At 42.8% G+C, this 281,900-nt stretch overlaps 2 protein-coding genes across 9 annotated transcripts in view; both read left to right on the top strand.

The window, feature by feature from the left end:
• Positions 1-27,234, top strand: part of POLR3A (RNA polymerase III subunit A) — an 89,437-nt gene extending 62,203 nt beyond the window's left edge. For both annotated transcript variants that reach the window (XM_075841802.1, XM_075841804.1), the window contains 9 exons: positions 12,684-12,766; positions 14,324-14,494; positions 15,039-15,132; positions 15,611-15,703; positions 15,796-15,960; positions 21,400-21,564; positions 24,631-24,762; positions 24,846-24,978; positions 25,661-27,234. In XM_075841802.1, the coding sequence (XP_075697917.1) occupies positions 12,684-12,766; positions 14,324-14,494; positions 15,039-15,132; positions 15,611-15,703; positions 15,796-15,960; positions 21,400-21,564; positions 24,631-24,762; positions 24,846-24,978; positions 25,661-25,812 (1,188 nt within the window). In that variant the 3' untranslated portion in view covers positions 25,813-27,234. The remainder of the gene's footprint in view (positions 1-12,683; positions 12,767-14,323; positions 14,495-15,038; positions 15,133-15,610; positions 15,704-15,795; positions 15,961-21,399; positions 21,565-24,630; positions 24,763-24,845; positions 24,979-25,660) is intronic.
• Positions 27,235-61,263: 34,029 nt separating this feature from the next.
• On the top strand, positions 61,264-218,209 carry DLG5 (discs large MAGUK scaffold protein 5). Of its 7 annotated transcripts, none has more exons than XM_075841799.1 (34): positions 61,264-61,660; positions 88,306-88,374; positions 100,175-100,343; positions 104,955-105,098; positions 114,118-114,301; positions 118,951-119,210; positions 120,856-121,168; positions 130,287-130,517; positions 136,186-136,370; positions 136,762-136,887; positions 138,760-138,892; positions 139,080-139,207; positions 140,579-140,754; positions 147,628-147,731; positions 151,794-151,886; positions 154,511-155,434; positions 155,627-155,756; positions 155,997-156,027; positions 156,718-156,839; positions 157,980-158,054; positions 161,481-161,649; positions 165,342-165,452; positions 184,936-185,098; positions 186,320-186,450; positions 186,557-186,676; positions 186,751-186,934; positions 188,299-188,447; positions 189,171-189,341; positions 197,429-197,625; positions 197,752-197,898; positions 203,377-203,504; positions 203,897-204,006; positions 204,853-204,962; positions 216,146-218,209. In XM_075841799.1, exons 1-34 carry the CDS (start codon positions 61,363-61,365, stop codon positions 216,247-216,249), a joined length of 5,889 nt encoding a protein of 1,962 aa, XP_075697914.1. In that variant the 5' UTR covers positions 61,264-61,362; the 3' UTR covers positions 216,250-218,209. The 7 variants fall into 7 exon arrangements, with proteins under 7 accessions (XP_075697914.1, XP_075697911.1, XP_075697910.1 ...); XM_075841796.1 differs by having other exon boundaries at positions 155,883-156,027; positions 197,755-197,898; XM_075841795.1 differs by having other exon boundaries at positions 155,883-156,027.
• The last annotated feature ends 63,691 nt before the right edge of the window (positions 218,210-281,900 follow it).

Genomic DNA, 281,900 nt, shown 5'->3' with positions numbered 1-281,900 from the left:
ACTCCTAAGACCCAAAACCCCCCTGCTATTGTGACGCACTTTGTGTGTACACGGTGAAGTACAAAGTTTCCATGCGGTCAGGCTGATCTAGACCCGTCTAAACCACCACAGGATTCCCCTCAGATATTCTTCCCTGGATTGCACTCGTTCTAGTTCTCCCCGTGCATCCCACAAGCAGGCCAGGAAATCAGGGAGACATCATTCTTCCTCTGATTCCTCTTTGGACATAAATAATGCAGTCGTACTTCATTCTTTTCATTCAAAAGATTTGTCTGAACCAGCTTCTTCAGGGGGACTTCTCTCTTTTTTCTGCTCTGAGTTTGAGTGTAAGCGAATCTACTCTTCCTGCTGTAAAGGCTCTCATTCAGGCATTGAGAGATATACTTAAAGTGTAGCTAAATGATTGACAAACTTCTGACGTGTCGTAGTGACATGTCAGAAGTTTGGATTGGTGGGGGTCCGAGCACTGAGACCCCCACCAATCGCGAGAACAAAGCAGCTGAAGCGCTCATGTGAGCGCTCAGCCGCTTCGTGTCTGTTCGGCTTCTTCCAGAAAGCCGATGTATCAGAGTACGGGCTCATAGACTTTCTATTGAGTCCGTACACCGATACATTTATTTCCAGAAAAAGCCGAAGGCTCTTCACCAAGCTTATGGCGGCGCCCATGGCTCTCCTCAGATCCAGGGGGATAGCGGCTATCCCATACTTGGACGATCTACTTGTGAACGCACCTTCCAAACAGGACAACTTGCACAGTCTCAACATTACACTGGATTGTCTTCACAGGTTCGGTTGGCTGATCATTGGCAAGTCATCTCTCACTCCTCGGAGAATGGAGTTTCTAGGGATGGTTCTGGATACATAGGCAGCCAGGGTATACTTACCCAAGGCCAAGATCACCACTCAAACAGGGAGTGACAGTACTCCGCAGGAGTACTTGCTCGGTGGGGCTCCCCGGACATGGATCTCTTCGCATGTCGCCTCAATCACAAGTGCCTGGAATACGTCACCAGAACTGGGGACCCCCAGGCAATAGGAGCCGACGCTCTGGTTCTCCCCTGGATGTCCTTAAGCCTTTATCTTTTTCTGCTTCTTCCGCTCCTGCCTGGAGTGCTGAAGAAAGTCAATGACGCAATAATTCCAGCCATTCTCGTGGCCCATGACTTGCCTAGCAGAGCTTGGTACGCGGATCTCATGCTTCTGTTAGCAGATGCCCCGTGGCCGCTTCCTCCATGGCACAACCTCCTTTCCCAAGGTCCAATGTTTCACCCAGCTTTACCTTGGCTGTGTTTCAATGGCTTGGCTGTTGAGACCGCTGTTCTGAAGTGCAGAGGTTTCTCTGATCCGGTCATTCAGACCATGGTTAAGTCCTGGAAGACCCAATCCCAAAGGATTTACCATTGTACTTGGTTGGCTTATTTTAGGTGGTGTGAATCACATCTGATTCACCCCCTCTGGTTTTTTTTCTATTCTGCGAATTCTGCTTTTCCTGCAGGTGGGTTTGGATCAGGGACTCCGATTGGTTACTCTAAAGGTGCAGGTTTCAGCCCTATCTATTGATTTCCAACGCATTTTGGCTTCCGCGCTCCAATTAAGACTTTTTTTTTTTTTTTTTTTACAAGGAGTCGCACATTGTACTCCTCCTTATCGGTCTCCTCTGGAACCTTGGATTCTCAATCTGGTCCTTGGTGCTTTCTAGGCTGAACCCTTTAAACATTTTTGGGCTGTTACTCTCAGGATCCTATCCTGGAAGGTAGTTTTTACTTGTGGCGAACATTTCTATCCGTGGAGTTGCTGAGCAGGCAGCCTTGTCCTGTTTTTCATAGGGAAAAGGTGGTGCTTCGTCCGCTGCCATACTTCCTTCCGACGGTGGTTTCCCCCATCCATCTTAATGAGGACATTGTCCTTTCTTCATTTTCTACTAAACCTTATCCACGAGAACGTGCCTTACATTACTTGGGTGTCGTTAGAGCCCTTCGAGTCTACCTTGCAGCTACAAAGTCCTTCCAGAAGTTGTTCCTGAGGGCCCTCAAAAGGGTGGCCCGACTTTAAAGTCCACCTTTGCTACCTGGATATGATTGGCCGTTAAAAAGGCCTACTCTGCTAAGGGTAGGGAACCTCCCTTCTGGGTCACTGCTTATTTTACTAGGGCAGTTGGGGCTTCCGGCGGTGCGTCATCAGGCTTCTGTCCTTAAGTTCTGTAAAGCCGCCACCTGTTCCTCGTTACATACTTTTTTCGAGGTATTACCAGATCCGTTCTTTGGCTTCTGCTGATGCCAGTTTGGGTCGGATGGTGTTTCAAGCAGCCATGGTTTAAGCTGCTCGCATAGGTATGATTCTTTTTTTCTCATCCTAAGGGACTGCGTTAGGACATCCCATGGTACTGTGTACCCCAGTGAATACTTTAACGAGAAAACATTCATTGGGGGGACAGCACCATGGGTATATGCCCCTGCCACTTGGAGGCGGTAAGTAGGGAAATAGTGTTGCCTTAGCCTAGTGTTCGTAGGAGGCAGGCATGACCTGCATACAGGTCTTCTGCTTTTTATTATTTTAGTTTTTTGCTATTTATTTTTATTTTCAGGTTGCAGGGGGTGTCGTCAGTGTGTACGACATTAGTCTCTAGGTGGAATTTGTTCTTCACTGCCTCTTAGGTCAGCCAGTGGCCGCAGCGGTGCCAGGAATGCCGTTCAACCTACTATTCAGCACGAGACCACAGAAGGGGTGACCAGGCATGCACCCGAAGACACCAGACGGGTAAGTGTACTATTCTCCCTTTTCCTGTATCTCCCCCCCCCCCCCCTTTTCGGTTCCCCCCTGGGATGCTGTACCTTCTACTGATGCCGGGGGTGCACGGTCTGCAGCAGGATTCATAAATTTAGACCCATGGTTCGGCCAGGCATAGGCCACAATTAGCCACGCCCCTTTCCCTCCCTATTCCTCGCCTTTTCATCGGTCACAGGGCGGGCACTAGTTTCATGATCCTGGTCCTACAATTCCCTTAGTGTGGGCTCGGTTTCCTGTGGGAGGAGTTGGTTTGTCTTCCCGTACTTCCAGACGCTGGCAACTCTCACAGCAGCAGCGTTTTTTTTCCAGTGGCCGTTTACCCAAGCAGCAATGGCAGCATCTTATCTGCATGGTTGGCTTGTTGGTCGGACAAAGCATCCAGGGTCGGGTAGGCTAGCCTGTGGGCTATAACTTTTTACTTCAGGGCTCTTTCCATTTCACCTCATGTCCACAAGGGGACAAGCCCAAAAAAACCCTGCCACTCCCCCCAGGATTGTCACGTACTTAGCTTGCACCCAGTGCAATTCCAAGTTCCCATGCGGGTAGTCTGACCCTAGCTACACCTTAACCGGTTAAGGACTAGGCTGTTTTACAGCTAAATGACCAGAGCAAATTTCACAATTTTGCTATGCGCTTCTTTACATGACTATAACTCAGCAGGTGAATAAAGTTCATCTTTGAATTTTACACTCTTTTTAAAGGACAGATAGGGCTTTGTTTTAGTGGCATTTGTCAGTATATATCATTTTTGTTTTTTTCACTAAAGTGGGCAAAATTGGAAAAAAATGCAAGAATTTAACAATTGCGTCGGTTTATGCTAGCTTTTTTCACACACGGTATGAACCACGGCCAAAATTCATCTCCTTTCACATTCTTCCACTTCTCCCGTGCATGGGGATACTAAATATGTGAGCCTTATTCACTGTGCGGGCATGTGCCAGGGCTTGGCATAAAAGGAGGCTTTTTGGCCTTTTCGGTCCAGGAATTTTGCATTTGATTTTAGAGCCGTATACTGTTTTCTGGGGGGCCTAATGCTGCTGAAACATTAGAAACACCCCATAAATGACTTCATTCACTCAAGTAGACCCCACAAGGTTTCCTTCAAGGGGTTTATCATATTTTTAGCAAGTCCAGTTTTCTTCTGAAAGTTTCTTGAATAAGATGGAACAAAATAAAATCAGCACTTTTTTAGCAAATGCGTCAGTTTAGGCTAGTATTTTTCACACACGGTATAGACCACGGCCAAAATTCATCTCCTTTCACGTTCTTCCACTTCTCCCGTGCATGGGGATACCAAATATGTGTGCCTTATTCACTGTGCGGGCATGTGCCAGGGCTTGGCATAAAAGGAGGCTTTTTGGCCTTTTCGGTCCAGGAATTTTGCATTTGATTTTAGAGCCGCATGCTGTTTTCTGGGGGGCCTAATGCTGCTGAAAGATTAGAATCACCCCATAAATGACTTCATTCACACAAGTAGACCCCACAAGGTTTCCTTCAAGGGGTTTATCATATTTTTAGACAGTCCAGTTTTCTTCTGAAAGTTTCTTGAATAAGATGGAACAAAATAAAATTACCTTTTTTTTTTAACAATTGCGCCAGTTTATGCTAGCTTTTTCACACACAAAATGGACCACGGACAAAATTCATCGCATTTCACATTCTTCCACTTCTCCCGTGCATGGGGATACCAAATATGTGTGCTTTATTCACGGGCATGTGCCAGGGCTTGGCATAAAAGGAGGCTTTTTGGCCTTTTCGGTCCAGGAATTCTGCACTTGATTTTATAGCCGCATACTGTTTTCTGGGGGGCCTAATGCTGCTGAAACATTAGAAACACCCCATAAACGACTTCATTCACACAAGTAGACCCCACAAGGTTTCCTTCAAGGGGTTTATCATATTTTTAGACAGTCCAGTTTTCTTCTGAAAGTTTCTTGAATAAGATGGATCAAAATAAAATTAGCAATTTTTTAGCAAATGCGTCAGTTTATACCAGCATTTTTCACACACGGCTTAGACCACGGTCAAAATTAATCTCCGTTCACATTCTGCCACTTCTCCCGTGCATGGGGATACCAAATATGTGGCCTTATTTATCACATAGAGAAGTAGGAGGGCGGAGGATAGAAGAAGATTATTTCACAAATCGCTTTTTTTCAAAGCTGGTTTTACAAAACTCAACAGAGTTTCTATAACACTTCCAAAATATCTGCTCTTGAAGCAGAAATCCCAAAATATTCATCTAGGGGTATAATGGGAATTTATTTTTTGGGGTTTTCTAAAATAAGAAATTTCAGGTTAATGCAAATGGAGCTCTCCAGCAGATGAACTTTAGAAAACATCAAACATGACATCCACCCCCCACCCATTCCCTCCCTCACCCTTGGAGTAAAATCAGGGGAAAAATAAAAACGTAATGTAGGGCAAATATATTTTCAACAAATTAACTAAAATCTAATAATTCAGAACAGTGTGGTATTTTTTAAAACATGGCTCAATGCACAGGCCTGGTTGTGAGGGACATGAGGGACAGAAATATCGGGAATCTTTGCGGTGCCCGTCTTTTCTACAGACGCGGCACTTTTTCTGGGGGTTGCTTCTGGTTGCTGTTGGGGGAATCCGACTGATGAAGTGTCTTTCAGTCAGTCGCGTGACATCCTCAGACTGGGGGCATTCTCGGGTGTCCTGAACATCAAAAATGAGGCCTTCAATAATTTTCTCCTGGAAATCCAGGTATGTGTCTCTGCCTCTGTTTTTTTTATAGAGCACAAATGAATTGTGGATGGCCACCTGTAACAAATAAATGGCCACTTTTTTGTACCAGGTTTTAGTTTTGCGTTTTACTAAATAGGGCTGTAAAACCTGGTCGCTTAAATCCACCCCCCCCCCCCATGTACTTGTTATATTCGGACACGCTCACTGGTTTGTGCTTGTCCGATGTTGCCCCTCTTTCCCTCACTGCCACTGTTCCTGCGGTATGAATCGTGCTTAGCACATACACATCTTTGCGATCCCTGAACTTGACCGCCAGCAATTCTTCAGATGCATAAGCACAGGAGTCCCCCTTTACCATGCGCTTCCCCACTAATTGCTGTGGAAAACCAATTCTGTTTTTGCGCATGGTACCACATGCCCCAGTCCTTGCAGCATGCAAATGCCTAAACAGGGGCACACTGGAATAAAAATTATCACAGTACAGGTGGTACCCTTTGTGAAGCAGAGGCTGCATTATCTCCCACACAATCTTACTGCTGGTGGAAAGATCAGGGGGGCATCCAGGAACATTTATTGTGCGGTCCCGCCCTTCATAAATCCTGAAGGCGGTGGTATATCCTGACCCGCTTTCACACAATTTGTAGAGCTTAACGCCATATCTTGCCCTTTTGGAAGGTAGATATTAGCGAAAGCTGAGTCTGCCATGAAAGTTGAGGAGGGATTCGTCCACACTTACATTCTGCTCAGGGGTGTAGAGTTGCAGAAATAAATTATTCAGGGAATTTATTAGCGGTCTTATTTTGAATAACCGATCCCGGTTTGCATCGGTACTTGGGGGGGCCTGTGCGTTGTCATTGAAGTGGAGGAACCTCATTATTGTCTCATAACGAGACCTGGGCATTACTGCAGAATATACTGGGGTGGCTTGGGCGGGTCTTGTTGACCAGTAAGACCTAATGGAGGGCTTTTTGACAATACCCATATTTAGGGTGAGCCCCAAAAAAATTTTTAATTCCTGCAAATTGGTGGGCGTCCAATCTCTGGCATGGGTGGATGAAGGTTTCTGCCTTATATATTGCGTGGCATATAAATTTGTTTCGTGGACAATCTGATTTAGGATGTCGTCCGTTATAAATAAATGGAAGTAATCCATTTGGACAAAATTTGTATTGTCCACGGTTATGCCAGGAGTGGCCGTAAATCCGTGGATTCTAGGCCCAAAAGATGGGGCAGGTGCCCATACAAGAGCCTGGACTGGAGGGACCAGGCTGTCCCGTGCTACAGCGCTACTTGGCCCTGCGCTTTCATGTTCTGCAGTTTCGACTGCATCAGGGACAACGTCCCCTGAAGATGAACCTGAAGTGACGCTGTCATCGTCACTACCTAAAACAGGTTCCATCTCGGACGCCATCTCTGATGCGGTCTCCGACTCAGACCACAGCATGGCGTATGCCTCCTCGGCGCTAAACAACTTCCTCGCCATAACGTAACTAACACTAACACTAACTAAACAAATTTTTTTTTATTTTTTTTTTTTTTATAAAACACACAAACTAACTGCTATATATATCTACACTACCGCTAACAAAAAAATAAACCGCTATTGCTATATATATTATATATATGTGGATATATATATAATTATATACTCCCTACCTGCCTATTCTAATAGAATAAAAGAAAGAAAGGTAGATAGATAGAAAAAAAGATAGATCGATAGATAGATTGTATAGATAGATAGAAATCTATCTATACAGAGAATGTTTTAGTGTAACTGTATTTTTTTTCACTGTAATCTTCTGGCAGCAATTCTCCCGAGTCTCTTCTTCTCCTCAAACTGAAACAATGTTTGAGGAGAAGAAAAGAGGCAGGAGATTTACTGCCAGAAAAGTCAAAATAAAACAAATGTGGTCGCTGTGATAGGTTTTCACAGCGACCACATGATCAGGGACCATCAGATTGGTCCCTGATACTCTGCCCAGTGCCCAGAGCTGTTGGTAACAGCGAGGGCACAGGGCTGTGTGCACGCGATCGCGTGCACACTGTTTTCTATGCAGAAATGCATGTGATCGCTGTGATTGGTTGTCACAGCGATCACATGTTCAGGGGCCAAAAGATTGACCCCTGACATTCTGCCCAGTGCCCATGGCTGTTAGCAACAGCCAGGGCATAGAGCTGTGTGCACGCGATCGCGCGTGCACAGTCTCTGAAGTGCGGCCGTATATATACTATACGCCGGACTTTAGAGACCCTGACCGCTGGCCGTATATTTACGGCCAGCGGTCGGGAACCTGTTAATGCCTGCACCCCAGAATCTCCCACGACAATCCGGCCACCACTGCTAGGGAGTCTGTCCCCCCATATTGGGTGTCTTCTCTCACCCACGCAATAGATAATCTCAGCCGCCTCTCACAGGGAATGGTGGTTGCTTGAGCAGATGGCTTCCCAGTTATCCCTCCTACCTTGAGCAATCCCGCTCTAGCTCTGTAGGCATACTCTGCAAACAGGCCAGGAAGTTTCATAGGAGATACTCCTCTTCCTCAGGTTCCTCGATGGATAGGGCCACAGCAGGTGGGTCTGCTTCTACCCCTGCTTGTGATATGGCCGACACTGTCTCTACTGGGGACTTCTCTGACTCCGATTCGGAGTATGAGCACGCCACTTCTACATCTCCCGTCATACAGGATTTTATCCGGGTGGTCAGAGATATCCTTCAAATCTCTGAGGACGCTCCTGCCTTATCTCAAGAGTTCATCAAATTTCGGCAACCGAGGCGTCCCCCTCTTGTTTTTCTTGACCATAATGGGTTTGATAAACTCCTTAGATGGGCGTGGAAACTTCCAGACCGGCCTTTGCCCACATCTAAAAAGATGGATGTCATGTTCCCCTTTTCGGACGAATGCGTATCCTTAGTGGTCGGCCTGTCCACTTGTGGATCAACTGTCTGAGGCAACTAGTCTGCTTCTCTTAACGACCCCATCAAAAACAAGGTGGATTTTATGGCCAAGGCCGCCGGCGCTACCCTCCGGCCCTCTTTTGCAGCCTCTTGGGTCAGCAAAAGCCTGCATAGTCATGGTAAAGCGGCTCAAGAAGTCTCTCGCCTCGGTGGGGGTCACATCAGAAGGATTTTCTTCTTGCTTCTCAGTTGATCCAGGTGTCTAACTATCTTTGTGATGTCTCCATTGAGGCGTTCTGCCGCTCCAGTAAGGCTATAGCTAGTGCGGTGGCTATACGCGGTGCTATCTGGATTCGCTCCTGGAATTCTTAGCTGGCCTCCAAGAAGGCTATTCTCGCTCTTCCATTTGCCCAGAACCTTCTCTTTGGGCCCGGGTATGTGGGACTTTTCTGGGACGTCCCATGGTGCTGTTCCCCCAATGAATGATTTCATGAGAAAATTGGGATTTTATGCTCCCCGTAAAATCCCTTTCTCATTGAATTTGTTGGGGGACACAGATCCCACCCTCTAATTTTTTTTAATTTTTTTTTTTATGGGTGGTTCTGGGGGTTTTTCCTGGGTCTAAGATGTGTTTTTGGTTATTCTGTTTTATACACTCCTACTGCTCTTGGTACAAACTGATTAGCCCGGTGTAATAGGAGAGGATATAGATCACTGGGCGAAGCCAACAGTTTTTTTTAGGTTTTTTTTCCTAGTGGCAGGGGCCCATTGTGCTGTGTCCCCCAATGAATTTAACGAGAAAGGGATTTTATGGTGAGTATAAAAATCTAATTTTTGTACTTCCCTGTAAAATCTTTTTCCCCTTGAATTCACTGGGAGCCACAGGTCCCGTCCTATTTCCTTATTGTTATATTTCTCGGGTTCTTGAGGTTGCTTTTCTCATTGGAAACATATTGTGTTAACTTCACTGCTCTCCTACTGCTCTTGGTACAAACTGAGGAGCGGGGTGCTCAGCCCCCTGCCACCCCACTGTGTTGAGCCACACAGTTTTTTGTTTTTTTTATATGTACCTAGTGTCCGCCTCATAGTGATAGCGGCCTATACCCAAGGTACTGTGTCCCCCACTGAACTCAATGAGAGGGATTTTACTAATGAGTACGAAAATCCTGTTTTTCTCAAACGGATTATCACACAAAAAATATTTGTTTATTTATTAAAAAATAAATAAAAAGATCCAGTAAAGTGTTATGACATTTACTTGCATATTATTGAGCCACCTGGTGTTTATAGCAATGTGCATGTCCACAGACTGCTAGTGGACCCACATGCTCAGACTCTCCCACTGCCAGTTCCCTGCGTAGTGATCCTCTGTTCACTGCAGAGCAGCCCAAAAAAATAGCTTTCTGCTTGTCTTGAAAGACCGGAGAAGCTCTGCTCAACATGGCAGTATAGCTGAGGAGACCCCTTCTCACATTTTTAGGATTGTAAAATTGAATTGTAAAGTAAAAAGGGACTATATTGTCAGCTGCCTTTACAACAACAGCACAGATTAGCAGCAGCACCAATGGGGACACATGGAAGCAATAGATGATGAAAGGAATTTTTTTTTATTTTTTTTTTATGCTAGAAACACTAATTACTTTAAAACCGCTATTAACAACATTTCAAGGCCTTTGGTATGAAAATGATTCATACAATAAACCCCTTTTATTTTTTTTAAGTTCTTGCTTGTGTTTGCAGGCTTTACCCCTCCCACAGGCACTAGGCCTAGTTTTCGTAGGAGGCCGAGACAGCCTGCTTAGGCCTGCTGCTTTTTGTGGTGGTTGTTTTTCTCATATTCGATTTCTGTTAGTCCCTCTCACCTTCCTACTTCAGGGTTGTCATCATTGTTGAGTTGCCACGCTAGTCTTCCCTGAGTGTGCTAGGAAACCAAGCAGACGACTGCATGTTTGTTCCTCTACCGCCGCTGACCCAGTCTCCTTTTCTGTTAATTCCGGTATACCCACTTCCAGTGAGATTTCTGAAAAGGGTGACCCCCTTGCACCTGAAGACGACATAGGGTTTTCACGATCATCTTTCCCTCTTTCATACAATTGTTCTTCTGTAGTACTGGCATCCCTCCATAGTTATTGCTCTTAATTCTTCTCCCTTTCTCTCTCCCTGCATTCTTTCCCACTGTTCCGTGCTGTGCCCTATTACTATTTTACGTCTCTGTGGGCCATACCTATTCCTCTAATACTGGCAATGCTTCCCATATTCCCTGGCCTTTTTTCCTCCCACGGCCTCTGGCAGGGGGCGAAGTTCTCTAATGGCATTCTATACAATTTATACCATGGCCGCAGCACTATTCAGTCTGCCCCCCCCTTTTTTTCTTTTTTTTTGAGCAGGCAGAAGAGTAATGGCTCTCAAATTTTCTTGCTTCTGCTAAAGGAAGGCGCCTAGGCTCCTCCCACATTGCTGTTGCTCCCTGGCTCTTCACGCTCCTTGTGAAGGTTGGAGCAGACATTCCTCGGTGTTGGGCCCCCTCAGGACTGCAACTTGAGCTACACATCACCACTGTGGAAGGATAGCTTTCTGCTTTTTTTTCTCCCATATAGGGGTAGCCGCTATACAGGGATTCTTTTCTTGCCCTCCTAGTTAGTACTTCCCTCAGGGGTCAGCACACCTTTCTTCTTTTTTTTTTCCTTCTTTCTCATAATGTCCTTGTCCCAGGAGGAACCCTACGGACAGGAATTTCCATGTGTCCAGCCTGGTAAACCATAGTTCATTGTGTCTTGCTCCAAGACCATCTCAAGATAACCTTGACACTGTCAGTCAGGATGTAGCACCACCCGAATGTGCAAGACCCCTATCCCAAGCCATACGAGACCTATCTAAACTCTCCCATTTCATGGTTGCTACCTTTTGAGCGTTTACTGCCTCAGCAGGTTGCCCAGCCTGGGTACTCCACTGAGTCACTTGAAGAAACGATAGATGCCGTCTCAAGGAAAAGGCAACAAACTACTCTACTCGCTGGACAGGTGTCCTACCACCTCAGGGCCTTCTCAGATGTCTCCAGTAAGTAAAGCCAGGGTTCCTCCTTCCTGAGGAAGGCTCGTACTCCGTTTCTGAGACAGAGGACGATTCCAAACTGGTCACCGCCATGCAGGATCTAAATCGATCCATGCGAGAAATGTAAAAGATGATGATGATTCTGCTCCTGTTCAGTCGGAAGTTGCTTGATGCCATCATAGGCGTTAGCCTGTGGGTTTTCCTAATAGCAGGGAATTTGATGATGTCCTTTTGAAGGAATATAAGCACTTTGCAATTATCTAATTAAAAACAAGCAGACTTGCTTTCTCAAACGAAAACCCTCTTGGCAGCCTTTCTCCGAACCACAAATGTCAACTAATGCATGAAGGTGTTCCCCTCGAGTGGGACGTGGCTTCTCTCCTCTCCTTTTAGGATGTTTGGTGTGCCCATGTGAACAACACCTGGTTTTATGAGGTGGTATAGTCCGGGTACAAAATAGTATTCTTGTCCATCCTAACAGGACGTTTTTTTGCTTGGACACCACGTCGCTCCCCCCATGTGAGAGACCACTTTTTTCCAAGCTATTAGCTCTCTCCGCCTTCAAAGTCTTGTCATTCCACAATGCAAACCCTTCCAAGGGTTCTATTCAATCCTCTTAGGAGTCAATAAAAAAGACTGTTCCGTAAAGCCTGAGCCAAAAGAAACTTGACTGTTCTATGCGCAATAGCATACTTTGGATGAACTATTGCACTCTTTGGTCGTGCTGATGTGACAGGACGACTTCCTGTCCTCTATCGACTTACGCAAGACCTACCATTACATTCCCATTGCAAGGTCCCACCAGCGTTTTGCTATAGGTTCTGAGCATTTTCAGTTTGTCCACTGCCACACAAGTCTTCCAAGGTCATGGCTGCTCTCGTGGCACTTCTCTGCCTCTCATGGCACGTCTATAGGAGGAACCTCTTTTTAAATCTTAGTGTCAGCCTCCTAGTGGCAAGGCCATATATACGTGGTGCTGTGTCCCCTAATAAATCCAGCAAGAAAAATATTTTTACGGTAAGTACAAAAATATATATTTTTTTCTTCCTTAGAGGGGAAATCCGTTGTATACTACACAATTGTTTTTTATACAGGTAGTAGGAATCGAATTCTTGATCGCAAAAAAAATACTGAAAAACCTAAGTTGGTCTCCTTCTGTTTGGATGGTAATATGCATTATACTGTTATGTAGTACACACACTTAATTATATATATTTCTTTATTCCGTGCACAGCCACGTGTTTTGTACCAACTGGACAGGATAACACCAACTCAACTGGAAAAGTTTTTGGAGACCTGTCGTGATAAATACATGCGGTATGAAATGGTTTTTAAACTCTTTGACTATTTAAGCAAACTTTTTGAGAATTGTACTTAGTCACAAGCATTTGTCAGTACAAAATTTAAAATTGGCCAGATGTCGGTCAATTAGAAATTAGAGCAGCAGCCAACTTTTAACTTTTTGTTTTATTAAGTTACACAGATGTTTACATTTTTGTTTTTCATTACATCGACATTTATTGCAAAAGTGTAGCCATATCGGTTGCCGCCTTTTGAATTTGTTTTACCTTTTGGTTTCTGAAAAGCTTTTATTCATTGATTTAAACCTACAGAAAAATCCCTAGTTTTCTTTTGGTTTCTCGGCTCATTCAAGTGCGATAATCAATATGACTTCACTTATAAAATCATTTAGGATCGGCTGCCACAATAAAACCGTGCCAATATCTCTTAGTATAAGAAGTCTAATTGCCAAACTATGGGTGGAAATCCTCTTTAATATAAAATTAAGTTCCAAATTCTGGAAAAATACTAAGACACTTTTTCTTCTTCTGCTGAGCAGAACATCACTAACTTTGTAAAATATATCATTATTTTGTTTACTGCATTTGAGTGATATACTGGTACTTTTGAGTTCTTTTCTTGCTTTTTTTGTGGCGGATTATGCCCACGGTTTTTGCATTAGTCAACGGCTGTAGGCAAAATGCTGCAAAAACGCTGGCAAATTGTTTTTTTTTCTGCATGTCAAACTTTTTCATATATTCTTTTTATTTACAAAATGTGTGACTTAAAGGCGTTTCCCATGAAGGTCATTTATGACATATCCACATGATATGTCAGATAGATGCGGGACCCGCACCGATGTCTAGAAAGGGCCTCCCTAAATCCTGTTCTAGCTTTTTGTGCTCGCGCTGCCTCCCGACCACTTACTGATTACATGGTCAGGAGTTATGGAAACAGCTTAACTTGTTGAGATAAGTTGTTTCCGTAACTCCCATAGAAATGAGTAGTAGTTACGGAAACCGCGTAGCTCACATGCTATGCTGCTACGGAAACAGCGTCTCTGTAACTCCAGACAGTGTAATCCGGAAGTGGCCGGGAGTCAGCGTGAGCACAAAAAGCTAGAACGGGCCTCATTCTAGAGAGAGGTGTGGGTCCCAGAGGTGGGTCACGCATCTATCTGACGTTTGACATATCCTGTGGATATGTCCTAAATGTCCTTCGTGGGAAAACCCCTTAAACATATTTTATAGCGGATTTTCTCCAGGCCTATTTCACTGCCTGTTCAATTTGAAATGAATGTATACACTCTTAATGTGTGGTAGTCTTTCCCTCACTGTAGTGTGCTTTCCTTGTGTACACGTAGAGGCAGAGTTGCATGTAGCATACAAGATGGAGAGGCTTGAAGGAAATAGCATATTTATATGCAGACTGGGTTATTAAAGACTGCTAGCAATATCCTATGTAATAACTGGCTATGGATGCGCCTTTCTATTCCCAGTTACAGCACGGAGAGTGACTCTAATGGGCAGGATATGAAGGTGGGGTGCAGAACAGAGGGGTGCTTTCATTTCCTGTGGTTTTATTTTTCCCCAGAGCTCAAATGGAACCAGGTTCTGCTGTGGGAGCCCTGTGTGCTCAAAGCATTGGGGAACCAGGAACACAGATGACGCTAAAGACTTTCCATTTTGCTGGAGTTGCCTCCATGAACATCACTTTGGGGGTGCCTCGAATCAAGGAAATAATCAATGCTTCAAAGAACATCAGGTATGTGACGGGTTGATTAGGTTTGTAAGCTGGGCCATATAAATTACAAATCTTTTTGGTAAGTTGTTCTACTGTGTAGTCGTTATTACAGTAATATTAGTGCTTCATTTATTTTATTCAAGCTTGTGATAACTTCATGTTTGTGTTAATTTTGCCATGTGTTCAAAGGGTGGTCTTCTCAGACCCCTTTCCATATGCCCTATTAACGCATATGGATTTCATGGGAAGGGAGCATTTCCTTCAGAACCACCCTCTGAGCTAAAGGGGGGGGGGGGGCGCTAATTATCAACGGATCCTGCACTGGCGGACCCAGCCCATTTGTTTATTAAATGAATGGCCATTCATCCCAAGCAGGAGAAATGTATGGCTGGCTGCAACTTCCCACCCAGCGATCAGGATTTTTTTGAAGCTGGACCCGCAACAAACTTATTACCGATTTGGTTTCATTTGAAAAACTTTATTGTTGTAAGAAAACCTCTTAAATTAATATGATGGATTATAATATGGAAATGGTGTATATTAAAATTCTTATTTATCACGTCAGTACTCCAATCATTACTGCCAACATGGACAGAGATTATGACTCGGACTTTGCCCGTCTGGTAAAAGGAAGAATTGAGAAGACCCTGTTAGGTGAGGTAAGCTCTTCACATTTTTGTAAGTCACAATTACAATTCCTTATTTCAGAAAGCTGTAGTCTGTTTGCAGGGGCCGCTGCAGTTACGGAAGCCGCGTAGCATGCGAGCTACGCTGTTTCCATAACTACCATTGAGTTCTATGGGACTTAGGGAAACCGCGTAGCCCCAATGAGCGACCATGTTTTCGTACTTCTGACCATGTAGTTCGGAAGTGGCCGGGAGGCAGCTGCAGCAAAGGTAGAATGGGGTTTAGGGGCCTCGTTCTAGAGATGTTGAGGGTCCCAGAGGTGGGACCCGCATCTATCTGACAATTAGGACATATCCTGTGGATATGTCATAAATGTCCCTGATGGGAAATGATTGACACAATGTGATATTTATGATGATGACGTCCGTATGCAGAACATGGCACAGGTACTGGCAGAGATTGTCACATCATAAATTGCTAGTAATGTTCTATATCTGTATCTATACACAGATATCGGAGTACATAGAAGAGGTATTTCTTCCTGATGACTGTTTCCTCTTGGTGAAGCTCTCACTAGAACGTATAAGGTTGCTGAGGCTTGAGGTGAGCTGATCTTCATATGCTGTATGTAGTCCAGGGTTTTTTTTTAATGAACGGTTACATTCTTAACATGACAGCTGCCTGCTGTTTTTCAGGTGAATGCAGAGACTGTGAGATATTCAATCTGCATGTCCAAACTACGTGTGAAGCCCAAAGATATTGCGGTTCATGGCGAGGCTGTGCTTTGTGTGACGCCAAGAGAGAACAACAAAAGCTCAATGTACTACGTCTTACAAACTCTGAAGGAGGAGCTCCCGAAGGTAGCGCTTCAGCTTTATTACATTACTGTATGTATGTTTAATAGTCGACTATAAGTGAACAGAAAAAGCTGTATGTGTCTGAGACTGTGACTTCTAAATGCCCATATACACCGAAAGGCCACTGTATTAGAGACATCTGTCCATTCACTATTGGATCTTCCCTTTAGGTAATGTAGACACGTAACCCCGAAGTGCAGCATAAAACTCAGTGCCCTCTGTGGATGCTGCCGCAGTGCCCTCTGTGGATGCTGCCGCAGCGTCCCGGAGCAGAGCCGATACTAGCGCTCTGCCTGGGACTCTGCTCTGGGGAAGACCCTGACACACTGTCCATATATGGGCAGCGATGTCAGAGAATTCCACAGAGTCCCGGAGCAAAGCCTGTACTAGCGCTCTGCCTGGGACTCCGGCTCTGGGCAAGCCCCAGACATCGCTGTTCATATGTGGACAGCGATGTCGGGGAATTCCAGAGTCTCGGAGCAGAGCCGATACTAGCGGCTCTGTGTCCCGCGGGCCGCAGATGACAGCCCCAGGGGCCGCATGCGGACCGCGTGCTTGAGACCCCTGATCTAGACCGAATGACTACTAAATTTTCTTGTCTTTTATAAATCTATATACACCTCGTCAGTAACTTATTCGCAATTCGATTTTACAGAGTTCTTTTAAATGCTATTTCTTATCCCATGTTACCATCTGCTCAAAAAGAGATGCTTGATGCTCCAATATCTATGACTGAAATTAAGAGAGGCGCTACTGTAGGAATTCCGTCTGTGTTTCACTTCGTCTAGTCAAACAGTCCTCCCAGTTTCGTTGGAAACTCTGAACTATGTATTTGAGTGGACTGTACCACCCAGCTCTTGGAATGAAGCAGTGATCACATTGATTCTCAAGCCTGGGAAAGATCCTCTACTACTGGGATCATACCGACCAATCGCATTTATTACTTGCAATGCAAAATTTCTGCCCAAGATCCTGGCTAATCGTCTATATAAAGTTATTTAATATAATCCATACTGGTAAAACAGGCTTCATGCCCAACAAATCCTCTTCAATAATATTTATAGACTTGACTCAAATCTACAACACTCTAAAGATCATGATTCAGACTGTTCCAATCTTTCATTCGATGCAATCAAGGCATTTGCTAGCATGGAATGGACCTTTGGGAATCCTTGAAACGCTTTGGTTTCGGAACAAATTTTGTTAGATGGGTACAAATCTTATATCTGTCTCCACAAGCCAGAATTGAAATTAATAGTAAATTATCTGACGGGTAGTAATCCATATTGATGCCATTTAAGCATAAGAAATATCTGTTCCAGAGTAACTTTGGCAGTCTTGGGTCCGAGCGACAGCTTTAAATATTTGTGGCTGATAATCTCAAGACGTACTCATGATTTTTATCATTTAAATGTGACGCCACTGATTTAATTCCTCAAGGATAACATGAATTTGTGTAAAAAGGTTTTCCTTTGAGTATGGCCGATAGAAGGGCCATGATTAAAATGGTACTATTACCAAAAATGCTATACGTGTTTTGTTTTCTCTCCAATCTTGTTCAAATCTATAAATGTAGCCTTTCTGATTTTTATCTGGAAGGGAAAGCCTCCACGCATTGAACTCTAAAAAAAAAAAACGATATTACATATAGATCATGGTGGTCTCTCGGTCCCAAAATAAAATTCTACTTTCTAGCCACCGGTTTTACCTTGGACTGGGAGGAATACCCAATAATCAGAGATTTGCTTTACTCTCTAAAATAACACGGGTTTACATTTCATATTTTAATATCTGGTATCCTAAACTGCAAGAAATTTAATCGGAGTACTTGATTTGTTCTAACTCTGAGGACTTGGCTAGAAATCAAAAAAAATACTTAACGTTCCTGCTTTTCTGGATATAATGCCGCTATGGCATAATTCTTATTTTAATTATTTTAAACTGATACAAGATACTCAATTTTGAGCTTTGAAAGGGATGGCTCTGCTTTCTGAAATAATTTATAAAAGCAATTTGAAAGAATTTTTTAGGTTCAAAAATTTAGTTTAGACTTACCGATAAGGATCAATTTCAATATCTCCAGTTAAAACACGCTTATTTCATGCAGAGAAAAACAAGGATGCCGTTTGACTCAACTGTTCCTATCTTGTATTATAAAATGTCCTATTTCCAGAGATCTGATTTCTAAAATATACAGATGTTTTTTGAAATTCGAGAAGGGGATACCACAGTATAAATCTAGAAAAAGATGCGAGAAAGATCCTGATCCCTCTGTAGAGATCCATTGGGCCGAAATTTAGAAACAAATTCCCTCAGTTTCATCTAATAACCATAGGGTTACGCAACTTGTTTGTCCACAGACTCTACGACTCAACCTTTTTATACAAAATAGGAAAAGGAGACTCAAACTTCTGTCCTAAATGCTTAGGTCCTGTTGCTGATTGGTACCATCTTACATGGTGTTCCCCCAAACCTGTCAGGTTTTGGAATGCAGTCCTAGATTGCCTATCTTATATTTATGGTTTTGAGGCTCTCCTAGATCCTAGACTTTGTCTGTTAGAGTCCATAACATAAGAGCTCTTATCAGCTCCTCTATGGCCATCCGTAGTTCCTTATGTGTTGATAGATTTTTTTAATAGCTAAATATTGTCACATTTTTACCAAAGAACACATTTTAAGGCCTGGGAATAGATACATAGGTTGTGTATTACCCTAAATATAAAGAATGGGAATCATTTTGAGCTTTTTTCTCCCTATTTTTCTAATAGTTTTTTGCTCAATTGTGGAAATGCGAGGTTTAATTATTGCTTGTTTAGATGATATTTACTGGTTTCCCCATTTTTGTATGTGTTCGCACAATTAAAGGAAGATAAAAAGGATTTAAAAAAAAAAAAAAAGGAAAAATGGACTAAGCGACTTGAAAGTATTAAGGTCAACCGTGCTAGACTACCTGGGTCCACTTTTTCAAAAACTGCCAACCTTGGGTTTTTTTTTCATTCAACTTTGTCAAGAGTATATGGAGAATGGTGTGAAAGAGGAAAAACATCCAGCGAAAGAAAAACCTCCAGATGTGAACAACTCGTCGACTAAAGGGATCAGAGGACGATGTCAAGAATCATTCTGACGAACAGGCGACGCACAGTCAAGGAAATTGCATCCGAATAAAATGCTGGATCTCCAACTAACATGTCAGAACTCACAACTTGTCATTCATTAGCGCGATGGGCTACAACAGCAGACAACCAATTTGAGTACCGTTGTTGTCTAAGGGAAACAGAATAGTAAAACTATAGTGGACAAAAGAGCGCAAAAATTGGGTTCCTGAACAGTGGAAAAACTTTGCCTAGTAAGATGAATCCAGTTTTCTGTGGCACCATGCTGATGGGAGGGTCAGAATTTGGCACAGGCAGCATGAATCGATGAACCCTTCCTATCAGGCTGTTGGAGGTGGAGTAATGCTGTGCGGAATGTTTTTTTTTTGGCACACACTGGGTCTTCTGATGCCATCGAATGAACATTTGAACAAGTAGGGCTTATCTAGCATTGTGGCTGACCAAGTACAACCCTTGATGGCAGTTGTTTACCCGAAGGCAAAAGGACAACTTCGAGAAGCTATCCTGTCCGCATGGGCCAATAATCTGAAGAATGATTTCAACACCTAGTGGAATCTATGACACGAAGAATTGCTACTGCTCTGTAGTCCAAAGTTTGTCGAATGCGTTGCTAGATGGGTGTCTTAATAAAGTGACCATTCCGTGTACGTTGGCCAATTATCGTCACAATCTGCTCGATTGGACTCCATCGTAAATGTAGTTGACCAGTTTAATTTGAGGAGATTGTAGATTTTGTTTGACATGGCTGCCATAAAACTTGCTGCGGTTTGCATGATAAGTGTAAATGACTCTTGTAGCTACGTGTACACAAGGCTTTGCTGCCTACCGCACAACTCTCGCAAATGAGGCTCATCTGTTAAATGGCTAAAAAATTGTCTTTGTGTACAGGGGTTAATAAAAGTATGGCTGCTAATACAAAATGAAAGGTATAATGAGGAGTAGGGCCTACCTCTGCTATCATAATTGCGTTAGTCCTTTACAATTGGCATCAACTTAAATTTACTTCGATTTTGTTGCCATTGTTTTTGATTTCTTCAACGTTAAAGTGATTTGTCTAATTGGCAAAACTCTATTTTTTTCATTGAGTGAGATTCTAGTAAACTTTTTAAACTTTAGAAGAATGGAATTTTTTTTCCCTTTAGCATTGAAGCAACAAAAATTAAAATCGGTGAACGTTCAAGTGCTACAAGGATGTTTCTTATTGCGGAGCCTCTTTGCACTGGCCAATAGAGGGGCTCCTGATCACTCACTTTTCACCTTTAAAGACTTAAAAAAATTCCTGTGAAGGGTAAGCTGCAGATTTTTAAATCTGTGGCATTCTCTTTATTTCATGGCTTTTTACTGAATATTTGCTGTGGGTTTCACCCATTGCAATGACGTTGCCTCTATTGGACCTAGAGTTTTTGTGACCTTTCACAGGGTGGCTGGGTGCCCTTGGCACGGCAGAGTTGCTGGAGCATAGCAGGGGGCTGTTTTTCCCCGTAACTGGAATTCCTATGGATGGTCAAAAATATTATTGTAAAATATATTAAGTCTGAATGTCCACCCCGAGATCTTTATAACCTCTTAGGAGACAGATCTAAATAAATATACAAGAATTTGTAAAAAATAACAAACACAAATATACCGAACCCAAAACTGTACAAATTATATTTTAAAAGACTAGAACAAATGTGAAAGCGAATACTGGATTTCTTTTCAAGAGATCACATCACAGAAAAATGAAGTATCTGCTTTATAGTAAATGGCTTTGATCAAGTATTAAAGGGGTTTTCCCAAAATCCTAAATTATCACCTTTCCAGAAAATAGGTGTTAATTTTCTGATCGCTGGGGGCCCCTCTGCTGGCATTCCCACTAGTCATAACAGGGGTCCCTAACCCTCACATCTTTCTCACTTCTCCCCCGCAGTGAGCGAAAGCTTGACTGGAGCAGTGGTCGAGCATGCGCCTGCTGTCTGAGAATGAAGGAAACAGCCGAGTGCTTTACTAGGCTGTTTCTTTCATTCGCATAGACTTTGAATGGAGCAGCAGCACGCATGCTTGACCACCGCTCCCTACGATGTCCTCACTGCAGTCGAGCAGTGAGGAGGAACGGGGTGGGGGGTTTGGGACCCCGTTCTTACTATTGGTGGGGGTCCCAGCGATGAATAAATCGGATATCCCGTGATTGTGATAATTTATGATTTTGGGAAAACCGCTTTAAGTCATCCACAATTATTTAGTAAATTGGTCTGCTTGCAGTTTTTGCAGAGTCTGAGTTAGGATCTAAGTGTTTGATAGACTACTATACAAATTTGTTTTGTGGTCTCCCCTTATTTTACCTATTTAGGTGGTGGTACAGGGCATTCCTGAAGTATCGCGTGCTGTAATACACATTGATGAACAGAGTGGCAAGGAAAAGTATAAACTTTTGGTGGAAGGGGATAATCTGCGTTCGGTTATGGCTACCCATGGAGTGAAGGGCTCTCGTACCACTTCTAACAACACCTATGAGGTAAGTTGCTGTGATTTTATTCTCTAATTGCTATGAAGCTAATGGATGGTATCCAAATTGTCTCATTCTATGCTAAACTTCATTTTAACCCCTTCAGGACACAGCCTGTTTTGGTCTTGTGGACACAGTCGATTTTTTTCAAATCTGACATGTATCCCTTTATGTGGTAATAACTCCGGAATGCTTTAACCTATCCAAGCGATTCTGAGATTGTTTTCTCGTGACATACTGTACTTTACGTCTGTGAAAAAATTTGGTCGATAAATTCAATATTTATTTGTGAAAAACACCAAAATTTATAGAAAATTTGCAAAAAAATTGCAGTTTTCTAAATTTGAATGTATCTGCTTGCAAAACATATATTAATACCACACACAATAGTTACTAGTTAACATTTCCTATATGTCTACTTTATGTTTGCGTAGTTTTTTGAACGTCCTTTTATTTTTCTAGGACGTTACGAGGCTTAGAACTTTAGCAGCAATTTCTCATATTTTCAAGAAATTTCCAAAACCTATTTTTTCATGGACCAGTTCAGTTGTGAAGTGGCTTTGAGGGCCTTATATATTAGAAACTCCCCATAATTCACCCCATTTTAAAAACTTCGCCTCTCAAAGTATTCAAAACAGCATTCAGAAAGTTTCTTAACCCTTTAGGCATTTCACAGGAATTAAAGGAAAGTAGAGGTGAAATTTACAAATGAAATTTTTTTTGCAGAAATTCATTTGTAATAGAAAAATTTCTGTAACACAGAAGGTTTTACCAGAGAAACGCAACTCAATACTTATTGCCCAGATTCTGCAGTTTTTAGAAATATCCCACATGTGGCCCTAGTGTGATAATGGACTGAAATACCGGCCTCAGAAGCAAAGGAGCACCTAGTGGATTTTGAAGCCTCCTTTTTATTACAATATATTTTAGGCTCCATGTCTGGTTTGAAGAGGTCTTGTGGTACCCAAACAGGGGAAACCCCCAAAAAGTGACCCCATTTCGGAAACTACACCCCTCAAGGAATTTATCTAGTTGTATAGTAAGCATTTTAACCCCACAGGTTTTTTGTTGAATTTATTGGCGTTAGTCTGTGAAAATGAAAATCTACATTTCTTCTGAAGAAACAGACATTTTTTAATTTTTGCAAGGAATAAAGGAGAAAAAGCGCCCCAACATTTGTAAAGAAATTTATCCTGATTACGGCAATACCCCATGTGTGGTCATATATTTGAACACATTACAGCGCTCAGAAGGGAAGAAGCGCCATTTGGGTTTTGGAGCTCAAATTTTGCTATAATGGTTTTTGGTGCCATGTCCCATTTGCAACGCCCTGGAGGGACCAAAACAGCGAAAACCCCCCAAAAGTGACCCCATTCACTATCAGAATCCAAGAGAGCAAATGCCTCTTCAGTGGTATATAACTTGCGTGCCATTTTTTACGTATTTTTTTTTTTTTACTTATGTTTTGTAACAGTTCTAATAAAAGTAACAAAGAAAAAGTCCACTAATCCATTGATCAATAAATTGATGAACAACCCTAAGGCCCTGTTCACACAGAGTTTTTTTTTACCCGTTTTTCGGCGCGGAAACCGCTCCGCAAAACTCGGCAAAAACCGCCCGAAATTGTCTCCCATTGATTTCAATGGGAGTTGGACGAGCTTTTTCACCGCGAGTAAAAAAAAACACGTCGCGGTAAAAAGAAGTGACATGACCTATCTTGAGGCGGTTTCCGCCTTCAAAACCCCATTTCAATCAGTCAGAAGGGTAAAAAAAAAACATCGACGAGTGTTTGGCAAACCACTGTGCAAAAAACTTTTGGAGCCGTTTTTGCAGGAGGAATTTTCCTCCTGCAAAAAACCATGTGTGAACACAGCCTAACAAATAATCAATGTATTTAGAATTGACAGACGTGTAAAATATATGAAGAGATATGTATGTATGTGTGTGTGTGTATATATATATATATATATAATATAGACGTGTATGTGTATACATATATATATATATATATATATATATATATATACACACACAGTATATAAATATATATCTATATGATTTTATAGATGGAGATATATATCTATCTGTCTCTCTCTCTCTCTCTCTCTCTCTCTCTCTCTCTCTCTCTCTCTCTCTCTCTCTCTCTCTCTCTCTCTATATATATATACATACATACATACATACATACATACATACATACACACACACATAAGCCCTAATTGATTATTAATTAATAGTACTCAGACTAGTACAATCTACCTAAACTATATCTAGCTGCCTACACTAAGCTATCTATGTGGAGGTGTTTTTGTGTGTTTTTCACATACATTGTGTCTTTATATGAGACACACAGCAGCTTCTTCTCCCCCACTGTCTCAGAACGATCTGACAGGGAGGGAGGAGAAACATTGTAACAAACAGCACGAAAGTTTTTGCTGCAACAAACTTTGCTGTGATCACCATGATAGCTTTATCATGGTGATCACGTCATCAGGACCGACACCAATCCGGTCCTGATGTCTTCTCTCAGCACTTAGGCTGCTAGTAGCAGCGTGTGCTGAGAGATTCAGAGCACAGGGAGAGCGCTGTGCACTCTGTTCTGGCACCACGTGAATTAACGGGCTGCAGGAGAAAAGCCCAGCACGGCAGCCCGTTAATCTACGTGGGCTGGTCGTGAAGGGGTTAATGTTAATTTATTTGTATCCCACTGTGCAGCCATAGGTTGGTTTCAGATTCCGCAGTTTGTTAAAAACCAATACAAAACCGCATTTTTGTACAATCACAATATGTAGTAATCGTTCCCGGAACGGCTTCTGTGGTAACAAATACAATCTTATTACCGCGTGTAAAAAAACATGATTGTGTTTTCTCCGTCAAATGAAACAAAAATTTGCTAAAAGAAATGAAAGTAAATATGGCATGTACAAATTAGCATTTTTTTTTTGTGGGTTTTTTTTTTTTTTTTTTTAGCATTTTTTCTTTGTCGTCTGACACCTGTTATGTTTAAACTTGAATTTTAAACTCTTCAATAATAAATTGCCTTCATTACAGATGTTATATCAATTTGTCACTTAGGTGGAGAAAACGATTGGTATTGAAGCAGCCCGCTCTACCATTATAAATGAGATCCAGTACACAATGGTGAACCACGGGATGAGTATTGATCGGCGACATGTAATGCTGCTAGGAGACCTCATGACTTACAAGGTGTGGACCCTAAAAAAGTCCCCACACCTCTTACCACTCAAATTTATAATCTTTTCTTAGATATACTACCTTTTTGCCCACAGGGCGAAGTGCTTGGTATTACACGGTTTGGTCTGGCAAAGATGAAAGAAAGTGTCCTAATGTTGGCTTCCTTTGAGAAGACTGCTGATCACCTCTTTGATGCTGCATATTTTGGGCAAAAAGATTCAGTCTGCGGTGAGTAAATTAGTGTCAAGATGCTCAAACTGGTCATCAACTAATAGTTAGAGCGTCACTGTTATTTCAACAAACGGTTGACACGTCAGAAGTCCTGATCCGTGGGCGTCGGTCCGGAAGCGGAGACCCCCTCGATCGCTGCAATCAAGCGGGTTTGTTGAGCTGATCTAGGGAGAGAGACAGGGAAATTGGTGTATGAGCCCCCACTGCTCAAAGCACTTCAATCTGGAGATTGTGGAGATCCCCACACTCTGACCACCACCAATCAAAACTCCTGACATTTCACTATAGGCCAGGTTTATTAGCTTAGTCTGACAACTGGGGTAACGTTCATGCTGTGTATGGTGGGGGGGGGGGGGTTGTGCCTGATGTAACCGTTTCAGCTGTAAAAATATACTGTGACCTTGTGCTATGCATAGACTTAAGGGGGTTTTACCCTGGGCAATTATCGGGCAGACAAGCGTTCATAGAGCTCTCGTTCCCAATAACAACCCTGTGTAAACAGGGGAACGATCAGCAGAGGAACGAGCAAATGCTCGATCATCTGCTGATCGTATCGTTTTAAAAAAGTGAAATATTATAGTTGTCGGCAGCACATCTTCCTTTATTTATTTTTTCTACTTCATTACAAGTGAGTTTTTTTTAATTATAACTTGTGCTCACACTCTTGCTTCTTTTCTAGGAGTGTCCGAATGCATAATAATGGGCATCCCTATGAACATCGGCACTGGGCTATTCAAGCTTCTACACAGGGCAGACAAGGATCCTAATCCACCTAAGCGACCACTTATTTTTGACAACAAAGAATTTCACCTTCCCATTGCGAGTACATAGCTGGGAATCTTTCAATGACTCATGGATTATTTTCTAGTGTCCATTCTCCGGCTTCCTTTACGTTCAGGGAAACTTAATGGCTATAGTTGGAAATGCCTACAATATCTCGTTGAGGAAAAACCTCTTCAGGGAGCAGGAACAACGATTGATGGTATATAAATGTAAATATGTTGTGTATGGAAAGAGTACAGCTGCCTATTCCGCAGGTAAAAGAGAAAGCATGGAAAGGGTATTTACATTAAGGCAAGGGGTTCAGTTGGATATGAACTCCAAGCCGTAGTGAACTGTATATAGCATACACTCTGTAAACACATGACTTGTGTAGCAGTGTTAAATAAAGTGTACAGTTGTGGGTTGTATTATTCAGCAACGACGAATCTGTAACTGGGCACGTTTTCACACACACACGCACACGCGCACGCACACACACACGTACGTACACAGATTCATTACTGAATAATACAATATATTTATTATTTAAATAAGTGAAAATTATGTCCCCTATCAATATTTTTAGTGATGACCATTTATTTATAAGCGTCATACGGCTTAACCGTAAACTGGAAACTGCTCTACAATATGTAGAGCGTTAAATGGCGTCATTGCCGAACCGATCTCTCCACATGAATTCTGCAAGATATATAGGAAGCAAGTCACGATTTTCGTCTTGATACGAGCCTTCCGTTTATTCCAGTAAGACTCTACATGTTGCGTGTGGCCACCAGTTGGATAAACGAATCGAAAATTGGGATCACTGTGATTCATGACTTTATTTCAGTGCCGGTTGAATATTGTGGTAGGCAGCCCGGGCATCAATCTGTTTTATAGTAAGAATGGCCTTTGTTGCCCATAGCAACCAATCAGATCTCGGCTTTCGTTTTACCTGAGATAATTAATATATTAAAGCTGTAGGGTTGCTATGGGCAACAAAGCACGTTCTTACTACAAGACCCCTTGATAAATCTCCCCCAATGTCACTGGGGAAGCAGGGGGGGACATAATCTGTACTTGTTCAATCAGAAGGACAAGCTTCACTTGATCCCATTATTTAATAATGCTGAAGTAATTCAGCTGGGGGGTGGTGGACATTCTGAGTAGTAATTGGGCTCCTGCCATCCAAAAAGCAATCAACATAAAATTGTTCTCCACGTTTAAGTAGCACTGACGCCGATACAGCACTTGAATATGACAAGCTTGATGGACATTTTTCCTTGGACTTAATGGAAGAGAATTACCTGTACAAATGGGGTCTTTTTTTTTTTTTTTTGGGTGGGGGGGTTGACTAAGTAGTCCAACTTCTCTATATCTGGATGATTTTGCATTTGTCGTTTCTATTGTTTTGGAGGCCTCTTTATATACTATCCATGTAAATCTAGATTTCTGTTGTCTCCTGAAAAAAAATAAAGTTTTTTGTTGAGACAATTTTTTCTTTGTGCAGCAATGCAATCTATAGACCACTATTAACATTTGTGTGCATGTCCCTTCTGCTATTTCCAGCAGAGAGGTGGCTGCGCATATATATATATATATATATATATATATATTTTTTTTTTGTCTTTTGATCCGGTGCCGAGATGTAGAGATTCTTTCCAGTGCCGACTCTGGAACAAGCAACATATAGTTGCCCATGGGTAAAACAGGGACTTTGAAGGTGTATTCCTGCCACTTTCAGGGATTGACCTTGAGCCTTGTTAATTGTCATTGCGAAGGCTAGGCGTACTGGGAACTGTTACCGCTTGAACTCGAAAGGAACATCATTTGGATCGAGGGGAATGTGAGGAATAAAGACAACTTCCCCCTTGGCACATCCTGTTAGTATGTTGGACTCGATGACGTGATCCATTTTAAACCAATGAAAAATCGGGCTTCAAACAAACAAACTTTCGAAAATATATATAAGATGGAATATGTAGAAACAGCCAATAAAATATGAGCGTTCCTCTGGCAGTCCCCATTTGACGGTCACCAACACCTTCTGTTGGGAGCAACTGGAATTATTTAATTCCTTCCAAAATGAGCAGAGGTGTGTGGAAGCTGCTTATCTCCCATTCTTCATAGACCTATCGTGCTAATTCAGCCGACCCAGGGAAAAGAGATGTAGGTTGACACCCATCTTATCTCCATGGCCAACATTAGTTCTGTAAAGTTCCTAGTATTATACCAGACAATTATTGGGCAAATGAGCGTTCATAGAAACGCTTGTTGACTATAATTTCTTTGTGTAAACAGGAAAACGATCAGCTGATGAACGAGCAAAGTCTCGCTCATCGGCTGATTGTATAGTTTTGAAATATATGAAATATAGTTGTCGGCAGCACATCGTCGCTGCTGACATGATAAAAATGTATAGGGACGAACGATCAGAGTAACGACCGCTCGCCCCATACTAGCTCTTGTGAAAGGCGCAAACGAGCGTCGATCAACGAGCAGTCTCGTTGATCGGCGCTCGTTTACACGGCCCACGTTGGGCCGTGTAATACCACCTTTAGGCTCATATTACGTGCGGTTTTGGCGCATGTATTTGTATGCACATAAATTAACCTGCAGTGCGTATATTAAAATCCACAGCATGTCCATTTATCATGCGTTTCCGCTTTGAATTGTATCGCATCAAAACCCGTAGCATGAAAAACCACCAATCTACACATCAAAACGTAAAAACGCACTGAAAAATGCATTAAAAAAAAAAGAGTTCAATTAGGTGCGATTTCTACCTGCGAATTCCGTGCAGTTTTGGTGCATATTTTTTGCAGCCAAATATGCAACGTGTGCATGTAGCCTTAGTCTAGAATATAGCTTTGAATTTGCCTTGTGATGAACAACAGAAGGCACATGATGTGAACCCTGAGGCCCTGTTCAGACAGTTTTTTTGTAGGCAGAAAAAAAAATCTACCTCCGAATTTCTTCAGTGATTTCGGACGTTTTATGGCGCTGATTTTTTGCTTCAAAAACTGTGTGAACTGACCCTAAGGCCCTGTTCACACAGAGGTTTTTTTGCAGACGGCAGAACATTTGCTGCGTTTTTCACCCACAGCCTTTTGAGCGCTGCGGGCAAAAACCACCACGAAAAACACTATCTATGCCTCCGATTGATGTCAATGGAAAGTCGGAGACGGAATTGTCCCTCAAGCGTTTTTTACCGCTCATGGGAGAAAAACACCTCCGCATCCCATTGAAATCAATGGGAGGATATTTTGGGCGTTTTTTGGCGCCAAAATACTCTGTGTGAACTAACCCATAATATTACCATCCTTTTCATCACTGCTCTATTTGTATTAAAGGGTGATCAGAGATTCAGAAACTTTGCTTTACATACAACTAATCCCTATTCAATGGGGCTAATCTGCAATGCCGTACACAACCTACGGGTGTTATAGTGGCAGTTTCTGTAATCACTTTGCAAAAGTGACAACAGTCGAATATAAAAAAAAAAAAAGCGAAGAGAGCAGTTGGAGGATTACAGACAAATTACAGATGTTTCTTAGGTCAGTATAACAACTTTTTGGGACACCACAGCCATAGGAGAGCCAAAAGGCCAGAGAAATGGCAACATATAACAAGTACTTTGTAGATATATTTTATTCAATTTACTATTGTAGCATTTTGTGTGGGGTATCCTGATTTTAAAAAAAAAATAATATTTCTAGAACAAGAAACTATCAAATTTTTTTTCTAAATACATGAATTTAAAGTTTCAAGAGGGTCAGAAACCTGGGCCTGTACCAGAAATAAAACATACAACAGGGATTCAATAGAGTGTACATTTATTTACTAATGGCCCAATCTCCATTACGTCTTTCAGGAAACTTAGTTGCTCGGTATACATATACAGTCTCTTTTTTTTTTAATACATATACAGTCTCTTTTTTTTAAATTGGTCACGGCAGGTATTTCACCGTGACTTGGCATTGTTGACTGAGGATAAAAAACTTGCTTTTCTGAGGTGATTTCCCACTTGAACCATATTTTGGCGGCCAGTGTTCACAGGTCGTTAAAAAAAACCAAAAAAACATCCATGCGAATACACAAACACAGAACCTCATGGTTTTGAAAACGGCCTTGTGGCGGCCGTTCAAAAATTCGGCTGTCATACGAACGTTTTTCACTGTAATGAAATGTAGAATGTCCCGTTTCAGACTAAGTCCTTAGACATGTTCATTTGACATTTGTTAATTCCCTTCATCTGCCCAACAGTAGGAAGCATGCGCACAGGACAGTCCACTATTGGCTGTTGGTTAGGCACTCTTGCTTTGGACGTATTATGTCTCTTTTGAGACCAAGTCCACAGACATGCGCAATGGACTTTCTGATACTTATAAAATGTTTTTCTATTCTTCTGCGCCCAGGACCGACTTTCATTAACCGCTTGCTTACTGGTTTGACGGTCTTGTTCAGATGGCTTTCAAAACAGAGTATGAACACATTCAGATCAGCGGATCTAATTGGACCCTAGTACTGACTAGCCCATATGACATAACAGTGCTTATAAATGGGAGAAGTTTTTGTCTCCTAAATACCCCTAAAGACGCCATGTTGGGCGTTGCTACATTTAAATCTTGATATTACTCACACTACCAGACCACAGTGGCAATTTTAATTTAATTTAGTGTGGTTAAATTAAGCAATACATATATCTGAATAAAAGTGAAGTTTTATTTTTAATGGATTATTTAGTAGGCACTTGGGAATTAAGGGCTTTATCGTGCCTTCGGGCAAGCTAATGTTAGTAATGATTTAAATTGTTGCCCACCAGATGCCTGGGTCTATTTTATTTTTTTTCCCCCATGGATGTGGCACCCCCTTTACTCAGGTCTCAGATGACATTTCCACACTATCCCAGTCCATTGTGCAATCTTTGGAGTGCTTGCCTTCCCAGATTGCGGTTGAACGCTTTCCTTTCCTTTTGGATAATACTCAGTCTACTTCTTGCAGTAGATCCCATAAAAAGGGTAAGGGGTAACTTGGCCACATTTCGTTCCTTGTTAAAGGGAACCTGTCACCAGCGGTTTACCTTTTAAACCATCATTACCTGGTGGTAGTGGGTGAAAAATAATTTCTATATAACCTATAATTGTCTTAGTCGGCTCTGTAGCTTTAGTATTCCATTATTTAGTGTTCCCACACTGTATGTAAATGAGCATAAGAGTCATATCTTAATTTCACTTTGAGAAGGTTCAGATGGATCATCAACAAGGAAAAACCCTCATTGGTTCCAACTCAGAGCATGGAGTTTTTGTCAATGATATTCAACACCAGGACAGCAAGGGTCTTTTTCCGGTGGACAAAGTAACTTCCGTTGTAACCGAGCTGGTTTTTCTATGCCAGGACACACTTTAATCTATGCATTTTTGCATGTGAGTGCTGGTCAGAATGGTGTAGACTTTCGAGGCGGTTTCATATGCGCAATTCTACTCTGGGTCCCTCCAGAAGGCAATTCTTTCATTCTAGGACAAGTCTCCGGACTCGCTGAACAAATTGATTCCCTTGCCTGCTCGGGTCCGTCAAGAGTTGATGGTGGCAGACCTCACCTATTATCTCAATGGGCTGGTCTTTTCCTCCCCTCTAGTAGCTGGTTATCTCAAGGGATGCAAGTCTGTCCTGGTGGGGTTCAGTCTTCAGTCTTCACACAGTTCAGGGAACTTGGGTGCAGGAAGAAAGGTTTTTGCAGATCAACCTGTTGGAATTAAAGTGTAACTATATTTTTAAAAAACTCTTAACATGTCATAGTGACATGTCAGAAGTTTTGATCGGTGGGGGTCCGAGCACTGAGACCCCACTGATCGCTAAAAAGAAGCTCATGTGTGCGCTCAGCCGCTTAGTTTCTGTTCGGCATTTTCCGGAAAGCCGATGTATCGGAGTACGGGCTCATAGCCTTTTTATTGAGCCCATACTCCGATACATTGATTTCCGGAAAAAGCAGAACAGACGAGAAGCGGCTAAACACGCACATGAGTTTAAGCGATTGGTGGGGGTTTCAGTGCTCAGACCCCCACCAATCAAAACTTCTGACCGGTCACTAAGACATGTCAGAAGTTTGTGAAACTTTTAGTTACCCTTTAACCACTTAAATACTGCAGTCAATAGCGACCGTGGCATCTAAGCCATTACAAAGAGGGGAGGACCCCTACTGACGCGATCGCGGACTACCTATGGTTGTCATGGCAGCCTGGGGGCCTAATGCAGGCTCCCAGGTCTGCCTTCTCTCTGTCACTGTTAAGCCCTGCCTCTGTTAAGCCTGTAAATATGACAATGCACTGCGATCGCTGGTTCAAATCCCCTAAGAAGACTAAAAGAAAGTGTAAAAATAAAGTTTTCAGTAGTGTACCCAAAAAATAAAAAAACAAAAATAAAAAACCAAAACCTTTTCCCATTTACCTAAAGTCGTTACAAAAAACAACAAAAGTTAACATAACTGGTATCGCCCCTTCTGAAAAAGTCTGAACTATTACAATATAAAGTTATTTAACCTGGTCACCTTAGCTCCCCAAAAAATGAAATAAGTGATCAAAAAGTCGCATGCACCCCAAAATGGTACCAATAAAAACTGCAGCTTGCCCTGCAAAAAATAAGCCCTCACACCGCTCAATTGACAGAAAAATAAAAAAGCTATGACTCAGAATATTTATAAGTGTTAAAACATTTAAAAAAAACACGTAGATTTGGTATCGTAATAGTCGTATCAATCAATAGAATAAAGTGAACATTAAGTTTTTACCGTGCGATGAACTGTGTAAAAATAAAACTCGCAAGAAAAATGGCACAATCGCTGTTTTTTGCCCATTTCATCTGACAAATATTCTTTTCTGTGCCGTTTCATTTCCGATAGGCTTTCCTCGGAGCGTTGTACGGACTCAACAGAAAGTCTGAGTCTGTAAACTGCTCGCTCGTCTTTACAGAAATGAAGCAGTCTGCTTCTTTGTTTTAGTGATCAGTGGGTCATGTCACTGACATGTCAAAGGTTTTTGTAAAAGTATGGTTACCCGTTAAGGGTAATCTTCCTACCCATTTCCCACTGGATTCATCTTTTTCACGGTCGGACGGTCAGAATGTAGACTGATAACTCCACGGTGGTAGCTTGCCTGAACCACCAGGGTGGCACCAGGAGTTGGGTGAAAGCCACTCAAATCCTACTATGGGTAGATCAACATATTCCAGTGCTGTCAGCAGTCCACAAACCATGAGTGGACAACTGGGCTGCAGATTTTCTCACCCGAGAGACCAGCTATGTTCTTCACCAGAGGCGTAGCTAGGTTCTCCTGCACCCGGGGCAAAGATTCAGATTGGCGCCCCCCCCCCCCACTTATTTCCAGACATCTCCTTCCCCCTCGCCATGTTTGCTTTCTCTACCAATCAACGAGGTGTAATTTTTTTTTAACAATTTTTTTAATGTAACTTGAGTATAAAAGCATTTCTACATTTTACAAGCGATATAGTTCTATGATGTAATTAACATAAAAATAAATTAAAAGAAAATAAATTAGAGGCCACACACAGCCCCCTTGTAGATAGCGCCACACACAGCCCCCCTTGTAGATAGTGCCACACACAGCCCCTCTCTTGTAGATAGTGCACACACAGCCCCCCTTATAATTAGCGCCACACAGTCCCCCTTGTAGATAGTGCCACACACAGCTCGCTTCCCCCTACTAGATAGCGGCACACTCCCCCCTTGTAGATAGTGCCACATTCCCCCCCTTTTAAATAGCGCGCCACTCCCCCCCCCCCCCCTCCTTGTACTTCGCGCCACACTGTGAACAGAGCGGTGAGCGGTAGCCTACCGCTACCACTCTCCGCTCTGCCTGGTGTGACTTACCGGAGGAGCCGAGGAGGTCATGCGGTGCAGGCAGCGGCGGAGTTCCTTCTGAATAGGGTTGGTGACAGCCAGGGCCGGCCTTAGCTTGGATGGCGCCCTGTGTAGGACTCTCTATTGCTGCCCCCTACGCAAACCAAAAAGTAACCACATATATGGACACGCTGGCACATATATACTGTACATACATAAAGACAGATATTTAGACATACAGTCAAATATACATACACACATCTGGAATATATACATACAGGTAAATATATAGACATACAGACACATATACGCACACCGGCAGATAAATACACAGTCAGGAACATATACAAATACATAAAAGGCACAAATATACAAGCAAAAACACACATTCACAAACAGACCCATATATACGCACACAGGCACATATGTACACAGCACAGATAATGTAGTAGATGTTACATGCAGTCCTATGTAACAGCACAGATAACAGTGATAACTCTGATTAGAGATAATGTAGTAGCTGTTGCCTGCAGTCCTATGTAACACCACAGATAACACAGTGAGAACTCTCTAAATACAGATAGTAGTGTTACCTGCAGTCCTATGTAACACCACATATAACACAGTGATAACTCTCTAAATACAGATAGTAGTGTTACCTGCAGTCCTATGTAATAACACAGTGATAACTCTCTGATTACAGATAATGTAGTAGATGTAAGAGACACACACACACACACACACACACACAAACCATGTCTCCTTGCTGACAGGTCAGGACGGGCTGTGGGCGGAGCTTCCTCTTCTGCTTCTCGGCTGTGTGTAACAGCAGAGCACAGAGTAGAGGCAGAGCTGGAAGGGTGCAGCACGGGAGTGGACCTGTCCCCTGACCTGAGTCATCTGACCATGTCACTGACGTGAGGTCAGGTGACAGGTAAGGTGACTGAACTGGTCCACTCCCTGGCCGTCACAGACCCCAGTCAGAACGCCGTAATTTCCTGGCTCTTCCTAAAGCTGCAGCAGGTGTCCGACATATGGGGCGCCTATCAGCAGCGATCAGCTGCTCTTCGGCTCCCCCCTTCCCTACCACCTAGTTGCGCCTGGGTTACATGCCCCGCCTGCCACCCCCCTAGCTACGCCCCTGCTCTTCACCCAAGGGTATTTTTTCAACTATGCCTTCCCAAATATTGGATTTCATTGCATCCTATGTCAACCACAAGTTTTCGACATGCGTGGCCAAGTCATGGGATCCCAAGGTCATTGCAGTTGATGTGCTGTTCATTCCATGGAGAGTTCTCTCTTCTGTATCTCTTCCCTCTACTTGCACTCTTGCCCAGAGTGCTCAAGACGGAGGGCCTTCCCGCAAATTCTGGCGGCTCCGGACTGGCCACTGGAACACAGATCCAACCTACCTTCTTACAGATACACCATGGCATCTTCCATTTCTTTCCAAAAATCCACTATTCCTCCCCACTTTACCTCAGATTCATTTAACGGCGTGGCTATAAAAGCCGAGGTTCTGAGGACTCGGGGTCTCTCTTGTGCCAGTTATCCAGACTATGTTGAAGGCAAGAAAACCTCAATCAGCCAAGGTTTACCACCATACGTGGAAGGTTTGTTTACGCTGGTGTGAGCACAATAATATACAACCTTTGGAATGCTCCATACCTAGAGTCCTGTCCTTCCTGCAATCAGGCTGTCACGAAGGGTCTGTGGACCCACTGGGCCGTACCGCCTTGGCGGTAAGGCAGCTGGCCAAGAGGGAGCAAGCAGGTGAGGGTCTATAGGTACCTGTGGCAGCTCAGACAGCAGCAGGGCAGGCTCTGCTGGGACTAGGTAGCAGGCGGACGTCAGGCAAGGTGAAGCCGGTCAGATGTGGATGCAGTACGGCACAACTTTGGCACAGCTCAGTTCTAGACCAGGAATGAATGGATTGCTAGGAACAGGAACTGGAAACGGGTATAGAGGCAGGAACTGGAACAGGAAACACACTAGGAGGCCATCACATAGGCAAACTAGGGAACACAACAACGCTCATGCATGGAACTAGGGTATTCACGGGTCAAAGTTCGTCAACGAGGTCCAGTGCACGTGTTGCCCCGTTAAGAGCGGGCACGAGCGTGCGCACGAGCGTGCGCACGCACCCTACGGGATCCAGCTGAGGTGAGTCGACGCGAGCACTGGCATCTCCTGAGGAGGAGGCTGGAGCCAGCGCTTGCCGACTCGTGGCTGCGGCTGTCGGGGAGGTTGGAGCTGACAGCCCGCAGCCACGGACATTACACAGGCCTTGAACAAGCATTTGGGTTGTCTTCCCTAAGGGGTCAGATTTCCGCTTTGTCCATTCTTTTTCAGAGAACTTTGACTTTTTGTTCTCAGACGAAGACTTTTTTTTGCAGTGGGTGGCTCATGTGGTCCTTCCTTTAATACATCCCATTAAACCTTGGGATCTTACGTTCTCGGAGGTCTTAAAGTGACTCCTTTCAAACCTTTCTGCAAGTCACCTTTTTTGGTCAACCATAACAATAAGTTGGTGTTCCGACCTCTTACGTCCTTTCTATTGGAGGTAGTCTTTACCTTCCATATTAACCCCTTAGGGTATGTTCACACGCTTAACCAAAAATGTCTGAAAATACGGAGCTGTTTTCAAGGGAAAACGGCTCTTGATTTTTCAGGAGTTTTTTAAGCCACTCGCGTTTTCTCGCTGCGTTTTTTACGGCCATTTTTGGAGCTGTTTTCAATAGTCTATGAAAAACGGTCCCCTTTGGGTTACTACCTGTTCTGCAACGACTGTTGGTGAGGTCAGATATCAAGCTTCCGTTGCCAGGTCCACAAGTCTACTACCTGGACTTTTATGCACACTTTCACCAAGATTTACCAATTTCATTCTTGTACTCTGGTGATGCCAGCCTGGATTGGAGAGTAATCCACAGCTGCCTGCAACAGACTGTTCGCATGGCTGTAGTTTTAATTTGTTTTTCCCGCCCTCTGGGACTGCCTAAGGACGTCCCATGGGGCCGTGTCCCCAAATAAATAAACAAGAATAATTCAAATTAAATTAAAATTAAATTAAATAAATAAACAAGAAAACAAGATATTTGTACTCCCCATAAAATCTACTTCTTGTTGAATCCATTAAGTGACACAGATCCCAGCTTCTTATTTTTTGATTATTCTATGCCCGGGACCCGTAGTTCTGCTTGGTTTTCGCACAGGATTGTGGACATGTTTTTGTATTTTTTTTTTTTTTTCCTTTTCCAAGATAGTGAAACTGCAGTTAAAGAGGCTCTGTCACCAGATTATAAATGCTCTATCCCCTACATAATCTGATTGGCGCTGTAACGTAGATAACAGCAGTGGTTTTTATTTTGAAAAATTATCATTTTTGAGCAAGTTATGAGCTAGTTTAGATTTATGCTAATGAGTTTCTCAATGGACAACTGGGCGTGTTTTTACTTTTTACCAACTGGGTGTTGTACAGAGAAGTGTATGAGGAATGACCAATCAGTGTCCCTGCAATTCTCATTGTTCCAGCCCAGCTTCTTTCACTGCACAATCACACTGTGCTGTGGATCATGCTGGGTTGCAACAATGGGAAGTGTATGATGCTGATTGGTCAGCCTCATACACTCCTCTGTACAACACCCAGTTGGTAAAAAGTAAAAACACGCCCAGTTGTCCATTGAGAAACCCATAACTTGCTCAAAAATGATCGTTTTTCAAAATAAAAACCACTGCTGTTATCTACATTACAGTGCCAATCAGATTATGTAGGAGATAGGGCACTTGTAATCTGGTGACAGAGCCTCTTTAAAAAAATTTAAATCAATCCAATTTTATTGATACGAACACCAAAACAAGATAACACATTCACATTTCAAGTTTTTCAACATCGTATACAATAATTACAGAATATCAGAAAACCCCCAACATACCCTCTCCCCCCCCCCCCCCCCCCGCACAGCCCCCAACCATATCTCCATCAATTGTTTCCAATACCAATCCTGACCAGAAAACAGCTCTATTATCATGTTTCCCCTCCACTCCCCCTTTGCTCCAAACTCGGTCACCTCCTATTCCTCAGATGACTCTTGCCCTTAGTCTACTCAGGTCAGGTGTCAGCACCTCAGGACAAGACAAACCATCTGCTCCATTGTTTATCAAATGTTTTTTTCGTGCCCCTTTTCGAAAATATCTTATGCTCCATCAGGATATTATGATTCAACATTCCTACAATTTCCCTCATCCCTGGTGGCTCCGCGTCCAGCCAGTGTTTAGCAATGCATTTCCTCGTCTGATATAATATTTTTGCAATTGCCAGACTTGCCATTCTGTCACTCTCCAATTCCCCCAACCGCTCCCAACAACATCCTCTTTAAATTTAATAAAATCGCAGGTTAAGCATCTTTGTTCAAATTATTATTACTTGTGCTAGGACTGTAAATAGTTCATTGCTTTTCTAGTGTTAGGCTATGTTCACACGGGGTATTTTGCCGAGTTTTTTGACGCGGAAACCGCGTCGCAAAACTCGGCAGAAACGGCCCGAGAACGCCTCCCATTGATTTCAATGGGAGGCGTCGGCGTCTTTTTCCCGCGAGCAGTAAAACTGCCTCGCGGGAAAAAGAAGCGACATGCCCTATCTTCGGGCGCTTCCGCCTCCGACCTCCCATTGACTTCAATGGGAGGCAGGAGAAAGCGTATTTCTCGCTGTTTTATGCCCGCGGCGCTCAATGGCCGCGGGCGAAAAACGGCGCGATAATTGCCGCGAAAATCGGCGTGCAGGGAGAGAAATATCTGCCTCAAAGTTCCAAACGGAATTTTGAGGCAGATATTCCTCCAACAAAATACTCCGTGTGAACATAGCCTAAATGTCTAATATTTCTGTATTAAAAATAGTTTTACAAAGTGAAAGAGCCAACACTACTGCATTTACAAATTAACACCCTAGCATGTCGTAAGGCGAACAGGATCTGTTTACCAGCTGTAATACATTTTTATAAACCCAATGAATTCTATTTTAGTTTTTATATCCTCTATTCCATTATGATATATTCAAAGCATTTTACTAAAGCAATAACGAAAATAAAATAAGGCCCCTTGCACTTGAAAATGTCTTCTGTCCTCAATGATAAGGATTATAACGAAATGATGAAGACGGATGTCCTGCCTATAGTGATCGTATCTTTGACCTGCAGTGAGGAGAGAGAAGTTTCTGAGGGATGTGCATCACCTATATTCAATGATGTGATCCTGTCAGGGGCTGGCAAATTTTAGCCTGGGGGCACTGGCCCATGAGTAGCGACCCGTCCTTTAAGAGGGTTTTCCAGCCAATAAAAATTGATGGCCTATCCCCAGGATAGGGCATTAATAGCTGATGGGTCAGGGTCCGACTCACGGAATCCTTGCCGATCAGTTGTTTTGGATGGGGTGTAGCGCTTGTACGAGCACTGCAAGCCCCCCTCAAAACAGCTGATCGTCGCAAAGAATGCTTGGAAACGAGCGCCTTCATCTTTTTCTGCCTCACATTGATTTTAATGTGAGGTCGGAGGCGGAAACCGCGGTACGAGAGAACATGCCACTCCCCCCCCCGCGAGCGGCTAGTAGCCACCTGGAGAAAAAGACGCCTTTGCCTCCCATTGGAATCAATGGGGGACAATTTTGGCCGTTTTTTGGTGCTGATTCCGACGCGGTTTTCGCATCAAAATCGGCACCAAAATACTCTGTGTTTACAGGGCCTAAAGGCCAGTTCACACAGCGTTCTTTGACGTAGAAACCGCGTCGGAAAACGTGCCAAAAAATGGCCGAATATGCCTTCCATTGATTTCCGTCTCACGGGAAAAAGAAGCGACATGCCCTATCTTTGGCGTTTACGTCTCTGACCTCCCATTGACATCAATGGGAGGCAGAGAAAGCGTATTTTGCAGCGGTTTTTTTGCCCGCGGCACTCAATGGCCGTGGGCAAAAAACGTGGCAAACGGCGTGCAGGCAGATCAAAATCTGCCTCAAAATTCCAGACAGAATTTTGAGGCAGAATTTTCTGCCTGCATAAAACTCAGTGTGAACTCAGCCTAATAGTTTTGCTTTTTTATGTGTTACAAATTTTTTTGATGTGTTTGTTTTTCTGAAAGGTTGGTGTTATGGAATTTCTAGGAAAGCAATTAAAACAACGGCCGTCACACGGACCTATGCAATTCAATGAGGCCATTCAGACAGGCAGCGTGTTTCTGTTGCATGAAACTCACTGCATGTCCTGTTCTTGTGCGTTTTTTGCGCATCACGCACCCATTGAAGTCAATGGGTGTGTTTAAATCATCCGTGTACTGTCCGTGATTCACACACAATTTGATAAGGAATGAAGAGAAAAAAAATGCAAAATAAAGAAATGTGAACATAAACAGACATCAACAACTGAGGCCACATGGAACACACACGGATGCCACACGGAACTGCAACGCATGACAAACAAGTCCGATTTTTGCGGACGCAGAACGGACACGTTCGTGTGAATCAGGCCTAAGGGGTCACAAAATCATATTCGTCCAATTTTCCATTATTTGAAGAAAAGTGGGCAGTTCAGAACCTACTGATTTATATCTGCAAGGCTTGGTTCACATTACGTTTCAGCATCCTGATCGAACGTCCTGTTTTTTTTGTTATTTTTTAATCATGTAAAAGAAAACGGGTGTCAATTCGGCTGCAAAAGGATGTAGCATCCTGTTGCCATAGACTTGCATTGTGCAGAAAAATAGATTTATCAGGATCTGGTTGTTCAACAGGTCAGAAAATAAGAAAGTCTGTCTTCTGTTGAATTTTTTTTTATCCTGATCGAAACTTGTAAAAAGTAGACAAACTGTACATTTATCCATGACTGAATCCCTATTAAAAACCTATGGATCCCTTGACAAATCAGGTTTTTTTTCCTTTTTCAAACGGATGTGTGGACAGGATTCTCAAGCGTGATGTGAAAGGGCCCTAATTTACATTAAAGGAGTAATGAATACTTGGGGAGGGCTTTCTCCAGTAAGGGAAACTGACCCTAAGTGATCATTCACACAAACGTTAAAACAACGGCCGTCACATGGACCTATGTAATTTAATGGGGCCGTTCACATGACCATTGTTTCAACGGAGCGTGTGAACGGTCCGTTGAAAAATAGGACATGTCCTATTTTCATGCGTGTTACGCACCCCTCCATAGACTGTCTGTGAGGGATCCGTGACAACGTGTCCCAAACGTGTCCACCTTGGACGTGGAAGACTGCAGTTTTTCGCGTCCGAGGTGGGCTAGTTTCGTGTGAATGTAGCCTAAGGCTAGATTCACAAGAACGTGACAGATTTACGCCCATAAAAAAAACGCGCGTGAATCTGTCCGTGTGCGATGATTTATTGCATCAGTGTGCTTTGCGAATGGCATGTGTTTTTTTACGCACTCGCATAGCACTTCTTTTTATTTGCAATAGAATTGATGCGCATCCGCGTGCTGTGCGTGGTTTTCGCGCACCCATTGACTTCAATGGGAGGACATGCAGTGAGTTTCACGCAACGGACACTCGCTGTGTGAGAATTCACGCATATGTGAACAGCCCCATTGAAATCAATGGGTCCGTGTGCTGTGAGTGATTTCCACGCGCAGCACACGGACGAGTTTTACGCTCGTCTGAATAAGGCCTTAATAAGTCAATGTTTCAGCAGATTGCAGATAGTGCCATACATTACCCCCCACCCCTTATAGATATCTCCATTGGGGCTCCCCTCTAGGAGTAGAATCCCCAGCCAGAGTGTTGCCGACACTCTGGCCGGAGATTCCTCTCTGGAGGAGCCCCTGACGTCACTTTCGGCAATGCTCTGGCCGGGGATTCCAGTCCAGGAGGAGCCCCGGAGGCCGCAGATAACGGCCACCACGGCCACATGTTTGAGACCCCTGCTCTAGGTGATTTATAAAATGCCTGCCTTTCTCTAGGGATGTTGTTAATAAAGTAAACTGTTAAATATACAATCGCAAAGAGGAGACCGGGAGGAGAATGTAAGAGCTGCTCCTGCACAGAGACTGACCAGCATGATGAGATGCTGCTGTATGTACAAATCATTTATGCTCCTCAGTAAAATACTATTCACCTGTTCGATATCTCCTACTCTTTCTCTCTCTCTCCCTTTCTCTCTCTCTCTTTTTCCTCTCTCTTTCTCTCTCACCCTCTTTCTCTCAATCTTTATCTCCCTCTCTTGTTCTCTCTCTCTTGTTTTCTCTCCCTTTTTCTCTTTCTCTTTCTCTCTCTCCCTCTTTCTCTCTTTCTTTTCTTTTCAACAAATTTTATTGAGTTTTTACAACAAAGTAAGGAAATATATTGCATGAACACAAAAAAAAAAAAGGTGTATAATATATAATATACCTCAACTGATACAGCAATGAACTAGACAATATGTCAAACAGTCAAGGCAGTAATGATAAAAGCACGTAAAAAAAAGGGGAAACAAAAACAAAATTAGGAAGTGGAAAGAGGGAATGGAGAAAGAGGAACAGAAAGACGGGGAAAGGTTAAGGAGGGGTCGGTCAGAGATCTAGAAAAAAATAAAGTTATTAGCATATTATCAAAAGGCGGTGATCATAGCACCAGGTAAGTGAGAGTAGGCGTAATTGATCCAGGGCAGCCAAAGCAACTCGAATCTGGCAATCCTATCTAGTAAAATACTTGTGAGTTTTTCATTCACAAATATTTGGTCCATTCTGGTTTTGACACCTGCAAAAATTACAGATTGCTTTTTCCAGGAGTGGGCAATAGTCATTTTAGCGGCCAAAAGGATGTAGGAGAACAATTGAAATTGTGCATGCGTTAGTTCAGGGGGTTTGAGGTGTAGGAGAGCTAACTTGGGGTCTTTATGTAAAATTATACCAAACAGACTCTGGGCGAGACCAAAGACTCTGCTCCAGAATCTAACGAGTTTAGGACAGGACCACCATATGTGGAGCATGTCCTCTCTTTCTCCCTCTTTCTCTCCCTTTCTCTCTCTCTCTCCCTTTCTCTCTCTCCCCCTCCCTTTCTCTCTCTCTCTCTCTTTCTCCTCTTTTTCTCTCTCCCTTTCTCTTTTCCTCTCTTTTTCTCTCTCTCCCTCTTTCTCTCTCTTTATCTTCCTCTTTTGTTCTCTCTCTTGTTTTCTCTCCCTCTTTCTCTCTCTCTTTTTCTCTCTTTTTTTCTCAATCCTCTCTCCCTCTTTCTTTCTCTCCTTTCTTTCTCTCCCTCTTTCTTTCTTTCTCTCCCTCTTTCTTTCTTTCTCTCCCTCTTTCTTTCTCTCTTCCCTCTCTTGTTCTCTTGCTATCTCAGCGCCGCCTGTGTTTTATCCTTTATTTCCTTTTGGATCACGCTTTTTCTGCACAGTGCCTCATCCTTCACCATTTGGGTGAGTTGTATAATATATATATATTGTTACATCTTTGTATTTCTGTTTCTCGCGAATTAGTAAATATTCGTACACACCTATTTTTAACTTTTTAGCATCATCATATACCGATCTTTCCATTTATTATTGATCTATTTATTTGCAAAAATTTGTATAGAATTTTTAATGTATGAGTGAGTAGATACTATCTGTTTGTTCAAAACTTTTCAACACAAAATTGATGTTTTTGTGACGTGCATTTAGTGTGTCGTAATCACTGACTTTCGACCCGCTTTTTCTCTGCTTGTAAAAAATTGTAATTCATTTAGTTGTGTATTTAAACTGCTGTAAATTGCCACATTTTTTAATAGCCTGATGAAGACGCCGGTTCTGCCGTTGAAACGCGTTGCTTGTCGACCTGTACTTATTTATATTACTATTAAATTATGAACTTTGTTCCTTTTTTTATTGCCTATTATTAGCAGCGCCATTTGTTGGTTCCTTTTTCTCTCTTCGTATATATTATTGGCAACAAGCAGTATGTTTGTTGCGTCTTTGGACCAGGCAGCAGCTTTTTTAACTTTGTAGTGCATCTTTTCCTTAGTGTTGTACCTGCCAGTATTAATACTCTAAGATGAACACTTTCTAATAACATAGTTGCTCTCTCCACATCTCCTGTATAATCTGCACTAAGTGGTGCCGTGTCTCTTTTTCTCTTTTGTAGTATGAATTTGTGAATGACATAGATGCGGATAAAAAGTTTACATTGGTACAATCCGCCATATCCATCCAATTTGTGGATAATATAATACCCAAGTTTGAAATTAGATTAACAACTGATATTTATACGAAGTCTACAGATTGCCATCCTAGGCGTTTGGTGAGGCACTCCCATACAGCCAACTACTGAGGGTGAGACGTACAGCAGACATGGAGGAAAAAATCGAGACTAGATGACATGGGTGAGAAATTAATCTCTAGGGGCTACCCAAAGAAACTCAGAAAGAAAGTTAGCTTGCTTCCCGTGACTCAATTGTGTAAACTGCACATATATGGTAAAGGGAGAGACATTTGTTCACCCACTCATTGGAAAAGAATTCCAAATCACACATTACCTGACCTGTGTGTCGGAATACGTTATTTATTACAACGCCCATGCAATTGGTTATATGTAGGATAGACTACACTGGATTATAAAACACAGAAGAATAATCACAGATTTACAATACGTAACAGGAGAGATTACACCTACCGGTATCGAAACAATTTATAGGGGCCAAACACACGGAAAGGGAATTATGTTTTCGGATCATAGACCACATTGCGAAACCAAGACAGGGGGGTGACCGAGTATCCCTACTAAAGAAGCAGGAGTTAGAATGGATATTCAAACTGAACACGCTACGTCCATATGGTCTAAATGTCGATTTTAAATTTAGAGGAATTAAATAGGGGGTAATTTGACTACTGCCTTAGTGTTCCTTTATCCATATTTTTGCTTAGGTTGATTAGACATCATGTGCACGTTGACCAGATTTTTTTATTCTTTATCTTATCTGTCAGATTGGAATTTGACTGTACACAAGATACAAGGACTCGCTTAACACGTATTCCCTCATTCTCTATTTTTAATGTTTATAGATTTTTTTCAAATAAATCTATATATGCACTTATATCTATACTCTTTTCTCTGGATATGCATCTGAGCCTGACATTGTTATGATAGAGTGGTTACATTTATCTAGGTAGCAAAATCTTTAATTAAATACGATAATGCAATCGTGAAATAAACAAGGAGAATAACGGTTCTGGCTATAATGCGCTCAAGTAAACTATGCACCCCTTGATAGAGATTCCTTTAGTCCTAGAGGAGGATGATGAGTACACGGTGGGTTTATACACATCTTGTGACACGTCTGTCCCCGGCTTGAGCGAGACGCCCTCATTCATTTAGAGACGATCGCCTAGTCTAGACAAATTTAGACTCTGAGGGTTAATTAATATCCTTCTCATATGCACGCGTTAATATTTGATGTAAGTTGAATAATATTCCTTTTATGTACCCTATATATTGAGTGGAATTCGTATGGCTATACGAATGCTCTATCATTATGGAGCATGCGCCTGATGAACACTAACCGGATGTACACTACCGTTCAAAAGTTTGGGGTCACCCAGACAATTTTGTGTTTTCCATGAAAACTCACGCTTATATTTATCAAATGAGTTGCAAAATGACTAGAAAATATAGCCAAGACATTGACAAGGTTAGAAATAATGATTTTTATTTGAAATAATAATTTTCTCCTTCAAACTTTGCTTTCGTCCGTGCTCCATTTGCAGCAATTACAGCATTGCAGACCTTTGGCATTCTAGCTGTTAATTTGCTGAGGTAATCGGGAGAAATTTCACCCCATGCTTCCAGAAGCCCCTCCCACAAGTTGGGTTGGCTTGATGGGCACTTCTTGTGTACCATACGGTCAAGCTGCTCCCACAACACCTCTATGGGGTTGAGATCTGGTGACTGCGCTGGCCACTCCATTACAGATAGAATACCAGCTGCCTGCTTCTTCCCTAAATAGTTCTTGCATCATTTGGAGGTGTGCTTTGGGTCATTGTCCTGTTGTAGGATGAAATTGGCTCCAATCAAGCGCTGTCCACAGGGTATGGCATGGCGTTGCAAAATGGAGTGATAGCCTTCCTTATTCAAAATCCCTTTTACCTTGTACAAATCTCCCACTTTACCAGCACCAAAGCAACCCCAGACCATCACATTACCTCCACCATGCTTGACAGATGGCGTCTGGCACTCTTCCAGCATCTTTTCAGTTGTTCTGCGTCTCACAAATGTTCTTCTGTGTGATCCAAACACCTCAAACTTCGATTCGTCTGTCCATAACACTTTTTTCCAATCTTCCTCTGTCCAATGTCTGTGTGCTTTTGCCCATATTAATCTTTTCCTTTTATTAGCCAGTCTCAGATATGAGGTTCACTGAAGTAGCAATTGAGTAAAAAATACCTTTTAATAGTAACTTGTTAAAAACAGGGGTAACACACCACTGTGACATAAGCCCCACCGTGATTATTAAAAAATGTATTAAACAAAAAACACTGAGTCATTATGATGCATATATCTCGGTGTTTGTAACGATATTTTGTCTGGAATCAGCATATATCCAGGGCACACCAGTAGTACAATCCCCAAATAAAGCACAGGTGTCCGAATAAATCGGATCTCCTAGTGCTGGGTGTAACACAATATGACTGTCCCCAATGCAAACATTCCATAAACAATAAACGACCCTACGCGTTTCAGATACTCATCCTCAGGGGTCCGTATCTTGGTAACTCTGGCCTCTTCACCAGCGATAGTGATATTCAACAGCAGATATTCTGCTGTGCGTCACGGCAAGATGCACGTATCGATGTCAACGGCATATGCCGGAATATGCTGATTCCAGACAAAATATCGTTACAAACACCGAGATATATGCATCATAATGACTCAGTGTTTTTTGTTTAATACATTTTTTAATAATCACGGTGGGGCTTATGTCACAGTGGTGTGTTACCCCTGTTTTTAACAAGTTACTATTAAAAGGTATTTTTTACTCAATTGCTACTTCAGTGAACCTTATAATTTCTTTCATATTGTGGGAGCACAATTAAATTTTTATCAAACTATACAGTGAAATTCCAGTCTCAGATATGGCTTTTTCTTTGCCACTCTGCCCTGAAGGCCAGCATCCCGGAGTCGCCTCTTCACTGTAGACGTTGACACTGGCGTTTTGCGGGTACTATTTAATGAAGCTGCCAGTTGAGGACCTATGAGGCGTCTATTTCTCAAACTAGAGACTCTAATGTACTTGTCTTGTTGCCCAGTTGTGTAGCGGGGCCTCCCACTTCTCTTTCTACTTTGGTTAAAGCCTGTTTATGCTGTCCTCTGAAGGGAGTAGTACACACCGTTGTAGGAAATCTTCAGTTTCTTGGCAATTTCTCGCATGGAATAGCCTTCATTTCTAAGAACAAGAATAGACTGTCGAATTTCAATATGAAAGCTCTCTTTTTCTAGTCATTTTGAGAGTTTAATCGAACCCACAAATGTAATGCTCCAGATTCTCAACTAGCACAAAGGAAGGTCAGTTTTATAGCTCCTCTAAACAGCAAAACTGTTTACAGCGGTGCTAACATAATTGCACAAGGGTTTTCAAGTGTTTTCTAATCATCCATTAGCCTTCTAACACAGTTAGCAAACACAATGTACCATTAGAACACTGGAGTGATGGTTGCTGGAAATGGGCCTCTATGCACCTATGTAGATATTGCATTAAAAACCAGACGTTTGCAGCTAGAATAGTCATTTAGCACATTAACAATGTATAGAGTGTATTTCTGATTAATTTAATGTTATCTTCATTGAAAAAAACTGTGCTTTTCTTGAAAAAATAAGGACATTTCTAAGTGACCCTAAACTTTTGAATGGTAGTATATATATATATATATATATATATATATATATATATATATATTACTGAAATAAATTAACTTTTTGATGTTCTTCTAATTCATTTAGAAGGACTAGTGTGGGTGTGTATATGTGTGTATATATATATATATATATATATATATATATATATAAGTGTGTGATGCACAGGGGTGAGGTGATGCAGCAGCAATAACAAACTTTACATATGGCCAATTCAGGTTTGTGTGACTATTACACTTCGCATATATGCGTACTGTTTGGTAGTGGTATCATTTTCTCATAAACCACTGTTGTGACCTTTTTATGGGTTTACCTTGATCCATATAGACATCTTCCTGATAATATTGTGATATATTCTCTTCAATAGATAGTATTACTGCTGCTACACTCACCCCTTTGTACATCTTTGTTTTAATTGTCTTGTGATATGTGTTTTTTTATGGATTTGTGTACAGTTCATGTGAGAATAAAGATTTGTCATATTTTGTTACTAGCTTTGTCAATTTATCTTTGGTTATCAAAGTGTTATTCTTTTTTGGTTATATGATACAGTCCCTAGGCCAGACCCCCTAAATACTGACCCCAGACCCCTTAAATGAATACAGACCCAAGGCTTCAAGCTCACTTTTTTTTTTTTTTTTACTCTTGTCTGCAGAGCTTTCAACAGTAAGGGTATATTCACACGGCCTATTTACGGACGTAAATCGGGCGTTTTTGCCCCGAATTACGCCCGAAAATAGCGCCTCAATAGCGCTGACAAACATCTGCCCATTGAAAGCAATGGGCAGACGTTTGTCTGTTCACACGAGGCGTATATTTACGCGCCGCTGTCAAATGACGGCGCGTAAATAGACGCCCGCGTAGAAGAAGTGACCTGTCACTTCTTTGGCCGTAATTGGAGCCGCTATTCATTGACTCCAATGAATAGCAGCGCTAATTACGGCCGTAATTGACGCGGCGTTCAAGCGCCTGCACATGCCGGTACGGCTGAAATTACGGGGATGTTTTCAGGCTGAAACATCCCCGTAATTTCAGCCGTTACGGACCCCCGCCGTGTGAACATACCCTTAGGGTATGTGCACACACACTAATTACGTCCGTAATTGACGGACGTAATTCGGCCGCAAGTCCCGGACCGAACACAGTGCAGGGAGCCGGGCTCCTAGCATCATACTTATGTACGATGCTAGGAGTCCCTGCCTCGCTGCAGGACAACTGTCCCGTAGTGTAATCATGTTTACAGTACGGGACAGTTGTCCTGCAGCGAGGCAGGGACTTCTAGCATCGTACATAAGTATGATGCTAGGAGCCCGGCTCCTTGCACTATGTTCGGTCCGGGACTTGCGGCCGAAATACGTCCGTAAATTACGGACGTAATTAGTGTGTGTGCACATACCCTTACAAGCCCTGCAAACATATGGTGATCTGACCTTATGTCTGCAGGTCCTTTTGCAGGTTATACACACAGCAGTCTTGTTGCGGTTTTTGCCGCGATTTGCGGCAAAACAGGTAGACAAATATGCAAAGTGCTTTTAAAGGACGGGTGTCGCGAAAAAAATTGTTTTTATATCAATTTGCTTTTAGTGTTTTATTAAAAGAAATTTGATTTATTTGTGTGTTTGTGTTTTACTTTTTTTTTTTCTAACTTTTACTTCACTATGGGGGCTGCCGTTTTTTTTTTCATCTCTGTATGTGTCGATTAACGACACATACTGAGATGGAATACGGCACATACATCCCCATAGAGAATGCGAACGGGAGCCGTTCGCATTCACTATGCTGTACGCCGTCTGTGTGGGAACAGCGCATGCGCCGCTCCCCTTCCAAATGGAAGGTCTTCGGCCGAGCGACATCCGGCGCCATTTTCTTATGGACCGGAAGCCGCGGTCGGACAGTAAGATGACTACTTCCGGTCACGGCTTCCGGACATGTGTTCTGAAGCAAGCGGAGGGAGCGGATGGATCAGAGGGAGCGGCGGCGGCGGCAGGAGCAGGTAAGTTATGTCTGTGTATGTTCGTGTTTTAGTGCGTGATTACTACTGTATGTTAACCTACTACACTCTGTATTCGCTCAATAAATGGCGGCACACAGTGTAGGAGGTTTGAACATTCAATCCCCTCCTTTCTCCTGCCACTAGCCAGGATAAAGGAGGGGGGATTGTTTGAGGACACTAGAGCGAGTGTGTCTTCTCAAATTTTGCAGCATAAAGCAATGTGGTTGCTTTACCACATGCCAATGCTGCAATTTTGGGAATTGCTCCCTCTAGTGACCAGCACAGGGAAATATTATAAATTAGAATCTAATTTATAATATTTCCTGACTTGTGAAAAAATAAAAAAAATTAGAACAATGTCTAACCATTTATATCCTAAGGCCTCATTTACACGAGCGTCGTACGCACCTATATTACTCTATGGGGCAGTTTAGACGATGCGTGAATTTTGCGCAGCGTGAGTGCGTTGCGTAAAACTCACGACATGTTCTATAATCGTGCGTTTTTCACGCAACACGCACCCATTGAAGTCAATGGGTGCGTGAAAACAACGCATGCCACACGGACGCTACTGCGTTGAATGCGCGAAAATCACGCAAGAGCTGTCAAAAGGATGAATGTAAACAGAAAAGCACCACGTGCTTTTCTGTTTACAAACATCCAAACGGAGTGTCAAATTAGAGATGAGCGCACCGAACTTCACCGGGTTCGGCCGAACTCGTTTTGACCGAACCCGGCAAAAAATGTTCGGGTACGCGACGTCAGGAGACAGTCACTGCCCACGGTGCTGAAAGACTTAAACTGTTTCAGCACCATGGACAGTGACTTTCGATCGCCATATACATATACGTGTAAAAAAAAACAGAAGTTCGGACTTACCGATAAGTCCCGGCTCCTTCCTCCAGTCCGACCTCCCGGGATGACAATTCAGGCCAAGCACAGCCTGCAGCCAATCACAGGCTGCAGCGGTCTCATGGACTGCCGCGTCATCCTGGGAGGTGGGGCCGGATGACAAGAGAGGGACGCGTCACCAAGGCAACGGCCGGGAGACCGGACTGGAGGAAGCAGGCAGTTCATGGTAAGTTTGAATGTCTTTTTTTATTCACAGGTTGCTGTATATTGTGATCGGCATTCACTGTCGAGGGTGCTGAAAGAGTTACTGCCGATCAGTTAGCTCTTTCAGCACCTTGGACAGTGACGGGCGTCGACTAGCCTCATCTCTATGATGGCGGCTGCGCGAAAATCACGCAGCCGCGCATCATACACGGATGACACACGGAGCTGTCAAATGCCTTTTGCGCGCGCAAAACGCAGCGTTTTTTGCGCGCGCAAAATGCACACGCTCGTGTAAATCAGGCCTAACTGTTTAACTAAAAAAAAAAATAATTTCTAGCGACACATTCTCTTTAAACTTTGGGTCCATGGCGGCCAGCCCAAACGTTCCTATGGTAAGTCACCAATGGCTATACCATATTTTTTTATGCACTGGTATAAGATAGGTTTGTAAGCAGAATTTCTAATACATGCATATTAGAAAACTATCGTTTTCTATACTATAAATTAAACTTAGAAAAACTGGACAACACCTAGAGATGGTAAATTCTCATGACCCCCTAGTAAGGGGAGGATTATCATGGTTAATAGACAAGGACCACAACAAACGGTGTAGGTTTAAGGGTATGTTCACACGGCCTATTTTCTGCCTTTTTTTCGGGCCGTAAACGCTCGAAAAACGGCCGAAAAATCGTAAGCAGACGGAGCGTTTTTCGCTGCGTTTTTTTATGCGAAAAAAAACGGCCGCGGAAAAGAAGTGCAGGACACTTCTTGGGACGTTTTTGGAGCCGTTTTCCATAGACTCTATTGAAAAAAGCTCCAAAAACGGGCGTAAAAAACACCGCGAAAATCGCGAGCGGCACAAAAAACGTCTGAAAATCAGAAGCTGTTTTCTCTTGAAAACAGCTCCGTATTTTGAGACATTTTTGACTCTGCGTGTGAACATACCCTCATAGGGAACAAAATATAACTGTGCTTGGGGTGTATTAATAATCTGATTATTTACTGTAACTTTTTACCCACTTTATCCCCTTAAGGACACATCCTGTTTTCGCCTAATGGACCAGGCCATTTTTTTATTATGTCGTAATAACCTTGGAATGCTTTTTATTTTTTCAAGCGATTCTGAGATTTTCTCATGACTCTACGTTAAGTTAGTGGTAAAATTTGGTCGATACATTGTGTTTGTGAAAAACACGAACATTTTGAGAAAATTCTAAATTTAAATGTATCTGCTTGTAAAACAGATAGTAATACCACACAAAATAGTTACTAGCTTACATTTATATTGGCATTGTTTTTTGAACATTCTTTTATTAATCAAGGACGTTACAAGGCTTAGAACTTTAGAAGCAATTTCTCACATTTTCAAGAAAATTTCCAAATTTCCAAATTCAGTTTTGAAGTGCCTTTGAGGGCCCTGTATTTTAGAAACTCCCCATAAATCACCCCACTTTAACAAAAAACTGCACTCCTCAAAGTATTCAAAACAGCGTTTAGAACGTTTTTTTTAATCCTTTAGGCGCTTCACAGGAATTACAGCAAAGTGGAGGTGAAATTTACAAATTTCATTATTTTTTTTTCCTTTTTTTCCTGTGACACAGAAGATTTTACCAAAGAAATGCAACTCACTATTTATTGCCCAGAATCTGCGGTTTTTTGAAATATTCCACATCTGGCTCTAGTGTGGTAATTGACTGAAACACAGGCCTCAGAAGCAAAGGAGCACCTAATAGATTTTGAGCACCTAATAGAAATACCCCCAAAAATACACCATTTGGCAAACTACATACCACAAGGAATTTATAGAGGGGTATAGTGAGTATTTTGACACAACAGGTTTTTTAGTGAATTTAGTGGAATTAGGTTGTTAAAATGAAAATCTAAATTTTTCCCAATAAAACGTAGAAATATTCAATTTTTACAAGTTCTAAAGGAGAAAAAGCACCCAAACATATGTGAAGCAATTTCTCCCGAGTACGGCAATACCCCACATGTGCAACTTGATCACCCCCAGCACCACTCCTCCAAAATCCTTTGGGATGATGCGCGATGTGCACCATGTATTTTTTGTCTTCTCCTAAACAGTTATAGTTAGCATTTTAACCCCATAGATATTTTGCAGAAATGATTGGAAATAGGCCGTGAAAATGAAAAGCTAAATTTTTTCCCCAATAAAATGCAGGTTTAGCTAAAACGTTTTAATTTCCACAAGGACTAAAGGAGAAAAGGCACCCCAACATTTGTAAAGAAAATTCCCCTAAACACGGCAATACCCCATATGTGGTTAAAAACTGGTATTTGAAGACACGGCAGGGCTTAGAAGGGAAGAAGTGGCATTTGACTTTTGGAGCTAAAATTTACCTGGAATAGTTTGCGGAGGCCATGTCACATTTGCAAAGCCCCTGAGGGGACAAAACAGTGGAAACCCCCCACAAGTGACCCCATTTTGGAAACTACACCTCTCAAGGAAATTATTTAGAGGTATAGTGAGCATTTTGACCCCACAGGTTTTTTGCAGAAATTATTGAAAGTAGGACGTGGAAATAAAAATCGACATTGTTTCCAATAAAATGCAGGTTTAACTAAAAAAAAACACCAACTCATTTTGACAAGGACTAAAGGAGAAAAGGCACCCCAACATTTGTAAATAAAAATCTCCTGAGCACGGCAATACCCCATATATGATCATAAACTTCAATTTGGACACACGGCAGGGCTTAGAAGTGAAGGAGTGCTATATGGCATTCAGATTTTGCCTAATTACTTTGCGGCACCATGTCGAATTTGAAAAGCCCCTGAGGGTCCAAAACAGTGGAAACACCCCAAAAGTGACCCCATTTAGGAACCTACACCTTTCAAGTAACTTATCTAAGGTTATAGTTAGCATTTTGACCCCACAAGTTCTCTGGAGAAATTATTGGAAGTAGGTTGTGAAAATTAAAATCGAATTTTTTTTTCCAATAAAATATAGGTTTAGCTAAATTTTTATCATTTCCACAAGGAATAAAAGAGGAAAGGCACCACAACATTTGTAAAGAAAATTCTCCTGAGCACGGAAATACCCCATAAGTGGTTATAAATTTCTATTTGGACACACAGCAGGGCTTAGAATGGAAGGAGCGCCATTTGGCATTCAGATTTTGCTAGATTGGTTTGCGTTGGCCAAGTCGCATGAGCAAAGCCCTTGAGGGACCAAAACAGTGGAAACACCCCAAAAGTGACCCCATTTAGAATACTACACCCCTCAGGGAACTTATCTAAGGGTATAATTAGCATTTTGACCTCACAGGTTTTTTTATCTGAATTTATTTGAATTAGGCCGTATTTACTGGTATTTCAATTTATAATGTGGGGGCACGTGTAAGTTGTGAAAAGCAAATCTGAGTATAATAAAAGGGTACATAAATAGTACAATTAATAGTCCATAGATGTGTGGTATGCCTTGAAGCAATCCTTTATGCACAGGCCAGGTTTTTCGGGGCAGGTGTCGCACTGATAAAGTGGTGTCATTTCTCATCCCCTTTTTGCTACATACTCTGCAACTTTATTGGGATCTTCCCTTCTTTGCAGTTTGGGGAACGATGCCGGGAAATTGTTGCCCTGGTACAATACGGGCACCCTCGCTTTCAGCAGATGTGCTTGGGCCCTCCCTTTCCTGGTTTTCAAACACAAGTGACTTGATAATCACCTCTTGAAAATAAGAGTATGACCCTGTGCATATGGCATTGTATAACGCTTACGTGCTATTCCAATGTGTAGAACATTGGAATAGCACGTAAGCATTATATAATGCCATGTGCGCGGCCCCCTTTTTTGTACCACACCCTTGGTTTGGTGTGGTACAAAAAAGCACTATACGCCTTCAGTGCTTGATCTGAGAGATCAACCGCTCCCATGTACTTATTATATCCCACAATGTAGTGCTACCTCGTACAGGGACAGGGGTGCTGTCGTTCCCATGTATTGTGGTTAAGAGGACATCAATCTTTTCCTCCTACTTGACGAACAACACGTGCTGCATAGTACCCTGCTCTCACCCCTTCTGACACGTTGGCCAAGCTGTGGTTTAGGGAGGCCTCTCTGGTTTTTACGAACAGTGCCGCATGCTGCAGTATTTCTGGTGGTGAAGCACTTAAATAGTGGGATGCTAGTGTAGAAGTTATCGACGTAAAGTTGATAACCCTAGTCCAGCAGTGGGTACATCAAATCCCACACTATTTTCCCACCAGCTCCCAGAATGGGGGGGGACGGGACATTCTGGGGGTTCAATCCTGGAGTCCTTCCCTTCATAAACCTGAAACCTGTAGGTGTACCCTGAGATACCCTCGCAGAGTTTGTACAATTTTACCCCATACCTCACCCTCTTACTGGCCAGGTATTGGCAGAATTTTAGCCTCCCCATAAAATGTACAAGGGACTCGTCTATTGCAATGTTCTTTTGGGGGATGTAAGCTTCTTGAAATTTGGTGCAGAAATGATTAATGACTGGCCTGATTTTTAATAGGTGGTCATATGTAGGTTCATCATGGGGTGGGCACTGTGCATTATCATTATGATGCAAAAATTTAAGAATAGCTTCAAAGCCTGTCCTGGGCATTGCAAAGCGGTAAATTGGGGTGTTGTACAAAATGTGTACTCCAGTACTGCCTGATCTGCGGCTTCTTTACTGATATGCAGCACAAGGCCCCAAAATTTGAGCATATGATGACGTGGGATTCTGGGCAATAAATTGCTGGGCATATAAATTGTTCCGGGCCACCATTAAATTCACAAAATCCTCACTGAAAAAAGCCGTAAAAAAATCTATTTCTGTGAGGCTTTCGGTCTCAAAATGAGCTCCTGAGCTGACTATGAATTCTGGTATCCGAGGCTCATAATTCTTGGGGGGTGGGTTCCACACGGGATCACTTATCTGGGGGGTTGCCTCAGCTGATGTCCTGGGTCGCCTTTGTGGGGGTTCCTCATCACCGGATCAGGAGGAGGGGAACAAGATGTACTAGGTAAATCCCTCTTCTCTCTCGCTGGCCCAATCTCTGTCAGAGGCCAGGTTGGCACATGCCTCCTCTGCTGAATAGAACCTATGGGATGATTGGGACATTTTTATTAGGGGCGTGTGTAGTGCTTCAACACGTGTAACACTGACTTTATTTTTACACAGGGGGTTGTGTGTGTTGTGCTTTTTCACGTGTATTTCAAAATTGCTGAATAAAAAAAAAAAAAGAAGAAATAAGGAAAATTACGTTTTGTTTTTTTTTAAATGTTTAAAAAATGTACTGAACAAACTACAGTAAAAAATAATTACAGCAATATAAAACTGTAAAGAATTTCCTGACTACCTGACACTAACTAAAATTTAGTGATGCTAAATCTGCAACACTATATATATTAGTGCTAAAAAAAACAACAACTATAGTATAAAAATTATACTACAGTAAATTTCCACTAGAACTATAAAGCTACGCTATGTAAAATTTAGTGAACGAACTTCAGTAAAAAAAACTCAACCTCCGTCACTGACGCTAAATCTGTAACGCTATATATTAGTGCTAAAAAAACGGTAGTATAAAAATTATGCTGCAGTAAATTTAGACAAACTTGATACAGTAACCACTGACACTAAATGTAACACTATATTTAACTGTAGTATAAGAAGTATACTCCAGTAAATTTACACTAACTTTAGAAAAATTGTATTGCTAAAACCACCTAAAAGGCTAAGTAATTTTTCGTTATTATAAAACGGACACTAACCTATATGTCTGCTACCCTAACGCCCTACCCAACCAAGTCACTGATCAGAGGCTGCAAGGCACACACACGGAGATGGTGCTGGCAGAAAAATGTAAAAAAATACCTGCATCAAAAAAAAAAAAAAATGACGACAGATGCTGATCAGTAATGTTGGTCACTGATCAGCACTCAGTGGCCGCAGGGCGCACACACGGAGATGGTGCAAAACAAAACAAAAAGTCCTGTGACAAAAATTGCTGATCAGTGATAGCGGTCACTGACCAGTGGCCGCAGGACTTACACGGGGAGAGGGATTGGGGGGATGCGGACTGGGAAACGGAAATTTATGAATCACTAGCGCTGCTGCTAAAAAAATAAATCGGTAGCATTACAGTTGATGATGATCACAGTGAGTGATCACAAAACACGATGCAGAAGAGGACGATCGCAGCACAGAAGGCCTCAGCAAAGGTAAGTATGGCTCACAGACGGTAGTACACCAGCCCGGCTCACCGTTCCTAAACGGAATGAGGCGGGCAGTCCATCCAATTGTGGCGGGCGGGGGGGGGGGTACGAGTAATGGTGGCCTGCTGTCAGGGGAAGTAGCCATCTTTACTCGGTCACGGTGACCATATATTGGATTGCGTTAAGTACTCAATGACAACAACGTACTAGTACGTTGGATGTCAGTAAGGGGTTAAATCTGTATTTTTTTTTAAAATATATCTTTTAAACCTCTGACTTGCAATTTCAAATGCTTGTATTGTCTTTGGTTGCACATTATGCTATATTTTTACTGTACTATGATAAATGTTCTGATCTGCAGCTGGTGAAGCCTACTGCCCGAGGACTCCTACAATGACACATTGAAAGTGACACTTTTCTTGTAGAAACATGAGGCTCCCCACGTCACCAACATGCTTTTCGCTCAGCAAAGATCTGGGCTACGTTCTAGGCAGGGTGACTTCTTTTATTTCTCCAGGCTTTGTGTATTATAGACACAGAAAGCAGTAGGTGGAGAGAGGAGTGGTAGAAGTGCCACCAATGAGCCATAAATTGTAGTAAGAAGTGACTGACTAGAGTATAGCCAGAAAAACCTGTTTTTGATGGTATATTATCTGCTGTAATACCACATACTAACTAATATCAGGTTTTGGTGATTTTCAGCAAGTGTTAATCTCTGTTACCTCACAGTGGTTGTCCATGATTACCTCTTATAGGGTTTGTCCGGGCACAGGACCGTTTTTCATACTGATGACTCCTCCGGGCACTGAATGTTATGCAGTGTTCTGTGCCGGAAGAAGATTGCTCCATACACTGCATAGCGGCCGTGCTGCAAAAGGCAACTCTGCTCTTATTCACTTGAATAGGAGCAAAGCTGCAGTACCGCAGCATGGCCACTATACTGTAACTGGAGCCATCTGCTTCCAGCATGGACAACTGGTGTACGGAGGTAGCTGGAGCAGCCGATCGGTGCGGGGTCCAGGAGTCAGACCCCCACTAATCATATACTAATGACCTATCCTGTAGATAGGTCATCTGAATGAAAAACGGTCCACTGCCCAGACAACCCCTTTAAGGACAGCCTGTTTTAGCCTTTTTCAAATCTGACATGTCTCACTTTATGCGGTAATAACTTTAAAATGCTGTTATTTATCCAAGCGATTCTGAGACTTTCTCATGACACATTGTACTTTATGTTAGTGGTAAAATTTGGTCGATACATTCAACGTTTATTTGTGAAAAACATTAAAAAAATTAGAAAATTAGCAAAAATTAGCATTTTTCTAAATTTAAATGTATCTGCTTGTATGACCACACAAAATAGTTGCTAGTTTAAATTTCCCATATGTCTACTTTATGTTTGCATCATTTTTTGAACATCCTTTTATTTTTTTCTAGGACGTTACAAGGCTTAGAACTTTAGCAGCAATTTCTCACATTTTCAAGAAAATTTCCAAAACCCATGTTTTCAGGGACCAGTTAAATTCTGAAGTGGCTTTAAGGGCCTTATATATTAGAAACTCCACATAAATCACCCCATTTTAAAAACTGCAGCCCCCAAAGTATTCAAAACAGCATTTAGATTGAACACAGAAGGTATTACCAGAAAAACACAACTCAATATTTATTGACCAGATTCTGCAGTTTTTAGAAATATCCCACATGTGTCCCTAGCGTGCTACTGGACTGAAACACCGGCCTCAGAAATGAAGGAGCACCTAGTGGATTTTTGAGCCTCCTTTTTATTAGAATATATTTTAGGCACCGTGTCAGGTTTGAAGAGGTCTTGTGATGCCAAAACAGTGCAAACACCTAAAAGTGACCCCATTTGTGAAACTACACCCCTCAAAGCATTTGTCTAGTGGTATAGTGGGCATTTTGACCCTACAGGTTTTTTGCTGAATTCTTTGGAATTAGGCCGTGAAAATCTGCATTTTGTCTATAAAAACATAGACATTTTATATTTTTACAAGGAATAAAGAAGAAAAACATTTATAAACATTTCTCCCGAGTACGGCAATACCCCATATGTGTTCATAAACTGCTGTTTGGACACACGGCAGGGCTCAAAAACACAGGAGCACTATTTAGAATGAAGATTTTGCTCAATTGTTTTTTTTTGTGCCATGTCTCATTTTCAGAGCCCCTGAGGTGACAGCACAGGGAAAACCCCTTAAAAGTGACTCCATTTTGGAAACTACACCGCTTAGGCCATTCATCTAGGGGTGTAGTGAGAATTTTCTACATTCAATTTTTATTGAAATTTTTCAAATACAATAACATTTGTAACAAATAATCGATACATTGGAAATCTTTCGTCACATTAATTCTGATAGCAATGATCAATCAAATCCAGATAACTGAACAAATAACAAAAAGGAAGGATCAGGAGAGGGAAGGGGAAGGATGGGGAACCTTGGGTACATGAGCTACAGCGATTGCCACTTTGTGATACAGTATCCAATGATTCCAGAAGGCAATATAAGAAGCATATCTATTTTGCCTAAGATAGAAGAGACTTTCATATATACAATGTGTTGACACTTTGGCAATAAACTCCCCACGTGTGGGGGACGTCGAGGACTTCCAGGCTTTAGCTATCAGAAGGCGTCCTCTCTATCTCCAAAGACAGTAGAGCCAGGGCGGGATCCCTAGCTATGGGTATCCCTATAAACGCCGAAAGTAATTGGAAAACGTCGTTCTAAAAGGTGGAAATAAGGGGACAACCCCAAAAGATATGGTAGATTGTACCAACCTGGCCGGGAGCGGTAACTCATGGATACGCTGGACTCCTTGCTGCCAGCGCGATGTGAGCGTAGCAACGTCTAAACTGTAAGATAACCAAAATTTCATGACAGAACCGTCAGACATAAGTGACATAAAATAATTCTAAAGCTTTTTTCTTAGAACCCTGTCTAGTGCCGTTCCTCTGTTATTCCTCCCGGAAATGTATTAATAAATTGACAATTAGGTGCTGTCATCACTGATTGAACAGTGTCAGTGTGTAGAGACATTCCCTATTTACAAAGGGAATGGTAACACCCAGTTGTCTATCTTAATCTCTATTTATTGATAGCTGAGATTTATCATCATTATTTTTAGCAATAATCCTTATTTCTCAGTTGAAAACCGAATTTATACAAATACAGAAACAGGAGTAAATAAAACAAATAAACAAAGAAAATCATGAGAACACTAAAGGGCCTGTTGACATTTGTGTTGGAGGCTCCGTTAGTGGCCTCCGTCGCAGATTCCGCCAAAAATACAGTGAACAATAGCGCAGCATGCCACGCTATTGTTTTTGGTAAATCCACGAACGACCCAACGGAATCATTTAAAGTCAATGAGTTCAGTGAACACTATAAAGAAATAAAAAAACAATGCCGGAATCGCAGTTTTGTGGTCACCACCCCTTACAAAACATAGAATGAAAAGATGCATAAATAGTACCAATAAAAACTACCGCCATCGATCAGACCCCCCACCGTGCAAACATTTATCACCTACCCCCTAATAGATGATAAATATTCCGCACCGTAATACCCCTTTAAATATTCCTGACTGTCTCTAGTGTGAACTATGGTTGATTTTAAACTTTTCAGACTCCGTTCCCTCCCTTGTCCCCTGACATGAAGTGATAGAATGATAGGTTCATTATTATATATGAAGTTATACAATGTTAGGCTATGTTCACACAGAGTTTTTTGCAGGCAGAAAACTCTGCGAATTTGAGGGAGATTTTGATCTCCGCGTTTTTCTCCCGGGGGCCATTGAACGCCGCGGGCAAAAAACACAGCGAAATACGCTTTCTCTGCCTCCCATTGATGTCAACGGGAGGTCAGAGATGTAAACACCCAAATATAGGACATGTCGCTTCCTTTTCCCGCGAGAGGGTTTTTCCGCTGGCGCGTAAAAAAAAACGCCTCCGCCTCCCATTGAAATCAATGGGAGGCATTTTCGGCCGTTTTTTGGCACGTTTTCCGCATCAAAAAAAGTGTCAAAAAAACTCTGTGTGAACTGAAGGAAGATGCGACGGCATTATAGCCACAGATAGGGGGGAGGGACGGATGGAAAAAAGGAGGACGACACGGACACGGGGAGGAGGGGACACAGGAGGAAAGGACTCAGGGACAAGCTTACTCTTAAAGCGGTACATTGTTACTGCCAGGGGGGGACGGGTGAGAGCACGGGGGTCGTGGAGCAGCAAAGTAAGAAAAGAAGAAGGAGAAACCCCCGGCGGGAGCAGCACGGGAGCGGCACCGGGAGCCCGCACTTATTGTTCAGTCATGTAGCAGGAAACAGACCCTGACTGTCTGCCGGAGGAGGAGGAGGGAGCAGTTTCTTCTTCTCGCCGTCGCTGACTGGAAACCGTTTGGAGGGAGCGGAGCGGTGATCAGGCTGTGAGGTGAGGCGCAGCATGCAGCCCCGCCGCCCTCCCCAGCTCCGCAATATGGCTGCTGCTGCTGTTGCTTGCAGGCTGTGTGCAGGCAGAGGGTGCAGGAGGGCAGGGTCGTGCTCAGCTCCTATGCAGGCTGGAAGCTGGAGCTTCCTGCTGGGCCTGTAACTCCACACAGAAAAGCCTCACAGACTCAGACCAGAGAAAGCAGTGCGCTCTTCCCAGGCTCCGGGATGGAGCCCAAGCACAGGGACTTACTCCAGCAGTGCCATAAGAACCTGGTGGAGTCCATCAGTGATTCCGACAGGTTGCTGAACCTCCTGGAGGAGTCTGGCACCCTCACCCTCAGGGACCGGCAGGAGCTGGACGGGAGTTGCACCACACAGCAGGATAAAGTGGACCTCCTGCTTAAGATGCTGCTGGTTAAGGAGAAGGACCACTTCCAAGACCTAAGGGTCGCCCTGGAGAAGACTGAGCCCCATCTGCTGCCCATCCTCTACTTGAACGGCCTGGGAAGTGGAGACGCTGCAGGTGAGACGCAGACTTTTTGTCGTATTTTGTAGCACCAGTTCCTTGCGTACGGTAGACCGCCCTGACCGCAAGACCATGTCTGTGCTTTATGATCTTAGTGGATAACTACTTATATATACTTTTTAGGGGAGTCTCGGATGTATTTCAGCACTAGTTTCCCCAAAAATAGATAAAAAACCTTCCCTGTAAATATAGTTTGTTCTATTCAACCGTTTCTTGGTTAAACCTGTGGCTGGATGATGACCGTTATGGCCGCTATTACAGCTCCCACTGCTTTCCAAGAGCGCTGCTGGAAGAATCTGTGCGCCAAGGAAGCCAAGTGACAACCCCGGAGAAAGCCGTGATGGTGACATATTGGTTGTCACCCAGATTCCCCAGCTAAATTGACTTTTAAATGAGCGGAGAGGAGACGACCTATAACTAGGGTATAGAATCTGAATACTAAGGCTGTGTTCACATTTGCGTCGTGACTTCCGTTCACAATGGAAGCCATGATCCTGCTAAGAATCCGTTGTACAACAGACCCTATTTCCATCATTTTGACACCATTCTTGATGTCAAAAGTGACTATTGTCGAATAAACCCCCCACTAAATGGCAGTGTGAGTAGAGCCTAAGTTGGTCACGTGTGATTTAAAGGGGTTTTCCAGCCACTAAAAATTGATGGCCGATCCTCAGGATAGGCCATCAATAACTGATGGGTCGGGGTCTGACTCCCGGGACCCCTGCCGATCAGCTGTTTTGAAGGGGCAGCAGCGCTCATAGGAGCGCTGATTCTCCTTTATTTCTTCTTGCTCATTGTGAATCGTCGACACGCATTTAGTGGTGATTCACGGGTATTGCAGCCTTTTGCTCCTATTGAAGTGAATGGGAGAAGAAGGCTGCAATACTTGTGAATCGCCGCTAAATGTGTGTTGATTCACAATGAGCAAGAAGAAATAAAGAGGTAGGAGCGCAGCGGCCCCATTAAAACAGTTGATCGGCTCTGGTCCCGAAAGTCGGACCCCGACCCGTCAGCTATTGATGGCCTATCTCGAGTATCGGCCATCAATTTTTAGTGGCTGGAAAACCCCTTAAAGTTGTTTTTCTTGCGTTGCGTTACGGTACAATTCTATCGAAAAGCCACGTTAGTTTGACTCGTTCGGTGGTGTTGTGAGTCACATTTGCACTGTGTCCATAGGGTGCAAAGTTTTGTGTCTTGTACTATAAAGAAATATTGTGGGAGATTTATCAGTATGCCCTGTTGATGAATATGTAGGGATAAAACAACGCCAGTTTGGACGCTGTTCTTCGACACTTTGATAGGTGAAAGAGTTCTGCGTGTATTATTTGACAAAGCGCAGGAAGTGCTCCGACTTTATGATGTGTTCAGCCTTCATGCCCTGATCCCTGCATGCGTCTTCCTTGTCTGTGCGTACACTGCATATAAACAAACACTGCGCTCTCCGAGAAAAGGTCTGGGTAGGAAACTGAGATACAAGCTTATAGTGTATAGTCGACTTTGAACACTATCTTATACTTTATGTATAGATTAAGGCTTTGTTCACACTTGAGTTGTGACGTACCTATATAACAGAAGCCACGATGCCGTGCCCGATCCATCGTAAAAACTTATACCACCAGCCACCGACGGACCCCATGGGCACTCCTATTTCCCCCCTGAATTATAATTTTTGTTTACTTCTATTTAAATCCTTAATGATCGCCCACCGTCTTTTGACGTCCGGCGGTGCAGGTCCCCAGTCTACAACGACGTCTTTTGGCGTCGCTGTAGATCAGGCTGATGATCGCTCGTGTGAGCGCTCATCCTCTAAGCAGGAGCTGTAACGAACAGCTCCTGATCCTAGAGAAGCCTCCTGAATACAGTTGGGGTCGGAACACATTCGGACCCCAGCTGTTTAACCCCTTGATTGCCGCGGTCCGGTATTCCGGTGATGCGATCAAACACCGGGGTATCCCTCTGCAGTCAGCCCTGGAGACCTAGAAAGGACCCCAGGGCTGTCTGTTCCATTTCCCTGCAGGGCACACTATGTGCCTGACAGCAGCCGGTGTCATAGTGACACAGTGTAATGTATTAGCATACAAGAGTATCTAATACATGATAAGTAAAAAATAAAGTTATAAATAAAGTTATCCCTTAATGGGATTAAAAAATTAAAAGTCCCAAAAAAAGGCCTTTTTTTGCATAAAATATATTTTATTGCCCCTACACTAAATAGAAACTAAAAACCTACGCATATTAGGAATCTAAACGACCGTAATAACCTGAAGAATTAATCTAATTGGTTATTTAGCGTGAAACGTGAATGGAATAAAAAAATAAACAAGAAAAACAATGCCGAGAATCGCTTTTTCCTATATTCACACTGTAAAAAAATATTTTTTTACCCCCAAACTGTGAAAAAAAAATACTACTTTTTCTCTCGTATAAAGCAAGGCCTAATATGGTCACATCAATGAAAAAATAAAAAAGTTATGGCTGCTGAAAGGCAGAGAGGCAAAAACAGAAAAATGTAGCTGGTCATTAAGGGGTTAAATAATACACATTGTATCCATTATGTCGTCATATATTTACATTACTGTAATAATACAATGTGAACATGTTTTATTTAGTTTCACTCTATTATGGTAAACATTAAAGGGTTGTCTCATTACAACTGCTTTTTATATTGAAGCCGACCCTGGGCTTAGAAACTGCGGTTGGCAATGCGTTTCTACAGGGGGAATTTAACCCTTTCACGCCGCAGCCCTTTTTCAGATTTTCATTTTCGTTTTTCCCTCCCCACATTCCAAAGGCCATAACTTCTTTATTTTTCCGTCGATATAGTCCTATGAGGGCTTGATTTTTGCGGGACAAGTTGTAGTTTTTCGTAGCACCATTTATTTTGCTGTATAATGTACTAGCGAACGGGAAAAAAATTATTTGTGGGGTAGAAAATGAAAAAAAAACAGCGATTCCACCATGGTTTTTTTGCGCGCCATTTTTACGGAATTCACTGTACAATTAAAACAACATATTCATTTTATTCTATGGGTCAATACGATTACGGCGATACCAAATATGTGTAGGTTTTTTCTATATTTTACTACTTTTACAAGTAAAAACCAAAGTGTAAAAAAGAAAATTTATTTTGTTTCGCCAAATTCCGAGAGCCGTAACGTCTTTATTTTTCCGTTGATTAAGTGGTATGAGGGCTTATTTTTTTGCGGGATAAGCTGTAGTTTTTAATAATACCATTTTGGTGTAAAGTAACGGTTTGATCACTTTTTATTTCATTTTTTGTGGGAGATTAGGTGACCAAAAAATAGAGATTCTGGCGTTTACAATTTTTTTTTTTTTTTTACGGCGTTCACCGTGCGGGTTAAATGATGATTTATTGTAATAGTTCAGACTTTTACGGACGCGGCGATACCAATTATGTTTATTTATTTAATTTTTTACTATGCTCTAGGGGGAAAATGGGAAAAGGGGGGTTTTTTGAACTTTTAATATTTTTTTTTACACAAAAAAAAACTTTATTTAACTCATTTTTACATTTTTTTATTAGTCCCCCTAGGGAACTTCAACCAGCGATCGATAGATCGCTTGCACGATATACTGCAATACTAATGTATTGCAGTATATCGTGATTCTGACAGTCTCCTATGAAGCCCTGCCGGAGGCAGAGCTTCATAGGAGTACCAAGATGGCGGACCTGGAGAACTTCGTCAGACCCCCAGGCAGCCGTGTGAACCAACGGCTCCCCCCGATCTCGCCGCGGGGGGGCCGTTAAGACGTTACAGGAGGTCGCCCCCCTGTTTTCAGTAATTTAAATGCCGCGAGCTCTATTGAACGCGGCATTTAACGGGTTAAACAAGCGGGATCCCGCTCGTTACCCGGAAGTGTCGGCTGTAACACACAGCCGACACACTGGCTCTATGGTGCGGACTCAGCCCGTGAGCCCGCTCCATATTCCCCCACCCGGCGTGCGCCGTATATATACGGCGGATGTCGGGAAGGGGTTAATAGCCGTCCATGTAATACTTTGGCAGAGTCTATCAGAGCTAATAATAATAATCTTTATATAGCGCCGACATATTCCGCAGCATTTTACAATACAGGGGGTTCATGTACAGACCATATCCGACGTTACATACTGACAAAAGTAATTTACAATTCAAACGAGGAGTGAGGACCCTGCTCGCAAGAGCTTACAATTTATGAGGACATAAGGGAGACACAAAATGTAATAAGTGCTTGTTCAGTACAACGGTCCAGCCGTCTTTTACACACATGGGGTAGTACACATAAAGCTGCATGAGCCGGTCACCAGCCGGTATCTGTGTATGACGGACATGAAAGAGAAGGAGTGCGGGGGATACTGCAGAATGAGGGGGTCAGGAGATCCAGAAGAATCAGTAGAGTATTTGTCGTTCGATTTAGCCGCCAAGAGATCATTTTGAGACCTTAGTAAGGGCAGTTTCTGTGGAGTGTAGAGTGCGGAAACCAGATTGTAAGGGGTCTAGAATGGAGTTAGCAGAGAGATAGCGGATGAGGCGAGAGTAGACCAAGCGTTCCAGGAGTTTGGAGATGAAGGGCAGATTAGAGACTGGTCGGGGAAAGGGACAGGTAGTAGGACGAGAAGAAGAGAGGAGCCTGGAGTCGTCTTGTACTGTTATGGTATGTGCACACAACCTCTTTTCAGACGTAATGGAGGTGTTTTACACCTCGAATTACGCCTGAAAAGACAGCTCCAATACGTCTGCAAATATCTGCCCATTGCTTGCAATGGGTTTTACGATGTTCTGTACAGACGAGCTGTCATTTTACGCATCGTTGTCAAGACGGCACGTAAAAAAATGACAGGACACTACTTGGGACGTAATCGGAGCCGTTTTTCATTGACTCCAATGAAAAGCAGCTCCAATTACGTCCGTAAAAGACGCAGCGAAAAACGCGTGCACTTGTAAAAACGTCTGAAATTCAGGAGCTGTTTACTCCTGAAAACCGCTCGGTAATTTCAGACGTATTTGGCGTTGTCGTGCGCACATACCCTTATTGGGTCAAATGCTGAAAGTGAAGAAGAGGGAGTGTGGGAGGGAAGGGGATCGATGTTACTTGGGGATTGGGAGATATCATGCCGGATGTTGTCATTTTGAACTTTAACCCCTTCCCGCTAGTCACTTGTGACCTTCCTGACAGAGCCTCATTTTTCAATTGTGACGTGTTACTTTACGTGGTAATTACTTCGGAATTCTGTTACCTGTCCAAGCGATTCTGAGATTGTTTTCTCGTGACACATTGAACTTTATGTTACTGACAAAATTTGCTCGATACGTTCAGTATTTAAATGTGAAAAACACCAAATTTTTGTGAAAAATTTCAAAATGTAGCGTTTTTATAAATGTATCTTGTAAGGCAGGCACAACATTGTTGCTAATTAACATTTCCCATATGTCTACTTTAGATAGGAATCATTTTTTTGAACATCCTTTTATTTTTCTAGGTCGTTGCGAGGCTTAGAACTTTAGCAGAAATTTCTCATATTTTCAAGAAAATGTCAAAAGCGTTTTTTTACAGGGACCAGTTCAGTTGTGAAGTGGCTTTGAGGGGCCAATACAATACAAACCCCCATAACTCAGCCCATTTTAAAAACGGCATCCCTCAAAGTATTCAACACCGCATTTAGAAAGTTTCTTAACCCTTTAGGCGTTTCACAAGAATTAAAGCAAAGTAGAGGTGAAATTTACAAATTTCATTTTTTATTTTTTTCTGTAACACAGAAGGTTTTACCAGAGAAGCGAAACTCAATATTTATTGATTTTGGTGCGCAGATTTTGCTGGATAGGTTTCTCTGCATTATGTTGCATTTGCAATGCCCTTAAGGTACTAGTACAGTGGAAACTCTCCAAAAGTGAATCAATTTAAGAAACTACACCCCTTGAGGAATTCATCTAGGGGTGTAGTGAGCAGTTTTGACCGCACAGGTGTTTCATAGTTCTTATTAGAATTGGGCAGTGAAAAAAAAAAATAGCTTTAACGCAAATGTTTTTTTATTTTCTCAACAAATAAAGGAGAAAAAGTACCCCAACGTTTGTAAAGCAATTTCTCCCGAGTACAGCAATATCCCATATATGGTTATTAACTGCTGCTTGGGCACACGGCAGGGCTCAGAAGGGAAGGAGCACCATTTGGCTTTTGGAGTGCAGATTTTGCTGGATTGATTTTTGGGCGCTATGTTGCATTTGCAAAGCCCCTGTAGGACTAAAACAGTGAAACCCCCCCCAGACGTGACCTCCTTTTGGAAACCACCCCTCAAGGTATTCACCTAGGGGTGTAGTGAGCATGTTAAACCCGCAGGTGTTTTCCAGAAATAAGTGTGCACTCGACGTTGCAGAGTGAAAATGCCAATTTTTCCAAAGATATGCCAATATGTGATGCCCAGCTTGTACCACCATGAAAAGACATCTCTCTGATTATTATGCTGTGATTCCTGGTTTTAGAAACCTCCTACATGTGGCCCTAATCTTTTGCCTCGACATTCGACAGGACTCAGGAGTGAAAGAGTACCATGTGAAATTGAGGCCTAATTTGGCGATTTACAAAGTATTGGTTCACAATTGCAGGGCCCTGATATGAAATAATAAAAGAAACCCCTGAGAAGTGACCCCATTTTGTAAACTACACCCCTCAAGGCATTTATTAAGGGGTGTAGTGAGTATTTTCACCCCCACAAGACTTTTCCATAAATAAATGCACTGCGGATGGTGCAAAGTAAAAAAAATTCAATTTTTCTCTAGATATTCCATTTCAGAGGCAAATATGTCGTGCCCAGCTTGTGCCACTGGAAACACACAAACCAGAAGTTGTTAAAAGGGTTCTCCAGGGTATGGCAATGCCATATATGTGGAAGTTAACTGCTGTTTGGGCACACTGTAGGGCTCAGTAGGGAAGGAGCGCCATTTGGCTTTTGGAGTGTAGATTTTGCTTGGTAGTAGTTTTGTTTAAGTATTACTGGTATTTCAGTTTATAATGTGGGGGTACATGTAAACTGGGCAGAGTACATCAGGGCAAAATCAGGTAATATAATAGGGTAAAAAATTATCCATAGATGTGTGTTACGCTGTGGAGCAATCCTTTCTGCACAGGCCAGTGTTGCACTGACAAATGGTGTCGTTCATTATCCCCCTTCTGGTCCACACTCTGCACCTTTGCAGTTTGGGGAATTTTGCAAGGAAGTGTTGTCCTGGTATAATACGGGCATCCTCGCTTTCAGCAGATGTGTGGGCCCTCCCCTTCCTGGTTCCCTAATTTTAGGGCCTTGATATATCGCCTCTTGAAACACAAATGTTCCCCTCGGGCCTGCACAGCTGCATATTTTTTTCTTTTCTGACTTATTGGAGCCTTAAAACTTATTTTATTTTTTTCTCAGCCCTCATACTGTTACGTCTGTTTTTTTTTTGCATGACGGGCTGTAGTTTTTGTTGGTACCATTTTGGGGTACATGCAACTTTTTGATCACTTTTATCCAGTTTGTTTTTTATATTCAGCTTTCACCATGCGTTATAAATAACATGTTAACTTTTTTCGGCTGTTCAGTACGATTCTGGCGATACCAAATTTATAGCGCTTTTTTATGGTTTGCAAATTTTTGCACAATAAAATTTATTTTGTAAATTATTTTTTTCACACCCCATGTTCTTTGAACCATAACGTTTGAATTTTTTCATTGACTGAGCTGTATGAGGGCTTGTTTCTTTGCGAGGCCAGCTATAGTTTTTATAGGTAGCATTCTTGGATACATGTGACTTTTTGAGCCCTTTTTATTCCAATTTTTAGAAGCCAATGTGACCAAAAACCGCAATTCTGGCATTGCTTTTTAAAGTGGGTTTTTTTTTGTTTTGGTTTTTTTACGCTGTTCACTGCACAGGATTTATATCATAATATTTTTATAGTTCAGGACATTACAGACGAGGCGATACCAAATATGTATGGTTTATATATATTTTTTAAATAATAAAGGACTTGATAAGCTAAAAAGAGTGCTTGTACTTTATTTTATTATATTGAAACTTTTATTTTAGTTTTTTACAACTTTTTTATTTTTTTTTTCACTTTTCACTTTTTTTTATTTTTTTTGTCCCACCATAGGACTTGAAGGACTAACTATCTGATTTATTTTCTAACACATTGCACTACCAGTTTGATGCTGTGCGGGGGCAAACGGTTCAATAATGTCAATTAATGTATTTCGATACTAAGCTGTATGGCCGCAGTATTGAAATAAATGAAGAGAACATGGCGCACGCAGTGTAAAGTGCCTGCGATGTTCTCTTCTTGCAGTGACACTTTCCCTGACCCTTTCTCTTATCCTCCGATTTATGATTGGTGGCCCCGCTCGTCACTAGTGCCGGCCTCGTTGCAGTAGGAGGGAGGAACGCTCCTCCTTTCTTTCTCTACTGCCACCAATGATGATCTGAGAAAGTAGCAGGGAGGAAACTGTCACGAGTGGCACAGCTTTCCTGATGACGTGCCTGTGTCGCTCGCGCTGCAGTGTAGTGACAGATCAGCCGCAGGCAGGCATTACAGCAGAGCACAAGCTTGAAATAAAAGCAGCCGGCATTGAGGAACATTGGGGTTAATGTGACCCACATTAACCCCAATGTTGCCATTATGTGAGGGAAATTATGAAGTCCCTTATTATTAATGTGAGGCACATGGTGTTGTGAATTGAGTACCTCTATATGCCTCACATTAATAGTAATTAATCCCATTGGGTTAATGTGTTAGGGAAACAATGTGGTTAATGCACATGGCTGTGTTCGGTGCGTGAGATACAGACCGTATGTCGCCCGCTTTTCCTGGATCCAACATAGTTCAGAAAGCCGGACTCCTAGCATCATAGTCATCCATGCTGCCGTGAGTCACTGCCTCCCCGCGGGTATACTGTCCTGTAGTGTAATCGTGTTCTCATGATCTATGTTGGATCCAGGAAAAGCGGGCGACATACGATCTGTATCTCACGCACCGAACACAGCCATGTGAACTAACCACATAATTTCCCTCATACATGAACCCAATGAGGTCCACCATAGTTATTATAGTAAGTGATCCTATCAAGTACCTCGCTCACAGTTGTAATGGGCAACATTGGGTTAATGTGTGGTACATGATGGGGTTAATTACCATTTATGTGAGGCACATGGAGGTTCAAAATTGATAACCCCATGCGCCTCACATCAGAAAATGGAAGGACTTTATATTTTTTAGGTATTTTTATATTGTTGGCAAAGTATCGTTTTGGCATCGAGTATCGCAAAACTACACAAAGTATCTGTATCGAAATCCAAATTTTGGTATCGTGACAACCCTAATTAGAACTGTCGGTCGTTCACTGACAGCAAGCCGACTAGGCTCTGCCTCCGGCGGGTCCTAATCGGCTTCTGTAATGGTGGACCAGGAGGCCATTGTTAGGCCTCATGTTGCCACAGCAGCCGTCCGCACCCCTGCAATCGTATCAAAGGGCTGCCGATTTGCTTCAAACCACTAAGATGCAGTGATCGCTGCATCTAAGAGGTTAATGGCAGGGATCGGAGCTAGGTCCGGTCCCTGTCGTGACAACAGGGTGTCAGCTGTAACATACAGCTGACAACTGACGCTGATGACACGAGCTCAGCTTCTGAGCCCGTGCCATCTTGTCAACGGTACCGGAAGCTTTTTAGTCCCTGGGGACTAGGAGGCTTCCGTACTAGGAAGACCGAGAGGCCAATGTTAGGCCTCCAGTAGCCATCGGCACCTCAGTGATTTTGTCGCTGGGGTGGTGATTGGCTACAAACACCTTAAATGCAGTGATCGCTTTTGACCACTACATTTGAGGGGTTAATGGCGGGGATCGGAGCTAACTTCGGTACCCGCCGTTACAGCATGGTATCACCTGTAACATACAGCTGGCATCCGGGTGTGATGGCATGGACTCTTCTGATGTCAAGAAGGGGTTAAAATAAATGGCCAGGTCTTCAGCAGTGAGATCTGTAATTGGCATCTGCACTAAGGAGGGAATTAAATTTATCAAAGAGTCGTTTTAGATTATTAGATAGTGTGGAGATGCGATGTGATGAAATATATGCTTGTTTGACGCGGTGAAAGGCAAAAGTTTTACGTCTTGAGCATAAATTTGTAATGGAGGAAGTCTGCTGACAAGTGCGATTTTCTCCATAGACGTTCGGCACATCTCGTGCACCACTGAAGAAAGCGGGATTGGGGTGTGTGCCAGGGTTGTCGTCGTCTTTGTCGGGTGGTTCGGAGTGTAGGGGGGCTGCTTCATCCAAAGCATTTTTGAGAGTGTTATTGTCATGTTTGGCAGCCAGATTGGGACAGGAGAGGGAAGAGATAGGGGACAATAAGGACTGTCGAGTTGCTGAGTGTTAATGGCATGTAGATTTCTGTTTATCTAATAGGTAGGCAAGTCTTGACGAGGCAGAGAATTTTCGATAGTAAATGAGAGACGGTTGTCATCCGAGAGCGGGAGAGGAGAATTATTTAAGTCAGAAACTGAGTAGAGACGGAAGAAGACCAGGTCAAGTGAATGCCCGTCTTCAGGTGTAGAAGTGTAAATAAGTTGTGACAGACCTGGGGAGGAGGTTAAAGATAGAAACTGGGGGCAGATGAGGAGATTAGGTTATCAATGGAGATGTTAAAGTAACCCATGATGAGAGTTGGTGTTTCAGATGATAGGAATTGTGGAAGCCAGGCAGAAAAATGATCCAGGAGTTGGCGGGGTGAGCCCGGGGGGCGGTAGACAACACCCACTCGGAGGGAGCATGGGTAAAAGAGTCTGAGGGTGTGGACTTCAAAAGATGGAAATGTGAATGATGGTATCGGGGGAATGACCTAGAAGATGCAGTGTGGGGAAAGTAGTATACCTACTCCTCCACCCTGCCTGTTCTCAGGTCTGGGCTATGCCTACTCCTCCACCCTGCCTGTTCTCAGGTCTGGGCTATGCCTACTCCTCCACCCTGCCTGTTCTCAGGTCTGGGCTATGCCTACTCCTCCACCCTGCCTGTTCTCAGGTCTGGGGTATGCCTACTCCTCCACCCTGCCTGTTCTCAGGTCTGGGCTATGCCTACTCCTCCACCCTGCCTGTTCTCAGGTCTGGGGTATACCTACTCCTCCACCCTGCCTGTTCTCAGGTCTGGGGTATGCCTACTCCTTCACCCTGCCTGTTCTCAGGTCTGGGCTATACCTGAGCTTAGCAGAAGAAAAGGGAGGACCAGGGTTGGGAGAGATGTCCCCTGCAGTGGTTCAGTGATTTATAGGAGTGATTTTTGTGTTGAGCAGTCGGATGAGATGGTTTAAAGAGGCTCTGTCACCAGATTATAAGTGCCCGGTCTCCTACATAATCTGATCGGCGCTGTAATTTAGATAAGTGGTTTTTATTTTGAAAAACGATCATTTTTGAGCAAGTTATGATTAGCATAAATCTAAAATTGTTCATAACTTGCTAAAAAATCGTTTTTCAAAATAAAAAAGCACTGTTATCTACATTACAGCGCTGATCAGATTATGTAGGAGATAGGGCACTTCTAATCTGGTGACAGAGCCTCTTTAAGGCCTCCCACACACGAGCGTGTTTAGTCCGTATGTCGGACGCATTTTTCGTGCCGAACACACTGCAGGGAGTCGGGCATGCCCTGTGTTTAAAAATAAAGTTAAAAAAAGTTTTTAGTAATGAAAAAAAAATAAAAAAAAAGGATCAAAAACCCTCCTTTTCCCCATTTTTTTTCCTCTAAAGTAATTGAAAAAATAAAAAAAGTTACTAAAATTGGTATTGCTGCGTCCGTAAAAGTCTGAACTATGACTATATAGCATTATTTAACGCGCATAGTGAACGTCGTAAAAAATTTAAACCGCCAAAATCACTTTTTTTGGTCAACTTGGCTCTAAAAAAAAATGGAATAAAAAGTGATGAAAAAATAGTATGTACTAAAATTTTTCACCGATTTGAAAACTACAACTCGTAAAAAATTAGCCCTCACACCGCACAGAAAAATAAGAAAGTTACGGCTCTATATATATATATATATATATATATATATATATATATATATATAAAAAAATTAAATCTGCTATCCCCGTAATCGTATTGAGTCACAGAATAAAGTGACGTTGTTGTTTTTACCATACGGTAAAAGTAGTAAAGACTAAACCCCAAAAAATAATGAAGGAATTGCAGTTTTTTTCCAATGTCTGCCCGCAAAGATTTTTTTTTTCAGTTTCCTAGTACATTATATGGTACTTTAAATGCTACCAATATAAACTGCAACTCCTCCTGCAAAAGATAAGCCCTCACACCTCTCTATTGATGGAAAAATAAGAGTTATGGCTCTTGGAAGGCGAGTGAAGGCGTCATCAATGGGTTAAGCAAAAGCATAAATAGGCGATAGGGTTGTAAACAAACAGCTAAAACAATGACTGAGGCAGTGAACGAACAGGAAAATGGATAAAATGTAAAAAATATAATATTTATAATGTATGCAAGTTTGTTTGTTTTAGCCCACATAGCTTACCTGTAGAACTGCAGCGACGCTTTGACACTATATCACTTACACAAGGATGACTTCTGCCCTCGTGCTATCCCTAAATTTATAGGGGAGTACAATCTCAGATCGAGGCCAAATTAAGCTTGTTCAGCTATTAAAGGGTAACTAAACGTTCAACAAACCTCTGACACGTCATGGTGAGATATCAGAAGTTTTGATTGGCGGGGTCTGAGCACGGAGACCCCCACCAATCACTAAAACGAAGCGACAGAAGTGCTCGTTTTTGGCTTTTTCTGGAAATCAATGTAGCGGTGTACAGGTTCCATACAAAGTCTATGAGTCCGTACTCCGATACATCGGCTTTCTGGAAAAAGCCAAACAAACGAAGAGGCTGATCGCTCACACGAGCACTTCTGCTGCTTCGTTTTAGCCATTTAATGGTGTTTCAATGCTCAGACCCCACCAATCAAAACTCTGGAATGTCACTATGACGGGTCAGAGGTTTGTTGCACGTTTAGTTACCCTTTAATCAAATAAACTGGACAGATGAGGTGAAAAAAGGGCCTTTTACACCGGCCAACACTCTGCCGGTGTAGCAAGTGCCGATCAACAAGACCTCGATGATCGGCGCTCACTTACTCCTGTCACACGGAGCTATGGATGGGGATGAGCGATCGTTACTCCGATCGCTCGTCCCCATATATTGTCATATCGGCAGCGCGTCTCCCTGTTTACACGGGGAGATGTGCTGCCGACAACGATAATGTTTTACTTTTTTAAAACCATACGATCGGCAGATGATCGAGCGTTTTCTCGCTGCAATTTTTACACAGGTCAATTATCGGCAACGAGCTTTATATTAACGCTCATCTGCCCAATAATCGTCCTGTCTAAAACCCCCTTTATTCAGAGATAAACAAACTAGCTGGTCTGGAGGAATCCTAAAACTTCATGAGGATCAAACACTTCGACAAAAGTTACAGAGATCACATTACACTATATAGGGAGTCAGGAAATCAGAGTTATATACCATAAAATAAAACTTTCAGCGTTGAAAATGAGGGTTCAGCAGAGAGATTAGTTAATGGCAGGATTGGCATGGATTATGTACCTATATGAAGAGAGATGGATGTTAGATCTGTGCCATGTATAACTGCCAGGACACTTTGACGATATGACACTTAGACACATATGACTTCTGCACAAGTGCCCCCCGGCAACTTAAAAATATAACTTATAATCAGTGACACAAGGAGGGTTTGTTGAATTTCTCGTTCATAGATGGAGAGACGATCATAGGCATCTATGTAAGGATAAATACCCACCTCACAGAGTTCATTCATACATAGCTGGCCTCATGTATAAAAACGAGTGCAAACAAAGAGTGCGAACTGTTGCCTATAGCAGCCAGTCAGATTCCAGACTTCATTATTCCAGTGCCGATTAGGCAGTAAAATCCGTACTCCAGCAACTGCTCCACTTTTTTTGCCTATAGGGTCGATCTTCGTTGTAGCTTCAGTTCTGTTTTGTTTGGGTATTGATTGCTGCTCTCTGAAATAAGACTTCGTTCACATCTGAGTCGCGACTCCGTTCATGGGTTCCGTCTGAACTTTCTGTCCGGGCAGCGCATGAATAGAATCTAAACTGAAACAAACGCAAACCATAGGTTTTCGTGTCCATCACCATTGATTTCAATGGTGACTGATTCGGTGCAAATGGTTTCGGTTTGTCTCCGTTGTGTAAGGGTTCCGTCGTTTTGACTAATTGAATAGCGATGTCGACTACGTTATTGATTCTGTCAAAATGACGGAACACTTAAACAATGGTGACAAACGAAAACCATTTGCCCCGAATCCGTCACCATTGAAATCAATGGGGATGCAAACGGAAACTTGACGGAAAGCTCCAACGGAACCCATGAACGGAGCCCCGACGCAGATGTGGACAAAGCCTAAGTAGATCACCCAACGTTGCATAGAAAAATTTTCTTCTCGGGGAGTGGTCACCTCAATAAATTATGCATAGTATATGAAGGAATGCAAAATCTGGTCTAGATAAAGAGAAGGTCTTCTCATAGAGGTCTCGTGGAGAGGTTTTACGGTGTGAAAATATACTCGTATATGGATAGTGCATGAAACCACAATAGGGCCATGTGCATGAGCCCTCAGGCATCGTGCACACGGCCGTTTCTTTTTTTTGTGGACTACAAAATACGGATGCCATGTGCTGTCCGTTTTTTGCGGACCCATACACTCGAATAGGTTGGACTGACTGCAAATACGGAGAACATAACATGTTCTAGAATATCGTGGAACGGAGACACGTATCTGGAAAAAAAAAATGAGTGTGCGCATAACCCCATAGAAATGAAGTGTTCAGTAAGCTGTCCGCAAAAAAAACGGATAGGACACTGGAGAAAACAGTCGTGTACATGAGCCTTTAGCATGTGTCTGCTATGTATATGACTTTGTGTATTTATACAAAACCATTTGAAAGCGGCTGTACGTCTAGTAGCCTGGCATACAAACGCTGTCTCTGATCTTTATTACACACGCACTAAAAATAGATTGCGAGACGATGTTTTACGACTACGACGTCACTTAGAATTATTTAGGAAACAACGGCAGTGACCCTGCTTCTGTGATCATCGGGGGTGAGCGGTCTGTATTCTGCTGCTCATTGTTCACTTGCTGGGAAATCTCAGCAGTTACACAGTCAACACTCCATAAAAGATGGAGCATACGTATGCAGTGTTTGTGCCAGGCCGGTCTAAAGTACTGTTTGTTTTTTTTTTGTAAAGTTGTATCTCACTTGCATTAACAATTTTCACATCGATTTAAAAGTTTCTTGTAGCAGACGCTTTGCATTTTTGTCTAGCTGAGAAGTGCTGACACCACAGCCTTCAGCTAATGTTCCTTTAGTGAACAAACCGAGGAGAACGTGGCAAAGTGCCAAGGTATGTGTTCTATAAGTAGCATCTAGTAGTGGCTGGCAAGGTGCAGCGGTACCCGGCATCCTTATGTGCTGCTTTAATATAAGCATCCTTGATTTCAATTTCTCATAAGCGCGCTCGCACACGCGCACACACACACTCGCGCACACACACACTCGCGCACACACACACTCGCGCACACACACACTCGCGCACACACACACTCGCGCACACTCACACGTGTGTGTATCATGTAGGTAAAATAGGTAACTGGAAAACTCATTGCAATTTAGCTGTTATTCCTCTTAAAGCGGCTCTGTCACCATATTATACGTGCCCTATCTCCTACATAATCTGATCGGCGCTGTAATGTAGATAACAGTGGTTTTTATTTTAAAAAACAATCCATTTTGGCCAAGTTATGAGCAATTTTAGATTTATGCTAATTAGTTTCTTAATAGACAACTGGAAGTTTTTTAACTTTTACCAAGTGGGCGTTGTACAGAGGAGTCTATGACGCTGACCAATCAGTGACCAATCGGTGACCAATCAGCGTCATACACTTCTCATCGTTCCAGCCCAGCTTCTTTCACTGCACAGTGTGATCTCGCAAGATCACGCTGTGCTGTCACATACTCCCAAGGTAACTTTACAGAAGTGTCTTCAGAGTGAATAGACATCGCCTCCAGCCAGAGCTGGAGATAGGTCATCAGTATGAAAAATTGCCCCATGCCCGGATAACTCCTTTAAGCAAGGAAATAGGAGTAGAGTTGCAGAGCTGCAGCACGGCCGCTATGCAATGTACGGAGCCAACTGCTTCCGACAGCGGTCACTGCATAACATCCAGTCGCCGGAACAACTAATTGGTGCTGGGTCTGGGTGTCTCATCCCCTCCGATCATATACTGTAGACCTATCCTGTGTATAGGTCATCAGTATGAAAAACCATCCCGTGCCCAGACAACACCCTTAGAAAAAAAATGGCAGACAAAAAACGCTGTGTGAAGTAAAAATGAACTATTACTGCACCTCACTATTATTGCCAATCTATACTCCATTTATCTGCAGGTTTTAAACCATAATAATACAAAAGCATTTGATACTGTTCCACACAACAGTCTTGTTCTGAAGCTACAGACACAGGGACTGGGGGACCATATATGCAAGTGGATAAAAATTGGTTAAGGGACCGAAAACAAAGTCTTTATAAAAGGTACCGTATATATCGGCGTACAAGGCGACTTTTTACACCCTTAAAAAAATTTCAAAAGTGTGGGGTCGTCTTATATGCCGGATATTGTCTACATTAGGGATGCACGTTGCAGCCGCACAGCTCAGTATAGTAACACATGAATGTATGGGAGCGCGGCTTCGGCTGTGTAATTCAGCCACAGCCCCGCTCCTGAGTCATGATAAGTTCGCGGGGTCAGGATGATGCAATGCGGCCAGCGTTGCACTAATGAGCGGCGGCACTGGAGACAGAACATGGCGGGCGCGCTACAAAACACCCCCATGTTCTGTCTTCAGTGCCTGAACTGCCGCTCATTAGTGCAGCGCCGGCCGCATCACCTCATGCTGACCGCGCGCGCACTTCCTGTCAGGAGCGGGGCAATGGCTGTATTACACAGCCGCAGCCCCGCTCTATAACGGCGGAGATCAGAGAAACCGCTCATCTCCGCCGTTATTCCCCTGAATGCTGCGATCACAGCTGACTGCAGCATTCAGGGGAAAGTGAGAAGGGGGGATGCCCCTGGATCGCGTCACAGGGAATTCCTGTGACGCGATCTAGGGCCATACCATATATGGGCAGACATCCCAGGGGTTTATTGACGGACCCCAGGGCTGTCTTACCATATTTCATGTTGTTAGGACATACCCAAGTATGTCCTAACAACTGCCTGTGTATTATCCGTCCACAGGTTAATGTACTGGCACATATCTGATATATGTCAGTACATTAAAGTTTAAAAATAAAGTAAAAACAAAGTATTGTTAAATTTAAAAAAAAATACACCTTCACCTTTTTTACAATAAACATTAAAATAAGTCTCAATACATAAAATACACACATTCAGTAATGGCGCGGACAACAATGTTTTTGCATCATTTATGATGTGTACGCTGTGAAAAAAATGAAATAAACACGGCTTTCATTCACTTATTAATGTGAGGTGCGATGAATTTACCCTCCATGTTCCTCACATTAATAGTAATTAACCCCATCATGTACCTCGCACATTAACCCAATATGACTGAGAAACATGATGGGATTAATTACTATTAATGTGAGGCGCGTTCAAAATTCATCACACCTCGCGCCTCACATCAGAAAACGGAAGAATTTTTTTTTATTACTGTTGGCAAAAGTATCGAAATCGCAATACTAAACAAAGTATCGGTATCGAAGTCCAAATTCTGGGATCGTGACATCCCTAGTCTACATATTGTCTACACACAGGTTGTGTGTTACCTTGTGAGCCTGCAGTCCGGTACACAGGCTCCCGGGATGCACGGAATCCGCCACGGATCTGAGGGAAGCCGGTATTAGCCGCCAGGGAACATCTCTGTAAGATCCTCTGGCCCGCCCTTTCCTCTCATTTCCTGCCTCTCAGATCTCGCGCGATGAAGCAGCCTATCTGCGCATGCGCGAGTTCAAAGAGACAGAGAGTCCTGGGTCCTGCCGCCGATGGCCATAGTGAAGCGCTCCTGCACGAAATGGTGAGTATATCTTAAATTCTATATTTTAAGGGTAAAAGTTGGGGGTCGTCTTATACGCCCAGTCGTCTTATACGCCGACATATACGGTACTTACTCAAAATGGGCAGAAGTCAGTAGCGGGGTACCACAGGGATCGGTGTTGGGCCCAATTATTTTTAATCTCTTTATTAATGACCTTGTAGATGGTATTGATAGCAAAGTGTCAGTTTTTGACCATACAAAACTTTGTAGGATACTTAAAGGGAATGTGTCGCTAGAAATTTTTTTTTTTTTAGTTAAACAGTTAGTGTATAGGTGATTAAACATTGTTCTAATTTTTTTCATTTTTTTCACGAGTCAGGAAATATTATAAATTAGATTCTAATTTATAACATTTCCAGTGCTGGTCACTAGATGGAGCAATTCCCAAAATTGCAGCATTGCATGTGGTAAAGCAACCACATTGCTTTATGCTGCAAAATTTGAGAATACACACTCGCTCCAGTGAGCTCACAGAATCCCCCCTCCTTTATCCTTGCTAGTGCCGGGAGAAACGAGGGGATTGAATGTTCAAACCTCCTACACTGTGTGCCGCCATTTTTTGAGCGAATTCACAGTGTAGTAGGCTTACATACAGTAGTAATCACACACTAAAACACGAACATACACAGACCTAACTTACCTGCTCCTGCCGCCGCCGCTCCCTCCGGTCCATCCGCTCCGTCTGCTCCCTCCGCTCCAAGTGCACAAGTCCGGTAGCCGCGACCGGAAGTAGTAATCTTACTGTCCGGCCGCGGCTTCTGGTCCACAAGAAAATGGCGCTGGACGTCGCTCGGCCGAAGACCTTCAATTTGGACTGTGTGGGAGCGGCGCATGCGCCGTTCCCACACAGACGGCGTACAGCATAGTGGATGGAACGGGTCCCGTTTGCATTCACTATGGGGCTGTATGTGCCGTATTCCATGTCTGTATGTGTCGTATTGACCCACAGAATAAAGTTAACATGATGTTTTAATTGCACAGGGAATTCCGTAAAAGCGATGCGCAAAAAACAATGGAGGAATCACTTTTTTTTTTTTTCATTTTCTACCCCACAAATAATTTTTTCCCGTTTCCTAGTACATGATATGGCAAAATAAATGGTGCTACGAAAAACTACAACTCGTCAACTTGTTGTTCAAAAAACAACGCCAACATAAATTAGACATATGGGAAATGGTAATTAGTAAGTATTTTGTGTGATATTACTATGTGTCTTACAAGCAGATACATTTAAAGTGTAGCTAAATGTTTAACAAACTTTTGACATGCCATAGTGACACGTCAGAAGGTTTGATTGGTCGGGGTCCGTATCAGAGTACGGATGCATTGTCCTCCGATACATTGACTTCCGGAGAAAAGATGTACAGAAACGAGGCGGCTGAGCACTCCTACTGCGCTTCAGCTGCTTAGTTTTAGCGATTGGTGTGGGTATCAGTGCTCTGACCCCCACCAATCAAAACTTCTGACATGTCACAATGACATGTCAGAAGTTTGTTAAACGTTTAGCTACACTTTAAATTTAGAAAAATGCTGATTTATTTTTTATTTTTTATTTTTTTGTGCTAATTATCTCTTTATTTTGGTGTTTTTTCACAAATCACGCTGGATATATCAACCACATTTTACCTCTGACATAAAGTACAATATGTCACGAGAAAACAATCGCTCGGATGGGTAAAAGCATTCCCAAGTTATAACCACATAAAGTGACACGTCCAATTTGAAAAATGAGGCTCTGCCAGGAAGGTCAAAAGTGGCTGCAGCAAGAAGGAGGTTCATAAAATACTTACCTGTTCTAGATCTGCCAGCTGTACTTCTACGATTACTAGTTGCGCCTGATGTCATAGAATGTGCTCTCTGGCACAGCTGAAAATAGCACAACACGCGTATTTCTAAATGACACATCTGAATAAAATAGTTAATTTTTTTTATAATCTCCTACTCCTGTTTGTAATCCTCTTACTATTGCGATTTTACATAGCTTTCATTGTTATGCCGTTTTATTGTCTTTAGCTTCTTCCTACGCTACTACCCTTTGTTTAACTGTACTAGTTATTAAAAGCTGAGCCCCAACAGTTAACATTTTTAAGCATAATTCTAATTGAATGATTTCAAGGCGTTTTAACGTAAAATTTTTAAAAAATCTTCATTCGGTATTGTATCACAATGTTTGCTTGGTGGACTTGAAGTAGCCATAGACCAGACAGTAGTTGTCAAAAGGGTATTCCCATGTTAAGCATTCACGGTACGTGCCATAAGTCCATTTAGAGCTCCTTATTGAGGGGAGAATTACTGGGATTTCAGGCAGCGTGTTGGGGTACATTCACACGGAGTGTTTTCAGCCGTTTTTCAGGCCGTAAACGTCCCGAAAAAAGGCTGAAAAATCAGAAGCAGACAGGGCGTAAAAAATCAACGGCCGCGTAAAAAAAGACAGCGAAAAAGAAGTGCATGTCACTTCTTCAGCCGTTTTTGGAGCCGTTTTTCATAGCCTCTGTAGAAAAACGGCTCCAAAAACGGCCGTTAAAAACGCCATGAAAAACGCGACTTTGATTAAAAAACATCTAAAAATCAGGAGCTGTTTTCCCTTAAACAGCTCTGTATTTTCAGACGGTTTTTATTTTGTGTGCGCGCATACCCTTATTGTAGTTGTGTACTAGTAGATTGCACTAGCAGGAGATTTTGGCAACTTAAAGAGTCCTGGGAATGAGCTGCGATAGCAACTAGGCTGCAATACCAGACTCAACCCATGGACACGAATGGTGTTGTTTCTGGAGGAAAAAAACCCAAATCCTGGACAATCCCTTTAATGACCGCTATCTGTGTGAGGAGATGTTGAGAATTCAGAAATAATACTGTGTGTTTTACTGGTGTCTTTCTGCATGCTCTATAAAATATCCCCCCTCTTATTGTTCTCATTATTTCTATTGTATTTGTGCATGTGCTGTCTTTTCCCCTGCCTGTTCCCGGATGCAGTCATTGAAAACTCTGTAACATTACACTAATATACAGCACACCCGGGCTGACTGGTTTCACCACCGATTAACAACAATCCTTTGTTTTGTTGTGTCCAAAGTGCGTTGTCATTGTGCTCTGTCGCGTTTTAACTCTTTCCTACAAAAGTGCTATAGCGTGCAAAAGGTTACAAGTGAAGGAAGTGACTAATTGGTTGTGCTGTGCAGAGTCTATGGATTGACCTGCATCTCTGTTAACCTGGTACAGTGGAAAACGACACTACATCGTCTGTGGGGTTACATGATGCAACACGCACAATATCTGTGGCAGTAAAATTATAAAATGATGTCATACAAAACACTCAAAAGTATCGCATAGTTATGCAGTGATATAATTAGGCTGAGTTCACACGGGGCAGATATGCTGCGTAAAAGCAAGTAGCGTATCCTCCCTGTGCGCCACAGGGAATTGCGGGCGAAAAGCCGTACCAAACGGTGGTGCAGTCTTTTGCCCGGAAAGTTCGCTGCGGAAAACGGCAGCACTTTAGCCGGCCCGGTAGCAGGCCAGCCTCGTGGGAAGACGTTTCATCCCTGGAGACCGCTACCTGTGATTAGCTGCACCGGCGGTCACATGGGCTCAAACGTTATACGAGGAGGCCAGCCGGGAGAAAGAAACACAGACTCCTGGGTAAGAATAAGATTTTTTTTTTTTCTGTGTTCCTTTTTTGCTGCGAACCTGCCATAAAAAACGCAAGAACTGCTATTTGTTGTGGGTTTCGCCTCCCATTGAATTCGGTGGGGAAAACTCGCAACAAATAAGCAGCGCTTACGCAAATACAATTGACGTGCTGCGGAATAAAATTTCCGCACCGCAGGTCAATTTCTGAGCAGTTGGTTCCGCTCAGTATTTACGCAGCGTGTGGAGATTTGTTTTATGTCAACCACTCTGTGCATTTGCATTTCCTGCGGATTCTGCGCAACGATTTCCATCACGGAAAATCCGCACTATATGCAACGAGATAGAACTGACCCTTAGAATTCATGATTGCTATTTGAGATGGTAGCCATGTTTGTTGTCAACCAGCATTCACAAAAGCGGTTATAACTGAGAAACGCCTGGGGAGTGTACGGTATGATTTATGGAATTTATGTTAATCTTTTCATTTTAGGTGGAACTATGTTGAACTATTAATGACTAGGTTCTAAGGGTATGTGCACATGCAGTGTTTTCATCCGTTATTCAGACCGTAAACTTCCTGAAAAGCGGCTGAAAAATCGCAAGCAGAACGCCTCCAAACATCTGCCCATTGATTTCAATGGGAAATACGGCATTTTGTTCCGATGGGGCGTTTTTTTACACCTCGTTTTCCAGAAACGGCACGTAAAAAGACGCCCACGAAAAAGAAGTGCATGTCACTTCTTGGGCCGTTTTTTAGCCGTTTTTCATTAACTCTATAGCAAAAACGCTCCAAAAATGGCCATCAAAAATGCAGCGAAGAACAGGAGTTTGATTAAAAAACGCCTGAAAATCAGGAGCTGTTCTCCTTGAAGTGGCACTTCTTTTTCAGGGCAGTTTTTTTTTTCACGCGGCTGTTTTGAAAGACGGCTGCATAAAAAACGCCCCGTCGGAACAGAACGCCGTTTTTCCCATTAAAATCAATGGGCAGATGTTTGGAGGCGTTCTGCTTCTGTTTTTTCAGCCGTTTTTCGGACATTTACGGCCCGAAAAACGGCCGAAAATAGCCCGTGTGAACATAGCCTCAGAGTGGAATCAGTGAGGAATAAACAGTGTTGCTGGTTGTTTTCTTGCTCCAAAATTCGACTCTGGTCCCAGTAGTTACTCCTAGAATGATTCCAAAGCCTTCTGCCATTACTGATTCCATAACACTGACCTTTCCTTTTATGTATAGACGAGCTTACATACAATAACCAGAGACACTCTTGTGGGTTCCTGTACACAGCTCCTGATTTTCAGACTTTTTTTTAAGCCTTTCTCGATTTTCGCTGCGTTTTTTACGGCCATTTTTGGAGCTGTTTTCCATAGTCCATGAAAAACAGCTCCAAAAACGTCCCAAGAAGTGAGAGCGACGCGTAAAATAAAGGCTCGTGGGAACAGAACATCATAATTCCCATTTAAAGCAATGGGCAGATGTCTGTAGGCATTTTGGAGCCATTTTTTCAGGCGTAATTCGAGGCGTAAAACGCGTGTGAACATATCCTTACTATCCTCCATCAACATACATATATTTTACTGCAGGTCAATGGACAATATAATCAGCGTTGTAGTGAATAATACACATGAACCTTCCTACATCCACCAAACTGATTCATTGCTTGAGGTTGTGTGATAAATATCAACCATGCAGCGACATTAGAAATCTGTTTTTAGATGCTATTTTTTTCTAAGAACAAACTAGGATCTGCCATCATAAAAAAATAAATGCCACCCTTGCAGCTCACCTACTGACTGAGTGAAGGGAGAGTTTGGTGAATAGATTGTGTCAACTTTTTAAGGTGTCAGAGACCCGCAGACACTGAACCCATCAGATCTGCAGAACTGACGGACTCCGTGAAAAGCGAACAGTACAGCGGGTCTGTATAGAGAATACCGAACCGCTGTATCTCCAAAAGTAAAACAAATGTTTAATAGAAACGAATTAAGAAGTTACACTAATGACACGGATCTATTTATTGAAAAAAAAAAATAAAAAGCCCTCAAAGGTGTACATAGCCGTTAAACGTTTCAGGACGCAGTCAGTTTTTGGATTTCCGTTTAATTTTTTTCCTCCCCACCTTCCAAAAGCCATAACTTTTTTTTTACTTTTCCGTCGATAAAGCCATATGAAGAATTGTATTTTTTCACGGCACCGTTTCTTGTACCATATAATGTATTGGGAAACAGGAAACAAATTATTTGTGGGGTGGAATAGGAAAAAAACAGCCATTCCTCAATCTTTTGAGGGGTTTCGTTTTTATGGCTTTCACCGTATGGTAAAAATGGCATGTTAACTTTATTCTACCGGTCAATATGATTACGGTGATGCCAAATTTATATATATTTTTTTTTTTTTATTTACTACTTTTTACAAGGAAGAAACCAATTGTTAAAAATAAAATTTGTGTTTTGTCGCCACATTCTGAGAGCCATAACTTTTTTATTTTTCCTTCGGTTGAGCGGTATGAGGGCATTTTTTGCAGGGCGAGATGTAGTTTCTATTGGTACCATTTTGGGCTACATGAGACTTCTCACGAAAAACTGAGAATCTGGCGTTTACATTTTTTTTTACGGCGTTCACCGTGTGGGTTATATAATGGTATATTGCAATAGTTCGGTCTTATACAGATGCGGTGATTCCAAGTTTGCTTATTTTTTTGACATTACTTTAGAAGAAAAATGGAAAAAGGTTGTTGTTTTTTTAACTTTTGAATTTTTTTTACACTGCTAAAAACTTTATTTAACCTATTTCTTTACACATTTCATTAGTCCCCCTAGGGGACTTAAACAGCGATCATTAGATTGCTCGTACAATACACTGCAATACTAATGTATTGCACTATATTGTCATTATTACAGGCTCCTGAGGCAGGGCTTAACAGGAGATAGAGGAAGGCAGTCCTGGGACCTTCATTAGGCCCCTGGGCTGCCGAGACCATCATCAGCACCCCCAATCTTGTCGTCGGGGTGGGGGCAATGAGCAGGGCAAACCCCTGTTTCTAACGGCTGAGATGCTGCGATCATGATTGATCACAGCATCTAAGGGCTTATATGTCCAGGAACAGCCTAATCGCTTTTCCTGGCCGTTAGTCCCAGGTGTCAGCTGTAATACACAGCTGACACCCGCTGCAGGTGAGCCCACTCCAAACCTCACCCCCTGCCCCACGACATGCTATTATGTCGTGGTGTGTGTTTAGGGCTTAAAGCCCAGAATTTTTGTGTATATTTAGATGTTGCGGTTGAGATGTGGTTAAAACTGCATAAAATAAAAAAGCATCTGAAATCTGTATGTGCTTTTATCACGGCTATTCGATGCAGTTGTGGTAAAAACCGCAACTGCATCAAATTGAAATAACACGTGCAGTTTTTGGGGAGAGAGATGCAGGAACTTTTCTTCAGCTTATCAATTCAGGAGTGTTCATATCTCATGTAGGAGCAGTTTCACATCTAATCACCCCCTGCACCAAATTAGGAAATTTGCCGACTCTGTGATTTTTGATGTTTACCGGTATCTGGGTCTATGACATTTTTGGTCCATTCAGTTCTGGCGCATGTAGACATAGACATAACTCGCATGCATGAACACTGCACATCTTGAACTTTTATGTTTGGAAAGGTCTTGTGCATGTCTGGCTTTTCGGGGGAGCCATAAACATGAATCTTTATGAAAAAAAAATTATGAAACGTTACGCTGAGTATAAAATGATGAAAGGGATTTTCGCAATATGCCAGGTGTCCACTTTCAGGAAATATATGGGTATAGGAGTATAGTATATATTTTTTTATTTTCTAAGTCAGGTTTTATTTGTGTGTGTCGAAAGAGTGATAATTGTCCTGACAGCGAAAGGGTTAAATAATTTCCCTTGCTCCTTAGATTTGTCTAGCCCTGCAGCAGGCCATGATCTATCAAGGTAAGGCCACATGGAGCCTTACTGACCCGGCCGTGATGCGACCAACTACTTCGCTGGCACCATATTGCCTGTTAATGGCCGCGCGTTGTTTTGGGTAATATGGCCCCTTGCCTTCAAAATTATGCGGCCATTAATTAATACACCCTTTAAGGCCGCACAATTTTGCAAGTAAAAAGCTGTTTTACCCGCAACAACGTACGGCCAGTAACGGGCTATTTGATATCCGTGTCGAACATGGTGCGGTTGTTGGCCGCATTGCGGCTGGGTCAGTGCAGCTCCATGTGGCCTCACTCTTGTTTTTTTGCCTCATTCAGACAGGCGTGTATTTAGTGCCAAGAACGGTATCTGATTTTTTCAGGACTAAGCAGACATACCACTCCCAAGCATTATACGCTATTCGGGAATGATGTCCCTGCTTTCTACTGACACAAATTAACGGGGACATTTAATAAGGCTGACCCTTCATAAGCCAGTCTTTATATAAAGATAGCTGGAGTAAGACGTGCCCAATTTCTTAAGAGGTACACCTCTTCATAAATTAGGCGCATCTCTAACCATCTGTATGACAGATATTCAAATCCACTCCAATTACAGAGTAGATTTGACCTATAATTTTATACCACTTGTGATGTAAATTATAATACGTTTGTGGGGCCTCTGATAGCCTTGCACTTCCTGCTAAGTTCCGCCCACTCATAGAAAAGTTCCACAAGTGGTGGAAATGGCACAAAAGTCTACAGTTTTTCCCGCAAATTGCGATTTTTGTGCCGCTTGTGACTTTTTTGTAAGCCCCAACTTGATTCTGATGTGGATCGCTACTCACTCAATACCAATAAAGTCTGACTCTTCTTCACGCTTTTCTTCTTTTGCTTTGAAATAGGTTCCACGTACAGTGTCCTCACCACCATGCCTTCAGACTCGGAAAGCAGCGGCTCGCTCAGCAGTGTTGGTAAGACAAAACCTTCATGAGTGTTTTAACCCCTTCAGGATGCACCCTTTTTTGGCCTTGTGGACACAGATGTTTTTTTTTTAAATCTGACACGTTTTTTAACATTCATTTTTTTTTTCTAGGACGTTACAAGGCTTAGAACTTAAGCAGCAATTTCTCACATTTTCAAGAAAAATTCATATATATATATATATATAGGAAGTCCCCCATAAATCACCCCATTTAAAAACTGCACCCCTGAACGTATTTAAAATGACATTCAGCAAGTTCCTTAACCCTTTAGACTACGCTCACACGCTTAACCAAAAACGTCTGAAGATACGGAGCTGTTTTCAAGGGAAAAACTGCCGCATAAAAAAACGCCCCGTGGGAACGGAACGCCGTTTTTGCCATTGAAATCAATGGCCACATGTTTATAGGGGTTCAGCCCCTGCATTTTTAGCCATTTTTTGGGCCGTGTGAACATACCCTTTAGGCGTTTCACAGGAATTAAAGCAAAGTAGAGGTGAAATGTAAAAATTTAATTTTTTTTTTTGCCGAAATTCATTTATAATACAATTTTTTTGTGTTACACAGAAGGTTTTACCAGAGAAACGCTACTCAATATTTATTGCCCAGATTCTGCAGTTTTAGAAATATCCGCCCTAGTGTGCTACTGGACTGAAGCACCGGCCTCCAAAGCAAAGGAGCAAGTCTTTTCAGGCCTCCTTTTTTTAGAATATATTTTAGGCACCGTGTCCGGTTTGAAGAGGTCTTGCGGTGCCATAATTTTTTTATTTGTTGGTTGATTGAGCGTTGTGATGGCTTATTTTTGGTGGGACAAGCTGTCGTTTTTATTGGTACCAATTTTTCATCCATATAACTTTTTGATCACTTTTCTTACCTTATTTTTGAGAGCTAAGGTGACCAAAAAACTGAGATTTTAAATGCTTTATTTTTTACGGTGTTCACTGTGCGCTATGAATGACAATTTTACTTTGTTCTACGGGTTAATACGATTACGATGATACCATATGTATGTCGTTTTTCTACTTTTTTTTTGTAGCGTTTGCACAATAAAATCACTTTTTTATACAATAATAAATGTTTTATTATTCTGTATTCTGAGAGCCATAACTTTTTTATTTTTCAGTCAAAAAAATCAGTGTAAGGCCTCATGCACACGACCGTAAAAGCTCCCGTTATTACGGGTCGTAATCACGACCCGTAATAACGGGCTCATAGACTTCTATTGGCGACGGGTGCCTTCCCGTTTTCTCACGGGAAGGTGCCCGTGCCGTTGAAAAAGATAGAACATGTCCTATTTCAGGCCGTAATAACGGCACGGACAGTCCATAGAAGTCTATGGAGCTCTCGTAATAACGGGTGGCTACATGTGTGCACCCGTCATTACGGCAGCGTTGCTAAGCGACGTCAGTAAATAGTCACTGTCCAGGGAGCTGAAAGAGTTAACTGATCGGCAGTAACTCTTTCAGCACCCTGGACAGTGACTACCGATCAGTATAAACCTGTAAAAAATAAAAATAAAAGACGTTCATACTTACCGAGAACTTCCTGCTTCCTCCAGTCCGGTCTCCCGCCCGTTGCCTTGGTGACGCGTCCCTCTCGACATCCGGCCCGACGTCCTGGATGACGTTTCAGGCCATGTGATCGCTGCAGCCAATCACAGGTCAATCACAGGCTGCAGCGGTCACATGGACTGCCGCGTCATCCAGGGATGTCGGGCTGGATGTGAAGAGAGGGACGCGTCACCAAGACAACGGCCGGGTAAGTATGAATTTCTTTAACTTTTATTACAGAAAAGGCTGTCCCTTCTCTCTATCCTGCACTGATAGAGAGAAGGGGCTGCCGATTAGTGCAGTTCTATTTTGCCGCCAAAAACGTGCTCGTAAATACGGGTGGAATACGTGTGACACCGGACCCATATTTACGAGCACGGGTTCGTAAATACTGGTGCAAAACGGGTGGAATACGTGTGACACTGGACCCGTATTTACGCCAGTATTTACGGGTGGGAAAAAATACGGTCGTGTGCATGAGGCCTCAGGGCTTGCTTTTTGTGGGACGTGTTGTCGTTTTTATTAGTACTATTTCAGTGGAAATGTGACTTTTTTTTGATCACTTTTTATTCTAGATTTAGTGAGGGGTGGTGACCAAAAAATTGCAATTCTGGTATTGGTTTTTATTTTATTTTCTTGCAGTGTTCACAATGCGGGCAAAATAACATTATAGTTTGGATTATTACGAACGCAGCAATAACAAATAATAAGACTTCTTATAGGGAAAAGCCAGTTCTTTTTTTTTTTTTTTACTTACAACTTTTATTTTTACACTTTTATAAAACCTATCTTTTTTTCCTTTTTTTTTTTTTTTGTTCCACTACGGGACTTGAAAACCAGCAGCTCTCATCGCTACTATAATACATTACACTACCTGTGTAGTGTAATGTACAGTATTATAACTCTCAGTGTGACTCTGACAGTCACTATGACAGGAGGCCTATCAGGACCAGCCTCTGGCTGATGGACTTCCATGCATGGCAGTCCCAGAGCCAAGAGCTTCATTGGACAGCTACTCTCATTTTGAGCTCAGCAGTTTGACTGCATGTTGTGTTTCTGTTCTACTATGGTGAGGTATGATCGCATGAGCTAAATTGCTGCCAGGTTCTGACAACATTGCTGTCAGGTGTAGTGTAGCCATGAAGACCTTGGGGTAGATTTACTTAGACTGGCGTTTCATACGCTGGTCTAAAAGCATAATGCGTTGGAGTAAGTTGCACCTAATTTATTAAAAGTCTCACACCTCTTAACAGCTTCCTGACAGCCGATGGTAAATTAACGTAAACGCTTTCTGGGCTTTGGGCAGCGCCGACGTTAATTTATGTTCTGTCTTTTGTCGGCGATCGGGTCCCCCAGAGTGCGTCTAGCACCAGGAATAGGCTGCAGCAATCACGGTGTGTCAATGGCAGCCGGGGCCTAATAAAGGCCCCCAGCTCTACCTCTAGTGATTGAATTTTTGGCCATGTCAGAGGCAAAAAAAAAAAAAGCCTTCATACAGCTGCATCGGTGGAAAAATAAAAAAGTTATGGCTCTTCAAATATGGAGACACAAATAATTTTGAAAAAAGTGTTTTTACTGTGTAAAAGTAGTAAAACAAAAAAAACTTCTATAAATATGGTATCATCGCAATCATAACGACCCGCTGAATAAAGTTATGTTCTTTATATGACTCGATAAACGCCGTAACTCTAAGACGCAAAAAAGACTGAAAATTTCCATATTTTTTTTATACTCTACCCCACCAAAAAAAGTCAATAAAAAGTTAATCAATAAATTATATGTACCCCAAAATGGTGCTATAATAAAAAAAAAAAGTCCTTAAACAGCTATGTCGACGGGAAAATAAAAAAGTTAGAGCTCTTTGAATGCGACGATGGTAAAACTTAAAAAATTGCTCGGTCATTAATGTTTAAAATACCTTCGGTATTAAAGGAACAGTGTCATCACAAATTATTTTTTTTATATGTTAAAGATGTTAGTGCTTTATTAAAAACGTTTATATTTATTTGTGTGTTTGTGTTTTACTTTTTCTTATTTTTACACTTTTTCTTCCCTATGGGGGCTGCCATTTTTTGTTCCATTTCTGTATGTGTCGATTAACGACACATACAGACATGGAATACGGCAGCCACAGTCCCATAGGGACTGCGAACGGCTCCGGTCCCATTGACTTCAGTGTACGGCGTCTGTGTGGGAACTGCGCATGCGCCGCTCCCACACGGTCCAATTCGAAATTGGCGCCGTCCGGCGCCATTTTCCTGTGGACCGGAAGTCGCGGCCGGACAGTAATATTACTACTTCCGGTCGCGGCTTCCGGATTTGTGCACTTGGACCAGCGGCAGCAAACGGAGCGGACGGGCCGGAGGGAGCCGCGGCGGCAGGAGCAGGTAAGAGATTTCAATGTATGTTCGTGTTTGTGTGTGTTTACTACTGTATGTAAACCTACTACACTGTGTGTTAGCTCAAAAAATGGCGACACACAGTGTAGGAGGTTACACCGTTCAAACCCCTCGTTTATCCCGGCACTAGCCAGGATAAAGGAGGGGGGGATGCTGAGAGCTCACTAGAGCGAGGGCTTTTTACCCAATTTTGCAATGCTGCAATTTTGGGAATAGCTCCATCTAGTGACCAAAAATGGGTAATATTATAAATTAGAATTAATTTATATTTCCTGACTTGTGAAAAAAATAAAAAAAATTTGAACAATGTTTAATCACCCACACACTAAATGTTTAATTTAAAAAAAAAAAACATGTTTTTCTGGCAACACATTCCCTTTAAGGGGTTAAGGCTCTGTTCACATCTGCGTTGGGGTCCTGTTATGACGTTCTGTCTGAGCTTCTGTCTGAGCTTTCCGTCAGAACGGGACCCCGAACAGACACAAACAGAAACCAGAGGTTTCCGTTTCCATCACCATTGATTTCAATGGTGACTGATCTGGTGCCTGTGGTTTCCGTTTGTCTATGTTGTGCACCGTACCCATCGTCTTGCCTGAAGCAATAGCATATCTATAGAAAAATTCCCATTTTCGCTCCAAGATCGAGTGCACACTAATTTCTGGAAAAAACCTGCGGGGTTAACATGCTCACTACACCCCTAGGTGAATACCTTTTAAGGGGTGTAGTTCCCAAAATGAGGTAACTTCTGGGGGGTTTCCACTGTTTTGGTCCCACAGGGGCTTTGCAAATGCTACATAGCGCCAAGAACCCAATCCAGCAAAATCTGTACTCCAAAAGCCAAATGGTACTCCTTCCATTCTGAGCCCTGCCGTGTGTCCAAACAGCAGCTTATGTCCAAATGTGGGGTATTGCCGTAGCCAGGAAAAATTGCTTTACAAATTTTGGTTTGCTTTTTCTCCTTTATCCCTTGTGAAAATGAAAAAATGCAACGTTTTATTGGAAAAAATTTTGATAATAATTTTCACTGCCTAATTTTTATAAATTCTGTCTGGTCTAAAAGTTCACTATAGCCCTAGATAGATTCCTTAAGGGGTGTATTTTCCCAAATGGGGTCACTTTTGAGGTGTTTCTACTGTTTTGGTCCCGCAGGCACTTTGCAAATGCGACATGACACCCGAAAAACCATTCCTTCAAACTTGAACTCCGAAAGCCAAATGGCGCTCCTTCCCTTCTAAACCCTGCCGTGTGTCCAAGCACCAGTTTATTACCACATATGGGTTATTGCTGTGCGCAGAAGGGTTTGCTTTACAAATGTTGGGGTGCTTTTTCTCCTTTATTGTGAAAATGGAAAAATCTGAGCTAAATTTACTTATTGGAAAAAACTTAGATTTTCATGGCCTATTCCACTAAATTCTGCAAAAAAACCTGTGTGATCAAAATGCTCACTATACCCCTCGATAAATTCTTTGAGGGCTGTAGTTTCCCAAATGGGGTCACTTTTGGGGGGTCTCCACTGTTTTGGTCCCTCAGGGGCTTTGCAAATGTGACATGGCACCAGAAAACCAATCCAGCAAAACTTGAGCTCCAAAAGCCAAATGGCGCTCCTTCCCTTCTGAGCCCTGCCGTGTATTCAAACAGCAGTTTATAACCACATATGGGGTATTGCCGTAATCAGGCCGGTGTTTCAGTCCATTAGCACGCTAGGGCCACATGTGGGATGTTTCTAAAAACTGCATGATTTGTGCATTAAATATTGTTTCTCTGATAAAACCTTCTATGTTAAAGAAAAAGATAGATTAAAATGGATTTTCTAAAAAAAATAATGACATTTATAAATTTCACCTCCACATTGCCTTAATTCATGTGAAACACCTAAAAGGTTAAGAAACTTTCTAAATGCTACTTTGAAGGGTGCCGTTTTTAAAATTGGGTGTCTTATGGGGGTTCTAATATAATAAGGCCCTCAAAAGCCATTTCACAACTGAACTGGTACCTATAAAAATAGGGTTTGGAAATTTTCTTGAAAATGTGAGAAATTGATGCTGAAGTTCTAAGCCTTGTAACGTCCTAGAAAAATAAAAGGATGTTCAAATAACGGTGCCAACATAAAGTAGACCTATGGGAAATGTTAACTCGTAACTATTTTGTGTGTATTACTATCTGTTTTACAAGCAGATATATTTAAAATGAGAAAAATCATTATTTTTGCAAATTTTCTAAAAATGTTGGTGTTTTTCACAATTACTGAATTTATCGACCAAATTTTTCCACTAACTTAAAGTACAATATGTCACAATAAAACAATCTCAGAATCGCTTGGATAGGTAAAAGCATTCCAGAGTTATTACCACATAAATTAACAAGTCAGATTTGAAAAAATCGTCTGTCCACAAGTCCAAAACAGGCTGCGTCCTGAAGGGGTTAATGATGCATCACCTTATGTACTAATCATCTTAAATGTTGTGCCTTTTTTCTAAGTCATTAATTTGTAAACTGTGTGCTCTGTAAGCTCGCATACATAATTTTTCTTGTTAGCCAATAAAGGTATCATACCTGCAATACTTATGTCTTTTTTTGACACAAAAGTATTTAACATTGCATAATTGTTTCAGGCTAATATGATACTACACTAAGGTGTTCGTGACCAATAGAAATGAATCAATTCCAGCCCTAATTATGGATTCCATAATTACGGATGAAAATTACGGTTGTGTGCATGGGGCCTTATTCTCGTGTTTGCATTACAAAAAAATGTATCTGTTTTTAAAATGACACATTTGTGAAAAAAATTTAATTTACAATTCCCCCTCATTGCTCTGATTCCTGCAAACAAACTACATGGTCAAATTAATTACGACACCACGCAATGAATACCTTAAGGGGTGTAGGTCTCAAAATGGGGTCATTTATAGGGGTTCTATTACTCTCACACTTATGAACCTCTGCAGACTTGGTTTGGTGCAGAAAAGCAAAATGTACTTCAAAATCGAAAAAATTATTGTTCAATTTATAAGTCTCCCAAATCGCTCAGAAATGTTAAACGTTTTTAAAAAGTGCTGCCAAAATAAAGAGGGGGAAATATATATTTCATATATTATTTGTACAGTATGTATATACATATGTGACATTGCAGTTGAAAATAGGAGAAAAAGAACATTTTTATACATTTTTGGAGTTTTTAAAAAATATACGCCAATTGGTCTACTTTTACCGCCTAAATAAAGTACAACATGTCGCAAAAAAACAATGTCAGAATTACTTGGATGTGCAAAACCATACCAGAATTATTCTTTGATAAAGACACCCATACCAGATTTCCAAAATCTGGCTTTGTCATTAAGGCCCAAACAGGCTTGGTCATGAAAGGGTTAATATATTTGGCACATCTCTAGCCGTTCATGTGCCAGAAAAGGAAATTGCGACGGCTACAATCAGATGTAGATTTCAACTATAATTTACGCCAGTTTCGGTTCTGTAATTTGGTTGGGCTGCGTAAAGACTTACCCCACTCGCTAAGCTCCATCCACTTTTTGGCAAAGTGGCTTGAGTAGTGCAGAAGTTGCAATTTTTGGTGCAAGCTGTGACACTTGTGCCATTTGCGCCTTTTCTATGCCAGAAAACTGGCATAAAGGTGTTGTATTAGAATCGACATTTATCGCCTATCCACAGGAAAGGTGATTGTCTAACTGCTGTGGGCCCTACCGCTTGGATGCCCATCGATCGCGAGAACGGAGCCTCCTCACTGCTTGATTGCAGTGAGGAGTGCTTTGAAAGGAGTTGCGGTCGAGCATGCATGCTTTTGCTCCATTCAAAGTCTATGGGAAGGTAAGGCTGTTTCTGCCACTTCCATAGACATTAAATGGAGCGGCAGGCGCATGCTGGACTGCCACTCCATTTAAGCTTTTCCTCACAGCGGTGGTGGTCTCAACGATCAGACAATTATCACCTATCCTGTAGATGGGTAATAATTGTTAACTCTGGCACAACCACTGGAGGACACAGACAATTTTAGTTTTTTCATCTTTCCATTGTCTCCTTCATTCAGCCGTCGTTTTATTTTTCCGTCGACATAGCCATGTGAGGACTTTTTTTTTTTGCGGGACGAGTTGTATTTTTTAATGGTAACAATGTACCATATAAAGTGCAAGAAGGAAGGAAGATGGCTGGCACTACTCCATAGACTGTGTTTACCTAGGCGGTTGGGAGTATAGCTCACAGGAGAAAATCACATGGCTGGTGTTTAGCTTAACCTGAACAATGACAAAAACTGTGTATTAATATAGAAGAAAAGAAGCGGCGCTCACCCAATAGTCATGAGGCACCCCCTGAATCGGCGATGTCTTTTGCTCAGGCCCTAGGGGATATTTGCAGACACTCCCGTTGCAGACTTCAATGATCAGGTTGCCTTCAATGTGGATCAGTCTATTTCCTCATGTGTATTCAGTTCTCAGCTGCTATGCAGATGATAATTTGTGCTTTAAAAGACACCTTGCATGTAAGGGATGATCCCATCTCCCTCCTATGGAGGAAGCACCCTTAGGCTTCATGCACACGGCCATAAAAACGCCCGTAATTACCGGCCCATAGACTTCTATTGGCCACAGGTACCTTCCCGTTTGCTTACGGGAAGGTGCCCGGGCCGTGTTTAAAATATAGAACGTGTCCTATTTCAGGCCGTAATTACGGCACAGGCAGGCCCATAGAAGTGTATGGGGCTCCCGTAGTTACAGGTGGCTGGCTATGTGTGTGCTCCCGTAATTACGGGAGTGTTGCTAGGCGGCGTCAGGGGGTTACCCTGTGTACAGCCTGATTTAAATTTTTCCAATACGGGTGGAATACGGATGACCACGAACCCATATTTACGGGCATGGGTCCGTAAATACGGGTTAAAAACGTGAGACCAAGGATCCGTATTTACGGCCAGTATTTACAGGAGGGAAAAAATACTGTTGTGTGCATGGGGCCTTACAGAGGCAATAATTGCCACAAGCTGTTTGCCAAACATATCCCAGGGGTTAACAACCTTCGGTGCTCCAGCTGTTGTGAAACCACAATGCCGCGACAGCCTTTGGCTGGAATAATAAAGCATTTGGCTGTTGTGGCATTCTGGAAGTGGAAGTTGTAGTTTCATAACCGCTAGAGTGCCGAAGGTTGCTGATCCCTGGCCTATCCTATGGATAGGCCATTATTATTATTATTATTATTATTATTATTTTATTTTATGGCTGGACAACCCCCTTTAAGGCTTTGCAGAGTCCTTGGTTTAACCCCTCGCCAACCACTTTTATTCTGATTCAATAAGTGCTGTACACGTTTTACAGATAACCATTTCATTTAAATCCATAAATTATACATTTATTGTTGGCAGTAAGACTATTGAACTTTTGTTCCTGCAATGTCTGATTCATCGCTTGGAAATAACTGTGCTGCGTGTAGGTGTTTCTGAATGCACTGGTCGTGTTGCGATTTCTTATTACTCGTTTAGGATTTTCAAAAGACCATTTCTGAGACATATGGCTTGTAAGAAACAACCCTGATTGTTTTAAAAAATGAGTGCCGATTACACTACTTTTAAATTCAAGAACTTTAAGGGTCCATACATATTTATAGAATTGTTGTCCAAACACTCTTTCAGGCAAAAGCTATTTCTCCCGACTGCCCCATAAACATACACGCTCGGCATTTTTATTTAGGTGAGGAGCGGGGAATATTACATGTACATCCTAATGCGCCCGCGGTCACATTTAGTCACCTGCGTAATTACTGGCTGAAGCGCGTCTGTGATTGACAGCCACACTCCTGAGGTAAGAGCCGGCATCCGAGAGAACTCCGATGCTTTCTGTTTAACCCCTTAGATACTACGGTCAGTAGAAACCACGGCACCTAAGGAGTTTGACAGGGAGGTGGCTCCCTCTGTCAGCGCCCTCCCGCGACACGGTCATGAGTGGTTGATGGGTTACCATGACAGACTTTTAGGCCATGCCTGTCTGTAATAGATTGCCTGTCAGTAAAACAAAGTATTCCAAAGCATTATATTAGCGATCAAATTATTGCTGCTTCAAGTTCCCCCTAATGGTACAAAAAGAAAAGAAAAATGAAGTTGAATAAATCTTTAATAAAAAACAAATCCAAAGAAATGAAAAAAACAAAAACCTTTTTTCCCCATAAAAAATTATCTTCCTTTTCTTTTTTTTCTTTTAAAGACTTATTTTACACACAGTAGTATGCTCTAGGGATATCCTAATATAATACAGAACTATCCACAGGGCTTACTACACCCCTGTTAGACGGCAGAATATTGCCATCTCCAAATCCGATACTTGTTTTTCATGCGGTATCTTAACTGGCGTCTGGTCCTTCTGCAAGATAACTCTAAAATATGAAGTTATTCTTTTTATTACTTCCATTTTGAATTCACCAGGCTTCTCTCCCCTAAAATCTGCTTCTTGGGAGTTATTTTTTCGTATCCTGCTCTTCTTCTGTTTTTTCTATTCAATAATGACTTCAAAATCAACTAATACGCCTTTTGTTGTCTCACTGGATTAGTTTTGTTAACGAATATGTACCGTTCTGTATAATGCTTTATATGACTTGGGGGTGCCCATAGAAGATTGAAAAAGAGTGGTCTCCCTGTATTAAAGGGGTTATGCGGGGACCAAAAATTATTAGCAGTGTACTCACTGGAGTATGTGGGTACACTCGCTAATATACATTCCGGTCCCCCATTGCGCTGATTCTGAGATTTTCAGAGATTTTTATTCCCTGCCGGGGAATTGGAAGTCTAGTTGCACATCCTTCTTCAATGGCGGTACGAGATAGTGCTACTGTAAATAGAATACAGCGGGGCCGCTCACATGACGAAGAGTCGTATCATCATGGAAGAAAGCTGTGCAACTAGACTTCCGGTCCCCCGGCAGCGCTATAAAAATCTCTGAAAATCTGAAATGACGGGGGACCGCAATGTATATTAGCGAGTGTACTCACATACTGGATTGGTGGGGGCCCTACCATTGAGATCCACACTAATCACCAGAACGGGGTACCCCAGTCCTCTGTTTCCCCCAGGCGTAAGTTAGTTGCTAGGAGGTGTTTAAATGGGGGGGGTAGGCTTGCGCGGTGCCGCTCCATACAGTGTCTATGAGGCTAATGCAAACAGCAGAGAGCTGTGCTCTGCATTTTCCTACAGCTCCATAGACTTTCAATGGAGCAGCATCGGGCATGCCATGCACCCCCCCCCCCCAGGCTGGGGAGAAATAGAGGCCCGTAGTCCCTCATTCTGGTGATCAGTGGGGGTCCGAGCGATTGGACCCACACCAATCTAGCATTTTTCACCCATCCAGTGGATAGGTGAAAATTGCTAAAGACTGGAATGCCCCTTTAATAAGCCGTATCGAATGCTGAGCTGCACTAGGATATTCTGGTTGCAAGACGGCAAAAAATGACCCTTTACGAAGGCGCTGCTCCCTTTGCGGTATTAAGGATGATCCTCTGGAGTCATTCAAATGTTAACCTTTTATTAATATTGTAACATGCAACGCATTTCAAAGCCGGACCGGCTACATCAATCAATTTTACAAAACAAGCCCGATGAAGGTCAGCCTAAAAATGTTTTCCAACATTATAAATAACTATGTTTGTGAGATGCTTCTCGTTGTCAGAACTGTCCAGTTCTATCCATCTTCCATTTATAATTGAATCAGCCAAAAATAAAAATAAATCTGATGTTTCAATGTATGACCACCTTGGTTCTTTGACCTATGCTAGCAATAAATACAAAGTAATGGTTCATTTTAGCTAAAAATGTTTCCTAATTTTTTTTTTTTTTATGTCTCAATTTTGTAGGTACAACAAATAAGGCCTCCTCCCCACCCTTATCTACCACTGATGGCCGTCTTATGAGTGAGAAGTTAGACACCATACTGTCGCAGTTGAGGCAAGTGACACGTGAGAGAGACGAGCTTCGGAAACGACTGGCTTTGTCCTCACCTGGGTCAACGTTTGATGACTGCAGGTAGCAACAGAGAAGATTACCTAATCATCGCTTTTTGTTCTTACACATATTGTAACACAATTTGTCGTTTTGACGTTGTATGCATCAAAATGTCATGTGTTTTTTTTTTTATGCAAATTTTTCCTTTTATTAAATAGATTATCAAACAGAAAAAATAAATAGCATAAGAGTCCAAAAAATTCTATCCACATCTATCCTGGCCATGTAACCGTAAACCCCTCCCCCCCCCACCCCTTCCTCAGCACACGGGGAGAAAAAGAAAAAAAAGGCCATAATATCTTAATCAAAGCGCTTGTAAACATCTTGTTTATCAAACAGCCGTTTCATTAATCTTTCCCAATATTTCCTCTGTTCTCCTTCCTTCTGGTATATCCGCAGCCATTCAAGAGTAGCAAAAGAACTTTAACATATTCCAAAACTGTAAATAGGGCGTTCTACAAGGCTAAAGCCACAAATTAAAAATAATTTTCTTGGCTGTCCGTTAACAAGGAGATAATTCTCCTAATCTCAATTGGATATTTTTCTAGGTCCGTATTAAAAATAAAGATCCAGCGGTCTAGAGTTACAGGCTCAGAGTTCATAAACAAAAGTACTGAGTCCCAGAACCTCTGAATCGGTGGGCACCTCTACAGGCAATGCTATAATCCGCCTAAGGCCTCATGCACACGGCCGTGCCCGTAATCACAGTCCGCTATTACGGACGAAATCTAAGGTCGTGTGCTTGGGGCTTTAGGGAGTTCACATTTTGAGCGTATATCAGTGGGTTGTTGTTGTGTTCTGGGATTTCTTGGGTCTCCCCAGTCTTAAAGTGTAGCTAAACGTTTGACAAACTTCTGACGTGTCATAGTGAGATATCAGAAGTTTGGATTTGTGGGGGTCCGAGCCCTGAGACCCCCACAGCCGACTCCGATATTGATTCCCTCGGAAAACCGGAAACCTGCCGGAATGGTGACGAACGGAAACCATTACCGATGTTTCCATCACCATTGATATCAATGGTGACTAAAACGGAAGCGGTGCTTTCACTTTCCGTTGCGGGGTTCACCTGACTGAAACCTCAGACGGAACCCCGGAACAGAAAGCGAACGGTGATGTGAACAGGCCCTTATGCATTACGTTTAACGGATCAGTTTTTTTTCTGCACTTGCGCAGACTAAAAGTTAAAACAAGAAAGGCAAAGAGAAAAACAGATCCGTTAAAAACGGAGTATAACTGATGATAAACCGACACAAATGGAAAGAAGAGTCAGTTTTTTGACGGATCCAGTAAACTGATTTTGTAAAAAAAAAAAAGTCTGGCATCCGTCAGTCTGTCCGGATTTTTTTTTTATTTCAACTGATTCGCTAAAACGGATGCCACTATGCAGATGTGAACGAAGCCTAACTCTTCTAGGTACGAGTTTAACTAAAGCAGGATGTTCTTCTATATTATGGAAAATCTGGTGTTATGTGAAGAGATTCCAAATATAGCGGTACATTTCCCCCAAACCTTCCATGTGTCAAAAAACAGCATCATAGTCCTCTGTGCCAATGGATTATCCCCCTTAAATGCCAACATAATAGAACTTACTGGAAACAGGAAGAATAGTGCCTCCTCAAGCTCAATATTAACAAAGTTAGAAGACTGTCGAATCCATTCAATGGGAGATGTCATTATGCAAGCCCAGTTGTATTTTTTTCAAATTCAGAAGGATATGCCATCTCCCTGCTTTGTAACCTGTGGTCTCTCCAGAGACATTTTATGTCTTTTGTCTCTCCAAATAAATTGAAGAAAAACTGATTCTAAATAATTTATTTCTTTTACTTTTTATATATTATAAAAGGTATCATTTGAAGTATATACAAAATATTCGGAAGTAACACCATTTTTACTAATGACATTCTTCCAAATATGAAAAGTTGCCGATCCCTCCATTTCTGTAAATTTTTTTTTAATGTTCGGTAATAATACCTGTATATTGTTCTTTTAGGTTAGTTCCTTAGTACGTCCTATCTTGACCCCTATATATTTAATATCTTGATTTGTAATTTTTAATCTCCGTTCCACTGATCAGCTGTTTTGAAGGGGCTGCTACGTAATGTTTTGTGTTTCCATATTCTGAGAGCCATAACTTTTTTTTTTATTTTTCCATCAATTTAGGGATTTGAGAGCTAAGGTGACCGAAAAACAGCAATTTGCATGTTTTATATATTTTTTTATTTACGTCGCTCACCGAGCACGTTAAGCAACGCTATATTGTGATAGTTCGGACTTTTACGGATGCGGCGATAACACTTATGTTAACTTTTTTAATTTTTTTAAACATTGATTTGGGGAAAAAATGGGAAAAATTTTAATTTTATTTTTTGGGGAACATTATAAAAATCTTTTTAACAGTTGTTTTTTTTACTTTTTTTTATTAGTCCCCCAAGGGGACTTGAACCTGCGATCAATACTAATGTATTGCAGTATATCGTGATTCTGACAGCCTCCTTTGAAGCCCTGCCAGAATACAAAGATGGCAGACCTGGCGGCCTTCATTAGGCACCCCGGCTGCCATAACAACCATAGACCCCGGGCGATTCCCGTCGTGGGGGAGAGGGTGTGATGCCGTGTACGAGGGGGCGCCCCCTGATTCTAACAATTTAAATTCCGTGGTCGCGATTGACCGCAGCATTTGAAGTGTTAATTGGGCAGAATCAAAGTGATCTTTGATTCCGCCCGTTGCAGTGAGGTGTCAGCTGTATAACACACAGAAAATAGAGAGCTTGAGAAAGACCCTCGAAATGTCGCTATTTTGGGTGGAATTAAAACACCTTTTTTTGATACCTTGACAACTGTGTGTGCTGCGGTCTCTCTATTTTCTTTGTGTCTATTTGGAGTTGGACTGGCTACGACTCGACACTGCCTGCACAGATTAAAAGTTTCTCCTGTTTAATGCCCCTCATGAGTTTTTGTGGGACTGTGATGTGCTGCTGATCTTTCTTTGGCTGTATAACACTGGAGCCCGCTCCTTGGCTGTATAACACTGGAGACCGTGAGCCCGCTCCATACTTCCCCTTAACGGCTACCGCGTACTAGTCCGTGGTTTGTCATTAAGGGGTTAACTTGCCGTTTATTTTAATACCTCGAATAGTTTGATTTTGTATAAGGGATCTAGCCATAGGCTCTATACATAGATGAAAAAGTAGGGGGATAACAGGTAACCCCGTCTAGTCCCTCTTGATAGTTTGAAGCCTGGTGTAGAAAGCCCAAGAATAGATATGAGCTAGAGGGGAATGGTGTATAGCCTGTTTCATGTTATTGAAATGACCAATTATATCATTTTTTTGAGCGCCAGGTTGAGCCGGGGCCGGGCCACTCTGTCAAATGCTTTTTCTGCATCGAATGTAACTATTCCAGCCTTAAAGGGGTTTTCCACTACAGGAGAACTGATAACCTATCCACCGGATAGATCATCAGTATATGATCAGTGGGGGTCTGACACCCAGACCCCGCACCCATCAACTCCTCCGGCTGCCACTCTGCATCGGACGTACATGCCGGAAGCAGATTTTTCCGGTCTCGGACTAGCAGCTGAGCTGCAGCACTGCTCTGCTCCTATAGGAGCAGAGATGCAGTAATGCAGCACGGCCGCTATGCAGTGTATAGGGCCAACTGCTTTCGGCTCCGTACACTGGATAGTGTGCAATGTTATCTGGTGCCCGCATGCAGCTGATCAGTTCGGGGTCCGGGTGTCGGACATGCACCGATCATATCCGATGGATAGGTCATCAGTTGTCCGGTAGTGGAAAACCCCTGTAATATTGGTTTGTTGCCTGGCCCTAACCCAAATCTGAACCGCCAGTATTTTCCTTATATCCTAACCCCATTGCTTCCCTTCATAAACCCATTTTGATGACTGATTACTTTGGCTAATATAGTAGCTATTAATTGAGTGTATATTTTAATATCGGTGTTAAGTGAAATAGTTAGATATGATTTAGGACCTGTGGAGTCCTTATCTTTCTTGGGTATTAGTTTTATATGAGCCACATTCCCTGTTTGTAAGCTTTTCCCATGTTAATGCATATAATTAAAATAATTTTTTGAAGCATCTTTTATATTTGAAATAGAGGATATATAAAATTTGTTAGTAAACCCATCGGGTCCTGGACTTTTATCATTTAACTAAACTAACATTTATTTCCTGTAGTTCCAGGGAGGTTATTTAATTTAAGACTTGATAATTGGTGTGCACTAAGTTTCTATAAGTTAAGTGAATCCAGACAGCCAGATGCAAAGGTCACATCAATACTTCCCCTCTATATATTTCAGTATAACTAGTCAGGATTTCTGAGATTTTATTAATCTTATGGTGCGTTACCCCATTCTTGTCTCTTAATGACTTTATATGATTCGTTTTACGAACCCCCTTACACTAATTAGAAAGATATTTACCTACTTTACCATATCTATATAGTAGTCTTTTTTTGTGTTTTAGTAAATTGGGCCACCCTATTCAGATCGTGTTCATATAAGGCATTTTTAGCCAATGATAATTTTATTTGTTGCGTTATTATAAGCCTTCTATGTTTCATAGGCCCTATGGTAATCTTTACTCAAAATGCTGTTGATATATTTTTTGTACAGACCAAGCCCCAAACTCACACCGGACTATGAGCGATTGAAGGTACAGTGCATGAAAGCCATGTCCGAGCTGGAGGCATTACAGAGCCAGCACTCCAAGGCACTTAAAAAATGTGAGGAGGCTGCAAAGGAAGCCGATTTCTATCAGTAAGTAGAGGGCATGTGGTTAACACTGATAATAATGACAGCCCAGGTATTGGGTCCACCAGTTATACTTTATTACTTATAAGTTAAAGGGAACTTGTAAGCAGGGTTGTTGCTGCCCTTACCGCAGGTAACATGAAATAGCGACAGGTGCTCTGTTTACAGTGAGCTAGGTTGTAATCTGAATCCCTGGAGCGTTTAGAAGAAAAATATAGTTACTCATTAATATTATTACAGGACATGGCATCATGGCTGTAGTCCCCTGCCCCTAGGAGGCTGACACTAGGTAGGATAGAGTCTTCACTCGCCCAGGGAGGCAGGCCATACCCTTCCCACAGATACTGGCTCAAAGGGTTATTCACAGGATATGCCATAAATGTCTGATAGGTGCGGGTCTCCGCTATGGGACCTGCACCTCTATTGAGAACTGGGGTAAACGACCCTCGTGGCCGCAGATTCCAGTCAGAGACTATGTGGAGCGGTGGCCACAAATGTGCTTGGCTTTCTTCATTATATACTATGGGAGTTAAAGAAACAGCCGAGCAGCCTAGCCGCCAACTGAGGCAGAAATGACCTGATTATTTAGATTTCTTTCTTTCCTTTTTTTTTTTTTTCCCTTGCAGGTGGGTTGTCAGCCTGGACTACTAGCCTAGTTAACCCCCTGCAGGTGCTGGGAAACCAGTACTTCCCTCACCTAATCTATTTTCCGCATCCGCAGGTGGATTGCCAGTACCCACACTATATGTGAGAGGTTACTGAAGAGGTGAATGCGTACACCCGAAGACTTCGGAGGGTGAGTATGAAAAGTTTTCCTCACAGAAGCTTTTCTTTGTGCTAGGTGGGGTTCCTTCAGACGCTAATTATTGTTTGTCCCTCTCCTTTGTTACATCTTAATCTAGGGACCATCCTAGCAGACAGCCGGTCCAGGTGTGCCAGGTTATGTACTATGATTGTGGCTGTAGCGTCCATGGCCGCGGACAGTCAAGATTACTCACCCTCCGACGGCCTGCAGCCATGGATCTGTGAGCCCTGGCCCGCATCTCCATAGGAGACCAGCGCTCACTTTTGCTCCGCGCTGCTGTGTCCCGTAGGGTGCGCGCGCACGCTCGTGCCCGGCCTTAATGGGCCAGCACGTGCACATGAAAATAATCATTTATTAGCCCATGATCCCCTGGACTATATGAAGGGCCCTGCCCCTTTATTCCTTGTCTGAGCGTTGTTGCGTTTACCCGTGTTAGTCTTGCAAATGGTCCCTTAGTCTTATCCTGTTCCCGTACCTGTATCCTGTATCCCGTGTTGGAGTCCTGTTGTGCCACCGGTAACGCGTGCTGCCAAGGTTCCATCTGAGCCTAGCCGTTGCTACTGTCTGAACTACTACAGGTGCCCTTGTGCTTGGACTATATATACATTGTCTTGGTACACTGTTTGGCCAGCTGCTATCCCGCTACGGCGGTACGGCCCAGTGGGTCCACGGATCGTGACCGTACGCTCAGGCCATGGACCCCGCTGGTCAACTCAAGACCTCGATGACCAAGTTATTCAGGCGGATATACTAGTCTGCCAATTACGACAGGACCAACTCCTCCAGGCGGTGAACGCCATTACACATCGGCTGGATGCGCAAGCCGCAGTCATCACAGCACCCGTTCCTGTCGCTCCGGCTGTTCCTCCTGCTACACCTCCTGTCAGTACTAGTGCTGACTCCTGATTCTCGCTGCCACTACCTCCTCGCTACGACAGAGATGTGAGGACCTGCAGGGATTTCTCCACTTCAGTCTACATGCCAGAGCCTTTTCTTCTGATGGCGCAAGGATCGCATTTATAGTCTCACTCCTAGGCAAGGCCCTAGCGTGGGCGAATCCTGTCTGGGAACGTCACCTGACCAGTGTTTCCTACAGACTTTTCGCACAGTATTTGAGGAACCTGGATGAGTCTCCTCAGTGACTGCATCTCTTCTGATTCTTCGCCAGGGGCCACCTCCGTGGGCGAGTACGCCATTCAGTTCCGCACCCTGGCGGCAGAGCTGTCCTGGAACAACGAGTCCTTGGTAGCTACATTCTGGCAGGGACTGTCTTCTAAAATTAAAGACAAGCTTTCCGCTCGTGATCTGCCACCTACCCTGGATGACCTCATTCTTCTAGCCACCCGGATTCACATGCGAATCCGGGAGCGATCCCAAGTGGCTCGTAGGGAGAGAAGATTCCCTAAGCTGGCTCCTAGCTTCCAGCATTCCCTGTTGCCCCTACCAGTTGTTCCACCAGAGGAGCGTATGCAGGTGGACCGGCTCAAACTGTCTGCCCAAGAGAAACACCACAGACGCACTTCGGGACTTTGTCTGTATTTTGGGCTTGGAGGCCATGTTGTGTGTTTGTGCCCTCAGAAGCCAAAAAAACCCCAATGCCTAGGATTGGTTGGAGAGACAGCCCTAGGTGGAATGGCGCTAAATAGAAAGTTCTCCTCGAAACTGTCCATTCCCGTGACCATAGTGTCTGGTGAAAGGACGCACCGGGTTTCTGGGCTCAGGGTCCGCAGCAAACTTAATCTAAAAAGACCTAGTGGATCTTCTCTAGTTGCCCACAGTCCCTCTGAAGACGTCTTTGGCTGTTGACTCGGTGAATGGACTGCCTCTGCCCAACCCGATCGTATCTGAAACCAAGCCGCTGAAGCTCCAAGTTCCAGCCCTTCATTCTGAATTAATTTCGTTCCTTGTTTTGCCTAAAGCTGTCAAACCTGTCCTACTGGGCCTGCCTTGGCTCCGACTACATGCCCCAGTCCTGGACTGGAATTCCAGAGAGGTTCTCCAATGGGGCTCCAAATGTCTCGTTCGCTTTCTGTTACAGATCAATCCTGCCCAGCCTCCTCTGCCTCAGTCATTGGCAGGATTACCTCCTCATTACTCTGTTTGCGGATGTCTTCAGCAAAAAGGAGGCTGAGACGCTTCCTCCACACCGGGCTTATGACTGCCCCATTGAACTGGTTCCAAATGCGTGTCCTCCCCGTGGACGGGGTATACCCTCTCTCCTTGCCAGAGAACTCTGTCTATGTCGGCCTTTATCAAAGAGAATCTGGAGAGGGGTTTTACACAAAAATCCTCCGCCCCAGCCGTAGCTGGGTTTTTCTTTGTCAAGAAAAAAAGATGGATCTCTTCGGCATTGCATTGACTGACTACCGTGGTCTCAATCAAATCACTGTCAAGAACAAATATCCGTTGCCACTAATTTCCGAACTAATTGACTGCATACGAGGAGCCAACATTTTTTCTAAATTAGACTTGCGTGGGGCTTACAATTTGATCCGAATCCGTCAAGGTGACGTGTGGAAGACAACATTTTAACACTCGAGACGGGCACTACGAATACCTGGTGATGCCCTTCGGTCTGTGTAACGCTCCCGCGGTCTTCCAGGAATTCGTCAATGATCTCTTCCGAGATCTTCTCTATATCTGTGTTGTGGTCTATCTCGATGATATTCTGATTCTCCAGATCCGACGACTCATCAGAGACATGTTCATCCATTTCTGCTGCATTTAAGGGAGAATCGTCTGTATGCTGAGTTGGAGAAGTGCGTCTTTGAAAAAAACTCTCTGCACTTCCTGGGCTACATCATCTCGGATCAAGGTCTCAGGATGGATCCTGAGAAAGTAAAGTCCATCCTGGAATGGCCACGTCCTCAGGGACTGTGGTCCATACAGCGTTTTATGGGATTCGCCAACTTCTACCGGCAGTTTATACCAAACTTCTCATCATTGACAGCTAACATATCTACCCTTACCAAGAAGGGTGTGAACACCAAGGTGTGGACTCGAGGCAGAATCTGCATTTAATAGCCTCAAGAATGCCTTTACCTCAGCCTCAATCCTCCATCATCCTGACATCTCTCTACAGTTCTCGTTGGAGGTGGACGCTTCCTCTGTTTGTGCAGGTAAACTTTTCCAGAGAAGCCTCAAAGGAAAGGCAGTGATATGTGGCTATTGCTCGAGACTTTTTTTCCTCCGCAGAGAGCAATTACTCTTTAAGGGATCGGGAGTTACTGGCCATTAAATTGGCCCAGGAGGAGTGGAGACATCTGCTGGAGGGCACAGTCCACCCCATCCTGATATACACCGACCACAAGAACCTTACGTATCTCCAGTCGGCTCAACGGCTGAACCCCCGTCAAGCCAGGTGGTCGCTGTTCTTCACCCGGTTCCAATTTGTGCTCCACTACCGCCCCGCTGACAAAAATATGAGGGCCGATGCTCTGTCTAGGTTATTTGAAACAGAGGACACTGTGGAGTCCCCTCAATGTATCATAGACCCGTCCTGCATTATTTCTGCTAACCCTCTTCAAGTCAGAGACATCCCTCCGGAGAGGACGTTTGTGTGGTTGGCAAACAGAAGAATAATCCTTTGCTGGGGACATGGCTCCAAACTGGCTGGGCATGCGGGGGTTCGTAACACATGAGATCTGATTGCTCGTCATTTCTGGAGGCCCACGCTGCCCAAAGATGTTGTGGACTTTCTGTGTGCTTCCAACAAAGTTGCTCACTCCAAGCCTGCCGCATGTTCCAGCTTCTGCCTGTACCCAACGCTCCCTGGCAGCATATAGCAATGGACTTTGTCACAGACCTTCCTTCCTTAGCAGGATGCAATAGGGTCTGGGTGGTGGTGGACCGGTTCTCTAAGATGGCCTACCTTCTGCTCCGCAACTAGCAAAGCTCTTCAGCCACCATATCTTCCGTGTATATATAGCCTGTCATATTGTGTCTGATTGGGAGGTTCAGTTTACCTCAAAATTCTGGAGAGCCTTCTGTAAACTCCCAGATGTGAAGTTGGACTTTTTCTCAGGCTACCGTCCCCAGTCCAATGGCCAAGTCAAGAGGATTAACCAAATCATGGAGAATTATATACGACACTTCATCTCCATGCAGCATGATGACTGGGTACAGCTCCTTCCTTGGGCCGAGCTCTCCCACAACAACCACACAAGTGAGTCCACTTAGTTACATAGTTACATAGTTAGTACGGCTGAAAAAAGACATGTCCATCAAGTTCAACCAAGGGACGGGAAAAGGGAAGGAAAACATTTCTACACATAGGAGCGAATACTTTTTTGTTCTAGGAAATTATCTAACCCTTTTTTAAAGCTATCTACTGTCCCTGCTGTGACCAGCTCCTGCGGTAGGCTATTCCATAGATTCACAGTTCTTACAGTAAAGAAGGCTTGTCGCCTCTGCAGGTTGAACCTTTTTTTCTCCAGACGGAGGGAGTGCCCCCTTGTTTTTTTAGGGGGTTTTACATGGAACAGGATTTCACCATTTTTTTTGTATGTGCCATTACTGCTTCTACACCGTTCTTAATTGTCTTCGGCCAACATCCACAAATTCCTGTTTCAGCTACGTCCCAGGTGCCTGCAGTTGACTCTACATTTGGGGACTTTTTAAAGATCTGTTAGCAAACCGGTCCTCTATTCTGCTGACAGTCGATCCCATGAAGCGAAAGGCGGATACAAGAAGAAGAGTGCCGCCTCAGTATCTTCCGGGTACCTAGGTCTGGCTGTCTTCATGGAATATCCATGTAAAGGTGCCTTCGTACATGTTTGCCCCCAGGTTCCTCTGACTTTTTGGATCCTACATCAAATTAACCCTGTCTCTTACAAGCTTCGGCTGCCTTCTTCCCTCAAGATCCCCAACTCCTTTCATGTTTCCCTCCTGAAGCCTGTGGTTCTGAACTGCTATACAAAAATACCTAGCCCTGCAGTTGCTCCCCACGGTTCTTCAGATGTGTTCGAGGTTAAGGAGATCCTGCTTTAAAGGCTATGTACAGGCATGGGGACAAAGCAGCTATATTTGAAAAAGTAGAAATAATTTTTTATGAAAATAAATTACAAAGTTGCACCAAACACACTGATGCACTGTTTTTTTAAAATTGTTTTCAAAGGTGTACATAGCCTTTAAGGGAAATTATTTTCAACACCAGGACAGCCAAGGCTCAACTACCGGTGGGCAAGGTCTAGGCCATCCGAGTCAGGGTGTCTTTCCTTCTATGAAATAGTCCTTCTTTCATCCACTCCTGAATGTGGGTGCTTCGCAATATGTTATCAACCTTTGGGGATGTTCCCTTAGCACAATTCCACACAAGGCCTCTCTAAAGGGCGATTCTCACGAGCTGGGACAAGTCTCAAGGCACACTAGACAGTTGTCATCAGAAGTTGATCTGATGGGAAACTTGGCAAGCCATTCTTCATGGACCAGCGAATAGCTGGTCATCTCAAAGGATGCCAGCCTATCTGGGTGGGGAACGGTTTATGGCCTCCGCACAGTCCAGTGCTCCAGGTCACCAGAGGAGACAACCTTGCAAATCAACCTTATGGAATCCAATTCTCCAGGGTCGCCTGGTTAGAGTTCAGAATGACAACTCCACAGTCGTCACCTATCGAGACAATCAAGGCAGTGCCAGGAGCGGGGCAGCACTGTTGTATTCCTCTTAGATGCTCCACTTGGTAGAGAATCGTGTGTCAGCCCTGTCTGCGGCCAACAGACTGGGAGTACTGGCCCGTAGACTTTCTCAGTTGGGTAAAGCCAGATCTGGGGGAACGGTCTCTTCACTCAGACGTGGATTTTTTTGCGTCTTGTTTTAATCACAGGGTACCAACCTACGTAGCCGGGGCGCAGGATTTCCAGGTCCATCGCAGTTGACACCCTGGTCGCTTCTTGGGAGGGATTCTCTATTCTGTATCTCTTACCTCCTCTACCGCTACTACCCATAGTCCTCAAGTGGATCAAAGTGGAGGGTGTTCTCGCAATTCTGGCCTCGCAGGGTTTGATAGACTGACCTGGTCAACCTACTCGCAGATGCACCTTGGTGTATTCCACTACGACCCAACCTCCTTTCCCAAGGTCCACTGTCCTTCTTTACCTCAGATGCGTTTAATGGCATAGTTGTTGAAGCTGTGATTTTGAGAGCCCAGGGACTCAATCAGTAATCCGAACAATGTTTAGTCCAGGATACGTCCGTCTGCCATGGTGTACCATCGTACATGGAAACTTTATCTCCACTGGTGTGAACAATGCAGTTTCCATCTAATGGTTTCTTCTACACCTAGGATCATGTCGTTACTCCAATAAGGATCAGGATTCTGCTCTGTCTACATTTTTTTTCAGCGAACGCTGGCTTCTCATTCTTGGGTAAAGACCTTTCTGCAAAGGGTGGCTCATGCTGTTTCTCCCTTAAGACATTCCACTAAGCCTTGGAATCTTACTTGAAGAGCCCCCAGGACCAAGTTCTCTCCATTTGAACATTTGCGGGAAATTTTGCTGCGTCGTCTTCCCTGGAAAGTTTATTTGTTTGTGGCCATTACATCTATCAGATGGGTTTCGGAACGGACTGCTCTGTTTTGCAAATCTCCTTTTCAATTATCCATAAGAATGAAGTGGTGTTCTGTCCTGTCTTTTTTTTTTTTTTCTCAAAGTGGTATCTACCTTATCAATGAGGAGATATTTCTTCCTTCCTTTTTATCCCTTCCCTTCTCATCCGAAGGGTCTCGATGTGGTAAGAGCAGTCTACCTGGCTGTAACAGTCATTTTGGCGCTTCAATTCTTGTTTCGTTCTTCCAGAAGGGCTGTGCAAGGAATTGGCAACGTCCAAGGGCACCATTGCTTGTTTGATCCGGTCTGTGATTCCAGACACCTGTCAGTCCAAGGATAAAACTCCTTCCCTTCGTGTCACCGCGCATTCCACAAGGGTCATTATTGCCTCCTGGGCAGTTAGGCACCAATCTTTCAAAACTGCTACCTGGCCTTCTCTGCTACCAGATCCCATGTTTGGCCTCCTCTGATGCCAAATCCTGCAGGAAGCTGTGCGTTAGGCTGGTTGCATGGCTGTTTTTTATTTTTTATTTTCCCACCCTCTGGGACTGCTTTAGGACTCCTAATGGAGTTGTGTCTCCCAATGATGTTAACGAGAAAATAGGATTTCGCCGTAAAATCCCTTTGTCATTGAATTAATTGGAGTACAAAGGTCCTTCCCTTGTTTTCTAAGCCCAAAACTTTTATTCTGGAGGCTGTTTTTGTTTCTTCCCTTGGTCTGCGGACATATTGCTGTAGTTTTGTTTTTTTTTTCTTCTCCTGCTTCTGTACAAACTGATTAAGCCAGTGTCTGAGGGAAGGGTATGGTCTGCCTGGGTGGAGCCAAGACACTTTCCTACCTAGTATGATCCTCCTAGTGACAAGGGCCTATACCCATGCTGCTGTGTCCCCTAAAGAATTGAACCAGATCAAGAATTTATGGTACCAGCATAAAAAATCCAGTTTTTGTTTTTTTTTAAAGCGCCTGGCATGTGGAGAGTTGGTCAATGGGCAGCTCTGGTCTGACTTCTTCCCACCCAGCTCATCTTGATTGACATACAAGGTTTTTCTATAGACAAAAACTGCAGAGAAAAATAGACATAACTAATAAAATAATATTGTTCGTCAAGAGGGCAGTTCATGGTCTAGTATTTTTATTTTAGGCAGCCTCAAAAAAGGTATGGATTCTCCATGTAGAAATTTGAAAAAAGTTAAGGAGGCTTGTAAGCCAATATTCTATGGAAAAACTATGCAAAATAACTCATCCAAAGTGGGGGGAAAAAAATGCTGTCTTTTCACGCTACCTGTAGGTGTATATCTTGTAAGTCATAGTCTCACCCTTTTGAAACGGTGCTGGACAAAACACGTTCAACGGGTCGCCATGGCATCTAGAAAAGCCTCCCAGCTTTTGGTTTCCTGCCCTTCATGCATTGGCTGGTTAGTTACTTTCATCAAGTGCGGAATGCATGGAGCTGGATGCTCTTTCTCCTAGCAGTAGTGGCCACGGATCGACATTTGAACCGCCACTGGGAAGTTTGCTTTAGGTGGAAATGTATGTAATGTTCAGGCATAAAAGGATGAAAGATATGGTTCCCAGAGTAATACTGCTCTAGTTCCAGTAATTACAAATCTGAAACCCCAGTATGAATGCTAAAAATGTTTGAACTGCATTTTATTTATTTTTTTTAAATCTGTTAGTACTCTGCACAGCCGTGTTTTGAATGACCAAACGCAACTACAAGAGGATAGTGAGAGTCTGCGAAGAAAACATGCCCAACTACAGCGCGAGTTTACCTATCTACAGCAGTCATGCCAGGATTTGAAGAGAATGAATGAGGCAGATCAGACGGAGATATCTGAGCTGCGCAGGCAACAGCAACTGGTAACCTTTACTTCTTTTCATTTGGAGTATGAACACGAGTCATTGTTCCAGCTTTATTCATGTATGTATGCAAAAACCCAAATGATTAAAATGATACAAAAGCGCCTGATGTCTGAGCAGATTGCTCCTCAACACTATAGCGAGTCGTAAAGTTCGAATGACATGCATTTGTCTGTGTTTTTTCAGAATTTTGATCACTTTTGAGTTAGTTTGTCTTTTTATTTTTTTGAGCATTCATGCATCCTAGCAGATGCCTGTTGACACAATAGAATGTACTGTCAACAAACTATGGGGGGGGGGGGATTTATTAAAGGGGTTTTCCCATCTTGGGCATTTATGACATATCCACAGGATTTGCCTTTAAAAGTCCAATAGATGCAAGTCCCACCTCTGGGACCCACACCTATCTCTAGAACGGGGCCCCCTAAACCCCGTTCTAGCTTACTCGGCTCCGCTTCCTCCCGGCCACTTCCTGGTTAAGTGGTCGGGAGATACGGAAACAGAAGGTGCTCGTTGAGCTATGCTGTTTGCTTAACTTCCATGGAAGTGAATGGGGGCTATGGAAACTGGGTACCACGGCGAGCTACGCTGTTTCCAGAACTCATTAGCTACAAAAACAGCGTAGCTAGCCGTGCTATGCATTCACGACTATGGGAGTTACGGAAACAGCGTAGCTCAGTGAGCTCAGCTGTTTCCTTAACTCCTGACCACCTAACCAGAATATGGCTGAGAGACAGCGGGAGCCGAGTAAACTAGAATTGAGTTTAGGGGGCCCCGTTCTAGAGATAGGTGCGGGTCCCAAAGGTGGGACCCGCATCTATTGGACCTTTATGGCATATCCTGTGGATATGCCATAAATATCCAAGATGGGAAAACCCCTTTTAAAACTGGCGTTTCATACACCAGTATTAATACAAAGAAAGTTGGAGAAAGAAAGATGCAATTAATTTATTAAGAGGCAAAGTGCCTCTTAACAAATTTGTTCAATCTTTCGGCCGATCGTCGCCACTATTGTGGCTCAACGTTTGTGGCTATGCGCAATCCCCTCCCTTTTCCCATTGGACAGAAAATTTAAAAAAGTATACCCACCTCACCGCGAATCTTCTTCTTTCCGGGTTCCCTCAGGCTCTCTAAACATGCTGCGGCTCATACAAGGTCCTGACGCCAAGCAGCGTCATCAGGGCTGTGTGACATACAACTTCCTGATGCTGCCCGGCGTAGGGACCTTATATGAGCTGCAGTTTTCTGAGGCGAGCCCTAGAAGATCCAGAGGGGAGAAGAGGTGAGGTGAGCATGCTTTATTTATGTATTTGTTTCATTTAATTGTCCGATGGAGGGGATGTAGTCTGATCTACGGAGGCCCACAGAGTAAGATCTACTCCCGCTAGGAGACAGAGGGTCCGGCTGGATTGGAAGACAGAGCGTCCTGCTCTGTCTAGATGAATCCCTAATCCAGAACATCCGCCAGCGCTGCAGAATGTAATGTGATCCTACAGCGCTGGTGGCCGTTGTTACAAGAGCCATGGAGATAAAGCAGGACGCTCTGTCTGCTAATGCAGAGCTATGGGCAGCAGGCAGCATGGATTATAGCCAGTCCGTGTTGTAGTTAGAAGCAAAAACAGTAATACAAGTCATTTAGAGATACGAACATTGTGCACACTCCTGCACTGTAATTGTTTTTCTATGTAATGTCCGTATAATTGGAGGTTCTCTTTCACATACATTTTTTTCCCTAGCGTGTAAACCAGGAAAGCTCCCGAGGTACATGCTATACGTTCCCATAGAGTGTCATTTTGGCCTCCATCATGACATATTTGTCGGTATATCACAAAAAATTAAAGTATGGAATAAAGGTATCCCATAAAAAACAAAAAAAACAAAAAACAAAGTATACTGTAAAGTGTATCTTCTTATTTTTTTTTTACAATGGAGCCCATGTGTGACGGATGCCATTGTATGGCATCTATTACCGGCATTCTTTTAACGTTTACGTTATGAGCTATTCATGACGTATAGGTTAAATGGATGCCATAAATGTCGTGTGAACAGGGCCCTGCCTGTGTAACTTCTAAAGCTGGCACATTAGAGAACTGTTCGCTCAACCAAAGATAATTTAATCTGTATGAGGTTTAACCTGACTGTCCTCTAACGTCTGCCGCAGAAAGCAAGGATCAGAGATGTTTGATTCTAACATGCCTGAGCCTTTGTTCCCTTTAGGAGATAAATTGTGGCAGTAACTTATTCCCCTCTCCCTATAGCAGTAAACATCCAAGCTCTGCTGTCCCGAGAGTGCATGTTTATAAGGGATTCTGGAGGCTGCTGTCAGACAAGTGAGCGTTTCCCCACCAGCTATTTTATTTGTATGGTCAGCATAGAAAGAGCTCATGAACTGAAGTAATCTTAACATTGACTAAGCAGTTAAACAATACATAGTTATATGTGCAGTTCTGCTAAATTGCACCATAATCCCTTCTAGATAAAAACCAAAACAAAAAAAAAACACCTTATTTAGAATATTCTAAATATTTTATTGATGGTTATTTTACAGATTCCATATTAGGCTATGTTCACACTGCGTTTTTTGACGCGGAAACTGCGCCGCAAAACTCGTCAAAAACGGCCCGAAAATGCCTCCCATTGATTTCAATGGGAGGCGGAGGTGTCTTTTTCCCGCGAGCGGTAAAGCAGTCTCGTGGGAGAAAGAAGGGATATGCCCCATCTTTGGGCAGAGGCGTAGCTAGGTTCTCCTGCACCCAAGGCAAAGATTCAGATTGGCGCCCCCCCCCCCAACTTATTTCCCGACATCTCCTTCCCCCTCGCCATGTTTTCTTTCCCTACCAATCAAATGAGATGTAATTTTTTAATGTAACTTGAGTATAAAAGCATTTCTACATTTTACAACCGATTATAGTTCTATAATGTAATTAACATAAAAATAAATTAAAAGAAAATAAATTAAAGAGGCCACACACAGCCCCCGGTAGATAGCGCCACACACAGCCCCTCTCTTGTTAATAGTGCCACACACAGCCCCTCTCTTGTTAATAGTGCCACACACAGCCCCCTGTAGATAGTGCCACACACAGCCCCCCTTGTAGATAGTGCCACACACAGCCCGCTGCCCCTTTGTAAATAGCGCCACACTCCCACCCCTTGTACTTAGCGCCACACTCCCACCCCTTGTACTTAGCGCCACACTCCCACCCCTTGTACTTAGCGCCACACTGTGAACAGACCGGTGAGCGGTAGCCTACCGCTACCACTCTCCGCTCTGCCTGGTGTGACTTACCGGAGAAGCCGAGGAGGTCATGCGGCGCAGGCAGCGGCGGAGTTCTTTCTGACTAGGGTTGGTGACCGCCAGGGCCGGCCTTCGCTTGGATGGCGCCCTGTGCGGGACTCTCTATTGCCGCCCCCTACACAAACCAAAAATGAAGCACATATATGGACACGCTGGAACCTATATACTGTACATACATAAAGACAGATATTTAGACATACAGGCAAATATACATACACACATTCTGGAATACATACATACAAGTATATATATATATATATATATATACATACGTACATACATACGTACGTACGTACGTACGTACGTACATACATACGTACGTACATACGTACATACATAGAGACGTACAGACACATATACGCACACGAACCGGCATATAAATACACAGACCGGAACAAATACATAAAAGGCACAAATATACAAGCACAAAGGCACATTCAGAAACAGACCCATATATACCCACACAGGCACATATGTACACAGCACAGATAATGTAGTAGATGTTACCTGCAGTCCTATGTAACACCACAGATAACACATTGTAGCAGAGCTGAGATTGTAATTTAGCACAATGTGTGATCTGTGGTGTTACATAGGACTGCAGGCAACAGCTACTACATTATCTGTACTGTGTAGCAGAGCTGAGATTGTAATTTAGCACACAGTACAGAGAATGTAGTAGTGTTATCTGCAGTCCTATGTAACACCACAGATAACGCAGTGATAACTCTCTGAGTACAGATAATGTAGTAGATGTAAGAGACAAACACATGCAGAGACACAGACGCACACGCAGAGACACACACTCACCATGTCTCCTTGCTGACCGGTCAGGACGGGCTGTGTGTGGGCGGAGCTTCCTCTCTGCTTCTCGGCAGAGGCAGATGCAGGGAGGCTGCAGCATCTGATCAGCTGCTCTTCGGCGCCCCCCTTCCCTATCCTCCGGGTTGCGCCCGGGGCACATGCCCCGCCTGCCCCCCCTAGCTACGCCCCTGCTTTGGGTGTTTATGCCTCTGACCTCCCATTGACTTCAATGGGAGGCAGAGAAAGCGTGTTTTGTGGCGTTTTTTGCCGGTAGCACTCAATGGGCGCGAGCGAAAAAGCAGCGAAAATCACGGCAAACGGTGTACAGGCAGGTTAAAATATGCCTCAAAATCCCAAACGGAATTTTGAGGCAGAATTTTCCTCCTGCAAAAAACTGAGTGAACTTCGCCTTAGTTATCAGTATTTTTTAAGGATTCTGGAGAAAAGCATCAAGTTATAAAATGTTTAAAAATGACCTGCTACTATATATGACTGATTATTGTACCTGTCCCTGCATTAAATCCTAATGGTTTTCCATACATGGTAGGTTGTAAAGCAGAATGGTTCTTCAGAGCTCGTTAACAAGTTATACGACACGGCTTTGGACAAGCTGGAAATTGTGAAAAAGGATTACGACTCCCTACGTAGACAGTACAACGAGAAAGTGTCTAGTCACAATTTGGATTTAGGGCGACTGGAGCAGAATGAGGAAGAGAAGAGAAGCCTTCAGAAACAATTGGAGGGGCTGCTGAAGCAAAGGGACAGTGCTCTGCATCTCCAGCACCAATATTCATCCTCTATGAGAAGGTAATTGTTTTCATATGAATCTGAACTATGGATTCATTGTGAAATCGGGCCAAAGGGCGCAAAACGCGTGCTATAAAATTGGCACTTGTTATCTACTTTTAGAACTTTTTTTATTTATTTTATTTTTTTTGCTGTTTTCAGCAGGCAATAAACTTTTTTTATTTTTTTTATCTTGGACATGAGGACTTAGGGCTCGTTCAGACAAGCGTGATTCTCGTCCGTGTGCTGCGCGTTAAAACAACTCACAACACACGGACCCATTGATTTCAATGGGACTATTCACACATGAGTGCGTTTTCACGCAGCGAGTGTCTGTTGCATGAAACTCACTGCATGTCCTATATTGGTGCTTTTTTACGCACCCAGTTGCCCATTGAAGTCAATGGGTATGTGAAAACCACGGACAGAACACGGACGCACATCCGTGTGCTGTCTGTGTTTCACGCATCAATTACGTAGAAATAAAAAAAGTGCTTGCGCGGACGTGAAAAACATGTCACACGCAAAGCACACTGATGTAAAAACGAAACGTTCGCGTGCAGAAAACGCTGTGTTTTTTATGCACATAAATCTGTCACGCTCGTGTGACTGTAGCCTTACAACAGGAGACTGCTGATAACCAAGTGAATATTGTCCACAGACAGAAGTGGAGCCACTTTAACCCATCAGCGAAATCCGCCGTGTTTGTACGACGAATGTGCGATGTGTCAATACAACTTTGTTTAAATGTGCGATGTGTCAATACAACTTTGCCTAAAGCAGCCAGGGTTAGAGATAACTCTGATCCCAGCCATTTAACCCCAAAATGGCCCTACCATAATGAAATCGCGGGATGCCCATCGGTTGCAATGGTCTTCCTTCTATGTCCTACAAGACTGGGCTATAGTGGAGCACAGAAAAATAAATACACTGCAATACATAAGTGCGATCTAGCGATCGCATGGTAAGGACCCTAGGGAAGTAAAAAAAAAAAAAAGTTTAATACATATTTTTTAAAAAAAAACATCCCATTTTTCACTTAAAAAAAATTTAATTCATAAAAAAATAAACACAATTAGTACTGCCGCATCCATGAAATTCTGTACTATTAAAATATTACATTATTTAATTTGCAGGGTAAAAGTAGTAGAAAAAAATAATTCAAATTGTCAGAATTGCTGTTTTTTTGGTCATCTCACTTGCCTATAAAATGTGTCTAAAAAGATGCATGGTACAAAAAAAAAAACGCTCGTCCCGCAAATGACTATATTGATGAAAGTTCTGTTGATGAAAAAATAAAAAAAGTTATAGGTCTCAAAATATTGTGATTTTTTTTAATTTAAAATCCACCTTAGAAAATAATTTTAAAAAGTTTCTCAGTACATTATATAGTACACAAAATAGTCCCTATATAAAAACTACAAGTTGTCCCCCAAAAAACAAGCCGTATGGCCATGTCAACAAAATAATAAAAACTTTGTCTCTCGGAATCCGACAATGAAAAAAAAACAAACGAAAATTGGTTCAAAAGTGTCCTCAAGGGGGTAAAGATTTGACCATATTTGAAGCACGATGAAAAATAATGGGTTTCACTTTAATGTTTTGGTAATTTTATGCTGATTTACATAACTACATAGTATTGACATGCGTCTCCTAATCTGCACAGGTACGATTCCATCCAGCTGGAACTGAATAAGACAACCTCGCAGAATAAGGAAATGCAAAGGGAGATTGAGCGGCTACAGGCGGAGGCCACACGGTGTAAGACCATGCAGCTTAAAGCGGTCAAGGATGCTGAAAAATGCAAAGACGAGAGAGACTCCGTATTTAATGAGTATCGTTTAATTATGAGCGAGCGAGACCAAGTCATTAAGGAGATGGACAAAATGCAAACTGAACTTGAGCTAGCCCAAGGAAGGCTGAAAAACACATCAAGTGCCAAGAGAGTTACGAGTGAAGAGATGGAAGCCCTTAGACAGGTATTTCTGCACAATCTGACAAACCGGAAAATATCATTTAGAGCCGACATTTTGCACTTAGGATGTTTTTTAGTGGGTAACCGGCTATTCATGTGAAAGACCAAATACATATTATCATTTTTTTCTAACTCATTAGTGGACGTGAATGTATGTAACCTTGATATCAGAGGAAAATGGCATTTTCCTCACCTACCAGCAGCCTGTATTTCCCTTTCCCTGCCTGCAAGCTCTTTGAATGGTAAAAAATCTTCCCAGTCACTGATAACTTGGTCTTCAGTAAAGCTTCGTTCACATCACGGTTTCGTTGCACGACGGATTCCGCCGTTTGCCGACGGAACCCATTGACTTTTTAATTGGTTCCGTCAGGTTGTCCGTGATTTTACCGGACACAATAGCGCAGCATTCTGCGCTATTGTCTCCGGTAAACCCCAGAAAAACCCTGCCAGATCTGCAACGGAGACCCCTAACGGAGCCTCCGACGCAGATGAGAACATAGCCTGACACAGAAGGGGCTGCTGTCTTTGCCTAAGGCCTCATGCACACGACCGTATTTTTTCCCACCTGTAAATACTGGCGTAAATACGGGTCCGGTGTCACACGTATTCCACCCGTTTTGCACCAGTATTTACGAACCCGTGCCCGTAAATATGGGTCCGGTGTCACCCGTATTCCACCCGTATTTACGGGCACGTTTTTGGCGGCAAAATAGCACTGCACTAATCGGCAGCCCCTTCTCTCTATCAGTGCAGGATAGAGAGAAGGGACAGCCTTTTCTGTAATAAAAGTTAAAGAAATTCATACTTACCCGGCCATTGTCTTGGTGACGCGTCCCTCTCTTCACATCCAGCCCGACATCCCTGGATGACGCGGCAGTCCATGTGACCGCTGCAGCCTGTGATTGACCTGTGATTGGCTGCAGCGGTCACATGGCCTGAAACGTCATCCAGGACGTCGGGCCGGATGTCGAGAGGGACGCGTCACCAAGGCAACGGGCGGGAGACCGGAATGGAGGAAGCAGGAAGTTGTCGGTAAGTATGAAAGTCTTTTATTTTTATTTTTTACAGGTTTATACTGATCGGTAGTCACTGTCCAGGGTGCTGAAAGAGTTACTGCCGATCAGTTAACTCTTTCAGCTCCCTGGACAGTGACTATTTACTGACGTCGCTTAGCAACGCTGCCGTAATGACGGGTGCACACATGTAGCCACCCGTGATTATGAGAGCTCCATAGACTTCTATGGACTGTCCGTGCCGTTATTACGTCCTGAAATAGGACATGTTCTATCTTTTTCAACAGCACGGGCACCTTCCCGTGAGAAAACGGGAAGGCACCCGTCGCCAATAGAAGTCTATGAGCCCGTTATTACGGGTCGTAATTACGACCCGTAATAACGGGAGTTTTTACGGTCGTGTGCATGAGGCCTTAGTCTGTGAATTAAACTGCCCATACACATTAGATGTAGGATGGCTGAACCAGCCAATCAGCATCCCGACTCTCCCGTTACGGCAGATGTCAGTAGAGAGCAGGATCGGACTGTTGAATTTCAACATGCCCAGTCCTTTTGGTAGTAGATAAGCCACTGCCAGAGAGGAGTCTGTCAGTCAACAGAGCATGTGTATAGGGGAGTTGAGAAGAATAGCTGAATGTTTTGCCGACCGCTATCTAAGGTTTATGGCCATCTTTAGACCCATGTGTTGATGGGGAAGGAAATAACGGGCAGACGTGTGATTGGTTAGAACACACCGCAAAGTTCTAGAGTGAAAATGTACATTTACGGAAATGGAAACAGAAAGAAAAAGCTTAAAATATGAACATTAGACACAGCATTTCTGGCAGCAGTATATTTCATATACAGTACATCTGCAGCTACATAAGCAGAGATATAGTTTTCAAACAATAAATCTTGTGTGTGTGTGTGTGTGTGTGTGTACTAGTTCTTCTCAATGAATTAGAATATACTCAAAAAGTTAATTTATTTCAGTAATTTCATTCAAAAAGTGAAACTCATTTATTATATAGATTCATTACACACAGAGTGATCTATTTCCAGCATTTTCTTATTTTAGTGTTAATGATCATGGCTAACAGTAAATTAGAAGTAAAGTATGGTGCTGCAAAAAAATTATATGGAGACGTTTCTCTTACCATGGCGTTGGGCATATTTATCGCATACAAGGGATCATGGATCAGTTTGAATATATCAAAATACTTGAGATCGTGTTGCTTTATGCCAAAGAAGAAATGCCCTTGAAATGGGTGTTTCAACACAACAATGACCCAAAAGACACCAGTGAGACAGTTGTAGCCCATGTCCTGGATACGTGTGAGTGTGGTGGCTCTTGAAGCACTGCCTCCAGCTGCAGACCACTCCTTGTGAATCTCCCCCAGATACTTGAATGGCCTTATCTTGACAATCCTTTCAAGGCTGCGGTTATCCCTGTTGCTTGTGCACCTTTTTCTACCACTCTTTTTCCTTCCTCTCAAATTGTCAGTGACTGTTTTCTGGACAACTGTCAAGTCAGCAGTCTTCCCCATGATTGTGTAGCCTACTGAACCAGACTGTTGTACCATTTAAAGGCTTAGGAAACCTTTCCAGGTGTTTTGTGTTGATGAGCTGATTAGAGTGTCACACCATGAGTCTACAATCTTTAACTTTTACCCAATATTCTAATTTTCTGAGAGACTGAATTTTGGGTTTTCATTAACCGTTAGTCATAATCATCAACATTAAAAGAAAAAAATGCTGGAAATAGATCACTGTGTGTGTAATGAATCTATATAATATGAGTTTCACTATTTGAATTGAATAACTGAAATTAACTTTTTGATGATACTCTAATTAATTGAGAAGGACTAGTATATATGTGTTCTAAAAAAATAGCACTGCGTTTAAAAAAAAAAAAAAAAAAAAAAAAGCAAATAAAGTGCAAACTCATTATAACAACTTTTATTTGCCTAAATGCTAATGCACTGGAAATACTACACATTCAATTCCAAATCAAAACAACCACATTTATCCAGTTTGTGTTAATTCTTTACAGAAAGTAAAGAAAAAGGAATATTAGGCTGTTCAAAAAAATAGCAGTGCCAGCATTTTCTTTAAAAACTCGAAAATGTAATGTATAAACTGAGAAAATATTTCCGATTTTCACTTTCCTGAACTAATATTTAGTGGCATAACCATTTTTTCTGAGAACTGCTTGACATCTGGAGTCCACCAACTTCTGGCCCCTCTGAACAGGTATTTATTCCAGTCCAGGAAGATTGGACGACATTCCACAGTTCTTATGCATTTTTGGGTTTTGGGATGGGGCTGCCACTCAATTACCTCAATCCTGTTTGTCTGTAACAGAGATGTTGTTCGCTTACTGGTGTGTTTTGTGTCATTGTCGTGTTGAAACACCCATTTCAAGGGCATTTCTACTTCGGCATAGGCCAACACGATCTCATGTATTTTGATATATTTAAACTGATCCATTGTATGAGATAAATAGGCCCAACACCATGGTATGAGAAACCTCTCCATATCATGATTTTCGCAGCACCTTGCTTTACTGTCTTCACAGTGTCCTGTGGCTTGTATCCAGTGCTCGGGGGCCGTCTTACATACTGTCTGCGGCCACTAGACCCAAAAAGATAAATTCTGCTTTTATCCGTCCACGAAATGTTACGCTCTATTTCTCTTTGGGCCAGTCAATGTGTTCCTTGGCAAATTTTAACCTATTCAGGACATGTGTTTTTTTTAAACAACGGGATTTGCTGGTAACTTGGCTTCACTTATTCATCTTCTGATTGTAGCAGAACTCACTGGTAACTTCAGATCTAATTTGATCTTTCTGGAGGTGATCAGTGGCTGCGCCTTTGCCATAGTTCCCGCTTCTTTCATGTTTTCGTTGCCACTTCAAGGCGTTTGAGATAATTTTCTATATATGTTTTTCCAATCACCCTTTTTTTTTTGGTCAATTCTTTATTTTCACGACCAAAAGGTCAATTTTATCGAGCTATAGGGATACACATTATAGAAAAACAAAAAGAATATAAAAGCAAGATACATGCGAAATACAACTGATCAGTACAGTAGTCTCACAGAAGTGAGTGAGATGATTTACTTCAATCCCATAACAAATGGAGCACGTATCAAAAGAAACAAGAGAAGCAAAACGCCAATCACCCTTTTAATCAAAGTAGGTTTTTCATCAGAACAATGTTTGGAACGACCCATTTCCCCCAGTATTTCAGAAGGAAATGCACTATAACCAACATGTGCCACATTTGCCACCCTCCTACCTTAAATAAGGGTCAAAATTTACACCTGTTATTCCACAGAACGAATGACTTCACCAATTTAACTCCTCACTGCTATTATTTTGAACAAGCCCCTCTCAATTACATGCGGCATGCATGTACTAATTGTTGGCTCTGGTTTTTTTTTCTACTACACTTACAAGTAAACTATTTTCTATGTAGAAGTATCACTTCATCCAAAAACATTTATTTATCAGGTTAATGATGTTGGACTGCTATTTTTTTTTTTAACACTACTGTGTGTGTGTGTGTGTGTGTGTGTGTGTGTGTGTGTGTGTGTGTGTGTATACATATATAGATATATATTTACTCAAATATAATAATCTTGTGAAGAGTATAAAGAAGTATATATGCTGTTGCCACTAGGAGACTTGACACTAAGAATTCAAAATTGTACCCCCTCCTAAAGGATATAACCCACCTACAGATACTGAGCTAATTCAGTCCAGGCTTCGTGTCTGTAGGAGGCAGACACTCCTGTTACTGCAGCAGAGTGATTACTTTTTTTATGTTCGTTAATTTTTTTCTTCTCCCATTTTCACTGGAAAACTGGGTTAACATGGTCTCCCTGTTGTCCCCTTCAAGGCGGGCACACGCTTACTTTACATTTCTGAATCCTCTGTTGTGCCTCTGTCTATGAAGGTGCACATCTCATAGTCTCTCCCACCAGTGTCTCCCCTGTCTCTTCGGGACCCAACTGGAGGAAATCATTGCTGAAGTCTCAGATGGCAAGAGCACTCGCCTACCCCAGAACAGAGTAAACATAACCACCCCTGCCAAGAAGACAGGTCCTCATTTTTGGTCCTCTCATGGGTTCCCTAGGACTACATCTTCCAGACAACCATACCACCAGGACCCGAAGGCAAAACCTTCCTTTAAAGCCCATCCCTCCTGGCGGCCCTGGACTCAGACCACCAAGCCCTGCCCAAGGGTGCACCCACACTCGTCTCGGTTGAGGTGTGGGGCAGACCTTTGTACTTGAAGGAGGTCTGACTCTCCCATATTTCGGACGCCAGGGCTCAGGAAGTGGTATCCTCTGGATATAAAATTGAATTTACCAGTCTTCCTCCAGAGCGCTTCTTCCAATCTGCTATTCCTCAGTCTCCCTCCAGGGTATCTGTCTTTTTTCCAGCAGTCGAATCTTTGCTCCTTCAGAGAGGTATTATTCAGGTACCTCTAGCTCAAAGATTTTGGTGGTTCTACTCCAACTTTTTTTCCGTGCCAAAAAAGAACTCGGTTCACCCCTTTCTAGACGTCAAGTGTCTCAACGAGTAAGTGAAGGTCTACCATTTCCGCATGGAATCCCTCCGCTCGGTCATTGCTTCCATGGAACAAGGAGAGTTTCTTTCCTCAGTGGTCATCAAGGACGTGTATTTATACGTTCCAATTTGCCAGTCCCATCAGCACTTCCTGCGCTTTGCAGTGCCTCCTCCTCATTGCTAGTTTGTGACTCTCTCGGTCGGTCTGGCTTTGGCACCAAGAGTTTTCACCAAAATCCTGTCTCTGGTGATTGCGCTGCTTTGGACTGGGGGCGGGTGTTGGTCACCCTGTACCTGGACGACATCTTGATCAAGTCCCCTTCCACAATCTGGCACCTCTCAAGATCAATTTGGGCACCTTGTGCCGATTTGGTTGGATTGTTAACATATCCAAATCTTTCCTGTCCACCTCTCACACGATTGTCTTCCTGGGCGTGGTTTTTGACACTGTCAACGAGAGTGTTTCTTACCCAGGAAAGGTTGTCTGCTGTTCAGGAGTGGTTCTGTCTTTACGAAGAAATTTACCGACCTCTTACCTCGGTCCATTCCCTTTCTAGAGTTCCACACATGCCCCCTTCAGAGCCGTTCCCCAGACTCCTTGATCAACGGATCCTGCTCCCTCTGGCTATGCGTCATGTCCTCCAGTGGTGGATCACCTCCCCGACCATCCCCCACGGATGCAAGTCTCAAGGGGCGAGGGGGAAGTTTTGGAACTTCACAGCTCAGGGGCTGTGATCCGCACAGGAATCATCTATCCCCATCAACCTGCTGGAGTTGCGAGCTATCTTGCTTTGTCTGCTGCACTGAATATCGCTGCTGTCCGGCCATCTGGTGCTAGTCCCAACGTTCAATTTCATGGCCGTGCCTTCTCTCAATCACCAAGGCAGGATTGCAGTAATGGCATAGGCCGCAAAGATTCTAAACTGGGCTCTGTTGGCGGTGCTTATCCCAGGGTTGGACAACTGGGTTGCAGAATTCCTTATTAGAGTACAATAGATACAGGGGGAGTGGTCCCTCCACTAAGAGGTCTTCGATCAGATTTACTTCAGGTGGGTCAGGTCAGACATGGACCTGATGTGTCAAGGTTCAATCGCAAGGTTCCTCATCTTCAGCTGCCAGGATCTAGAGGCCTACGTAGTGGACACTCTCGTTGCTCCGTGGGGCTGGTTTAGTCCTCTGTATGTGTTTCCCCAACTGCCTCTTTTTTGCCTTGGCTTCTCCGACGGCTCGAGCCGAAGGGAATCCAGCCTTACTGGTTGCTCCAAATTGGCTACATCATTGTTGGTACGCAGATGTGGTGTCCCTACTGGCCAACGTCCCATGGCCCTTGCCTTCTCTCTCGGGGACCTCTCTTCCAACAGAATCTCAGGTCACTTCAATTAACGATGTGGCTGTTGAGGGCACACGGTTTGTCGGAGGGTTATTCTCCCAATGCCCAAGGGTTAAAAGCCTTCCTTGGCACGCATTTATCATCGTACCTTAAAGAATTACTTTCATTGGTGTGAAGATCACAATCTTCCTCCGTTGTGATTTTGCTCTTTCCAGAGTTATTTTCTTTCTCCAGGATGGTCTGGAGCAAGGTTTAGCCCTTCCTTCCCTTAAGGGGCCAAGTGTCGGTGCTTTCTGTTCTCTTCATTCGTCCGTTGGCCTCCAAGTCAGTTGTGAAACCTGTTTTTTTCGGGGTTTGTCACGTGGCTACTCTTTAACGTCCCCTGATTCCCTCATGGGAACTAAACTTGGTTTTGCAGGTTCTGCAATGTGTTCCATTTGAACCTTTGCAGAAGGTCCCTCTTCGCTATCTCTCATGGAAGGTTACATAGTTACATAGTACAGTTAAAAAAAGACACCTGTCCATAAAGTTCAAACAATTTCCACACATTGACATAGGAGCTGATATTTTTTCGTTCTAGGAAATTATCTAAGCCTTTTTTAAAGCCATCTCCTGTCCCTGCTGTGACCAGCTCCTGCGGTAGGCTATTCCTTAGATTCACAGTTCTCACAGTAAAGAAAACTTGTCGCCTCAGCAGATTGAACCTTTTTTTTTCTTCAAATGGAGGGATTACCCCCTTTGTTTTTTGAGGGGGTCTTACATCGAACAGGATTTCACCATATGTTTTGTAGGTGCCATTTATATATTTATACAAGTTAATCATGTCCCCCCTTAGTCGTCTTTTTTCAAGGCTAAATAGGTTGGTTTTCTTGGTATAGGTGACTTTCATCCCATCCAGAGGGTCCCCGAACTGGCTGCTTTGTTATTCCACTCTCCATTCCCGACTCATCAGTTGCTAGGAAGGGTGCCCTCCTTTTTGCTCAAGGTCGTCTTGGCACTTCACATGAATGAGGACATCGTTCTATAGTCCTTTTGCTTAACTCCCAGTCATCCGAGGGATCGTTCTCTTCACAACCTGGATGTTGTCCGTGCCCTGCGGACTTAGGCTTTTCTTACTACTTCCTTCCGAAGGGCCGGATTCCTTGATATTCTCCCAGAAGGGTCCCAGGAAGGGGTTGGCAGCCTCTAAGGACACGATCGCTCAATGGATTCGGATGGCTAAACGCGAGGCTTACTAGGTTTGGGGTAATGTACTCCCTTTTCTGTAGACTCTTTTCTTGGACACGTGTTCTGGCTGTCATCTGTGGAGTAGGTCACCATGTCCTTTTTTTTTTTTTTTTTTTTTTTTTCTTTTCCAGTCCCAGGGGACTGATTTAGGACATCCCAAGGTCTGTGTCCTCCAATTTAACGATCGAGAAAACAACAGGATTTTTTTAATTCTCACTGTAAAGTCCTTTTCTTGTCCAGTTCATTGGGGGACACCGCTCTCACCCATTTGTTTAAGTTTCTCATGGTTGTCCGTTGGAGGGATTCTCCTCTATGATTTTAACTGGCCTTTATTTACCTTGTTTTTGCTTCTACTACTGCTTACAGACAGACTGAATAAGCAGTGTCTGTAGGTGGGGTATGTCCTGTGGGAGGGGCTACAATTTCGAATTCTTAGACCCTGTTCTTAGTGAGTTTTTTGCAGACCGAAAATTCTGCCTCAAAATTCTGTCAGAAATTTAGGCAGATTTTGACCTGCATGCACGCTGTTTGCCGTGTTTATCTTGGCGTTGTTCGTCCGCAGCCATTGAGCACCGCGGGCAAAAAAAAGACTCAGAAAAACGCTTTCTCTGCCTCCTATTGATGTCAATGGGAGGTTAAAGACGGAAATGCCAGAAGAAAGGACATGCCGCTTCTTTTTACCATGAGCGTTTTTTTCCGCTCGCCGGAAATTAACGTCTCCGCCTCCTATTGAAATCAATGGGAGGCAACTTCGTACGTTTTTTGGCTTCGGTTTCCGAGGCAAAAACCGCAACAAAAAAACTGTGTGAACAGGGCCTTAGTGTTAAATTTCCTAGTGGCAACAGCATATACCCATGGTCTGGCTCCCTCAATGAACTGGATGACAAAAGTATTTAGCAGTGAGTACTCAAAAAATCCTGTTTTTTTTTTATATGCATAAAGTAAGTGAAAGGTATTGTGGCAAAACCTTTTACTTGCTTTATCTTCTCTTGCACAGGAGCTAAACTCGGCACTTGTGGAACGAGAGAGAGCCATTTTTGAAAGGAATGAGCTCTTAGAGAAGTACTGCCATGAGGTTAAGGACAAAACAGAAGCCCAAAAAGAACTGGACCAAGCCTGTAAAGACATTGAGACTGCAAAGGAAGAACGGGATGTGGCGAGAAAGGAGAGAACAGAAGCCATCATACAGAGGGACCACCTACTAAGAGAGTACTATCAAGCTAGACAGGTGCTCATCAAGTTTCTTTGTACACAGTGATTGTATTACATACTGCTTTTTTGCATGCTCTTCACACATGCCCCAACGTAGATATCCGACAACCTTTCCACCAAACAATGACCAAATTGTGATTGCCAAAGTTCTTTATTTAAAGCAATTTTCACACTTTGTATTTTGCTGCGGTTTTTCTGCTGCATTATATTTTTAGTCAAAAACCTAAGCATCCATCCAAATTTAAATTTGTCATTCACGTTTGGAAACTGCATATTTTTAGGGCTGCTTCTCTCTTTATTTTGTGACTTAAAAGTAGAAGCTTATACACAACTTAAGATGTCAAACATAGTCTTTTGACATGTTCATGTAGATGTAGACATGTGTGGTATGATGAACTTTGCACACCTTGCACTGTAGTCACAATACACCATCATCCAAAATAAATAATGTCTGCTTTAATTAGCTTTTTAGGCACCTAAACTTTCATGAAATTTTTGCATGAAGGTGGTCATGACTGTTAACTATTATGTAGGACTTTTACATTCTTCAAATCACTGATGACCTTGGCTATGGCTGCTCCCTCTAGGAGGTGGAAACTAGGTTAAAAACTGTTAGTTCCTCCCACCATGCTATACCACTCCTGCGGACACTGAGCTAATTAGTTTTTAGCTTAGTGTACGTAGGAGGCAGACCTACCTGCTAGGCAGGTCCTTCTTATTTTTTAAAGTTTTCCCTTTAGGCTGGGAATATAGGGCTGACTTAAAGGGAATGTGTTGCCAGCAAAACATGTTTTTTTTTTTTTTAAATTAAACATTTAGTGTGTAGGTGATTAAACATTGTTCAAATTTTTTTTATTTTTTTCACGAGTCAAGAAATATTATAAATTAGATTCTAATTTATAATATTTCCCAGTGCTGGTCACTAGATGGAGCTATTCCCAAAATTGCAGCATTGCATGTGGTAAAGCAACCACATTGCTTTTTGCTGCAAAATTGTGAAAAAAGCACTCGCTCTAGTGAGCTCTGAGAATCCCCCCCTCCTTTATCCTGGCTAGTGCCGGGATAAACGAGGGGATTGAACGGTCTAACCTCCTACACTGTGTGTCGCCATTTTTTGAGCTAACACACAGTGTAGTAGGTTTACATACAGTAGTAAACACACACAAACCCGAACATACATAGAAATCTCTTACCTGCTCCTGCCGCCGCGGCTCCCTCCGGCCCGTCCGCTCCGTCTGCTGCCGCTGGTCCAAGTGCACAAGTCCGGAAGCCGCGACCGGAAGTAGTAATCTTACTGTCCGGCCGCGACTTCCGGTCCACAGGAAAATGGCGCCGGACGGCGCGCATTTCAAATTGGACTGTGTGGGAGCGGCGCATGTGCCGTTCCCACACAGACGGCGTACACAGAAGTGGATGGGACGGGCCCCGTTCGCAGTCCCTATGGGACTGTGGCTGCCGTATTCCATGTCTGTATGTGTCGTTAATCGATACATACAGAAATGGAAAAAAAAATGGCAGCCCCCATAGGGAAGAAAAAGTGAAAAAATAGAAAAAAGTAACACACGAACACACAAATAAATAAAAACGTTTTTAATAAAACACTAACATAAAACTGACATGAAATTTTTTTTTGTGGTGACACTGTTCCTTTAAAACTCCATGTTGATGCATCATGCACCCACCGACATGACGCACGGTTGTTTGGCTTGCAGTTGCCGCCATGTCTTTATCTTCTGATTCTGCAGCCTGCCCTGCATTAGCCTATATCCACCGGCATCTTCACTCTCAGGTCGAAACGCTATTCTGGCCAGTCCCTTGAATTTAGGCCCTGGCTTAACTACCTGTTAGGCTGCATGTTCGGGACATTGCTTGTTCACGTTTGTCAGGGGGAGGGACTGCGTCCAGCTTGCCTTTCCACTGGGCTAACATTGGCTATTCGGCATGCAGCTTCTCAAAAATCCAGGCCCGGCTCAAACTAAGGCCTATAAGGCCCTGCCAAAATTAGGAGCCACTGCTCCACTGAGGCGTACTAAGCCGCCGTCCTTGCTAGTCATAGGCGGATCCTGCTTCCCTGCTTGTAATTATCTTCTAGCTTGGTTTTATTTATTTTTTTTCTCCTTTTTTTTTCTTTTTTTTTTCTGCCCCCTTCCCCATGCCTGATCTTTAGACAGGAGCACAAGGATGGGCCTTCTTCCTATCATGGAGGAAAACTGCTAATCCTGGTAAGACTAGTCTGTTGTTGTGTTTTTTTTTTTGTTTTTTTTTCTAGTGTGGCTACTCGGGTATCCTAAGCATGGAATAATTTGTGTTGATGCAGATTACCCTTTTTGCTAGATGGTGTATCCAGACGGCTACTTGAGATGCCAGAACCCAGCGGGCAAGTCCTCTTGCTTTGGCTCAGTAGCCACCTCTTTATCTGCGTCTCCAATGTGGTCAGTTTTGTCCCCACTGCCCTGCCTGCTAGGTTCGGAGTATGCCATCCGTGGTCCCGCCTCCCTCCGAGCCGGACCCCTCAAAGCCCAACTGGGCAGGGGACGACCTTCCTAGATCGCGCTATCAATCATGGCCACCCTCGACCATCAAGCCGATTAATTACTTCCCTGGAGGCTGCCCACTGCACCTCAGTTCAAGGTCCCATCCGTCATGACAGTCCTTGTAAAATGGACCAGGTTCCTCTGACCTTCATAGTCCACTTCCTTTGGCTGGAAGTTAGCTGTACACCCCCATTTTTCAACAGTTCGAGGTCAAAAAGGTCCCCATCCTGAATCAGACTTAGATGCTGAGGGGAAACTCCAGAATGGCTGCCTTATCACTGTAGTCATGAGACGACCCATGTCAAGACCCTGGTACTTCCAGACGTAAGGGTTTCTATCGTTTCAGAGAATTATTGTTCTTTTATGCACTCATACTTTGCCTGCTTTTACTCTGAAAAGACTGTCAGACAGGTGTTTCTCCTACTTAAAACGCCAGGATCTAAAGTCCTTCTGGCCAAGTGGCCAACTTTGTCTAAGGTTGTTTCTTGTCTGACCAAGCCTACCTCTAGCGTAGAGCAGACAGTACCTCGTTTTGGAATAGCCAGGGTATCTTGTCTGGTGCCAAGTTGGCGAACCTGGCTTATCAGGTTTTTTGCTCAGCAGGAAAGCGCTTCAGAGAGGCTTCTCTGACTACAGAAACACTGTGGTGTGCTCAACTGGTTTTACACTTTCTATCCACCATGCTATTTGGCTCAAAGCTGAGTTAGTTGGTACAGCATCCAAGCACACTGTCTGAGGCTGCTGGCTGACAAGTGCTATCATTCGCTCTAGAGTAATCACAAGCTCAGTACCTCTTAGTATATCTGATGGTTTTACAACCCTCATTCTACGGAGAGAAGCAGCATCTTGCCACGTTTTCCCAAAGTCATATCCTCAAAAAATGTTCCGCAGAACCTCCCCCGGCCCTTGCTCGGGTACTTGGTGGGTTCTTTTATTCTGGACTATTCATTTGAGATGCATGGGTGTGCAAAGTAGGACCTTGGGGCTACAATATAGGGCTTGTCTCCAATCCTCCATACTCCTTCTTTCAATCCAACACTTTTGGATGGAGTCCATGTGGACGGTGATCAAGTTTCCTTTTCGGTAATATCTAGACGGTCTCCAGCGCTTCCACAGGTTTGCGGTTCCATCCCATCTGTCTGTTTATAGCTCTTACTTGAAGCCTGGCTACTGCACCTTCTGTATTCACAACCATGGCAGTTCTCTGGTCAAGAGAATTTTAGGTCATACCATACCTGGTCAACATCCTGGTAAAGGCCCTTCCGGGACAGTTTTCAAACCACCCTGGACGTTTTTGTTTTTCTATTTCTCCATACAGGCGTTTAAACTTCCTTGCCATGGTATTTCTTCCAGCATCATAAATACTCCTTCCTCCTACTATAGGGGGGTCTGACAAATCCACTGCAGTTGCCTATTTTAACTATCAGGTGGATACCACAACTCAACAGTTTTGCCACAATCGGCCAGGTTTCTATTGTGGGCTATGAGAGTCGCGTTACGGCTTTATGTGCGGTCTGCATTTTGGCAGTAGGCTACTGGGTAGCGGACTATTCTAGCAAAAGACGTTTGGTAGCTTTGGTCGTTCTTTGGATCACTACTTTCTACTATGCATCTTCCCTCTCCAGCCTCCTCTCCCCAGGTTTTCAAGTCTGTTCAAGGCAGAGGACATTCCAACAGTCCCCAATGCATTGGACTTTCCCACATTTTCTATTTTTCTTTGGCCAATCTCACTAGCCTCTGCATCTCACGGTCGACCTACTCTCTTCGAGTTTAGTTCACCAGCTCTTTAGCATCACTAAGTTTAACGTTAGGACTGTTCAAACCATAGTTGAGTGGTATTCCTAACAGATCATCCCATCTATGCTGAAGACCAGTCCTTACCATCTCGTATTTCCCATAGGACTTAAAAGTCTTTCTTACGCTAGTTTGAGAAACCACTCCTTCCTCCTACTTTCTTTTTCCTTGGCCAGGATTTTCTCCAGCAGGGTTTGGATCTCGGACTTGGATTTAATTTTCTCCCTGACGCCAGTAGTTTTCGAAGAGGTCACCCATCCAGTTTCCCTTATTTTTACCTCACAATTCTTTAACCGGTAATCAGAAAAGTGACCTATGGTTTAAATCAAGCTTTATGTTAAATGTATTTTTAAGACGTTTTATTTATTTATTTTCCCGGTAACTATCTATATTTAAAAAACAGAACAAAAAAAATCTTGAAATCTTGCAGTTTTCACTCTGGCTGTCAAGGCCTTATTACTCGGGCCAATCATCGGTCAGCAGGGCAATGAACGTTATTATTAATTTCCCTTCAGGGACCAATAAAGTCTTTCTGATCTTATCATCTGGGCAGGATTACAATGTAAGGTAACACCTCTAAATAGATAACACAGGATCCACCATTCACAAAAGTTGATGGACACCGTTCCCCTCCTTTCCCATTCTGCACAATGACCTCTGCACAGGTCACGGAGCATGCCTAGAAAACTCTCCCATACAAGTCAATAAACATCTTCAGTCGTCTACAGGTTCCTATGGTCCATATGGCTGCTGTAAAGCAGATCTCTAAGTGCTGTAAAGAGCAGCTCAGGCTAGATGGCTTCCCCCATAATTATGTATTGAAAATAGAATTAAATAAATCTATGACCAGAAAATAAAAATAGACTAAAAAACAAACCAATATATATCAGTATTTGGTTTTAACTAGTAAAAAAAAATATAGGTCATATATCCCCTTTAATTAAACTGAAGCATGAAACTAAATTTTTGTGGTGTACTTTTCAAGAAAAAAAATAAAGCGTAAAAACCAAAATAGCAGTTTTCACATGTGATGCCCAACTGCGAACTAGCACAACAGCTGCATGGCGTTTGTATGTTCCCCTTTGAGGGTTACGTGGGTTCCCTTCCGGTACTCTGGTTTCCTCCCACACGCCAAACTGATAGGGTAATTGGTTATGCATGAAACTTCCCGTGTGTCTGTGTATTTGAGGTAGGGATATTATTATAAGCAGGACAGCGACTCATGTGCGTGACAATCCCTCTATATCCCTGCAGTGTTGGCGCTATATATGCAATGGTAATAAGTTGCTTAATGGATAAATAATTGTTTATTGGAAGGTCACCTTTGATATCTGTATGGCCTTTAACTATTTTCAGATTCAGGATTCTGCAACTCTGGACATGGAAAGAGCCAACAAAGAGATAGAGGTGCTGCGAAAACAGTCTGAAGCAATGAGCCATGAACTAAAAGAGGCCACCCAGGAAGCGGAGGTCGCAAAGTGTAGGCGAGATTGGGCCTTCCAGGAGAGGGACAAGATTGTAGCTGAGAGAGAGAGTATCCGGTGAGTGCTTTTATATTTTGTTTATATTTATTTTGTAGTATAATCATTTCCACTATTGTCGTATTTCAGGAATATTTACTAGTGGTTTAAGATGATCCTCTCTTGAGCTACTCTAATAATTTTTTTTTTTAGAAGTAATAAGATTATAGGGTACCAACTACATGTTGCCTTTGTATGAATTATCAATGTAGGCAGGAGTTGTTTACACATTGAAATAAGGCTCTGTTCACACCAGATTTGGGGTGTACGTCCGGTAAAATCTCCTGATGCTCGTCAACAACTGATTCATTTTGTTATTAACAGTAAATGCTGAGGAAGGTTGTGAAGGAAATGCCAAGTAACAACCATATCGTATGATCAGGCACAACATTTTCTTTTTTTTTTCTGCTAGGACTCTGTGTGATAATTTACGCAGAGAACGGGACCGTGCAGTCAGTGAACTGGCAGAGGCATTGAGAAACCTAGATGACATGCGTAAGCAGAAGAATGACGCTTCACGAGAACTGAAGGATTTGAAGTGAGTTAAGTAGCTGCAAATCCACACGTAGCATAAATACTGCGGTTTTTCCTTATTAGTCCTTATTTCATTGCGGATAATCCGCAGCGTAAGGCCCCATGCACACGAACGTAAAAACGCCCGTAATTACTATCTATTATCTATTACTATCTATTGGCCACGGGTACCTTCCCGTAATTACGGGTGGCTACGTGTGTGCACCTGTAATTACGGGAGCGTTGCTAGGCGACGTCAGGGGATAGTCACTGTCCAGGGTGCTGAAAGAGTTAACTGATCGGCAGTAATTCTTTCAGCACCCGGGACAGTGACTACCGCTGGAGTTAATAGTATTAAAAGTTAACTTACCCAGAACTCCCTGCTTCTTCCTCCAGTCCGGCCTCCTGGGATGACATTTCATCCCATGTGACCGCTGCAGCCAATCACAGGCTGCAGTGGTCACATGGACTCCCGCGTCATCCAGGGAGGTCGGACTGGATGTCGAGGGACGTGTCACCAAGACAACGGTACGTATGAACTTCTTTTACTTTCAATCGCTGCGGAAACTCTGCCCGAAAGGGCTGCCCCTTCTCTCTATCCATCACTGATAGAGAGAAGGGGCTGCCGATTAGTGCAGAGAAAACGGGTCCGTAAATACGGGTGGAATACTGGTGACACCGGAGGCGTATTTACAGGCACGGGTTCGTAAATACTGGTGGAATACGGGTCGAATACGTGTGATAAGGGACCCGTATTTACGCCAGTATTTACGGGAGGAAAAAAATACGTTCGTGTGCAGGAGGCCTAACACAGTAGCAGCAGCTTGGATGAGATTTGTTCAAATCTCATCCACTCGTTGCGGAAAATTGCAGCCAGAAAAACTTTCATAAATTGACCTGCGGTGCGTTTTTTAAAATCTGCAGCATGTCAATTTATTCTGCGATAGAATTTATGTTGAATTCAATGGGAGATGAAACCCGCAACAAACAGCAGATGTTGCGATTTTTGCAGGGGAAAATCGCAACTCTCAGAAAAAAAAATCCCTGCGGGGACCAGGGCGGGTGCGCTGTGTACTTTTGCGTGGCGTATCCGCCCTGGGTGAGCATGGCCTTAGTCAAAATACATTTATGTCCTTAGCTCATTGCTCCAAACTTTCAGTATATAACAGGATCCACCTGTTACCCATCACACATGCAGGTCCTGCATTTTTTTCAGTTAAACAATTAGTATTTGAGTGATTACACATTGTTTTAATTTTTTTATTTTTTCACAAGTCAGAAAATATTATAAATTAGATTCTAATTTATAACATTTCCATGTGCTGGGCACTAGAGGGAGCAGTTCCCAAAATTGCAGCATGGTCAATGTGGTAAAGCAACCTCATTGCTTTATGCTGCAAATTTGGGGTGGACACACTTGCTCTAGTGTCCTCACACAATCCCCCCTCCCTTCTGGCCAGTGCCAGGAGAGGTAGGGGTTTGAATCTTCAAACTTCCTACACTGTGTGCCGCCATTTTCTGAGCGACTGCACAGTGTAGGAGGATTAGATACAGGGCTCAGCAGACAGTATCACACGAACATAAATTACCTGCTCCTGCCGCCTCCGCTGGTCTACTCTCCTATTCCTTGCGCCTGAACATATGGCCGGAAGCCGCGGCCGGAAGTCGTCATCTTAATGTCCGGCAGCGGCTTCCGGTCCACATGAAAATGGCGCCGGATTCCGGTCTGCGAACAAGCTTTGTTTTGGTCTGTGTGGGAGCGGCGCATGTGAGCCCGCTCCATACTCGCTCTTCCTGGACATGATGTACAGTTACATTAAATGTCAGAAAGGGGTTAATATTGCATTTCCTGTAAGTACTACGGTTATAAAGATTGTGCTTTAACTTCTCCCCTCAGAGAAAAGATGGATAACGAGATTGAGAAAGAAGCCCGTTTCCGGCAGCTCATGGCTCATAGTTCTCACGACTCTGCCATTGACACCGACTCACTGGAGTGGGAGACAGAAGTTGTGGAATTTGAGCGTGATCGGGTGAGTGTAGTACAATCAAACAAAACCATCAAAAGTCCAGGATGTAATAAATAAGAGATTTCCTGTATATCATCTTCAATTTCTTTTCTGTTCTTTTTTTCGTTTTTGTTTTTTCACATTTCTGCACAACCTTTTTATGCTGACGAAGAATAATTATTAATTCTTAACCTAAATTCTTCTTTTCAAGGAGGACATGGACCTGAAAGCACTGGGATTTGATGTGGCAGATGGAGTCAGTGAGACCTTTTTTCCAGGGGATAGTGGAATTTTTGTAACTAAAGTGGACAAAGGCAGTATTGCTGATGGCCGGCTAAGGTATTTGTTTTGATTTGTTTAGAACACTTAGGGGCAGATTTACTGAGGCCTCATGCACACGACCGTGCTTTTGCTGCCGCAATTTATCTGCATTTTGCGGATACATTTCGGAGCTATTATTTTCTATGGCCCCACGCACACGACCGTGGTGAACTCAGGACGTGTCATTTTACAGTCCGGATTTGCGGATTAACCAATACTGGTGAATTGTTGTGGATCCGTGAGTCCTGATGACACAAGGTTTTTTTGCGGTCCGATGGACCACAGCGGTCCCTTGGTTTTGCAGACAGCAAAACCCATGCAGTTGTGCGCATAATGCCTAAGACTGCCGTTTCATATGCCTTTCTTAGCTTTCTACTCCGCTTCAATAAGATGCAACGGAATTATTAAGAAGCGCACAGCTAATAATAATAATCTTTATATAGCACCAACTTATTCCGCAGCACTTTACAATTCAGAGGGTACATTGTACAGACAATATCAGACGTTACATAGTGACAAAACTTTTTAACAATCCAAACAAGAGGAGGGAGGGCCCGGCTCGCAAGAGCTTACAATCTCCTAATCTGTCACATCCTTCTGGTGGTCGTGACCGAGACTGTGCGCCATCCATCCCCCTTTCCCCAATCGGACATAAAATAAAAAAAATGACACTCCCCACTCCTCTTTACTTCTCCCCTCCCGGTCCCCTCTGCATGCTGCGGCTCATACAAGGTATTGACGGCCAGCAGTCTCAGGGCCTTATACGCGACACAGCCTTTAATGTCATCAGTGCTGCGTCACTAACAACGTCCTGACGCTGCCTGGCGTCAGTACATTGTATGAACTGTGTCACGCTACGGGGAGAAAAGGAGCGGTGACGTGTGCATATTTTTTTAAATTTAATTGTGTGAAGGGGAAGTGGGGATAGTTGGATAGTGGGGCCAGGGCGGCCTCTAACTTGATACTCCGCACAGATATAAATCTAGCTGGCATACTTTTCCACTATAATTTACGCTAGTTTTCTGGTGTAAATTATAGTACACTTGACGGGCCCCCTTTTGTGAAGCCATGCCCCATTTTCACAAAAGTGGCGAGGGTGGCGTAAAAAGGCCAAAAAAGGCCCTTTTCCGACTTTTCTACGCCAGAAAACTAGCATAGAGAGGTTGATCGATTACCCCCTTTAGAATATATTTTCTTACTATTTTTCTGAGTCCTAGTCTCCGATCTCTTCTCACCAAAACGACTGCGGTGAGGAGGAGTTCGTATGGAGCTGTCATTCCATACAAACTCTATGGGAGCTATGGAAACAAATGAGCACTGTGAATGCATATCCTAATTTGAAAAAAGTGATTCAGAACTTTTATTTGTGACCACGTTCCCCTGTTCCAGGGTCAATGACTGTCTCGTAAAGATAAATGATGTGGATCTTACCAACAAGGACCGCAAACAATTGTTAAAAGCTGTTCTTGGCGGAGGGGATGTCATCAACATGGTGATACGGAGAAGAAAGTCTCTTGGGAGTCGTATTGTAACACCTCTGCATATCATCCTAGGCAATCAGAAAGGTTTGGGTCCTAAGATATTCTTGTGTAGAGATGCAATGATTAGTCTTTATTTAGTCTATAACTAATAGCGCTCTTTGTATCTATTGCTGACAAATATTTGTAACACCCTAACAGAGTATATTACTTTGTATTTTATAAAATACCCTAGACCTGATAAAGGTGCAAACCGTAGAGCATCCATTCATTTTTCAGTCTTTATTCAGTTGTGTTGCGACTAGTCATTTGGTAGTGGATTAGCCCCATATAAAATGTCACCTAATAACTTTGTGAACAAATAAAAAGAAAATGTTATTTTCACGTATTTCAGAAAAACTACTTTCCACTGACAACCTTGTACTAAACTATACTGCATCACTGTCTTAGCAACATGTTTATTTCTCGTTCGTTACATTGGGGGACACAGACCATGGGTATATGTTGTTGCAACCAGGAGGCTTAACACTAAGAATTTGAAATTGTATCCCCTACTTCACAATGTACCCCATCTACAATTATTCAGTCACTCCTTATACGGCGGCAAAGGCTTTTTGTTAGATTATTTTTATTTTTTTTCTCCCATTTTAGCTAGGAAACAGGGTTGATTTAGTCCCTCTTTTGTCCTATTCAAGGCGGACGCACAGTGTCATCTCTGCATGCGCTGTTGTCCCCCGGCCTATGAAGACAAGTGGAACAAGTGCGTCGGCTCCTCTGTCACCCACCAGCCTAAGGTGCACTACTCATGCTCTGCTCAGACCAGTATCTTCCCTTACTGAGGGGTTGTTCCTGCTGGTCTGCCATCTGAAGGATGGCTGAAGATGCATGAAGAGTGAGTGAAACACCCCCCAAAATACGCCCGGCCTCCCCTTGCACGTTACGGCCTGCTTGACTCCACCCACTTTCCCCGCTCATTTTTGGGTTCTCGTGCACTTATTACAGTACTTGGCATCATCTTCTGTAGCCGGCGACACCATGTTACTTTAGGTTGGCGCCACTCTCTGCCTGCTGCGCCAGGTGGCGCCATCTTGCGGGCAGTGCTGGAGTCTTTCTCACAGGCAAGGGTTCTAGGCTCATCTAAAGAAAGCTCCCGCACTTGTTTCCTTGTCTCTTCAGGGGAAACCTGCTTCCATCACTGAATTGGGTGATTGTGGACACTTGATCGCCAGCGGCCAATGGCTGCATTTTGGGGGCATGGCCTGTCACTTCCACTGTTACTTTTTTCATTCGGTCACTGCATGGGACACAGGACCTCCTGCCCGAGTCTTGCTGTCTTTGAATCTAGGACCGCACGAACACTCGAGGAACTGAGTATGACCGGCCCTGGCCCGCTCTCTCACTACAGGTGCCTTGGTCTTCATTCTCTGATCGCTTTTCTTTACTGTCGGGGTGCTTTACCTAGCAGACTTAAATAATTAGGTATCCATTAGCCCGTTAAGGGGGAGTAAATGTCCTGCCGTGCAGTACCTGAGTTGACTCTCTGGTCATCTCATCACCCATCTTTACAGATAGTGTGCGGTGACCACCTTTACTGCAATGTCGGACCCTTGTGGAGAGCCTTCTCGTCAGACAACTACCACAGTCCATTATGCCTGCTCTAAATGCAGCACAAAATTTTCATGTGGTGAGCCTACTTTCCCTATGCAATGTGTGCCATCCTCCTGGTAAAGCCTCTTCTGGCCCCTGCACTTGCGCCACCCCCAGCCTTACCCACGACTGGTATTGTCGGGACTGTACCGGATTGTGCCTATTCCCTTTCTAGGACCATTGGAGACCTCGCTAATACCTAGTCAATGATGGGCATCATGGTTCGCATTTCTGATCAGCCACCTCTGGACTCTGTCCACGTCTTCCTCATGTGGTAGACCCATAAAGCAACCCAGGTCTACATGACTAACTTCAGTTTCCCCGGCCTCTTCTGTCTCAACTACCCCCCGTAGGTACAGTCCATTGCTTCCTCCCCTCCCAGGGAGGACTTGTCAGAAGAGAAATTTTCTGACTCCAACTCTGGTCTGGATGCCAAGGTCTGCCATTTCCGCATGGAATTCCTCTGCTTGGTCATGGCTTTCATTGAACAAATCGAGTTTATTTCCTCAGTGGATATCAAGGACATGTAATTACAAGTTCCAATTTGCCAGTCTCACCTGCACTTTGTAGTGCCTCCTCACCTTTACCAGTTTGTTTCTCTTCCGGGGGGGTGTCGGGTCACCCAGTACCTGGACGACATCTTGATCAAGTCCCCTACCAGGGGGTACAATGTGGCGCCTCTCCAGATCTCTTTAGACACCTTGTACCGATTTTGTCAGATTGTCACCCGATCCAAATCTTGTCTGTGCCCCTCCCAGACGATCGTTTATTTGGGCGTGGTCAGCAAGAGTTCCTTCCCCAGGAAAGGTTGTCTGTTCTTCAGGAGGGGTTCGGTCTATACAGACTGCTTCACCGACCTCTCTCCGACATTGCATGAGAGTACTCGGCACCATGGTAGCTTAGTTCAAAGACATTACCTTTTGCGCAGTTCCCACTTGCCCCCTTCAGAGCGTGATTATCCCCTGATGGAAACGTTCTGCGGACTTCTTGGATCAACGGATCCTCCCCTGGCTGTCCATCGGACCCTCCAGTGGTGGATCTCCTCCCTGACTATCCCCCCTCAGTCACTCCTTTATTCTGCTGAGCTGGCAAATCCTCTCCATGGATGCAAGTCTCAAAGGATTGGGAGAAACACATTACGGAACCTCATGGCTCAGGCAAGTCTCAAGGGGCGGGGGGGAAGTTTTGGAACTTCACAGCTCAGGGGCTGTGATCCGCACAGCAATCATCTATCCCCATGAACCTGCTGTAGTTGAGCGCTATCTTCATTTGTCTGCTGCACTGGACATCGCTTCTGTCTGGCCATTGTGTGCAAGCCCAAATGGACAATGTCACGGCCATGCCTTATCTCAATCACCAGAGCGGGTCTTGAAGCGCACCAATAATGGCAAAGACTGCGAAGACTCTCACCTGGGCAGAGCATGATGTTCCCGCTCCGTCGCCGGTGCACATCCCAGGGGTCGACAACTGGGTTGCATACTTCCTCAATCAAGAACATGTGGATCCCGGGGATGGCCCTTAATCAGATTTGCGCTAGGGGGTGGGGGGGGGGGCAGGCCTGACATGGACCTGATGGCTTCAAGATTTAATTGCAAGGTTTCCTTCTTCGTCTCCCAAAGCTGGATCCAGAGGCATATGCAGTGGACACTCTCGTGGCTTTGTGGACTTGCTTCAGTCTCCTATATGTATTTCTCGCTGTCTTTTCTGCCTCTGCTTTTTCGATGGCTGAAGGGGTTCCAGCCGTGGCCATCGCAGTGGTAGGCGGACTACAATTAATGGCCTGCATGATGAGGCCGTCGTTCTGAGGGCATGCAGGTTGTCGCAGAGGGATATTCTCACCATGCTCAAGGCCCGGTAGCCGCCTTCAGCCCACATTTATCATCATACCTGAAAGACCTATTTTCGTTAATGTGAGGATCACAATCTCCCTCACTAGTGATTTTCTCTTTCCAGAGGACTTTCCTTTATAGGCCTGGATCAGGGTTCAGCCCAAAGCTCCTTTAAGGGTCAAGTGTCAGCACTTTCTGTTCAGTGTAGTCGCCCGTTGGCCTCAAAGTCAGATGTCATTACCTCCTATTATCATCCTCTCATTCTTTCTTTGGATCTCAGCTTGGTTTTAGAGGTTCTGCAATCTGCTCCATTTTGACCTTTGCGAGAGGTCACCCTTCACCTTCTCTCGTGGAAGGTGGTTATCTTGGTAGTGGGGACTTTCATCTGGAGGGTCTCCAATTGGCAGCTCTGTCATTTTGCTCACCCTTCCCGACTTTTCTTTAGGATAATACAGTGCCCGCCTTTTTTTGCACTAGGTCGTCTCGGCCTTTCACCTGAATGAGGACATCATTTTACCATTCTTTTGCCCGTCTCCTAATCATTAGAGGGAGCGTTCTCTCCACTACCTGGATGTTGCCACCCCCTTCGGATTTCTGTTTAACTGATATCTGACGAAGGTCTGATTCCTTGTTTATCCTCCCAGAGGGTCCCAGGAAGAGGTTGGTGGCTTTTAAGGCCACTATCGCTCGATGGCTTCTGATGGCTCTTTACGAGGCCTACCGGATTCTGGGTAAGGAACCCCCTTTTTGAATTACGGCCGACTCTACCAGAACGGCTGGGGCTTCCGGGGCAATCCGACTTCTGCTCTCCAGGGGGACACCTTTTGCTTCGGCAGAAGCTTTCCTTGGATGCAAGGTATTGCAGGCATCTGTGGAGTAGGGGATCATGTCCTTTCTTTCTGTTCCCGCCCCTGGGGACTGCTTTAGGACGTCCCATGGTCTGTATTCCCCAATGTAGTAATTAGGAAAACAGGATTTTTTGAGTACTCACCGTAATATCCTTTTCTAATTCGTTGGGGGACATAGCTCCCACCCATTTGTTTGTTCAAGGATCTCATAGTTGTCCGTTTGGGAGATTCTCCTGTATCGCTTTGACTTACTGTACCTTTTACTTGTTTTGCTTCTGCTTATGGACAGACTAAATTAGCTCAGTGTCTGTAGGTGGGGCATATCATGTAGGAGGGGCTACGATTTAGAATTCTGGGTTTCCACGTGGCGTAAACGCTGCAGAATTTCTGCTAAAAATCTGCAGCGAAAACGTTCATAAATTGAGCGCTTTTGAAATCCACAGCATGTAAATTTTATGCTGCGGAAACTGTCTTTTGTTGCCGGGTTCCCCAATAAATTAAATAAGAAAGTAAAACCTGCAACAAATAGCATATGTTGCTATTTTTGCGGCGGAAACCCTGCAATGCCACTGCAAAAATAGCAAATCTATAAAAAAATGTAAAGTTTTAAATTAAAATGACTAAAAAAGCCAATACTTACCCCCTGGACGTTTTTTTAATAGTGACGCTTTGTTTTGTTCTGAGTGCAGCTTGGCCTTCTGGGATGACGTTTCATCCCATGTGACTGCTGCAGTGGTCACATGGGCTACAGCATCATCTGCACTGTTTTCCGCAACGGAGATTCTGGACAAAAAACTGCACCACAGTTTAGTGCGGTTTTCTGTCCGGAACCCTGCGGGTTTTAGGTCCGATACGCTGCATAATTTTACGCAGCGTAACCGACCCACGGGGAAAATATCCTTAGTGTCAATCCTCCTGGTGGCAACCGCATTTACCCACGCTCTGTGTCCCCCAATGAACTGAACGAGAAAAGGATTTTACAGTAAGTACCCAAAAAATTCTGATATTTTTTTGTTAGTATTCAAAGAAAGATAATTTACAGTAGAAGTAAAGTTTAAAACTATTTCCGTTAGTGAGTTTTTGGGGGGACCCTCTTTTGATTTAGTCACATTGATTTTGTGATGCGATCGAGGCCCATACCTAGTATGGGCAGACGTTGTAAGGTCCCATCACTGTCTGACCATGTTTTCTGTTATTAGATCATAGTTAGGTTAACAACTGCCTGGGTACTAGTAATACACAGGCTAATGTACTGGCATATATACTGTAGATATATGCCAGTACATTATAGTTATAAAATCAAAATAAAAAATCCCCCTATGGGATAAAAAAAAAAGTGAAATCAATAATCAAAAATAATAGCGGTAAAAAAAAATCCACTTAAATACAAATTTTGCAATAAATATTAGCCCATTTGGTATATTGTCACGACCGTTGCAAAGGCCTTTTTCTAGACATTTATAGACTCCTTTATAAAGACCTGTATATGCCATAATATATAAATAAAAACTTTTTTTTGCATTTCTGCCAAAATAAACATTAATATAAATTAAACGCTATTGTGTATGTACAAAACAAATGGCACCTACAGAAAGTACAACTGGCCTCACATACAGCTATGTTGAAATCTACAAATTGTTCTGGCCCTCAAGGCCAAAATTGGTCCAGTTCTCAAGGTCTGAAGTATAAGTTGTATTATTGTTTATGCTTGTTTTAACAAAACCTAGAAATTAATGATAACCCTAAACAGGAGATAAACGCAGCACGATCTTTCTGCTCGATTATTTAATCGGCACTACTGCGCATGCGCCGAATAAGGAGCAAGGGCGCTGCGCATGCGCAGTAGTGCCAATTAGAACGTCGAGCAGAAAGATCGTACTGCGCATGCGCCTAGTAAAGAGCAGGGATGCGCACGCGTTGGATAGTACGGTGCTTGGCATGAACGCGCTGATTACGCTGCCTGGTCCCTGTCAATCAATGTAAGAAGGGAGGGAGGTTGAACTGGGTAGCGACGTAAGAGCATTTAGGAGCAACGGTGACTCCCTCATTGTACCTAAATGCTCTTTAGCATAAACTTAGTAAAACTTATTTTTCTACAAAGGAGGCAGTAAGCATAAAATGAAAATAAATGCAGCGTGAGCACAAAAAGCTAGACCGGGGTTTAGGGGGCCCCGTTCCAGAGAGAGGTGGGACCCGCATCTATCTGACATTTATGACATATCCTGTGGACAAGTCATAAATGGCCCTCATGGGAAAACCCCTTTAATTTTATTCCTCTCCTATTGCAGACAGAGCAGTGGGAACTATGGCAAAATTAAATCCGGATCTGGCAATGTTCGAACTGTGACCCTCAATCATATTATACAGACTTTTGTGTCCCTGAGATTTGGGGGATGTAAAAGTGTATTCGCTTTTGGTTAGTGCCGAGTTGCCTGTTTAGGTGTAACTATGGTAATTATTCATTTAATAATAAATGTAATCTTTTTTTAGGGAAATACCATACATCTTCTGTTTCAACTCCGATTGCTGGTTATCCAGTTCATCCTTCTGAAATGATCATGTATCTGTGTATAGTAACCAAAAACCGGATCTCCCCTGGTTCTGCTTTCCTTTCAACTGTTTTCTCTGTGTTATAGACAGCGGAATTTCTTTCGAGACCGGAATTTTGGTGGCATCTGTGATGCCTGGTAGTCCTGCTGCCAAGGAAGGATCACTCACGGTTGGTGACCGAGTAGTGGCTGTAAGTAGAAAGCGGTTTGCTTAAATTCACTACAAGTGTGCGAGGTTAACATACAAACTAGAGCGTATAGGGCACATTGCTAGAACACAACCTGGCCACCAAACATTACAAGAACACTCTCAAAAATGTTTTGGGTGAAGCAGCCCCCCCCCCCTACGCTCCAAACCACCTGGCAAAGACGTCGACATCCTTGGCACGCGCCTCAGTCCTGCTTTCTTCAGCGGTGCTCAAGGTGTGCCGACCGTCTGTGGAGAAAATCGCATTTGTCAGCAGATTTCTTCAATTACAAATTTATGTTGAGAACATACAACGCTGCCCCTCACCGTGCCAAACAAGTATATTTCACCTCTCTCATCTCCACACGATCGAATAATCCAAAACGACTCTTTGATACATTTCATATCCTCCTTATGCTTAAAGTGCCAATCACAGATCTCAGTGATGAAGACCTGGCCGCTTATTTTAACGACATGTCACGTACTAGTATGTGACAGCCGTTAAGAGGAAGTGTGGAGTGGGCTCACGGGCTGAGCGCGCTCCATACTCAGCAGGTGACGTCTGTGTAATACAGCCGATACCTCACTGCAATTGGCGGAATCAAAGATCACCTCGATTCCGCCCATTTAACATCTTAAATGCTGTGGTCAATTGCTACCGCTGCATTTAAATTGTTAGAATAAGGAGGGCGGCCTTCTCCAACGCACCACCCCCACACGATGTGATCGGGGGTGCTGGTGGTGCTCATGGCAGCCTGGGGGCCTAATGAAGGCCCCCAGGTCTGCCATCTTTGTACTCCTTTAAAGCCTTCAAAGGAGACTGACCATATACAGTGTTTTCATTTGCTGGTTCTACTTCTCCTCTTCCTCTTGCTATCGGGGTTCCTCAGTCCTAGGTCCGCTCCTCTTACATCTCTACACAGCTCCTCTCTTCTCTCTACACAGCTCCTCTCTTCTCTCTACACAGCTCCTATTGGACAATCCATCAGCAGATTTGGCTTCCGGTACCATCTCTACGCTGATGACACCCAATTATATACCTCTTCCCATGACCTCACCCCTGCTCTAATACAGAACACCAGTGATTGTCTGTCCACTGTCTCTAACATCATGTCCTCTCTCTATCTGAAACTGAATGTTTCTAAAACTGAGCTCCTTGTGTTCCCACCATCTACTAACCTCCCTAAACCTGATGTCTCCATCTCTGTGTGTGGCACTATCATAACTCCTAAGCAGCACACCCGCTGTCTCAGGGTTATTTTTGACTCGGATCTTTCCTTTACTCCTCACATTCAATCACTTTCACGCTCCGGTCATTTTCACCTCAAAAACATCTCCAGAATCTGCTCTTTTCTTACTGTGGAAACAGCCAAAACTCAAGTTGTCGCTCTGATTCACTCTCGTCTTGACTCCTGTAACTCATTATTAGTCGGTCTTCCCCTCACTAAACTCTCCCCTCTCCAATCTACCCTCAACGCAGCAGCCAGGCTCATCTTTATGACCAACCGCCACACCAACGCCTCTACCCTGTGCCAGTCACTGCACTTATTACTCTCACCCACAAAGCTCTCCCCAATGCTGCACCTCCTTACATCTCATCCCTCATCTCTTGTTTACCACCCTACTTGCGCTCTACATTCTGCCAATAACCTTAGAGTAAAATCCTCCATAATCCAAACCTCCCACTCCCATCTCCAATATTTTTCTCGTGCTGCACCCGTCCTCTGGAATGTGCTACACCAGACAATCAGATTAATTCCCAAGATCCAGTTTTAAACATGCCCTGAAAACATATCTTTTTAGACAGGCCTATAACATTCCCTAATCCGACTCCGTTCCCTGTCCCCCCTTTTACAATGGTCATCAGAACCTGACCATCTCATCCATCAGTATCCCCCGCATTCCCTGCACCCTAATGCACTTTGTCTGTCATACACAGATACCGGCTGGTGACCGGCTCATGAAGCTTTATGTGTATTACCCCATATGTATAAAAGATGGCTGGACCGTTGTACTGAACAAGTATTTATTTGTGTCTCCCTTATTTCCTCGTAGATTGTAAGCTCTTGCGAGCAGGGTCCTCACTCCTTGTTTAAATTGTAAATTAGTTTTGTTAATATGTAACATCTGATATTGCCTGTGCATGAACCCTCTAAATTGTAAAATGCTGCGGGATATGTTGGCGCTCTATAAAAGATTATTAGTATTCCATAAATGCCTGATGTCTAATGGAAATCCCCTTTAAACAGTTGTTTGGCTTTTACGTTTATGGAGTACAGATAATTTGTTTACTTATATTGTATCAATCTGTTAAGAACCATTAAAAGTCCCAGGTTCTAAGCTGTAACCAGTAGAATTCTGACTATGCCCCTGAAGGTGGCCATACATATACGATAACTATCAGCTGAACGACTACCCTGAAACATGCACAATGGTCTTGGCCGAGCTTGCATGTTTATTTCAATTGGAAAAGGAAAATCGGGCAATGTTGGACATTTGTAACAGCAGTTTATCTCCCACGGCATCTGACGTGGGGGGCGCTCATATAAATGTGATTATTTGCCAATCCAGACAAAATCGAAAGGTTTGGTCCCATTTGTTTTTGACCAGATTAAAGGTGTGCTCTAAGATTTCAGCAAACAAAGCTTAATCTCTGTTTAACATTCTCTCTGTATCAATTCCTTTTGGTTTTCAAATTCTCTGCTTGCAGTCATTTGATAGGAACCTTTATTGTTTATTTCGGAGGATAAAAATTTGCCCTGGTCTTATGATGGAAGCCGGTGTATGACTCATAAGACACTCATTAGAAGACACTGCTCTGATAACTAACAAATCGTGCACCCGAGTGTCCATCATATGACCAATGGTGAACGATAAAGGTTCCTGTGGAATTACTGCAAGCAGAGATCTTGAAAACCAGAAGGAACTGGTATAGAAAGTGTATTGAAAAATGTTCTACATTTTCATTATTCAATAAATAACCTTTTATTTTCTGAATCCAGAAAACCTAAGGCGATGTTCACATGTAGCAGCTTTGCTGCAGATTTTCTGTCCATTTTTTTTAAAGTCTGCACCATACAGTATATGTTTCTGCTGCAGAAAGTGCACGGATTTGAAATGTTCCCTATTATGAAATGGGGAGAAGAAAACGGCAAATCTGAATCACAAGTAATCTCGCGAGATTACGATGTAACCTGTCATTTCAAACGAGATTACGCTTGCCTTGCTGGAATCTCACAGAAAAGATTCAGACGTGTCAGGATTCTGAATACACGTCACGTCCTGGCTGGTAGTGATGTATATTCATTATCAGGACACTGCAGTAATGTTAGTGTTTGTGTATGAGGTTGCACATAGCGATATAACTAGATCGCTAGTGCAGTGTAAATGAATGGAGAGAAGTGCATGACGCTGATTGGTCACTGATTGGTCAGCGTCATACACTCCTCTGTACAACGCCCACTTGGTCTAAAGTAAAACATGCCCACTTGGGCATTAAGAAACTCATTAGCATAAAGCTAAAAATCGCTCAAAGTGGTTTAAAATAGATAGTTTTTTTAAATAAAAAGCATTATTTATTATTTTTTTATTTTTTTCAGTTACTTATATAGCGCCAACATATTCCACAGTGCTGTACAGAGGTCCTCTTTTTTTTACTGTCCCCATTGGGGCTCACAATCTAAATTCCCTATTTGTATGTTTTTGGAGTGTGGGAGGAAACCGGAGTACCCTGAGGAAACCCACGCAAACACGGGGAGAACATACAAACTCCATGCAGATGTTACATTACTGTCACCTACATTATAGCGCCGATCTCCTTATATAGGAGATAGGGCACTTATAATGTGGTGACAGAGCCTCTTTAAATGCGCATGCAAGGTTAACACAAAAAGGGGCGTTGCGATCTGTAGAGCACGAGGCGCCCTTCTGCTCTGCTGATCTATGAGGTTATAAAATAAGGACGTTCATTTTATGGTCAAATCACTTTAATAAAGCTGATTCCATGTTTAAACTGTGACCGGTACAATTTGAGTTAATTGATGCTAAGCATTATATTTCATTGCAGATTAATGGTATATCTTTGGACAACAAATCTATCACAGAATGTGAGGCTCTGCTTAGGAGCTGCCGGGAATCACTCAGCGTCTCTCTGTTAAAGGTAATTTTAAAGTTTCATCTATTCATTTCAGTGGAGCGGAGCTGTAATATCACTCAACCTATAGTCAGATGTGGCTCTGTTTCTGGAACAAAGCAGCCATGTTTTTTCAAATCCTGGATAACCCCTTTAATTTTTTTTTTAGGGGAGGAGCATTTCTTGTTTGTTTTATTTTTTTTTATATTTTTTTTATAATACAGTACGGTGTAAACATTGTTTTATTTTATCCTATGGGTCTCTATGTGCCCTATGTGTTTTTTTTTCTTATTATTGTTTACTACATTTACCACACAGTTGCATACATGTGTTGGCATTTACGCAGGAGCTGTCCCTGTGCTGTTATTCATGGGCGTTTGCTTCAACTTATAGTTGGCATACCACAGTAAGGGCTTATTCAGACGAACGGGATATACGTCCGTGCAACGCGCGTGATTTTCACGCGCGTCGCACGGACCTATATTGGTCTATGTGGCCGTCCAGACAGTTGCGTGATTTTTACGCAGCGTGAGTCCGCTGCGAAAAACTTGTGACATGTCCTATATTTGTGCGTTGTTCGCGCATTACGCACTCATTGTAGACAATGCACCACACGGAAGCACTTCCGTGGGACGAGCGTGATTCGCGCAACAGCAGTCAAACTATGAATGAAAACCGAAAAGCAGCACGTGCTTTTCTGTTTACAAACATCCAAACGGAGTGTCATAATGATGGCGGCTGTGAGAAAATTACGCAGACGCGCATCATACGGGGCTGACACACAGAGCTGTTATGTACGTTTGCGCGCGCAAAACGCACACCCTCGTGTGATTCCGGCCTAACAGTCGGCCCTTTAACTTCTTAGATGACGCTGTCCATAGTAACCGCAGCACTCTAGAATTTAGATGAAAGGAAAGGAACACCCTGTGTCATTCCATCACTAGGCCCTGTGACGTGATCGCTGGGTGTTACTGGGTTTCATATGGCAGCCGGAGGAATAACCTTTATTATCACACATCGTTGCTCTCTTTTTCTTTCTTTCTCTCTGCTAAGCTCTCATTTTCTCTCCTTTTTTTTTGTTTTTTCTTTTTTTCGTTATTCTTTTTCTCTTTTTTTTTTTTATTTCTCTCTCTTTCTCTTTTTCTCTCTCGGATACAACTACAATACTCATCTGCACAGCTTCAATTAAGGTGTTACACATCACTGCAGAATATCTTATGCCAACTGCGTTATTTCATTTTTTTGGGCGCTATTTTTGACGTGGAAACCGCGCCTAAAATCGCCTCCCATTGACTTCAATGGTAGGCAGAGGCGTTTTTTTCCCGCGAGCGGAAAAAAATAGCTCATGGGAAAATGAAGCGTCATGCCCTTTATTCAGGCGTTTCCGTCTCTTACCTCCCATTGTCAGCAATGGGAGGCAGAGAAAGCGGTTTTCGCTGCGTTCTTCGACCGCGGCACTCAACGGCCGCGGCCGAAGCACGCCGTACTTTTTCTGCCCTCGGGTCAAAATCTGTCTCAAAATTCCTGAGAGAATTTTGAGGCAGATTTTTTTTGCCTGCAAAAAAAACCAGTGTGAACTAGGCCTCAATGTGTTTCTGGGTCACCCTGGCCCCTTTTTCAGGCTCTCTGTTAATACTCTGCCTGACAAAGAGACAGGTTGTACCTGTTTGTCAAATTGATATGTAATCTCTCCATTGTGGAACTTTACATCTCGGATTAGCCGACACCCTGAAATCTGCAACATTTCTTTTCTTCCCTGCATTGTACAAAGTTCCTTGTACAGCTTCATAATGTAAAGGCTTCGTTCACATCTGCGCCAGGGCTCCGTTCCGACGGAATGGAGCCCTGACTGACACAAACGGAAACCATAGGTTTCCATCACCATTGATTTCAATGGTGACTGATCCGGTGCTAATGGTTTCCGTTTGTCTCAGTTGTGCAAGGGTTCCATAGTTTTGACGGAACAGGGTCATGGTCCCATTCCGACGGGAAGCTCTGACGGAACGGGACCCTGGCGCAGATGTGAACAAAGCCTTAGATTGCCTCGTTTTTTGGTTCAAGATAAGGATGTATTTCAAAGGCAAGTCTGGTAAAGTACATGTATGGAAATGTTATTCAGACCCTTTCCTTTGTGTCTCTTTTGTTTTTGCCGTGTTTTTCGCCAGCGACCATTAAGCGCCACGGGCAAAAAACGCAGAGAAAAACTCTTTCTCTGCCTCCCATTGATGTCAATGGGAGATCAGAGACGTAAACGCCCAAAGATAGGGCATGCCGCTTTTTTCCCGCGAGCGTTTTTCCCGCTCACGGGAAAACAACGTCTCCGCCTCCCATTGAAACCAATTTGAGGCGTTTTTCGACATTTTTTTTGCGCGGTATCCGTAATACTCTGTGAACTCCCCCCTAACAGCAACAGTGCCTCATCTACTACATGCATTTTCTTATGCATTTTCTTATGGCCTTTGACTACGTAGCATTTAATCATAGGTATATAATATATTCAGTATACAGCAATTAATCTTTTTTTGGAAACGAAATTATCGCTTATATAATAATTTGTGATCGTTAACTCTACGTAGCTATTAACTTTGCAAAGTGCATTTGATTAACTTAATCCTTCGCGTAAGCAACAGTAATGAACATTTTTCTCATAGGTCTTCCCACCAACTACATCTTGGAGTGGACAAAACCTCTTTGAAAACCTGAAGGATTCTTGTCGCATTCTCCCGCCAAACATTCAGGCTCAGAATAAGAGGAATCTAAAGAACAATAGCTCAACGCAGACTGACATCTTTCGCACAGACATACTTGATCTCAAGAAGGAGATTGGAGACTGCGGTGGATCAGAGCGAGCGCTTCAGTTGAGCTGCCACAGTCACTCCGAGCACAGCTTGGGGTCTGTAGGTGGAGATGCTTTCATGGGAGGTGGCTATGATCTGCTAGAGGAGGAAGGTAGACCTCTTGTCTATACTGATGCTATTACAGATGCCCTGGTTGAGGCATCCGCCGGTAAGAGGAGTAGTGGCACATGGCCAAAGGTTATGGTAAGCCCCGGACACTCGCAAAGTGAGTTCACGGTCTTCAAGAGACCAAGACATAGAAAGTCCATCTTTGATCCAGAGACATTCAAGAGGCCTCAAACACCTCCAAAACTAACTTTTATGACTTCTGGATCCGTTATATCTCACTCATGCCATCCTTCGAAAGTAGACCGGCCACCGTCTCCTCCAACGCCTCCCAAACGCAGTGACTCCATTAAGTTTAAACATAGACACCAGTCCAGCTCCGCTTCTGATTCCACTGTAACTGCTGGTTCACCACCTACTAGTCCTTTACCAACTTCAACTCTTACCAGCTCCCAAGAGAGTACCCATAAAACCCATCATACTAGAGGGGTTGGAAAATGCTGCAGAGAGGATGGGGTAGACTGTTTTTTGACAGGCTGTAGAGGAAGTGGAGATGTGGAAAGCTGCTTGCAGATGGCCGAAGAGCCTGAAGTGAAGAGGCCCAGACCTCTGTCTGCACCGGCTTTAAAACACAGATTGGCACCTGTCACTTTTTCCCACCATTCACTACAAGTAATTTGTTTTTGTTTTTAATTTCAATTCATTTTCTCTAGTTACAATACTTTAATGTACACTGAGATCTACTAACTTTTATTAACATGTTACAATACTAATTATCTTTTTTATTAAATGGCAGATACTTTTCAGTCACCTGTGAAAGTGAATAGCTCCCCTATACTGATTACTTTTTGTCTCTCTTCACAGAAGTTTTCCCCTAGTTCTGAGGATCGCCTGTCTCCTGAGCTTAATCATGAGTGGGTTAGGTTTTCTCCCACCCGTTCTCCCCGCCATAGTGACATTTTTGCATCTACCTTGTATAAATCTGGTATGTCAGGTGAGTTTGTAAGAATTTGTTAAAATGAACAATGGTTTATTTAAAACCTATATTTTAATACTGCTTCTGATATTGAATTTTGTAGATAACTTTATTATGCATAGCCTAAAATTGCATATTAATTAGGTACTGTACCTCGGAGCCTCGCTCCATGTCCTGCTGTTACCGCAGTTTTAAGGAATCCAATCTACACCGCTTGGAGTCATCGTGTTCCGTCTAATAATTGTCCCTCCTCTACAGGCCAGGTCTGCTCTCAGCACATGCATCAAAGGTACCATTTTTTTTTTTTTTTTATGTTTGCTTGTCCAACACATACAAATGTGTCCTTCCTTACCGGTCATCTTATCTAAACATATACTGAGATGTATGGTGTGATGACCAGCTTCATTTTTTTTTTTTTTTTCCGATACTGGTTTTGTGATTTTGCAATACTTGAGATGTCTATTCTATATATGTCTGTGTGGCCGCCCACTGGTTGTAATGTGAACTACATCTTGTCGAGGGTTTTGCTAGTATGTCGTAATATTGTATTCGTATAATTGTATGAGAAATGGAGTCCTTCACCAAATTCAAGCAAAGGTAAGGATGGACACATCTGTTGTACCCACATAAGCCTTAAAATTAATCCATTTTTTCTTGTGCCTAAAATGACTCTGTACCGAATTATTGCTACCAAATTAGGGATGGCGGAGTTTACATGCGAACCGAGGCAGGAATGGTTATTGTGTTAGAAGCCAGGGGGCCATATTGTACATAGCTCCACTCACTCACTTGTGCACATATGCAGTGACAATCAGGTTGCCCAAACACTTAAAGACCTATGTGTACATTCGAGGGGAGCTATTGACGAAGTTGTCAGTTATGGTAACTTAGATGGTACCAGTTTTATAAAAAAAAATTTTTTTCTCTAAAAGTGTTAAAAGATTTAGATTTGATATAACTGTATTCTAACTCCATACAGTGCACAACACCATGGTAGGTTAAGCTTGGACCTGAGTCACAAACACCCAAGTGAATACTGTGATACCTCCCGTCCTAGGGTACCACATGGTTCCAACTCTCTGCCTTCCAGTGCACGTTTAGGTAAGTAAACCCATTCTTCGTTACCAATTTATGATATTTGTTTAAATTGAGTATGGATTGTGGTAACAAACGCTGGACATTTATTTATTAAAAATTGTCAATAATGGGTTAACTTGTTAATCGGTTTTTACTTGATTTAACACTCCACATTCTATAACTGTATTTATTAAGATACTTAAGTATGTAAAAAATCATTTTTTTGTTATAAATACTTGCACATTAGATATAATTCACTAAATATTTATAACCGGCAAACCCATTTTTAGTCTTTTTTGTTTTCCCTCCCCGTCTTCCAAGAGCCATACATTTTTTTATTTTTCCATTGAGCTAACCGTATGAGGGCTTGGTTTTTGCAGAACGAGTTGTAGTTTTTAATGGCACCGTTTAATGTATTGAAAAACTGAAAGAAGAAAAAAAATTATTTTGTGGAATAGAAAGAAAACTGCAGTGGGAGGGTGGCGCTTGATTCTCTCAAGCGAGACGGAGCTATGTAAAAACGTGGCCAGTCAGGCTGATGCGTAACCAACGCTCCCTCCACAACTCTTTAATTTGCAGGTCCATGCGATTACGGCGATACTAAATCTATATAATATTTATAGAGGTTTTTTTACTGCGAATTTTGCAGATGACAACACTGTTTTTTTGCTTTTTTTTCTATCTATGAAAATAGAGTAGTGCAAAACCACACAAAGTTCTGGTTAAAATGTGTGGTTTTGCAGCAAATTTTATGACTGAGCAGCAGATTACCATGTATGTAAATCAATACACCCTAAAAAAAAGATTAAATCTTGACCCACTTCTGGGTCACCCAGGCGATCAGCTGTAATCTGCGCATTAAGTTAGTTAATTCCCCTGCAGTGCCACCACAGTGGAAACAAAGCATTACCTTGTTCCAATTGAATTTAATAGACTGTCTACGCAATGTTCGTATATGATCGGTCCTCCGGAGGTAGAGACGCTCTTTGTAGCAATCTCTGCTGTAACTGATTCAAGAAGGTCTTGAGTGAGGGAAGCCTCACCAATAACGCAGTATGCACTACGATGGGATTTTTAAAACTGCTTTTGTAAACCTGACCACCCCTATAGGATATATTATTGCATTTTGTTTTTCTTCACTTTTTTTTTTTTCCTGCCTATTAGGATCTTCAAGAACCGAACGCATTAAAATCCCATTAACGCCAAGATATCTGAGGTGCCCAATGAGTTCAGACAGGGGTAAGTCCATTACAATCTATCTGTGTGCAATTCTATGATGATCTTGGGAAATTGTGTTAACATTACAACATAATTATTGTGTCTAGTATCTCCTTTTTCCCTTCCATAGTTTTTTGTGTTCTTTAACAAATGTGGTCAGTTCACATTTGGGAGAGAATTAAAAATTGTTCTGCATTACTCCAACATCTGAATAATTGTCCCATAGCGTAATGTATTGTCAATAGTGTATAACTTTTTTTTTTTTTTTTTTTTGGGGGTAACAAAATGACAGTTTTACAATTGGCTGCTAGGAAGCTAATGAAAAATGAACAAACTTCGGCTGAGTTCTAATTTTAATAACTTTTTTGCCATGTTTAGATTTTGGTGGAAAGTCTTTTTGGGCGAGTCCAATCTTTTTCATGCTGACATTTAAAAAAATTGTTTGCGCTGTCTATGGTGCAGTTCTGCTGCAATTTTATTGGCTTTAATGGGGAAACCCATAGCAGTAAAAACGATATTATAAATAAAATAAAAAAATACAAGCACTTTGTTGATATACAGTACCATTTGTATTTTTTTCCATAGAAAAGTTTTCTAGAACGGATTTTCTAAAAATCACAATCTGGGCAATCATTTCAGCAATCATAATTTACTAAAAATGTGTTCAACATTCTAATATATTTTATGTTTTAAAGGGGTTGGCCACTTTATCTGGACTTATTTGTGATGTGTGACAGGCAGGAAAATATTACACTTACTAATAGACCATTACCAGTTATGCTCTTTTTTTCATCCTATTGTAAGGCTGGGTTCACACACCCTATTTACGGACGTAATTTCAGCCGTATCGGACGCTGCCGTCTGAACATACCCTAAGACTCACTGATCTCGTCCATCCTAGCGTGTGACATGGAGGAGCATGTGACCAGTCATGACCATGCCCGAATATGGCTGGACTTCCTGGTATCTATCTGCACATGCTCTGGTTGTCTGTAATCACCTCCCTCCTCACGTCACCCCCCCCCACCCCAGTATCACCATTCATCAGATAATCTCCCCCCCAGTATCATCCCCCCCCTGTAAGCAGAAGCTATATCACCCAGGTCGGCACGATCTCCTCTCTACACTGCAGTACAGCGCTGTACTACTTGTAGCAGCAGCTGTGGCCAGCTCTTGCCGGCGGCTCTGATAGCTCCTGTGCCGTGTAACATGTCAAGAGAGTCTTCCTTCTCTGGTCACACAGGACAGGAGCAGCTGCTGCTACAAGTTTACATTACTATCCTCCGTGCAGAGAGGAGATCGCGCTGACCTTGGGAAGGTAAAGTCTTTCTATAGGGAAGTGATACTGGGAGGGAGATGGTACTAATGAAGGGGGATGATAGTGGGGGGGGGGGGGGGATACTGTAAGGTGCCATTAGTGATTGTAATGTACCGGATCTGCGACATATTTTGAACAAATTGTGTGAGCCCACCTGCCACAACAAGGTGACCTCTATAAGGTGGGTCCCTACACTGCTGATACATCCAGAACTGGGGCTAAGCCTACATATACTTGGGGATGGTAGGAACCAGCATTAAACTAATTAAAATCACCCAGGGCAGAATGGAAGGAGTGCAAGAACAAAAATGGAGGCAGTTACCAACTCCACGTATATGCAATACTTAAGAGACTACAAACTTTGATCAGCATATTCCAACAAAATGAAACAAAACGTGTATACAGGTGCAAGGAAACCTAAGACTGCAAACAATACAATATCCAAAATGGGTGACAGCACTCTGCAAATTCTAATGCCACCTAAACACTATAAATAAATATGTATTGCTGCTGAATCTACTTACAATAGTGAGGTTCTTAGCGCACATTTTGATCAAATTGTGTGAGCCCACCTGCCAAGACAAGACGACCTCTATAAGGTGGGTCCCTACACTGCTCATACACCCAGAGCTTAGTCCCTAGATTCACCAGCAATGCATATTTATTTATTTAAAGAGTTTAGGTGGCATTAGAATTTGCAGAGTGCTGTCACCCATTTTGGATATTGTATTGTTTGCAGTCTTAGTGCCGTCGCCATTTCTGGATATAGTGTGTGTGTGTGTGTGTGTGTGTGTGTGTGTGTGTGTGTGTGTGTGTGTATATATGTGTGTGTGTGTATGTGTGTGTGTGTATATATATATATATATATATTTATTTTGAGTGGGAAGGGGGGAATACTTTATTTACAGATGGGGATGGGTGGATCTTATTTTTTTTTAATACTTTCTCAGATACAGCGAGGCACACTGTAAAATGGTAGCTGAGGTGCTGAGCTCACAATGTGATGACAGACACGCAGGGATGCATGCTGGGATTTTTAGTTTCACTTTTCAGATGTCCCACCCACACAAGCCTGCAAACTTGCAGTATTATGGGAGCATGATAAAGTGGAGTGGTTACATAATTATCTATATATACTTTATTTTTCCTCATACCAGTTCTTTTTGGCTCTGTTTATTGTCTGAGGCACTTTGGATATTTTATACTGATGGTGGCCAACCCCTTTAATTCTTCACCAATTTCAGCACTGATTTGCTGTTGCCGAATGGGAACTTCCTGTTTGCATCCAGACGCTGGAAGCCCATACAAACGTAACACTTTTCACACTGAAATGTTCACTACAATTGTAGCAAGTATAGGCTGTCCTCTGTAAACTAAAAATATGATACATATTACCTACACTGTTACATTGTTGCAAACTATGAGGACCGGAGAGATTTGTGACAATAAGTATTTCTTGCTCGTGTCATTGGGAGGCGGAAACTAATCCAAAAGTGTTCGCTCCTTCTGCACGGCCCATACCACTTCTGCAGATGCTGAGCTAATCCGTTTTTGCTTAGGCAGAGCTTCTTTCTATTTTTCTTATTTTTTTCTATTCTAGATGGGAAACCGGGATGACATCATCTCCCTGTTGTCCTCTAGTCTAGTGGGCATTTATTGACCCAATTACATCCTCCTTAATGAATGCAAAGTGGAACAGCGCAACACAGCTCCTCTGTTGCCCGCCGGCCATCGAGTCACCCAGTCCTCCCACAATGGACATACATTCACGTCCAAAGGATGACACGAGCACAAGGGCTGTGCCGGCACCATCCGCAGCGGGTGGTTACTGTAATATACAGACGAAATCTCAATGCAACGATAGCTAGCTCCAATCCCGGCCGTTTAACCCCTACTGATCTAGGGGGAGGGGCAACCTCTGTCACCGCATGGACGCGATAGGATGCCAGTGGGTCGTAAATTGGTTGCCGAAGCCTAATAGATGACCTGTCCGTGTGTTACGGACAGGCAACAATGCTTTGGTATGCGGAATATGTTACATAGTTCTGAATATTTTATTGAACAAAATAACTTGCTTTCATGTACACAGAAATTCGCCTGGTTGCATTGTCTTTCCTTTCTGTTCATAGGTTCCCTTTCGCAGTCAGAGTGCAGTAGCCCCAGCCTGGCCAGTCCTCCACATTCTCCCCTCAATTTAGAAACGTCGTCGTTTGCAAGTAGCCATTCACAAATTTCTATCGCCAGCTTGCCTAGAATTTCCATCAGCACTGTACCCATGGGGGAACGCAGGAAAGACAGGTAAAATGACATTTTGTTTTTTCAACATAAATGTGCAATTTTAATTTTTTGGTGAAAATAATTTGGTTCGAACCATTTAATAAAGTAACATTATTTAATTTTAAGATGTTATATAGCAGACCAAGATCATTTCCTGGGATTTTCTCCCATCTCTTTACTGGATTTACATCCAGGTCCATAACTATATCAACATGAATAGGAGAAATATTCTTACAAATATTATTATATTGCAAATTATATTATAGAGCCGTGTCAGGATATATTCCCAGGATATATTCAACCCTTCGCGCCAGTTAAGCGAGTGAATTAAAAGTTAAAACATTTTGCTATCGAACTGAAATCTTAGATTGTTTATATACTGCAGTATGGATAATAGACAAAATGGGGGATAGGAGGTAGGATCCAGCGCTGTGGTGCATTTAAAATAGAAACAACGTTTCCAAGTTTAATGTCCAGTGGTATAGGTCCAGGGTGTAGATAAAGTGGGAAGAGGGTATCCTCTGTGGCCTACGCGTTTCGGACGTCGCTGCGTCCTTAGACTTGGCTGTAAGTACCACTGGACTTTCCATTTTAACCCAGGACATTAAACTTGGAAACGTTGTTTCTATTTTAAATGCACCACAGCGCTGGATCCTACCTCCTATCCCCCATTTTGTCTATTTGAATCCGTGTGCCGACACGAGGAACCGGGCGCTGTCAACGACACACAGGAGTGTGTCGGGTGAGCTGGAGGATTCCTCCACACGCTTTCTTCAGTATGGATAATACTCTTAAAGTGGATATAGAAAAATAACAATCTCTGCTATGAGTCTCAAATATGGTAATTTCCTTTTCACTAATATAGCAATGGTACATCAACATCCTAAACTTTGCAACCATAAGGCTATGTTCACACAGAGTTTTTTGCAGGCAGAAAATTCTGCCTCAAATTCCGTCTGGAATTTTGAGGCAGATTTTGATCTGCCTGCACGCCGTTAGCCGCGTTTTTAGCGGCGTTTTTCACCCATTGAGCGCCGCGGGCAAAAATATGCTGCAAAATACGCTTTCTCTGCCTCCCATTGATGTCAATGGGAGGTCAGAGATGTAAACACCCGAAGATAGGGCGTGTCGCTTCTTTTTCCCGCGAGACGGTTTTTCCGCTCGCGGAAAAAAAACTCCTCCACCTCCCATTGAAATCAATTCGGCCTTTTTTGGAGCCTTTTCCGACGCGGTTTCCGCGTCAAAAAAAACTCTGTGTGAACTGACCCTAACAATTGCATGGAGTGTTTTTTCTATTATTATTATTATTATTATTACTGGGGAGTTTTGTCATAGAATGCTTAATTTACTGGTTGGTGAAAAAGGTGTAAACTGCTCCAAATTTTTGAAAATGCCACGCATGGCATGATATATTTGGCGCATGTTAAAGGGACCAGTCACCTCTCCTGACATATGTCTATTTTAGTTAATAATTGTATTCCTCATGAAATAACATTCCTGTAACATATTTTTTAGAACTCTGCGTTGTGCCATTCTACCGTTATTCCACTTAAAAATTTATGAATACAATGATTGCTGGGTTCCACCATTTCCCTTTGCAAAGGGGTCACTACAGTCTCACTCTGCCAGCACTAATTGGACATGGTCAGTCTGTGTAGGGACACCCCCCCCCCCCCAAACTAGGGTTGTCACGATGCCAGAATTTGGACTTCAACACCGATACTTTGTGTAGTATTGCGATTTCGATATCAAAACGATTTCGAAACCAAAACGATACTTTTACAACAGTAATAAAAAAAAAAAAAGTTCTTCCATTTTCTGATGTGAGGCGCGTGGTGTGATTATGAATTTTGAATGTGCCTCACATTAATAGTAATTAACCCCATCATGTTTCTCAGTCATAATGGGTTAATGTGTAAGGTACGTGATGGGGTTAAGTACTATTAACGTGAGGCATATGGAGGATGGAGGTTAAATTCATCATCGCACCTCGTGCCTCAATAAGTGATAGAAAGCAGTTTTTATTTTTATTTTTTTACAGCGTACACATCATAAATGACGCAAAAAAATTGTTGTGCAGGTTATTACGGCCGCGCCAATACCGAATATGTGTATACTTGATGTATTGAGACTTATTTTAATGTTTATTGTAAAAAAAAAGGTGTATGTGTATTTTTTATTTATTTAACATTACTTTTTTTACTTTATTTTTAAACTTTAATGTACTGGCATATATCTATATTACAGTACATTAGCCTGTGTATCTATATTACAGTACATTAGCCTGTGTACGGATAGTACACAGGCAGTTGTTAGGACATACCTCAGTATGCCCTAACAGGAAATATGGTAAGACAGCCCTGGGGTCCTTCAATGGACCCTGGGCTGTCTGCCCATATATGGTATGTCCCTCAATCACGTCACAGGGTTTGCCTTTGACGCGATCCAAGGGGCATCCCCCCTTCTCATTTTCTCCTTGAATACTGCGGTCAGCTTTGATTGCAGCATTCAGGAGAATAGCGGCGGAGATGAGGTTTCTCTGATCTCCGCCGTTAGACCGGGGCTGCAGCTGTGCAATACAGCCATTGCCCCGCTCCTGACAATAAGTGTGCATGCGGTCAGCATGAGGGGATGCGGCGGGTGCTGCACTAATGAGCGGCGGTTCAGGCACTGAAGACAGAACATGAGGGTGTTTTTGCAGTGTGTGGCCGCCATGTTCGGTCTTCAGTGCCGCTGCTTATTAGTGCAGCGCTGGTCCCATCACATCATGCTGACCGCGCACACACACTTGTCAGGACTCAGGAGCGGGGCAGTGACTGTATTACACAGCCGCAGCCCCGCTCTCGTGCATTCATGGGTTACTATACTGAGCTGTGCGGCTGCACAGCTTAGTATCGAAATACATGAAATAACGGTATTGAACCGTTTGAGGGCGCACGTTATCGAAACCGTATCGAAATTTCCCTACTCCTAACTGGTAACACCCAGTTGTCAATTTATTCTGAAATTTCTGGAGGAAGAACGGGAATGGCACAATGTAGAGTTCTAATAAAAGATGCTCCAGAATTGTTTCATGGGGAATACAATTATTTACTGAAACAAACATATCAAAAGAGATGACTGGCCCACTTTAAACACACTACTCATCTTTACATCCCCGCATGAGTTATGTACATATATACCAATAGTGTTTGTGCCCAAAAATGGCACACGTCTTTAGTCCATTTAGTGCATTTCTAGACCATTCTGGCGCATTTTGCTTAGTAAATCTCCCCCAATATTAAAAAAAAAATATTCCCTATTTCACTTTTTTTATATAGAAGATTAATCCGAATTATATTTAGAAGGTTTATGCAGTATCCTGACTGTGTGTTTGTATGTTTAATAATCTGAATTTAATATCTGTAATGAAGTTGTTCCTATTACCAAAGTATGCTGTGTCTTGTGTTGTTTAATAGTTTTCAGTGTTTGCCTTAAGTGTCCGCTGTTAATTAACCCTTTTTTTTTATATTTCCCTCTTTTCCCTCTTTTTAACATGGTCTGTTATTAAACTTCTCATTCCACCCTATGTGCAAATTTGCTTTCCCCACCATATCATGCATGTAACTTTTATTCACTCTTACCCCCCCCCATGTGATTGTTTTAACCTTGTGTCTTGCTACCTCTACATACCTTCCACTTTTTTTTAATGTATGCCTCATTTATTCCCCAAGTCATTACTTTCTTCCTCACTTTTCGTCTTCCAGATATGTCTTCCGCACTAGGTCCTTACTGAGGCTTCCAGCCCACTCCAGGCCCAGGTTTTCCTCAGTAAGATGCCTGAGGTCTGCCCCTTGTCTGACTTTTAGTCTTCTTGATTCTTGACTTCTGCCTAAAGGCTTTGTAAACGTTTTTGAAGCTTTTTTTTTTTTTTGGGTGATTTTAAACTTACTAAATTCCATGTATAAAAAATGTATTTAGTATCAGCGCTGCAGCTTCTATGTATCCACTATACATAAAATCTGCAAAACGCTGATGTCAGCCCGCTTAGCTAACAGCGACTCCTACGTGCCTCTTACACACACTATAACCCTAATACTGATCAAATTTAAGTTGATCAACTTAAATTTGATCTGTATTAGGGTTATAGTGTGTGTCAGAGGCACATAGGAGTCACTGTCAGTCAAGTTGACTGACGGATTCAGCTTACATCTACTTTATGTAGCTTCTTTGTAAAGTTGATACATAGAAGCTTCAGCGCTAAAGCAAAATGACATTTTCAACAAAACTATATTTAAAAAATGTTTAGGATTCCAAAACACATACATTAGGTTTTCATAGCCTTTAAAGAGGCTGTCACCACATTATAAGTGCCCTATCTCCTACATACTGTGATCGGCGCTGTAATGTAGATAACAATACAGTTTTTATTTTGGAAAAACTATAATTTTTTAGGAAATTATGAGCAATTTTAGATTTATGCTAATTACTTTCTTAATGCCCTACTGGGCGTTTTTTAACTTTTGACCAAGTGGGCATTGTAAAGAGAAGTGTATGACGGTGACCAATCAGTGACCAATCGGCATCATACACTTCTCTCCATTCATGTCCATTTGTACTCAGCACAGCGTGATCTAGTGAGATCACGCTGTGCTGTCACATACATCCACATTAACTTTACTGAAGTGTCTCGACAGTGAATAGACATCGCCTCCAGCCAGGACGCAATGTCTATTCACACTCCCGACACTTCGGTAAAATTTGTGTAGGACTTAATCGCTGCACAGCGTGATCACGCTGCGCTGAGTACAAATGGACATGAATGGAGAGAAGTGTATGACGCTGATTGATCAGCGTAATACACTTCTCTTTACAATCCTCACTTGGTCAAAAGTTAAACACCCAGTTGTCTATTAAGAATCTAATTAGCATAAATTTAAAATTGCTCATAACTTCCTCAAAAATGATCGTTTTACAAAATAAAAACCACTGTTATCTAAATTACAGCGCCGATCAGATTATGTAGGAGATAGGGCACTTATAATCTGGTGACAGAGCCGCTTTAAGTCTCTTCCTAATGTGTACTGATCATCTGCTGCTTTTCTAACCTCTTTCTCCACCCCTTCCCCTGATGGCATGCTAGAATGCTGTCTTGCTGTCCTCATACATTTACTTATCGGCTGCATTTTGGTGTATACTGTAACTAAAGCTTTAAGCTTTGTGTTTTCTTTAGCATTTGCATGTTGGTGCATGTAGTAATTCATCTTTGTCTTGGGTTTGTAAATCGGAAAATGTTGATTAATGAATATGTGCTAATGTTAAGGGGGTTTTACACTGGACGAACATAGAACGCTCGTTGCGGATAATTGTCCTGTGTAAACGGGAACGATCAGCAGATGAGCGAGCAAACGCTCGATCATCCGCTGGTCGTATCGTTTTAAAAAAGTTAAATATTATCGTTGTCGGCAGCACATCTCCCTGTGTAAACAGGGAGATGTGCTGACGACATGATAATAATATATGGGGATTAGCGATCGCAGTAAGCACCGCTCCTCCCCATGCATAGCTCCGTGTGACAGGAGCAAACCAGTGCCGATCATCGATGTCTCGTTGATCGGCGCTCGCTGCAAAGGCCTATTGTCGACCTGTGTAAAAGGGCCTTTAGTCTTAAAGAGTTGTTTACTTATTAGACGTGCTTTAGAGAGTTTCTAAATATTTAGTGCCTTCTTAATGAAATGTTCATCAGTCACTGTATTAGGCCTGGAACATGTACGAGATTTCACCCATCTGTAAACATATATACTATTTATCCTAGTTGGAAGCGGGCTAAGTATGAGAGAGGAAAATGTCATAAAATGTTTCAAATATGTCATAAAACTTACATAAAAGTCTGACTGCTGGGACCTATCAATCTCAAGAACAAGAGGGTTTAATTTCTTATTCTCAGTCAATTTTAACCTTTTCGCTGTGGCTGCAATTTTCCACACTTTTGACTTACACAAATAAAATTATATTCTATACTCATAACCCATTTATTTTATGAAAAAACACCTGGCACATTGTAAAAATTCCACCCAGCTTTGCATCAAAGTTTAATATGTAAAAAATGCATAAAAAATTATGTTAGTTAAAAGTTTGGTTTAAACCAAGCAGAACCTGAGCTGCCTGAAAGAAGATTTCCAAAGTTCATACATGCCCCTTATGTCTGTCTACATTCATATATTTTCACGTAATCCCTAGACCAAAATTCTCTGCGATCCAGTTGCTGGTTTACATGTGAGTCACGTAGTCAAGTGTCCGGAATAGTTGCAGGGGGTGATTGTATGTGCAACTGTTCATCTCCTCACTTCACTAGTAGGAACCAAAAGAAAAAAAGACTCCCCGTGAATGTGACAAACATAGAACACATGTCCTCTCTCATTGGTAAGAGGGGTGAGAACAGGAAGAAAAGTGTCTGTGTCACCCCCCTGGGGTCACCGGGAGGCTGCACAGAGGGAAGAGTTGACAGGCTCTCCGCTTTCTTCCTGCTCTCACTTGCAGCTCCTCCCTCCCTTATGGAGACACAGAACCAGGAATTAACATATTTCAACCTGCTCCTCGACTTCAAATGAGTGCCGTGCCCCAAATCTAACGTTTAAATGTAATAACGTTTATATACGTCCTTGACAGTGTAAGAATTAATGTATAGTTCATTTTCACTGCATATTCGAGCACCGCTCCATTGTGATCAGGGATCTGGCTCCCTTGTTAAGGGTTAGGGTCCCAGTTGCCAGAACCCTATGTCAAAATGTGTTTACCTAAAACGCCTTGCCAATGCAATCTAAAAATAGGTAGTTTTGCTTTGCTGGCAAAATAATTTGAAACTCCCGATTGGGCAGTCATTTGAATCATGGCGTCTGCTAGTACACCAGGTTCATTTTTTAACGCACAGGTTTTCTGTCCAATTACAGTAGTTTTAACAGGATGCTGCCCACCCAAAGGCCCAGTTTACACAGTTTTTCAACGTGGAAACCACGTCGGAATCAGCACCCAAAAACTTCTGAGATGGAGGAGGTTTTTTTCCACGGTGGCTTTTAGCCGCTCGCAGTAAAAAAGTGGCATGCTCTTTCTTGCCGTGGTTACGCCTCTGACCTCCCACTGAAATCAATGGGAAGCGGAGAAAGTGGTTTTCACAAAGTTTTTCTGCCCGCAGGGCTCAGTGGCCGCGGGCAAAAAAACGCCATGAAAATCCGCAAAAATTCCTGCCGAAAACTGTCTGAACAGGGCCTTAGTGTTTTTTTTTTAATCGCTATGGTTTTTAGCTTATAGTACCCATTGTGGCGCTTTCCCCTCCGAGTTATACCCTGCCTGGATTCCCATATTCAGCATACTGAACCTTTGTAATGAGTGCTTTTTAAACAAGTGATTGATGTGGAGGGGGGGGGGGGTAATATAGTAACTCAATCTGTTACTATAAAAGCCTCATAGTCCCACTCTGTTTAACTTTTCAATCAAATGGGTTTTTACATTGTGAACTATGGGCTTTGGAACAGGGCAGGGCTTGGGCTGCTTCATGTCGAAGAGGCAGCTTGCTTTAGCAGAAATTTTCCTCTACTGTTCAATTTCCAATGAAGACCAAGGCAGCCCAAACAACATTAGCCTATGATGTTACATTCAAAAATTGTAGATCAGGAGGTAAAAGACTTTCTACTTTTCTGCCATGTTGCTACAAGATTGTTTCATGAGCATGTAGAGAGTTTTCTTTGTCTTTCTTTCACATTATTCTTTAGTTTAGTGTTCTTTTTTTAACGTGCTGCAGTCATTTATATCATGCATAATATTTTTCAAAAACTTTAAATCATCTAGCAGTAAAAGCTTGTCATTGATATGTTGGTTGATACCACGATTATGCCTGTCAGTGGTGAAAAAACAAACCAGTCCTTTGGATGGCCAGATACCTGAATGTTCATTTTTCCAGAATGTTATCACTTTCATAGCACTTAATATTAATCAGCCATGAGTTTTGCAGGATCATAATATAAAGATTTTTCCTTTTTATCGTGTTATTTATTTTCTACGGTTATTTTTCGAAGAGCGGATATTCAGATCATAACAAAAACAGAACAGAGGACGTATTGCTACTGTAAGGGGGTTCCCAGTATGACATAGATGTTACAGCTGAACATATTTTTTTTTGTTAACTAGTAGCAAGACCAAGTAGAGAGGTCTTTAACCTTCGGGCGACATTCAACGTACATGTACGTCACCGCCACAAAGGTTTCGCGCATGTGATGGTGCGGGCTCAAAAGCTGAACCCACGCTATCACTTGCTATCACTTGTATTATACAGCTGACAACTCACTCTAATGGCCGTGTAACCCCTTAGATGTCGCTGTAAATTCTACCAGCAGCATCTAAGTTGTCAGAGAGGTCATGGCCTCCCGTTGTCAGCTTATTGGTCCCCGTGACGTGTTTGCATGGTGCAAATGGTTTGCTAAGGCAGCTGGGAGCCTAATAATGAGCCAGAGGCAGGCATTAATAACAAAAAACAACAACCTATACATTATTGGAATCGCAACATCTATAACGACCCGAAATCTAAAATTATCCTGCTATTTAACCTGCACTGTGAACGTCGTTAAAAACAAAATACTAAAACAACCCGGAATTGTTATTTTTTGTTTATCCAGCCGCCCAAAAAAAAAAAAGCGAATAAAAAGTGATCAAAAAAAGTCTTATCTACCCTAAAATGTGAACATTAGGTACACGTTAAATCGCCCCGCAAAAAACAAACCCTCACTCGATCGAAGGAAAAATATAAAAATTTATGGCTCTCAGAATATGGTGACATAAAAACATGGTTTTTATTTTTCTTTTTAAAAGTGTTTTTTAATTGTGCTAATGTAGTAAAACATAAAATAATTATATATGTTTATTTGGTATCGCTGTAATTGTACTGACCCACAGAATAAATTAAACGTTTTACACCGCACGGTAAATGCCGTAAGAAAACAAAAAAACTGTTAGTTTCAACAGGTGGTTATCAAGGCCCTTATATTTTGGAACCAGAACGGGGAGGAGGGCCCAAGTACTTCTGGAAGCCTGTATTGTACCAGGGTAAAACTTTTTAAGCTAAGTACCCCTAACTGCAAAGAAGGGAAGGTCCCAAAAAGGTGTAGAGTATATTCCAAAAGGTTTAAAGAATGGACACCATTTATCAGTCCGACACCAGCCCGCAAAAACCTGCCCTGTGTATAAAGGATTTCTTTTAAGCGTACCACACGTCCTATAGATTATTAATTTTATTATTATACATCCCTTGAAACCGAATATCACATTGAGGCATGAGTTTCCGGAAAATAGGAGGATTAAGGTGCCAAAATCTATTGCCAGGAAATAAGGAAACACACATACACTCAAGTCATTCAAGTGCTCCGACATCCCCAATCCCTCCCTCTCCCCTCACCAACATTGCGTGCACAAGTAGACTGTGGTTTCTGAGGTTTCCAACCATCTGAACCAGATTTCTCTACATTTATTAGGGCAGTTTCGGTTGAGATACAATTTCTGATACAAGGGTACATATTTATTCACCAGTTGTATCCACTATACCAGATTCGGACATACTGTGGATTTCCAAGCCATAATCCTAACCTTTCAAGCACAAAACAGAACAAATCGGAAGAATATTTTATCATAATATCCATGAACAACATCATTTATAATGCCCAATAGACACATTTGGGGTGTGAGGAGTCAAGGGAACGCAAAGTGGACATGCAGGAACTCAAGTACCTCCGACGAAAAGGGCAGAATCCTTGGACATAACCACATGCAATGCAGATATCTGCCGACAAAATGAGACCTAAAATAGCTATCTGAAGCATTTGCTCCAATTCTCCGGAGTTGGACTGGTATATAGTATATTCGGTGCTAAAAACGTGACTGTATCAGGAAATCTTTAGCAATTATAACTGAATCAAAGAATGAGAGCTCTACTTCCCTCCTCTCCTCCTCCCCCAGGTCAGGGATATCCCTCTTCCAACCTGTCCATGCTCTGTCAAAAGGCCTCCAACAAAAGGATAATAATAGCGCATAGGTCTGTGTGAGGACCTTCGGCAGGTCCAGAGCACCAAGGAGGTCCTCCAGCCTGGAGAAGCCCCGCAGAGACGCGATTGAGACAAATTAGGCGGCACATGCATGACGTAATTGAAGATCATCTAAGTGTTATATTGATCCCCTCCACACAGTATAATTGTCTTAGAAACTTGACCCCCGCTCCTGACCACAATATCACACCCTTTAGAGGCTCAAGATGGGGCAACCAAGGATTATTCCATATCCGAGTTTTAGGGGAGCATAAGGGTTACGTATTGATCCCCACCTGGATATGTGCAGCCCTCCAGGCTCCAGCCACTGTCTGGAGCGGGAGTGGTGCTTGACACGGGGGGATAGAATCCTTAAAGGAGATTCATAAGACTCTCATAAGAAGTCATGAGTGTGCCTGCCAGTGCGGTGGCTGCATTACTGAGGTCTCTATCTATCCACCACCGTGCAAGCGCTAACTGCGACGCGAGGTAGTATAAATACAGATTAGGTGCCGCTTTTTCTCCTAATATGCTTAGGGGCCTGCAATAAACGAAGACTGAACCGGGGTACACCACCCTGCCAATAAAAGGAACGTAGAATGCCATCTAAATGTCTAAAGAACGGTTTAGGTATTATTATTGGGCAGACATGAAATAAGTATAAGTACTTGGGTAGGTAAATCATTTTAAAAAGATTAATCCTACCATACAATGCGAGAGGCTACTAAGGGGTTTAAGTTAAGTTCCCGGTAACGGATCAGATTAAGGGAGACTTTCATCCTGTGGTAAGTAAACTGTGAAACTATTTGTCGTGGCACTGGGAGGCTGTGTCGGGAGCTATATCCAGGTGAAAGTGGAAACCTAACCGATTTAGTCCAATTTACCGATAATCCAGAAAAGGCCCCAAATGTATCAATTAGTTGGAATAGAGAAGCCAGGGAAGGACCATCGTCCTCCAGGTACACCAGTCTATCCTCTGCGTATAAGGATATTTTTTCAGTAATATGGCCTCACAAGATACCCTGTATAGAGGGAGACTGGCATATTGCCAGCGCCAGGGGTTCTATTGCGAGGGCAAACAGAGGAGAAAGTGGGCATCCCGGTCGGCTACCCCTTCCCAGGGAGAAGGAATCAGAAATATCCAGATTCGTTCTCATCCTAGCCCTGGGCTGCTCATATAATAGGCGGACAAGAGCAGTGAATCAGGGACCAAAATGCAAACGGGAAAGGAGTATCCAGATATACTCTTACTCAACCAAGTCAAAAGCCTTTTATGTGTCCAGAGAAAGAAACAAAACCTGGAGAAACATCGTGCTTCGCAGCATAAATGTTCAAAAAATAATCTATGTATATTAATATCTGTCCCCTTACCAGGCATGAAGTCAGTCTGATCAGGATGAACTAGGGACAAGATAACCACCTTCAATCTAGTGGCTAGAATTTTGGCCAATATTTTAACATCTGATTTAATAAGTGAGATAGGACAATATGAGCTCGGGAGAGTAGGGTCCTTCCCTGGCTTCAACAACACCACAATAAGAGCCTCACACATAGAGGCAGGCAAACTACCCAGCTCAAGGGCACTGGAGTATGTATCCAGGAGCCGAGTAGTCAGAGCATCACAATTAGCCTTATACCATTCCCCTCCCAGTCCATCAAGACCAGGAGTCTTTCCTGTAGCCAGCAACTGAATAGCGTTTTCTATTTCACCGTCCTTAAAGGGAATGTGTCGCTAGAAATTTTTTATTTTTTTTTAGATAACCAATTATTATTTAAGTGATTACACATTGTTTTAATTTTTTACATTTTTTCACAACTCAGGAAATATTATAAATTAGATTCTAATTTATAACGTTTCCATGTGCTGGTCACTAGAGGGAGAAGTTCCCAAAATTGCAGCATGGTCAATGGGGTAAAGCAACCTCATTGCTTTATGCTGCAAATTTGGGGTAGACACACTCTCTCTAGTGTCCTCACACAATCCCCCCTCCCTTATTCTGGCTAGTGCCAGGAGAAGGAAGGGTTTGAATCTTCAAACCTCCTACACTTTGTGCCGCCATTTTCTGAGCGAATGCACAGTCTAGGAGGATTAGATACAGGGCTCAGCAGACAGTATAACATGAACATAATACACACATCACATACACGAACATAAATTACCTGCTCCTGCCGGCTCCGCTCATATTCCTTGCGCCTTCGCTTCCTTGAACATATGGCCGGAAGCCGCGGCCGGAAGTCGTCATCTTACTGTCCGGCAGCGGCTTCCGGACCACATGAAAATGGCGCCAGATTTCGCTCTGCAAACGTGCTTAGTTTTGGTCTGGGTGGGAGCGGCATTCGCCGTTCCCCCACAGACGGCGTACGCTGCAGAGAATGGAACGGCTCCCGTTCGCATTCTCTATGGGGTTGTATGTGCCGTATTCCATCTCTGTATGTGTCGTTAATCGACACATACAGAGATGGAAAAAAAAATGGCAGCCCCCGTAGAGAAGTAAAAATAAGTACAAAGTAAAAAGTAGAACGCAAGAACACAAATAAATAAAATTTATGTTCATATCATATTAAAAGCAATATGATAAAAAAAAATATTTCATGACACCTTCCCTTTAAGTGGGCTATCTAATTCACTCGCCTCTGCATGGGACAAATGCCATAAGGGAAATTAATTTGAGAAGGATTCTATTTCACCCGGAGGGACACGACACCGTGCACTGTATTAATGCACCATAAAAATCATGAAACCGCTTATTTATATCCTTTGGGGCATTATATAGACCACCCTCCGGTGAGATAATAGATGGGATAGAAGTACACGGACGCTCTGCGACGATATGCTAACAGTATACTATACTTGTCCCCAAATTCACATATGGATGCCTCGGTTGAAAGTATCATTTTTTTAGTCTTCTCTGTATGTAGGGTGAGTGGTTTCGTTTGAACCCCCGCCAATCGACCCCTGGCACAGGCTTGAGGATTTGCAATATATTTCCGCTCTGCCCTTTGGATCTCTCCTACAAGAAACCTCTCGCTCCCTGGTCAACTTTCTGTATTTCTCTATCCCGGCTGCAAATGCTCCTCTGACAGTCTTTATAAGTCAGTGGCTTTATAAGCATCCCATACAACTAGAGGATCTGGATGAGAGGAATTATTTTCTCAGTATGTAGTATGAGAGGTCGAGACCTCAGAGCCGACCTCAGCAAAGGTGAGCCATGCTGGGTGGAGTCTCCAGACTCTAGAGTCAGATGGAGGTCCAGACAAAAATGTCAGTACGAGGACCGAGTGGTCTGGGATAACCCTCGGAGTGAATTCAATAGAAGTGACCATAAGTCTCTGAACATCATAGCCAGGTCAATCCTAGAGAATGTGTTATGGGTAGAGTAATCGTATGAGTACGATTACACAGTTGGGAATTTCCAACGTCATACATCAGTTAGTTGAAGCGCCGAGGATCAGGACTTAAGGTGAGCCGAGGCCTGATCCGGGCCTCCCGTGCGGTCCACCGAGGCATCCGGCACCGCATTAAAGTCCCCAATACATAAAACCGGGCCATATAGATTGACTATGTTGAAAACTGAACCATGTATCGAACAATGTATAACATATCTACCAAAATGATCACAGGCCACCTGCAGCACCTCCAGATTCACACTCTTGGCTATAAGGAGTGAAACACTGTGAGAATAATTAGAATAAGAGGAGTGTAACCCCCTCACTAGCCAGGCACTCTTAAGGGCCAGGTTTCTTTTTTACAGTTAGAGGAGTCTCCTGCAAACATATGTGTGGAGAGTGTTTCTTCAAAAAATTAAAGACGGGCTCTTTTAAATTTGGAATTAAGCCATCTAACGTTCCAATTTAATACTTTAATTGGAGCCATGATGCATCTGGATGAAAGAAGATGGCCATAAACCATATACGATCATACAAAAGGGGGGAGGTGGGAGACGGGAGCGTGCGTGCGCGCACACACACACACACACACACACACACACATTCATTCCGCGTTAGTAACATACAACCGTATAAGTGAAACCGCATAACCTACTGAACAGCCCCTGCCAAACGCTAAACTATCCAAGTGCAGACCTTTACCCAGTAACTGAAACAAAATAGAGAACAGTGGTACCTGACTAAGCTAACCGCTACCACTTAGCATAGTCCCGAGACCTGATTCCCAACAACAGGGAGAATTTTGTAGACATATCACGTACTAATGGTGAACATTCTGTCAGGAAAAATTGCTGGCGATCTTTCAGGCCAGCAATGGAAGTAATACACAATCATGTTAACCGAACAGTTAAGCATAAAATAACCGAATCATGATCACTTCTATAACAGAATTGCTCAGTCAGGTGGAAAAGCTTCCCCAGGAGAAGAAAGAATTTAGAAGTGGAACAATCAATTACTCTCAACTTGGCAGGGTAGAGCATGGCGTATTTGTACCCCTTCTCCCGGAGTTTCTTGTCAGCCTCCGTAAACTGGACTCGTTGCCTCTTAATATTAACAGAGAAATCCAGATAAATGAAGACCCGCTGGGTATTGTAGAGGATAGTTCCTTTTGTCATGTTGCTTGCAGGACAACATCTCTATCCCTGATGTGCAGCATGCGAGCAAGCAAAGGGTGTGGAAGCCCACCTGGAGGACCCAGGCGGGCAGGGACCCGATGTGCCCATTCAATGGTAAAGAATGCAGAAAAAGCCGTTGCATCAAGGGTATCCTTCAGCCATCTTTCCAGGAAGCCCACTGGGTCTGATCCCTGAGACCTCTCCGGCAGTCAGACTACACAAATATTGTTCCTCCTAGGGTGATTTTCCAAGTCCGCTCGCCCGACTGAGGCTTCCACTTGCCTTCTCAGCTCCACAATTTGAGCCGGAATAATATCTTCCACGGCAGAGATCCTGCGCTCAGTTTGAGTATTGCGTTCACAGACTTTTTGCATATCATGCCTCAGTAAAACAAAATCTTAGCGCAGTTCATCAACTTTAGTAACGAGCATTGATTGTCAGGAGTTAATAGCAGTCAGAAGTTCTGTAAATTTGGTGTTCGTATGCGAGGAAGAGACAGGCTGGTCCTGTGGAGGCAGCGGTCTCGGAGGGCTTAAGGATCCATCAAACAGCGACAGGGAGGAGTCGGGAGAGGCAGGTGGACGCATAGGCCTGAAGAATTGTGCAAGCTTCTTTGCCGCATGAGTTTGGATTTTAGGTATTGAGGCACATGAGGCGTTGTCATCCAGTGACTGGGACGGAGGGTCCCCCACCGCAGACTCATCACCTGAGGGAGTCCTTGAGTTCCCAGCCAGGGATTTACTCTTTCCTTTTTTTCCCCTATTACCTCCCATTTCCTAAAGGTAAAGTTTCAGGGCATGTGTAAAATGGTGGGCAGGCCGGCAGACCTCTCAGGTTTATAATAGAAAGAAACTCTGGGTAAATCCAGACCAACAAATATAGATGTAACCCCAATTATGTAGACTTATGCAGCAGTGAAGGTAGTGCGGTCCTGGGACCAGAAATTCTCAGAATCCCTGGGAAAGCCCTCCGCCAAGGGATCCTTATCCAGAGGATTGTCTCTATTGAGGATATCGTGTGCATCTTGGGGCCCCTACCTCACTCCCAGGGGCACACGTTCCATGCAGAGTTCCCCAGCCAGCCACATCCGTCCTGCCACCGGTACTGCACACCACGACCTCCACAGATATAGGTCTCCTGGGGTAGTAGTTGCCTATCGTCCGCTCCTTCACCACGCCGTCTCCAGCCACCACTCGCCAACTGGGAGTTCAGGGCTCCACACCGCTGATAGCTCCAACAAGGCCGCTCAGAGCCGAAACCCAGAGATACACACCAGTACAGTTGCAGGAGGTACAGCAGACACCGTCCTGCACTGAATAGCGTTTTGGGCTATAGGATGGGCGTGATAATTACAGAATGGGGAGTCCTGAGTCTTGGGAGCTCAGTGACGTACATCCACACAGGCAGACATCCGGCCACGCTCCCCCTACTCTGCACATCTTTGAATTGAAATATCAGTAATACCCCATACAAAACTGCCATTTCTTATTGCACCCCTAGATGAAGGGGTGTTTCCAAAATGTCACTTCTCGAAGGTTTTCTACTGAGTTGATAACTCAGGGGCTTTTCAAATGCCACATGGCGCCTGAAAACCGCTCGAGCAAAATCTGCGCTCCAAAAGCCAAGTGACGGACCCTCATTTCTGAGCTCTACCGTGTGCCTGAACAGCATTGTCGAATTCGGGAGAAATTGTGTAACAAATTGTTGGGGTATTTTTTGTATTTTTTTTCTATTACCACTTATGAAAATGAAAACTTTTGGTAGGGGGCGTGTATTGCTATGTATAATAGTATTTACTAGTTGCCTGAAGGCAAGAAAATGCCTTTTTTTTTTTACACTACTAAAGTAGTAATTTTATCTCACTATTAAAATATAATATTAGGAAATTGAAACACAAGAACATTTAAAATTAGCTGCCAAGAATGGCTCTGCAATAGCTATGTCAATCCTTGCACTAAGGCAATTAAGGATTCAGAGCATTGTGGCTGTTGCCTAGCAGAGGTATGTACGTTTAGTGGATGTGTCTGCAGATCACACCCCACCTCGTATATCTATCTGTGCCAACTTGGTAATTTAAAATACATTCCAAACGCCCCCCCCCCCCCCCCCCGTCTTCAGGAGTAAATGGGGCAATGGAATCAAGAACACTTGGTCTTACAGAGGAGGACTGATCATTATCCAAGTAGAGTAGAGGACTACCGTTCACATCTTGTTGGAGTATGCGCAGAGCAGACCAATGCATCGGTGAGAAAGATACAAAGAAGAAACCCATTTGCACTGCGCATAGTCGCTACATATTAGTCGCTACAATAGCGTCCTGGACACTGCACATGCTCTTGGACTTAGGCTAGATAACACATAATAGTAATTTGTGTGCAGGCTCCCGGACTTGAAGCCTAGCAGGATTTAACTCCGTGAATTAGTCCACATCACTATTGAGGTTCACTGTACCAGTAAATGGAGTCCATATTAGAAATAATTGCCTATTTGAAGATAACATCAATATAGGAATACCTCCCCAACTTTTAAGAATCGCAAAGAGGGACATCCTTTTCATTTTAATCCATGCCTCTAAACCCGCCCAATCCCCGCTCATACACTCTTGATTCAGCCCACACCGTATCATGCTCCCATAGTGCCTCCCCACAGTATAATCCCCCCCAAAAAACTCCCCACAAACTATAATGCCTCTATAGCTGCTCCCCACACAGTATAATACCCCATAGTGCCTCCCACACAGTATAATCCCAAATAGCAGTCCCACACAGTATAATTCCCCCATAGACTACAATGCCTCATACAGTATAAAGACAATACAGATGCCTCCACACAAATGCCCCGATACAGTATAATGCCCCATAGCTGCCGGATACAGTATAATGCCCCCCATAGCTTCCCTATACTGTATAATGCACCCCGTGCCAATGCCCACTTAGTGCCACAGTGCCCATGTAGATAGCACCACAGTGTACCCTGTAGATAGTGCCCATATGGCGGCACACCCCCTTGAAGTTAGCGAATCCCCCCACCTGTAGATAGCGCCATTGGGGCTCCCTCTAGGAGCAGAATCCCCAGCCAGTACATCGCCATGCTGTGGCCGGGGAGTCCGCTCCAGGAGGAGCTCGTAACGTCACTGTCCATATATGGATAGTGACACCAGGGGCTCTCTCTAGGAGCGGAATCCCCGGCCAGAACGCCGGCAATGCTGCAGGAGTTGCCTCTGACGTCACTGTCCATATATGGATAGCAACACTCTGGCCAGGGATTCCTCTCCTGGAGTAGCCCCTTCTACAAGAAGAAGTCTGCTGGATCTATTGCCTGAACAGTTTCAGCCGCATTGGACTCCTCTTCTCTGCTTTCTTGTAACACTACTTGCCAAGCCATCATCCTGCATCAACCCTGTAATCAAATTCACCAATGCTATATGTTTTAATATTTACCAATATTAAAACGGTGAGGTTCTTTTTTCCATCTGAATCACTAGTTTCTCCTGTACCAAGGTGATAGTAATGTACCAAGATGAAATTTACCTACCTCTAATCTTTATAACACTTCACTTGATAACTTAATCACTATGTGAGTTTTTTTTTTTTTTTTTTTAAATGTCCTTATCTTATTTAATAAGGGCATATTGACTATTTACTGTAAGAAAAAGAAGTAATAATAAATCTGAACCGTGGAGACCGTATGGTGAGCTATAGAACTCCCCATATAACAGCCCCCCTACACTCTGAGCACCCAACACAGACGACAACCCTGGCACACTCCTCAATCCCGCTTTATTCATTGGTTCTCGAGATGTGCCGAACATCTGTGGAGAAAATCACATTTGTCAGCAGATTTCCTCCATTACAAATTTATGTTCAAAAGTTACTACTTTGCCTTTCACCGCGCCAAACAAATCTATTTCACCTCTCTCATCTCCACACAATCTAATAATCCAAAATGCCTCTTTGATAGATTTCATATCCCCCTTCGTCCTAAAGTGCAGACGCCAATCACAGATCTCAGTGCTGAAGACCTGGCCACTTATATTAAAGTTAAAATTGACAACATCCAGCATGATTATTATCTCCCAGTCCCCTAGTAACATCGATCCCCTTCTCTCCCGCACTCCCTCTTCTTCACTGTCAGCATTTGACCCAATAACAGAAGTCGTCGTTTTTAGGCTCCTCTCTTCTTCTCGACCTACTACCTGCCATAGTGATCCTATCCCCTCACACCTCCTCCAGTCTCTCTCCCCAGCTGTCACTGGTCACCTAACTAAAATATTTAACCTCTCTCTTTCTTCTGGAATCTTTCCCTCCTCTTTTAAACATGCGTTATAACCCCATTACTGAAAAACAACAACTCTTGACCCATCCAGCGCTGCTAACTAGCGACTGGTCTCCAATCTCCCCTTGATCTCTAAACTCCTGGAACGCTTGGTCTACTCTCGCCTTATCCGCTATCTCTCTGCTAGGTCCATTCTTGACCCCTTACAATCTGGTTTCCGCACTCTACACTCCACAGAAACTGCCCTTACTAAAGTCTCAAACGATCTCTTGGCAGCGAAGTCTAACGACAAATACTCTCTACTAAGTCTTCTGGATCTGTCTTTGACACTGTAGACCACAAACTCCTACTTAACATTCTCCACTCTATTGGCCTCAAGGATGCTGCTCTCTCTTGGTTTTCCTCCTATCTCTCTGACCGCTTGTTCAGTGTGTCATTTGCTGGTTCCACTTCTTCTTCTCTTCCCCTTGCTATCGGGGTTCCTCAGGGATCAGTCCTAGGTCCGCTTCTCTTTTCTCTCTACACAGCTGTACTATTGGACAAACCATCAGCAGATTTGGCTTCCGGTACCATCTCTACGCTGATGACACCCAATTATATGCCTCTTCCCATCACATCACCCCCGCTCTAATACAAAACACCAGTGATTGTCCGCTGTCTCTAACATCATGTCCTCTCTCTATCTGAAACTGAATCTTTCTAAAACTGAGCTCCTTGTGTTCCCAACATCTACTAACCTATCTAAACCAGTGTGATGCCTCAGGAACGCCGGCGTGCTCTGCTCTCTCGCCTTTGGCTTGTGCCTGTAGGCTCGTCCCCGGTCTTAAATGGCCAGCGCGCGCACCAGAAATATTGCTCCCAACCTATCTCGGCACACCCTGGACTTTATAAGGAACTCTGCTCACTTCCTCAGTGCCTGAGCAATGTGGTTTCTAACCTTGTGTTAGTCTGCAAAGGTTCCATAGCCTGTTCCTGCATCCAGTGTCCGTAACGACTTCAGTATCCGTATCAAATCCTGTATCCGTGATGACTTCTGTATCCCGTGTCCATAACGAGTCCGATAATCCGGCACAACCCACTTCCGATAATCCGGCACAAAACAGTTTCCGATAATCCGGCACAAGCCAGTTTCCGGATAATCCGGCACAAGCCAGCTTCTGGATAATCCGTCACAAACCAGCTTCCGATAATCCGACACAACAGAGTTTCCGATAATCTGGCAAAAACCATCTTCCGATAACCCGGGACAATAAACCAGCATATGCCAGCTTCCAATAAACCAGCACAAGCCACTTTTTGATAATCTGGCTCAAACCAGCTATACAGGTACTCTCGTCCTTGTGACTGTTCATATTTGTTTGGCCAGCTGCCACTCCATTACGGCGGAGTGGCCCAGTGGGTCCACATTCCCCACGGTCGTGACCGTTTGCTCAGGCCATGGTCAACCAAAGACGGCAGTTCAAGCCATGCAAGTGGACATGCGAGATCCCCGATCACGCCAGGATCAGCTTCTGCAAGCGGTTAATTCCATTGCTACACGCCTGGACTTTGCTTCTGTTGCTCCCCTGACAACCTCTCAAGTTGCTGCTCGTTCTACTTCTCAACCCGTCATAGCTCCAGTCCGTTCTAGGGCCGGAATTTCTTTGCCACTCCACTTTGTTACGATGGAGCTGTAAGAACCTGTCGAGGCTTACTCAACTAGTGCAAAATCCATTTCAAGCTACATGCACATCTGTTCCCATGTGATCAGACCAAAGTAGACTTCATTGTCTCCCTACTGTCGGCCAAAGCTCTGGCATGGGCGAATCCTATCTGGAGTCCTCCAGTCTTCAGCTGTTCATTGATAAATTTTGCACAGTGTTTGAGGAATTGGGCCACATGTCTTCAGCCACTTCTTCGCTTCTAACTCTCCGCCAATGGCAATGGACGGTAGGAGAGTACGCCATACAGTTCCGTACTTTAGCAGCGGAGCTCGCTTGCAACCTTGGTGGCAACGTTCTGGCAGGGATTAGCCGGTAAAATCATGGATGAACTGGCTGGACATGATCTTCCTTCTACCCTGGATGCCCTGATTGTTCTGGCGACAAGCATTGACATGAGGTTCTGAGATCGTTCCCAAGGGGTTCTCAGAGAGAGGAAGGTCCTACAGACTGGCCCCTAATTTTCAAAGACCGCTGCTACCTTGTTCTGCTGTCGTACCTGAAGAATCTATGCAAGTGAACAGAATCAGACTGTCTGACCAAGAGCGGCAGCACAGACGTTCTGTTAACCTATGTATGTCCTGTGACTGCAAGGGTAATTTTGTGCGCCAATATCCCCAGAAACTGAGAAAATCCTGCACCTATGGTTGATAGAGACCCTAAGTGGACCGATGCCTTCTGCAAAATGCTTTCCTAAACTCTCTCTTCCTGTAACAATCTCCTGAGGTGATGAATCACACTCTGTTTCCGCTTTTCAGGACTCTGGAGCGGCTGCGAACTTCATTCATCAGGCCTTAGTAAAACGTCTCCACTTGCCTACGACTCCTTTTGGAGAAACGCCTAGCGGTAGCTTCTGTGAATGGTCAACCATTGCCAGATCCAATTCTCTCCACCACAGAATCTTTCAGGTTACAAGTGAGTGTTATACACATGGAACAAATAGCCTTAGGCAGAACATAGAAGGCTATTAACCCAATCCTGCTGGGACCACCTTTCGCCAACACGCTACTGTCCTCGACTGGAATTCCGGAGATATTCTTCAGTGGGGATCCCGATATCTACACCACAGACTGCCGCAAATTCATCCTGTTCAATCTCTGGTGCCTCAGTCACTCCTAGAACTGCCTCCACAGTATGCCTGTTATGAAGATGTCTTCAGCAAAAAGGAGGCGGAGGTCCGTCCTTACGACTGTGCGATTGTTGCTTCCTGAGACTTCACCTCCTCGTGGACGAGTTTCTCCTCTCTCTCTCTCACTTGAATAGGAGTAGAGCTGCAGTACTGCAGCTCGGCCGCTATTCTGTGGCCGGAGCCAACTGCTTCCGGCATGTACGTCTGGTCCACGGAGGCACCGGACAAGCTGATTTGGTCCGGGTGTACAGATCATGTCCTGATCACCTATCCGGTGGATAGGTCATCAGTTGTCCGTATGTGGAAAACCCCTTTTTAAGGTCTGGTTATGTTAAAAAGAAAATATTTGCCTGAAAATTCCCTCCTACAAATTCGCTCCAAGATTTCTTGGTCTTGCAACAGATCAATCCGGTGTCACACAAGCTATGTCTACCTCCTACTCTTAAGGTTCGCAATTCCTTTCATGTGTCTGTCCTGAAGCCTGTGGTCCTCAACCGGTACAGTAAGTCTCCGGGCTCTACAACTATTCAAGCAGTTCTTCAGATATCTTTGAGGTCAGGGAGATTCTGGACTACAAGAAAGTAGGAGGGAAGACATTTTATCTAGTGGATTAGAAGGGTTTTTGTCCTGAGAGGTCTTGGGTGCCTGAAGAAAATGTAGATACTTCAGCTCTCAAGAAGTTTCTTCTACGCTTTCAACTTTAGAAGAGGGGGCGTAAGGTGGGGTACTGGGATGCCTGCGGTTGCTGACTGTCGGCATTCGCCTTTTACCGGCTGCCCCAACCGCTGGACTCTGGATCTCTGCCGGCGTCTACTTTCCTAGGGACACTGGCGCGCTCTTCTCTCTCCAGCCTGCGCCCCTAGGGTGTGCGCTCGTCGACGGTCTTAAAGAGCCAGCACGTGCAACAGAAATATTGCTCCCAACCTATCCAAGCACACCCTGGACTTTATACGGAACTCTCCCCACTTCAACAGTGCATGAGCAATGTTGTTGCTCCGAATCCGCCACAATAATTGCTAGTCTGAAAACCAACAAAAAAAACTTTTAAATAAAAATGCCAATACTTACCCCTTGGCGCTTGTCAAAGTGACACGTTCCTGTGTTCTGAGTGCAGCTCGGCCTCCTAGGTTGACGTTTCATCCCATGTGACTACTACAGCGGTCACATGGGTTGTAGCGTCGTCATCACTTTTTTCCGCAGCGGAGATTCCAGCCGAAAATATGCACCACAGTTTGGTGCAGTTTTCCATCTGGAATTCCCTGTGGGTTTTAGGTCGGATACGTGGTGTACTTTTACACAGCGTATCCGACTCGTGGGGAACATACCCTTCGTGTCAATCCTCCTAGTGGCAACAGCATATACCCACGGTCTGTGTCGCCCAATGAACTAGACGATAAAAGGATTTTACAGGGAGTACTCAAAATAGTTTTCACAGCATCATATATCTGCTGTATAATATACAGTGCATATGTATAGTTCATTGATTCAGTTTAACATCTGTTGCCTTCCTATTTGTGAGGACTCTGTAATTATTATTTGTAAAGTAGACACGTTATGATAGGTAAATTATGCTAAGCTGTTTATTTTCTTCACAGACCACTAGTAGATGAGCCACGACATGTTAAGGTACAGAAAGGAGCTGAACCCCTAGGAATTTCAATCCGTGGTGGAGAGAGTGGGGGCATCTTTGTCTCTAAAGTGATGGCTGGAAGCATTGCTCAGCAAGCTGGGCTTGAATATGGAGACCAGCTACTAGAGGTAATACATCAGTCTTTTGCTTTTAAGTTTGCAATGTGTTAAGGTGTTAAGAGTTTGTACGGAGCGGGTTTACGGACTGAGCGTGCGCCATACTGAGTGGATGACTGCTGAAGTTACAGCCGACACCTCACTGCAATGGGCGAAATCAAGGATAACGTTGATTCCACCCATTTAACCCCTTAGATGCTGCGGTCAATAGTCAGAGGCAGGACTTAATAGGAACCTGTCAAAATTACGATATACTGCAATAAATTTTTAGGATGGAATAGCCTCAGAAAAACTTATAACATGTGGTAACCTTTTTTGTTTTTAACATGGGAGCCTATGGGTTATCTGATGTCAGGAGCTTCCCAATGCCAGTGTCCACGGGAAGAGCATCGGAAGCGCTCTGCCTGACGACTTTGGCTCAGGGGAAGTTTCTGACATCACTGTCCATATATGGTTAACGACGTCAGGGGCTTATCCAGGGTCGGAGTCCCCGGCCAGAGCACTTCTGATACTCTGGCCAGGAACATTGTAGCTCCTGACATCACTGTCCATATATTCACAGTGATGTAAGGGGCTTCTCCATACCGCTTCCGAAACTCTATTCGAAGGCTCCTGACATTACTGTCTATCTATGGGCAATAACATCAAGGGCTTTCCTAGGGCCAGAGTCCCCGGCCAGAGCACTAGCGATTCTCTGGCTGGGAACTCCGGACTTGTAGCTCCTATATATGGACAGTGACGTCAGGAGCTTCCCCTTGCTTCTGGAAGCACACTTCTTGGGGCGCTCGGGTGACATATCCTACTGTCTGCCTACACAGGGGGGTATGTTTTTGCCTTCTTTCGTAAGCATATGTCGGGAGTCCTCCTGACGTATACTCCCGATGGAATGCAAAAACGCGATGTAAAGGGGTAATTTTATTTACAGGTGTATTACAATTTCAGCAAATAAATGTTATTATTTGCGTAGTGAAAAGTTATTTAATTTCCCAGTATACTTTTCTGCATCAATTCCTCACGGTTTTTAGGATCTTTCTTTGCAGTCATTTAGTAGGAACATTTATGATTTACTTGCAGCGGATTGAAAATTTGTCCTCGTCATGCAATAGACTGAAAGGTGTAGTTCAATGAAGTGCACTGAGTTTCCATTTAGTCTCAGCATTATGGTTTGAAAAATTAAGACCTAAAAACCCACAGTGTGCATTTTTACGTTAATCTTTGTACGGTTTCCTGCAGTTTAATGGTATAAATTTGAGAAATGCCACAGAGCAGCAAGCACGGCTTATCATCGGACAGCAGTGTGATACCATTACCATCCTGGCCCAGTACAACCCTCACATGTGCCAGCCACTTCATTCACGATCCAGGTATATTATGATATCGTGTTTTGTAGTTTATTACCACAATCCTTATCATTTGCTACGTCTACTTATTTTCGTGGTCTCTTTCTTTGTTCATGGTTTTGCCCCGCAGTGGGGCTGCAACACCTGACAATCATTCCGTCATCGACACTGTGAGTGAACAAGATGAGGGGACCATGAGTCCGACTTCAAAAGAAACCACGCCGAGTACGAGCCCTCGCAGCTCACTTAGGTAATCTTTTGTATCTCTGACTTTCTTTCCTCACAATGTATGAAACGTTAACTCACTTGTATGTCTTTTCCCAGGACTCCAGTGGATGGCATAAAGAAACTTTCAGAGATCCGCACAGTCACTTTCTCTAAATCTCCTGTGGAGCTGGGAATGCAGATCTGTGGAGGGAACCTACATGGGATATATGTATCGGATTTGGAGGAGGGTAATGCACCTGGTGGACTGGAGGGGCTGCTGACTGGAGACTTCATTGTAGATGTAAGTGGGATGCACATAGTGGCTCCTAAGGTAGATTTTTTTTGTTGTCATTTTGTGATGCTCTCAGGATTTCATGATGCTGGACAATGGTTTCTGTAAGATCCAATCCACTCAGATTTTCTTTCAACAAGTATCTATCATCAGAAAACTTAAAGAGGCTCTGTCACCACATTATAAGTGCCCTATATTGTACATGATGTGATCGGCGCTGTAATGTAGATTACAGCAGCGTTTTTTATTTAGAAAAACGATAATTTTTGATGAAGTTATGACCTATATTAGCTTTATGCTAATGAGTTTCTCAATGGACAACTGGGCATGTTTTACTATATGGCCAAGTGGGCGTTGTGGAGAGAAATGTATGACGCTGACCAATCAGTGACCAATCAGCGTCATACGCTTCTCCCCATTCATTTACACAGCACATAGCAATATAGCTATATCGCTATGAGCAGCCACATAAACACACTATAACGTTACTGCAGTTACTGACAGTGAGTATACATTACCTCCAGCCAGGACGTGATGTGTATTCAGAATCCTGATACTTTTCTGCACTTCCCTGTGATTTACAGCATAGAAGCGTAGTCTCGCGAGAGTACGCTGTAAACTGTCATTTGCAGCGAGATCTCGCTGTGCTGTAGTCTCACACAGACGCTACAGAAGTGGTTAGGATTCTGAATAGACGTGACGTCCTGGCTGGAGGTAATGTATATTCACTGTCAGGACACTGCAGTAATGTTATAGTGTGTGTATGAGGCTGCAGATAGCGATATCGCTATGTGCTGTCTAAATGAATGGGGAGGAGTGTATGACGCTGATTAGTCACTGATTGGTCAGCGTCGTACACTTCTCTCCACAACACCCACTTGGTCATATAGTAAAACACGCCCAGTTGGTCCATTGAGATACTCATTAGCATAAAGCTAATATAGGTCATAACTCCGTAAAAAATGATCGTTTTTCTAAATAAAAAACACTGCTGTAATCTACATTACAGCGCCGATCACATTATGTACAAGATAGGGCACTTATAATGTGGTGACAAAGCTTCTTTAACATGAGATGAATCCAGTTTTTCAAAGCTTATGAATGTCTTGAATCCTGTATTAGTACAATTCACCGTGCTTGAGATTTATTTATTTTTTGTCTTTTTTTTTATTTTATATATATATATATATATATATATATATATATATATATATATATATATAAAAAACCAGATGTATTTAGGAGTTGTGTTTGTTAGCTGCTTGTATCACTGCTTAGCATTTATCATAATATTTTCTATCATTTCTTTTTTATGTTCTGTTCCATATTTTTTCCAGCTCTCTAATCTTTCTTTTTAATGTTTCACTCTTTAGTATGGCTCTGTTGATATGAGAAACAAAACCGCAGAGGAAGCCTACCTAGAGATGCTAAAACCGACAGAAAATGTTAAGTTGAAGGTGCAGCAAAGAGAGGATGAGTTCAACAAAATCAAAGACCAGCCTGGGGATGGCTTTTACGTACGGTTCGTATTTTTTATAAGCCTAATAGGGTTTTTCAGGGCTCCTATCAATGTTGCATTGGTGGGGACCCAACCTCTGGACCTCTGCTAATCAGCACAATGAAGGCGCGCACACAGACACTACAGCTTGTCCAGCTCAGTCTGATTCAGTATCTTCACAGCAATCTGTGTTGAGTCTGTATATAAGGCCATGTACAAGCCACTGTACTGTACATTTAGATTTTGCTCAGAGTACCATTGCTCACTCCCAATTTTTCATTTACTTGGTTTCCACTCAGGCCCAATTTGGTTCTAAGTGCAGCCTTAAAGTGTATACAGTCAGTACATAACTCTTTGGACACACAAGGTAAATGAAACTTTTGGGAATGTGTTTCACTTTAAATACAAAACACTGTTTTAAGAATAAATCCCTTTCATGTATCATGGCGAGAAACTCTCCAACGCAAACAGAAATCCTCTGATGAATCGATTGAGGCGCAGTGGAGATTCGTTACTTAGCTGGCCATGCTTATTGTCCTATTGACTGCTGCTTATGGTCAGATCCAAAGAAGTGAGATCACGTCAGTAGCCCTTTATCCCGGCTGTCCCAAGTGAAGCACCTGTGGAAAAAATGTGAGAGTCACTGTTTATTAAGATACAGCGTGTCACTTGTATGAACATGGGCGTATAGTATTTGAATAGAGAACAGAAATGGCATGATCACGAAATAAACGTGTTTACTTTCAGAGCACTTTATGACCGACAAGTGGAGCACCCTCAGGAGTTGAGTTTTAAGAAGGATGATATACTATATGTGGATGACACACTTCCTCAAGGAACTTTCGGCACATGGATGGGTTGGCAGCTTGATGAGAATGCACAGAAACTGGAGAGGGGTCAAATTCCTAGCAAATATATGTGAGTATGAAAATGTAATATAAACCAGTGTAACCATGTACGTTGCTTTGTATGATAGGATCTAAGCCCTGTTTTTGGCATATTCCAAGGATTACTTTATGTTCTTCTTAAGCTGCTAAAAAAAATATAAATATAGCTAGTCAAATTCTTTCTACGTGGTCCTCTAGTGTAAAATGTGAAATAACATTTTTTTTACCGTTATCTATGACGAGATTTAAACTCTTGGGCTGTATTAGCACGTCCCATTTTTTTTTTGTATCAGGACTCTCAAAAAATTAGCAGTTTCGCAACTACAGGTTTAGGCCCTTTTCACACAGAGTATTTTGACGAGCTTTTTGGAGCCGAAACCACTCCGCAAAAACCGTCCGAAAATGCCTCCCATTGATTTCAATGGGAGGCCGGGGTGGTTTTCTCCCATGAGCGGTAAAACTGCCTCGCGGGAGAAAGAAGGGACATGCCCTATCTTCGCACGTTTACGCCTCTGACCTCCCATTGACATCAATTGGAGGCAGAGAAAGCGTATTTTGCTGTGTTTTTTGCCTGTAGCACTCAATGGGCGCGAGCGAAAACCCCCGCGAAAATTGCGGCAAACTACATGCAGGAAGGACAAAATCTGCCTCAAAATCACAAACTGAATTTTGAGGCAGAATTTTCCTCCTGCAAAAAACTCAGTGTGAACGAGGCCTTAAAGTTACAGAATCAAAACCTGTTTGTCATTTCTGCCAGATTCTAATGAATCCCTAATTCCTGTCCTGATTTCTGTCAGATACATTGTTGTCAGGAAGTTTTTGTGTGGATTCGAATGACCAAATACATCAATGTCCCCACATATACACTCATGACTATTCAAGCCTTGTAGATATGGTTTTATTTGGTATGTTGGATTCACACAAGATCTTCATGACAACACTGCACCTGACACAAATGAGAACAGAATATGTCATGGGAATTTCTCTTCAGGCTTGCAACTTCAGGTGATCATATCTTTTAAAGTACACTAAAAGCCTTTTTAATCTTCTGCTTTGATACATTTCCTTTCAATAACTTTAGAATATCCTATAAAGCAAGGTTTTTAACAAAATTGCTTAGCCACAGTTAAAAATTTGCTTCTTAACCCCTTACATGACCACAATATGTTTTTTTTTTTTTTGAAAGTCCGAGTCGTGCTTTCTGTCACTCAAAGTGCAAAAAAATTGCTCAAAGGATGCGGTCTATCGAAGCTCCTTCTCCTAAAGGAGGGAGGCCCCGTATATATCCATTCCCCGACCCTCTGAACCGTAGGCCCAAAAGATTGAGGATCAATGGTCCTCCTTCGCCGAAGATCAGGAAGACCCAACAACACCCCTAGGCTTCTACCTGGGCTGCCACCCCAGTGTCCACCTAGGAGCCTGTATCTGATTTGCACCTCCTCTCCTCTGAAGAAGAAGGGGGGCCGGGTTGCAGGGGAAAACTGAACCATATGGCCACACATTTTCCCCCTAGACCTCAGGAGGGTACCAAAAGGGGACCGCATCCCAGAAATCCTTGTGATAAACGTGACATACACAACACAGTGAAAAACATAATTAAATAAGTGAATGTGCGCTGTGATACAGCCTGGACATTCGCCAGATATAAAAATCCCTCATTTCCCAGTCAGAAGGCCAGGAAAAGAAAGGTGTGTGCTCAATTAGCGTGAAAGACAAGTGCGTGCAAATGTGGCATCACTCAGTGGGATCCCACCCCCAGTGAGGTCGGGCACCCCAGGGTCACCACTCCTGGGGCACTTAGCAACTCGGACTTTCCAGCTACCCGACCCCTGGCATTGATCGTGTGGTTCTCTGCCCCTCTCCTTGGCGTTCTGTCATCCCTCTACGATGGTCATCACCCCACCGGCAGAGGTAATTCCTAACCTCAGATTAGAGCCCTACTAGACACGATCTCAGCCAAAAGATCAAGGAGCAAGAACCTGGCCAAGAAGCCCCACTCTCACCTTAGTGATCATGGTATCTCCCTTGCCCGGTAAAGTAGATGACCACAATATGTTGATATTGCTGCTGATGCCCCGTGTAGCTGGAATGTAAATATACGTGGTCCATTTTAATGGCAGATTGTGCTGAATATCTCCTTAAGTGACAGGGAGCGAAAATAATCATCTCCCTGTCACAAAACATCCTAAACACAGCGCTTGATGTAATCACTTTGTTTAGCAGTGGGACCCGAATGTAGGAAGCTCAGGCCGTTGCCATGGAAACGTGATGTTGCAAGGACGTCACGGGCCTCCATCACTCACAAGGGGGAGACGAGCATGCTGGAAGGACATGATCTGCGTCCTCCCAGAATTCCTCTGTATGCAGATCACTGCGAATAGTGATCTAATGGCCAGCATTGATTACGATTGTCTGAGATCTGCAGACAGAGGAATGCAGGGATACCACAGATTTTATGTTTCAGCTTCCTCCAACAATAGAAAAAATAATAATAGGAAAACATAGATTAAAGGCAAAAGATAACAATTAAAAAAAAATTAGATTAAAAAAATTTGAATCCCCAATACATCCGCACCGTCAGTGATCATCCTCTGACGCATTTTACATGAACGCATATAATAATGCATCTATATCACAGAATATATGTCATATCAAATCCACACAAATTAGTACTGGTCACTTGTTTTTGGCTCCCTAACGCCACCCTTATCCGGTCTTACACATACAAAACTTCTGTACACAGGTGCTTTGGTGCCCGTTTACAGATGCTGCAGGCGCTAGAAGAAAGCGGAGACCTGTGTTCTTGGTCATTAAAGTGATGATGCAGTTTGTACTTGATATTTTTATGCACAGGAGAGAGTGGGTATGGTCGGATTGTGATAAGCTATTGCATTAGTTCTGAGCTGGACTTCCATGCAAAGAAAAAGTTATAGAAATGACCAAAAAAACGGATGAAATCGCCTCCTATTGATTTCAATGGGAGCCGGAGACAGTTTTTCCCTTGCGAGCGGAAAAAAACGCTCACTGGAAAAAAACAAAACCGACATGCTCTTTCTTCCCTCAGTTCTGTCTCTGACCTCCCATTTAACTCAATGGGAGGCAGAGAAAGCTCCGTTTTTTTGCCCGCGGAGCTCAATGACTACGGCCAAAAAAACGACGCGAGAAGCGCAGCAAAGAGAGTGCAAGCAGGTCAAAATCTGCCTCAAAATTCATGAAGGAATTTTTAAGGCCGATTTTCCTCCCTGCAAAAAACTCTGTGTGAACTATGGCTAAGACAACCTTCATAACACGTGATAAGCGTAGATACATCGGCTCAGCAACAAACTGTCCCTGGATATTACTTTAATGAAAATCAGTTCTGTGAGGTTTGTAACCATTATCCATGGAAGATCTGCCCCAAAATAATAGATTGGACCTGTCACAAAATGTAATCCATGTATGATGGTAACTGTATGACTTTTATTTATACGTATACTATGTTAAACCACTATACAATAATAATATTGCCACATCATACCACCACAGACAGTGTCTGAATAATACAACTAAACTGTTACTAAATTAAAAAAAAAACTATACAAGGACCAATATTACCACTAGGTAGATACCATTCTTACACAGGCACTCTGCAGTGATTAAAGTACAGCTAAATCCAGTGACTCACAGGTGACGTATTTTTCTGATTACATTACATAGTTAGTATGGTTGAAAAAAGACATATGTCAATTATGTTCTAAGAAATTATCTAAGTTTTTTTTAAAGCTATCTACTGCCCCTGCTGTGACGGCTCCTGCGGTGACTATTTCATATATTCACAGTTCTCACAGTAAAGAAGACTTGTCACCTCTGCAGGTAGAACCTTTTTTTCTCCAGACGGAGGGAGCGCCCCCTTGTTTTTTGAGGGGGTTTTACATGGAACAGAATTTCACCATATTTTTACGTGCCATTCATATATTTATATAAGTTAATCATGTCTCCCCTTCGTCGTCTCTTTTCAAGGCTAAATAGGTTTAATTCTTTTAATCTTTCCTCATAACTTAGATTCTCCATGCCCGTTATTAGTTTAGTTGCTTTTCTTTGTGTTTTTTCCAACTCCAGGGCATCCTTTCTATGAACTGGACCCCAGAACTGAACTGCATATTCTAGATGAGGCCTCACTAATGCTTTGTAAAGTGGCAATATTACATACCTGTCCCGCGAGTCCATGCCTCTTATAATTCACAACATTATCTTGCAGGACTTAGAGGCAGCTGATTGACCTTCACTTGTCTTTTCTTCTACATCCAACCTAGACTGTCATGATGACTTCTCTCGACCATGACTCATCTCTGCAGTTTTCTACCAAGACATCTTTGGCACCTCGCTTTTTTCACACAAACGTCCCATTCTAACCGTACCATTTTGCTGCCCCCACCCACATTACTGTACCTGCTGTGTAGTAATGTGCCCCCATATACTGTACTCTAGAAATAATGGTGTCATAACTATAGTTACTCCAAAAATCATAGTGCCAAATAAATAGTGCCCCAGACAGTAAGGCTGGGTTCACACGACCTATTTTCAGGCGTAAACGAGGCGTATTATGCCGAGTTTTATGCCTGAAAATAGGGCTACAATACGTCGGCAACCATCTGCCCATTCATTTGAATGGGTTTGCCGACGTATTGTGCAGACGAACTGTAATTTACGCGTCGTCGTTTGACAGCTGTCAAATGACGACGCGTAAATGGACTGCCTCGGCACAGAAGTGCAGGGCACTTCTTTGCCACGTAATTTGAGCTGTTCTTCATTGAACTCAATGAAGCACAGCTCAAGATTTACGAGCGTCTCAGACGGCTCACAAAATGCGAGGAGGAACATTTACGTGTGAAACGAGGCAGCTGTTAACGGTCTGTCTTTTCACACGTAAATGCCTCTCATCGTGTGAACATACCCTAATAGTACCCCACACAATAATCTACCCCCTTACTGACTCCAACACAGTAATAGTGCCCCTTCACAGTAGTAATGCTTCCTTCTGCCCCTACAAAACAATAGTGCCCCCTTACTGCTCCCTTACAGTAATTAAGCTCCCTTTCTGCTCCTGAACAGTAATAGTGCCCTCCATTTATTAAAAGTACTCCTACTTATTAAGTGTTCCCATAGGGGGTACTTAGTTCCCTCCAGACCGTAATCATGCCCCCCCCTAAATGTCCTACTTAGTCAAAGTGACCTCTACTTACTAAAAGTGCCCTTTAGTGCCCTCCCCCACATAGCAATAGTGCCCCATAACTAAGCGCCACAAAAAAAAGTAATCAAATGAATCCCCCTCTAACTGCCTATAGCGTGCGCTCTCCGCGGCATGGTGCAGACGGTCGCAATTATGTCTCTGCATCTTGCCGACCAGTGGCGAGGTTCCAGTTCTATAAGAGCACCCAGCTGCGCCCTTGCCAGCAAAAACACACCACTGCTAGTAACAATAAATTGCTATTCCCAAGATCACATTGGTGGCTCAGTATGTTCTGTACCTAAAATCACACCCCTAAATATCCCATAACGATTATTGGTTTACCTTTTGTTGCTACTGGACACATCCCTCTGTAGTTCTTCACTAGTAGTGCATGCGCTGTTCATCCTGCCTTTACTCCAATACAATTTCTGTCTATCCCTGCCTTCAGCACACAGGGCTGGGCATTCGCAGAGAAGATGCTGTGTCTCTCTGCTTTATTTCTCTGGCCTGCATCTAGTAAACACTGCTTGGCTCCCCCCTCTGCTCCTTACACTGCGTGACAACAGGGCTCTTACTCCTCACAAACTCAGGGGGCAGACAAAGGGTTAATCTGCTCCTATTAACCTTTCATGTGCACAGACGGAGCTCCGCTTGGCTTAATTGTTCTGCACTTGGTATAGTGACAGAGGCACAAGTTGGTGACATGAACAGTACCTACTGCATGATGCATGTTACAGTGTTTGTAAGTGGCGAGAGAAGTTTCCATTTACAGTGCTGGCCAAATGTTTTCAGGCTGACACAAATTTTGTTTTTCACAAAGTTTGCTGCTTCAGTTTTTGTGGTGGCAATTTTATGAAGAGTGATCAGATGAATTACAATTAATTGCAAAGTCATTCATTGCTATGAAATTAACTTAATCTCCCCATTTCCACTGCATTTCAGCCCTACCACAAAATGACCTGCTAACATCATTTCAGTGATCTTCTTGTTAGCTCAGGGGAAAGTGTTAACGTGGACAAGGTAGCTGATACCACTGATTGAATTATGCTGCTTGAAATCATGGTCTTCTACTGTTAACCATGGTTACCTCCAAGGAAACACGTGCCGTCATCACTGCTTTGTATCAAAAGGGCTTTATAGGCAAGGACATTTCTCCTTGTAAGATTGCCAGATAAATGGTTGATTTAGGGATCATCAAGAACTTCATTTAGAGAGGTTCAATTGCTGTGAAGAAGGCTTCAGGGCACCCAAGAAAGTCCACAAGTGCCGGGACCGTCTCCTAAAGAGGATTCAGCTATGAGAACACCAGTGCAAAGCTTGTTCAGGCATAACAGCCGGCAGGTGTCAGTGCATCTGTACACACCGTGAGACTAAGGCTTTTGGAGACTGGCATGGTGTCAAGAAGGGTAGCAAAGAAACCTCTTCTCTCCAAGGAAAACCTTAAGGACAGACTGTCATTCTGCAGAAAGTACAGGGATTGGACTGCAGAGGACTGAGGTAAAGCTATTTTTTCTGATGAAGCCCCCTCCAGACTTTTCAGGACATCTGGAAGAATGAGAAGTCTTGTGTCATGCCAACAGTAAAGCACCCTGAGACCATTCATTTGTGGGGTTGTTTTTCATCCAAGGTAGTGGGGCTCACTCACAATTAATATCTAAACATCCTCCAAGAACAACTTCTCCCAACAATCCTGGAGCAATTTGGTGATGAACAATGCTTTTTCCAGCATGATGGAGCACCATGTCACAAGGCGAAAGTGATAACGAAGTGGCTTGCTGAACAAAACATTGCAATTTTATTTTTTGTCCCGTTCACGTTTTAAATAATTAAGGGATAACTTTTATTTACAACTTTGTTTTTTACTTATAATATATTAGCATACTCCTGTATGCTAATGCGTTATACTGTGTCACTGTGACACAGGCTGCTGTTACGCTGTAAGAAATAGAGGATACAATGCGCACATAGTGCATGAACCTGTAATATAAAAGGTGAATAAAAACGGTGGTCAATTGTGCTGACCTGATGGTGTTATGCTAGGAGCATAACATCCAATGAAGCGTATCCAAGTGATCACTTGGGTAAACCGTTTCAGCCCAAATTCCGGTCCGAAGATTGATAAAGCTCTGCTGTGTAGATCCAGGAGATGAGAATTTAAAAAAGGAATGTCCGAGGGCTCAGCCGTAATGAAATTTTTGTACAATAAAACAACAGCAATGTGTTTCAAGGCCATACCGGCCCCTTCGTCAGGTTACGTACAAGTGATTACCAATTTCTAAGCCTGCTATATAACCACAGACATTGGGAAATGCTTAGTCGAGATGACTACCGGGTCAGGTTGTAGGTCATACAATCACTTGTATAAGCGAAGTACGGCAATTAAGTATAAAATAGTTATTCATTAAAAAACAAACCATTTTTACAATGATATAGAAGACCATTAAAAAGGATGCTAATAGGTTTAAAAGATAAACATTTTATACGTAATGGTAAAAGAATTGATTTAAAATAAAGAATATAAAACATATATATAAAGTGGAGTGTATTTGAGAGCTATACTTGTTGGCTCAGATTAATATAAAAGATTTGTATACACTTGCATTGTATTTCCCTTTTTATATTCTTTATTTTAATCAATTCTTATGCTACGGAGACTCCGCACTGAGCTTTTAATGCAAATTTGAACTTGGCCTTATGAGTATTTTTATTTAGAAAACCTACATTTATTTGTTTGTTCTACACTTAGATTTTTTTTTTTTTCGTTTACCATAAAAATGGATTACTTGATACACGTGCATAAAATGCTCTTTCAAATCTTGGCATGTCTTGCTTCTAAACCATTCTGTATTATTTATTGACTTTTGTTTGGAAGTGTTCTTTCACATAATTTGGTGTGTTTTATTTTTTAGGATGGAGCAAGAGTTTTCCCGCCGTCTTAGTGTTTCAGAAGTTCGAGACGAAGGTGGTGCGGCAAAAACTCTCTCTGCAGCTGCCAGGCGGTCCTTTTTTCGCAGGAAAAATAAACACAAGCGAAGCGGGTCTCGAGATGGCAAGGAGCTTCAAGGATTAGACACAATCAGCACAGATTCCATCCCTTTCCTTGACGGTAAGGGAAATTTAAGAATCAACCTAAAGTTTAATTATTAGAAAACATGTGATGGCTTGCTTCCCCCTCTAGATGTGCGCACGTGAAAACTACAATGTTTTGTGATTCATTTTTATTATTTTTTAGTAGAATCTATGAACTTGGCATACCAACGAGTGCAGAGGGTAGACTGCACTGCCCCTCGTCCTGTGCTCATTTTAGGACCATTAGTTGATGCTGTGAAGGACATGTTGGTCAAAGACTCCCCAGGAAAGTTCTGCAGATGTCCTCTTGGTAAGATTGTTGTCACATTGCTGTATGCTCTCATGACATATAGTGGTTGTTGTGCATTTAAGGCACATGGTGTCTAGTATGCTAGTTTATGCAGTGGTATAGTTTTTCTTCACCTGGGGCAAAGATTCAATCCCCCCCCATCAAAAACTCACTTTTCCCCATCACCAATTGGCTGTCACAGGGGATCTCTGGTTTCGGCTCGGCATGGCAGAGAGTGCCAACGTTTTACCGCTCTTACAATAAAGAATCCCCGTCTATGATGGTGAAACCTTCTATCGTCCAGATCAGTGGTCCCCAACCAGTGGCTTAGGAGCCACATGTTGCTCGCAACCCCATGCTGTGTGGCTCACTATAGGAACCCGGCTTTGCAACCATATGCTCTTGCTACAATATGAAATCCACATTAACAATATTTCAGACGTATCCAATCCCCAGAAAAGTGATCGTTTGGGTGGTGGAATAACAGTGTGTTAAATTTCAAACTGAAATATTTACTTGGAGTTTCATTATTTTGTGTTTCTCTACGTTTTTTAATATGTTAACAATTTTTACTTAAATGTGGCTCCTGGACATCAATCAAAATTTAATGTGGCTCACAAGGTTTAAAAGGTTGGGGATTGCTGCTTTAGATGTAGAGGATTCCCCCTTGTCATGATTACAGGCCTATGTGTAAAAAATGTATTAGAAAGATCTCTGTACTGTCCATTCATATATTTTTACATTTGTAATTAGATCGCCCCTTAGGGGCCTGTTCACATCAGTGTTGACTTTCCGTTCCGGCATTCTGTCGGAGGTTTCCGTTTGGTGAACCCCGCAACGGAAAGTCAAACTGAAACCACAGCTTCCGTTTCCGTCATCATTGATATCAATGGTGACGGAAACATTGCTAATGGTTTCCGTTCATCACCATTCCGGCAGGTTTACGTTTTTCTGACTGAATCAAGTCGACTGCGCTATTGATTCTGTAGTTGAAACAGAAACCTGACGCTGAACGGAACGGAAAGCCAACGCTGATGTGAACAGGCCCTAAGCCGTCTTTTTTCTAAACTGAATAAGTTTGATCCTTTATTGGTACTGCAATCAACCTATTCCCTTAATTACCTTTGTCGCCCTTTTTTTGCACCTGCTCTTGTTTAGCCATGTCCTTCTTATACACAGGTGGCCAATATTGTACGCAATATTCCATGTGTGGTCTGACTAGTGATTTGTATAGAGGCAAAACGCTGTTCTTGTCATGAGCATTTATGCCTCTTTTGATGTATCCCATGATTTTATTTGCCTTGGCAGCAGCTACTTGGCTCTAGTTGCTAAAGTGAAGTTTACTATCCACCAATTCCCCAAGTCTTTCTCAGTGGCAGTTGTAACCATTGTTTTACCATTTAATGCATTATTGTAGAACTTGTTTCCTGGGCCAAAGTGCATAACTTTACGTTTATCCTTAATTTGCAATTATTCTGCCCACACCTCCAGTTTCACCAAATCCCTCTGCAGTATTATATCATCCTCCGCTGTGATGATTATTCTACAGAGCTTAGTATCATCTGCAAATATTTAAATTTATACAGTACTCTGTATGATGGAAATTAATGGACAGTGACGTCACGGGATCTCTCTAGGAGCGGAAACCCCAGCCAGATCGTCGGCAACGCTCTGCCCAGGAACTCCACTCCTAGAGGGAGCCCCTGATATCACTGTCCATATATGTTTAAAAACGTCAGGGGCTGCCTCTAGGAGCGGATTCCCCGGCCATAGCGCTCTGACCGGGGATTCCGCTCCTAGAGGGAGCGTAGGTGGCGTTATCTACTGGGTCTGGCACTATCTGCAGGGGGAGTTTCGCTATCTGCAGGGGGGATGGTGCTATCTACAGGGAATAGTAGTATCTACTGGGGGGTGGCACTATCTGCAGGGGGTGGCATGATCTACAGGGGATGTGGCGCTATATAAAGAGGGCATGGCACTATCTACATGGGCACTGTGGCACTATATGGGCACTACCTACAGGGGACACTGGTGCTATTTACATGGGCACTGTGTGTGGCACTATGTGGGCACTATACAGTGGGTACTGTGGTACTACTTGCAGGGGTATTGTGGCACTATCTACATGGGCACGCACTGTGGTGTTTTCAGGTGGCTCGGACATAAAACCCTAACAAATACAATTCATCCAGTTTTTTAACAACCATGACAAATAGCGGATAAAAACGGTCAGACGGCCTTTGAAATGGATTCAAATTTTGAGACACACTGATGCAAAATGGCCATGAAAAACTAACAGTTGATCCGTTGTTAATTGCCTTTTTTTCCCACGTTGCGTGAATGTAGCCTTATAGCGCTCTTTACTCTCCCCTCACAGCAATCCAGGCTGATGGAGAGAGAAGAAGACAGAGCTGCAACAGTGTGTGTGTGTGTATATATATATATATATATATATATCTATATACATATAATATAATATAGATCAATATATATATAAAAAAATTACAAAAAAGGTGTTTTTTTTTACATTTTTAGTGATTTTTCTGCTAATAATAATTAAAAACATGGAACTAATTAAACTGATCTAGAAAATGAACCCCTCATAAGTCTTGTAAAGAAACAACAAAGTAAAAATAGTTGCGTATTTTCAAAGTGGTTGCAAAGATATTATTGTTTAAAGAAGTTCATATCAGAAATGGAAAACTGACCTGGACACAGGGGTATCAATGACCTTGGTCATGAAAGGGTTAATAAACATTAAAAAGGAGAGGGCCCATTACTGACCCCTGTTGAACCCCACTGGTAACTGTGACCAACTCTTGAGGAAGTACCATTAACCCCGTAACGACATGTCACGTACATCTACGTGACAGCCGTTAAAGGGGAATATGGAGCGGGCTCACGGGCTGAGCTCGCTCGATACTCAGTGGGTGATTGCAGTGAATCGTCGGCCGTATAACACAGCCATGGGCGGAATCAAATATCACTTTGATTCTTCCCGTTTGACACATTAAATGCAGCGGTCAATCAAATTGTTAGACTCAGAGAGGCGCCCCCTCAAACACGCCATCGCGCCTCCCTGCAACGAGATCGGCCGGTGAAGTCCCCCATGTCTGCCATTTTTGTACTCCTTTGAAGCCTTTGGCAGGGCTTCAAAGGAGAATGCCAAGGTCACGATATACTGCAATACATTAGTATTGCAGTATATCATGCAAGCGATCCAACGATCGCTGGTTCAAGTCCCCTAGGGGAACTAATAAAAAAAAAAACTGTTAAATAAAAGTTTTTTTATAATGTTCCAAAAAAATAAATATTAAAAGTTCATAAAATCCCCTTTTGTCATCTCTCAAAAGTGGTAAAACAAAACATATAAATTAGGTGTTAGGTAAAGCAAGCCCACACATGATTGGTCTCAGGATGCCTTACTGTTGGCATGACACAGGACTCATGGTAGCTTTCACCTTTTGTTCTCCGGACAATCATTTTTCCAGATGTCCCCAACAGTCTGAAGGGGGCTTAATCAGCGAAAATAACTTTACCCCAGACCTCTGCAGTTTATTCCCTGTACTTCATGCAGAATGTCAGTCTGTCCTTGATGTTTTTCTTGGAAAGAAGTGGCTTCTTTGCTTCCCTTCTTGACACCAGGACAGCGTCCAAAAGCCTTCGCCTCATGTTTTTTTGCAGATGCACTGACACCTGCCTGCTGCCATTCCTGAAATAAGCTCTGCACTGGTGTTTAACCGATCCTGTAGCTGAATCCTCTTTAGGAGACGTTCCTGGCACTTGCTGGACCTTCTTCCTGAAGCCTTCTTCAAAGCAATTGAACATCTCTCCATGAAGTTCTTGATGATCTGATAAATGGTTTATTTAGGGGAAATCTTATAAAACGCAATGTTCTTACCTGTATAGCCCTTTTGATGCAAAGCAATTATGACTGCACGTGTTTCCTCGAAGGTAACTATGATTAACAGAAGAAGACCATGATTTCAAACCCCATCCCCCTTTTAGGCCTCGTTTACACGAGCGTGATATACGTCCGTGCGACGCGCGTGCTTTTCACGCGCCTCGCACTGACCTATGTCAGTCTATGGGGCTGTGCAGACAGTCCGTGAGTTTTGCTCAGCGTGAGTGCGCTGAAAAAAACTCACGACGTGTCCTAAATTTGTGCGCTGTTTGCGCATCACGCACCCATTGAAGTCAATTCGCGCAAGAGCAGTAAAAAGTATGAAGGAAAACAGAAAAGCACCACATGCTTTTCTGTTTACAAACATACAAACAGTGTCATAATGATGGCGGCTGCACGAAAATCACGCAGCCACGCATCATACGTTGATGACACACGCAGCTGTTAAGTACCTTTTGCGCAAGCAAAATGCCGCGTTTTTTGCGTGCGCAAAACGCACACGCTCGTGTGAACCAGGCCTCAAAGCAACTAGACTGTTCTTATTCTATCAGCATGATAAAGTGATATCAGCTGCCTTGTCCTTGTTAACACTTTCTCTTGAGCTAACGAGAAGAACACTGAAATTATGTTAGCAGGTCACTTTGTGGCAGGGCTAAAATGCAGTGGTAATTGGGTTTGTGATGAAGTTAATTTTCATCACAAGGAATGACTTTGCATCTAATTGCAATTCATCTGATCACTCTTCATAACAATCTAGAGTTAATGCAAATTGCCACTATAAAAACGTAAGCAGCAAACGTGAAAACCAAAATTTGTGTCTGTCTGAAAACTTTTGGCCAGGACTGTAAAGCCAGTTAGCATTGACAACTAGGTGTTATCATTCCCCTGAAAGTGTCTAATCCGGTAATACCCAGTTGTCAATTAGGCCTGAGCTACACTTTTTATTTAATATAGCAGACTCGGCAGGAGAGGTGTCCGCTCCTCTATAAATCCAATGACTCCCCAGTGTCGTCTTCTCTGATTGTAGACATTCTCTTTCCTTTTCTTCTCCATCTGGCCCAGACCGCCATGACAATTTCTGCAGAGTTTGCTGCTGACACATCTTTGGCTCCTCACTTCTGCAGCCTTTTTCTACAACACAAGTAAATTCAGACCCCTCAATAAATACAGTCCTAGACCCCCTTAACTAATACAGATTCCAGACCAGCACCCCTAAATAAAGACCTGAGACTGCTTAAATTAATACAGACCCCAGACCAGAACCCCTGAACGAATCCAGACCCACTTTACTAAAACGGACTCCAGGCCCTTACACAGTTGCTCACACACTCCTCCTCTGTAGAGCCTTTCTGCTCTGCACTCCGGTTTTAGGACCTTTATGTGAAATATTGTGTGCGGGTACCGCTGCAGGTCATGTACACATTTGTGCCAGAGGGCATTACACAAAACATTTCTGCCACGATTAGCTGCAAGAAACGCAACAAAAGTGCAGAACTTTGATGCCCCCTTCCTCCCTCAATTCCACCCCACCCTAGCTACACCCCTGGGTTTATTCGCGAACTAATGTGTAATTATTTTTCTTTTTTTCTTTGCAGAGGTAATGAAAGCCTCCCAGCAGGCCATAGAGCGTGGGGTAAAGGACTGTCTCTTTATAGATTACAAGAGGCGCAGTGGCCATTTTGATGTCACCACCGTGACCTCAATCAAGGAGATAACAGAAAAGGTACATTTTATAAAGAGTTAATAAGTAGGTTATAAAAATATTACTAATATATGGATAATGGTAAAAAAAAAAATTCACACTCATCTAGGCATTGATAATTATTGCTTACCCCGCAGCTGTTTGACAGGCCCTAAGTGGTAATGTGGTAGAAACACATTCGTGATACGATAAGCAAAAATTGTGAGGTACACGGACCTTTTTTATTTTTTTCACGTGCAATCTATGTTAAGTAAATTAGATTAATATAATCTGTTAAATAAAAGGAGACATTTTCTTTTTTTAGGCCTTTGTTTATAGTCTCCGGCTTTAAGAAAACAGTTAGATGCTATTTCTTTCTTGCTTTCTGGAGAAATATACTGAACATATGAGACTTGTTTCTTTTTGCCTCTTAGAACTGCCACTGTCTTCTGGACATAGCTCCTCATGCCATAGAGAGACTTCACAGTGTCCACATATATCCAATTGTCCTTTTTATCCGGTACAAAAGCACTAAGCAGATAAAGTAAGTCCTATATTAGTATGACTGATGTTATTGCGTATTTAGGTTTTACTTCTATAATGTTTCTTTCGTGGACTATTTTTTATTTATTTTTTTAATCACAACTGCAAGAAATTTACTGGATTTAGGCTCTGCTAGGTATCCCTACAACGCCGTTGGATACAGTTGGCAACAAGTACTGTGTTTTTTTTCGTTTCACAAGAACTTAGAAGATGAAATATAATTCTGAAATGAGTCCCCTATATTTACGAGCCTAGCTGTACCCTACTTCCTCCCGTCCGCTCACCATGGACTGATGTCTGCTGATCTACAAGCCTGTAGACATTGGCGGTCATCAATCATTAGTGAGGCGAAGGGTGTGGAGTTTAGGTGGCAGGCTCATGAATGCAGTGGTGAAAAACCAAAAAAGAAAAAATGTTCCAGGACATATCCAGCACTCATCAGAGTAGAATGCAGTGGACACATAAATACGAGTTCGCTCTATTCCTTCTTTTGAGCTATTACACTAAGGCCCAAGAATTTTTTTAATTGTTTGGCACAAATGATTGGACATGTCTATATCTAGGCATGGTGACACCACACATTTCAACAACAAAGAGCAAACCAATTTTTTACGTTTAAATAAGAGTTGTCATTTCTTATACCGCGATTTATTTAAAAAATGGTGCAGTTTTGGTAAACGCAAATAAAAAAAAAAGTTCATAAAAATCCACCCAAAGGTTGAACTCACAAACCAGCACCTTTGGCTCAAAAAGCATATTTTGATTCAGAAATTATTGCATATTTGTTTTACATATGTTAAAGAATTTGAAACATTTACTCGGGATCCTTTTTTTTTTTTTTATATAGGGAACAAAAGGATCCAATATTTCTACGGGATAAGGTGACACAGAAAAATTCCAAAGAGCAGTTTGAATCTGCACAGAAAATTGAACAGGAATACAGCAAGTATTTTACAGGTAGATACCAAAAAAAAGCTATGGTGGTCTCATTACCCATGCTCTACTCCAGATTGCACTTCCATCTCGATAGCAGCCATTTGCCGTCTTTCTCACCCTTGCAGCCAGAATTGGAAGTTCTGGTGTCATATGAATATAGTCGGTTATTTAAAGAGGCTCTGTCACCACATTATAAGTGGCCTATCTTGTACATAATGTGATCGGCGCTGTAATGTAGATAACAAGTGTTTTTTATTTAGAAAAACAATCATTTTTGACGGAGTTATGACCTATATTCGCTTTATTCTAATGAGTTTCTTAATGCCCAACTGGGCGTGTTTTACTATATGGCCAAGTGGGCGTTGTACAGAGGAGTGTATGACGCTGACCAATCAGTGACCAATCAGTGTCATACACTTCTCCCCATTCATTTACACAGCACATAGTGATCTTATTACATCACTATGTGCGGCCACATACACACACATTAACGTTACTGAAGTGTCCTGACAGTGAATAGACATCACCTCCAGGCAGGATGTGATGTCTATTCAGAATCCCGACACTTCGCTAACGTTTGTGTGAGATTTACAGCAAGGCAAGCGTAATCTCACGAGATTATGCTGTAAACTGTCATTTAAAACGAGATTACGCTTGCCTTGCTGTAAATCTCACACAAACGTTAGCGAAGTGTCAGGATTCTGAATAGACGTCACGTCCTGGCTGGAGGCGATGTCTATTCACTGTCAGGACACTTGAGTAACGTTAGTGTGTGTGTGAATGTGGCTGCACATAGTGATGTAATAAGATTACTATGTGCTGTGTAAATGAATGGGGCGAAGTGTATGACGCTGATTGGTCAGCATCATACACTTCTCTCCACAATGCCCACTTGGTCAAAAAGTAAAACGCGCCCAGTTGTCCATTAAGAAAGTTATTAGCATAAAGCTAAAATAGGTCATAACTGATCGTTTTTCTAAATAAAAAACACTGCTGTTATCTACATTACAGCGCCGATCACATTATGTACAAGATAGGCCACTTATAATGTGGTGACAGAGCCTCTTTTAATGTGAGTGACAACACTTAGTGCTCTAATTATTAGGCCATGTCCTTTGTTGAAAAGTAATGGTCCTAAAATAGTCAGACCACTGCTAAAAAAACAAAACCGCATGGCTGAAAAATGAAAGACTGCATTATAAATGTTTCCAACTGAGAACTCAATTTGTACTTCCCCAAATATCATTTAATTGCTAATAATACCATTTTTTTAAGGTTTAAGATTATAATATCAAAGCTGTGTAGTAACAATATATTTAGATGCGATTTAAAAAATGATGGCAAAATGGCAGCAGAGTTGTAGTTCTATGCCCTTTCTGCGTAAAGAAGTGACTGTATCCATGGATTCCATAAACCTATATATAAAAGGGCATTGCTGATATTGATGGCACAGGTTGTTTTTCTGGATTCTTCATAAGGGAGAATATTGTATATTTGACTTACATAGTAACTTTTACCTCAAATGAAATTAATTAAAAATATACTTGCCTCAAAATTGTATTAATAGAAACATTCTGCAAGGCCTTATTCAGACACAAAAATAACAGTTATGTGATAAGAGAGAATGAAAACTCGGTCTAGTCCTTCATCCCAAAAATGGCCTAGCCCCTCAAGTGTTAAAGTTGGTTTTTGTTTTATGTAATTCAGAAAATCTCTTCAAGGCTGCTTTCACATGTCCATAATATTTGGCGCATTTTAGCATTCATACCAAGGCCACATAAAATCGTACTGAATTTGGAAAACCTCAACATTTATGGAAAGTCCTCAAGTGGTTTTAATCCCTTCTCAACATTTGTCATAACTGTACGCCATGAGCGGTGAGATGTCGTTCAGTGTGTCAGCTGTGCTCTGTAATCACCATTAACCCCTTAGATACCTCGGTCAATAGCGACCACAGCATGTAAGTGGTTTGTAGCCGATCGGCACCCATGTGAAACGATTGCGGAGGTGCCGATGGCAGCTATGGCAACCACAGGTCTAACAATGGCCAGAGCGGAGCCTAATAGACTTGCTCTCAGTGTCAAACTGACTGTTCTAATGCATTGCACTACATAGCTAGTGCAATGTATTAGAATAACGATCAGACTGTTGGACCTTCAAGTCCACTAGTGGGACTAAAAAGATAAAGCGAAAAAAAATGTACAAAAATAAAAAATTACGTTTTAAGTAATGAAATAAAAAATCGCCCTTTTTCCCTTATCAAGTCCTGTTGGTATTGGAAATCAAAAAAAACAAACTACACATAATTGGTATTGCCGTCTTTTGGTCACCTTGCCTTCCAAAAATTAAAAAGTGACCAAAAAGTCGCATGAATCCAATAATGGTACCAATAAAAACGACAGCTTGTCTCGCAAAAAACAAGCCCTCATACAGCGCCGTCGACTAAAGAATTAAAGTTATGGTTCTCATAATATGGCGAGACAAATAATACATTCTTTTTACAAAAAATGAATTTTTTTAACATAAAAAAGCAATATAAATTTGGTATGGTCTTAATTGTACTGACCCGCCTTTCATTTATAACCCACAGTGAACGCTGTTTAAAAAAATCCTAAAAAAACTATATATTGCTGTAATCTTACTAAGGCCCCATGCACACAACCATAGAAATCGTCCATAATTACGGTCCGCTATTTTGGACATATTCCCTTCTATTGTCCACGGACACCTTCCTGTTTATTTACGGGAAGGTGTCCGGGCCATAGAAGTGTACCGCAAAACATAGAACATATCCTATCTTTTGCGATTTACGGGCCGTACTCCCATATTTTGTATGGGAGCACGGGCGGCCGTCGGCAGCCGGCTGTGTGCATGAGGCATAACCTGCCAAATAAAGTTAACGTGTCATTTATACTTCACAGTATACAACATATACAATTTCAATATAGGACAATTGCAGAGCTGCTATTTTTTGGTCATCTCACCTACCAAAAAATATAATAAGTGATCAAAAAGTTGCAAGTAACCCAAAATGGCACCAATAAAAACAGCTCGTTCTGCAAAAAACTAGTTATGTGCCCCAAGAATATGGCGACCCAGAAACATTATTTTTTTTAACATTTTTTATTATATATATATAAAAACGATGTAAATTTGGTATAGCCAAAATCGTACTGACCCGCAGAATAAAGTTAGCATGTAATTTATACAGCACGGTGAACGCCGCATTAAACAAACTACGCAGGAATTGCTTTTTTTTGCCCATAACTTTGCCTCCTAAAAAATGGAATAAAAAGTGATTGATTAAAAAGACATGTACCTCAAAACGGTACCAATAAAAACTACAGCTCGTCCCACAAAAAACAGCCCTCATACCACTACATCTGTGAAAAAAAAAAAAAAGTTATGGTTCCCATAAATCCGAAAAGAAAAAATATGCAGATGTGCAGGCCCGAGGGGAACATTTCTTCTGTTTCAAGGGGTAATTAGCAGAGGCCTAATTGGAAACCAGCAAGGTGAGAACCCAAACATACCTGCTGGAAGCGAGGTTGGTCATATTATACCAGGACAACACTTTCCCAGCAAAATTCCCCAAAGTGCAGAGTGTGGACCAAAAGGGCTATAAGAAAGGACATTATTTATCAGTGTGACACTAAAATGTGCATGAAGGATTGCTTCACAGCGTAACACACATCCATGGATCATTATTTTACACCATTATTATACCATCTTATTATGATGTACAGACACAGCTTACATGTGCCCCCACATTATAACCTGAAATACCAGTAAAATGCCAAACAAAACAAAGCAAAATCTGCGCTCCAAATGGCACTTCTTACCTTCTGAGCCCGCCACTGTGCCCAAACAGCCCACTGAAATGCATATATGTGGAAAAATTGCAATTTTTACTTTGCACTATCCACAGCATGTTCATTTCTGGAATACACCTGTTGGGTCAAAAGGCTCACTACACCCCTTGATAAATGCCTTGGCGTGTGTAGTTTCCAAAATGGGATTACTTGTCAGGGATTTCTTTTATTATTTTACATCAGAACCTCTGCTTTGTTTTGGCTTCGCAATACCTCTTCAAACTTGACATGGTGCCTAAAATATAATCTAATAAAAAGGCCCCAAAATCCATAAGGCTATGTTCACACGCAAACTCAAAAACGTCTGAAAATACGGAGCTGTTTTCAAGGGAAAACAGCTCTTGATTTTCAGACGTTTTTGAAGCCACTCGCGTTGTTTGCTGCGTTTTTTACGGACGTTTTTGGAGCTGTTTTCTATAGAATCAATGAAAAACGGATCCAAAAACGTCCCAAGAAGTGACCTGCACTTCATTTCCGCGGCCGTTTATCAAAATGGCCACGTAGAAAAACGGCCCGTCGGAACAGAACTCAGTTTTTCCCATTGCAATCAATGGGCAGATGTTTGGAGGTGTTCTGCAGAAAATAGGCCATGTGAACATACCCTTAGGTGCCCGTTTGCGTCTGAGGCCTGTGTTTCAGTCCAGTAGCACAATATGTGTTACGGAAAAGAATGGATTAAAATTATGTTTCTGCAAAAAAAAAAAAAAGAGATTTGTAAATTTCACCTCAACTTTGCTTTAATTCCTGTGAAACGCCTAAAGGGTTTAGAAACTTTCTAAATGCTATTTTGAATACTTTGAGGAATGCAGTTTTTAAAATGGGGTGATTTATGGGGGTTCCTAATATATAGAACTCTCAAAGCCACTTCAGAACTGGTCCCTATAACAATAGGCTTTTGAAATTCTCCTGTTAGTGAGAGAAATTGCTGCTAAATTTATAAGCCTTGTAACGTACTGGCAAAAAAAAGGCTGTTCAAAAAACAATGCAAACATAATGTAGACATATGGGAAATATTAATTTAGTATTTTTTTTGTGTGGTATAACGATCTGTCTCAAAAGCAGATACATTCAAATTTAGAAAACTTCCAATTTTTTAACATTTTCTCAAAATTTTGGTGCTTTTCACAAATAAACACTGAATGTATTTACCAAATGTTACCTCTAACATAAAGTACAATGTGTCACAATAAAACTTTCTCAGAATCGCTTGGATAAGTGAAAACATTCTAAAGTTATTACCACATAAACTGATACATTCAGATTTGAAAAATGAGGCTGTCAGGATGGTCAAAAGTGGCTGCAGCGGGAAGGGGTTAAAAGGTTTAAAAGTGAGCACATACAGTCGAGTCACATTATTCTGACCACCTCCTACATTCGACGTCGTCAGCGAGTAGCCTATGATGGAAGTGATGTGTGGTGGGCAGGCATGATAAGGTGTGTGATAGGCTGTCTGAACACATATCACTCATTGTTGCCATGGGTAAAAGTGGTGATTTATCAGCGTTGCAAAAAGGGTGGCAGTATTTCTCACACACCGCAGTTTGTGAACTCTTCACGTGCTGCTGTGGTGAAAGTGTATCGCAAGTAGACAAATGGCACCATTGAGAATAACCGACGTGGAAAGTGCAGAGCACCACCTGCCATTGATGTGAGAGGTGAACGTCGGCTACAAAGGTGTGCGAGGGCCGAACGACCCGCTACAGAGGAGCCGCTCACTGTGAAAATCAATCAGAGGGCTACCAGACGTGTGTCTAAAACAATAGTTCAGCAAACCCTACTGCGTATGGGGCTCCGAAGCAGACGGATGGTCATCGCTCCTATGATAACAAGGGTGCATTGGAGAAAAATGCTTCTATTTGCACGGCAGTATCGGAATTGGACCACCGAGATTGGCAAAGGGTTGTCTTCTCCGATAAGTCACGTTTTCTGCTTTATCGAACGGATCGATGTTGGTGTGTCAGGCGAGAAACATCAGAGAACAAACTCCTTGCAACCATTGCTAGAAAAACACAAGCTGGTGGTGGCAGTGTTATGGTCTGGGGGATTTTTTCATGCCATTCTCTGGGCCCACTCATCCATGTGGAAGGCACTCTGAATTTGGGTTTGAATCGATCGTTGCAGATCATGTCCACCAATACATGCTGTTTGTCTTTCCTGCGGCAGATGGAATCTTCCAGCAAGACAATGCGACATGTCACACGGCTAGAAATGTGCAACAGTGGCTGGAAGAGCACGACCAAGACTTCCAAGTACTTCCCAGGCCCCCTAATTTGCCAAACTTGAACCCAAATGAGCATCTGTGGGTCCTCGATCTTCTTGTTCGTTCTATTGATACTCGCCCGTGCACCTTCCAGCTAATGTGGGATACACTGCAGTCAGCGAGGCGCCAGATACCGGAGAGCACCTACCAGCACCTTATTGATTCACTCCCAGCCCTTCTGGCTGCTGTCCGTGCTGCACACGGCGGTTACTCTGGATCTTAGCTGGTGGTCATAATAATGTGACTTGACTGTGTACATATTCCTATCAACAGTCTCCACTAACTTTTTTTTAACAATCTTTTATAACAAAACGTATCCAAGTGTCATAGTGGTTCATAAGCAACACTTTTAAGAAATATAAACCTTCTGTTTATTTAAGACGTTTTATTGTTGCCAACATTCATAAAAGTTTTAGTAGTTTAGACAGAGCTTAGTCCATAGGTTTTTACATACAAATAAAAGCGGTAGTATGCATTCACTTTGAATAAGGAGTGGCGATTGCACACTCAAAAGAACAGAGTTCCTGGCAGCAAAACAAACACACAACGTTTCAGGGGTGTCAAGCCCCCTTTCTCAACCATGTTCACATCACACAAATGCACATTTTTTATGTGATGCTGAACTAATGTGAATACAGAAAAAAACCTCCAATGATTGAAACAATAACAGTGTGACACTTGTTACAAGCACAACGCGGTATCAATAATAATAATAAATACCACATTTTGTTAACCCCTTAATGACCGGGCATGTTTGTACCTTAATGACCAAGCCAGATTTGTCAAATCTGGTATGTCTGACTTTATCAGAGAATAACTCTGTGAAAGTTTTGAATATCCAAGTAATTCTGACATTGTTTTTTCGTCACATGTTGTACTTTATTTTAGTGGTAAAAGTAGACTGATACGATTTGCGGAAATTAATAAAAAAATAGAAAAATGGAAGAAATTTTGTAAAAATTACCATTTTCCCCTATTTTTAACTGCAATATGTCACATATGTACACACATACTGTACAATTTTTTTAATTAAATATATATTTCTATCTCTTTACTCCATTTTGGCAGCACTTTTGAAAAAATAAAATAAATTTTCAGCAATTTAGAGGACTTACAAATTGAATAATAATTTTATAAATTTTGAAGTACATTTTGTTTTCCTGCACCAAGCCAGGTTTTCAGAGGCTCATAGGTGTCAGAATGGTGGAAACCCCCACAAATGACCCCATTTAGAAAACTAGACCCCTTAAGGTATTTACCTAAGGGTATAGTAAGTATTTTGACTCCACAGTTTTTTGCTAAATTGAATACATAGCAGGTGAAAAAAAAAATAATTTCACTTTTTTTCATAAAAGTATCAGTTTGAAGACCAATTTCTTTGTAAAGCGACCATGAGAATGAAGAAACACACCACAAAATCTATCACCCTGTTTCTCCTGTTTTCAAAAATACCAACATTGTGGCCCTAATGCGCTACCTGGACACACGGCAGGACCCAAAAGGAAGGGAGCACCCGGAGGCTTTCAGGACTCATATTTTGCTTGAAAATGTTTTAGGCCCCACTGTACATTTGGAGAGGCTTTGAGCTGCCAGAACGATAGAAACTCCCCATAAACGACCCCATTTAGAAAACTAGACCCCATAAGGTATTTATTTAGGGGTATAGTAATTATTTTGACCCCACAGTTCTTTGCTAAATTTAATGCATATCAAGTGGAAAAAAAAATAATTTCACTTTTTTCATAAAAGTATTTGTTTGAAGACCGATTTCTTTGTAAAGCGACCATGAAAATGAAGAAACACACCCCAAAATCTATCACCCTCTTTCTCCGGTTTTCAAAAATACCCACATTGTGGCCCTAATGCGTTGTTTGGACACACGGCAGGGCCCCAAAGGAAGGGAACACCCGGAGGCTTTCAGGACTCATATTTTGCTTGAAAATGTTTTAGGCCCCAATGTACATTTGGAGAAGCTTTGAGCTGCCAGAATGATAGAAACTCCCCATAAACGACCCCATTTCGAAAACTAGACCCCTTAAGGTATTTATCTAGGGGTATAGTTAGCATTTTGACCACACAGGTTTTTCGCTAAATATATTGAAATTAGTCTGTAAGAATTAAAATGTACTTTTTTTCTGAAACAACATAGAAATTTTTATTATTTACAAGGAATAACGAAGAAAATGCACCCCAACATTTGTAAAGCAATGTCTCCCGATTACGACAATACCCCATATGTGGTAATAAACTGCTGTCTGGACCCACAGCAGGGCTCAGAAGGGAAGGAGCGCCATTTGGATTTATGATTTTGCTGGAATGGTTTTCGGTGCCATGTCGCATTTGCAATGCACTGGAGGGACCAAAACAGTGGAAACCTCCCAAAAGTGACCCCATTTTGGAAAAACCTTCAAGGAATTTTTCTAGGGGTATAGTGAGCATTTACACCCCACGGGTCTTTTGCAGAGTTTATTAGAATTAGGGCGCGAAAATTAATATCAACATTTTTTCCACTAAAATGTTGCATTTTCTCATTTTCACAAGGGATAAAGGAGGAAAAAAACAACCATTTTTTTATAAAGCAATTTCTCCCGAGTACGGAAATACCGCACATGTGGTCATACGTTTTTTCATTAGAAATGAATTAACCCTTTCAGGACTGATCCATTTTTTGCTTTCATATTTTAGATTTTCACTCCCCGCTTTCCAAGAGCCATATCTTTTTTTATTTTTCCATCAATAGAGCGGTGTGAAGGCTTATTTGTTGCGGGACAATCTGTAGTTTTCATTGGTACCATTTTGGGGTACATGCGATTTTTTTTGATCACTTTTTATTCCATTTTTTTGCAATCCTGAGCAAAAAACAGGAATTCTGACACCGTTTTTTAGGTTTTCTTTTTGCGGCGCTCACCGTACGCTATAAATTAAATGTTTACTTTATTCTGCGGGTTGGTACGATTACGGCGATACCATATGTATATAGGTTTGGTCCTTTTTTTTTTAGCGTTTGCGCAATAAAATGACTTATTTATAAAAAAAAAAAAAATTCTGTGTCACCATATTCTGAGAGCCATAATTTTTTAATTTTTTAGTCAAAAAAGCTGTGTAAGGGCTTGTTTTTTGCGGGACGGATAGAAGTTTTTATTGGTACTATTTTCGGGTACATGCGACTTTTTGATCACTTTTTATTCTTTATTTAGGGAGCGGTGGTGACCCAAAAAATTGCGATTCTGTCGTAGTTTTTTATTGATTTTTTTTGGGGTGTTCATCGTGCGGGAAAAATAACATTATAGTTTTATAGTTGGGTTCGTTACGAACGCGGTGATACCAAATATGTGTACTTTTTTAACGTGTTCATTTTTTTCTATAATAAAAGTCTTATTATAGGAAAAAAAGCATTTAGTGTTTATATAACTTATAACTTTTATTTTTACACTTTTTTTTAAATCATTTTTATTACTTTTTTTTACTTTTTTAACTTGTCCCACTAGGGGACACTTAGTCTTGCAGCTTTGATCGCTGCTAGAGTACATTACACTACACACGTAGTGTAATGTACTCCAACTGTCATTGTGACGTGACTGTCACACTGACAGGAAGCAGAGGAGGAACGGCCGGAGGCTGTTCCTCCGAGGCTTCCGTGCATGGCAACCCGGAGGTCATTATCTGACCTCCGATTGCCGTGACAAGCATCGGTAGCCCCCACGATCACTTCGTGGGGGCTGCCGATGTGCTTCAAACCACTTAAATGCGGCGACGGCAATCCGGCGCCGCACTTAAGGGGTTAACTGCCGAAATCAGCGGCGATGGTCCGCTGTCCGGCGAGACTGATGTCTCAGCTGTCTAGGACAGCTGTCAGCGCGGGTCTGTCACTCTGTGTTTACACAGAGTGACAGTTTGAAATGCGGACGAAAATGAACGTCATGGTGCGGGAACTAGCAGCCGACCATGACGTTCATTTTCGTCCTTGGTCGTTAAGGGGTTAAACGACTTAAAAATTGCATTTCTCATTCATACCCTTTGGAGTCAAGAGTTTTTAAGACGCTGGATCCAGAACACTTCCCTTTGCAGGAGTTGCTGAATATTAAACTTGTCACCCATTCAAGAACTGGCCATCCTAGCTCACTGACATTGTTCCCCTTTTCAAAAAAACGAGGAGCAACAGATGTTTTACCAACATTTTTCTCATTATTTATGATCATTTAGCTGGAGTTTGATTGACCGAGATGTCTATCCCACATATGAAATCCCACAGGGGCGTTTCAAATAGTAGATGAGTGAGTTTGTGTCACACGTAAGAAACCTTTTTAAAGTTATCTTTTTTACAAGTTAACCACTTCGCAATCAATGACATATCTGTATGTCATGGCCGTGGGCAGAAGAATGAAGTGGGCTCATCTGTGTATTACAGCGGACACCTTGCTCTAACGGCCAGGATCAGAGATAATTGTGATCTTTGCCGTTTAACCTCTTAAAAGCCTTGGTCAATAGCGACTGTGGCATCTAAGCCTTTAGAAAAAGGGGGATGGGCCCCTCCGTCACTCTATCAAACCCCCCTGCGTGCGGCGTGTTCACAGGGTGCCAATGGTTGTCATGGCACTCCTGGGGCCTAATGAAGGCCCCTAGGTCTGCAATCCTTCCGCTCCTATTAAGCCCTAGGGGCCAGTAAAAACCACAATATACTGTAATGCATAAGTATTGCACCAGCGATCTAACAATCACTTGTTCTTAGGGGGACAAAAAAAAGGTATCATATACCCCAAAATAATACAATGATCAAAACTACTCGTCTCGAGAAAAAAGAAGCCCGCATACGTCATCTAAATAATTATAAAGTTATGGCTCTTAGAATGTGGTGTTGAAAAAACAGAAAAAAACGGTGCGTCTTGAAGGCCCAAAATCGGCCGCGTTCTTAAGAGGTTAAAGTAACACTTTTACTACAATATAGTCCTATTAGGACAATTTAGAGGACAAAGTTATTTTGTATTCTCAGAATTTCCTGTGATGACCTTTGTGTTGCATATGCTGTAACTTTTTTTAATTTTGTTTTTCTTCTACTCCTTTTTTTTTCCCAGCTGTAATTCAAGGGGGTGCACTGTTCAGCATTTGCACACAGATTCTGGGAATTGTGGATCAAGAACAGAACAAAGCCCTGTGGATCCCAGCTGGTGCCTTGTGAAGTTCCCTATACTCCACCCTCATACCACAGTGAATCAAAAGGCAATGACCAGTCTGTACTTGCAACTTAAAGGGGCTTTCCCATCTTGGAGATTTATGGCATATCCACAGGATAACCTGCACCTATCTCTAGAACGGGGCCCCCTAAACCCAATTCTACGGTGCTCGGCTCCTACTGCCTCCCGGCCTTTTCCTGATTAAGTAGTTGGGAGTTACGGAAACAGCCGAGCTCGCTGAGTTATGTTGTTTCCGTAACTCCCATACAAGTGAATGGGAACTGCATAGCTCAGCTGTTTCCATAACTTTCTACTACATAATCAGAAAGTGGCCGGGAGGCTGCGGTAGCCGAGCACTGTAGAGCGGGGTTTAGGGGGCCCCGTTCTAGAGATCGGTGGGACCCATATCTATCGGACATTTATGGCATATCCTGTGGATGTGCCATAAACCTCCCAAGATGGTAAAACCCCTTTAACGGTCTCTGAAATTTAATGCAGTGGATTATTGAATCGTCTTGAGCAACAACAAACTTCAGATAATAAACTGGATAGACATGGCTTTGATTATCTTTACATTTTACAAGATGATCCATCGAGTAACCAGCATTGAAAAACGAATGCAAGCAGACATGTAACTTAATCTTGGACTAACTCTACAGGACCATGAAAAAAAGAACCAGTCCAGTACATGGAGAACAGACTAAATGTTGAGCGCCATCAACAATGACTAATGAGTTGGCCAAAAGGTGGTGGACATTTTCAAGTTCTCAGTTAATCTTTAGTGTTTGCAGATCAACTTGGGAACCTTTTCTTCTTCTTTTCATAACACACTAATTCTAGGTACTTGACCAGGGGTTTCAACATAGAGTTGTTTCTCACCAATATACTATGTTAATTTTTACTTAGGTCCTGTAGTATAAACCGTCGTATAACACCATGCCCTTTTACTGCTAGAAGTGACTAGCAGTGATTTGCTTCTGCTGATACTTGAATTAGGGGCGCCGTGGCCAGCTCCAAAATTGTTTCTGTAGACCAGTTTAAGTGACACTACAAGTAACTGCACTTTTATTTTTTGGAAATCTTTCTTGAAACATGCTAGTTGTTAAATCTTTGATAAGTAAATCAGAGTATACCCCAAATTTCAATTCAAGAATACTTCTTACTTTAATATATTTGTACACGTAAATTGTAAGTGCAATGGATCGCCCATGTGTCTTGGCACTGTATGCAATCCATTTCTGTACTTGGGTATTAATATGGCTTTACACAGAAGGCCGTTATCTTAAACCAGCTGAACATTCCGATGTGTTATCACCACGTTCTAAATTTTCATAAAAAAAACAATCATTCCGATCAACTAAGACACTACTGGTCCTTAAAAGGGGCCTTACCATTTGGCCAATACCTACTCTAGCTTTGTCGAAGACCCGTGGTTATCTGTTGGATTGAAAAAAAAAGTCTGTATAAACAGCTTTTAGACGTTATGAATCTAATAATCTTAAACTCTGAAAAAAATACTTTTATTATCATTGGGCTTCGATGGAATGCTGAAGTCTTCAAAATGCATTGTAAAAGTATGCAGCGTTTCCATTAAGAACAGGAATTTTAGAAATGACATTTTACACCGGTTTCATAGGGTTTGGATTCTAAATGCATTCAGCACCTTGGGGTTCATAACCATATGTTTGTAGCCTCCATTTTTGTATCTCTCACATAAAGGGACCTGAAAAAAATGATTTCAGGAGTATGGAATTTGGTAATTTATGAATAAATCAATATGTTTATATGAAATCAAAGTGTGAGCTTTAAGGTAGATATTCACAGTCCAATGTTGGGAGAGAAAGATGTAAGCTAGTTGTAAAGAGAACTAGTAGTCAAGATGCTTATACCTATTGTCACGCAATTCTGTGTATTTTTGACATTGCGTGGAAATCAATAGAAAACGATTACGCTGTATTCAGATAAGCCTGGTATAACTTGTCTGTGTTTCATCAGGGAAAAGCTGACTTTTTGAATCTGTATTTTGTCACAGTGCGCACCGTGTGTCCGTTTTTAATGTGCGTGTAGCATCAGTAATTATTTGTTTTTCCACATCTGTCGAAAAATAATTCCTGCTTTTTTAGCATCTACTAGCAACCCACCAGTGAAAATAGGACCGCACTCTGATATCGTCAGTGTGTCCCGTCTGATTGCTTTTTGTATGGACCCATTAACTTCAAGGGGTGAGTCTAACACAAAAATCGGACCAAGTTAGTTCATGCTGCGATTTTCTCTACACAGACCTGGGGAAAATGTAAATGAGCTCATCGACTTTGTCCTTGTTTAGTCCATGTGCTGTCAGTTCTACACTCGGAGAGCAGACAGATGCAAACATCACTTGTCTGGCTGGGCCCTTAGGAAGGTGGTTATCCAGTAGGCTGCTACGGTCCCTTAGGTCCATTGACTATAGGTATTAAATAATTAGGTGACCTTCATCCATCATCTATACTAGTGTTTCTCAATTACAGTCCTCAAGGAACCCCAACGGGTACTGTGTTGTTTTCCCTTGCGGAGTTAACACCGTAACATTTTGGTGCAGTTTTTTGTACCCAATCTTGGGCCTAAAAAAAATAAACCTGCAATAACTGTTCTTGCCATACAGCTTAGATAGATATTCCCCCGACGACTCTATAAACCTGCATGTTCATGTGTGCGGTCAATGGAGAGGGTGCTAAGCTAATAACCGAAAACGCCAGTTTTCCTGATGGTCTAGGGAACAAGGGATCACACAAGTTAAATGTAACATGCTTGAGCCTTGCTTTCAGCTTCTGAGCCGGTGTCCACCATTTGTCGTATGGATTTCGCAAATTGTGGGAAGCACTGGCTTTCCATGACCTATCCATACGACAAATGTCGGGAAGGGGTTAAATCTGTATATGTGTGTATATATGTGTATATTTACGTGTGTGTGTGTGTGTGTGTGTGTCTGTATCTGTATGGTCAAGGGAGAAAGAAAGTACACCTACTTTCAGTCCTAGGTTTTCATTTACTGGGGCCTAAATAACAATTGTGTGGACCTAACCAAATTGTATAAACAAACAACTCTGGTAACAACCAAATCTACATAAGGTTTTAAGGTGTAGTAATTTTCCCCAAAAGTAAACCTCCAGAAAATAGGTGGCCAAAAATAACCACTTTTTTTATTATATCTTTTGAGTGTCAGATAATCTGGACTAAATTTGCCAGGAGGCCAACTACTGAGAAGATTGGCAACTCTCTTGAAGGATCTCCATTCATAAACAATCTTTCGTCTCTAAAATGGTGAATTTCAAATTGAGCAGCAGCAGCAGTTGCTTTCCTGTACATCATGGGTCAGCAACTTTCGGCACTCCAGATGTTGAGAAACTATATTTCCCAGCATGCTCTTACAGCCTTTGGCTAGAATAATAATGCCTTTAGCGGTCAGGGCATGCTGGGAGTTGTAGTTTAACTACAGGTGGAGTGCCGAAGGTTGCTGACCCCTGCTTTATATTCTACAGCAGCACACATAATTGGGCTTTGGTCTTGCCTCTAGAATAGAGAAAAACCCTCTCTGGTGGGTGCTGGCTTCAAGGTAAGCGACCACTTCTCCTTCATACAATTTCAAACCACAGATAGAAGCCGCACTCCATAGATATCATTCATTAATATGCTTTTTATTCATCGTGTTCACAGCAGAAACGTTTCACCCTCTCAATGAGGGCATTTTCAAGCCATAAGTGTCAGTAATCACTACATATTTATCCAACACACTGTAATTAATAATTACTTCTCATCAATACAAAAAACAAAGTGCATATATCAATTAACACTAGACAACGTATCTGAACTATACATCCATACAAATGGAAAAAGTAATGTCTAACAGTAAGACTGAAGTGCAATAACTGTAAAAGCATATTTTTTACATAATTAGTTTATATAATCAATTATAAACAGCTGGCAATCACCCCAGTAATATCAATAAACTCTCAGAATACAGAGAAACAACCATATGGCAATCTATCCATTTCAGCGTCCAACAGAACTCCATGCACGTGACAAAAAACCTCCATCCAATACTGATGATCCAATACATCCATCTAATACAATAACAATCACATGTCTGGTATGATGCGTTAATGGGGAAGCCCTTGGATTCACCTCATCGCGCATGCGTCTTTATTCATATAAGCCCAAAACGGGAGTCGTAATGACATCGTAAATACCAACCCCTACTAGGGTGCGTCACGGCGTGCATGCCTCCCAGCAAATCCACACCAGAGGAGCGCCATCTTGGACAAGGGTACCAGTGTCTTTACAGTCCCGTACTAATGGCCAAAGATATATATTTTTATATATATATATTTTTTTTCTTATAGAAGATGACATAGACCATATGGAGAAAATAAACATGTTCTTTCAAAAGACATTTTTCAATGGGTTCAATCCAACTCCAATAGCACAGTCATATAAAGACAGGTTCTTATGACCCTAGTGAGAGGACCAGACTGTCCACTTCTGGTATGAATAGAACCCTCACAACGGTCCTATCACAGCACCAGCAGCTGATCTATAATCCGCTCCTGTCCTAAAGTTCTTGGTCCAACCCGGGTTCTCAATGGGGTGGAGAACACACCCATAAAATAAAAGAGACTTCTCCAAACAGGTCACCTTCATTTCAAGGAAAGGGCAAACATACAAATATCTATAGAAGACTAATCCATATAGTACACAACATACTAGACTCGTTAGATCATACCAAAAACAGTGCGCATAGCTTTAAAAAAAGACGCATGATGCCTATATAAAAAGATTCACTAGTTACAACAGAAGAAAACGTCGTTCTTTATTAAATACAAGAATCTTCACATCCTGGTAATTACACATGTTCAGGAAGGCGAGTGCTCAGCTGTAGGCCAACCATCTTTGCAACAAAAGCAGAAAAAAGTTAATATTCAAATAACCCAAATCCTGTACAGTCATATCCAAAAGGACACTCCGCCTAACACTACAGGGAAGTGTATATTGAATCCGAGCTCTTCACTGAGCAAGTGACTAGTGCCGAAAAAAATTGTCCTTCGCTCTCCGCAGATAATGGGTGATCAACATTTAATCCATCAGCGTGTAGAGCTTTTAGATGATGTGTCCATCTAGCCACCCATTGAATTAAGCGAATATCATATCTCCGCAAAATGTCTGGAGACGGGAAGGTCACATTTATTCGTACGGATAATCTTAACATGACGCACACTCCTATTTAGATTAGAAATGGCTCTAATTTTGTCCATATGTAGACCATTTGTCTAGCAGTGGATTGATGTACACCCAGGTCTTTAGTAATGCTTTTGTATCCTTTTCCAGCTTCATGCATCTCTATAACACGTCGGCTAAGGTCTTCTGAAAGTTGTTTGCCTTGAGGCAAGGTTCACAATAACCAATCCTTCTTGAGATGAACAGATTTGTCAGTATCCAGGCTTTGTGCCTTTATTTAAAGGGGTTGTCCAATGAAAGGAATAGCTATTTAACATTTTTCAGTCCACGTCTCGTGGACCCAAAGTTGCTGTTATAGTTGTGATGCGTCGTCACAGGCTCCCCCTCCTTGTTGCTTGTCAATGACCTGGATGAATGAGCGGCCCGCCTGGCTCAATTCATGAGCTATGCAAGCCCCTCCTATGTCACAGCCGATACCGAGACTGAGAAGGGAGCAGTAAACATCAGATTAGACAACACAATTTGTTTTCTATATAAACGAACTGGAAGGTACCGAATAAGAAACCCCTCTAAATGCCCTTTTACACCGGTCGATAAGCACTGCAGTCGAGCGCCAATCGGCTAGACATCGTTGATCGGCGCTCGTTTGCTCCTGTCACACGGAGCTATGGATGGGGTTGAGCGGTCGTTACTCCGATCGCTCGTCCCCATCCATTATCATGTCAGCAGCACGTCTCCTTGTTTACACAGGGAGATGCGCTGCCGACAACGATAATGTTTACTTTTTTAAAACGATACGATCAGCAGATGATGGCGTGTTTGCTCTTTCTTCTGCTGATTGTTCCCCTGTTTACACAGGACAATTATCGGCAACGAGCATTGTATTAACACTCGTCTGCCCCATAATCGTCCTGTGTAAAATCCCCTTAAGAAATGTGGGGAAGATCTTGAATTGGGCAGATCTGAAAGTAACCAGATATATCTGCAGTTCACATAAAGGGAACCCTAAATGCCCTGGCAGATCATATGAGTCACAACCAGATGATTCCAGGAGAGTGTTCCTTGAATAATGGAATAGTCTGCCTATTTACTGAGGAATGGGTGTAAAGAATAAAGAATGATTGCAACCAGAGAGAATGCCAAACTAGGTAGGTTCTGCTCCATATATCAGGAGGACCATCCAGTAGACTTTCAAACTGGCATGTGTATATTTCCTCCAACTTTCAAGATGCCCGGGGCATTGATAAAGATCTGACAGATTTAAGACTTTGGTGATTTACAAATATCCCATTTTGGCCCAATAAATTCTGCTTTGCCCAACTCATATTGATGAGTCAAGGAAGATATTAAAGTCTTTAACCCCATGCAGAACCTGGTGTCTCATGGCACGCAGCTCAGCCAGAGTCTGAAAATGCTCAACCTGATATCTTGGAGATTGACCAGTCCTTTTCTAAAGGCCAATGGCTTTTCAGATAATGTGTTGGTGACTTTCTCTCACTAGGACTGAGGCAACCAACAGGTCAAGCATAAGAGTTAAGAAGATTTTTTTAGACCCAGTGTAGGTCCAAACAAGTGGATCCCTCAGCCCCTCTAGTTGCAAAGATCTTGGACTTCCTTCAGGAAGAATTCGACAAGAAGTTCAGCCCCAGCTCTATTTAAGTACAAATTACTTCGTCTGCTTTTCTGCAAGTTTGTAACAGTGGAATCTAACGATTTGTACTAAAGCTGCTTTTTGTTTCTACCTTTGAACCTCTAGAGGAGGTAGAGATGAAGTTCCTCCCTTTAATGGCAAACTTTCTGTTATCAAAAACAACTGGTAAGAGAGTAGGGTGCATACAAGTCTTAGCTGATATTGAGCCCTACATTAGCTAAGACTACTTCCTTCTTTCAGACTGAAGGTTCCTTCTTCAGGTGATGTTAACCAGATTTGTTAACTAGATTTTTTTTCCTCATCCAATTTCGGAGGAAGTAAAGAGACTGCATACATTAGATGTCTTAAAAGCTACAATACTGTGCAAAAGTTGTAGGCAGTTGTGAAAAATTGCTGCAATGTAAGAATGCTTTCAAAAATAGAAGTGTTAATAGTTTTTTTTTTTATCAATTAATATAATCCAAAGTGAATGAACAGAAGAGAAACCAATATTTGGTGTAACCACCCTTTGCGTTCAAAATAGCATCAATTCTTCTAGGTACACTTGCACACAGTTTTTGAAGGAACTAAGCAGGGAGGTTGTTCCAAACATCTTGGAGAACTAACCACAGATCTATGGATGTATGCTTTCTCAAATCCTTCTGTCTCTTCATGTAATCCCAGACAGACTCGATGCTGTTAAGATCAGGGCTTTGTGGGGGCCATATAATCACCTCCAGGGCTCCTTGTTCTACTTTAGGCTGGAGATAGTTCTTAATGACATTGGCTGTATGTTAGGGATTGTGGTCCTGCTAAAGAATAAATTTGCAGCCAGTCAGATACCTCCCTGATTGTATTGCATGATGCAAAAATATCTGCCTGTATTTCTCAGCATTGAGGACACCATTAATCCCGACGAAATCCCCAACTCCATTTGCTGAAATTCAGCTTCAAACCTTCAAGGAATCTCCACCATGTTTCACTGTAGCCTGCAGACACATTATTGTACCGCTCTCCAGCCCTTCGGTGAACAAACCGCTTTTTGTTACAGCAAAATATTTCAACTTTACACTCATCAGTCCTATGTTTTTGTGCATAATTGAGTCACTTGGCCTTGTTTGCATTTAGAAGATATAGCTTTTTGGCCACAATTCTTCCATGAAGACCTCTTCTGGCCAGACTTTTCCGAACAGCAGATGGGTGTACCTGGGCCCCACCGGTTTCTGCCAGTCCTGAGCTGATGGCCTTGGACATCTGATTCGAAAGGAGGTAAGCATGATGTGTCATTGATCTGCTGCACTGATTCCTTGGCCGACCACAGCGTCTATGGTCTTCAACATTGCCTGTTTCTTTGTGCTTTTTTATAAGCACTTGAACAGCACATCTTGAAACCCCAGTCTGCTTTGAAATCTTTGCCTGGGAGAGACCTAGCCGAGCAGTGTAACTACCTTGTGTCTTGTTGCAGTGCTCAGTCTTGCCATGGTGGACCTGTGACCTGAAACTGTCTTCCACATCCTTACCATTGTAGCAGATTTTGGCTGTTCCTCGCCCAGTTTCAAGCCTACACAGCTGTTTCTGCTACAGTTATTTGGTTAATCATACACCTGACTATAATCCAGAAAATCCATGACTTTGCAAGTTAACCTATAGGAATTGATGCTGTTTTGAAGGCAAAGGTTGGTCACACCAAATATTGATTTGATTTAGATTTCTCTTCTGTTCATTCACGTATTTTTTTAATTGATAAACTATTAACACTTCTATTTTTCAAAGCATTCGTACTTTGCAGCATTTTTCCACAACTGCCTAAAACTTTTGCAAAGTACTGTACATTCATTTATAGGACCTGTTATTTCTATAAGGTGGACAATCTCCTGGGACTCTTTCAAGGGAAAAATAGGAAAAATCTCTGGATGAATCTGCACCAACTTAAATCTGAAGTAAATAGATATAATGCTTACCACCATCTAAATCTCCTATACTTCATTATTCTTATGTTCTTTAAATGCCTGGAGTGCACAGATGCCTTGCCGGCTTCAAAGTTGGCAAATGCCAAATAGGAGGAAAGTAAAAAGAAAGGATAAATCACTTAGTTTATTGAAGATCGATACAAACTCCATTGCAGCAAACTCTTATGCGTCTCGAATACATCCGTTCCTAGTCATAGCATATGTCATGGTATTTATCTTGGCAGACTAACTGGGTAAATGACCATCTTCAGCCCTGGGTACAACGTACCCCAGGATATTTAAGAGATAGTAATGAGTTCTCAATTTTATGATTTTGTATGGACAGAAAATTGGTGATGTAATGTTATAGGCCTGGTTTCTCTTGTATACTGCATGATCCTGCCATAAAAGCAGTTCAATTTCATCTTGAACGATCCACTTATGCGGTAAATTTGAAACTGTTCATTATTATTAGTGTTGATTAATTACTCAGTCACCATTTTTTCTTTTTTGATGGGAGATATTATCTTCAAATAGAAGGAAGACCTATAGGCTGTTGAAATTCTATACTGCTTTGGCGATTTTGCTTATGGTGGGGTGGGAGGAAATGGTCATATACAATATTATAAACCCTTATATGGATTTGCTAGTATGGTATGGACAGTATATGGATGATGTATTAATGGTTTGGAACAATTCTACACCGTTGCAACCATTTTATGGAGTATATAAAGATACTTACTCATATTAAATTTGGATAACATATCGGGAAAAATTATCATCAAAGAATATTCTTGTGTAGCGAAGAAAGGTAAAATCATTGGGAGCATATTGTCACCGAGTTGGTTCCAAAGTACCGCGAAGAATAAGATCTGGCGGTCACAAAAAAGTTTTATCAGATGTGGGGGAAGAAGAGGCAATGGTACTGAATTCAAGTTCAATTTATTCATCAATTGTAATGTGCATTATGTGATCTATGCCATAGAGCAGGGGTCTCAAACTCGCCCGGGTAAGTGGGCCACATATAGACAAAATGGGAAGTTGCCGGGCCGCGTTACTTTGAAATTTGATACAATATAAAATTATTGTTAATCAATTAGTTATTTGAACTACTATAATACTATATTACTATAATAATACTATAGTACTATAATAATACCGCTAGGTTTAAAATTTTAGATATTTCTCCACATGCTTATTTCAACAATCCAGTTTCCCAGTTTAAGTGTCGCTAAATGCAGTCCGGCGTTTCAGTTAGCAGCGTTTGGCAGTCAGACATGTCAAGATTGAGCAGCCCCTTTTTAGATAGTGCCACATTGCCCTCGGTGGATGCTGCCGCTGAGCCCTCGGTGGATGCTGCCGCTGAGCCCTCGGTGGATGCTGCCGCTGAGCCCTCGGTGGATGCTGCCGCTGAGCCCTCGGTGGATGCTGCCGCTGAGCCCTCGGTGGATGCTGCCGCTGAGCCCTCGGTGGATGCTGCCGCTGAGCCCTCGGTGGATGCTGCCGCTGAGCCCTCTGTGGCTGATGCAGGGCCCTCTGTGGATGCTGCCGCAGCGCCCTCTGAATTCCGCCGCAGCGCCCTCCGTGGATGCCGCCACAGCGCCCTCCGTGGATACCGCCGCAGCGCCCTCCGTAGATGCTGCCACAGTGATGTCAGGGGCTTGCCCAGAGCTGGAGTCCCGGAGCAGAGCCGCCTCTAACACACTGCCTGGGATTCCAGCTCTGCTCCTGACATCACTGTCCATATATGGACAGAGATGTCAGGGGCAACCCCAGAGCTGGAGTCCCAGAGCAGAGCCGCCTCTAACACACTGCCTGGGACTCCAGCTGTGCTCCTGACATCACTGGGACTCCTGCTCTGGGGAAGCCCCTGACATCATTGTCGATGTATGGACAGCGATGTCAGAGGCTTCCCCAGAGTCCCAGAGCAGAGCCTATACTAGCGCTCTGCCCGAGACTCCAGCTCTGAGGAAGCCCCAGACATTGTGTGTCCAAACATGGACACCGATGTCAGGGAATTCCACAGAGTCCCGGAGCAGAGCCTATACTAGCGCGCTGCCCGGGTCTCCGCTCTGGGGAAGACCGTGACACACTGTCCATATATGGACAGCGATGTCAGGGAATTCCACAGAGTCCCGGAGCAGAGCCTGTACTAGCGCTCTGCACGGGACTCTGGCTCTGGGGAAGCCCCAGACATCGCTGTTCTTATGTTGACAGCGATGTCAGGGAATTCCAGAGTCTCGGAGCAAAGTCTCTGTGTCCCACAGGCCGTAGATGGCAGCCCCAGTGCCGCGTGCTTGAGACCCCTGCCATAGAGTATAAAATTTGCAATCTTAAATACACTATATGGACAAAGTATTGGGACACACCTCTTAATCATTGAATTCAGGTGTTTCATTCTGTCCCATTGCCATAGGTGTCAGGCACCTAGCCATGCAGTCGCCTTTACAAACATTTGTCAAAGAATGGGTGGTTTTAAAGCGCTCCTTACAACAAGTCAGTTTATGATAATTCTTTCCTCCTATATATATCATGCTCAAATGAGACTGGTCTTATTGCAAAATTGAAGCATTTAGGAACCACAGCAACTCCGCCATAAAGTGCCGGACGACGTAAAGTTAGAGAGCAGGGTCGGCAAGTGCTGAGGCACATGGTGCATAAAAGTTACAAGCGCTCTGCTGATATGAGCACAAAAACTGTGCAGGTGGAGCTTCGTGGCATGGGTTTCCATGGCCGAGCACATTGCTAGGTGTTGTATGGAGTGTTGTAAAGCAAGCAGCCACTGGAGCCTGGAGCAGTGGAGATGTGTTCTGTGGAGGGACGAATCACGCTTCTCTATCTGGCAGCCTGATGGACCAGCGATTTGCTGGACAGCATTGCACCAACTGTATAGTAGTCTTGGAGGAGGGATAATTCTATGAGATTGTTTTTCAGCGGTTGGTCTAGATCCCTTCATTCCAGTGAAGGGAAATCTTAATGCTTCAGAATACCAATACATTTTTATCAATTGTACGCTCCCCACATTGTGGGAACAATTTGGGGAAGGCCCTTTTTTGTTCCAGCATGACTGTACCCTAGTCCACAAAGCAAGGTAAATAAAGGCATGGTTGGGTGCGTTTGGTGTGGAAGAACTTGACTGACCCGCACAGAGCTCTAACCTCAATCTCATCGATCACCTTTGGGATAAATAAGAAGGGAAATTGCGAGCCCAGGCACTCTTGTCCGACCTCTGTATATGATCTCACAAATGCTATTCAAATGGGCAAACATTTCCACAGACACACTCCAAAATTTTCTAGAAAGCCTTCTCAAAAGTGTGGAAGCTGTTGTATCTGCAAATGGGGGACCATAATAATGCCTATGAATTTTGAATGTGATGTCATAAAAGTGCCTGTAGGTTTCCCAATTCTTTCGGTCATATAGTGTATGTTGGTTGCATCATCAGAAAATTGAATACTCGTATAGCAGAACATCTGTCACATAAGGAATAGTACTAATACATTGGAAGCAGCCAAGCATTGTATTGATAGATATAATGCCGAATGTGCAGGTTTTTGCTTCTGTGACATAGAAAAGGTTACAAACCTCTTAGGGTGGTGAATTAAAAAAAAATAGAAAAGTGTTGTGGAGGGAAGCTTCGTGGATAACACGTTTTAGATACCAGATTCCCTTAAGAAACAAACTAAAGAAATTATCAATATATTTTTTAATTAGTAATAATTTAACACAAGTTAATATAGTACATAGCTTATTATATACTATCAAATGATTTTGCAATATGTAATATAGTGAGCTGTGAGTGGACCTTTTTGTTTTTTAATATACAAGTTAATACCTATGACATATGCTATGACTGAAAACAGGTGTGTATGAAACACGCAATCATCTGCTGCCATGGACATTTTATTACAGCATGTCTTAATGGATCTTCAATAAACAAAGTGATTTTACTACAAGGAGGTGCTGGATTTACAGTGTATTTGGAAAATCTTCAGACCCTTGCACTTTTTTCCCATTTTTTTCATATTGAGGCTTTGTGCTAAAATAAAAAAAAAATTACGTTTTTCCCCATCATTTTGCACTCAATACCCCAAATGACAAAGTGAAAACCGAATTTTGACATTTTTTGCAAATTTATTAAAAGTGGAAAACTTACATTTTCTGACACTTGAAATTTAGCTCTGGGGGCCTCCCATTTCTCTAGATCATATTTGAAATGTTTCTACACCTTGATTGGAGTCCACCTGTGGTAAATTCATTTGATTGGACATGATTTGGAAAGACACACCACTGTCTATATAAGATCCCACAGCTGACATTGCATATCAGAGCAAAAACCAAACCATGAAGAGGAAAGAACTGCCTGTAGAGCACAGAGACCGGGTTGTGTGGAGACACATATCTGGAGAAGGGTACAAAAAAAAATTCTGCTGCGCTGAAAGTTCCCTAGTGGCCTCCATAATTCTTCAATTAAAGAATTTGGAACAACCAGGACTCTTCCTAGAGCTGGCCGCCCCACCAAACTAAGTAATCGGGGAAGAAGGGCCTTGGTAAGAGAGGTGACCAATAACCTAATGGTCACTCTGGCTGAGATCCAAAGATCCTGTGTGCAGATGGCAGAAACTTCCAGAAGGTCAACCATCACTGCAATGCTCCACCAATCTGGATTCTGTGGGTGATGAAACCATTATTGAACTTTTTGGCCTCAATTCTAAGTGTCATGTCTGGGGGAAACCAGTCACTGCTCATCACATGCCCAACACCATCCCTACAGTGAAGCATTGGTGGTGGCAGCATCATGCTTTGCTGAGTCAGCAGCTGGGACAGGGAGACTGGTCAGGGTTGACCTTGAGTGGCACAGCCAGAGCCCTGACTTGAACCCAATTGAGCATCTCTGGAGAGACTGGAAAATGGCTGTCCATTGACTGTCCCCATACTTCCTGACAGAGCTTGAGGGGATCTGCAGAGAAGAATGGCAGAAAATCCAGGTGGGCAAACCTTGTGGCATCATACCCAAGAAGACTGGAGGCTGTTATCGCTGCCAAAGGTGCCTCAAAAAAGTACTAAGTTAAGGGTCTGAATACTTATGTCAATGCAATATTTTAGTTTTTCATTTTTAATAAATTAGTAAAGATTACTAACATTCTGTTTTCAATTTGTCATTATGGGGCATTGAGTGCGGAATGATGCGGAAAAACTTGAATTTTTTTTATTTTAGCACAAGGCCTCAACATAACAAAATGTGAAGAAATTGAAAGGTTCAGAAGACTTTCCGACCATATATGTAAATATGTGCCGTAAGATCTACAGCCTCTCCAGCAGTAAGGAAGATATGAGGAGTTAATTCTTGTGTCTACGTGAGATACCATCTGAGAATTATTTTAATAGCAGTTTGGCTCCCTTGGATATACGTTTTCTAATGGCTGGATACCAGTCTTCAAGTGTCGCTGATATATCCAACACTTTTTCCCATTTAAGAATGTATGAAGGTTTGGTCTGAGTACATGGTTGCACTAGTGAATTATAAAATAATGAGATTCCTTTTATGGCAGACTTGTTGGAGGCAAAGAAGTTGAATGCGTTGCGAGTGAAATAAGAAGCATATATATTATTTTTTTTGGTGAAGTTTATACCTGATTTGTAGGTATTTTGTAAAAGTCCCCCTTCGGTATTGCAAAATTTGTAGCCAACTGTTCATGGGATTGTCGAGTTTGAGAATAATTGTTTAGTAGTATCCAGACCTGCCAACTCACAATTAGACCTCGTTCACACCTGCGTTGGTGTGTGCCGTTGTTCTGTACCATCAGAGAACTTTAATAGGTTTCGTCGGGGTGTCCGTGATTTTACCGGAGACAATAGCGCAGCATACTGCGCTATTGTCTCCGGTTATCTCGGTCGGATCTGCGACGGAGGTCCCTAAGGGAGCCCCCAACGCAGATGTGAATGAGGCCTTAGACAAATTAATACCCGGAACAGGTGTGTACAAATAACGTAACGTTAAGTTACCACGTATATTCAGGTCATCTGGCGGCATTGTTGGCAGATAATGTTGCCAGGCTTTTGTGGATACAATTATCCTAGATAGTGTAAATCAAGGATTGTAGTTAGGGGGAGCAGGGGAACGGAACAAGGAAATAAGTGGGTCATGTACTTAAAGGGAATGTGTCGCTGGAATTTTTTTTTTTTTAGTTAAACAATTATTATTTGAGTGATTACACATTGTTTTTAATTTTTTCACAAGTCCGGAAATATTATAAATTAGATGTGCTGGCCACTAGAGGGAGCAGTGCCCAAAATTGCAGCATGGTCAATGTGGTAAAGCAACCTCATTGCTTTATGCTGCAAATTTGGGGTGGACACACTCTCTCTAGTGTCCTCACACAATCCCCCCTCCCTTATTCTGGCTAGTGCCAGGAGGAGGAGGGGTTTGAATCTTCAAACCTTCTACACTGTGTGCCGCCATTTTCTGAGCGACTGCACGGTGTAGGAGGATTAGATACAGGGCTCAGCAGACCGTATAACACGAACATAATACACACATCACATACCCGAACATAATACACACAACACAAACATAAATTACCTGCTCCTGCCGCCTCCGCTGGTCTACGCTCCTATTCCTTGAGCCTTCGCTTCCTTGAACATATGGCCGGAAGCTGCGTCCGGAAGTCGTCATCTTACTGTCAGGCAGCGGCTTCCGGTCCACATGAAAATGGTGCCGGATTTCGCTCCGCGAACGGGATTCATTTTGGTCTGTGTGGGAGCGGCGCATGCGCCGTTCCCACACAGACGGCGTACGCTGCAAAGAATGGAACGGCTCCCGTTCGCATTCTCTATGGGGATGTATGTGCCGTATTCCATTTCTGTATGTATCGTTAATCGACACATACAGAGATGAAAAAAAAATGGCAGCCCCCATAGAGAAGTAGGAACAAAGTAAAAAGTAGAACACGAGAACACAAATAAATAAAATTAATGTTAACCCCTATCCGCACGAGGATGTAACTGTCCGTCGTTGCGGGAGGTTACTTCCCGCACGAGATCTTATAGTTACTGAGTTTTTCCCGGTGCACACTGTCGGCGACAGTGTGAACCGGGAGGTCAGCTGTCGCCGACCGCTGACACTCCTCTCTTGCCGGCCAGCGGTCCTTTGCCGCTGATTTCGGCGAATTAACCCCTTAAATTCGACGATCGGGTGCAATCGACGAATTTTGGGGGTTTCTAACATATCGGCAGACCCCAGTCCGAAATCGTGGGGCTTGCCGATAGTTACTATGGCAAACGGAAGCTAAACAATGGCTTCCGGGTCTGCCATGGACGGAAGCCCATCAGGACCAACCTTCGGCTGGTCCTGATAGGCTTCCTCTCAGAGTGACAGGAAGTCACTGTCGTTCCCGATGGCACACTGTCGGCGACAGTGTGCATCGGGAACTTGGAGATCAGCTGTCCCCGACAGCTGACACTCCAGTGTTGCCAATCAGCGGCTCATCGCTGCTGATTTCGGCAATTAACCCGTTACATGCGGGGCTCGATTGCGATCTCCGCATGTAGCGGGTTTGTAGCGCATCAGCAGCCCCCATGCAATCTTGGGGGCTTCTGATGCTTGTGATGGCACCCGGGGGCCAGACAACGGACACCGGGTCTGCCATGCAGGTCAGCCTATGAGGATCAGCCTCTGCTGATCCTCGTAGACCAACTGTCAGAGTGACTGTGACGTCACACTGACAGTTGGAATACGTTACACTACCTAGGTAGTGTAATGTATTCTAGCAGCGATCAGAGCTGCAGGTCAAAAAGATAAAGTGTAAAAAGTAAAAAAAAAGTTAATAAAAATGTTTTATAAAAGTGTAAAAATAAAAGGTTTTGTTTTCCTATAATAAGTCATTTATTATAGGGAAAAAATGAAAACGTTAAAAAAAAGTACACATATTTGGTATCACCGTGTTCGTAACGACTCAAACTATAATGTTCATTTTTCCGCACGGTGAACGCCGCAAACAAAATAAACGGAAAACTGTCAGCATCGCTATTTTTGGTCACCAAAAAAGTGATCAAAAAGTCGCATTTACCCAAAATGGTACCAATAAAAACTACAACCCGTCCCGCAAAAAACAAGACCTCCCACAGCTCCCAAGACCTCTCAGAAAATAAATTATTTTATAGAAATGTAATTTTATTGTGCAAACGCTGCAAAACTTAAAAAAAACTATACACATATGGTATCGGCGTAATCGTACCGACCGGCAGAATAAATTAAAACGTAATTTATTGCGCACGGTGAACGCTGTAATAAATAAAGAATTGAAAGCGCCAAAATCGCTGTTTTTTGGTCACCTTAGCTCTAAAAAAGATCCTGAGGGGCCACAATGCTCACTATACCCCTAGAAAAATTCCTTGAGGGGTGTAGATTCCAAAATAGGGTCACTTTTGGGGGGTTTCCACTGTTTTGGTCCCTCCGGGGCGTTGCAAACATGATATGGCACTGAAAACCAATCCAGCAAAATCTGCGCTCCAAAATCCAAAAGGCGCTCCTTCCCTCCTGAGCCCTGCTGTGGGTCCAAACATCAGTTTACGACCACATATGGGGTATTGCCGTAATCGGGAGAAATTGCTTTACAAATGTTGGGTGGCTTTTTCTCCTTTATTCCTTGTAAAAATGCAAAAATTCTATGTTTCCACAGAAAAATAGGTGATTTTCATCTTCCCAGACTAATTCCACTAAATTCTGCAAAAAAAACTGTGGGGTCAAAATGCTAAGTATACCCCTAGAAAAATGCCTTGAGGGGTGTAGTTTCCAAAATGGGGTCACTTTTTGGGGGTTTCGACTGTTTAGGTACCACAAGACCTCCTCAAACCTGACATGGTGCCTAAAATATATTCCTAAAAAAAGGAGGCCCCAAAATCCTCTAGGTGCTCCTTTGCTTCTGCGGCCTGTGTTTCAGTCGATTAGGACACTAGGGCCACATGTTGGATATTTCTAAAATCTGCAGAATCTGGGCAATAAATATTGAGTTGCGTTTTCCTGGTAAAACCTTCTGTGTCACAGATTTTTTTTATTACAAATGAATTTTGGCAAAAAAAATGAAATTTGTAAATTTCACCTCTACATTGCCTTAAAGGCATGGTGTTGCCAGAAAAACATGTTTTTTTTTTAAAAATTAAACATTTAGTGTGTGGGTGATTAAACATGGTTCAAATTTTTTTTATTTTTTTCACGAGTCAGGAAATAGTCAGGAAATATTATAAATTAATTCTAATTTATAATACTACCCATTTTTGGTCACTAGATGGAGCTAGTTCCCAAAATTGCAGCATTGCAACATTGGGTTAAAAGCCCTCGCTCTAGTGAGCTCTCAGCATCCCCCCCTCCTTTATCCTGGCTAGTGCCGGGATAAACGAGGGGTTTGAAAGGTTTAACCTCCTACACTGTGTGTCGCCATTTTTTGAGGTAACCCACAGTGTAGTAGGTTTACATACAGTAGTAAACACACACAAACACTAACATACATTGAAATGTCTTACCTGCTCCTGCCGCCGCGGCTCCCTCCGGCCCGTCCGCTCCCTTTGCTGCCGCTGTTCCATGTGCACAAGTCCGGAAGCCGCGACCGGAAGTAGTAATATTACAGTCCGGCCGCGACTTCCGGTCCACAGGAAAATGGCGCCGGACGGCGCCAATTTCGAATAGGACTGTGTGGGAGCGGCGCATGCGCAGTTCCCACACAGACGCCGTACACGGACGTGAATGGGACGGGAGCCGTTCACAGTCCCTATGGGACTGTGGCTGCCGTACTCCATGTCTGTGTGTGTCGTTAATCGACACACACAGAAATGGAACAAAAAATGGCAGCCCCCATAGGGAAGAAAAAGTGTAAAAATAAGAAAAAGTAAAACACAAACACACAAATGAATAAAAACGTTTTTATTAAAGCACTAACATCTTTAACATATAAAAAAAATTATTTGCCATGACACTGTTCCTTTAATTCCTGTGAAACGCCTAAAGGGTTAAATTACTTTCTGAATGTGGTTTTGAATACCTTGAGGGGTGCAGTTTTCAAAATGGGGTGATTTATGGGGACTTTCTAATATATAAGGCTCTCAAAGCCACTTCAGAACTGAACTGGTCCGTGAAAAAATGGCCTATTGAAATTTTATTGAAAATATGAGAAATTGCTACTAAAAAAAATGATGCAAATATAAAGTAGACATATGGGGGATGTTAACTAGTAACTGTTTTGTGTGGTATTACTATCTGTTTTACAAGAAAATACATTTAAATCTCAGAAACGCTTGGATAGGTAAAAGCATTCCTGAGTTATTACCACATAAAGTGACACATGTCAGATTTGAAAAATGAGGCTCTGTCAGGAAGGTCAAAAGTGGCTAAAAAGGGAAGGGGTTAATCAATTCTTATGCTACGGAGACTCCGCACTGCGCTTTTAATGCAATATCCCTCTGGAGAGGCCGTTGGTGGTTGCATCTGTGAATGGACTACTTCTGCCAGACCCAGTTATTGCTGTAACAAAGTCGCTGAGTCTCCACTCCGAGCTCCTCTCGTTCTTTGTCTTGTCCAAAACCGTTAACCCCGTGCTGCTGGGCCTGCCTTAGCTCCGACTACATGCCCCAGTCCTGGACTGGAACTCTGGAGAGGTTCTCCAGTGGGGCCCTGAGTGTCACAACCTTTGCCTGGTACAGATTAGATTGGCTCAGCCTCCTCTGTCTCAATCATTGGCAGGATTACCTGGTCATTATGCTGCATTTTTGGATGTCTTCAGCAAGAGGGAGGCGGAGACGCTGCCCCCCACACCGGGCGTATGACTGTCCTATCGAGCTGATTCCTGGTGCATCCCTTCCCCGTGGTAGGGTATATCCTCTCTCCTTGCCAGAAACTCTGTCCATGTCCGCCTACGTTAAAGAGAACTTGGAGAGGGGCTTCATACAGAAGTCTACCTCCCCGGCAGGAGCCGGGTTCTTCTTCATCAAGAAAAAGGATGATTCCCTGTGTCCTTGTATCGACTACCGGGGTCTCAACCAGATCACGGTGAAAAATAAGTATCCGTTGCCATTGATCTCAGAACTGTTTGATCGTATACGTGGTGCCAAGATTTTTTCCAAACTAGACCTGCGTGGGGCTTGCAGCCTAATCCGTATTCGCCAGGGTGACGAATGGAAGACTGCATTTAACACCCGTGACGGACATTATGAATATCTAGTAATGCCCTTTGGCCTGTGTAATGCTCCCGTGGTCTTCCAGGTGTTAGTTAATGATCTCTTCCGTGACCTCCTCTATGTTTGTGTAGTAGATTATCTTGATGACATCTTGATTTTTGAGACATGTCCGTCAAGTTTTGCTGCGGTTAAGGGAGAATCGTCTGTATGCCAAGTTGGAGAAGTGCATGTTTGAGAAAGATGCTCTACCCTTCCTGGGCTACATCGTCTCGAATCGAGGTCTCGAGATGGATCCTGAAAAGGTAAAGTCCGTCCTGGAATGGCCACGCCCTCAAAGCTTGAGGGCCATACAGCGCTTTCTGGGATTCGCTAATTTTTACACACAGTTTGTCACGTAGAGTTTGTGGACCCACTGGGCCGTACCGCCTTGGCGGTATGGCAGCTGGCCAACAGGGTGCAGATCAGAGTCTATAGTTAATATAGGGATTAAATATTTAAAAAAATATATATATTTCAAACGCAACATAGGATGGGCAACGCGTTTCAACGCAGGACATGCGTCTTCGTCAGGCCGAGAAATAGGCATAATAGAACAGCAAGACATACAGTTTAAATACACAAAGGGGGTAGGGGTGGGGTTAAAAAAAACGCCAAAACGCAAAATTGTAAAAACATTGGGTACATAAGAAAATACATACAGAGATACACATGTAGGTATATATGTAAAACAGGTAATAACAGCAGAAATGGAGATTCAAAAGTAATCCACAAAATGCAGAACAGAGTATTTAAGGAGCAAAATATATTACGCACGGAAGGAAAGAGCAAAGTGCTCCTTAAATATTTTGCTCCTTAAATACTCTGTTCTATTATACCTATTTCTCGGCCTGACGAAGACGCATGTCCTGCGTTGAAATGCGTTGCCCATCCTATTTTGCTCAAATAAATCAGCTTACCAGCACTTACCTGCCTTTTCTTCTCATTGAGGAGCGCTTTCCTAAAAAATATCCAGTTTTTGAAATATATATATATTTTTAAATATATAATCCCTATTTTCCTGCGTCTCAATTCTCTTGATGCCGGTACCTGGATACGGAAAGCTGCAACCTGGTTACTAAAACGGCCTTTTACATTAAGGCCTAGTTCATATAGGGTACCTGTGGCAGCTCGGACAGTAGCAAGGCAGGCTCGGCTGGGAGTAGGCAGCAGGTAGACGTCAGGCGTGGAGTAGCAGGACACATACAGCACAGCACGACTACAGCTCAGCACGGCACTAGATCAGGATAGCACAGGTTACAGGATATAGGAACAGGGAACACTGGGAGCAGGAAACACTAGGGGACTATTTGCAAGACAAACTTAGGATACGACGACAACGCTAAGACAACGAAGCAAGGGGCTGGGTCCTTCTATAATCCAGTGCACTCATGGGCTGATTACATATGAAAGTCCCTACTGGACCCGGCCGAGGTGAGTGGACATGAGCGCTGGCCTCTCCTGAGGAGGAGACTGGGGCACGTGCTCGCAGACCCATGACTGCGGCCGTCAGGAGGTCAGTGAACCTGATGGCCCGCAGCCACGGACATGACACAGTTCATCCCAAACTTCTCACTGACTTCTATCTCTAACCTCACCAAGAAGGGCATGAACGCCAAGGTGTGGGCTCCTGAATCAGAGTCCGCATTCAATAGCCTGAAGAGCGCCTTCATGTCAGCCTCTATCCTCCATCATCCAGATGTTTCTCTACAGTTCTCGTTGGTGGTGGACGCCTCCTCTGTCGGTGCTGGTGCACTCCTCTTCCAGAGAGGTTCCAAGGGCAAGTCAATGGTATGTTTCTATTTCTCTAAGCTCTTCTCTTCCGCAGAACGCAACTACTCGATTGGGGATCGGGAGTTACTGGCCATCAAATTGGCTCCGGAGGTGTGGAGACATCTACTAGAGGGCGCAGCTCATCCCATCCTAATTTTTACGGACCACAAGAATCTCACCTATCTCCAGACGGCCCAACGGCTGAATCCTCGTCAGGCCAGGTGGTCGCTGTTCTTTACCAGGTTACAGTTTGAGCTCCATTATCGCCCAGCTGACAAGAAAATGAGGGCCGATGCCTTGTCCAGATCTTTTTCGAGACAGCGGACACCATGGAAATTCCACAGAATATTATTGACCCGTCTTGCATTGTCTCTGTCAACCCCCTGCAAGTTGGGGACATTCCTCCAGGGAGGACCTTTGTGTGTCTGGCTGACAGAAGGAGAATCTTCCGCTGGGGAGATTGCTCCAGACTGGCAGGTCACGCTGCCCAAAGACATTATGGACTTTGATTCTTCCTGCTCAGTGTGTGCAGCTAACAAGGTCGCTCACTCCAGACCTGCTGGTCTTCTCTAGCAATTGCCTGTGCCCTATGCTCCCTGGCAGCATATAGCTATGGACTTTGTTACGGACCTGCCTCCCTCTGCCGGATGCAGTGCTGTCTGGGTGGTGGTGGACCGATTTTCTAAGATGGCCCACTTCGTTACGCTGACCGGTGCTCCTCAACTGGCCAAACTTTTCATCCATCACATCTACCGCCTGCACGGCTTGCCACGGAATATTGTGTCTGATCGGTGGGTTCAGTTCACCTCGAAGTTCTGGAGAGCCCTCTGCCGACTCCTCGGTGTGAAGTTGGACTTTTCCTCAGTCTACCATCCTCAGTCCAATGGTCAGGTCGAGAGGATCAATCAGATCTTGGAGAACTACCTACGCCACTTAATCTCCAAGCAGCATAATGACTGGGTGCAGCTGCTTCCGTGGGCTGAGTTCTCATATAATAATTACACCAGCGAGTCCACAAGGAATACATCGTTCTTTATTGTCTTACGGTCAACACCCACAAATTCCTCTCCCGGTGCCCGATACTTCCGAGGTACCAGCGACTGACTCTGCTTTTAGAGACTTCCTGCAGATCTGGCAGCAGACTCGATCCTCCATCCTATTGGCAGTCGACCGCATGAAACGGAAGGCTGACACAAGAAGAGAACCTTCTCAATTTCTTTCTGGCACGAAGGTCTGGCTGACCTCCTAGGAATATCCGACTAAGGGGGCCATCATACAATCTTGCTCCCAGGTTCCTCGGACCCTTCGAGATTCTACAGCAGATCAACCCTGTCGCCTACAAGCTTTGGCTGCCTCCTACCTCAAGATGCCCAACTCCTTCCATGTCTCCCTCCTGAAGCCGGTGGTTCTGAAAGGCTATACCAAGACTCCTAGCCCTGCGGTTGCCTCCAGCGGTCCTTCAGACACCGTTGAGGTTAAGGAGATCCTGGACACTAAAAAAGTAAGTGCAAGAACCTTTTATTTAGTAGATTGGAAGGGGTTTGATCCAGAAGAGAGGTCCTGGGAGCCCGAAGAGAATCTCAATGCTCCTACCCTCATTAAGAGGTTTCTCTCTCGTTCTGGTCCCAAGAGGAGGGGGCGTAAGAGGGGGCATACTGTAATGTCCGTGGTCGCTGACCACGAACTCCTTCCATCTAGTCGACACCCTTCTCTCCAGAGATGTCTGCACATACGGCCGTCCTGTTCCACAGTGGCCACCAGGGTGCACTCGCGAGCTCAGTCCAGACTTAAGAAGCCAAAGCGCACGCAGGTGGGAGATTAAGATGATTGCTCCTAGAGCACCCTGGGCTATAAGAAGGGCTGTGCCCCTCCCTGCAATGCCTGAGCGTTGTTTGTCGTATCCAAAGTTTGTTTATGCAAATGGTCTCCTAGTGTTTTCCAGTTCCCAGTGTTCCCCGTACCTGTATCCTGTATACTGGGATATCCTGGTCAAGTACCGTGCTGAGCTGTAGTCGTGCTGTACTGTATTCCACGCCTGTCCTTCTACTCCACGCCTGACGTCTACCTGCTGCCTAGTCCCAGCCGAGCCTGCCTTTCTACTGTCCGAGCTGCCACAGGTACACTATACGAACTGTAGAGTGTGACCTGCGCCCTGTTGGCCAGCTGCCATACCGTCAAGGCAGTACGGCCCAGTGGGTCCACGAACCCAATGTGACACATATATTTTTGTCTCGATCATGCAAGTAACCAAGTAAACTATGTTAAATTCCCCAGGTGGCACGATCTCCAGTACCACTAAGGTGGGCACTTTATGTGCAAGTGCTCCTGAACTGCACACTTTTGGCTCAACCCCTCTGCTCTGAGTGACGGCTCTAGCGGTCTCCTAAGTGGCCGCTAGAGCTGTCACTCAGAGTAGAGAGTGGCAGTTGCGACTGCTGCACCAGGGGAATAAAACATCTGTCTCCCAGTCATCCAACTTGAATGACCAAGACAAAAGATGTGTTTACAATGCCCTCCCCCTCCTTTATATCGCTCCGTCCTCAGTTTTTAAAGCCTCAAAACTACTGACCGATTCTTTAATGTGGTTTTGAAAGCCCTTCTGATCACTCTTTTTAAACCCTTGAGGGCTGGCCCTGCAAGTCCCCATTTTCGGTAATCCACTGGGATAAGGTGGTTTTTCCGGTCTGTCCCATCTTTTCTCACAAAGATCATCGCGGCCTTCCACAGTCTTCACAACTTTTTTTCTGTCCCTCCCTATTTCTTCAGAGGGAACAGGATTTGTTCTGCCTTGATGTGGCGACAGCAGTCGACTCCACCTATCTGGACAGCTGTCGTTTTCGCGCACCTATGCTTTTTTTGTTGTTCATGAAGGTCCACTAAAGGCAGGGGCGTAACTAGGAAAGACTGGGCCCCATAGCCACAGCCCACAGCCCCCCCCGTAGGGTACGCCATACAGCCCCCCCTGTAGGGAACGCCATACAGCCCCCCCCTGCAGGGAACGCCATACAGCGTCCCCAACCCCCCAAAAAAATGCGACCTACAGTGTGACCTACAAATAACATGCATCCCCTATCCACAGGATAGGGGATACATGTGTGATCGCTGGCAGCGATAGGGAGAACGGGGGACTGAAAGTCCATTCATTTCTACGGAGCTGCCGACACAGACCCCGGAAGTCCGAGTTTTGTGATGGAGAACTTCAGGGGACTTTCAGTCCCCCGTTCTCCCTATCAGTGCCAGCGATCACACATGTATCCCCTGTCCTGTGGATAGGGAATACATGTCTTTTGTTTAATGGCAGAGCGGGGAGATACCTCCCTGCTCTGCCGGAGTCTTCAGTGGCGTCCCGCTGTAGCAACCATAGCGGCTGCTAGCGGAGCCTCCGGCCATGGTGGGGGCCCGTGCCGGCGAGCGACACGGGCCCCCTCATGCCACGGGCCCCGTAGCAGCCGCTACGGCTGGTACGGCGGTAGTTACGCCACTGACTAAAGGGTTTGGCGGTGTCCAAGGCTACCACTGTGCATTGGATTTGGTCTGTGATTTCGGAAACCTATCGGTCCAAGGGTAAGGTTCCTCCCTTTCGGGTCACTTCCCATTCTGCAAGGGTTGTTGTTGCCTCCTAGGTGATCAGGCATCAAGCTTCAGTTGCTCAGGTTTGAATGTTTTGCAATCTGGGCTTCGGTGCATACCTCCAGCAAGTTTACCCAGATCCTGTGTGTGTGTGTGTGTGTGTGTGTGTGTGTGTGTGTGTGTGTATGTACGCGCGTGTGTGTGTGTATATATATATATATATATATATATATATATATATATATATATACATATACTGTACATATATTTACTATGTGTGTATGTGTATATATATATATATATATATATATATATATATATATATATCAAATTAAATGTTGCAGTGGATTTTTGTTGAATAAATTCACTTTTATTTTTGAGTGCTGCTTATTTGCTCATTTTTGGATAAAAACGAATGTGTGTGTGTGTGTGTGTGTGTGTGTGTGTGTGTGTATATTTTATACGTTTTACCTAAACACACCTGTCCTAATTTATTCCAGAGGTAGGTAGGACTAAAAGGAAAGCTAATTTACGGTGAGTAGACAAAATCACATCTCTCCGGCCATAGCAGATGTCCTCTCTTTTAGGAATAATGTAGTGGTAGTTGTGCATTCATATTGGAGGTAGGAAGTGTGTTCTTATTTTTTCCCCAATTGATTTCTCAATGATGGTTACATTTTTGGGAAAAATTACTACATATTAAAATCTGTTTATTTGTTGTCACCGTGTTATTTATTTGTAAAATTTGCTGACATCCAAAGAATTTTTATTAACCTCTTGTCACACACTGACCTCATGGACTGCCTTGTGTTAAAGAGGTTTTCCGATTAACAACATTTATCACCTATCTATGGTATAAGTGATTTCTGATCTCAAAATCGCTGGGAATCCCAGCGGTCTACCCCAGCAATCAGATATTTATTACTTGTGGATAGGTGATAAGAGATTATTAACAGTCAAACGTGCCAAAATATAAATACTAATGCACTCTCTCAATATATTATCAACATCAATTAAACAAATTCTTGGAGTAGTTTTTCTTACACACACCATCTAAGAGACAAGAATATATATACTAAGGTTATATCAATACATTTTAGACTTTCTATTATTGCATTCCTCGTCCTCAGAGAGCTCCGTCCGCCCGTCCAGGACACAAGGCTAATCCAGCCATATATAAAAATTATTTTAGAGAAAAAAAATAAATATATATATATATATATATATATATATTAAAAAAAACAAAAAAACATATACACAAGTGGGACTGTGTCATTATCTGGCTCAAAGGCCTCCAAATAGATTTCAAATATGCATGCCAGAAAGGCATACATACATGTACCACAGAATTATAGTCCACATGGATCTCCAGACCAAAAGGCACCGCAATCAGTGGGGATATTTGTCCAGCGTATAATTCTAAATACAGATTTTTTATTTCCTTATTATGTACAAACACCCACAATAACGATAGATAAATATTCCAAATATTACATAATTGCATCCAAGATGGAGCAGGCAGAGGGCTCCAAGGTGGGGATCACCTTGCCATATTCATTGATTCTCAGAATCCTTTGTAAGTAGTATTCTTTGTTCGATTCACACACGTGATAAAAATTGTGAACACCTGTAAACATATAAAATTGAAGTAAATTATCATTCAAAAAATATTTCTCTTTATGAGAACACAACCAAAAGGTCGGACACCAAATCTTAAATCCAACCTCTGCAATGATATGGCCAGAAGAACTATATACGGGAAACATGTCTAGACCAATCAGCGTCATACACTTCTCTTAATTCATGTTCAGCTGTACTCACAGCACAATGTGATCTCATGAGATCATGCTGTGCTGTCACTTACTCCCACATTAACTTTACCGGAGCTACCAGACATCGCCTCCACGTGTGAATTAGGCCTTACCCTGTTGTATGTCCAGGCAAAAGATTAGGGTCACTTGTAGGGTGTGTCTAAAACCAGGAAACACAGCATAATAATTAGAGAGCTGTCTTTTCACAGAGGCACAAACTGGACACAAAATAAGCTACTGAAAGGGCATTGTCACAGTGCGGGGTGTGGACCCACTGGGCCGTACCGCGTAGCGGATAGGCAGCTGGCCAACCAGATACAATACAATGTCTATAGTCCAGAAAGGATACCTGTGGCAATGTAGACAGTAGCGGTGATTCAGGCTTAAGATAACACAGAAGATGCAGCGGAAGACACAGATCGACTTCAACTCTAGACGGCACAGAGGCACAGTAGCACGGGATACAGGGTACAGGCAGCAGGAACGGGTAACACTGGGAACTGTAAAACACTAGGAGACCATTTGCAAGACAAACTTTTGGTATACAACAACGCTCAGGCAATGATAAAGAGGGCAGAGCCCTTTGTATAGTCCAGCAGCATTCTGGACTGATTACCTGCAATTGTGCGCGCACTGGCCCTTTAAGACCATGCACGCGCTGACGCACGCGCGCTGCGGGAGACCGTCTCTGAAGCAGGAAGTGAATGCCGGCGTCTCCCAGGAGGGAGATGCCGCTGAGAACTCACATGGCCGCGGCCGTCAGAGGGTAAGTCAGAACGATGGGCAGCGGCCATAGACGTTACAGGCATGTACTAGTTCTTCTCAATGAGTTCGAATATCATCAAAAAGATAATTTATTTCAGTAATTCAATTCAAAAAGTGAAAATCGTATATTATATAGATTCATTACACACAGAGTGATTTATTTCCAGCCTTTTTGTCTTTTAATGTTGATGATTATGGCTAACCGTTAAAGGCATGGTGTTGCCAGAAAAACATGTTTTTTTTTAAAAAATTAAACATCTAGTGTGTGGGTGATTAAACATGGTTCAAATTTTTTTTATTTTTTTCACGAGTCAGGAAATAGTCAGGAAATATTATAAATTAATTCTAATTTATAATACTACCCATTTTTGGTCACTAGATGGAGCTAGTTCCCAAAATTGCAGCATTGCAACATTGGGTTAAAAGCCCTCGCTCTAGTGAGCTCTCAGCATCCCCCCCTCCTTTATCCTGGCTAGTGCCGGGATAAACGAGGGGTTTGAAAGGTTTAACCTCCTACACTGTGTGTCGCCATTTTTTGAGGTAACCCACAGTGTAGTAGGTTTACATACAGTAGTAAACACACACAAACACTAACATACATTGAAATGTCTTACCTGCTCCTGCCGCCGCGGCTCCCTCCGGCCCGTCCGCTCCCTTTGCTGCCGCTGTTCCATGTGCACAAGTCCGGAAGCCGCGACCGGAAGTAGTAAGATTACAGTCCGGCCGCGACTTCCGGTCCACAGGAAAATGGCGCCGGACGGCGCCAATTTCGAATAGGACTGTGTGGGAGCGGCGCATGCGCAGTTCCCACACAGACGCCGTACACGGACGTGAATGGGACGGGAGCCGTTCACAGTCCCTATGGGACTGTGGCTGCCGTACTCCATGTCTGTGTGTGTCGTTAATCGACACACACAGAAATGGAACAAAAAATGGCAGCCCCCATAGGGAAGAAAAAGTGTAAAAATAAGAAAAAGTAAAACACAAACACACAAATGAATAAAAACGTTTTTATTAAAGCACTAACATCTTTAACATATAAAAAAAATTATTTGCCATGACACTGTTCCTTTAATGAAAACCCAAAATTTAGTCTCTCAGAAAATTAAAATATTGGGTAAACGTTAAAGATTGTAGACTGATGGTGTCACACTCTAATCAGCTAATCAACACAAAACACCTGGAAAGGTTTCCTAAGCCTTTAAATGGTCCAACAGTCTGGTTCAGTAGGCTACACAATCATGGGGAAGACTGCTGACTTGACAGTTGTCCAGAAGACAGTCATTGACACCCTCCACAAGGAGGGGAAGCCATAAATGGACATTGCTAAAGAAGCTGGCTATTCACAGAGTGCTGTACCCAAACATATTGACGGAAGGTTGAGAGGAAGGAAAAAGTGTGGTAGAAAAAGATGCACAAGCAACAGGGATAACCGCAGCCTTGAAAGGATTGTCAAGATTAGGCCATTCAAGAATCTGGGGGAAATTCACAAGGAGTGGACTGCGGCTGGAGTTAGTGCTTCAAGAGCCACCACACAGAAGCGTCTTACCTGGGCTAAAGAGAAAAAGGACTGGTTACTTTTCAGATGAAAGTAAATTTTGCATTTCATTTGGAAATCAAGGTCCCAGAGTCTGAAGGAAGAGTGGAGAGGCATCAATCCAAGTTACTTGTGGTCCAGTGTGAAGTTTCCACAGTCAGTGATGGTTTGGGGGCCATGTCCTCTGCTGGTGTTGGTCCACTGTGTTATATCAAGTCCAGAGTCAACGCAGCTGTCTAGCAGCAGATTTTTGAGCACTTCATGCTTCACTCTGTTTACAAACTTTATGTAGATGCTGATTTCATTTTCCACCAGGACTTGGCACCTGCCCATACTGCCAAAAGTATGAATACCTGGTTTAATAACCACAGCATCACTTTGCTTGATTGGCCAGCAAACTCGCCTAACCTAAACCCTATAGAGAATCTATGGGGTATGGTCAAGAGGAAGATGAGAGATAACATATCCAACAATGCCGACGAGTTGAAGGCCGCTATCAAAGCAACCTGGGCTTCCATAACACCTCAGCAGTGCCACAGGCTGACCCCCTCCATGCCACGCCGCATTGATGCAGTAGTTCATGCAAAGGGAGCCCCAACCAAGTATTGAGGGCATATACTGGACATACTTTTCAGTAGGCCAACATTTCGGTTTTAAAAATCATTATTGAAATTACTTTTGAAATTTTCTGAGGGACTAAATTTGGGGTTTTCATTAACTGTTAGCCATGATCATCAACATTAAAAGAAAAAGATGCTGGAAATAGATCACTCTGTGTGTCACTTTTTTAATTGAATTACTGAAATAAATTAACTTTTTGATGTGCTAATTTATTGGGAAGGACTAGGATATGTGGAAAAATTGCCATTTTTACTCTGCAACATCCACTGTACACTAACTTACACCTGAAGGGTCAAGATACTCTTAGATCAGTGGCGTAACTATAGCGGTCGCAGCGGTCGCAATTGCGACTGGGCCCCCGAAGCCAGGGGGGTTGGCGGCCCCCCGCACCATATCTATAAAAAGTTACTATAGTAACTGGGGCCTGTGTAAAAAACTACACGGCCCCCTGTTACCTTTAGTTACTGACCATACTTACTGTCTTCATTCCAGAGCGCAGCGACGGTCCTGAGGTCACAACGCTGTGCGCAGTGCATGACGTCATGACGCTGTGCGCAGCGCACAACATTGTGACGCTGGATGGAGACAGGACCACCGCTGCGGCCAAAGAGGAGGGTAAGTTTAATATTACTGTCTGCTGAAGCTGATAGGTTGGGGTCCGACTCCCAAGCCACCTCCGATCAGCTGTTTTGAAGGGGCCGCAGCGCTCGTACAAGCACTACTTCCCCTTCATTCCGGTCACTTGCTCACAATGTGAATCTCCGGCTTGGACGTGTCACCGATTCACACTGTGAGCAAGTAAGGGAAATGAAGGGGAAGTAGCGCTCGTACGAGTGGTGCACCCCCTTCAAAACAGCTGATTGTCGGTGGTCCCGACCCCGACCCATCAGCTATTGATGGCCTATCCTGAGGATAGACCATCAATGTTTAGGGACTGGACAACCGCCTTAAGCCTACCATGTGGTAGGCGTAGATACAAGGCCCATGAGACAGGATCACACATTGTTGGCTTAGATACATGGCCCATGTGTGATCCTGTCTTAGATGCAGGGCCCCAGCAGACAGTAATCATACTATATAAGATTACTGTCTGCCGTAGCCCTGTATCTAATCATCTTACCATGATCTCATGGTAAGCTTAGATACATGGCCCATTTGAGATCCTCTCTGATGGGCCCTGTATGTAAGCCTGCCACATGGTAGGATTAGATACAAGGCTCCAGCAGACAGTAATCTTATACTGTATAGTATCTTATACTGTGTAGTGATGGTTGGAAACTGGGGCGGCCACACGCTGGTATTATCAGGCTGGGAAAGGCCAAACAGTGGGCCTTCCCACACTGGTAATGCTAGGCGGCTGTTGCTATGTTGTATCTGGCTGGTTATGAAAAATGGGGGAGAACCGCTGTGGATATAGTGTTCTTGGACTTTGCAAAGGCATTTGACACTGTCCCTCATAGACGTCTAATGGGTAAATTAAGGACTATAGGTTTAGAAAATGAAGTTTGTAATTGGATTGAGAATTGGCTCAAGGACCGTATCCAGAGAGTTGTTGTAAATGATTCCTACTCTGAATGGTCCCCGGTAATAAGTGGTGTACCCCAGGGTTCAGTGCTGGGACCACTATTATTCAACTTATTTATTAATGATATAGAGGATGGGATTAATAGCACTATTTCTATTTTTGCTGATGGCACCAAGCTATGTAATATAGTTCAGTCTATGGAAGATGTTTGTGAATTGCAAGCGGATTTAAACAAACTAAGTGTTTGGGCATCCAGTTGGCAAATGAAGTTTAATGTAGATAAATGTAAAGTTATGCATCTGGGTACCAACAACATGCATGCATCATATGTCCTAGGGGGAGCTACACTGGGGGAGTCACTTGTTGAGAAGGATCTGGGTGTACTTGTAAATCATAAACTAAACAACAGCATGCAATGTCAATCAGCTGCTTCAAAGGCCAGCAAGATATTGTCGTGTATTAAAAGAGGCATGGGGATGTAATATTGCCACTTTACAAAGCATTAGCGAGGCCTCATCTAGAATATGCAGTTCAGTTCTGGGCTCCACTTCATTGAAAGGATGCCCTGGAGTTGGAAAAAATACAAAGAAGGGCAACGAAGCTAATAATGGGCATGGTGAATCTAAGTTATAAGGAAAGATTAAAAGAATTAAACCTATTTAGCCTTGAAAAAAAACTACTAAGGGGGGACATGATTAATTTATATAAATATATTAATGGCACATACAAAAAATATGGTGAAATCCTGTTCCATGTAAAACCCCCTCAAAAAACAAGGGGGCGCTCCCTCCGTCTGGAGAAAAAAAGGTTCAACCCGCAGAGGCGACAAGCCTTTACTGTGAGAACTGTGAATCGATGGAATAGTCACCGCAGGAGCCGTCACAGCAGGGACAGTAGATGGCTTTAAAAAAGGGTTTGATAATTTCCTAGAACAAAAAAGTATTCGCTCATATGAGTAAAAAATTTTCCCTTCCCTTTTCCCATCCCTTGGTTGAACTTGATGGACATGTGTCTTTTTTTCAGCCGTACTATGTAACCCCACGTGATTTAAAAAAATAAATAATAATAATTGGAAAGAACAATGTGGGGTTCACCCATTTTTCATAACCAGTCAGATACAATAAAGCAGCAGGCTAGCATTACCATTGTGGGAAGGGCCACTGTATCTGGCCTTTCCCAGTCTAATGATACCAGCCTGCGGCCGCCCCAGTACCTTACCATCACTTCAGATGGGTACCGGGGTAATAATGGGGGGTTAGTGTTAGCCTCTTCACCAGCTAACATTAAGCCCCGCCTTAGTAATGGGCGCTGTCAATCAGCCAGCGTCCATTACTAAGGCGGCAGTAATGAAGTTTTAAAAAAATACAATAGAAAAAATATTTTATTGAAATTAAAAAAAAACACACAACACTCGTTAACCATTTTTATTAAGAATTTAAAAAAAAACCACTGTCATCGGAGTAGTCTTCAAATCCAAAGTAGTCCAACAACCAAACCTGTAAAAAAACACTAAAATAATTAGTAACACACAAAAAAGCAAAACTATTATTATTCTTACTTTTCCTGGTATAGCACTGCAGCCGTAATGTCAGCGAGCTGGGCCCTAGATCTAATCCTATCATGTGTGATACTGTCTGCTGAGCCACTGTATCTAATCATATCCATAGCTATAGGGTCGTAGTGCTGTATATATGCAGTCTCATACTTGATTCACTTAGGAGACCCAGCCCTCAGCCATAAGGAGCTTGGGGGCCCAAGAGGAAGTTTTGCATGCATCGGGGCCCATGAGCCTATGAAGTAAATTAATGCCTTGATGGGTGTAGTTTCCAAAATAGGGTTACTTCTGAGGAGTTTCCACTGTTTTGGTACCTCAGGGGCTTTGCGATCGAGACTTTTTTTTTTCCATCGATTAAAGCCATATAAGGGCTTGATTTTTGCGGGACAATTTGTAGTTTTTCATGGCACCATTTATTGTACTATATAATGTACTAGGAAACTTGAAAAAATATATTTGTGGGGTGGAATGGGAAATACAGTGACTCCTCCATTGTTTTTTGGCTTACGTTTTTACGGTGTTCACCGTGCCTTAAAAATGACATTTTAACTTTATTCTGCGGGTCAAAATGATTACGGCATACTTGAGTCACCACATTTTGAGAGCCATAACTTTCTGTTCCATCCCGGTAAGAGGGCATTTTTTTTATGGGACGAACTGTAGTTTTTAATAGTACAATTTTGAGGTACATGCGATTTTTAGACTGAACCATACTTTCCCTACCCGGCTATGACGTAAGCATACGTCGGGAAGGGGTTAAGGGTGGGATTAATTGGGCACATAGACAAGAATGGAGCATTAGGCTGGGTCTAGACCTAGACTTTTGTTTTGTAGTGAGCAATAAATCGCTGTCCATAGGAATGCATTGAGTAGCTTGAAAATCTCTTCAAAATTGCTCTTTTCAAGTGATTTGCTAGCGACTTTTTTTTAATGACTACATGCTACGCGTCACGCTTGTCTGGAGCGATTTCAAATAGTTTTTTAAGCTACTCCATGCATTCCCATGGACAGTGATTAAATTGCTCACTACATAAGTCTAGCTCTAGCCCCAGCATTACCTAACTTTTTTTTTTAAACTGTATTTAATTATTATTTAGGTCCCACTAGGGGTCTTCACAATGCAATCTTCTGATCGCTTCTATCATGCTTTGGTATACAAAAGAATTACTGCCACAGTGTAAAACTGACAGGCAATCTATACTCCTCAACATTGAAATTGTAACACCAAGAAGGAAAAGATTTGGAATTGTGGATATCACAGGATTGATAGAGATGTTAATGATATGTAAATGATAAAAAAAAACGCAGGCCATGGTAGCACGTTTAGGCCACGCACGCTGCTTACAGTAGCATGAGCAACATGCGGCCTATAATTGAAAAATGGCTTCTGGGATACTTTGGAGAAATGGCTGAACCGCTGGTTCCACGACCAAAACAATGTAACGCCGAGCTGTTCGTGTACCTGAAATATAGACTAAACGGTTCCAGCTACCGTACATTATGCCACCCCACACGATAATCCCGGGAGTGGGACCGGTGTGATGTTCCCTCGTTTAGGCCTCTTCATGGCGTTGCCCACGAGGTCTCCAAACCAATCTCCGGCTATCATTGTGTCCGAGATAAAAGTGAGACTCATCACTGAAGATAGACCTCTATTCCAGCCTCCATTGCCGTCTTGCTGTGCACCATGATAGCCTTTGAGAGCGGAGGCATGTGGTAAATGGAACACCTGTGGCTGGTTGTCTGTCTCGTAGGCCAATGTCATGGAAACGCCTTCTGATGGTTTGTGTAGATACTGGTTGCAGCCCTTGATATGGGATGTGACGGCCAATTTCACTTGCAGTACAGAATGGATCACTACACGCCATTCTTCCAATCAGACGATCCGTATGTGCAGGGGTTCGCCTCTTGCTGTCATTCCTGTTTGTTGATGTTCTCCCAACCTCTGGGACATGCAACGTTGAACAGTGCTGACATCTCGGCCTAGGCACGTAGCAATCTGACAGAGTGATAAATCAAGGTCTCGCAGTTTAAGGATTCTGCCCTCTCCATTTGCAACAAGTGGCGATACCTGGCATGTCGATGAACAGGAGGCATTGCACAATCATCTCACACCACTTGATCCAAGGTTTTTGGATTCACTTGATTTTTGAGGTTTCATGAGGCTAAAAAACTTTTGCTTCTAATCTGTCTTATGCCGCTCCCACATGCCACAGATTGGAGCTCTGTGCTTGAAAATTTGATAATTTGCAGATCTTAGCGACACCTGCTACATCCTCCATTTGCATAACCTTTCTGCTTGCCCTTCTTGTTACAATTTCAATGTTGAGGATTATATTAGGCTGTACTTAATAGGCATAAAGACATGGCAGGGCTTGGGGCCTTTCAAAGGCCCCTGGTTGCCATGACAACCATTGGCCCCCCGCAATCGTGTGACGAGGGGTAAACAGAGGGAGTCCCCTCTATCTGTTAAACTCCTTAGATGCCATGTTCGCTATTGACGGTACGTCGCGGTGCGGAAAGTTAGTCCATACCATGACTATACGTCGAAGTTGACGAGCATGCGCAGTGCTACTCCATTCATATGGGGCTCCCAGGAACGGCAAGGTAAGCCGGTACTCGTGATCGATGGGGGTCCAATCGGTAATTTCCCTAGCGATCAAAAATGTATCACCTATCCTGTGGATAACATCTGCGTTGGAGGCTCCGTTAGGGGCCTCCGTCGCAGATGCAGCCAAGATTACACTTTCCTATTGACTTGCCTGGCGAGTCTAACGTGAGAATCGGACCAAACTAGTGCAAACTGCGATTTCCTCGCTCCGTGTGGAAAATGAGACACGTGAGTTGGTCTATTGACTTTAATATGTCAGTGTGCTGTCTGTTCTTCACTCGGACCGCGCACAAACATACACAATTCTCGTCTGTAGACTGTGGAATGCAATATGGCCTCAGATATGACCATGTAAACATGCTTTTAATAGTGCGGAGATCTTTTAGCAAATAAGTTCTTGTTCTTAGAACCACTAGACTTGTACCATACAACAATTTCAGAAAAATGCCTGGTTTTGGGTTGTTTTGAAGTTATAAAAATAACCAATGTGGTGTGAAGTCTGGATGTTAGAGACGCATACAAATCTAATGGAAATTATTTAGTTTGAATTGCAGTTAACGGATTTCTCTCTCTTTAAATACATAATTCATAATTCTGTGTCCCCGAGACTTAGAAAGCTAGTACTCATCTGGCTCATACATCGTAGTGTTAAACTGGACTTATAAGACTAAACGTATCATTGCATTACTCCAACCACCTTTGTGTGCCAGACACATGGATAAATCTATTATGTGCACAGGTCGCGTTGTCTTCTATGCTGAGAAATATTTATAACTCTGGTGTGATAAGCATCACCACCTGCAATGCATCTTTTTGTTTTATGGGAAGCTCTGATCCTTTCAAGGACGTCTACATGTCACGATCTGCACTCTGTAGGTCTTATTATTGGCTGTTTATCATGGAGATCTGCAGGTCTAAGGAACAGGGTAAGGTCTCTCCATCCTTTTATAGACTTTAATCTGCAGAGAAAAACATGCAGAAAAGACTCAGCGCAAGGCTGGCTGGCAAAGGCTCAAGCTGTCCGCCTGGATCTATGACTGTAAAAGGAGAGCTCCAATGTCTACATTGTACAAATATTATTTTTTCTTCAAACAGGTGTGTAAAGTACAAAAGAATCTAGGCACTCATAAATTTTATCTAAAAAAGAAAAAAAAAACATTTAGTGACCAGATGTTACATGTGCACAAATGTTAAATATGAATTTTCACGCACTACTGTGACATTTTCATCCCCATGAGCTCCAATGGGTAAATAACACAAAATTAGGTTTGCCATATAGTTCTAGAAAATGATTTCCGATTTTTATTTTTATCTGTCTCGTTGCTCGTTCATAAGATTTTTGTTGCACAGTTTACACAGGGAAATGATCGGGAATGAGTGTTCATATGAATGCTCGTTTGCCCAATAATTGGCCCGTGTAAAAGGCCCTTAACCCCTTTAGGACGCAGCCTGTTTTGTGGACAGCCGATTTTTTTCAAATCTGACGTGTTACTTTATGTGGTAATAACTTTGGAATGCTTTTGCCTATCCAAACGATTCTGAGATTGTTTTCTTGTGACATATTGTACTTTGTGTTAGTGGAAAAATTTTGTTCATAAATTTAATATTTGTTTGTGAAAAACACCAACATTTCGAGAAAATTTGCAATTAAAAATACATTTAAATTTAGAAAAATGCTATCTGCTTGTAAAACAGATAGTAATGGCACACAAAATAGTTACTAGTTAACATCCCCCATATGTCTAGTTTATGTTTGCATAGTTTTTTGAACGTCTTTTTATTTTTCTAGGATGTTACAAGGCTTAGAACTTTAGCAGCAATATCTCACTGTCACAGCATGGGGTGTGGGCCCACTGGGCCATACCGCGTAGTGGGATAGCAGCTGGCCAAACAGGTACAATGCAATGTCTATAGTTCAGAAAGGGTACCTGAGGCAATTTAGACAATAGCGGTAGATTCAGGCTAAGATGAGGCTCCTACAACAGACAGACACTGGGCGGGGTGTGATAAAATAGATGCAGTGGAGGACACAACACGACTCCAACTCTAGACGGCACAGAGGCACGGTGGCACAGGATACAGGCAGCAGGAACGCGTAACACTGGGAACTGGAAAACACTATGAGACCATGTGCAATGACAAACTTTAGGTAACACAACAATGCTCATGCAAGGATCGAGAGGGCAGAGCCCCTTTTATAGTCCTGAAGCATTCTGGGCTAATTGCAGTATTCTGCAAATGTGCACATAGTGGCCCTTTAAGGCCATGCACGCTCCACATACACAAGTGTCCTGATAATGAATACACATGACCTCCAGCCTGGACGTCATGTGTATTCAGAATCCTGACACTTCTGAATCTTTTCTGTGAGATTTCCAGCAAGGTGCTGTGTAAATGAATGGAGAGGAGTGCATGATGCTGATTGGTCACTGATTCGTCAGCATCATACACTTCTATTCAAAACGCCCAGTTAGTAAAACAAGTAAACACGCCCAGTTAAAAACACAATACACGCCCAGTTGGACATACGAAAAAAAAACACGCCCAGTTGTCCATTTCAAAGCTCATTTACATATATATATATATATATATATATATATATATATATATATATATATATATATATAAAATAGCTCATAACTTGGCCAAAAATGAACGTTTTTTAAAAAAAAAAAACAATAAACGATTTTGGAGTTTTAAATACTTTATTTTTTACGGCGTTCACCCTGGGCTATAAATGACATTTTGCTTTATTCTACGGGTTGATACGATTACGGTGATACCATATGTATATAGTTTTTTTTTATGTTTTGCTGCGTTTGCACAATAAAATCACTTAAATAAAAAATATATATATTATTTTATGTGTCACCATATTCTGAGAGACATAACTTTTATTTATTTTTCAGTCAAAAAACCTGTGTAAGGGCTAGTGTCTAGCGGGACAGGTCGTATTGTTTATTGGTACTCTTTTGGCGCACATGTGACTTTTTCATCATTTTTTATTCTATATTTTGGGAGGGGCGGTGACCTTAAAATAGCAATTTTGGCATTGTTTTTTTTTTTCACCGTGCAGAAAAAATAACATTATAGTTTTATCGTTTGGGTCGTTACAAACGCGGTGATACCAAATATGTGTAGTTTTTTAACAGTTTCATTTTTTCCTATAATTAAAGACCTATAGGAAAAAAAGCAGTTTTTAACTTTTTTTTACACTTTTATAAAACGTTTTTATTAAAGTGTAGCTAAACGTTTGACAAACTTCTGACATGTCATAGTGACATGTCTGAAGTTTGGATTGGTGGGGGTCTGAGCACTGAGACCCCCACCAATCGCTAGATTGAAGCAGCTGAAGCGCTCAGCTGCTTCATGTCTCTTTGGCTTTTTCCGGAAAGCCGATGTATCGGAGTACGGCTCATAGACTTTCTATTGAGTCCGTACACTGATAGATTTATTTCCGGAAAAAGCCAAAAAGACACGAAGCGGCTGAGCGCTCACACGAGACCTTCAGCTGCTTCGTTCTATCAAATGGTGGGGGTCTCAGTGCTCGGACCCCCACCAATCCAAACTTCTGACATGTCACTATGGCATGTCAGAAGTTTGTCAGACGTTTAGCTACACTTTTTTTTACTTGTTTTTTTTTGTCCCACTAGAGGACTTGAAGACTTGCAGCACTGATCGCTGCTATAATACATTATACTGCCTATGTAGAGTAATGTATTACAACTGACATTGTGATGCTGACAGTCACTCAGACAGGAAGCCTATGAAGACCAGCCTGAGGCTGGTCCTCAGAGTCATAGGCTTCCATACATGGCAGACACGGAGACAACCATGGGCAACCCCCACAATCGCATCGTGGTGTCTGCCGATCTGCTGCAAACCCCTTAAATGCGGTGATCAAAATAGATTGCCTAATTTAAGGGGTTAATTGCCAAAATCAGGGGCGATGGACTTCTGGCTGGCAATAGTGGAGTGTCAGCTGTCGGAGACAACTCCTCTCCCGTTTCCCGATACAGCCTGTCACAGACAGTGTGCATCGGGAACGAGTCAGTAACTGTACGTCCTCGTGTGGGAAGTAACTTCCCGCGACGACGTAGAGTTACAGAGTCGTGCAGTTCGGATTAAGGGTGTATTAACATGGGTTGTGTTTGTTGCAGTCTCTGTCATGTAAGACACCCATAGGCCATTTAACGCGCTAAATTTTCAGGCGTATTTCGGAGCGTAAAACACTTGTATTACACTCCAAAATACACTTGAAATATGACTGAAAACAGCTTCTCATTAATTTTAATGGGAAATACACTGTGTAGCTCATATGAGGCATGTTTTTATGCTGCTGAATTTAAAAAAAGCCTCAGAAAAAATTGGCAAATTTGTCACTTCTTGGAGCATTTTACAAGCTGATTTTTCTCATTTCCCAGTGACACAAATGCCTCAGGCACACGACTGTAGTGTTTTTCTGGTCCTCAAATTCCCGGACCGTGGTCCGTATTTTGCGTAAAAAAATTAATCCGTAGTGCATCCGTGTGTCATCCGCAAAATGCAGATCATTTAAAAAAAAGTGCAAGGAAAACTTTATATCGTCGCTTAACAACACTTCCGCAAATCTGCAAAATTACGGATGTCACACGGAGGTGTATCAGCAGTTTCCACGGCCCAATTGACTTCTATGGGCAAGTCCGTAGTGAATTTGCGGGCCGTAATAAGACATATCCTGTGTTTTTGAAGCTTATATTCCTGGAAGGAACCGTGAAAGACAATGGTATTGTGCATGGTGCCATAGCAATGAATGGGTCTGCAATTCACCCGCAGATTTGTAGGTGAATTGCTGACGCAAAACCACGTTTGTGTGCATGAGGCCTTAAAACGCTTTAAAAATGTGCCTCAAAATAGGCTTCAAAAATGTATACAGAAATAAAAATTGCTTTGAAAATCAGCTCCAAAAACGCCTGGATTTTAGAGGCTGTTTTCTCTTTAACCCATTAGTTACGGGCTTTATTCTGATGCATTAGCCTTTTTACAGTGCTGCATCAGAATAAAACTTTGCCGCTGGGAAGAGTAAAAACTCCCTGCTCTCAGCTGAGGTCTTGGAGCAGTGATCGGGGACCGTTGTGGGTGGTCCCCAAACATGTGATCGCCGGTATTCAACTAATAATTCTAATGCAGGAGAGTGAAAATAATATTTTTTGGAATGTTTGGTCAGAGGAGATAAAAAATGTGATAATAGGCCCCATTATGTGCCCCCAAAGACCCTTGCAGCTCCCAATTGTGAACCAGCTCTTCCTTCCGTTCAGATAAAACAAAATGGCGCACGCATGCACAGTAGATGTATAGGAGAATCTGCCTGTGCATAGTAATGATCAGGGACCATTCTCATTAGTCCCTGATAACATGGTCACTGTGATATGCCTCTCATATTTACAGGATTTGTGCTGTTTCTTTTTCTCCCCTCACTGTAGTTGTTTTCTGAGAGGAGAGATACTAAGTTCAAATCCTGTTCTGTCAGACAGTGATAAACACACCACAAATCCACCTGTGTTCCCAGATTACCCATAATCACTCCAAGATTACCTGTGATCACCCCCAGATTAACCGTGACCACCCCCAGGTTACCCGTGCGGTTTACCGTAGTATTTTTATTTGTTTTTGGTTTAATAAATACCAAAATAAAAAGTTAATTAGTTTACTAGTTATCATAGTGGACATGAATCGCACAAATCACATAATGTGACCTTACTTTGTCAAACGTAAGACTAGGGCCTGGTATAAAAAGGTAGCGATATTCCTCCATTGTTTGTTTTTTTAAACATTGCCGTCACTCCAGTACAGTTTATTTTTTCCTCTCTGACTGATTTTATATTAAAACAGAATGCTGTCCACAACCAGGGCCGGCCTTAGGATAGATAGCACCCCGTGCGACATTATCTTTCGGCGCCCCACCCCATAAATGCCCCATAAATAAGTATAATGCCCCCCACAGTATAATGCCCTATATAGTGCCCCGACACAGTATAATGCCCCTTTAGTGCCCCCCATACAGTATAATATTATGATATATTATAACCCCTTCAAGGACACAGTATTTTGTCCTCTGATTGTGCCCAAACAGTATTATGCCCCCTAAGTGCCACACACTATATTGCCCCCTGTAGTGCCCTTACACAGTATAATGTCCGCTTAGTGGCCTCCACACAGTATAATGCCCCCTCCTCTTGCTGCCACACACAGCCCCCCTTGTAGATTGTGCCCCCTGTAGATTGTGCCATACAGCCTCCCTGTAGACAGTGCCATAATCCCCACCACCTCCTTGTAGACTGTGCCATACAGCCCCCCATCTCCCCCTTGTAGACAATGCCACATAGCCCCTTGTAGGTAGTACCACACAGCCCCATGTAGGTTGTGCCACACAGCCCCCTTGTAGGTAGTGCCATACAGCCCCCTGTAGGTAGTGGCACACAGTCCCCTGTAGATAGTGGCACACAGTCCCCTGTAGGTATTGCCAAACAGCCCCCTTGTAGATAGCACTCCCCCATTCCTGTAGATAGCGCCACTGTAGCTCCCTGAAGGAGCGGAATCCCCCTGTGGCCTGGATTCCGCTTCATATATGGACAGTGACAGTCCACACCATTGCCGACGCTGTTACCGGGGATTCCACTCCAGGAGAAGCCCCTGACGTCTCTGTCCATTTATGGACCGTAATGGCAGGGGCTTCTCCTGGAGCCGAAGCACCATACCAGCAACGTTGTGGACAGGGATTCCACTTCAGGAGTTGACCCTGATATAACTGTCCATATATGGACAGAGATATCAAGCTCTCCATCCAGGAGCGGAAACCACGGCCACATGGGGATTCCGCTCCTTCAGGGAGCTACAGTTGAGCTATGTACAGGAAGGAGGGGTGGGGGGTGGCATCTACGCAGGCTGCAAAAAAATATCTTCCTCCTCACATCCACTTTGCACTGCGTAGAGGAGGAGAGAAAGCACAACCATGGTTCATAGGAGTGTTGTGGCACCCCTGTAGGGTTCTCGCGGCACCCCGCTTGGGAACCATTGGCCTAGTAGATAGCAGAGCAGGGGGATACCTCTCTGCTCTGCTATAGTGTTCAATAGTATCTGCGTCCTTAGGTACTGAGAGAAGAAGTGCCCCCGGGCGGAAAGGCAGCTGCTGAGTCTCCGGGCCTGGGCGCTTCTGAAACAGGGTTGCCAACCACCAATTTATTTATTTTTTGGACAAGTTGACCCAAAATTACGGACAGACAGAAATTTTTATGGAAAGTTAAGAAAATTGTGAATAACATGTTTCTCGAACTTAAAACATTAATATAACCAGGTTAGCAATGTTAATTCTGAATTGGAACGTGATAATAATTAAAAAACATAATAATAGGGTCAGGTCAACTCAGTCGGCATTTTTACTTTTTGCAATGTTCTGGTTCAGTTCAAGGCTGCGGCACTAAAACTTGAAGACAAGACGCAGCCAGCTCTAGGAAGATTGGTGCAAGTCATAAAGAGAGTGTGACATGGATCACAGGAGATATAGCTACATTCTACATATACAAACTGCACACACCCTGCGCACACACTACATATACATACATACATACATATATTCTGTACACACTACACACATACACTATATATATATATATATATATATATATATATATACACACACGACATAAACACACAGTGCACACATAATACATATACATATATACAGTGAAGGAAATAAGTATTTGATCCCTTGCTGATTTTGTACGTTTGCCCACTGTCAAAGACATGAACAGTCTAGAATTTTTAGGCTAGGTTAATTTTACCAGTGAGAGATAGATTATATTTAAAAAAAAAACAGAAAATCACATTGTCAAAATTATATATATTTATTTGCATTGTGCACAGAGAAATAAGTATTTGATCCCTTTGGCAAACAAGACTTAATACTTGGTGGCAAAACCCTTGTTGGCAAGCACAGCAGTCAGATGTTTTTTGTAGTTGATGATGAGGTTTGCACACATGTTAGATGGCATTTTGGCCCACTCCTCTTTGCAGATCATCTGTAAATCATTAAGATTTCGAGGCTGTCGCTTGGCAACTCGGATCTTCAGCTCCCTCCATAAGTTTTCGATGGGATTAAGGTCTGGAGACTGGCTAGGCCACTCCATGACCTTAATGTGCTTCTTTTTGACCCACTCCTTTGTTGCCTTGGTAGTATGTTTCGGGTCATTGTCGTGCTGGAAGACCCAGCCACGAGCCATTTTTAATGTCCTGGTGGAGAGAAGGAGGTTGTCACTCAGGATTTGATGGTACATGGCTCCATCCATTCTCCCATTGATGCGGTGAAGTAGTCCTGTGCCCTTAGCAGAGAAACACCCTCAAAACATAATGTTTCCACCTCCATGCTTGACAGTGGGGACGGTGTTCTTTGGGTCATAGGCAGCATTTCTCTTCCTCCAAACACGGCGAGTTGAGTTAATGCCAAAGAGCTCAATTTTAGTCTCATCTGACCACAGCACCTTCTCCCAATCACTCTCAGATTTATCCAGATGTTCATTTGCAAACTTCAGACGGGCCTGTACATGTGCCTTTTTGAGCAGGGGGACCTTGCGGGCACTGCAGGATTTTAATCCATTACGGCGTAATGTGTTACCAATGGTTTTCTGGGTGACTGTGGTCCCAGCTGCCTTGAGATCATTAACAAGTTCCCCCCGTGTAGTTTTCGGCTGAGCTCTCACCTTCCTCAGGATCAAGGATACCCCACGAGGTGAGATTTTGCATGGAGCCCCAGATCGATGTCGATTGACAGTCATTTTGTATGTCTTCCATTTTCTTACTATTGCACCAACAGTTGTCTCCTTCTCACCCAGCATCTTACTTATGGTTTTGTAGCCTATTCCAGCCTTGTGCAGGTCTATGATCTTGTCCCTGACATCCTTAGAAAGCTCTTTGGTCTTGCCCATGTTGTAGAGGTTAGAGTCAGACTGATTAATTGAGTCTGTGGACAGGAGTCTTTTATACAGGTGACCATTTAAAGAGGCTCTGTCACCAGATTTTGTAACCCCTATCTGCTATTGCAGCAGATCGGCGCTGCAATGTAGATTACAGTAACGTTTTTATTTTTAAAAAACGAGCATTTTTGGCCAAGTTATGACCATTTTTGTAGTTATGCAAATGAGGCTTGCAAAAGTCCAAGTGGGTGTGTTTAAAAGTAAAAGTCCAAGTGGGCGTGTATTATGTGCGTACATCGGGGCGTTTTTAATACTTTCACTAGCTGGGCGCTCTGAAGAGAAGTAACATCCTCTTCTCTTCAGAACGCCCAGCTTCTGACAGTGCAGATCTGTGACGTCACTCACAGGTCCTGCATCGTGACGGCCACATCGGCACCAGAGGCTACAGTTGATTCTGCAGCAGCATCAGCGTTTGCAGGTAAGATCGACTGGATAAATCCCGGCCAGGGAGTAGTGAGTATCGCATTACACATAAACAATGTTACCCAAAAACACTTAGTAAGTTAAGTAACTGAACTGAATCATTTATCATAAACAAAACAAATTCATATCACGAACATAATTCAACAGAAACCAAATGTCAATCTACATCTCCTTTGTGCCATGAATACCTGCACAATACACTTGCACACAAACAAATATATTAACAAATACCCATATAACCAATATCCAGTAGAAAACATATACATATATATATATATATATACACATTTATAAAGAATATATAACAATACATGAGAGCCATACACAAATTACACATACATAAACATTAATTATAAGAACCCAATCATACTTGAAGAGCATGTATATATATCCATATATACATCCATATGTGCGTGCAACACATATTAAACTCATTGATTATATGTGATGAATAAGGGATCACCAAAACATAAATAAATAAAGTGATCCATAATAAAAATTATTATATATATGTTAATTAAAACTAATAATTATCAAAGCGAAAGCACGTGTAAGTCAGACGAGGGGCGGACAAACAGGGCACAAACCGAGCGGGGGCCCTCCGCTCTGGAAAGTACACCGAGTCCTGCCCAACGCAAGACAAACCAAGCCTTCGCCAAGATTACACCGTGAATATATAATGTGTAATGAATAATAAAAAATAAAAAATTTATAAAAAATATAAAAATAAATACTATATATATATATACACACATATACACATACACACATATATACATACATATATATATATATATATATATATATATATATATATACATATACACACATATATACACACACATATGGACATACAATAAACCTAAACGTATATAAAGAATATATTCAAAAACCCTATAACATATATCCAGAAAATATATATATTTAATAATCCCAACATCTATATAAAAAATATATATATAATAAATAACAATTGTGCTATTAAATATATTCAGACCAATGTCATGGTCAATATAAAAGAGTGAAAATATATATCAAATAATATATATATATATATATATATATATATATATATATATATATATATAAATGACCCATTACAAATAGAAACATATACATACATAGAAACATGAACACCAATAAAAATAATAATTCAAACAAAAATGATTATACATAATACATATATGTGCTAATCCAAAATTATAAATTATAATTAAAAAATAATAATAACAAATCTTGTGCATATACAGTCATTCAATAAATACACATTGTTGATGTAGATTCATAATGGCAATTTTCATCATCCATGATATCCTTCGTTTAGATGGTCACACGGTTATTTTAATCATTGAAGATACGATTCAGATCAGAAATGGTCACACCGGATCTAATCAGAGTAGAGTCAAATATAAAAAGTTAAAAAACATAGAACAATACTTACAAGAAGGATGCAAAGCTTTGAGATTCATTTAAGCCTTTCGGAGACATAGTATCTAAAATAACAATCCATTTAGTCTCCTTCCGCAAAAGGTCCCTAAAGATATCACCCCCACGGTTCCCCTGATAGATCCGATCAATCCCCTTCACCTTAAGTAACCTCCAATTCCTGTCATGGTGATCCCTAAAGTGTCTAGCCAAAGGTTTGCTCCGATCACCAAAACATTCTTCATGATCACTGTTGGTTATCCCTTTAATGTCACGAATGTGTTCCATCAAGCGCACTTTCAACTCCCTTGTGGATTTATGTGAAATCTTGAATTTAATGAATTGGCTATGAGTATATATATATAGGTTATAATATAACCCCTTGTAGATAGTGCCTTTTTTACAGCCCCACCTGTAGATAACGCCATACAGCCCCCTCTGTAGATAACGGCATACATCCCCCTCTGTAGATAACGCCATACAGCCCCCTCTGTAGATAGCGCCATACATCCCCCTGTAGAGAACGCCATACAGCCTCCTCTGTAGATAACGCCATACAGCCCCCTCTGTAGATAGCGCCATACAGCCCCCTTTTTAGATAGCGCCATACATCCCCCTGTAGATAATGCCATACAGCCACCTTTGTAGATATCTACAGGGGGGATGTATGGCGCTATCTACAGAGGGGGATTGTATGGGGTTATCTACAGGGGGGATTGTATGGTGTTCCCTACAGGGGGGGCTGTATGACGTTCTCTATAGAGGGGGCTGTATGACGTTCTCTATAGCGGGGGCTGTATGGCGTTCCCTACAGGGGGGGCTGTATGGCGTTCTCTACAGGGGGGGCTGTATGGCATTATCTACAGGGGGGGTCTGTATGGCGTTCCCTACAGGGGGGGATTTTATGGCGTTCCCTACAGGGGGGGCTGTATGGCGTTCTCTACAGAGGGGGCTGTATGGCGTTATCTACAGGGGGGGGGGTCTGTATGGCGTTCCCTACAGGGGGGGATTGTATGGCGTTCCCTATAGGGGGGTCTGTATGGCGTTCCCTACAGGGGGGGATTGTATGGCGTTCCCTATAGGGGGGGCTGTATGGCGTTCTCTACAGAGGGGGCTGTATGGCGTTCCCTACAGGGGGGGCTGTATGGCGTTCCCTACAGGGGGGGGGGGCTGTATGGCGTTCCCTACAGGGGGGGTCTGTATGGCGTTCCCTACAGGGGGGGGCTGTATGGCGTTCCCTACAGGGGGGGCTGTATGGCGTTCCCTCCAGGGGGGGGCAGTATGGCGTTCCCTACAGGGGGGGGCTGTATGGCGTTCCCTACAGGGGGGGCTGTATGGCGTTCCCTACAGGGGGGGCTGTATGGCGTTCCCTACAGGGGGGGGCTGTATGGCGTTCCCTACAGGGCTCCCTATCGCTGCCAGCGATCACACATGTATCCCCTATCCTGTGGATAGGGGATACATGTCTTTTGTCGGACACGCTGTAGGTTGCATTTTTTTGGGAGGGCGGACGCTGTATGGCGTTCCCTACAGGGGGGGCTGTATGGCGTTCCCTACGGGGGGGGGCTGTATGGCGTTCCCTAGAGGGGGGGCTGTATAGTGTTCTCTACAGGGGGGCTGTATGGCGTTATCCACAGAGGGGGCTGTATGGCGCGAACGCCATACAGCCCCCCTGTAGGGAACGCCATACAGCCCCCCCTGTAGGGAACGCCATACAGCCCCCCCTGTAGGTAACGCCATACGGCCCCCCTGTAGGGAACGCCATACAGCGTCCCCCCTCCCAAAAAAATGAGACCTACAGCGTGTCCGACAAAAGACATGTATCCCCTATCCACAGGATAGGGGATACATGTGTGATCGCTGGCAGCGATAGGGAGAACGGGGGACCGAAAGTCCCCCGGAGTTCTCCATGACTAACCTCTGACTTCTGGCGTCTGCGCAGCTCAATAAAAATGAAAGGAGCGCTGGTCACGCATGCGCACAAGCGCGACCGGCGCTCCATTCATTTCTACGGCGCTGCCGACACAGACCCCGGAAGTCCGAGGTTTGTGATGGAGAACTTCGGGGGGACTTTCAGTCCCCCGTTCTCCCTATCGCTGCCAGCGATCACACATGTATCCCTTATCCTGTGGATATGGGATACATGTCTTTTGTTTACGGCAGAGCAGGTAGATACCTCCATGCTCTGCCGTAGTGTTCAGTGACGTCCCGCTGTAGCAGCCATAGCGGCTGCTAGCGGAGCTTCCGCCCATGGTGGGGGCCCGTGCTCGGCGGGCGACACGTGTCTCCCCATGCCGCGGGCCCCGTAGCAGCCGCTACGGCTGCTATAGCGGTAGTTATGCCACTGACATATATACTGCACACACTACACACATACTACATATATACACATTGCACATACACACTGCACACATACTACATATACACACTACACATACTACATATACACACACTGCACACATACTACATATACACACTGCAAACATACTACACATACTACGTATATACACACACACTTCACATATACTACATATGTACACATACTACATATACACACTGCACACATACTACATATACACACTACACATACACACACCACACACACACACCACACACATACAAAATATATGCACACACACTGCATACATACTACACATACACATACTACATACACAAACACACTACACTCACTACATATACACAGACACTGCCCACATACTACATATACAAACTACACATACTACATATATACACACACTACACACATACTACATATACACACTCACTGCACATATACTACATATAAACACACTGCACACATACTACATATAAACACACTGCACACATACTACACATACACACACTATACATACTACATATACACACACTGCACACATATACATATAAACACACTGCACACATACTACATATACACACTACACATACTACGTATACACACCGCACACATACTACATATATACACACACACTGCATACATAGTACACATACACACACTACACATACTACATACAGACTACACTTACTACATATACACAGACACTGCACACGTACTACATATACACACTACACATACTACATATATACACACTACACACATACTACATATAAGCACACTGCACACGTACTACATATACACACTGCAAACATACTACATATACACACATTACACATACACACATTACACATACACACTATACATACTACATATACACACACTGCACACATACTGCATCTAGACATACATAGATACATACATGCACACACTGCACACATACTATATATATATACACACACACACACACACACACACACACACACACACACACACACACACACACACACACTGCACACATACTACATATACACGCATGCATACATACATACATACATACATACATACTACTCATATACAGTGAAGGAAATAAGTATTTGATCCCTTGCTGATTTTGTAAGTTTGCCCACTGTCAAAGACATGAACAGTCTAGAATTTTTAGGCTAGGTTAATTTTACCAGTGAGAGATAGATTATATTAAAAAAAAAAAAAGAAAATCACATAGTCAAAATTATATATATTTATTTGCATTGTGCACAGAGAAATAAGTATTTGATCCCCTACCAACCATTAAGGGTATGTGCACACACACTAATTACGTCCGTGATTGACGGACGTATTTCGGCCGCAAGTAGTGGACCGAACACAGTGCAGGGAGCCGGGCTCCTAGCATCATACTTATGTACGATGCTAGGAGTCCCTGCCTCGCTGCAGGACAACTGTCCCGTACTGTAATCATGTTTTCAGTACGGGACAGTCGTCCTACAGAGAGGCAGGGACTCCTAGCATCGTACATAAGTATGATACTAGGAGCCCGGCTCCCTGCACTGTGTTCGGTCCGGGTGTTCCGGCCGAAATACGTCCGTCAATTACGGACGTAATTAGTGTGTGTGCACATACCCTAAGAGTTCAGCCTCCTCCAGACCAGTTACACGCTCCAAATCAACTTGGTGCCTGCATTAAAGACAGCTGTCTTACATGGTCACCTGTATAAAAGACTCCAGTCCACAGACTCAATTAATCAGTCTGACTCTAACCTCTACAACATGGGCAAGACCAAAGAGCTTTCTAAGGATGTCAGGGACAAGATCATAGACCTGCACAAGGCTGGAATGGGCTACAAAACCATAAGTAAGACGCTGGGTGAGAAGGAGACAACTGTTGGTGCAATAGTAAGAAAATGGAAGACATACAAAATGACTGTCAATCAACATCGATCTGGGGCTCCATGCAAAATCTCACCTCGTGGGGTATCCTTGATCCTGAGGAAGGTGAGAGCTCAGCCGAAAACTACACCGGGGGGAACTTGTTAATGATCTCAAGGCAGCTGGGACCACAGTCACCAAGAAAACCATTGGTAACACATTACGCCGTAATTGATTCAAATCCTGCAGTGCCCGCAAGGTCCCCCTGCTCAAAAAGGCACATGTACAGGCCCGTCTGAAGTTTGTAAATGAACATCTGGATGATTCTTAGAGTGATTGGGAGAAGGTGCTGTGGTCAGATGAGACTAAAATTGAGCTCTTTGGCATTAACTCAACTCGCCGTGTTTGGAGGAAGAGAAATGCTGCCTATGACCCAAAGAACACCGTCCCCACTGTCAAGCATTGAGGTGGAAACATTATGTTTTGGAGGTGTTTCTCTGCTAAGGGCACAGGACTACTTCACCGCATCAATGGGAGAATGGATGGAGCCATGTACCTGAGTGACAACCTCCTTCCCTCCACCAGGACATTAAAAATGGCTCGTGGCTGGGTCTTCCAGCACGACAATAACCCAAAACATACAGCCAAGGCAACAAAGGAGTGGCTCAAAAAGAAGCACATTAAGGTCATGGAGTGGCCTAGCCAGTCTCCAGACCTTAATCCCATCGAAAACTTATGGAGGGAGCTGAAGATCCGAGTTGCCAAGCGACAGCCTCGAAATCTTAATGATTTACAGATGAGCTGCAAAGAGGAGTGGGCCAAAATGCCATCTAACATGTGTGCAAACCTCATCATCAACTACAAAAAACGTCTGACTGCTTTGCTTGCCAACAATGGTTTTGCCACCAAGTATTAAGTCTTGTTTGCCAAAGGGATCAAATACTTATTTCTCTGTGCACAATGCAAATAAATATATATAATTTTGACAATTTGATTTTCTGTTTTTTTTTTTATATAATCTATCTCTCACTGGTAAAATTAACCTAGCCTAAAAATTCTAGACTGTTCATGTCTTTGACAGTGGGCAAACTTACAAAATCAGCAAGGGATCAAATACTTATTTCCTTCACTGTACGTACGTACGTACATACATACATACATTTAGACACACAGTAATTGCACACTCCAGTCACCCCTTTGGCTTTCTGGCTTCACACATCATCAGTACAAGCTGAAGTAACGGCAGCCCAGCGTCCTGCTCTGCATATATTCTCATGTGCCGCCTTGTCAGGTCTCAGCCAAGCTGCTCTCTGCTGCTGTACTCCGTTCTCCTTCTCCTGCTCCTCTCTACTGCTGTACTCCGTTCTCATCCTGCTCCTCTCTGACGGGCAGGGGGACCCTGCTAGCAGTACACACCAGACGTGGTGCGCGCAGGCTGGGAAGGCTCACAAGGTACTTCATGAGGTCATCACGCAGCCTGTGTGTGACCCGGCACATACTTCTCCTTCCTCTAACCAATGCAACTTGCACATGCGCAGCTCTTTGGACGAAAAAATAGAAACCACGGACGCATTCCTTTTATTTGTCCTGGACACAACGTACAGTTGACAAAACTCCTCTAATTTCACGGACTGTCCGTGAATTAACGGACGGTTTAGAACCCTGTTCTGAAATACAAGCAGGGGAAGGGAGCCAGCGCAGCGCTCTCTTCCACCTGCTGGAATGATGCGCCCCGTGCAATGGCACAGGTCACACAACCCTAAGGCCGGCCCTGTCCACAATGACCTCATAATGGCACAGATGTGGGACAACTGCTTTTTTAGCAAGATATATTCATATGTACAGACAAATATACGTCTATAGCGACACGCATCCATTATGAATACACAGCTTCACTACTCTTTTGTATGCCGCTCAAATTTTATAATGTGGCATATTTCTAACAAAAAATATTTTAACAATTGTTTCCTCTTTCATGTGAAAATATATTAAAAATTTGAAGAAATCATTATATACCCATATTTTCTGAAATAATACCAATTATTTCCTTCTTTTACATTTTTTTGGTCAGCATGCTCACTACGCCACTAGATGAATCCCTATATGGGTCTGGATTTTAAAATGGGGTAGTTTCTGCTTGGTTTATTTTGTTCAGACAGCTCAATGCCTCTAAATGCATGGCATGGGGACAGGAATTTATTGAATTGTGCCCTGACAGCCATAGGGTGCTCCCTCTGTTTTGTGCCCAGCTGTGTGTCAAGTAAGCAGATTAGGGCCACTTTGGGTTATTTATGAACACCGAAGTACAAGCACAATAAAACTTGGTGTACATTTTCTTTGCTGTGTACAAAAATCATCATGAAAGTAACATATTTGAGAAAAAATTGCTAATTTTCACACGTGTTTTGCATTAACCCCTTAACGCTCCATGACCTACTATTAGGTCACGCTAAGTAGAGCGTTCGCGCTCCATGACCTAATAGGTCATGGGAATAACTGCCCTTCCGCCCCGCTCCCGGCACTTTTATGAGCTGTGACAATTGCTGTTTCTAATATATAGGCCCCTCAAAGTCACTTCAGGACTGAACTGGTACCTAAAAAAAAGTGGCTTCTGAAATTTTATTCAAAATATGAGAAATTGCTGCTTATGTTCTAAGCCTTGTAACGTGCAAGAAAAATAAAAGAATGTTCAAAAAATTATGCCAACATAAAGTAGACATATGGGAAATGTGAACTAGTCACTATTTTGGGTGGTAAAAACCCTCTGTCTTACAATTCAGAAAAATTCTATAAAAATTCTCTAAATTTTGCTCTTTTTTACAAATAAACTCTGAATACATCGACCAAATTTTACCACTAACATAAAGCCTCCTAGGATCACCTTGCAGGCCATGTGACTGCTGCAGCCTGTGATTGGCTGCAGCGGTTACATGGGATGAAATGTCATCCCAGGAGTCTAGACTGGAGAGGAAGTAGGGAACTCTGGGTAAGTATAACTTTTTTTTCTTACTTGCGATTTTTGTGGAGAAATTGCTATGATTCCGCTGCAAATGTCGCAACACACAGCACTTTGTTGCGGGTTTAAGCACCTCATTGAATTCAATGGGGATAACCCGCAACAGCAGTAATTTAAATGCTGCGGCTGAAGAAACCGCACCGCACCGCACATCTGGGGAAAATGCTGAGAAAGAAATTTTTCTTGTACTACGTGCACCACATAGGTTCTCTAGATGTGTTAGAATTCAAGAGAATTGTTGCAAAATCTGGACTAGATGGTATAAAACTCCAGACAAAACAGAATTGTCTGCAAAAGATAAGTCTACACAATGTTGGAGATGTTTGGAGAAGGAGGGAAATCTTTGAGAAAAATAATCTTGTATGCAAAACGGATATATCTCCTCATACCAGATTAGCCTTGAGGGGGTTTTATACTGGGTAATTATTGGGAGACGCGTTGCCGACATGATAATAATGTATGGGGACGAGCGATCGGAGTAACGACCACTCATCCCTATACATAGCTCCTTGTGATAGGAGCAAACGAGCGCCGATGAACAAGCTGTCTCGTTGATCGGCGCTCCCTGCATCGGCCAAAACCGCCCGGCCTTTACTCTTCCTTTTTCCAATTAAACACACTTCCCTTGTTTATAGACAGCTGTTAATTGCAGCTAGGTTGCTCGTACCGCGGTATTGGCTTTCGGAAAATTTACCCCCAATAGAGTAGTGGATCGTTAAAACATATCAGATCTTTAGATTTGAAGAAATATCCCAATGTGAATCTCGTACTAGAAACACTTATTTTTTTCTATATGAGAACTATGGAAAACATTTGGGAACTTTAAATGATATTGTCAATGCTTTTTTGCAACCTCCTTCTCTGTTACTGTGTTTTTCACCTCGTATGTTTGGGATCCAACCAAGATTGTCACCATGACCTGTTTCAGATTATTGCATGCAATGTACTTTTGCATAATGTTATAAGAGAATCACAAGTTTTCCTTCTTTCTTTTCTTTTATGTATTCTTTGGACTCGTTGTCTATATTATGTTACTACAATGTATCTTTATCTTGCGGACATCCTCTACTAAGTTGCTTGTTTGGACATATATTGCAGACATCCTTATTTGCCTTGTTTTGTTTGAACTCTACAAAATATAAACAAAGAATTTTAAAAAAAGAATAGTGGACATGCTTAAGATAGAGGGTATCTTGGTCAAGTCTTGAAAGCTAATTTTCCTCAATTTAGGGAACAAATTCCTTCTCAACTTCAAAAATGGCAATTACAATAAATCCCTGGATCAACAACCCATCTCCAGAAATCTATTACATATAACTTGTAATATAATTCCACTAAAGAAAGGCATCCAAGCACCTTTTGAACTCTTTTGGTGGATTTTCCTCTGGCAGAGAGTTCCATAGTCTCACTACTCTTACAGTAAAGAATCCCATTCTATATTTTTGTAGAAACCTTCTTTCCTCTTGACATAGAGGATGCCTCTTTGTTACAGTTACAGTCCTGGGTATAAATAGATCATGAGAGATCTCTCTGTATTGACCTTTTATATATTTATGCATAGTTACAATAGCGTAGTCGACTACGCTATCGATTCTGTCATAAAAAACGGAAGCCTTACGGAACGGAGATCAATGGTAATGCAAACGGAAAACTATGGTTTCTGTTTGGTTTCTGTGGGTTCTGTGGGTTCCCCTGATGGAAAGGTCTGAACGAACGCACGAATGGAACCCCGACGCAGATGTGAATGAAGCCTTACCCAGTGTTTTCCAATTTAGTATGTAATTGTGATATCTATTTCCCCTTCCCAAGAGCATAACCTTACATATATCAGTGTTAAACCTCATTTTCCACTTCTTTTCTCAAGCATCCAACATATCCAGATCCATTTGTGTTAATTTCTATACACCGTTTATTTTCATCTGCAAAAATGTGTATCTTACTTTGCAATCCCCCTACAAGGTCATTACCAAATATTTTAAAGAGTATAGAGCCCAATACTGACCCTTGTGGTAGCCACTTAGTAATGGTGACCCAATCTGAACATGTACCATTCATAAACCCCCTCTGTTTTCTATTATATATAAGCATTTCCCACACCTAGTTAAACACAAGTCATTTCACTGAAATATTATGCTGCATGTTCCAAAATGTTTCAAGAATGCCCTATTACTAGAAAGCAAATATGTATAAGTATTGAATATATCTGCTTTCATCCCCGGAATGTTTAGTCAAGTATGACATTCTAATGTATTTCAGGCATGTTATTTAGCGAATTAAAACTGTGTTGGTATAGATTAATATCCAGTAGTTGCTGTGCAGTATTTTAAGACTGCCCTTCTATAGGTCACGCTTTGATATTAAGTTAAAGAGGATAACACATAGCTGAAATGTTTTTACTATGCACATCTTTAGCATAAGGTGGAATTTCTCCACCTGACCAAGATATAGCGTATTTGCTCAGGCAAGTCTCTGAAGTCAGCTTATCCTCTATACAACCTTTGTTGGCAGCGAAGGACACAGAACACCTAACAGAAGGCAAGTGCAACCAATAAATGACTCAGTATGGCTCCCAGATACCACACTGGTGACAGCTGTCTCTGTTATCCACTCACATTTTACCATTTTTAACTCTGTACAAAAACACCCAAAACAAGGCACAATTGTCAATACATTTTATATGCCAGCCTTAATATAAAGAATACAAAATATAAAGATGTATCTAATCCCTTGCCACCAAAGCCCTTAATCATCTTTTAATTTAAAAATGTTCCTGTCTGCCTTCCAAAATCCGTAACGTTTTATTTTTCAGTCACCGTAAGAGGGCTTGTTTTTTGCGGGACAAAATTTTGTTTTTGACAGGACCATTTATTGTACCTTCTAATTAACTGAAAATATGTGGGGTGGAGTGGAAAAAAATAGGGATTTCTCCATTTATTTTTTTTGGTAGCTTTTTCACTGCATTCACCGTGTGGGAAAATCAAGATGTTCATCTTAATTTGCGGGTCAATACAATGATAGCATTATAACAATACAGCAATTTGGGGCATTTTTCGATGCGGTTGCGATCTGTAACTGCATCGAAAAATTCATTAAATTGCTGTAAAAACGCATGCTGCTGACACTCCGGCTGGGGATTCCTCTCATTGAGAGCCCCTTGACATCACTGTCCATATATGGACAGCAACGTCAGGGGCTCCTCCTGGACCGGAATCCCAGACCAGACCAGAGCATTGCCGATGCTTTGGCCGGAGATTCTTCTCCTGGAGGAGCCCCTGACATCTCAGTCCATATATGTCCACCTCTAGGACCGGAATCCCCGGTCTAAGCATCAGCAACGCTTTAGCCGTGGAATCCGGTCCAGTGATGTCAGGGGCTCCTCCAGGAGAAGAATCGCCGGCCAGAGAGTTGGCAATTCTCTGGCTGGGGATTCCACTCCTAGAGGGAGCCCCAATGGAGCTATTTACAGGGAGGGGGTGTGGGGTGGTAGCTACAGGAGGGGTGGCAATATCTACAGGTGGCTGTGTGGGGCGCTATCTACACAGGGGTGTGTGCAACACTTTCTACAGGGTGTGTGTGTGACACTCCTCCTTTGGCCTGCTCTCTGTTGCCCTGTCTCGGAGCTTTGGTGCCCTGTGGGCCGCATGTTTGAGACTGTTATAAGAAATAAACAACAAACAGGTAGAAATTGAATTGATCATAAAATGTTCTCCTGTGGTATTACTTGCAAAAAAGCATGTCTTATTCTTGAAATTTAAGCAGCATTGCATTCTTTATTTTCAGCTCTAGCTACCATTTCGATTCGGGAACATGGATAAGAGAGAACTCCTGATGGTCGTCCTCGGGAGTTTGCACGGGGCTTGCAGGTTTTGTTACATTTCGGCTCTATGATAGATAACTCTGGGGTGGGCTGGGAAGGTGTCTTTGAATGGAATCAGTCAAGATTTTGAGGCATTGAAACTGCTGACAGAGTGATATAGGGGAGTGGAAGAGAATTGTAAACATACATTTGTCTTGGTCAACTTGTATGACTGAGAAACCAATACTTGATTCCCCCAGCGCAGCGGTGCCACTTTCTGCTCTGAGTGATGGCTTGAGCGGCCAATCAGAAAACCGCTACAGTAGTCACTTGGACCAGAGGGGCGGGGCAGCGTGCAGTGCAGGAGCACTTTTTTATCAAGTGGCTGCCTTAGTGGCACATGCCATCGCTGCGCCGGGAAAATGAAACATTGTTTTCTCGGTCATGCAACTTGAAATTCTAACAATTATTGCTCGCACATCTTGATACTGTATTTGCTCGGTATATATGTAATTTTTTTGTATATGACGTGTTAACTCCTTTTGTACACCCCCCGCACCCTTTCCTAGACTTAGTGGGCATGCACACGGCTGTGCCAGTAATCAAGGCCCGCGACTGCGGGCACGGCCAGCCGCCGACGGCCGTGGGCCGCGGCTAACAATTTTCGGTCCGTTCTCCCATACAAAGTGTGGGAGCACGGCCCATAAAATACGAAAAATAGGACATGCTCAATAATTTCCGGCACAGTTCTACGGCACGGTCACCTATCCGTAGCGATACGGAAAGGTGTCCGCGGCCAGTAGAACTGAATGGTTCATCTGCATGGAGCCTCGTACCGTACCCAATACATCTTAGGGAATGGGCTATATAATTCTAGGAATGAGTAGGGGCAGGTTGGAGGTCGGAGTCGCCCTTTCCAGTGGCACCAGGGCACATTATAACGTTGTTTAGACCACTATTTATAACGTTTTTTAGTAAGCTCAGTAGTGTAATTCCCCCCTGAGAAAGGCGATTTTCCCAGAAAGAATATTAGTAATTGTCTCATTTTACAATTGCTAAACAAGTAGGAAGATTTTCTGGCATTGGAAAACCCCTTTAAGTAGTTTTTATCATTATTCTATCACTATATCTGAGATTACACATGCGTCTGTGATCCCAACATGAAGACATTACCACCAGCCTCCGTCTTTTAGCGACGGCTGTATTTAACCCTTTCATGCCGACAATCTGTATATTCACATCCATTTCGCACATACCCCGTGCAGCCAGGGCGTGAATATACAGATCTCTGTTCCAGCCGGCATAGCGCTGTGAAAAGCGCTCGGACGCCGGCTGTGTCAGTGTCCGCAGCTCCCCAGCAATCTGTTCTCTGACAGCCGAACCGATTGGTTCGGCTGCAGAGAATATGATCACTGTAAAGGATCTGCCTAACACAGCTTCTGTGTCGACGCCCATGGTTACTCACTCTGCACCTGCTCCTAAGTCTGGTCGAGTGACCCCTTCTTCCACCAATCAGCCTGGGAGGCTGAGGAGTGGGAGAGCCTATCGCAGCCTGGCCAGACGGAGCTAGCTCCCGCCCTCTGTCTATTTATACCTTCACTTCCTGCTCCTCCTTTGCCTGTGATTCTTTCAGTCTGTTTCCTGGCTCTGCTGCTGCTACTTACTACTTGTCTTCTGCTTCATATTGACCCTAGCTTGACTGACTATTCTCCTGCTCTGCGTTTTGTACCTTGTCCACTCCTGGTTTGACTCGGCTCGTTCACATTTCTTGTTGCTCACGGGGTTGCCGTGGGCAACAGCCCCATTTCCCTTCGCTTCTGTGTACCCTAGTCTGTTTGTCTGTCGTGCACTTAGTGAGCGTATGGACCGTCGCCCAGTTGTACGCCGTCGCTTAGGACGGGCCGTTGCAAGCAGGCAGGGACTGAGTGGCTGGTAGATTAGGGCTCACCTGTCTGTCTCCCTACCCCGCCATTACAATCACTGTCATTAACCGCTTCCTGACTGCCCACTGTAAAGTGCTGACACACGGATCTGCTGAGTGCTGAGTAGTGCTGACACCCGGATCGCGCTGTTAACCCCTGCCTCTGGTCCCAGAGACATAACCGGGACCTGATTGGTTCAGGTCCCGATCATGTGATCGCAGGGAAAGTTTGTCGTAGCAACAAACTGGAAAATTGCTACAACAAACTTTCCCGGGTACTGATTGCGGGTGCTGCCGTCGGTTGCATGTCAAAACCGGAGGCCATACAACAGGCTCCGGTCTGCCATTCATGGAAGCCTATGAGGACCAGCTGGTCCTCATAGGTTTCCTGTCAGTGTGACTGTCAAAGTCACACTGACCGTTTATAACACATTACACTACCTAGGTAGTGTAATGTGTTCTAGCAGCCATCAGTGCTGCAGGTCTTCAAGTAAAACAAGTAATAAAAATGTTTTATAAAAGTGTAAAAACAAAAAAATGCTTTTTTTCCTATAAGTCTTTTATTATAGGAAAAAAAAGAAACCGTTAAAAAAGTACACATATTTGGTATCACTGCGTTCGTAACGACCCCAACTATAAAACTATAATATTATTTTTCCCACCGCACGGTGAACACTGCAAAAAATAATTAAAAAACAATACTAGCATCACTATTTTTTGGGTTCTCACCCCTCCCAAAATATAGAATAAAAAGTGATCAAAAATTTGCATGTACCCCAAAATAATACCAATAAAAACTACAACTCGTCCCGCAAAAAAACAAGCCCTTACACAGCTTTTTTGACTGAAAAATAAAAAAATTACAGCTCTCAGAATATGGTGACACAAAAAATAAATAATTTTATAGAAAAGTGATTTTATTGCGCGAACGCCACAAAACATAAAAAAATGATATACATATGGTATCGCCGTAATCGTACCGACCTGCAGAATAAAGTAAAATGTAATTTATAGCGCACAGTGATTCCTGTAAAAAAAAGGGACAAAAACATTGTCAAAATGTATGTTTTTTTTTATCACTTTGCTTGCCAAAAGAATAGAATAAAAAGTGATAAAAAATATCACATGTACCCTAAAATGGTACCAATGAAAACTACAGCTTGTAACGTAACAAATAAGCCCTCGCACGGCTACGGTGGAGAAAAAATAAAAAAGTGTCCAAAAGATTGTATAAGATTGGGCACCATTTATCAGTGCGACACTGGCCACACATCTATGAATTATTTATTTACCCCCTTATTATACCCTCTTATTATGCCCTGATGTACTTTGCCCAGCTTACATATGCCCCCACATTATGCCCCAACATTATGCCCCCACATTATAAACTAAAATACCAGCAAAACCCAAAACAGAACTATTACCATGCAAAATCTGCACTCCAAAAGCCAAATGGCGCTCCTTCCCTTCTGAGCTCTGCCGTGGGTCCAAACAGCAGTGTATTACCACATATGGGGTATTGCCGTAATCGTGAGAAATAGCTTTACATGTTTTGTTTGCTTTTTATTCTTTATTCCTTGTAAAAATTACATTATATTTTTTCTGAAAAAAAGTAGATTTTCATTTTCACAGACATATTCCAATAAAAATAGCAAAAGACCTGTCGGGTCAAGATGCTAACTATACCCCTAGATAAATTCCTTCAGGTGTGTAGTTTCCAAAACTTTTGTGGAGATTCCACTGTTTTGGCACCACAAGACCTCTTCATACCTGACATGGTGATTAAAATATATTCTAAAAAAAGGAGACCCCAAAATCCTCTAGGTGCGACTTTGCTTTGGAGGCCGGTGTTTCAGTCCATTATCACACTAGAGCCACATGTGGGTTATTTCTAAAAACTGCAGAATCTGGGCAATAAATATTGAGTTGCATTTCTCTGGTAAAACCTTACAGAGAAAAATGTATTACAAATGAATTTCGGCAAAAAAAATGAAATTTGTAAATTTCACCTCTACTTTGCTTTAATTCCTGTGAAACGCCTAAAGGGTTAATAAACTTTCTGAATGCTGTTTTGAATACTTTGAGGGGTGCAGTTTTTAAAATGGGGTGACTTATGGGGTCTATCTAGTACATAAGGCCCTCAAAGCCACTTCAGAACTGAACTGGTCCTTGACAAAATAGCATTTGAAATTTTCTTGAAAATGTAAGAAATTGCTGCTAAAGTTCTAAGCCTTGTAACGTCCGAGAAAAATAAAATAATGTTCAAAAAACAATGCAAATATAAAGTAGACATTTTGTGTGGTATTACTATCTGTTTTACAAGTAGATTACATTTAAAATTAGAAAAATTATAATTTTTGTAAATTTTCTTTCAATTTTGGCATTTTTCACAAATAAGCTATGAATTTATTGACCAAATTTTTCCACTAACATAATGCAAAATATGTCACGAGAAAACAGTCTCTGAATCGCTTGGATAGGCAAAAGCATTCCAGAGTTATTACCACATAAAATTACACATGTCAGATTTGAAAAAATGGGGCTGGTCATTGAGGCATCGATGATCCTTGGTCCTGAAAAGGTTAAAGCACAGTTACCTCTGCCACATTTATATGGCAGGCGGATGTAAATAGGTTACTCACGGGCCAGTGCTGTATTTTTTTCCCCCAGGCTAAAATTTGCCAGCCAGCCCCTGCCGACATACAGGGCCGTATTTGCCACTAGGCACTGCGGGTGAAGTGCCTAGGGCGTCCAGCGGAGGGGGGGGGGGGGGTCTGGCGGCTGCAGAATCTGTTTTTTTTTTCCCGAGTTGAACTTGTGGCCTGACCGACCAGCGGTCAGTTCACTTACAGGGCAGGGGGAGGGGGTGCACTTCACCATATTGGGTCATCATTTAAACAGTGTATCCATCCTGTGTCTGTATAACACTGCTACATTGTATAGGCATGTGAGCTTAGTGCCCCTGCACGCATATCGTATTTTTCTAATTTCAAGCCATTTTTTCCGTTTTTGCTGTTTTTATTTATTTAAAACAAACTATTCTGCTATTTTTTCGTTTGATATAATTTTCTGCAAGCTAAAAATAACTTTATAAACAAAAATGACTGCATCTATTGGTATAAGTCATGCATTATCACTTGCCTTTTCCACCTAATAGAATTAATAATATGGGGAACGATGTTATGTTTCTTTTCTCAATTTCTCTTTATGTTTGATATTATTTTTATTATTCTTTACCTTATATTATTTTATTTTTCTTCATCAAATTGTGTAATATTTTTCATTTTTCTGTTTCAACAACTTTGTATGAAGACATAGCTACTGCAATTCTGCTAAATAATTAAGCTGTTTCTCAAAAAGATGTTAGCTTCCCTTTGACCTAGATGTATCAGGATTGGTCGATGTTGATTTTAAAACACGTTTCGAATCTGTTACGTTATGCTATGGCCTTATTTACACGAGCGTTACCTCTGCCACCTTTATACGGCAGGCGGATGTAAACAAGTTAAGGATGGGTTGCTACTCATGAGCCAGTGCTGTATATTTGCCCCCCAGGCTACAATTTTCCAGCCAGCCCCTGCCGACATACAGGGCTGTATCTGCCACTAGGCACTGCGAGTTGAACTTGGGACCTGCCACAGGGGGATTCCACTCCTTCAGGGAGCTACAGTGGTGCTCTGGACGCTACGTTATTTAAAAAAATAAAAAATTATAATAATTGAAAAAACGACATGGACAGCTAGATACAATAAAGCAGCCGCAGCCTAGCATTACCAGGGTGGGAAGGTCCATTGTTTTTGGGCTTTCCCAGCCTTATAGTACCAGCCTGTGGCCGCTCCAGTGCCCGGCCATCACTTCAGGTGGTCAGGTAGTGGATTGTACCCGGTTCTTCCCGGCACCCCTGGTGGTGGTGGGCACCGGGGGTCATAATGGAGGGGTTAGTATTAGCCTCTTCACCGGCTAACACTAAGCCCCGCCTTAGTAATGGACGCTGTCTATCAGACAGCCGCAATTACTAAGTGTAATGTCCGTGGCTGTGGGCTGTCAGCTCCGTTCCCCTCCTGACAGCCGCAGCCACGAGTCGGCAAGTGCTGGCCCCAGCCTCCTCCTCAGGAGATGCCAGCGCTCACGTCCACTTACCTCAGCCGGATCCTGTAGGGTGTGCACGCACGCTCGTGCCCGCTCTTAATGGGGCAGTGCGCGCATCGGACATTGTTGATGACCTTTGACCCGTAAATATCCTGGACTATAAGAGGGGTCCAGCCCCCTAGTTCGATGCCTGAGCGTTGTTATGTTCCCTAGTTTGTCTATGTGATGGCCTCCTAGTGTGTTACCTGTTCCAGTCCCTGTTCCAGTACCTATACCTGTTCCTGTTCCGAGCAATCCATACATTCCTGGTCTAGTACTGAGCTGTGCCAAAGTCGTGACGTGCTGCATCCATGTCTGACCTGCTTCACCTCGCCTGATGCCCGCATGCTACCTAGTCCCAGCCGAGCCTGCCCTGCTGTTGTCTGACCTGCCACAGGTACCTACAGAATCATAGACCTGCTCCCTGTTGGCCAGCCTCCTTACCGTCAAGGCGGTACGGCCCAGTGGGTCCACAGACCCTTCGTGATACTAAGGCAGTAGGAATAAAGTTAAAAAAGACACCAACACAAAAATGTACTGATTTAACCGGCGGGGCGTAATGGCCAACATAAATGGCAAATACATGCTGCAGATCCCATGTCTTTACTTGCTGCACAAGAAAACTCCAATAAAACACATTCAAGATGGTAAAAACCCCCTGAACATATCCACCAATAAAGCCTCTCCCCACATGATCTATTGTCAGAGATGTTGGCCGCGCTGAGCTTTGTCACATATTTGACAGCACTGTAATAGAATTGAAGGTGGAAATTAATACCTCACCTTATGTGCAATATGACTAAAAAAAGAGTAGAATAAATCAATCGCTATTTATAACTAGGATTTGGATTCCTAAAATGTAACGTCCTGTAATACCAGTATTTGCTTCTTTATTTGACTGATTTTCCCCCACTTACACTTATATTTGTCTATGTATTCGCTATGTGCACGAACAGATTAATTACATATTTTCAGTGAGAATTTTTCAAAATGTAAAAAATTCATTTACGTTTAGAAAAAAAGGCAGAACAGATTGTAAAATGCACTGCAGATTTTTATATCTTCAGCATGTTCTATCCGTGTCAGATTTTGCGTGGGTATTTATTTTTTTTTAATCCTTTTCAATTGAATGGGAAATTACACATCAGAATTCAAAATTAAAATCCGTAAATGTATCTGCAGATATTGTGCGAATGTCCAGCTCAATTTTTCTGCAGTGTGTGAATACAGCCTAATTGTTCCTACTTCTTCAGGTTTACCATTTTATGCGCTTCTATCAATACCTGTGAAACTTTTTTTAGTTTTACACAATATCGCAAAACAACTCTGTGTGAAGACTGCCTACTTCTTCCTTTGTTTTACCACACCACACACATCTTGTAATTAAGGGGGTGGTTTAGGGTTTAACTTCTTATATAAAGCAAAAATGCACAAAAACACCTTCGTAATCACAGAATTTGTGTCATGTGGCAAGAACAAAGGTAGATGTAGGCCGTGTTCTCACAGGTTTTTTTTTTATTTTTTAGCAAATCTCAAACCTGCTGCATGTCTTTCCATACCTCTGATTAAAGAGGCTCTGTCACCAGATTTTGCAACCCCTATCTGCTATTGCAGCAGATCGGCGCTGCAATGTAGATTACAGTAACGTTTTTATTTTTAAAAAACGACCATTTTTGGCCAAGTTATGACCATTTTTGTATTTATGCAAATGAGGCTTGCAAAAGTCCAAGTGGGCGTGTATTATGTGCGTACATCGGGGCGTTTTTACTACTTTTACTAGCTGGGCGTTATGACGAGAAATATCATCCACTTCTGTTCGTTAACACCCAGCTTCTGGCAGTGCAGACACACAGCGTGTTCTCGAGAGATCACGCTGTGACATCACTCACTTCCTGCCCCAGGTCCTGCATCGTGTCGGACGAGCGAGGACACATCGGCACCAGAGGCTACATTTGATT

Source organism: Rhinoderma darwinii, chromosome 11 (assembly GCF_050947455.1).
Source record: "Rhinoderma darwinii isolate aRhiDar2 chromosome 11, aRhiDar2.hap1, whole genome shotgun sequence".
In the NCBI taxonomy this organism is placed as follows: domain Eukaryota; kingdom Metazoa; phylum Chordata; class Amphibia; order Anura; family Rhinodermatidae; genus Rhinoderma; species Rhinoderma darwinii.
This window is presented reverse-complemented; position numbering and strand designations above follow the sequence as displayed.

Coding starts and splice junctions, on each gene's coding strand:
- DLG5 (XM_075841795.1), top strand. CDS start 61,363: ATGGAGCCCAAGCACAGGGACTTACTCCAGCAGTGCCATAAGAACCTG. Junction 136,888..138,759: donor CGAGAACTGAAGGATTTGAA/GTGAGTTAAGTA, acceptor TTCTCCCCTCAG/AGAAAAGATGGATAACGAGA. Junction 139,208..140,578: donor ATTGCTGATGGCCGGCTAAG/GTATTTGTTTTG, acceptor CCCCTGTTCCAG/GGTCAATGACTGTCTCGTAA.